Below are 267,258 nucleotides of genomic sequence, written 5' to 3'. Positions count from 1 at the left end.
TCAGGCACAGCTGGATCCAGGGCTCTGGTGATGTCCCTAGGACTCGGCTTCTCTCCATCTTCTGGCTCTGCTTTCCACTGTGAGAGTCCACTCTCAGGCTCCATTAACTGGCCTGTAGGAGCTCCAGGTTGTCCTATGGGGACAAGAGGGCTACAGAATCTCCGACCCATGGTCTGGCACTATTGACGTTTTGGGTGATGATTCTTTGCTAGGAGAGCCCTCCTGTGCTTTGTAGGGTATTTAGCAGCAATCCTGGTCCCCGCCCACTAGATGTCCCTGCCCTCCTCCTTTAAGTTGTGACAACCAGAAATGTCTCTACACATTGCCGAATGTACCCTGGAGAGCAAAACCATCCCCTCCTCCTCTTTCCCCCATTTTGCTGTTCTAGCCTCGCACCCCTCGTCCTCAAACACATCAGGGAATGAGTGAGAGCTTCCTGGTAGTTCCCGCAGAAGTCCTGCAACTCTCTCTGATTGGATCCGCCTCAGGTCACATGCCCATCCCTGAACCAATTGTTGTGGTGGAGGAGGGGCTGCTAGGGTGGATTGGCCAGGCCTGGAGCACAAGTCCCACCTCTAGATCTGGGCTCCAAGCTCCTGATGGAGGTGCGGGGGAGGGACAGCACCAAAGAACAATGGAGGCTTCTGGAGGGGGAATGGAGGCTGGGAGAGAGAGTGGGTTTTACAGCCCACTTCCCCCTCTGGGGCTCAGTCCCCCATTGATCTGTTGTGGGACAACAAGGCAATCTGTAAAGTTCTAGCCTCGGCTGGGTCTTTGAGAGGGGCCAGGGAGATGCGGATGCGAATTTCTCACGGGGCGTATGACTCATTCATAAGGGTTCCTCTGAGACGCCATATGCTCAGTGGTTAGAGGCTTGGGTTTGCACCCCTGTGCCTCCCGGTAGGGACTCTGGTCTGGATCGTCGCTACTCACAGAGTGGTCTGGACCAGCCTAGTTTAGGATCTGGTTAGAAATGGAGACTCGGGGGGACTTTCCTGGAGGTCCAGTGGCTAGGACTTCACCTTGCAATGCAGGGACTGTGGGTTTGATCCCTGGTTGGGGAGCTAAGATTCCCAAATGACTTGCGACCAAAGAACATAAAACAGAAGCAATATTGTAACAAATTCAATAAAGACTTTAAAAACGGTCCATATCAAAAATAATCTTAAAAAAAAAGAAATGCAGACTCAGGACTTCCCTGGTGGTCCAGTTGTTAAGACTCAGCGCTCCCAGTGGGCCCGGGTTCCATCCCTGGTCAGGGAACTAGATCCCACGTGCCGCAACTAAGAGCCCGCATGCCGCAACGAAGATCCCGTATGCTGCAACTAAGACCCGGGGCTGTCAAATATATATATGTGTGTGTATATATAAATATAAAAGAAATGCAGACTCTCCCACCCAGGCCTACTCATTTAGCATTTGCAGTTTTAACAAGATACCCAGGGGATTCTCCTGCACGTTAAAATTTGAGATGACCTGGGCTAGAACAAGTTTCATCTCTTGAACTCAATTTCTTCACCTACCAAATGCAACAGTAACAATCCCATCTATCTCTTAGGATTGTTGTTAGAATCAAGCAACGGTTTGTTCACTTAAAACACTGAGAATCATAAACGTGCAATCAATTGTTTACTCTTCAAGCCTTAGACCTGTAGGCCTCAGCTATCAGAATAGCACAGAATTCTTCCAACTTTTCCATCAAAGAATCCTAGGAGATCAGGGGTTGGCAAATTGTTTCTGTAAAGGACCAGATGATAAATATTTTAGAATTGCGGGCCATACGGTCTCTGTTGCAACTACTCAACCTTGCTGTTACAGTGCAAAAGTAGCCCGATAGGCATAGCTGTTTTCCAATAAAGCTTTATTTACAAAATAGATTTGGTTTGCAGGCTCCGGTTTTCAGTAGATTAATGATGTGGGGTCTAGCGTGTAGCAGTCACCACAAGAGCAAAATGTCTCCGGAGTCTCATTCTTCAACTTGAAAGCTTGATCTGAATTTTGCAGCTTATTTCATAGCACGGCTGGGTTTATTTTAATGTGCATTTTTTTCTTCCCACACAATCTTCATAGGAAATCAGTGCTTTGGAAAGATGCTCTGTGTTTATTCTCTGTCATTACCTGCTCCCCAGCCCATCACCTTGTGAAGCTTTGCAGATAGGTACCCCCCACCTGATGAGAGTGAGCTTCAGAGGACTGAACCCCACGGCCTGCTGGGAATGAAGCTCCCTCTCCTTAGGAATAAAAGGGAGAGGGAGGATTTCCTAACAGGGGTTCAGGTGTGAGGTCAGTAGTAGTAATGATGCCTCCGATCACAAGCCTCTGTTATTTTGTTGGCTCCCAAAGGGAAGGAGGGAGGGATGGAGGGGAGGTGCCCATTTTACAGATGAGAAAACTGAGTCTCTGAGAGGTTAAGTGACTCAGCTGCTGTCATTGCCTATCAGTGGCAGAGTTCAGAGCTCCAGCATAGTGACTGCCTTCCCTTCTGCCCTGCCATAGTTTATGCTATTAATTTGTGTCCAAGATAACGGGGCGTGTGGGAGATTGCCAGGATGGCTCTGATCCTTCACCCCTCCCTGTATCCATGCCTTTTGTTATGTAACTTTGCGGTGGCCTCCTGGGAGGAGGATGAAAGCCCTGTGGAGCTGAGCTGTCCCAGCCGGACCCAGGCTTGACCCCTAGACATATTAGTGATTCCAGCCAAAATCAGCAGGGCCACCTAACTGACCCCAGCTGACCCCAGGCGTGTGAGCAATAAATACTTGTCACTGGATTCCACCGAGCATTTGTGGTTGGTTTTCGCTCAACGTTATTAATTATACTGGAAGTAGCTGATACGGTGGGTAAAAGCCTTTGTGAATGTCTCTGAGCAACAATTCTCCTCTTAGGTTTCTGTCTACGTGGGCTCGTTGCCAGCTTCGCTCAAGCTTGTCAGCACACGTACCGCCTCCACCCTTTCCTGGCAGGGCCACTAGAGGAATCAGTGTGTGTGGGGGGCCTTGAGATTTCGGGATTAATGGCAGAATAACGTGGTTGTTAGTCACACAGGCTCTGGAGTCAGACTGCCTGGGTTTAAGTCCTGGTGCCCCATTACTAGCTGTGCAGTCTTGGGTGAGGATTTCTTTTTGTTTGGTTTGGTGTTTGAACAGAGAATGGTTTATTGCAGGGCCAAGCAAGGAGAATGGGCAGCTCATGCTCAGAAAGCCTGAACTCTCCAAAGGTTTTTGGGAAGAGTTTTTATAGGCAAAATTTGCAGGGAGGGCTCCAAGGTGTGTAACCTTCCTCTGATTGGTTGGTGGTTAGGTGACAGGGTGGTGTTCCAGGAATCTCCATCGTGAGCCTTCTGGCTCTGACCACGTGCTTGGGCTCAGCCTGAAGTTACCGTCCTCCCCCTGGGTGGGGGCCTTAGTTCCTGTAAAAGAACTCAGAGATAGGTATCAAATTGTAATTGGGTGAGTTTTTTTTTTGTTTTTTTTTTTTGTGGTACGTGGGCCTCTCACTGGTGTGGCCTCTCCTGTTGCAGAGCACAGGCTCCGGACGCGCAGGCTCAGCAGCCATGGCTCACGGGCCCAGCCGCTCCGTGGCATGTGGGATCCTCCCAGACGGGGCATGAACCTGTGTCCCTGCATTGGCAGGCGGACTCTCAACCACTGCACCACCAGAGAAACCCCTTGGGTGAGTTTTTAAACCCCTCTGAGTCTCAGGTTCCTCATCTGCAAAGGGGGATGATAATCAGGGTTGCCAGGATTATTAAATGAGATTGAGTATATAAAGCCCTTGGATGGTACCTGGCACACAGATTACCAAGTGCTCAGTACACACTAGCCACGTGCCTGCATTAGACACACAATGGCACTCTAGTGGGTCACTGGCATGAGGGCTCTCATGCCCCCAGGCCAGGGGAACTCCTGCCAAGGCAGAAGGTGGAGGTGGAGGGTCACTGCCTAAGTGCCCACTCTCCCTGGCTCCCAACCACTGGTTTGTGACCTCTTGGACAAAGTCTACAGATCCTTGCTCTCATCCCAGCCAGATCCCAGGGAGTCCTTCCTGACCCTTCCTTTGCCACCCTCTTACACTCCCCACCTAGTACTTTAGATTTTGCTGGAAGTGAGGAGTGATGGTGTATTTATCTCCTATTGCTGCTTTAACAAATTACCACAAATAAGGTGCTGAAAACATAAAAGTGTACGTTTTTACAGCTCTGGAGGTCACAAGTCCACAATCGGTGTCATTGGGCTAAAGCAGGGCTGGTTTCTTCTGGAGACTCTAGGGGAGAATCCCTTCCCTTGCCTTTTCCAGCGTCTAGAGGCTGCCTGCATTCCTTGTCTTGTGGCCCCTCCCTCCATCTACAGAGTCAGCAGCATCACATCTTCAGATCTCCCTCTGACTCTGACCCCCTGCTTCTGTCCTCATATCTCCTTGTGATTAATCCCTCTTAAAAGGACTCTTGTTTCTTTTTATGGCTGAGTAATATTCCATTGTATATATGTGCCACATCTTCTTTATCCATTCATCCGATGATGGACACTTAGGTTGCTTCCATCTCCGGGCTATTGTAAATAGAGCTGCAATGAACATTTTGGTACATGACTCTTTTTGAATTATGGTTTTCTCAGGGTATATGCCCAGTAGTGGGATTGCTGGGTCATGTCGTAGTTCTATTTGTAGTTTTTTAAGGAACCTTCATACTGTTCTCCATAGTGGCTGTACCAATTCACATTCCCACCAGCAGTGCAAGAGTGTTCCCTTTTCTCCACACCCTCTCCAGCATTTATTGTTTCTAGATTTTTTTGATGATGGCCATTCTGACTGGTGTGAGATGATATCTCATTGTAGTTTTGATTTGCATTTCTCTAATGATTAATGATGTTGAGCATTCTTTCATGTGTTTGTTGGCAGTCTGTATATCTTCTTTGGAGAAATGTCTATTTAGGTCTTCTGCCCATTTTTGGATTGGGTTGTTTGTTTTTCTGTTATTGAGCTGCATGAGCTGCTTATAAATTTTTGAGATTAATCCTTTGTCAGTTGCTTCATTTGCAAATATTTTCTCCCATTCTGAGGGTTGTCTTTTGGTCTTGTTTATGGTTTCCTTTGCTGTGCAAAAGCTTTGAAGTTTCATTAGGTCCCATTTGTTTAATTTTGTTTTTATTTCCATTTCTCTAGGAGGTGGGTCAAAAAGGATCTTGCTGTGATTTATGTCATAGAGTGTTCTGCCTATGTTTTCGTCTAAGAGTTTGATAGTTTCTGGCCTTACATTTATGTCTTTAATCCATTTTGAGCTTATTTTTATGTATGGTGTTAGGGAGTGATCTAATTACTCAGCCATAAAAAGAAATGAAATTGAACTATTTGTAATGAGGTGGATAGACCTAGAGTCTGTCATACAGAGTGAAGTAAGTCAGGAAGAGAAAGACAAATATCGTATGCTAACACATATATATGGAATTTAAGGAAAAAAAATGTCATGAAGAACCTAGGGGTAAGACGGGAATAAAGACACAGACCTACTAGAGAATGGACTTGAGGATATGGGGAGGGGTAAGGGTAAGCTGTGACAAAGCGAGAGAGAGGCATGGACATATATACACTACCAAACGTAAGGTAGATAGCTAGTGGGAAGCAGCCACATAGCACAGGGAGATCAGCTCGGTGCTCTGTGACTGCCTGGAGGGGTGGGATAGGGAGGGTGGGAGGGCGGGAGATGCAAGAGGGAAGAGATATGGGAACATATGTATATGTATAACTGATTCACTTTGTTATAAAGCAGAAACCAACACACCACTGTAAAGAAATTATACTCCAATAAAGATGTAAAAAAAAAAAAGGACTCTTGTGATTCCACTGAGCCCGCCTGGATAATCCAGGCTAATCACCCCATCCCAGGGTCCTTCAATTAATCACACCTGCAAAATCCCTTTTGCCACGTAAGGTAATACACTCATATGTTCTGGGATCTATGGCATGGACATTTTTGGAGGGCTAGTATTTTGTCTACCACAGATAGGCATTGACCCTTGTATATAACCGTGGATCTTGTCCCTGAATCTGAGAATTTTACACTCTTGTTGAACAGACAGAGCTGTGGCTTATGTTTTTACCATTTATTAGCTAATAAAAAGTAGCTTTGATAATCCAATCACGTTCCCAAAATTTATATAGATTTGGCACTGGGGGGGGATGCTGCTGTCCAACACTGTACATATACCTCTTAAATAATTACTGAAGTATTACTGAATTACTGAACCTATCTCTCCTTTCCATCTGCAGCTCGATGGTTGGGGCCCCAGTAATTCTGGCCTAGAACATTGCAGCAGCCTCCTAACTGCCTCCCTGCCTCCATTCTTGCCTGCTCCAAATCACCCTCCGTAGAGCTGTCAGATGAATGCTTTAGTGTGTACATCTGACCACAGAGATCACTTCTCTATCTAAAACCACTCTACGGCTCCCTATTGCCCTCGGGATAAAGTCCCAACAACCCTCTACCATGGCTACAAGTCCTTCCAGGAAGGGCCTTTCTCACTCTCTAGCCACATCTCTTGCCCCTCCCTGTTAGGGTGACAGGCCATCCCATTTTGCTTGGGACAGCACTGAAAGTACCACTTCCTAGAAAACTACTCAGTGCCAGGACCACTGGTCACCCAATCCCTGCCCTGTGCCTTATGCTCTAGCAACGCCTTCTGCTTGGAGATTCTTCCAAGCAGTTACCATGACTTTGCTTATGGCCTTCCCTCAGTCAGGAAAGTGACCCCTTATGTTATCCCCCAGGGTATCACTTAGGACTGTGCTGAGCTGCAAGTAGCTGAAAACTGGACTACAGTGGTTAAAACAAATGCAGGTTTATTTAGTTTTTACATAATTAGACATTCAGAGAACGGTTGCTGGCATCAGATCTGCAGCTCAATGATGTCTGAGCTCATGTCTCTGTAATTCTCTTCGCCACAAGAAGGCTGCCTTAGTTCCAGGCATCACATCCATATTCGTATTCATCACAGGGCAGTAGAGCGTGGTGGTCAAGAGCATGAGCTCTGGGGCCAGATTAACAAAGTCTGGATCCCAGCTCCATCACCTCCCAGGGAAATCACCTTGGGAAGTCACTAACCATCTCTAGCCTCAGTTTCCTCATTTGTGAAGTGGGGATGATGTTAATAACCTATGTCTTAGGATTGTTTTGGGGATTAAGTGACGTAATACATGTAAAACCTGTAGAACGGGGCCTGGCACAGAGGAAGTGTTCAGTAAGTGTTAGCTATTACTTTGATATTATAACTGCAAGGGACCTGGGGACAGCAAGAATTTTTTAGCCTCCAGTATAGAGACAACTACAAAAGGAGGAGGCTGGGAACGAAGTTTGGGTCAAGCAACCAGCAGCATCTTCTGTATTTTGGTACCTTCTACTCAAATGTAAAGAATACATTACACTGGGTGTCACCACCTCTAGGAAGCCGTCCTGGACTCTTCCTGCCAACTCTCACTGGTTTAAGTGTCCCTTTGCCATGCTCCTGGACTGTATTCCTACCTTCACACTTACACCAGGGAACTCAGTGATCTGTTTATGAGTCTGTCTCCTGCAGAGCAGGGGTCTTGTCTGGACCATCCCTGGATTCCTATGGCTGAGCTGGTGCTGGGCTCCTTGTAGGCCCCATTGCTGGTTGAGAAAATAAAGTATTTTTTGAGAATGAGCTGGACATCATGGGAGGCCATGGTCCCCATCTCCAGGAACCAAAGTCTGATGGGGAAACTGGACAACTCATGGACCAACCAGAGGCAGCCGTAGTTGATAGCTTTCCTAGGAGGACTTCAGCGGCCGGGTTGGGGGTACCTCCCTCTATAGAGCAGCACATCCCCAGGAGCGCCCTGGACCAGAGACCCTATGGTCAGGGGTCGGGGGTCCCGCTTGGATGTACCTCACTGGACACTGGGTCCCTCTCTTTTCTGGACCCCTTGCCCTCCAGTCGGCCTCAGGACCAGAGGGCCCTGCCCTGAGCCTCTTGCCTGTGCATCACTGGCTGTCTGCTCCTGTGATCTGGCCCAGCTCTTTCCTTTTCTGGGCCTGAGCTTCCCTGCCTGTCTAGTGCAGTACAAGCTTTCCCACCTCGGACCTGCTGTGACTATGTGTGGAAGCCATTGCAGTCTGATCAGGGCCCGGTGGTTCATGGCTTATGAGATGTGCGGGGATGGGGCAGGTGTCCGGTGTGTCCTTAACTCATATTCCCTCAGGCACCAGGTGGCTTCCTGGGGGTGCCCCCTCCACCAGCATCCCCAGCAGCTCCTTCCAAGGCCTAACCAGCCTGGCTGAGGGGGATCTCTCATTGCACCCCTGGTATGGAAACGGGCAGCCCCTAGAGAGCCCGGGAACCCGCAGGGGACGCGCAAATCAAGAACACAGGTCGCTTGAGGGGAAAGGAGGTTTATTGTGGTTGCCGGGATTTGCGGCCTTGGCTCCCAGGGATGAATCACAGCTGTAATTTCTGGAGAAGCAGAGAACAGAGTGAGGGACTCTGGGGGGTGTGAGGCTCTGCCGGGAGGGTAGGAACATGGCCGGCAGCCCCGGGCCTTGACCAGACAGGCTTGCCTCTGCCCGAGGGGTCTGGCCCTCTCGGGCACTTCCGCCCACTGTGCAGGTGAGCTCAGGATATCTCCTGCTCCCGGGGTGGAAGCCCCCAGCCCAGGGTGACTCTCTGTCCCCGCACCCTCAAAATGTAGACGGCCATCCATGCTGCCCCCTCTCCTGTGCTGGGGCCACGCTTCACATTTGGGGGCACTGGTGGGGAGCCTGGGCTTGGGACAGAAGTGTTTGCTGACGGATGAAAGGGTGGGGAAGTGAATGGCCGTTTGCTTCACTGCCCCTGACTCAAGGCTGCATGCAATAGGCGCTCGATCAAAACTTCTTGAAGGAGTGAGTGAGTAAATGGAGTGAGTGAAAGAGTGAGTAGGGGAGTCAGTGAAGGAAGGGCGAGGGAGGGTGAGGGGCGGGTGGAGAGGAGGGGCAGGGGAGGCGCACCCACCTCGTTGATCCAGTTGTTGTAGGCGGACACGCGGGTGAAGACCGTGGGCTTCTTGAGCGTGTTGCAGCTCAGCCCGGAGCCGAAGCTGACAATGCCCCGCACCTCCCAAGAGCCGTTCTTGGCCTGGCAGTTCAGTGGGCCGCCCGAGTCCCCCTGCACCAGACGGGGCGGGTGTCAGAGGGAGGCTCGGGAAGCAGGTGAGGGTCAGGGCGGGGCATATGGGTTGGCCTCTCAGCCTTGGTAGCCCCTGTTTTGGCCTCAGCGTGTCCATAGTGAGGGAGGCAGAGAAAATGTGGTTTGGTGGTAACTTGGCCTTATTCTGGGGGGCCCTGGGGTGTCAGACTAGGTCTTGCTTTGCTGTGTGATCTTGAGATGTTGAGAACCCTCTCTGTGCCTTGGTTTCCCTAGCTGTTCAGGTCACCGTGCCTAAGACTCTGAGCTGCCCAGAGGGATGAGGATGCTGGGAGCCGTGTAGGAGACCCGGGAAAGGGAAGAAAATGGAAGTGGGGAGAGGCTCATGTGTTTGAAAACGGGACAGTCCCTGATTGTCCTAGATGTTTCTTCATTCTGTGTCAGACTCCCTGAGTCTTCTGTCTCCCTGGACCAACGGAGCTGATGGTATGAAGGCACGTGTGCCCGGACTTCACCGAAGTCTCTTCTACCTGCGTTAGACTCACTTAGTCCTCATAACAGCCCTGTGCTTAGTACCGCTCAATTTTATGCATGGGAAAACTGAGGTTCAGATAAATCAAACAGCCTGCCCAAGGTTACACAGCTGTGAAGTAGGGGGGCTGGGACTCGGACTCAGACTCACATTCAACTTTCATGCTCTGGCCACAGTGCTGGTGGGGGAGGGGAAGGGGGACAGTGACAAGTTTCTCCTAAGCCTCTTAGGCCCAGCCGGGGCTCAGTCTCCCCCCAGGGAGAGGGTGTGGCATCTCCCCACTTCTCACTCCTTTGCCCTCCTCACTGCCCCCTTCCATCTGGCCACCTGCAGTAGAGACGTGGGGCAGCGCCTCGACACTTACGTTGCAGGCTGAGATGACGCCATCACCCCCGGCGCAGACCATGGTGTTCTTCACCTTGTTGCCCCACCAGTCTCTCTGGGAGCATGTGGCGTGATCCACCACGGGCTGCAGGCCCTGCTGCAGCTCGTCAGCGATGGGGCCGTTGGCTGGAGAGAGAATGGGTGGTGACCGGGCGGTCAGCCCAGGCCGCCTCAGCCCCAGCCCAGGCCCAGGCCTTCAGGGAACAGAGGGCTGGATGGGGCTGGGACATGACCGGGCGAGTTCTGGATAGACTTTGAGGGACCCACACACAGGCCCTTAATTGAGAGGCGAGACTCTGAGCCAATGGTCCTGAACTGTTTGGGTTAGAGACCCCTCTAAGCGCAGGGAAGGCAGAACCAACCCATAGAAAACCCTTAAGAAATAACCACTGAGTTATCTTTAATTTGGGTTCTGGGGTTTTAATTGCCAATGGTTTCCCTGTAGTTCTCTGCCTTTGGTGTCACACACTGAAAGGTCTTTCTCACCCCCAAACTTTCCAAATTTTAGAGGATCTGCATTTTCATCTAAGTATTCTGTAGTTTCCTTTATTTGCATTTAACCTTTTAATTCAGTTGGAATTTACTTGGGCGTGTGGTATAACAGAAGATCATAAGATCTAATCCCCCACCCCAAAATGGTTAGCTTCATTTATTTAATAGTCACTGACATGGCACTTAGTATGTGCCTAGCCCTGTTCTAAGCCCTTGACAAATTCTAGTCCATTTAATCCTTACAACACCCTTTATATGCACTTGTTAGAGTGTCTGCCACATGGTATATGCTTAATAAATATTAACCATTGTTACAAAATTTAAAAAGATGTGAAGATGTTAAGGCAAAAAGGAAAGTGGTGGGCAAATGTGGGTGGTGTGCTTATCATGGGAGCTGCTTCCTCCAATAAGACACTCGTGTTTGGCCAGGGGCTATACTCACTCCAGAGACGGCCCCAGCCAGTGACGTAGCAGGGGTAGCCCTGAGGCAGCAAGGAACCCTCCTCTGGCAGGCAGGCTACCTGGATGGTGTCACTCAGTTCCACGGGCTCCGCCAGTTTGATAAGGGCAATGTCATTGCTGGAATCCAAAGTGGAGGTGGTGAATGGCAGGAGGGCCTGCTCCCCCAAGCCAATGCTAAGAGGCCCAGGCTGTGAGTTGGGAGTCGGGCCAAGGGTGAGCAGGGGTCCTCCATAAATCTCCTGGACCTCCAGCTTCTTACTGGCAGACAGAGATGCCGGAGGACCAATGATCTGCCTTCTAACCCCATCACCCGCTCCTGTAGGTGTAGCTTCTTCCCCCCTCCCCCACCCCCCCGCGCCACCTTGTGTCTTCACATCATGAAAGGCTTAACAGAGGGGAGACAAGAGCAGAAGCATTCTGAACCACTGCAAGGTTATGTATCAACTGAAATTCAGCTAAGCAAATTGGAAATTATAACGATAAAAACACTTGCGGATGCCATTTTTAATGTTTTCGTGTTGCCAGAATGAAAATGGACAACCCTAGAGAGAGCCTGGTTTGATTTCTAGTTCTGCCATGTACTGGGCTGTGTGACCCGGGACACATTCCTTAACCTCTCTGATCCTCGGTTCCTTGTCTAGGGGCTGTTGTGAGGATTAAATAAGAGATGGCATGTAAGCTGCTCATTAAATGCGAGCATGCAGTAGGCGTCAGTAAAGGTGAGTGCTGGCTCATCCTCTGGCTGAGAGACTTCAGGTAATATACTGTGGGAGCCTCAGGATCCTTATTCACTGTGTACTTTCCAGAGACCCTTGGCCAGTGATGGGTATCGGAGGGGTGTCCATCTCCACTTAGCATTTGGCCGTTTTGCGTAAAGTCGTCATCTGTTGGCTGTTCAGGCTAAGGATGGGGTCCAGGGACAGGCTCAGGCTGCATCTCAGGGACGCCTCCTTCTTCTGAGCTGCTCCCAGGGGGCTGTGAGATGGCCAGCTGGGCACTCACCGAATTAGGAAGGAGTTCCACTTCTCGTGGACAAAGATGGTGTCCACGCCCATGAACACGGAGCCTTCCTCATTCTCCACCTCCAGGTCGTTCTTCCCCAGGGCCACGCGGTAAGTCAGGGTATTGCTGGACAGAGGATGGGGACAAGGTCAGGGTGGCCTCCTGTCCCCACTGGCCGGTGGGGTAGAGGGGGAAGTTGGGTCTTTAGTGACCCAGTTTTGGGGCCATCGTGGGACTTGTTCGGGGGAAGGGAGTGTTCATCCCATTGACCCTTCCCAGGGCACAGGGTAAGGACCCTGGTCTTGGAGTCAAGTCCACTTTGACTGCTAGGTGGGTAGGCTCGGCTTCAGTTCTCTCACCTGTAAGGTGGAGATAATCTTGGAACTCACCTGCCAGGGCTGCTGTGAAGATGAGCTAGTCCACATGCTGCTGGCCTGCATTCTCTCTCCTGCATTCCTCTCTATCCGCCTCTTCCTCTCCTTTCACACAAAATGCCCCTGCCACACCGGCTTCCACTTTATTTCTCAAACCTACCAAGTGGGCTCCCTCCTCTGGGCCTTTGCATTAGCTGTTCCCTCCACATGGAACACCTTACCCCCAGACCAATGACGTCTTCCCTTATTTCCTTCAGGTCTTTGCTCAAACAACTCCTTTCAAGAGAGATCTTCCCCCGGCCACGTCATTTAAAATAGAACTCCTCATACTTTTTATTCTCTTTCTGCTTTATTTTTCTTCATTGCCACTTGCTTTGTTATATATTTACTTGTTGAATGGTCTGTCACTCTGTCTTCCGCTAGAATATAAGCTCCCTGAGAGCACAGACTGTGTCCTCACTGCTGTGTTCCCTGGCGTATAGTAGGCGCACAGTAAATACTTGTGGAATGAGTAAATTAACAACTGAGTTACTGGATGGGAGTAGCTTATTCAGCCCAGTGTCTGGAGTGCGTGCTCAAGAAAAGCGGCGTATCAGGCTTGTGTTCCCGGGCGAGGGTGGGGTGTCTGGGCAGCATCCCGTTCACCTGATGCAGTGGGCAGCTGTGAGGACGTGACTGGGGGTGATCAAGGTGCCACCGCAGGTGTGCCTCCACACGCCATTCTTGAGGTACTGGAGGGAGATCTGGGGGAGGATGGGGAAGGACCACGTGTCAGCCCCCAGGGACCTGCTCCCCACCCCCCCTCCACCTTGCCTTCCCCACCTGCTGCAGCGCGCTTACCTGCCAGGGCCAGCTGTGGGGAACGGCGTTCTCTCCGCCCACCACCCGGGCTGATAGGTTGGGCTGGAAGAAGGGGACCCCGCAGCTGGAGGCTGGGGATACAGGAGAGGAAGAGCACAGGTGAGCCGGGCTGGCATTGCTTTGGGGAAGGGGCAGGTGGAAAGAGCGCACATTTGGGGGCTGGGCAGACATGGGTTTGACTTTTCCTGCATGGCTTTGGGGAAGCCATCGAGTTTGCTGGGCCTCAACTGCCCTTTCTGTGAAACGGGGAGACTAGCGCTAACCTGGTAAGTTCGTCCTGAGAACTAAATTAGATGACGCAGGTAAAGAATTGAGCAAAAGACCTGGTATAGAGTGAATGTCGAATCATTGAAGGAAACCTAAAGTGGCTGGCTTGTGTGTGAGTGCCCAGGTACACCTGTGTCCTTCAACCTTACCCTGCTGTCCCATTTCAGGCCACAGCACAGTGCGGGTGTGCGAGCACTGAATCTACAGAATTCCAGACTGTCATAGCTGGGGAGCTGTGTGGCACAGTCAAGAGCAAGTGCTGTGCAGTGAGGAAGACCCAGACTCAAATTCTGGCTCTACCACTAACCAGCCGTGTGATCTTAGATAGCAAGATATTGAGCATCACTGAGCCTCGGGGTCCTCATCTGTAAAATGGGCATATTAACAGGCCCCGCCTCTCAAGGTTGTTGTAGGATCAAATTGGCTCCTGAACGTCAAGGGCTTAGCACAGCGCTCGACACATAGCAAACATGGGGTACACAGGAACAGCTATTATTATCATCACTGTTGTTATTAGCTGGAGGACTCTTAATCAAGTGCTCTCACTTGCCAGAAGAGCCAGTGAGCTTTAGAGAGGGGAAGCGGCTTGTCCAGGTCCTGCCAAGAGAGAGTGACATTCGAGCCAAGTTCCTGGATTCCCAATCTGGGAGGTCACCAGCATGGCGGGGGAAGCAAAGAATCCCCAAATGAGAGATGCCGATGCTGGGAAAGGTAGGCCCTGATGCCCCCCGGGGGAACCCAGGATGAGGCACCTTCTGCGTCCCTGGTGCTTTCCATACCTCATGGCTCATCCTCACCCTGGCGTATGGAACATGAATCCTATTTTGCAGATATGGAAGCAGAGTCGCCAAGCAGGCAAGTGGCTCATCTGACACACAGCTGGTCAGTAGTAGCTGAACCCACGTGGGACCCCAAAGCTCCTTTCCTGAAGCTCTGGAGAGCAGAGGGTCCCTGACCCCATCCTTGTCCCCGGGAGGCCAGCCCAAGCTCACAGCCCGCTGGCTGCAGCCGGTCCCCAAGCCGCAGCTTACCGTAGGCCAGGAGCACTGTGAAGACGGTGACGCCCAGCATGTCGTGAGTGCTCGGGATCGAGTGGCTGTCGCGGTGACCAGGTCCGCACTTATAGGCAGGAGGAAGGTGGACCCACCTCGTCAAGGCTGAGCCACCCCTTGGGAGGAACCTGTTCTGTCAAGGCCCTTTCCCTGACCTTGGCTGGTTACTGTTTAATTTGCACAGAAGATGGAGCTGGCTTGGAGGCATGAGTTTCCCAAATATCCTGAGACAGAGCACATCTGACGTGTGCAGGTTTTGGGGGCCCTGCCACGCTGCTTGGCCTGACTCATTTTTTTTAGTTGTCACTTATTGTGCCGGGTGCCGTGCCCAATACCTCTTGCAGTCACTTAATTCTCCCAACACCACGCGGTAGACACTCTTGTTCGCTCATTAAACTTCACGAAGCTGAGACTCAGAGGGTCGGGGGCAATCCGGGGTCACACAGCTGGGCAACAACAGACCCAAGATTTGAAGTCAGCGCTTCTAACGTCAGTCTGGGGCCGCAAACTCCTGTGATGCACCGCTTCCTTCTCTGTCTTTATAGCTCTTTCTTTGCTTCCTGTCCTTTTCTTTCTCCCTTATTCAACTAATACTGTCTGGTCTTGGGGTACCCCCTGCTCTCCAGCACCTCCTCCCCAGGCTTTGGATGGAGGCTGAGGCGTGGGCTAAGCTCCTACTTGGAGCCAGCTCAGTTGTCTCCCAGCAAGGTCTTCAGTCTCCCCGTCTCTAAAATGGGCAGGTAGGACCAGATGGACTCTCAGGCTCCTTTCAGTCCTAAAATTCCATGACTTGGATGTCAACGTCGAGTGCAGATCTGGATTTGTGATGTGTGCCCAGAAGTTCCAGCTAGAGCCCCAGCAGTTTGGGCTCAGCCTGGCTCTCGGAGCATCTGGTTTAACCCACTTGTCCTGAGGCCCGACTTCTCCACTTTCTCCTCTTTTGACTCATTCTTGTGCTCCTAGGAAGTTGTTTTCTGAGCTGGGCCCACTGGTCCCATTAGGAATTATTTCCTAATAAAGAAATTCAGAACGCTACACACCCTGCCGGTCATGGTGGTGAGCTGGGGGTAGAGGAGGACTCTTAACTCACACGTTTTTACAGCTTAAATCCTTTTTAAAAACAAGTGTGTGTTACTTTGGTCATATTAAAAATCAATAAAGTTTTGACTGAAAAAGCAACAGCAGAGAGGGAGTGTGAGGGAGTGTGTGTAGGGGTGATGGCCTCAGGCCTCAGAACTGGGGTGTCTGGGGGATCTCAGACTCGCTGCGAGAACATTCTGTTGCCTTCTAGAGGCTGGTCAGTGACTACTGCCCACCACACCTCAGACCCAGAGCTGTTGGTCACCAAACTCTGCAAAGGGTCACCCTGGGCTGGGGACTGACATCGTAAAGAGAGACAGGCTGAGCTAGGGAGGTATTGGGGGTTGCCAGGGTTCTGGGGGCAGGAGACAAGACTCCTGGTTTCTGTCGCAGTCAGTGACTTGCTGGACCCTGCACCTTGGGCAACTTCTGCGGCCTCAGTTTCTCCTGAACAACTTGGGGAAATGGTTAGCTGGGCTTCTGTGGATGGGAGTTTGCTGATTTACACACACAGAGAGACAGCAAGGTCTAGGCGCCCATCTCAGTCACGTGTACAAGCCCACGGATATACAAGCATACAGGGACAGGCAGACAGACAGACAGACACACACACACCAGTGTCATACATAGAAAGCAGTCTGTTATAAACACAGTCACTCTCAGAGCCCCGAGCCACACGTTCAAAATGTACTCTGATATAGAAATAGCCACAAAAGCGCACAGGCACATAGGTAGTAAGGTACCAGATGAAAAGTCATTCCTTTTTTTTCTTTTGGAATGTTCACAGAGAAACTGACCTTTTTGGAGAGGGAGGTTGCTGGCTGCTCTGGAAGGTGCAGACAGCATCGGCTTTAGGGGAACTTCATTGTTTTGAGACGTTTACCAGTTGAGGTCCTTTATGTAAGACAGCATCAGCAATTGTGCTTGGAGAAAACTGAGGTCACCTTAGTCTGTTTCAGATGCTGAAGATGGGATGTTGAGTGCTTTGCCTAGGGCTGGACCATATCCCCAAAGGACGGAACACCTAGAGCCAGTACTTCCTAGCTGTGTGACCTTGCGCTAGTGACTCAACCTCTCTGTGCTTCCACATCCTCATCTATAGAATGGAGATTAAAAGATGGTACCAGCCTCATAGGGTTATTGTGAGGAGTGCCTGGCATCGGGCAAGCACTATATAAATATTGGCTGTTATTATTAATCATCTGGTTCTCATGAGAAAGCTTGAATCTGGACTGTCACTGGGCCCTTTTGCCTTTGTGGGCCCCTTCCTCCACCAAAAAATATTAAGAATTTTATGTTTTATGACTGCGTGGGTATAAAGACTAGTATAATCCAGTTTGGATTCTATTCATTTTTTTCCTGCCAATTTTAAGAGAAACTAAAACATTTCTGTGGGCCTTAAAGTTATTGTGGGCTCCAGGCACTGCGCCCACCGTACTGATGGGCGATTTGGCCCTGGCTGTGGCCCCTCCGCGTGTCAGGTTCTGCACAACTGAATGGCTGAGAGAGACGTTGGGGAATGTTCTTTGGGTCATGATGAGTGCCTGTTCTGGACCCCGGAGATGACTTTAGGGCAGCCAGGGAGAAAACTGTACTGTCACTGGGAGCAACTGGGACAGAGGTGGGAGCTGCCTCTGGGCGTGCGCACGGCTAGTGCCAGCCCCTCCTGACCTGGCCCTGGTGCAGGGAGCCATCGGCCAGAGGACGCCATCACTCCAGGGGCTCCAAATGCCTAAAGTTATGGTGGTGACACTTGGCTGGCTGACCTGATTTTCTGGCCACCAAGATTGAAGAAGTAGCCCCGGGGGGACTTGGGAATAACTGCAGAAGGGCGCCCTGGGGGAGTGGATTGCTGTGATTGGAGGGCAGGGGGCTTGGTGTTGGGTTGACTTAAAGCTGTGACTCTTGCCTGCCCAGACTGTGAGGCACTGACTTACCAGGTACACAGAAGCCCTTCATTCCTTCATTCTTCCCAGACTCGCTGAGCAGCTCCGGTGCGTAGGCGCTGTGCCAGGGCTGGGGCCACAGAGAGGATCAGACCCTGTTCAGCACTGCTGGACCTCCCTGCCTGGCTGGGTGATAAGTGTTCCTTGGAGTGTTCTGGGCCAAGAGCTGGGAGCCCCAAACGAGAAGAGGTTAGTTCTGGGTGGGAGCTTGATAGGGGGCAGGTGGGAAAGGGTGGCTTCTCTGCAGATTCCATGTCCAAAACGAACACGAGGACTTGAGACTGTGACGATGCCAGACACCCCCATCCTTATCCCGCTGAAGCGCGTGTGTTCCAGGGCCTGGAGCAGGGCCTCCCAGGATCTGGGCACTTAATGTCCCCCAGCCATTCAGGGCCAGACTGTGCTGGAAAAATAACCATGGGTGACTTGGCAGAGGCTGGGCTCAGGGGAAGAGAATGCCAGGAGAAGCAATGCCAAGGTTGGGAGTCAAGTGGGGAGGCTGTTGGTGAGAGCCTGAGAAACAGGGCAGGTGCCACTGACCGGGGCCCATAATTTTTAGTTGCCGGGACAGGACTTTCGGGGGGCAAGTGTTACATCTTGGGTGGGACCCACTAAGGAGGCGGGCCTGGGGGCTGGCAGTGTTTCTCCTCGAAGTCAGATGAAAGTACTAGGTGTTGAGAGAGGGTTTGGGGGCTGAGTGAGGGGTTTGGGGTTTGGTGATGGGGACCGGGACTTGGCGGGGAGCTTACTGAGAGCACGGGACCTGGGCAGGGTTTGAGGAGCCGTCTCCCCTTCCCATTCCTGGTCACTGAATCACTCCAGGCCTCCTTATTCCTCCCGTGCCCTCTGCCTGGGCTGGGAGTGGGAGGTCTTGTGCGGGCCGAGGCTGGGGCCCCTCAGCTGGATCTGATGGTGGAGGGCCTGGCGTGGGACCGCTGGCCTGTGTCCCTCACATTCTGAGGGCTGGAGGCCCACATCCACCACCGGGCCGGCTGGGCGGGGGCTCTGGGGCTTGAATTTTAGCCCTTCCCTGTCAGTACCCTCTGTCCCTCAGTTCTGAGACCCTTTTGCTAGCATGTCAGGGGTTCTGATGCTCTGCCCTTGGGAAGGCAATTGAAGGGCGACGCTTAACCCAACATGTGGTGTTAATGATGGTGGCATCTCAGGCCACAGGTGGCATGTGGGAGTGGCCTTTCTCAGGAAATACACTTCAAGGACGCAGCCTTCTCCAAGCAGGGCCTGTGAGGAAGCCAGAGGTGGAGGGCATCCTGGCTGCTGTCATACCACCCATGTCCACCCGGGGGCAGCGATGCCCAGCCTAATCTCAAACTCCTGCACCCCCCAACTCAGGTTGCACTTGACAGACGGGGGACACCCTACCTGGAAACCGAAGGGTTGGGAAGACTTTGAGACCCTCTCATTGAACAGATGGGGTGACTGAGACCCAGCGGGAGCCTGATCTGTCCAAAGCTACACAGGGATCAGGGATCACCTGGCTCTTTGCCTTTCATCCAACCACCCGTCTGTGGGGGAGGCTTGGGGTGCATCTCTGAGTGTGGCAGAGAGTCTTGGGGGGGCTCTAGGGTGCCTCAATCCAGAATCCCCGTGGCCTCGGTGCCACCCCTGGTGCATGTCCTCCTCTGAATGAACTTGCCAGGCAGGGTGGCTGGATGGGTAGGGGCACGAGCTGTGGACCGAGCAGCCTGGAGCTGCCCCGCTTGCCTGTGTGCCTCTGGGAGACTTTCTGAGTCTCTCTGTTCTTATCTGGGAATAACACAGCGCCCCCAGCCCCCTCCTGGGCTGGTTGTGCAGATGAAATGAGTTGTTATATATAAAGAGCTTAGACTAGCCCCTGGTGACAGCAGGTGAGCATCAAACTCAACCTCCCATTAGGAAGAGTCCCTCTTCTCCCTGCTTCTGAAATGACATGGGAGCCATCTGAGCCAGTGCTGCCCCAGCACCCAGGTGACCTCATCCTGTCCGCTCCTTTCCCAGCCCCTCCCCTCTCCCACCCCAACAAGAACCACACACACATAAGAATATAGAATTTTATCTTATTTTAGTTAAAAAAAATAATCGTACCACCGAATGAAGAAGTAGCCTTTTTTTTTTTTTTTTCCTTTTTCTTTTTTGGTGAGAAGGGAAGAGAGAAAAAAAAAAAGCAATACGCCAAAAGAAAAAGACCTTTTTATATTCATCTGTATAAACATATCCGCTAAGGCAAACGCAATCCAGGGCCAAGGCTGCTGCACTGGGGTCAGTACCTCCTAATTCCTGCAGATTCTAAGGCCAAAAAAATAAAACCTCTGCAAGTCCAACTCTGCGAGTCCAACAGGAGTTTTGTGGACTCTTGGGGCATTTTACTAAAATAAAGAGTTACCGAGTTTAAAAAGCAGTGACGCTGTCACAACACACACTGAAAGTTGCATAACTGTGGCCTCGGTGGCCATGCGCTTGTTTGGACTGGAGGACGGGCACAGCTTCACGACACAGCAGTGGACACAGACGCACGTACACACAGACACGCACACACGTGAGCGAGCACATCGGGAGCCGCGTAGGGCCGGGCCGGTGGCACAGGCTTGGCCACGGCCCATCTGGGGATGGGCACGGGGAGGGCTGGGGTCCCCATGCTCCCTCAGGGGGTGGGTGTGACAGGACATGTCCCGTTGCTGGTGACAAGGCGATGAACGTCACTTGGGGAAGGATGGCGTGAAAGAGCCGAGCCAGGCCCCCTGCTCCCCACAACCTGGTCCGTGCAAACCACTTAAAGCACTTCTTGGACGCCTCCTGGAGAATGGAGACGTGCTGGTTTCCTTCCCTATGAAGGGGCCAATCCCTCCTCCCCACCCTCTTCTCTCCAGAGACCCTCAGGCTGTTCAGGGCCAGGGAAAGCGGGGGGCGGGGGGGGTGGAGGGGACCGGGGACTGGTGTTTCTGCCCCCAGAGCCTTCCCTGCCCACAATCCGTGGCATGGCCGGCAGGGTGTGGGCCCTTGAGGTAGATTGGCACAGCTGCCCCCTCACCCTGCCTGGCTGGGCCCCAGAGAGCTGGGGTCTCCTGGCCAGCATGGGGTGCCAGGGGCCTGGGTCCCTTCGCCAAGATAGAAGCCCCCCCTTGATTCCAGCAGAGAGAGGAGGCAGGGCCAGAGGAACAGGTGCTGGTGATGGGGAGCCCGGGTGCCACCAATCAGCTCTATGGGGTCGGCCATGATTCTTGCCACCTGTCGCTCCCCCAGTCAAGGCGGGGGGCGCTCGAGGGCCCCAGAGGCAGTGCAGTCTGTGGGTTAAGGGCAGGTGGTCTCTGCGGGGGTAGAGGAGGAGGTGGAAAGGGAGAGGCACAGGGAGGAGTGTGTGTGCAGGCAGCCCATCGGCAGGGAGCGCCCTAGAGCCAGAAGCAGGAGCGGCTGCAGCAGGCAGTGGGCGGCCAGGTGCAGGACTGGCCAGGGAGGGCTGGGCCAGGCCGGGAGGTGGCTGGTGTCAGGGCCTCAGGGACAGCGGAAGGGAGCGGGGAGGGGCCGGGCCGCTCTGGGAGACCCCTCAGCCGGCTTGTTCACAGACACGTGTAGCTTTTTAGCATGGTCCCCTCAGACAGAGCCGAGGATCAGGCTTGGCCTGCGGTCTGCCGGCCCTCGCCACCCTCGCCCGCGGGACTGGGCGCCGGGGCCGGGGCCAGGCGGTGGGGCGCAGCCTCGCTACTTGAAGGTGGACTGCAGCTCCTTGAAGGCGGCCTTCCGCTGCTTCATCTCCTCCGCCTGCTTCTTCCTCTCCTCCTGCTCTGCCTTGATCTCCTCCTCGAAGCGGCTGGACACGTTCATGGCCTGGACCTGGGGTGGGGTCGGGGGGGAAGTGGCTCAGGGCCGGAGGGGGCTCTCTCCGGGGTCTCTTCTGGTTCCGCTGCCCCCCTGCGCTATGCACACACAGCTCTGCCTCCCACCAGCCTGGCCCTGGGCCAGGCACTTCAGTCACCTCTCTGAGCCTCACTGCTTCCACTTAGAGCCTGGCGCTCAGTAACTCCGACCTCAGGGATACGTTGGGAGGATTGAAAGAGAAAAGACATATTCAGTAGCTGCTGCAGAGCACGGTTCCTGGAAATGCGAGCTCCTGAAGCTGCTATTCTTACCCTGTCCCCTGTCCTGGGAAGCCCAGAGGCACACCTGGTCTCACTGATGAACCCGGAAACATCCCATCAACCCTAGAAGCCCAGAGGGAGGTGGGAGGAGGCCTTCAGAAGGAATGTTCTTAGCTAACATGGGGAGGGGGAGAAGCAAGAACAGGCAGGGGCCCCGGGGCCCGGGGAGGGCAGGATCCAGGAACCATACTTGTCCCCTGCATCTGAGCGTGTGCTGAAAGGGGAGGGTACTGTACACGGCGGTGGCCTCTGGGGCCCATCATACTCCCTCCCGGCTGGGGCTGGTGGGGCTAGTGTCTCCCAGAGGCCCCGGGAGCCAGTGCTGTGTTTCTGGGCCTGCTTCCTGTCTCCTGGGCCCACTCTTTAAGGCCCAGTCCTTTGCGGGTAGTAGCTCCGGGTACAGGGCTGGGGCGGCTCAAAGGGGTCCCTGTCACCTCTTCAAGAGTACACACCCCTCCCTCACCCACCTCTGGGGCAGGGAGAGAAAGAGAAGCTGGAAAGGATCACAGGCTGGACGGGAGAGGACAGAAGCCAGGAGCGCCGTGGGCCCTGACCGACCCAGGAGGGGCGTCAGCTCCCCACCTCCTGTCTGCGGTCTCAGCAGGGACAGGAAGGGGACGTGCTGACCCTTGAGCTAACTCAGGGCCCCGGAGTACCCCGGCCACACCTGTCCTCACGTGGGGGTCAGGGCAACCCCAGCCTGGGTTCCACACCTCCTCCCATATTCCTTACCTTAGCCTCAAAGAAGCTCTTGGCCCCCTTGACGCCCTCGGTGGACACATCGATCTCGGAGAGGCGGGCCAGCACGTGCAGCCCGCTGTCCTCCTGCAGCTCCCCAGCCGCTGCCTTGCGGAAAATCAGGAGGAACTGCAGCAGGGAGAACAGAACACTGATGCTGTCAGGGAGAGAGGGAAAGGGGCCAGAGCCTGCCCACACCCGGGGCCAGCTGCGGGCCTCCCCGGAAAGGAGGTACTCACAGGCCTGGGAGCTGGAGGTCCGGGCTCTCTGTCCTCCATGCTCTGTGCCCTGCACAGGCTGTCGCGTCCCTCCCTCTCTGGGCCTCGGTTTGCCCATCTGTACGATGGGAGGCTGCCTGTCTCCTGCCCCACCCCCCCAGGACTGGGGCTGCTGCAGGCTGCTCTGCCCATGCTCAGCTCCCGTTAAGAGCCTCAACCTACCTCTTACCTTCGTTTCCCCTGTTCCCCAAACCAATCCGCTCTAACTTCCATTTACTGAGTCCTAAAGGTACATGGCTCTGCCCATTTTACAGAGCGAGGAAGGCTCAGGGGCAAGAAAAAACCTGCCCCAATCTCAGCACCAGAAAGCGAGGGAGGAAGGATTTGAACCCAGGTCCGGACTCCAAACCATCATCGTGTGCTGCTCGCACCTTCCTCCCTGGACTTGGCTCCCCCAGGCGCCCCCCTCCCCCTTCTCTCGCCCTGCCTCTTCTGTGCTTCCTGCCAGTTCTCCGAGGCCCAGCCTGAGCCTTGACTCTCCAGAGGCCACCTCTGGCCTTTAACCCTATGCTGGCCGGGGACCAGTGCCCTTGCTCCTCTGGCCTTGAGCCTCTGCTTCCTCCTCCAGCAAACAGGCTCGTTCGTGGCTCCTGTCTCAGAGTGAGGCCTGAGTGAGATTCGGAGTGTGAGGTCACCCAGCTCAGCGCCCGGCTCCTCTCGGACCCGCAGTGCATGTCCCTCCTCCATCTGTCCCCTCTTCTGAAGCACAGCATCCTGTTATTTCACTCTCTGAGCATCTCCCCCTCTACACGCCAGGACCCCCGGAGCACAGGGCCTTTCTCTGTACTGCCACAGCCCACACAGGGTCAGGTATACAGAAGTCACTCCATCAGTGCTCACTGCATGAAGGAACGCATGTACCTCCATCTCACTTAGGCATCTCAGAATCTCCCCAGGTACCTGCTCTAGGATCCGCTGACACCTCACTCAACCGCTCGACAGTGGCTGTTCACGGACAAAGTTGCTCAATGACAAAGAGGGGTTAGTTTCTCCCCACCCCCCGGTGTTGCCCCCCACGGGGAGTGGGGCTCACCTCTCGGAAGCTGAGCTTGCTGTCAAAGTCCTCATCCACCTCCTTGATCATGTTTTTCAGGCCCAGGTGGGTCTGGGGGGCTCCAAGTTTCTCCATCATGAGCTTTAGCTCCATCAGGTCGATGAAGCCATCCCGGCCGGCATCGTACCTGTGAGTGCAAAGAGAGAGGCCTAAGGACATCCTGCCACCTCATACCTGACCAGAGTGGTCATAAGTCAGAGTACAAGGAGCCTGGGGGCTCAAAAGGTGCCTCCCACCAACGCGTCATCTTATCACAGCTGGAGAGGACCTCGGCCCAGGTGGACTCCCGATTCGAGGCCCAGCTACTGCTTGGTTGCCTGACGATGGGGAACTCACCACGTGACCTGGCAGCCTCCTACATGTTGAACCGTGCTAACTTTTGGCCAAATTTACCTGCTACACAAGGCAGCGGAAACCACAGCCCCTCTCTACTGAATGAGATGTGAACAAGCAGGGAGGGAGAATTTACAATACCGTGGGGGTAAGGATTGTGACGGTAGGCCCTGAAGTTAGAACTCACTGAGCATCTCCAGGTACCTCCACAGGCACTCGAGGGACATCTTGGCTCCATCTCTCCCCCTCTCCCTGTTCCCACCCAGGAGGAAGCAGAAGGTACCACATGTCTCAGGGTAGGGCCAGAGGTCACAGGAGGGAGGGGCCACTTCTAGTTTTCTGGAAGGTGGCCTGGGGTGTGTTCTGGGAACAAGTTGTGCAGGGTGCCTGCAGTGAGCAGCAGGGATCCAGCTGGGTGGCTGGAAAGACCTGGAACAGTGATTACATGATGACCGTGCCTCTGCCCTGCACATTTCAGGTCTCTTTTTTTCTACCACCAACAGCCTGGCAGAGAGAGGGACAGGGTGAGTGAGGGGCAGAGTCTAAACGTCTCGCTCGACTGGCTTCCTTGTGGTAAGAGCTTGGGTCAGAGCTGGGCTCCAGGCCCGTCCCCTGGCTGGGGAGGTGCTGCTTGTGCTGGGAGCACACAGCATGGCAGATGTGGGTGCTGCTCCCACCGCCCAGCCAGGCCTCTTATCAGGCGAACCAAGCAACCGCCCTGTCTCCTGGTGGGTTGGGGAGAGTCATCTCAGCGCTGGCCAAATGGGCCTTCTGAGCCTAAAGAAGCTTGTGCAGTCGCCGAGGCCTCAAGATGGCTGGGTGGCAGCGCTGGTGACAGCAATATGACATACAGGGGCTGAGTTCCAGAAACTTCCTGGAGACTTGGAGTTCCTACACAAACACACATCTCATTCCTGTGGCCTCTACAGGGCTTCCCAATTCCCTTCACCCATCTCTAATTACACATAAGCTTCACATGACTATGGACATCTGAGAGCAACCACTTTTTGAAATCTATCTTTGTGCTGGGAAATTTCCATACTTTATTTTACTTAATCTTCATAATAACCTTCTTTTACAATGGAAGCTCAGAGAGGTTAAGTGGCCTGCCCAAGGTCACACAGCAGTGAAGGAAGGGGCTGGGCTTCTACCCCACGTCAGTAGGGCTCATAAACCTGCACATTTGCTGCCGCCCCCCCCCCACTCATGTCCTGGGGTTGCCAGCAGGACGGAGACGTCTGCCTGGAGTGCTGAGCAGAGCATTTGTGCAAGGGGTAAAAATAGTTCACGAGCAAGTGAGTCAGTGGTTGGAAGTGATGCAGCACAGGAAGACAGGTCTCTGGGAACCCTGCAGGGAACACAGGGTCCTGAGGCCTTTTTCCCCACCACGGGGTGAAAGGGTCCGGGGTGAGAGCAGTGGCCACAGCCGAGGCGGAAGCAGATGCGAGAGGATGTGGTGGAGGGTTGTGGGACTCGGGAGGGTCAGGGAGGCCAACGATCTCATGGTCCAGGCTCCACTTAGAGCTGGAGGGGCCCTGTGGGGGACACGGTGGAGCCCCCCCCTTCCATCTTTGGAGCCTGTTTGCCAGTGGTAAGGGGCTGGGTGGCTGCTGCATGAGCCTTAGTGACCGGTACTGGAGCAGCCCTGGAGCGTGGCCAGGTGAGGGAGTCAGTCTTTCCCGGGGCAAGTCACATGGATGCCCCTCAGCGTCCCTGCGGAAGACAAAGCCCCCGCCTCTTTCTGAACTCGGGCTCCAATGATGACATGTCAGGGCTGGAGCAGACTGCTTGGGCTCCAGCAGACTGTGCCATCGAGCCTCCAGCCAAGGCAGAGAACCCCTGGTATGATGGTGACTCTTTCGTAAGGTCACTGCGAGGACTGGGTACGTTCACACGTGACAAGCACTTTGCACAGCGCTGGCTCCAGAAACTGCAGCTACCAGCACTATCACGAGACTTTGTTACTTTTATGAAGCTCCTACTATGTGCCAGGCATTTTTCTCTGGGCTCAGCAATCCTGGGGGGTCTGAGTTATGTCCCCATGTGACTGATTAGGGGACAGGGGCTGGAGAGGTTTGGGCACCGGCCAAGGGTTCAGACGCCCATCCCTGTGATTCCCACACTCTACTCTCTCTACCGCCCCACCTGCCTCTCTTGAGCCTCAGCTTTATTTACTGCTCAAGGGTTACTCCTGCAGCCAGGGGTGGCTCAGTTTCAGAGGAAGTGCAGATAAAGTGTCCAAACTTGGACAGAAACTTGGGCTCTGGATCTCGGTCTCTGGCAGCTCCCAGGCCTCCTGGCTGGGCTGCAGCTCAAACCGCGGCGTGAACCGCTGCCTGTGTCAATCAAACATCAATCAATTACTGGTTCCGGGCTCCTGCCCCCAGGGGGACAATGCAGGGGCTGGCCACACTGGAGGGGGTGGTTCCCACAAGGCCCCCGGGGGAGTGGACATCTACCATGTGCCCTGGGCTGTGACGTGGGTGGGCTCTGGGTCATTGGATCAGCCAGGTTCCTGGGTAAACCCTGGAGGTTTGTGCTCACAGCAGCTCTGCTGAGACTAACCTGAGTCCAAACCCCAGCTCTGCCACCTGCTGGCTAGGTGACTCTGCTCAAGTCACATGACCCTATGAACCATTTACATCATGGAGCTCAGACCCATCCCAGGCTTGCGGCAAGAGTTAATGATGATCCACGTGGATTCTTAGCACAGAGGCTGGCCCACAATAAGTACTCAATCATTACACGCTAACTACAGTACTACTACTACTAAATTATTATTATCGGTAACACCTACCTCTAGGATTTGAGATAAAGGAGATCGTGGGTGTAAAATGCCTAGTACATAGTACGTACTTAAAACCTGCAATTTCTTTAGAATAGTGGCTATTGAGAACTTTTTATGTGCCAGGTACTAGTTAAGTACTTTGCACATATAATATAAAAATGGTGTTGATAGTGAGATTAATAATGGTAAAAAATACAATTTCTCCCTCAGGCACCAGTCCTGATGGTGCATGGTGGGTAGGAAATGCTTGTTGTAGACTGGCCTGGAGGCAGCGGGTGGACACGATGACCCAGAGGTCCCTCCAGCATCTTCTCTGAAGGTCCCACTACTTCCCTCCCCCACCCCCATTAGGCCTGATTCAAGGACCCCGCCACCTGGGGAGGTGAAGAGACAGCAGGACAGAATCTTTTGCTCTCTCGCTGGGCAGAGAGAGAGAGAGAAGCCTCGGTCGGTCCTGGATTACTCTCTTGTTCCTCCTCTGACAGGGAGGGAAGTGACAAAGGGGGAGACTGCCTCTGTGCCACCAGCAGGAGGACCACTGGCAACCCAGGAGAGAATGGTGTTCTAAGATGCTTGGAAACAGGCATCTATCCCTGACTGGGGAGAGCCTCTCTTCCCTCAGCCCCCTCTCTGAGCTGAGGTTGCAGGTAGCTCAGAGGATCCAGGAAAAGAGTCCGTATCCAAGATCCGCCTGGATGCCTGGTCTACCCCCTTCATGTCATGTAGGGAACTTGGGGCCCAGAGTGGGTAGCAAGCAGCCCAGGGTCACACAGCTGGAGAAAAGCAAGATTCCCAAAGTTGTAAGCTTTCCTCCCTGCCTGCCTGCTTTCTTCTTGGGAAGGCGGTCCCATGGAGGGCCCCAGATTCTCAAGCCTGCAGGGCTGGGGGAGACTGGGCTGAGAGGAGAGGCTTGGGCCCTGCCTGGGAGGGCCAGTTCCATCTGGCAGGACTGACAACAAAGCTCCTAGGCTGGGAGCTGAGCACTTTTCTCCAGCACCGGAGGGAGGCGGCTGCACCTGGTGCTGTGCCCACATTCCTAACCACCACCCCTCTGAGCCTCCCCCTGAATAGTTCTTGACGGGGAGGCTCAGCAGCTGCCGCCCCGGATGCTGGTGACGAAATCCCCTCCCATCTGCCCTTGCACGTGGAGCAGCGGCCACCACCCAGGCAGACTTTGCCCCTTTGGGCTGCAGGTCCCATCCGGCTGATGGCTCCTCCTCCCCCCGGTTCTGATAACCCGGAGATACGGGGGTGAGAGCAGTGACCGGCTCCTACAGCGTGCAGGGCTTGCCCTCATTTCATAACAATATTTTCATTAGTGGCTGCTCTTGGCTGGGCACTTACTATGTGCCAGGCACTGTGCCAAGTGTTTTGTATCAGATCCTCACAGGAACTCCATGAAGCAGGCATAAATATCCCCATACTACAGACGAGGAGACTGAGGCTCAGGGAGAAAGTGACTTGGCCAAGACCAGAGCTGACGAGGGCACACCTGGGATCAGAACCCTGACCTGATGAAAAACATGTGCTTTTAACTACTGTGCTGCGTCTTGATGCCTACAGACCCTGCACCAAAGAAACTCAGGCTGGGAAGGATACTGGAGGCCACCTCATTTAGCCATTCATGAGGGTCAGATACACAGTGCAGTTTTCCTGCTTGGCATCTTGAATGCCTCTAAGGACGGGAAGCTCACTGCTTACCTAAAGCAGCACATTCTGGCTCTGGAACTATTAGAAAGTTTCTCCTCACGCACGACCTCCCCACCCACCAGCTGTGCTGTACAGTCTGAGAGCAGAGTGAGGAGTCATCACAGCTGCTGCACAAGGGGAGGGTGGGAACAGTTGCTCTGGGAGCATAGGGGACCCCAATTCTCTCCCTTCTAGTTCCCATCCCAGGCCTTTGCTCATGGCCCCTCTGCCCATGGGGGTCCCAAGGAGGACAGACAGCTGGAGAGAGTGGTGTTTATGGACCACTGAGCCCCCAGGCCCACCTGGCTTTGTTCTCAGCATTCACAGACCTGGTCTTCCTCCATCCTATCTGGGGAGGCCCCAGAGGCTCCTAGGCCTCTACTCTTTGACCTGCAAAATGGGAAGGCAGGTTGCTTGGGGCAGGAAAGTTCTGGACAACAGGGACATTTTGGCCTTGCTAGCTGTTACAGGCAGGTTGGCTTGGCCCGCCTCCCCGTGCAGGTGGACGCCCCCAGGCTCGGTGATGACGGCCGGCAGTGCCCATCCGTTCCTGCACTCTCCCACCCCCAGACTGCCTGACTCATGGGGGGAAAGCCCTCTCACCACTTCCTCCAGTCCTATCTGCGGAGTCTGACACTTGATCTGTTGCCCTGTGTCAGCCAATTAGAGGGTGTGTGAGTGCATATGGGTGAGTGTGTGGCTGGCGGGTGCTCACGCCTCCTCCCCGGCTTTCCGATAAGTCCAAGGATCAAGGCTGATGGCAATTGCTGGGCGCTGTCAGGACTTGGGGGCGTCCTAACCTCAAGTTAGGCTCTCATGCTGAGCCCACCCTGGGAGGGCAGCTCCCTCCACATGTAGTTTCAGCAGTGGGTCTCCCCCCCGGCTCTCCCCTGTGCCGCCTCCTTCCCTGCCTGCACCTAATAATAATAATTATTATAAAAGTGATTGCAAAGAACATTTACTGAATGTCTAATATAACCCAGTGTTTACTATTTAACTTAATCTTTCCTCTTGTTTTCCCCTCACTGCCCAGACTAAGTAACGTGGCAGGGAGACAGCTATGGTGGCCCGGTGCTTCTTAAACCTTAATGCGCACACCCGGTGAGCCTTGTTAAAATGCAGATTCTGGGCTTCCCTGGTGGCGCAGTGGTTGAGAGCCCACCTGCCGATGCAGGGGAAACGGGTTCTTGCCCCGGTCCGGGAAGATCCCACATGCCGCGGAGCGGCTGGGCCCGTGAGCCATGGCCGCTGAGCCTGCGCGTCCGGAGCCTGTGCTCCGCAACGGGAGAGGCCACAACAGTGAGAGGCCCGCGTACCGGGGAGGGGGGGGGGGGGGGAGCAGATTCTGACCCAGTAGGCCTGGGGTGGAGCCTGAGCCTCTGAGCTTTCTAACAAGCTCCCGGCGGACACTGACGCTGCTTTCTTCGGGTCCCATGGGAGCAAGGGACGTGGGAGTCAGAAGGACCCTCATTCAAAACCTCTCCACTCCTCAAGTCATGGAACCCTCTCTGAGACCCGGTCTTCTTATCTGTGAAAGGGGTGATGATCATCTTGCAGGATGCCGAGACAGGATTAAACAAGACGCAAAGTGCCTGCAATGGAGACGCCACAGCGGCCCTCTGTTTGCACACAGCTCAGGCGTCCCTGGGCCCGGCTCCGTCAGGCTGCACCTTTCTGGCCCGGAACCCTCGCTTCTCTAGAGACCTTGAAAAGCAGAAGTCTGCCGGGCAGTCAGAGGGAACTCAGCTGCTGGAGGGTGTGGGGACTGTCCCTGCCGAGGCCACAGGGCGACTCTGCTCCTGGCTGGGCTGGCCCTGCAGAAAGGGCCCCAGGCAGCAGGGCTGGGTCTCCTACAGCCGAAGCCAGGCCCTGAACCCAGAGGCACAGAGGAGAGAAGGCAGGAAGGTGCAAACCAAAAGGGAACCAAAAGTCCCTGGGGGGACGGAAAGGAGAGGTGACTCAGAATCAGAAGGGAAGTAGGAGAGCAGAGGACAGGCCTGAGGCCAGGAAATCCTCCCTCCCCAGGGGTGTGGGGCTTCTCCCCAGCAAGGCAGGCTCCTGGCTGCTACAGGGGGAAGGACCCAACCTCTGAACCCCCAGAGGACTCCCCCCCGTCACCCCCCACCCCCTGCCTAGGCTCTGGGACTCCTCCTTTCCCATAAACGCAGCCCTCACTTGGCCTCGGGAACTCCCAGTAGGCAGACCTGGTTCTAATCCTGGCCCTGCCACTTATTATAACCTTGAGCCTTGCTTTCCTCATCTGGCAAATGGGGATAATGACAGCACCCACCTCCCTGGGCTGGTGTGAGGATGAAGTTCAGTTCCTGAAATAACACACCAGGTTCAACTGGGCCTGGCGGTTCCATTTAACAAGGAGAGGGTGCGGCGGCAGGGGGCTGGCTGTGGAGGGCCGGCAGCACGGCATCCCTCAGGAGAACTTCAGTCCTCGTCATAGAAATAAAGAAATGGAACCTGCCGTTTCCAGCCCGGTGGGCCCATCCTCTCTATCCCCCCAAAGACCCACCCCTCTATGCCACTGCTCTCTGTGAGACTTTAAGTTTCTTGAGGGCAGGAACTCTATTTTTCCCTTAATTCTCTGGACCTTGCACACAGAAACTTAATAAAATATGATCAAAAGAATGGACTTTAAGCTTTTCAAAATCACCGTCTATGTTTTTAATAGCCCACAGACCAGACACAATGGTGGGCTCTTTACAAAGGCTCAGGACTTTTTTTTTTTTTTTTGGCCGCACGGTCAGGCTTGTTGGTTCCCCGACCGGGGATTGAACATGGGCCCTCAGCAGTGAAAGGGCGGTGTCCTAACCACTGGACCTCCAGGGAATTCCCCAGGACTTTTAAAAACTTAATCCTCAGGACTTTACCAGGCAGGTTCTTTAGCCCCAGGGGAAACAGGCTCTGAGAAGCAGAGCACCCCGTCTAGGCGGTGGCAGACGGGCGCTGGAGTCCTAGTTTTGTGTCATCCCAGGGCTGCTGTCTGCGCTGCCCTTTTTTCTGCCACCTGCCTTCCACGTAATTAAGTGATAATGAATTTGGTTTCCCATTTTTGTTATTTATCAAAGCCATATGTAGCCATCAATGAAAGCGTCGGTTCAGCAGGAGGGAAAGAAGGTTCTCATGCTGGGTCCCCATCACTCCTGCCCAAAGCAAGAGGGTTCTTGCCAGTCTGGCAGGCCGGGCAGCTCCATGGGGGGTAAGTGGAGTCAGCCAGTGGCTTCTGTGGAGCAATCTCCGTGCTAGGCACCACCACCGGGGCTGGGGATGGTGGTGACAGGAACTTGGAAAGTACTTATTTTGTGCCAGGCACTTCATAACAACCTTGTGAGGTGGGTTCTATTATTCTCCCTGTTGCAGGGTGAGGAACCGGGGCTCAGAAGGGTTTACGTGCCTTGCCCCAGGGCCCAAGGCTGGGATTCCAACCCAGGGCGGCTGACTCCAAAGGCCCTGACCTTAACCACTGCACCAGACAGCCCTCCAGGAAGGACGGGGGTGGGGGGGCGTGCTGCTGTGAGCTGCAAGAGCCTAGGGCGACACCAGGGAGGCATAGCAGGTGGAGAGGAGGGGAGGGCAAGGTGGGAAGGAGAGAGGGAAGCCCCCCTCTTCTCTGACGCAAGGGGTCATGAGATGAAGTGGCTGGGGACGAGGCTGGGCAGGGCAGGGAACTAGGACATCTTCCTCGGATTCCACGGCAGGTTCAGAATTACATGGCTGCCTTCCTCTCTGGCAGGTCTCGGCTTACACCACCCCGCAGAGCCCCACGCAGGCTGTTGCCAGGCCAGAGGTGGCTGCCCTGAGGCCCTCCGGGTCCACACCACTGCCCCTTGCCTGGAGGGTTCCAGAGCAGCCCTGGATGGATGGGCAGACAGAGGAGGGCAGAGGGTCGGATTAGAGGTGATGGGTGCAGCCTGAGGCTGCAGGAGGGGGAAGGACTGAGAGTCCAGGTGCTTCCAGGTGCCTGGCACCTTGCCAGAGCTCTGTGTGCATCACCTCCCCCCGCCCCACCTCGAGATGCAGGGACCACTTTTCCCATTGTACAGATAAGGATGCTTTGGTTCAGCCACTGAAAACCTCCCCATGGATGTCACTACACCTTCCTGGGCCTCGGTTTCCTCTTCTGTAAAATGGGGGAGAAGCGTTGGTGACAACCCCGGAGGTCTCTCCCAGATGGAAACTACCAGCAGCGTGAGGTCAGCGATGACGGAGAGCCCGTCTATCTTCCCTCTGCCCCCTCTCTTCTCCCTCCATCTCCATCCTTAGGAAGTATTTGCTGATGATCGCTGAATGGATGAACTGGAAGACCCTGGAAGGCAGTTCTGCCATCCGGGAGGGCTCCGGACGACTCAGAAATAAGGAAGTCATTGGTGAATCACCTTTGGGAATCATCAGATACATCAGGCTCCTTTTACAGGTGGGGAGACTGAGGCCCAGAGGGGGCAGGCCGACTAGGTAATTGAGTGGCAGAGCCAGGACAAAGCCCCACTTCCTAGCTCCTGGCCTCCAAGACAAGTCCAGCTCCCAGCTCCCTCTGCCCTCTCCCATCTCCTGCACTCTGCTCTGGGGGATGGCTTCCCAGGGTGGCCAGGCTCCCCTCCCCTCTGCCATGGGAGCTGCAGATCGGGGTGGAAGTGTCCCAGCAGAGCCCTGGCTGTGATCCTTGGGCCCTGCTTGGACCCAGGAGGCTGCAGCACCTCTTGGACAGCAGAAGCAGAACGCGAGTTTTGTCTTCCATGAGAGCCTGTCTGTTGGCTGTTCACAGCCGGGACTCGGCTGGGCTGGGCTCGGCTGGCACAGTGAAGCCTTGTTTCCTTGAATACAAAATCTGCAGCCTTCCATCCACGCCAGGGCCCCCGGCGGGTGGCACTTCCTTCCCTAGAATCTCCCTGACCCCTTCCTGCCCCCCTCACCCCTGCCAATACCTCATCAGGCAGTAGTGGTGCCAAGAGGGGGCTTCCAGGGGTTCAGCTCCCCTCAATTTTCAACAAAGTTACCCCTCGTCAAACTAACAGCCAAACAGCCTCTGTAAAAAGTGAGCTCGCTCTGCAAATGCAGCTCCACGACCATTCCCCTAGTCACGCGCCCCTTCCAACCAAGCTGCAGTCTCCCAGGTCCCTGCTCATACAGCGTGTCTGGGTGCTCCAAACAGCTCCTTCTTGTTTTTGGCGGGCGTAGAGGGGGTGAAGCCTAAGAGAAGGACTCTGGTGGTGGGTCCACGTGGGAGAAAATCAGCCATGCACACGGAAGCGGGTGTTGGCGGGGTGTGTTTCCCCGCGTGGAGGCAGACGTCTGTGACGGGAAACCCAGGAGGGAAGAACATGGGTTTTGGAGTCACAGACCTGGGTTTAGATTATGACTCCATCATTTTTTGAGCTGTGTATTCTTGGCAAGTTACCAAACTGCTCTGTGCCCAGACTGTCCAACTGCGCCATGGTGGTGACGACAGTTCTATGTCATGGGGCTGCTGGGAGGAACGGAGACGCTCCTTAGTCCTGCGGCACGTGGCCGCATTTGAATAACCTCCCTCGTACTTCCCTGGGGTGGGGGGCGGGGGTGGTGGTGGCGGCGGGCAGCGGGCGGGGTGGGGGGGGTGGGGGGCGGGGGTGGTGGTGGCGGCGGGCAGCTGAGGTGGGGCGCGAGGGGCCGGGGCAGAGTCTATAAGGAAGTTCTGACTGCCTTCTATTGAGGCGGCGATCCTGGAACTCCTGCTCTCCTGATAGGGCCAGTCTTTTATCAGGAAGAAACTTGAGAAGAACTCCCAGACAAGACCCTGGAGCCAAAGAAGCAGGCTCCTCAAGGCCCAGGGGTCTCCATGCAGAGGTCTGGAGTGGGGTTAAGGACTCAGTTCCACCCCAGGCTGACCCTCGGAAAAACATGGGGCTCCCAGCCATCCAGGTCTGAGAACCAAAAACCTCTTCTGCATTGGGGCCAAATGCAAAAGCAGGGCCACAGCAAGCAGTGAGGAGTGGGAAAGAGTCTTTCTCAAGCTGTGGGGTTGCAAAACCCTCCCCCCGCCGCCCCGGGCTTCCTGCTTGCGGTCCGAGCACACTGCCCCAGCCAAGGTGGGGTCAGCGCCCCTTCCTCTCGACCTTGGGCTGCCAGACCTCCTGACTCCCTCACCTGAGACTTGGCCTCAGGACAGTTCTACCTTTTGGATCCACTTCCAGATCTACTCCAGATCACACCCCTGGGCTGTTTTCCCCTCCAGCGGCCAGGGGCAGGGGGGATGGGCAACAGGAGGTGGGCAGGGAAGAATACCAAAGGGAGGGGGGCTGAGTACCTTCACCCCCACCCCAGGCCCCCCTCACTGCTCGGGGTGGGCAGCGTGGCTGACCATCTCAATCCCAACTGGGTGAACGCAGTGATGGACCAGAAGGGGACCTGGAAGCCTTTCTCTCTAGTCATTTCACAGAGATTTAAAGTTTTTTTTGTTGGGGGAGGGGGAAGCCCAGAGGCCTGGAAGGACCTGTCCAACCTGCTGAGGGCATGGGGTATGGAATTTAAGGATGGAGTAAAGGTAGAGGTGAGAGCTACCAGCCAAGTCAGATAGCTTCGTGTGGGGTGTCAGGGACCCTGTGTGGGGAGGGAAGGGGGCACGCGGTGGAGGAAGGGAGGCAAGGAGAGATGGGGCCTTTCTGACAGAAAACAGGGGGCAGTGACTGCAAAGCTGCTGGGTGTACCGGGGTGACGAGGGCAAGAGGAGGGAGGGATGGTCTGCGGAGGGAGGCGGGGACTCGGCCCTGCAGGGACGTGGCTGCGGCTGTGTGTGTGTGTGTGTGTGTGTGTACATACCTGCCAAGTCGGGGGCAGGGAGGAAGGGGTCCCTCCCTGGGGAGATCACCTGAGGGTCAAGGGCTGGGGTCCTGGCTAACGGAGTGGATGAGGGCAGAGGTGGGAGGGGCCGAAGGGTCTTTGACACAGTTTGCTGGCAGATGCTGAATAAGTGGAGGGGAGGCGGGGGAGGGGTCTCGGCCCAGAACCCACGTTGAGAGGGATCTGAGATAAGCAGAGTAAATGAAAGGACCCCAGTAAAAGGAATGGTCACCTTTGTTGAGGCGCTGGAGGGTGGGGTGTGTGTTTTAGACCCGCGTTTGGTGTGTGGGGGGGCGGTTGGGAATTCAAGTAGCTGAGGAGGGGGAAAGGGGGCCACGGGGTCCTCAATCTCGGTGTGCGCGCGTGTGGAGAAGCATCACTAACAAGGCCAGAGAACCGGACCCTCCAGACCCCTGTGCTTATCTAGAAGGAGCCGCGGGGTCCCCCACTCCGCGTGCGCGCGTGCAGTGTATCGGGGGCAGCGTCACGGTGAGGAGAGGTCGCGTGCCAGGGGCCGCGGGTCCCCAGACCCATATGCGTGGTAGGGAGGAGGTCCCGAAGCCTCGTGATTATCTGGAAGGGGCCAGGGGTCCCCGCCCCTGGTGTGTCAGGGATCGGGGAGCCCGGCTGGCCGCATGGGTCCCGGGACGGCGCGGGGTCCAGGGTTCGGGGGCTCGGGAGCCGAGGCCGGCTCTCGGGGTGGGTGGGGAACCGTGTCGAGCGGGCACTCACTGCTTGAACATCTTCTCCATGTCCTTGATCTGCTTCCTGGAGAACTCCTTGAACTCGGTGTAGGGGTTGAAGATGCGGCGGCTGGGCGACTGGGGCTCGCCGATGCCCTGGTTGAGGTCGGCGCGCCGCAGCAGCTTGGCGCTCAGCTCTTCGTCCGCGCTGCCCAGCGCCTCGGCCGTCTCGTCGGGTGCCCCCGCCGCCGCCGCCGCCCCGTTCAGCCCGGGCTGCTCCGGGGCCTCGACGCCGCCCTCGTCCTCCATCTGCAGCCGCCGGCTCAGCTTGCTGGCCAGCTCGTCCGTGGCCATGGTGGCCCGCGCGGCGCTCGCCCCCGGACCCTGCTAGTCGCGCGCCCGCGCCGCCTCTGGCCGCGCTCTTCCTCTTCCTGACACTCCCCAGCGCCAGGCACCGCCCCCGAAGGTGGGACTTACGCCCCTCGCTGGGCCCGCCCGCTCCCGCCCCGGCTCCCGGCCTTGCGCAGCCCGCCCCGCGCGGGCTCGGGCTCCGGCTTGAGCTCCGCGTCTAGAGTGTACCGGGGGCGCCGGGCCCGCCACCATCCTCCCCCGTAAGGTTGGGGGGCCCCCGTAGAACCCATCCCCCCTCTCCTCCTCACTGTGCCGGCTGAACGGGAGAGGTCGGGCTGGGGGCCGGGGACCGAGGCGGGAAGGACGAGGGGGTCCTTCCCACCAGTTTGGGTGTGGGTCTGGGGCGCAGGGGGGCGCCGCCCCCAACCCCTTCTCTGGAATCCCCACGCCGTGGAGTCGTAATCCCATGGCGGTGTGACACCCTGTCGGTTGCCATGGAGACGACTCAATGTTACACACTGTCGCTTTCGATGAGGGTTTCGATGAGGGTTGCAGAGGTAATGAAGAAGGTGTACCCGGTGAGCAGGAACCCCCGTTTAGACGTAACCGCAGGTGGAGCTGCTGCATCTTTTGGAAAGAGATGGATCAGCAGCTGCGAGGGATATGGCTCTGGGCCTCAGCCCTGAGAGGTCCTCGGAGATAGCGGGAGAGCGAGAGGGAGAAGAGCCTTGCCCTCTCCCTGTGGGCCAGCACATCACATGAATGACTTGGCAGAATAGCTGCTGGGCCACGCGGTCCTCTGAGACTTAATTTTAGGGGAACTGACAGGGAGATCTTGATATTGCCATTTCAGTGGGGACCCCAGAGAAGAGATGTCCTCTACAAAGGCTCAAGGGCTGGGATGTCAGGAAGGGACCAGAGAGAATTTCTCTCTGTGGTCTGGTCTGTCACCTTAAAACTGCAAAGCTGTGGACCTCCAGCAGCGAAACCACTGCGGGGGAGGAGTGGGGCTGGTTAATAATTCAGGTTCCCAGGCTCCAATCCAGACCGACAAAACTGATCTCTGGAATGGGGCCCAGAAATCTGCATCCAGGGGAGTTTGAGAATCACTACTGTGCTTTGTGCTTATTCTCTAAAACAGGGGTCCCCAACCCCCGGGGATCTAATGCTTGATGATCTGAGGTGGAGCTGACGTAATAACGATAGAAATAAAGTGTACGATAAATGGAATGTGCTTGAATCATCCCGAAACCTTCCCCCCCACCCCGCCCCCCTCCTTGGAAAAATTGTCTTCCGTGAAAACGGACCCTGGTGCCAAAAAGGTTGGGGACCGCTGCTCTAGAATGTTAGGGTGATGCTCAAGACCCCTTTGCAGAAGCAGCTCCTACCCATCAATGTGCAGAGAAGAGATGGGCTTAGGGCTTAAAAAACCAGTGATCTGGAGGCAGAGAGCCCTTGAGAATGTAAAACCAGCAAGCTGTTACAGACTGATTTGCACAGAACAAACCCTCAACTGATATTTTTTGATTTTCCACGGTTTAAGAATATTGCTGAATTAATTTAAAAGGCATTTTAAAAATAATAAAATTGAGAAAGAAAACCTTCAGGGTTCAAGAAAATATGAAATTTACATTAACTTATTTTTGAGATTGTTTCTGAATCCAATAAAGATGTTCAGCTTAAATGACACGATTTTATTTTTTTAAAGCTTGGAATTAGGTTTCTGTTGGTCTTGGGCAACTTGGTACAGCTACTTGTAAAAGGTAAGTTTCTATATCTTCCATATGTGTCCTTCAAGGACCCAACAGAAGCAACATAGTTGTTTTTTTATTGAATGCAAAAGACTAGGGACAGGGTATAGATCAAAATTTTAAAAATTATGCCTGCAAATGCTTGGGTTTGCAAATTCTGAGCTTTCTTTTTAAAGCAGCTAATTACTTAAAAAAATCTGATGAACCGCAACTCGCCCCAACCTATGGTTTATAGCAGGTCTGCATGAAATAGGGCTACCTTTTTTTTTTTCTTTTGGAAACGCCGTGAGGCATGCAGGATCTTAGTTCCTCCACCGGGGATTGAACCCGTGCCCCCTGCAGTGGAAGCACGGATCCCTAACACTGGACTGCCAGGGAATTCCCAGGGCTACCTTCATTATGAAATGTTTTGCATCTGGGAGCAAACTTTTTGACAGTGAAGAGATTAGGTGAGGGTTTGCCTTCTTGAAAAACAATTTACATGTATGTGAAAAACCTGGGGTTTTGGTTTGAATTAATCACACAGGCTGTATGTATTAAATGCTCTGGTTAATTACCCATTTGGCTCATGTGGACACAGCCCTCTGGAGGGAGGGCAGGCTCCGTGATGCACAGTTGGGGGAATTCCAGTTCATTACCTACTGCATCTTGTAAAAGGGGAGCAGAACGTCCAGACCTTGCTGCTGTTATGTTGAGGCCTAGCTCAGGAAATGCTGCCAGATGGATGAGCCCTTTTAACACCTCTTGGGCTGATTTTCTCACAGGTGCTCAGGGGTTGCGAGGTCTGAGACTCTGTGACCATAGAGTGGGAGCTCACGCTGCCCAGAGCTCTGCCTCATTTCAGAGGCCTTGTTGATCCGCTCCAAAGACAGAGATGCGTGCTAGGGGCTGCATTTTATTTGAACTCTTTCCTTCTAAGGTCATTGGACTTCAGGAAAAGCACTTATTCAGAAACCAGAGAAGTATTGGGGGAAGAACAGGCTGGGATAACTGACTATCCCTGATTTGCTGGTGAAACTTCCGGGAACCATCAGTTGCCTGTTCATCAGGGGAAATCACTTCTGAGTGACCCTGAGCGCTGTGTCCCAAGCATGGATTTAGGCAGAAAGAAACGATCTGGACTGGTTATGCATTACGGCATTTGGTCATGCGGAAAGAATGATCTTCAGGAAAAATCACACACTTGGCAAAGGATTTTTACAGAGGCAGGGGTGAGAGAGGGCCAATTCTGACGATACTCCAGCGACAAGGGAGCTAGGCAGACTTAGTCACCATTGACATATTTCTTTGCTTCCTCCCACATCTACTTGTGTAACTGTCTTTTGAGGAGGGGTAAGGTAATATTAAGAAAAACAACAGCACTTTGAAAAAGAGGGGGAGACACAGGAAGGGTTGGGAAGAGCTCTTGGGTGATGGGGGCAGATGGAGAGAACTCTGAGGGGCATTCCAGAGCCGGACGGAACTGGGTGGTCCCTCCAGCTTGAGATGCTGGGAAAACAAGAAGGGATTAGGGAGGCCAGCAGAGATAAAGTCAGCTCATAAACTACATCATTCACTTGGCACTTTATAAATACCAATTTACTAATTAATCATCACAAACCCTCTGTGTTCACCAGCAAACCTGTGATGGATAGAGAAAGGTGCACAGAGGTCAAAGTTCAGGGACAACCCAGATACTCATTTGGAGCAATTGGAGGAGTGAGAGCAGGGAATGGGGTCACAGCCTGGTTGATCTCAGAGGCTTTCTCACCTCCTGCAAAGTCTGGAAGCTGTGCATAGGGGATCGGCGTGGGGCGCTGTGTCAGGCAGGCACTCATGGGACTGCTGAGCAGGGCAGGCGCAGAAGGGCACGATGGGGCCAAGACCTGCAGGTGGTTGCCGGTCATTAGAAGCCAACCTATCTTTCTAGTGAGCTCTCTTTTGGGGGTTATCTTGGATGCGTTGAATCTGCTTGAAAACCAAAATTGTCTTTCAAATTATTTGCATATGCCTGGCTGGACAGGCTGGAGGAAAAAAATCTGAGCGTGATTTCTGCTTCTGTTAAACCCCAGGTGGTTCTGTGTCCAACGTTAACAACTGATCGGCCGGAGTCTTAGCCCTGTTTTAAACTCTCAAAGACTGTGTGTGTGTGTGTGTGTGTGTGTGTGTGTGTGTGTGTGTGTGTATACCATGTGGCTTAAAACTCAGCAATGTTGCACCTGCAGTGCCCTCCTGGACCCTTTCCAAAGCTGGCAATAATATGGGCAGCTGATTTCGATTTTTATACTCTTCTGTGAAAGCAGTGTGCGTCTACGTCCAGGCAATCAAGACCTATTTATTAAGTGTGTTTGGCACCAGGCTCTGGTCCTGGAATTCTTCTGGTCGTGGGCAAGAGTGGGGGTGGGGGCGGGGAGGGCAGGACTAGCCAGTTTGAAGAGTGAGATCTGTTGGACCCCGCGCTGGGGGACTGACAGAGGCCACGACTGTTCCAGCTAAGCCCGCCTCTGGCAGGGACTCAGCGCTTATTACAACCCACAATGAAGCTGTTAATAAAATACCTGACACCTCCTACCTCACCCCAGCCCAGCACAACTTCCTGGGGGAAGGGACCTGTCTGGCTGGCTCAGCTTTGTCTCCTCAGTGCCCTGCATGGAGCCTGGCCCAAGGTCCTTGTTGGAGAAATCGAGGTTGACTAGATGCATGATGGCCTGCTCTGCCTGAGGGCTCAGGATGGACTGCGTGTTTTCTCAGTGTCCCCTCCAGAGCATCTGGTGGCCCGATTTCAGGTCTCAAGGTCACTGCCAAGAAAGAGAAGCTGCTAAAGTGACACCTCTGTGCACCCACATGACTCAACACAAAAGTTAACAGGATCTCTTGAACAACAAGCCTCTCAAGTGTCTGTCCCCTGCTCCTCTGAGGACAGCGTCAGCCGCATCAGATAGGGATTGGGGCCGGGTGACCTGCTGGTCCTTGGGTATCGATGTGGCCCAGAGGTCATTTAGAGCTCTCTGCTCAGCAGACAGGGTGGAAGGAATAAAAGGAAGTTACGGGTAAACACTGCTTGTGGCCGCTGCAGGGGCACATGAAGATTTGGGAAACTGAAAGGAAGGTTGTAAAATTAACACAAGGCGGAGACAGGCAAAGTCGGTTGAAAGAGAGAACATGGTGCCTAGGCTGGGAACACCTGAACTTACGTAGTAACTAAAGAAAGCAGGGGACTCTAAGAAGGGCTAGTAAACCAGGATGCCAAGAGGAAGGGGTGTGTCGTGAAGTCTTGGTTCTTTCAGGCTTGGTCCAGCGGAAGGCAGGTGTCCAGACTCACCAGCAAAGTTTCCTGTTGTCCAGATGCAACACTGTGATGGTGAAAGGCAGTGTGGTGTCATGCTTAGGAGTTGGGTTTGAAAATCCCTTTGGGGTGACCTTGGGCAGCCTGTTTCACCTTTCGAGAGGCCTTTTGAATGGCTCTCTCCTCCTGGAGTACTTGAGAGGATTAAATGAGAAAATTTATGTAAAGTGTTTCGTTTAGCGTGTGGCACATGGCACGTAGTAAACGCTCACAATGCTCTCAGTGATGGAGATGATGACCAGCTGGCTTCCCGGTAGTCATGCGGCAGACAGTAGCCATGCAGATATTAACAGTCTAGTCTGGGTGAGCGTTTAACACGGGTTGGCGTATCTGGCCCTCTGCCTATCTTTACAAATAAAGTTTTATTGGGACACAGCCAAGCTCATTTGTTTAGGCATAATGCTGCAATGGCAGAGTTGAGTAATGATGACAGTGACCCCATGGTTCACAAAGGGAAGTGGCCCTTTATAGACAATGTTTGCTGACCTGATCCTCATCAACCAGTAGATAACAAGCTGGTTCCTGGACTTCACCGAGGAAAACGATGTATTGGAGCAGCTGAGTACGAAGTCTGGGCTCTGATGCTTCTGTTCTCAGGCAAGTAACTTACTTCTCATCATTTTCACACGTGAAACTGGAGTGATACAGACAGTGAGGACTGAGAGGGATAACGTCTGGACCGTGCTTAGTGCAGGGTCTGATGGCTGGCAAGGATGCTATAAAAAGTGGGCTATTATTAGCTATTAAACTTCAACTGTTGAAAGGCACAAAGAAACTCCCAGAAGAGGGTCACTGCTGCATGCAGCTTTCTCTAGAGTAGGCCCAGTAGTAATCTCATAGAAAGCCAAAAGAGGATGGGAATGTCACAGGTGAGCTCTCCCAGGCAACGCACCCGCTAAATTAACTATTCCAACTCCTTTGCAGGAGGGCAGCAGATTAGACAGTGAAAAGAAAGGGGAGCAAAGGTTAAGGCCCCAAGGTCTAGCACAGTATCATTAATACCTGGCGCATAGTAGGCACCTGGTGTTTGTTGGAATGAATGAAGGCTGGTTGTTTAACCATAAAAGAGGTTTCTCAGTCAAAGGGCACCTCTAATCTGTGACGATAAGACCACGTCGAGCCAGAGGTAAGATTTCTGCCTCCGATATCTTAGGGTCTTAGGAATGAAAGCAATATGATGAGAGGAAACTCAAAACAAGGAGCCTGCTAATGTTTCCCACTGCAGGACGGAGGCATTGCAATGGATTCCTGGGGAACAGATGGACAAAGAAAAATGTTTAAAAACAAAAGCAGGCACATAAGATCATGAATGGGCCCAGAATAACTCGGGACACGGAGCAGACGGATGCAAGCAGCGCATCTTGATGGAAATGAGGCCAAGCTGATGAGCCGAAAGAGTTTACCCTCACCTGGCTCCCTAACTCCTGCTTTAGGAAACTCAGTACGAAAAAGAGGAGCACGTGGGCTTCCCTGGTGGCGCAGTGGTTGAGAGTCCGCCTGCCGATGCAGGGGACACAGGTTCGAGCCCTGGTCCAGGAAGATCCCACATGCCGCGGAGCAACTAAGCCCGTGAGCCATGGCCGCTGAGCCTGCGTTCTAGAGCCGGTGAGCCACAACTACTGAGCCCGTGTGCCACAACTACTGAAGCCTCCATGCCTAGAGCCCATGCTCCACAACAAGAGAAGCCCGTGCACCGCAACAAAGAGTAGCCCCCGCTTTGCCACAACTAGAGCAAGCCCGGGCGCAGCAACGAAGCCAAAAATAAATAAATAAATTTATGAAAAACAAAAAGAGGAGCACGTTAACATTAGCAGGTTTTGGGCTTCCTCTCATCGTTAGTGTATTGCTTTCATTCCTAAGGACCTAAAAAATTGGAAACCACTCCACTTACCAGGAACACACTTTGGAACGCGGATCCGGGGGAAGCTGTTTTTTTCCGCAGACACTTTCATGACTCCGGTTTCCACAACAGCAGGCACTGATGGCTCTGCCAAGTTGCTGGAGAAGGGCACCTTATCTGCAAAGTCACGAATCCAAATGGGCCCCCATTGGCAAGGGTGGAAGGAAGTTGTTTGGCTTAGCTTCTTGGGGGATCAGAAGATTGGGAGTTCTGGTGGGGGGACTGCAGGTACCTTGCTGTCCCTTGGCACAACATCAGGGGAAAGAAAGGTTGCTGGTAGCTTCTCAGAGCTACCAGCTGGGGCTGTGCAGAGCATCTTTTTTTTTTTTTTTTTTTTTTTTTTCGGTACGCGGGCCTCTCACTGTTGTGGCCTCATCCGTTGCAGAGACGCACAGGCTCAGCGGCCATGGCTCACAGGCCCAGCCGCTCCGCGGCATGTGGGATCTTCCTGGACCGGGGCACAAACCCGTGTCCCCTGCATCGGCAGGCGGACTCTCAACCACTGCGCCACCAGGGAAGCCCAGAGCATCTTAGTAAATGCCATTTTGGTTGCAAATAACAGAAACTCAAACCGGCTGAAGCAAAAAGGGGACATCTATGGGGAAGAAAAGACGGCTCCTGCCTGTCCAGACTCCTCAGCTTTGCTTGCCCTTTGATGCTCTAACCTTCCTCATTTCCTTTCAGTAAACTCTTTTTCTGTTTAAGTTAGCCACAGGAGATTTCTTTTGTTTGCAACCAGAGAATCTTGAGTGATACAAAAAGTCCTAGTGGAACCCAAGGGCAGGCCTTGGAATGGGCCTTTCCAAGGAGAGAAACCAGGAAGCAGAAAGTCATCAGGAATCAGGGCAACTTTCTGCATCAGTTGGAATGCCTTCAGCTTTAAACAACAGAAACCTGCATGTGGGTAGATTGTAAAAATTTGGAGCCCCTCCCAAATGAACTCTAGCCATGTGGCTTGCTTTGTCTGATGAGATGTTGGCAAACACAAGGCAGGTGGAGACTTGAAAATTGTGCTTTGGGGCTTGCTCTCTCCTGTTGCTCTTGGAAACCTGTACCCACCACACGTGGCCTGGCCTGGCCTGCTGGGTGATGAGGGACCACACCAGGCAGAATCAGACGTCCCAGCTGAGGCCTTTCTAGACCAGGGTTTCTCTTTCTCGGTACTATTGACATTTTGGATCAAATAAGTCTTGGTTGTGGGGAGCTGTTCCGTGCACTGTAGGATGTTTAGCAGCATCCCTGGCCTCTTACCCCTAGGTGATAGTATCACCCCCATCCCGGTTTAACAACCAAAGTGTGTCCAGACATTGCCAAAGGCCCCCTGGGTGGCAAAATCGCCCCCAGTTGAGAACCACTGCCCTAACCCAGCCAATGACCAGGCAGGCATGTACACGAAGCCACCCTGAACTAGCCCCAGCCAAACCAACCGGACCAGTACAAGTGGCCAGCTTGACGCATGGAATCATGAGAAATAAGAGTTGCCATTTTAAGTCACTAAGTTTTGTGTGGTTTGCTCCACAGCACAGACAGGTACATCTGACTACAGTGGGTTAAACTGATAGGGACTTATTTATTTATACAACAGGATGGACAGAGGTGGGCAGTTCAGGTACAGCACAGAGCACAGTGGTGCCACTAGGCTCCCACCCAGACTTTTCATGTCTTTCTACTCCATTGTCCTTTGAGGTGGGCTTTGGTCTCTTGCTTGTTACCTGGTGATCCCCAACACGGCTGCTCTAGCTCCAAGTCTGAGCTCCAGGAGAGAAAAAGGAGACAAGGCAAAGGGACAAAGAGTAAAACTTTCTCCTAGCAAAGCCTTGCCTTTAATTCCAGAAGGGAATTCCTGCCCAGGGCCTTCACCTGCATGTCATTGGCCAGAACTGAACAACACAGCCAGGTCTAGCTGCAAGGGAGGCTGGGAAATGAGGGCATTTAGCGTGCTGCTTATACAGTAGAGGGAGGCAATGACTAAGGGGCTTGTAGTGTCTGCTGCACTGTCTCTCTGGGGGTCGTCTTGGTTTCTTCTTCTTCTTCTTTTTTTTTTTTTTCTTGCCACGCTGTGTGGCTTATGGGATCCTAGTTCCCTGACCAGGGATTGAGTCCGGGCTCTTGGCAGTGAAAGCGCAGAGTGGACCGCCAGGGAATTCCCTGCGTCTTGGTTTCTTGTCTCTACTTGTTGCTTATCTATCCTGGCCACCTCTTTCTAAGACTGCCTTTGTTTCTCCAAACACAGTGGGAGAAATGGCCACCCCAGCTGGGAACTGCATCAAGACCTTCAGCTCCAGACCATTAATGACCCTGTGTGGTAACTCCGTGTCCCACTTCCAAATATCAAGGGCACAGGTGCTGATTGGCCCAGCTTGGGTTAGAAGAGAAACCTGATTGGTCTGGCTTGGGTAGACTATCTACTGATCAGCCAATCAGGTGTGGCCAAGAGAGCAGCAGTAGGTGGGGTAAACCTGGTTGGGGAATGTGCGTTCTTAGAGAAAGGGGTGTGTGGCTGAGGAGACACCTAAAGAACCATCTAGTTCAAGGAGTGAAGAAAGGAAATTGCCGTTGTGGGTTGCAATGTTGATATGATACAAATTAACACGTCCTCTGAAAGACCTCGAATACAGTGGAGTCATATAGGCACTACATTTAACTTACGCAAATTCAAATATTTGTATTCAACCAGAGTATTTTTTCCCCCACACAATTTGGCTTCCAAACGTGAGCCAGCTGCCTAACTACTGCCTGACCAAGTGATCTTTCCTGGTGCTGGCTGTTTGGGATCTGGGGATATGGTACAGTATAAGTAATATGTTCTTTATGGAAAACTGCCGGGATTTTCAAGATTATTTTTAAGGTCAGGTGATGCTCACCCTTCTCACTGTGTAAGAAGTACCTTTAGTGGAAGATCATGCAAATAATTTTTCCCATTTCCTTCGAGTTTTAATCAGTATAAAGAATGCATTTGGTTTTAAAATATCAAAATATTTTTATTGTGGCTTTTTTTTTTTTTTTTTTTTTTTTGCGGGCCTCTCACTGTTGTGGCCTCTCCCGTTGCGGAGCACAGGCTCCGGACGCGCAGGCTCAGCGGCCATGGCTCACGGGCCCAGCCGCTCCGCGGCATGTGGGATCTTCCCGGACCGGGGCACGAACCCGCGTCCCCTGCATCGGCAGGCAGATTCCCAACCACTGCGCCACCAGGGAATCCCTATTGTGGCTTTTTAAAAATAAAAAATAAATGATATTCATGACTTCTGGCTCTTCCTCCTGTTTTGTTTGGTGGCCTTTGGCCATACAAGAAAGGCAGGGAGAGAACAGATGGCTGGAGAGAAGGCAAAAATGAGGGTCTCTTCGAACACCATGGGAAAGGGGTGTGTCCACCTGGGCAGTGTGTGCTCTTTGATGACTGGGTACTTGGTCTGTCCTGATGGCCTGGGACTTGACCTACTGGGCTGTCTTGGTGCGGCAGAATGGGCAACGTGAGATGGAGTTAGAAACCTGGGCTCCAGACCCAATTCTCGAATTTACTAGCTGTGTGACTTTAGATGGGCCATTTAACCTCTCTGGGCCTCAGCTTCCTCATTTGTAAAATGGGGAACATATGCTATTTACCTCCCAGGGCTTGGGAGAGGATTAGATGAGAAGTGTTTTGAAAACCGCAGAGCGCCATATAAACATGACTCAGTGTTATGGAAGCGATAAAACAGGTTGGTGTTCAGATTTATTATAATAAATTCAGATATAAATGCACTATACCATGGCCCCAACAGCCCTGAGGTTACCATTCTGTCCTGTGGCCTCAGTACACGCCCTGGGTTTTCTCAACTGCGGGTTTCTCGGAGCTCCTTGGAGGTGTGACATTTGGGTTTGTCACTGCCCAAACACATAATTGTATCTACCGGGCCTAGGAGTCTGAATCTCAAACTTATTCTTCATACGCCTGAGTATGTTTACATTCATAATATCTGTGAAAAGAACCCCTCTCCTCACACACTCCAAAATACAGTATTGTGCAAAATACCAGTCTAGGAAGCAACACACTAGGGTAGCAACCTTTAAAGTCCTAAAAAAGCATCTTAGTAGTTTGACGCAGAAGAGTTACACTGACTCACGGAGGATCACGCGAGGCCCAGCGGGACGGCGTTTCTAGTTCCTTCCACCAGGTTTAGAAAACAGAAGGCTCTGGCTGGATTTGCTGGACGCTTCTCTCTTCAGCATCTCCCGTTCTTGGTCCATCTTTGGGGTGTCTTTTCTGGCTCCAACCTTCAACAAGCAAGAGCAACAAATGCCCAGACTCTATAATTGTAGGGAGATCCCCAAATATTTCTCAAATGGCATTTTTTTTAACTCAAAACAAAACCTTTCTTGTAAAAAATATTTATATACACACATAGACGTGAGCAAAACGAAGGTAAAATGATCCACCATTATCACACTACCCACAGGGAACCTTATTCACATTTTGGTGTACACTCTTCCAGATACACAGATAACATTTTCTTCTTACATTTGCATCTTTTTTCGAACCAGGAGTTTCTGATTATAGGCACATTCATTGGGATGGACTTTCGCTCGAAAAGCTGTTACTGAACGGAATGCCTTATGTCTCTGATGTCTTAGGAGGGGAAAATGCAGGATACTCTAGGGGGTCGTCTAACCCTTTTCTGAGCACTACTCCTGGCTCAAGGCAGCCATGTGTGTGACTCTGTCCCTGGTCATAGCTGATTGGGCACTTGGCACGGGCTGGGCTTTTAAAATGGTCACTCCCAGGATTTGGGGCTATGGGCTCTAAGATGCTACTTGCTCCCTGGGCTGGTCCTTTGAACTGGGGGACCGTGAGGTCATTCCTTCCTGTCACATGACTGGAGAGAGCAGAGATCGGGGAGCCATGCAGAGACACAGAGAGGAGATATGGCCTGTGTGTGTGCGTGCACATGCTTGTGTGTGTGTAAAAGAGATGATGCCTGAGATCTGATGGCTTACCAGTTCTATTTCGAGGCCAGGCTCTCTTTCAGCTCTCAGTTTTTATGAGGCATTCATCCCTATATCCTTAAAAAAGCCCCCTCCCTCTTTTTTTCTTTTTTGCGGTACGCGGGCCTCTCACTGTTGCAGCCTCTCCCGTTGCAGAGCACAGGCTCTAGACGCGCAGGCTCAGCGGCCATGGCTCACGGGCCCAGCTGCTCTGCGTCATGTGGGATCTTCCCGGACCGGGGCACGAACCCGTGTCTGCTGCATCGGCAGGCGGACTCTCAAGCACTGCACCACCAGGGAAACCCCGCCTCCCTCTTTCTGAATAGGTTTCTATTAATTGCAACCCAAGAATCTCACTCACACAGTTCTGTATGTACTATAGATGCCACTGTACCTTGCAAGTTTCTTCCCAGCAGGTTTCACACTGCCTTCCTGCAAGCTTTTGACTACAACACATGCCCCTGGGGGAAGAGGGCTGGTGGGTAGTCAGCTGGTTTCAGCTGGTTTCAGTCAGGTGGTTTCAGCTCTGCCACTGACTGCGTGACCCTTGGTTTCCTCATCTGTCAAATAGGGACCAGAATGTCCTGTCTTCCTCAGGGGTTGAGAGGAGGTTCTGGGTGGATTTCAATGGAAGGGGCTGTTAGGACCATCTCTGTAGCTCTTTTCTCTTTAAGACAGGTTTAAAAATCATCTCCTGTGCCAGACCTGTGCCAGTGGCTGACTTGAATGTGTTGTGAGACTGCATTCAAAATCAGTTCAAGGAAGAAAAAAATCATTTCAGGGTAAGAAAGACTAACATCTCTACACTAGCCCACAAAGTAAATCTTGGCAGGAATGCCCAGATAAAAGGAAAACAGACAGGAAATGTAGAAAACCTTTCGCCTCTAAACCACTTTTCCTTTGTATCCGTTTTTATTTGATTTTCAATAAAATTGCTGGCTCTGGGTGTTTCCCAGATGCCAGTGCTCTGACCCGGTGTGGGGCTGGCTGTCGGAGTTGGAGTCTGGGTGTTTGTTTAAAAATAAAGATTCCTTGGTCCCAGGGTCCCCCGAGCCCCAGGTCTGCCACGAGCTTGGGGTGGGAAGCACCACAGAGCAAGCTTTGGTCCCCTTTTTTGAGTGGGGGGACGGGGGCAGCAGAAGGCAGACGGGATGGCTGAACTGGGAAAAGGAAGAGATGGAGAATGGGAAACGTGAAAATGCAAGTGTGGGCCCGAGGGTTGGGGGAACCTGGCAAGGTCCGTCTTGAACCAGTGACCACAGGCAGCGACATGCGTTCAGCCTGAGTGTTTGGAAACACATGCCCCGTCCTTAGAAGGACAAGGCAGGGGTAGAAGCCCCTCATTTAAAGAACAACATCTAGATTGGAAATTTGGAAATTAACTGGAAATTAACTCAGGGCATACTGGAGTGGCTGCTTTGGGCATCTGCAAGCATCGGTTCTAGAAAGATCCCAGTTCATTCCCACACCACCTCAGGTCTTGGTTTTAAACATCCCCCTTTCAGGGAGGCCTCTCTTGGCCCTTGACCTGGGAGTGTGGGGGAGGGAGGTCCCTGTGAAATACGTTCCTGAGCTCAGTGCACTGGCCTTTGTCCTCAAAAAGCAGTTATTTAATCATTATATTCATTTATTTATCCCAGAATAAAACCCAGAAAGACAAGGAGTTTTGTGTGTTTCTTCATTGATCTAACCCAGTGTTTCCCACCCTTTTTTTCAGTATCGTTCTTCCCCTAAGGAGCCTTCTTAGGCATTCTTTCCTAATTGCTCTCACGTCCATAAAATTTGAATGTTACAGAGAGCGCTGTGCATACGTCTGCGCTTTATACATTAAAAAAGTAGAGTTTTGGCCTCGCAGGGGCGATACGGCTCCCACTGAGAAGGGGATTGAACCTTAACACCTGGACAGTACCCGCCATATATCGTAGGCTCTCAACAAATGGATGTTGAATGAATGAGGGCTGGAATCATATCGTCTTGTTTATTCTTCTATCCCCAGTTTCTACCACGATATGTGGCCTAGACTAGGTATTCAATAAGTATTTGTCAACTAGAAGATTTCCCCCTTTAACATATGACTGACGAACAATTATAGAAGACTGTTAGCTGCAATGGGAAAAAAATATAAAATCGATGAATGGCATTTGGTGGACAGAAAACAAAAAACCAGAGGGTCTTAAAAAGGTAGGAGGTGTTAGTTCTGAAGCTTGTTAGAGATGGAGACTCTCTTACGAGTGGGCGAGACGGAGCAGATTTTACACGTCCCATCCTTTTCAAGGTGGGCCTGGTGACTCCATCCCCCGAAGGACTCCAGGCCCACTCTTGAGGAAGGAGTCGCCCAAGTTACACTTGGCAAGGAACCTGGAGGAAACCTTTCTGTACGGAGGAGATCCTAGACGCCAAACTTCTAAGCTCAGGCTGGAGGGCAGGGAGAATGGGAAGCTGGCTCTTTGCTCTTAGCCGAAGCACCACGTGCCCCGCTTCTGTTAAAGCCAGAGGCAGCGTGAAGTTCCAGGGGGTCTCGCATCTCAGAGAAGCACAATATTCCCACAGCATCCGGGACCCATCCCAATACCTCCTCTGCCGTTTTATATCCCCAGGTGGTCCTCAGACAAAACCTAGATGTAGGGTAGTTTCTGCCTCCTCCCAGCTCAGTCGTATATGTGAATGAATAAGGAACAAACTTCCAGTCATTTCCACTTTGCAGGGTGGCAGACGTCTCAGATCAAGTGGGGCCCCCAGGATGCTCTCCGTCCTCTTAACATGCTGCTCTGGGTAGTAACCAGCTTCCGGTCTTAGCACAAGGATGCCGGTTGAGAAGCTTCTATTTTCCAAATATATCCCTCACCTAGAATATCTTCGTTTCTTCCCATGATAACGTGGTTGCCTCAGCATGACTGTGGCCTTTTAACAAACTTGAATGTCTCCTCTCTCATATTCAACCAAAATGTGTTTGGCTTTCAAGCTTCCTGAGAGCTCGGCTCTACTGTCTGCAAAGTGGGAACGTGGATTGGCTTAATTCCAGTTCCAGGGCTGATTTGTCAATGGCAATGTTTCAACATGTTCAAGATTTCATAGTCTTAATTCTCAACTTTTAAGAGAATTCTAGAGGATGCTTCCTTGAAATTTAAGAGAAATGCCACTGGAAATGTATCAGGTTTATTACCTGGAGCTTTATAACCTAAAGGAGGAAAAGCTAGCACTCACCTGGGTGTCAGATCTGCACTAATCCCCAGCTCTCCTAAAGTCTCTGAGCCTCAGACATCTCATCTGTAAACTGGGTATAATAACAACACCCACCCCATAGGGTTGTTGTGAAGCTTAAATGAGATACTGCACGTCGAGTGTTTGGCTCTGTGCCTGGCACATGCCGAATGCCCAATACCTAATAGATGTGGGATAACTGTCAACTGGGCTTCCTGCTGACGTTCTATGGCTTTCTCTCTTCTCTCTTCTGGCTCACCTGGAAATGTGAGTTCTGCATCTTTTGAGTTCTTCACCATCTCTACAAACATTCGTCTCTTTAACACAGAAAGAATATCGACAAAATTTAGCTTATGCTCTTCTTTGCCTTTTGCATCAGAGAAAAATGGAATTTTCTCAACTTTCAGATGCTACCCATTTGGATGGAATGTTGAGCCTTCCTAGGTGAGGAGGTGAGGATGGAGGTCTGCAGAAGGGGGTGTGGCTTTGGGGCAATGCTACACTGTCCTGCTGAACCTTTTAGGGAATCTCTGTTCCAGATTGCAGCAGAGAAGGAGGTGGTCAACCAAGAAGGCTATGAAGGATACTGTATTCTTCTTGGAGGACAGATCTGCTTTAGCTGGAAGCAGAGCCTCCTAGATCAGTGGAAGAGGCTGTAGATGTCCAGTGGCTTTCCACCCAGTGGAAATGTTGAAAGCCCCAATGGCTAACCTCCCTGGCGGGGACTACAGGGGCCTGTTGGGAAGCCAGCATCACTGAAAATCTGGAGCTTGCCACTCCCCTGGGGTTTGATTACTGCTGCTGACCCTGACCTGCTCAAGGCCCTGCACCTCAGGGGCAGCTCATCAGAGAAAGAGCATCCCCTAGGCACTGGAGACACAAAAGTGAGAGGGAACTGGGGTCTCCCTTGCAGACTGACACTCCGCAGGCAAATGTGCAGTGGTGTCAGGAAGGAGACTTTCTCCGAGAGCCCTGAGCATCCACCGGGGTCGCCAACCTGACTCCTACAGGGGCCAGGAAAGTAAAAGAAGTGGGTGAAGTGAGCTGGGGTGGCGGTGGACAGCAGCAAACACACGAGCCCAGTGCCTTTCTAAGGGGCCTGGAAGATGGAGGCTTGTGATGGTGGCTTGTGGGTCTGTGGGCCTAGGGTCGCCAGATCTTCCGAGTTTCCCAGGGAAGCTGGAAATCCAGAGTATTCCAGGAAACTGCCCTATTTTGAAACGTAACAACAAAAAAAAAAATCCCATGAGCCAAATGGAATAGATCTGTGGGCTGCCATCTTGCGACATCTGCTTCAGAACCTCCCTGCTTGGTGTCTAGTTGGTGCTCAGTACATGTTGGAGGGGTTGCCAGATAAAATACAGGACGCCCAGTTAAATCTGAATTTCAGAATGAAGCCAACAAATTTGTTGGTGTGAATATGCCCCGTGTAATATTTAGGACATTTATACTGAATAGCTTTTGCTGTTTATCTGAAATTAAAGTTTAACTGGGCATCGTGTTTTTTGTTTGTTTTCCCCTAAATCTGGCAACCCTACTGGGTAGTCACAAAACTCATGGAGGAAATAAGGCTGTCTTTTGGGACAGGGCATAGGTGCTTACAAGACTCTTCCATTCTCCCAGAAGGATGCTAACTCTACCCTCAGAGGACTGTCCGTGAAGGCTGATGGACCTGTATTGAACTGACAGTTGCCATCCAGGCATTTTCCGTGGAGAAGGCCTCGAGCCTGCAGCCACTCAGTATTTATCACAAACTCAGTTGACACAGTCACTATCCAAGTTCCCAGATATTATAAAGCAGGGGTTAGTTTTAAACCAACAGCCTTCTTCTCTCCCACCTCATCCTGCCGCCCCCACCCCCCCCGCTTTTTTTTTGCAGAACCGTTTATCCAAGCAAAATCCCATGAGGAACTTGGGGTATAAGATAATGGAGAGCTTCTCTGGTGGGAGAAAGGTGTGTGTGCTTTGAGAGTCACACCCTTCCATGGCACCCAAAGGCGCCAGGGAACCCCAGTTTGAACATTGCTGCAAAACTCCTTCCTGGATTAAGTTCAATCAGTGGGCAGCTGGGCACTGAAGGGCAGAGCCTGGCCCCTGTGCACCTGCTTTTCCTGAACTTTATTGAACTCATTGGGATGTGACGACATCAGTCTGTCTCAAGAGCTGTGCACAGATGTGGCCCAGCCAACACCGCGTTGCCGTTCTCAGGGGTGCTGTCCGTTACATCACACAATGTCCTCTCTGGGGGAAAATCCAGCATTGTCTTTGTTCTGTGAACACTTCTGAGCAACACATCCCTCATATCTCACGGACGCTGTGAACACTGGACCACACTGGGTTTTCCATTTTCCATGGGCTGCCAGAAAGCCCACCATCAAATGGGCCTCCCCTTTGGCAGGTGAAGGGATCGTTAACATAGGCACTTTCATCCTTATTTCTGGCTCCATTCTGTACCACTTTCCCCCCTTCTTTCACCCACATACTTCCTTCTTAGGGCAGGGGTTCCTGGGATTCCCCTTCTCCTTTTCTGATGATTTTGTCTCTATGTCCCCAAATCATTTAGCACCTCGGATGGTGGCACTGCCCTTCTGCCTTCTCTCACCTCCAGATACTGGGTCCCTTAGGTCGTTTGTTCAGGAGAAGGGACGGGGCAGGGGCTGGGGTGGGGGAGGGGAGGGCACTGGAGGTGTGTGGATGTTTCTTGGGCAGCCCACGCTGGCATGTACACTCCATAAGCTCTTACCCTTTGAAAGTAAGGTACCTACTTTGTGCCTGGCTGCCAGATCACAAAACCTCTCCACACCTGCCTCTCTTTCTCTTTGAAGGAACAGTTGCAAGGTGCTCATTCTTTGGCATTTCTCTGTACGAGATCCTCTAAACGTTCCCGAGTGAAAATATCAGGTGAGCACAACAGTGTTTAACGCATCCCCACCTGTTCCATTCGGGGACACACCTCTGAGGTTTCTAGGAGACGCTGGGATTCACTGCGATTGGTGGGCAGAAGAAGGGGGTGGGTGAGGGTCTTTTTCTTTAGCCTTCTTCTATCCGTATGCTGCATAGGCCTGGCCACATGGTTCTACTTTATCATTGCGGGCGGAAGAGCACCACCCAAAGCCCCTCCCATCCCACGCTCCTCCTACACGACATCTACCAATTGTGGGGCTTCCCTGGTGGCGCACGCGGTGGTTGAGAGTCCGCCTGCCAATGCAGGGCACGTGGGTTCGTGCCCCGGTCCGGGAAGATCCCACATGCCGCGGAGTGGCTGGGCCCGTGAGCCATGGCCACTGAGCCTGCGCGTCCAGAGCCTGTGCTCCGCAACAGGAGAGGCCACAACAGTGAGAGGCCCGTGTAACGCAAAAAACAAACAAAAAAACCACAAGTGGCACGGAGGAAGCCAGAATCTTGAGAATACCTGGGCCCAAGGAAATCTTGGAAGATAGTGAGTTAAATAGAATAGTGAGGATAATGACGATGGTAGGAGAGCATGTATGCTTTGTGGTCCTATGTGCTAAGGGTTTTGTATACAAGCTCCCATTGAATGGAAGGCTACGAGTTAGGCGCCATTTTTATTCTCATCTTAAAGAAGAGGGATCTGAGCTAATTAAGCAGAGGGAAGGTTAGGGGGTTTTCCTGGCTGAGACCACAAGGCAAAGCGGTGGTCACGCCCCCTAGTCAGGACTTGATTGGCTGGAGATTTGATTGGCAGGAGAGCTGAGCGGCTTCTCCTGCCGGAAGCAGCCGGTGCCCTTCAGCCTTTCTTACGCTTCAAGCCCAAAGAAAGGGCTTGCGTGCTTCTCAAGTGGCAACTTCTGTGCATTTAAAAATTTCCTATTGAAAATTCCAGCCTTAGCCCATTCACAAAAGGTATCTGGGTCCTTTCTTGGCCGTGGCCCTAGTCCTATTCACCAAAGAGAAGAGCGTGTCCCATAAGAGCTGCCGGCTTTGGGAGGACCGGGGAAGGCGTCAGCTGGCAGGAAGCTCCCTGAAAGAAATAGAGGAATCCCCATCCATCCATGAGCTGCCTATTCTTCCCCCTTAGAAACCGGGCTTGCCATGTGCCAGGCGCTGCAGGCATTTTGCCATTTAACCCTCCCGCTGCCCCACGGAGTAGGCCACTTGTTAACAGTTTTGGTTGCTTTTGTTGAGGAACCTGCGATACAGAGGTCAAGCCACTTACTCAGGGTCATTCGGGGCAGCAGTGGGGCTTGACCTCTATTTGCTTGACTCCCAAATGCGGCCTCTGAACTCAGAGACACTGCCGGCTTCTCGAGTGATGTAGATTAGAGTGAGCACGGCCTGGGCCACGGTTCCCGTCCCTCTGCCACTTGGACAGAGCCACAGACCCAGTTCTCTGTGAATGCCCAGCATTTTCTACCAAGTCTCATTTTCACAGCCAAAGGTATTAGTGTGGAAATACGACTTTTGATTCTTGAAAGTTCTGCTTGGTGAAGGGATGGTCAAACATTAAAACTACAAACTACATTTTTTTTGGGGGGGCAATTCTGAAGCTTAAGATGTGTAATTTCATCTCAGTGCTTCAACCCTGCCACCTCTATGAACGGGTGAAGAGTTTCAAAGTTTTATACAGGAGACTACAAAAACTAAGGCTCCTTGTGAAAATACTAAGTGTAAAACTTAGAAAAGAGGAATTCTATTTTCTGTTAACAGAAAACAACGAAGATATACTCCCTGGAAGGAACTGATGCCAAGACAGATGTATACAAGTGCCCTTTAGAATCCAGCAAAACTTTAAAATTTATTATTGTTTTCTTCCTGACAAACAGGGATTTCTGACCACATATTAATAACAAGCCTGAAATGCACACCTGAGTCCTGGAGTGAAAACCCCAGGAGCAACGGTGAGAGGTATACAAGGGGGCCACCCTGGTAAGGGAGACCCAGAAGGAAGGGGTGTGGAAAAGGGAACATGGGCTGGGGAGGGCAGCAGGTGGGGAGGGAATCCTGTTTCTGCCGCTTAGTAGCCAGGGAACGGTACCCTCTGTCAACTCAGCTTTCCCCTCTCTCTAAGGGGCCGACACTTGCCAGCATCCCTTGCGGGTTGATGGGAGAGGTGAAGTGCGGTGTGGAGCAGGTGCCTGCCCCTTGGTAAGTGCTCAGTACACGATACCATGGGCGATGCCACGATCCTGGCTGTAGTTCATATACATCTTTCCCCCAACTGTGAATTCCACGAATTTGAAAGCTACTAGCTGTAGCTCTTCTGGGGACCCTGACACAGGTTCAACTTGGCCATTTCAGACCCTTCTCGACTGAAGGATGTCTAGCGCCAAACAGGCTGGCACGTCCCTTGCATTGTGTTATGAATGAGGCAGCCCATGAATAATGCATGTGAAGCCTGATTATGTAAATCCTCAGGTTTTCAGTACATGACAATGGCTTTTTTTGGGCCCTTTGCTGTCCCATTCTGTGGTCTGGTGTCTCTGCTTTGGGGCCTAGCCTGCCAAGCCCTGGGGGTGGGGGTGGGGCACTTCGGGGAGGGGTGAGCTCTCCAGAGGGCACATCAAAGGGAAAGTCACAGCTCTGCCACTGGCCCAGCTCTCCCTGGCATTGCTTGGTGTGAAAGGAAACTGCCTCTGCCTGAGGCAGCCCCATGACACACGCAGACTAAGGCCTGTGATGTTTAATTCAGAGCAGTGAGTACTGGAAACACTGCACCCAGGCTCCCTCAGAGCAGGACAGCCACTTTTCATTTCTGGGGCTATAAGCCAGAGAGCCTGCTGTCTGGAAACCTACTGCCTGGAAAGTTTGCAGGATGGAGGGCAGGCTTCTGCAAGGAGCTATCTGACCATCACCTCCTGGTTGAGGAGAAGGGCGCCCTTCTGTGACCTTGGCCTCCTTAGAGCTCATGCAGGCAACACACACACACGTGCAAACACACAGCACATACTCACATGTACACACATACACGCAAGCATGCGTGTACAGATAACACAGCCCCAAGTCAGAAGGACTTGGGTACCATTCTGGGTACTCAGAATAGCAAACCAAAATCTTTATTCTCAGAGAGCTTATTCATCGGCATATCCCCAGCACCTGGCAGAACAATGAAAGTAAGAATAGCCGCCTTTAAAAAAATTCGGGACGTTCACTAAACTTATTGTGGTAATCATTTCATGAGGTAGGTGAGTCGAGTCATTACGCTGTACACCCTTAAGCTCAATACACTGCTGTATGTCGATTATGCCTCAGTAAAACTGGTAGAAAAAGTAGTTATCTGAATAGAAAGAACAAGATAAGATACACGAATTATCAAAAGTTAAAAAAAATACAGACGAGCTAGACTGTGAGTCTCAGAAAGCACTGTTCACAGCAGCCAGGACATGGAAGCAGCCCAAATGTCGTCGATGGAGGAGTGGATAAAGAAGGTGTGGTACATATATACAATGGAATACTACTCAGCCATCAAAAAGAATGAAGTAATGCCATTTGCAGCAACATGGATGGACCTAGAGATTGTCATACTATGTGAAGTAAGTCAGACAAAGACGCATATCATATGATATTACTTATATGTGGAATCTAAAAAAAAAATGATACAAATGTGCTTATTTACAAAACAGAAACAGACTCACAGACTTTGAAAACAAACTTTTGGTTACCAAAGTGGAAATGTGGTGGGGAGGGATAAATTAGGAGTTTGGGATTAACATATACACACTACTATATATAAAATATATAATCAACAAGGACCTACTGTATAGCACAGGGAACTCTACTCAATATTCTGTAATAACTTATATGGGAAAAGAATCTGAAAAAGAATAGATATATGTATATGTATAACTGAATCACTTTTCTGTACACCTGAAACTACCACAACACTGTAAGTCAACTATACTCCAATATAAAATAAAAATTAAATTAAAAACAAGTTTAAAAAAATAGAGACAAGCTAGACTAGGAGTCTCAGAGAGGTTAAGCTAACACATATATATGGAATCTAAAAAAAAAAAAAGGTTCTGATGAACCTAGGGGAAGGCCAGGAATAAAGACACAGATGTAGAGAATGGACTTGAGGACACAGGGAGGGGGAAGGGTAAGCTGGGACGAAGTAAGAGAGTGGCATGGACATATATACACTACCAAATGTAAAACAGATAGCTAGTGGGAAGCAGCCGCATAGCACAGGGAGATCAGCTCGGTGCTTTGCGACCACCTAGAGGGGTGGGATGAGGAGGGTGGGAGGGAGACACAAGAGGGAGGGGATATGGGGATATATGTATGCATATAGCTGATTCACTTTGTTATACAGCAGAAACTAACACAACACTGTAAAGCAATTATACTCCAATAAAGATGTTAAAAAATAAAAAAAGAAAGAAGAATGCCTGAAGTCACACAGTAAATGGTAGAACGAGTCTAAACGTAGGTCTGCCTAATGCTAAAGCTATTCTGACACCTTCCTTTGCGTCGGCGAATGCATTCTGTGCTACCTGGATCCCCCTAGGACCTCAGGTGGCTGCTTCTAAAGGGAGCTGAGGGGCAGCCTCAGAGGCTCTGCTCCGAGCGGGGACCTCTCACCTCCTGCCGCCTGATCGCCCTGTGGACCCTCTTCTCCTGGTGCAGCCGCTGTTCCACGCGCTCCAGGGCCTCCTTCAGCAGCGCCTTTTCTTCGGCCTCTCTGTAGATGTCGTCTTCCAGCTTGGCCACCTGTGACTGGTACATCTGAACCGACACTTTGCTCTGCCTGGGCACACAGGAGAGACAAAGTCTCTTTTCCCCTCATCTTTCTCAACTGACCACCAATGCTCCCAACCTGGGGGATTCTCAGAACACTTCTACATATGCCTAACTTAGCGGTTTCATTACAAGTGGGGGAGAAGGATGAAGATTTGGGGAATAGAGGGCAGAATAAATAGCCCATTGGCTGTGGAAGTGTAGCATGAAGGTGGCGAAGGTTATGCTACCAGCCCCTCCCAATTTCCCAGAGAGGGTGGGAGAGCTGATACCACTGAAAATATGATGGAATTATGAAAAGCACACACATGGTGAAACATCAGACACATTCATAAAAGGTGCACCTTATTCCTTAAGACAGAGTAGGGTACTTTAACTGCTGCTTTCTCGCCCAGAGACTTGGGTCCATCAGGCCCTGAGTCACCATCCCGCCTCCCCCCTCCACACCCAGGCCTCTGCCCTCTTGTCCTGGTCCCTATGGGTCTGCAGCTGCCCCGAGGTTTAGCCTGGAGAATGGAGGCCTGGGCCTTTTGCCGGGGGCACGGGCCGTACCTGAGCTGTTCAATGTCTTTCTCGTATCGCCTCAAAAGCTCTTCTTTTCTCTCCAGCTGGTTCTTGAGTAGGGTGATCTTATCAAACACCAGGTCGAGGTCTCTTTGTCGAAGCTGGTTGACCTTCTCCCTCTCTTTTGGGGAGAGGTGTTTCATGGACACGTGACCTGACATATCTTTGATATTCATCAGACTCCCGAGGGTTTTGCTCATATCCATGTACTACGAGAAAGCGTTTCGCAGGTAAGAGGCCTGGCCCAAGACCGCTGGTGGCCACTTTGAGGAGGCAAACGTCTAATTCTGTTTCATTCATTTTCTGCAATTGCAGAGAAGAAACACATGCTTTGCAAATGAGTGCATTTGGGGCTTTTAGTACGACTTTCATTTTCGCCGCATCCATTTACACCATGCCTTTTTGAGAATTGGGGGGCGGGCGGGAGGGGGAATGACAACAGACATAAACATTCACTCTTACTACCCAGTCTTCCAAGGAATTTGGCTGTGCAATTTCCAGCCCATGCTGGGATAGTAGATGGGTCTCGTGGAGCTACTGTAACAAATAAATATGTATGTGGGGTTGATGTTTAAACCATTTGCAGGGCACGCAGGTTTGGACAGGAGGGGACTGATGCTGGGTGTACCTACCAGCTTTTCACTAAGATCTAAAGCCTCAGCCACATCCGTTTTCCCTAACTTCTCAGTGGCCATGATGGACCCTGGGCTGGAAAGGCCATTTTGAGGCTGAAATAAAAAGAAAGAAAAAAAACTCTCTTGGCATTCCATTATGATTTTCTACATCCAGAAGAATAACCCAAAGAATAATGGAAGAACTGGAAAGTTACCAAAGAATAATTCGAGAGGGTTGATTTATTTTTTAACATCTTTATTGGAGTATAACTGCTTTACAATGGTGTGTTAGTTTCTGCTGTATCACGAAGTGAATCAGCTATACATATACATATGTTCCCATATCCCCTGCCTCTCGCGTCTCCCTCCCACCCTCCCTATCCCACCCCTCTAGGTAGACACACAGCACCGGGCTGCTCTCCCTGCGCGATGCAGCTGCTTCCCACTAGCTATCCATTTTACCTTTGGTAGCGTGTGTGTGTATATATGTCCATGCCAAGAGAGTTGGTTTTAAATCCAGTCTGACTCTGTGAACTGCTTTCTTTATGACTGTGTTCCTACCCCTTCAGAGCACGACTGCCTTTGAAATGATGCATCGCTTGTGCCATTCTTTGGCCACTGCCTCGTCTGTCTTCCCTTTAGGCCAGTGGTTCTCAACCAGGGGTGACTCTGTCCACCCTACCCCCTCCAGGACATTTATCAATGCCTGGACACATTTGTGGTTGTCATAATTGCTGCTGGCGTCTAGTGGGTAGAGGACAAGGATGCTGCTAAACACCCCACGATACATAGGGCAGTCTCCCAAACAAACAGTTACCTGGCTCAAAAAATCAGTACCGCCGATGTGGAGAAGACAAGCTCCAGAGAATTGGGGACCGTGTTGCCTTTGCTCACTATCCCCCTCCTTGCGCCCAGCATGGCACTTGGCACCGAGTGGTGCATAGTGGGCATGTTTGTTGAATGAACGAATGAAGGTTAAGTAGAAAATAGCCTCCCTCCTTTTTATTAAAGGAATCTCATTTCTATGCAGCGGAAACCATACCCTCACAAAATTTGGCCAAACCTTCTCCTAGCTCTGGAACCTGGTGGGTGGGCGTCACTTCAGACCCTTTCCAGAGCCAATGCAGATAGTATTTGCAGCTGCATCTCCCTAAGACCCCAACCAGCCAGCTGGCTGCTGGAAGCCCAACTGACTGCATGGAAAGGCCACCAGACTGAACCGGGGGCCTGATCTGAACGACTACAAACAACCATAATAAGCCTCCTTAAAAAATAAATTGGCTTTTAATGCTTGCCATGAGCATCTCTTAGCCCTAGCATGTGTTGGCACTACCCTGAAAACCTCTGAGATTAAAAAAAAAAAACTACAAAAATAAAAAGGCCCCCAAAGTGACTGTGATAGATAAGAGTGGACATATTTGTCTATGTATCTGTGGAGATGAGAATAAAAGAGGGCATCTGAAGATGACAATAAACCGGGCAGATCTGCTGCAAAAAGAACCTGAGATGCTGCTCAGTGGCTTCAGCTACCCTCAGCTGCATCCTCTGTACCTCTCCAGATTCCCCCTCTTTTCCTGAGGGGAGGGTCACTAAGGAAGAGCCTGGGCTACAGGATCCAATCACACAGTCCCCACCCGGTCTCTGCAGGCTAGCAGACAGACCACCAGGGACACACCCATGGCTTCTTCAATCATTATTCTGTGACCTTGGGTGAGGTACCTGACCTCCTGAAGCCTTAATTTTTCTTATCTGTTAAATGGGGACGATAATAGTAACTATGACACAAGGCTGCTACCATGGCTAAGTGAGATGAGGCATGTAGCCGGCTGAGCTCCACGCCTGGCACACAGTAAGCAGTTAACAGATGTCAGCTATTCTTCCTCCTGCTCTTTCGTTTAATTACTGCCAACCTTGGAGGCTTGAGAGTTGGGAGGTTTCCTGCTCTGTGGTGTCGGTGGTGGGATGAGGGCTTGTTGCCGAGGAGAAGGTAAATCTTGGAAGCAGCAGCATCAGGATGTGAGATCCAGCTGAGCTCCCCACCTGGAGATGGTCCCTCTACTCCCAACCTCAGAGAAGGAAGGTTCAAGTTTATCAGGAAAACCAACAAGTTTCTGAAGACTCACATCTCTAGACGTGTGAGCAAATGTCTAGAAAAACGGTAGGAGAAAATGCTGGTACAGATAGGATGGCTTTATTATTTTTTCCAAAAGCTGGTTTAGACCAGCTGCCGCAGCAAGCCACACCCAGCAGGTCCTGTGATTAATGCTGACCTGAGCTGTCCATTGTCATGTGTCAATCAAACACGCGATCGAGCATCCATTTAGGATACAGGGCACCTCCAACCTAACAATCAAATGACTTCTGAAAATCCTGGCAAATACAAACTATGCTCCCTAAGAAAGGAAGCTTTTCTTGGATAATACTGTTTAATAATAATAGCTATCATCTATTAAAGTGCTCGCTATGGGCTAGGCACTGGGACAAGCACTTTACATAATTATCTCCCGTAATTTTTCCATCATCATTTTACAGCCGGGAAATGAAGTCCCAGAAAGGTTAGGAGCCTGCCCAAGGTCACAGAGCTTGCAGAGCTGGGATTAGGACACAGATCTCTGATTCTAGAACTTGTGTCTTCTTAATCATCATGGCTCCCTTCTGCTGCCCTTTATGCGTTCATGTTTTTCCGTTTATAGCAAAAAGCAAATATTAGGCAAGCTCGGGACATAATGTTGTACATTAGCTTGTTGAATATTGTCTGCAGAATATAACATGTGATGTGAAAAGGAGGGCCCAGAGGTTGACCTGGCCAACATCAGTGCAATGCTACGTCACGCTGTACATGATGGGAAGCCGCCTTTCTATTCAAACATTGGACCGCTGGTACGGCCAGGCACCGACCAGTCCATACAGGTGCTAGCCCATCAGGGAGGACCTGGCCTCGAACCAATGATGTATCCAGTGGTGCCAGGGCACACGGCTAGTGTCTGTCCTCATGCCCACCCTCTCCACGTGTCAGTCAGTGCAGAGACAAATTTTCTTTGGTTACCGCTCGGATCTCTACTCTTGAAAAAGTTGGCAAGTCAGGTTTTACATCCCATATTTTCTGAACATTTTTTTCCATCCCGAGGGTCTTTACGTCTAGAAATGATCCATCCATGTGGTCTTTATGATCTATAAAGGAAATAATTTACACTCAAAAGAAAGGCTCAGGAAGAAGTTACTGCATGTAAAAATCACAGCTGCTATTTACTGGACACTTACCACAGGCCAGTACTAATTACCTCACCATCCTCCCTTGGCAGGTGAGGAATCAAGGCCCAGAGAGGTGAAATGACTTGTCCAAGGCCACACAGCTAATATGAGTGCGCAGCCTCACAGGGCTGAGGCACTGAGGGTGAACCTTCGGCCACAGGTATGAGGATGGACTTGAACCCAGGATTCTGTGTCCTAGCCCAGTGCTCTACCCAGCAGCAAGCTTGGTTTCTTGAAAGCCCTATTCCCTCTACACAGGGTATTTATCCTGGGAAGTTCCCCAAGGTTGGTCCTTGCACAGCATCAGTCTATGAAAAAGTTTCCACTGGGCCACAGTGAAATCAGAAAAAGAAGGACAAGGTTGTGAGTTTTTCATGAAATCCTGTTTATTTAATATCAAGGCCTGCTCTTGACTCTGAGATCATGTCTGCCCAATTTTTTTTTTCCTGCCCATCTTTTTTTTTTTTTTTATAACTATGTCCTTTTAGTTATGAAATGATGGGGATAGAAGATGGTGGTCCTGGCAAACTGGTCAGTCCCCAAAGTGAACCCTCAAGTCTGGGGCCCACGGCTCTCAGCACAGAGCGGGTGACTAGGAAGGAGGAAACTTACTTGACGAGCTGGCCTTCTCAAGTTCTTTAATTCGCGCACGAAGCTCGGATAAGGCCTTTTTCTGACGCTGAATGACTTCCTCATGTCGGGACCCTTTGCACTTGGCCCCTAGATCACCGAAGGACTGCTCCTGTGGCCAGAATGGTGAGGACAGCAGCTTTATCAGGGATCAGAATCTCCCTCTCTTGTATTTGAAGAAACATGAACAAATCATGGATTAGCAGAAACCCCGTCACCTACTTAGTACCTTGGAAAATATCATTAAGGGGCTTCAGCAAAGAAGGAATTTAAAAATTTCGTTTCAAATACAAAGTCACATCTAGGAAGATTTCCAACTTTCCTACCTACTTAGCATCACTATAAATAAGAGATCCCCTCTATGTTCCATCCCCATGTTTTATTTCTCTTTTTCTTCTAATATTCTTCTAAGCTTGGGTTTCCACTTGTTGTCATTCTGGTCTCATCTCTGAATAATCACATCAAATTCGTTCCTGGAGGGGCATTTTTTATTTTTGCCTGCACCGTGCGGCATGCGGGATCTTAGTTCCCTGACCGGAGATCGAAACCGCGCCCCCTGCAGCGGAAGCGCAGAGTCTTAACCACTGGACTGCCAGGGAAGTCCCTGGAGGGGCATTTTTTAGGTAAGAACATGTGATATTTTCTTCTTAGCTGGTAATAAGGATGGTGGTTTAATATCTGCTCGAGGGAATTTGATGGGCGGACTCCTGGCTGGTCTGCAGAAAGGAAAACACTCCTCTGAGACTCCTGGACTCTCTGGAACAGTGTGGTTCAACAGAACTTTCTGCAACAATGGAAGTATTCTCTATCTGCACCCTCCAATATGGTAGTCACTAGCCATGTCGCTAGAGTTGGGTTTACAAAGGGCACAGACAAGGAAAGGTCTTCCTCATCTCTTAAGGGTCATGTACATATTCTCCCCTTTGAGAACAGGAAGAATGCGGGTTTCTTCCTCCAGAAAAATTCACGTACAAAAATTTGCAGACAACTTCTGGAGCTTCAGGGACCCCCTGAAGCCCTGTCGTAGACTCCAAATTAAACAACACTTCCCTAGGGTAAGTGATTCATTCATCCACTCATTCATTCATACCACAAAGGTTTATTGAGCAGGTCTATGTGCCATGCCTTGTGCTAGGCTCTGGGAACTTAGCAGCGACTAAAACTGGCAAAATCCCTGTTATCATAGATTCTGCATCCTAGTGTGAGCAGACAGACAATACATAAGATAATCATGGAAAATAGATGGTGGACAGTGATAGATATTAAAGAAAGAAACTGGAAATGGGATGGGGTGTTGGGGAATGGTCTTCAGATGTAAGTACTGTGGCTAGGGAAGGTCCCAGTCAAAATGGCGAGAAAGGGAAGAAACTGACAACTTGTTTATCACAATCTTATGACAATTTTGGTTCAGAGAGACAGGGCTCACCAGATACTGTGTAGGCACTAGGGAGAGATCGGGGAACCAGGCAGAAAGCTCTGCTGCTGGGGGCTCATTGCTATGGGGCAGACACACCAAACAAGTAGAAAGACATGTTCAAATTCCAGAAAGTGATAAATGCTACCAGGAAAACAAAGCAGAGAAGAGGGAAAGGGACATTTATTTGCTCTTCCTTCCTTGATTCATCAAATGCTTATTGAAGGCCCATGTGACATGTGCCAGGCCCCATGCTGGCCACGATGGGCACAAGGCTCATGGCCTCACTCGGGGAGCCCAGCAGGGCCGTCTGAGGTCCTCCTGGGGCCACACTTCTCACCCCACATCCCCACCACTCACTCCTTCATTTCATTCAGGCTCTGCTCCTGGTCTCCTCCTGGGAGGCCCCCTCCCACACGCTACTCTACCCCGAATCCTGCTGTATCTTTCCTCGGAGCGTTCACTCCCGCTGGACATTTTGTTCGACGTTGACTTGTTTATTGCCTGTGTCTCTCCTTTTCCAGAATGTGGGCTCTGTGAGAGCACAGTTTGTCTCCGTTGTAGACTGTGCTATTCCCAGGGCCCAGCCTTATTCCCCGGGCATAGCAGGGGCTCAAGAAATACGGAGCCGGAAGGGGTCTGCCCCAGTGTTCCTGCTGGGACCAGGGCTCAGTCCCTGAGAGAAGGGGGCACTCTACCCCCGGCTGCACTTAGTAGGACCTCGATGGAGCCCGACTCTGGCTACAGCCAGCTTACTTCCCAGGCTCTTTCTACACTGGCCTCCCTCTCTTTGAGGGTGTATGTTTGCCTTGGGAGTAAACACCAGGAATGTGTGTGTGTGTGTGTGTGTGTGTGAGCACATGCTGGAGGCTGGAGAGGAGGAGGTGGGCAGGGGTGACCGGCCTTGGGGGTGGGGCAGCCGCAGTAGCCAGGCTTGGTGACAGCCCTTCCTCTGCCTGCAGAGCTCGCCTGAGCCCGATGTGACCCTTACTCATGGCTCTTCTGGGAATTTGTTTATTTAGGGAAGATGGAGATTCTTTCTCATACAATGCTTAAGCCCTCTGACCCACTCTGGTTTAGAAAGCAGGAAGTAGCCTGAGTGTGGAAAGCCGTTCTGAGAAAGAAAAAATCCTTTTTACTTTTATCTTGCAGCCTCCCTCCCCCATCTTCCTCAACTAACCCCTCCTCGTCACAGAAACTAAAAATCACAGGCCTCTGGTCAACAGTCCTTTCCAGCAAACACGTGCAGAGTCGCAGGGGGTCTGGTGTGAGCAGGGACCCTGAGCATCCTCCCCTGAGCGCAGCACAGGGCCTGGCATACAGCAGGTGCTCAATAGTTGTTGAACGTGTGAATGAATATGCGCCGGGTCCTGCACGAAGAGCTTGGATTCCGACAGGAGTGAGACCTGCTTCCGGCCCCGTGGAGCTCACAGCTGCGGAACTCGCTGCAGCCCCATCGCCAGGTGGCCCTAGTAACGAGGAGACACCTCTGCTAAAGTTCTCTGGATGGTGATTGTTGCCAGGGCCGGAGGGCTGAGCCCTTTCCTTCACGCTGCGGGCGGCCCTGGCTCACTGCTCTTTGGCAGGGGAAAGGCATCTTTGTGAAGGCAGGAAGGCAAGCTGACACATTTGGCCCTGTCTCCAAGTGAAAGTCCAAAGCCCATTACTGAAACGCTCTGCTCTCTAGTTTCACAAAGCAAAGGAGATCCTTGGACTCCAGGAAACCTGGGGCCTCGAGGAAGTGCCATACCCATAGTCAGCCGCCCACGTACAATGGGGAGCATCACAGCCCCTGCCACGGGGACAGATGTGAGCGCCACCATTGAGGACTGCGTGGTGAAGGCTGTTCTCGCTCTAAGACATGATCCCTGTGTGCTGCGCCGCTGGGACTTCCAGGCATGCAAAGGCCTCTGGGCAGAGGTTGCCAAGAGTCAGCCATGGAGTGTAAGTGGCATGGCTCTTTGGGAAGGCAGTTTGGCCATACCAAGCACAGTTCAGGCTGTCCTCTGGACATCTCGGAATCACATCTAGGAATTTGTTCTACATACTTACAAGGATATTAACTATAGCAACGTGTGGAAGTAGAAACAAATGTCCATCAATACAGGACTGGCTGGATAAAAGGGACATGATGGAATTCATTGCTGCCATTTAAAAGAATGAGGTAGATCTTTACATGCTTACTTGACAATATGCCCATTAAATAGTCTTATGTGAGAAAAAAATAGTTGCAGAATATACGTGGCTTGATACCATGTTTTGAAAAATACCCTATTAAATAAATATATGTATATGTAAGTTTGCACGTGTTTGTGTGTATAAATTCATTTCTCAACAACCCCATGGGGGGGTGGTGACTGGTATTACTCCCACTTCCCAGATGAGGGAATTGGTACTCAGGTGCATCCTTGAGGTCACACGGTTTCTGAGTGGAGGAGTCAAGACTGGAATCGAATCCAAGCCTGACCTTCAACCACTGCACAGTCCTGACTGTACAAGCACGTGGTGGTCTCTGTGAGGAAAAGGTCTGATGGCACACGTCCACATAAGCAAGTAATATTTTTGGAACTTAAAATGAAGATGTTTACAAAAGCAAAGAAAGGGGCTTCCCTGGTGGCTCAGTGGTTAAGAATCCGCCTGCCAATGCAGGGGACACGGGTTTGATCCCTGGTCCGAGAAGATCCCACATGCCGTGGAGCAACTAAGCCCGTGCGCCACAGCTACTGGACCTGCAGTCTAGAGCCTGCGAGCCACAGCTACTGAGCCTGCGTGCCACAACTACTGAAACCCGTGCGCCTAGAGCCCGTGCTCCGCGACAAGAGAAGCTACAGCAATGAGAAGCCTGTGCACCACAACGAAGAGTAGCCCCCATTCGCCGCAACTAGAGAAAGCCCGCGTGCAGCAGCGAAGACCCAACACAGCCACACACACACACACACACACACACACACACACACACAATAATAATAATAAAAGTTCTCCTAGATCCCAAAGTGCCCTCCTTCCCACGTATATTCCTCCTGAAACATATTTCTGCCTCAGGGCCTTTGTAGTGGCAATTACCCTGCCTGGACCGCCCTTCCCCAGCTGTGCCTTCTCTTTCAAACTCGAACCTTACATCACCCTGTTAAAAAAAAAAGCAAAAAAAAAAAAAAAGCACAAAGAAAGCCACTGCTGGGCTCTTTCTTAGCTTGTCTTTCTAGCTGCCCAGGGACAGGGCAGGCACTCACTTCCTGGCTGCTCAAGAAAATATCGGTGTGGATTGGTTCTATCTGCACCGAGATGTCACACATCTGGGTTGTGTTCCTGGGCTTCTGTTCCTTCTCCTTGTGCAGCTGGAGTCTGTGTTTCTCTTGGGAGGCCCTAGGGCAGAGAAGATGAGACACTGGGCAGCAGAGTCGTTGGCAGCATGAATTCCGGGAACCGTGAATTATCTTTGTACCCACGAACAGAATTGGAAAAGGGACTCCCATTCTTACAGGGAACCAAAATCTTTGAGCCTTCAAGTCTACTGCCCAAAGATTTCTAGGGAAATGAGCTTCGGGGGACTTAAGGCTATAGTGACCAGACAGGCAGGCCCCTACCCATCCTTGCTTCCTGCATTGGGTCTGTGGGACACCTGCTGTGACATTCATGGGGGGTATTCACTGTGTGTCTGCTGTTTCTAACACTTATTATTTGTCAACCCTTCTGTTTCTCATAGAAGTCCCATGAGGTGGGGACTCTGCTTGCCCCGTTTTACAGACAAGGAGAGAGACATATAGCAATTTGCCTGTGGTCGTGGAGCTTGTAGGTGAAGGCGCCTGGCCTCGAATCCATGTAGCCTGGGTCTGGAGCCTATTCTTTTAACCACTATGTGAATCTGCCTTGGCCATGAACCACGGAGCACATGAAGCTACAGAGTATACATGAGATATCAATTCTACGCAAACTTCCTTGGGAAAAACATTAATCTTATGTCAAAATATGGATACACTATAGATGGAAATGCAAACTCACATGTATTTTTGAGACGAATCCGTGGGACAACAACAATATATTTAGTTTAAGCTGACCTCTGACACCTACAGTCTATACCTTTGTACAGTCAATATTTACTACGTTCCTTTATATGCCAGGCACCGTGTGAATGCTGGGGAGTCAATAGAGTCTACACAGGGGTTCTCATGGGGAAGGCAGACAATCAGCAGGTGGGAGCAGCCTGGCTGTGTGAGAAGGGTTCGCTCAAGTGGCACGAAGGAGCTGATGGACCCCAGGCAGAGCAGGAGCCCTTGGCTATGTTTCGTGACGGCGAATGATGGAGGGCTTCCTGGAGGAAGTGGCATTTAAGCTGAGATTCATCTGGAATATTGGGCAGGAATGTCTAGATGCACAGAACTGAGCAAAGCTTTGTTTTAAATGATGAGGTTGTAAAGCAATGAAATGTACGTCATTCATTCATCTACTCATTCATTCAACTCTTCAACCAGCGTTGACTGAGCACTGCCCCCCCCTCGCCCCCTGCTCTGCCTCTCTGTGCCAGGCTCCCTGGGCACTTGGGTGTGCCTGGGCTCCGCACACCCGCCGTGCAGACCTTCCTACCCACCTGAGTGCCCGCTTGAGGGCCTCTAGCTCCTTGTCCTTCTTCTCCAGCAGGCTGCTCATCTGTGCCATCTTTTCCTTGAGCACACTCAGCTCACTGCTTTGTTGCTGGACCAGCGCCACATTCCGCTCCAGCTCCATCTTCTGCCTCTCGTTAAGCTCCCCTGGGAGTGATGTGGAAGCTGGTTAGGGGGTCTCCCGCCCCAGGTCTCTGCGAGCACCACAGCAGCTCTGCCAGGCCTCTAAGAGCCATGAGGCGGTCCACCCTCCAGGGATGTTCTGGGGGCTTCAGTAACGGCCAGGAGGTCTGCGTGCGTCTTCCCCCCCAAAACAGCAAAACGGCATTACCTTTCAGTGAGTGCTGGCGCCATGAGGCAGCCCGCGAGGCGCCTGCCCGGCCCCAGCTGTCAGGACCTGTGAGCCTGTGGCATATTCTAGGGCACCTTCGGCTGCCTGCTCTGCATGTTTCCTACGGCGTTCTGAGGCCTCTGGAGACTGCTCATGAGCCTGCCAGAGGCAATAGCCTCCAACCACGGACCGGTGGAGACAGGCTGGGGTACGCAGCCCAGCTCCCTCCCCCCCCCAGGTGGCACCCCTGCGACCACACTGCAGTAGTAACCTCGGTCCCCCACTGTGCCCACTGACCGGCCAGCACAGCCGTTATCTGCTTTCTTCCCCCTCCTGTCTTACTTCACTTCCACTGCTGTCTTCCCTGGGATCATCTCTCAAATAAACCACCTGCAGTGGAATTCTGGTCTTGGGGGTCTTCTTGTGGGAAAATCCAAAGTAAGACACCTACACTGGGATTTCCCTGGCGGTCCAGCCGTTAAGACTCTGCGCTTCCAGCGCAGAGGGCGAGGGTCTGATCCCTGGTCGGGGAACTAACATCCCACATGTCGCAGGGCCAGAAAAAAGACACCAACACTGCCTTGAGTCTTCAAAGCAACGCTACAAGGCAGTTCCTAGTAACACCCTCATGTCACAGGTGCAGAAACTGAGGTTCACAGAGGTCAGGGGACTTGCCTAAAGTCGCTCAACTGAGAAACAGCAGATCCAGAACCGGGTCCAGCGCCTACCCATTCTAGAACTGGACACTGTAGCCTCTCTCCCACGTGTTCTCATAACTTGGTATGGAAAAATCACTCTTTGAGAAATCCTGCCATAAAAGCCTTGGGGGCATCAGCTGGTCCAGACACAGGAGCAAACACCACTGAAGGTCTGGGGTGCACGGATTTGAGATGGGGACGAGAGGAGTGCTCCTCACCCTCCCTCCACCTCCCCAAACCTAGCTACACCCCCCGACTCCTGCCCTTTGGCTGGATGGAAGCTAGGGATGGGAAAAGAAGACAGCTCTAAGAAGCAAAAAGAAGAGAGGCAAAAATAAAAGTCTGGGGAGAAGAAGGGTCAAGTAGGAATATTCAGTCAGACTTGTGTCCGTCCAGAAGAGAGCAGACCTCGCAGCTATTTCGCCCCTAGTCTAGTGGTCTCTGACGTCCAAATCAACCCCGGGAGGCAGACGTGCTGCAGGTGTTTTTGCATCAGAAGAAGGAGAGGCCCGGGAGACACCTTCCTTGAGTTCCCTAAGCTGTTGGGTGCTAGGACTTGTGCCGGCTGGCCTGCCCAGGGGCGCCCACGGTTGACCCCCAAGCCTTTGCCCCCAGAGACAAATCCTCTGTGGTCATCAGAAATTGTCTCCGAAAAAGAAAGTTGCCTTTCCACACAGAGGTCCAGAGCCATCTGAGAATGTTCCCTGTAGCCCCATGTCAAAAGGAATCAGTTCAATACCCAGGATACAGCTCTTGCTGACCCTGAGCTAAAAGTACTGTGACGGCCCAGGAAGTCAGGTTGAGTGGGAGTTTGAATGCCCAGCTTTCCAACCCTTCAGACACGTTTCTTTCCTGTCTTGAAGTGGGTCAGGAAATCAAGGGACATGGGCAACTGTACACACCTCTCAAATCTGACATTCGGCTATGGGCTTCAGTGAGGTTCTTCCTTAACCTCATGATCTCCTGCTGAGACAGGATTTCCTTCTGAGCAGTCAATAAGTCCTCTCTGAAATTCACAGAAACAGACCAAGTCAGTTTAACTCAATCTCCCTGGTGTCTTGAGTGCCTGGAAGGGGCCAAGTACAAAGGCAAAGTGATCCCCAATCAATGATGGTCCATGGGATGCCTGTCCCAGCAAGGGTGATAAGCACACTCTTTAGAAATTCTCAAAACAAAAATCCATTTTGATCCACCTGCATTACAAAGAAATACGTGGAGACAGAACAAAGGATCCCGGCCGGGTTCGCCCTGAGGTTGAGATACAACTAGCGTGAAGCTGAAACTATCTTGCCGCTCAAGCGTCTGTCAGCGTGAACCAATGCTCTTGTGGGCTTTTGATCTTTGGTGCAAAGAGGAAGGAAGACTATTTTTTTGTGGGTTCAGGGATTCTTTGAGGACGAGGAAGAGGAGAGAGAAGAGGACGGTATGGCTCCCGTTCTCTCACCAGCTTCTTTTAATTCCTGATGGAGAGACGTGGTGCCACGTGAGTGAGTGGTGCTCATGGGACCCTTTGCAGAAGTGTGGGCCCTGGGGCCCAGAAAATCAAGGGGGACACAGGGAGGGTGGGATGAGGGCAGCTCTTTGGCCCCATGCCCCAGAGGGCAGGACGTCTTTGGCACCATGACGATCAGGGTGGCTGACAGGGAAGCAGTGTTCCGTGGGAAGGGGCCCAGCGTGACAGCGGGAGAGGTGCCTTGGGGGGGGTTATGAGCAAGGGTGAGACACCCCAGCCCTGAGAGACGCGTGCTGTGTGTGCGTGTCTGTCTATCTGTCTCTCTCTCTACTCCTTGGCTGTAACTCTTCCAACTTGAGGATGAAACTCTGCCTCGAGGGTGTCCACAGCTAAGGAAGTGGACCAGAGAAGAGGGACGTGTTGCTGATCCTTCTCCAGGTCGTGGCTACTGCTGTCTTTAGAGAGAGCTCTGTCTACCAGGAGGAGTCAGTTAGGAACTTTTCGGAACATGGAGGCTGAGTATCTGAGTATCTTTGCCCTCTTGAGGTAAAACCCCTGTGACATTAGACTTTGGTAACTGGTATGTGGTGCAGGGCTCAGGCTGGTGGCTTGTCTTTTTTGAGAAACTTTCTGAATCCTTCCTCTGCATCACATTCCTGCCTACTGTTTGTACGCTGCTTGTCAGTGGCTTTCAGGATCTTTCCCATTCATGGATTTTGTTTCTCTGGAAACTGTCAGCTCTTTGTGGCTCCAGGTATGGACTTTTGGGTTGGGAGGGAGCTTCAAGGTCGTTTAGTCCAACCTCTTAACTTTTAACCATCTGCAGGACCCACTCAACCAAGTGGTGTTTGAAACCCGCTTATAATACCCAGGAATGCACTTGCCTCGAGCCGGTACTTGGAAAAAGTAGCCAATCATAGTATTAGCTGGCATTCATGTACCTCATCTCACCAGCAGGGAAGCTGAGGCACAGGAGGTCACGTGACCTGCCCGGGGCCACACACCTGGAGAGTGTTGAGTTGGAATTTGAACATGATCGAGAAACTACAGGGATCAAAAAACTCAAATGGCAGCAAGAATAGCCCGGACTCAACTCCTTTTTGCAGACTGACAACGTGGCCAGAAGCAGGGGTCCGGTCGGGTACTCACATCAGGTGTTCACACACTGCGTCTTTGGCGGAGCTCTCCACCGGAGGTGCTGCCACAGTGTCTTGCTGTGTTTCCCCCTCCTGGGCTGAATCAGAGGGACAGGCCAGCGTCACCACAGTCCTTACACAGCGGATGTCTTCCTTCCCCTTTGCTTATCAACACACCTATGGCTTTCTCAACTTACAAAGCTTCCCTATGCCCCCAGCCCTCTCCACCTAATGGGAACCAACGTGTGTTCTGTGTCACAGGCTGCCGCCTCCCGCCGCACCACGTATGAGCTCGTGAAATCTTCCCAGCTACTCTCTAAGGCAGGGATCACTGACTCCATTGACAGACGAGGAGATGGGCGCAGGAGGGGCGGAGCCTTAACTCCTGGGTCGCACCTCCTGCCCTATTTCCTGCTCTCCGCCCCGACAAGAGTCTCGTCCTGTCCTCACCTCCCACTTACTCCTCAGCCCACGCCTTCCAGTTTCCGCCCTCACCCTCAGTTCACCCACTCATTTATTCGTTCGACAGATGCTTAGGGAGCATCTGCTTGATGGCAGGCATGGATCTAAGAGTGGGGTGACAAAGATGTAGTCGCTCTCGGGTCCCAGCTGAAACATCCTCCCTCCGACCTGGACTTGGGCTGGGAGACTGAGTCCTGCCCCGTGCCCGTGCCGTGGTGCCCTGTCCATCCTGGGTCCCCTGTCAGGGCAGTGATTTGGCTAGCTGCCTGGCCTGTCCATTGCTGAACCCCCCAGTGCCTAGAATGAGCTTGGGACATAATAGATGATCAGTTATGCATGTTGAGTGAATGAATCCATGAGGTGAGCCCTGACAGCTTGTCAAGTGGCTTAGACTAGGACCACGGTTCTCAACCAGTGGGGAGTTTACCCTGAAGGGGACGTTTGGCCACGTCTGGAGACATTTTTGGTTGTCGCACTGGGGTGGGGGTGGGGGCTACTGGCATCCGGTGGGCAGAGGCCGGGGAGGCTGCTCAACACCCTAAGTGCACAGGACGGCCCCCAACCAAGAGTCCTCCAGCCCAAATGACAATACTAGTGCCGAGGATGAGAAACCCTGGCCCGAGGCCTCTACTTCCAGAACTCTTTTCCAAGAGCTCACTGTCTTTAGTTTTACGCATCACCTTGGTCATTCAGGGTGAATAAGTGCTCACAACTCTTGAGTTCTTTCTTCAGCCTCTTTTTTTTTTTTAAAGGGATAAACCCCAGCTGGTTATAAAGTTGCAAATTGCTGATGGCAGAGAGATGCCTTTGAAAGGCCCCTGCACGGGATGTTTCCACATGGAAAAGATGATTCCCGTTGTGCTGCTCTGACACCCCTAACAGCCCCGGCAGCCTGTGCCCCTCGCTGGCTGACCGGCTCGGCACAAAGGCTGTCCCTGCTCATTGCTGTTACTTCTGTTGAACCTGGGCCTTGAGGGCGCCTAACCTTGCTGTGTAACAAGAAGAAAAGGCCTCCAGACAATAGAGGAGCTTTTAAATGAGGCGCAGACTTTTCTTCTGCATCAGCCTAGGGGGACCCACAGGGTCATCAGAACCTGCCCTGAACACTAAGATTTCCTCGGCGTCTCTCTGGACCAACCTGGGTCATTGTCCTTCAACGTTGCAATCTCTCCTATTTTTTTACGGTGTTCGGTCTCTTTCTGGAGTCTTTCTTCAAGACTCACAATCGTCTGGGTGTGCTGTTTGATTTGGTCCTTGTATTCCATGATCTGTTTTTCAAATCCGTGCTTCTGAGATTCCTGTTCTTCTTGGAGGGCCCTTACTGTGAGCTGTTGCAGCTGCATCCGCTCCTCCATCATGATCTGGGAAAACAGACGTGGTTAACATGATCTTGGGAGCTGGATAAGAGGACGATAACAGCAATAACAACATGGGCCCCCTGCACCCACCAGCACCAAGCTCCGCCCTGCCCCAGGACCTTTGCATGTGCTGTTCCCTCTGCACGGTACAATCTTCCCCCAGCTCCTCACATGGCTGACGCCTCATGTGACAGGCCTCAGCTCCAATGTCACCTCCTCAGAGAGGCCCTCCCTGACTGCCTATCTGAAGGAGACATGACCCTGTTTTATTTCCCCTGAGGCACTTATCACCATCTGAATGATCTCATGTCTTTATTTCTTGCTCCCACTGGAATGTAAGCGCCATGAGAGCAGAAACTTACCCTTTCTTATTTACCAATATGCCCACAGCATCAGTGTCTAGATCCCTGCCACAGCATCTAGACCCAGATGCTCAGTAAGTGTGGGTTGAATTAATGAGTGAACAATTTTATAAGAGAAAAGTGAATGAATTTTAGTTCTTAAAAACAAAAATGGGGCTTCCCCGGTGGCACAGTGGTTGAGAGTCCGCCTGCCGATGCAGGGGACACGGGTTCGTGCCCCGGTCTAGGAAGATCCCACATACCATGGAGCGGCTGGGCCCGTGAGCCATGGCCGCTGAGCCTGTGCGTCCGGAGCCTGTGCTCCGCAACGGGAGAGGCCACAACAGCGAGAGACCTGCGTACACGCAAAAACAAACAAAAAAACCCAAAAATGATCAGTGGTCCCCTGATGGTGAGTCAGAACTTTTCCCTTGACCGCCCCCCACCTTCCTCCCCTCTCGGGATGACATCATTCTCCTGCTACCTGGATGACGTCATCCTCTTCCTCCTGATTCCCTTAACACGTTGAGCCTCTGATCTTCTCCAGATGCGTAAATTCTCTGCCTGAGACGCTCACACGTGCCTGCTCTCTCAACAATCACTCCCCCAAGGCTGTCTTCCAAATTTTGTTCCCATGTCTTGCTTCTTGCCCCAAATTTATTTTTTTGCCCTGCCAAAAGTTTGGGCAACTTTTGAACTTGGTACCCCACCCTCGTCTCAGTCTGAATTCTTCACCTTCTCCAGAAGACAGCCCCTCTCCCACAAGAGACCCCCCCCCCAACACACACACAAACCCCAACCCCCATCTTCCCCGCATCTCCACTGTGTGCCATCAGCTCGCCCGGTGCCCTGGCTCCAAGCTCGCCCGCCTCCTTTGGTTCCTCCCTCTTCTCAGTGCTCCTGTCCTGTCAATCAGTTGTCGAGTCTTGCCATTTTTCTGCTCACTCTCTCCAGAGCGACTCCTTCCTTCCCCTGCTCTGCTGCCCCGAGTGTCCAGGTCCTATGACTCAGGACTACAGCAACAACGTGCCACACCCTGAGCCGGTGTCTCCAAGTCCAGTCCCACTCAGGTTCACTCTGTGCACTTCTGCCAGGTCAATCCTCATCAACTCCTTGTCCACAGACCTGTCTGTTCAACGTATGAAGGACAGGTGGGTGCAATACTGAGCCCTGATGGTGGAGGGCCTTGAAGGCTGAGATGAAATTGGAAAACATTATCTTAACGTCTGAGGAATAGTCACTGATCCCTAAATTCTGGGGCTGCTCAGTGCTTCTGCCTGATCCTGTGAAGACCCTGAATTACAACATCTTAGAAGACCCTGGACAGAGGGTGTCATCATAGCTTCTGTTTACTTTTTATACTAAACTAATGCTTCTCAGCAGAGGGTGATTTTACCCTGCCAGAGACATTTGGCAAAGTTGGAAGACATTTTTGGTCATCACAACTGGGGGAAGGGTGCCACTGGCATCTCGTGGGTACAGACCAGGGATGCTGCTACACATCCTGTAATGCACAGGACATGAGAAAGAGTTACCCCACCCAGAACATCAACAGTGTAGAGGCTGAGAACCCCTGGTCTAAACCACGCATCCTCATGGCATCGTGATCTCGCACTGAAGGGAAAATTCTCCCATCCCCAGAAGGCACTGACTTACCATTTTCGTCTTAGCAGTTTCCAGTTCAGCTAATGTTTCACTTAATTTCGTGGTGAGGCTCTCTGCTTTTAGACTTTCAGCCGTCTTTGTTTTCTGAGTCTTTTCTACCATGGCCAATGCATCATTTAATTTATCATTTAAAATGTCTTCTTTTTGCATTTTTAAATCTATTTCCTAGACAAACAGCAAACATCAAATTAACAGAAATTCAGGTATAAATATCTACCATAGCCTCTCCCTCCCCTGTTTTCAGAGAGGAGGTGACCTCTGTTCTGGTATTGTTCTGTTGATCCTTTTAAAGTCCAAAGTCCATGTTTTCTCTGGAAGGTTCCAATGATTACAGAACTCTTTTTTTATATGCAGCTGAGATCTGTCTACTTGAGATTTCTGGTCTCTGAGCTCAGTTCTGTCACCTGGAGCTCATCGAACAAGTTTTATTTCTCTTTTATGAGACAGCCCTTTAAATATTTGAGGAGGGCTGTCACGTCTCTCCCTAAATCTATTTTCCAGGATAAATGTGCCAAGTTCCTTCACCCCTTCGTCACAGGACCTGCCTCCAGGACACTCCTCCATCTTCCTCTGTGGCTTCGGCCCTGGGGTGACCTCCCCTCGTCCCGTGGGGCCCCGGCAAGATTGGACTCTGGTCGCCATGTCCTCAACACCTTCTCCCTCCTCCCGGGACCCATTCTTCCGATCTTTGTCGAAATTCTACTCTCCTCCTTGGGTCCATTCTCCAACACTGTGGAATGTGGGCTTCGTGACAGGCGCCGTGCTGGGGCTGGACGCACTTTATTTATTTATTTGACTTCATTCTTTAGAGCAGTTTTAGGTTCACAGTAAAACTGAGCAGAAAGTACAGAGTTTCCATGAACTCCTGCCCCCATCACATGCACAGACTCCCCCACTGTCAACATCCCCATCAGACTGGTACATTTCTTACACTGATGAACCTGCCTCCACACATCATTATCACCCAAAGTCCATAGTTTACGTTAGGGTTCACTCTTGGTATTGCACATTCTGTGGGTTTGGACAAATGTACAGTGACATGTGTCTACCATTATAGTATCACACAGAATAGTTTTACTGCCCTGAAAACCCTACGTATTCCGTCTGTTCACCACCACTCCCCTAACCAATCCTTGATCTTTTTTTTCTTTTTTTAATCCCTGATCTTTTAACTGTCGCCATAGTTTTGCCTTTTCCAGAACGTCATATAGTCGGAATCATACTGCATGTAGCCTTTTCATGAACATTATTTAATCCAAAACAACCCCCCCAGGGGACTTCTCTGGCGGTCTGGTGGTTAAGACTCCATGCTTCCACTGCAAGGAGCATGGGTTTGATCCCTGGTTGGGGAACTAAGATCCCGCGTGCTGTGCGGCGCAGCCAAATAAAGAAAAAGAAAAAAGAAAGAAAAAGAAGAAGAAGAAAAAAATAACCCCCCAGTGATTCTATGTATGGTAATATTTGGGAACCTTTCTTTGAAGAAAACGATCTAAGATCGATGTGAATAGACTTGAATATCTGTTTAGTCCCATCTGGTCTATTTATTTATGTATTTGGCCGCATCGGATCCTTGTTGCGGCATGCGGGATCTTTCGTTGCAGTGAGAGGGCTCTTCGCGACGGCGTGTGAGCTCCTCTCTAGTTGTGGCGCGTGCAGGCCTAGTTGCCCTGCGGCATGTGGGATCTTAGTTCCCCGACCAGGGATCGAACCCGCGTTCCCTGCATTGGAAGGCAGATTCTTAACCATTGGACCACCGTGGAAGTCCCAGCCCCATCTGGTCTTGAAAATCCTTTGAAATTGTATTTACCTGTATTTAAATTTAACCCACTATTGTCAGGTTGTGTGTTTATCACGTGCCTTGACTTTTGAGATACAGGCTTGCATGTGTTTGTGTGTGTGTGTGTGTGTGTATGTGTGTCTTGTACTGTTGGGACCCAGGAGGGCTGAATCAGTCCTCCAGCTTGGAGGTGCCTAAGACAGGGCCCTGTGCAACAACTTCTGCTTCTCCTGCATCTCCTACTCTCAGTAATAATCGTAAACGTGGTTTGATTATGAAGGTGATGATAGCGATGATGACAGATTCTGGTGGAGAAATAGCACCAAGGCGATCAGACATTCAGGCATCTATATCCTGCCGCCCCCTCTGTGACCCCGAGCAGCTGAGCCTACACCAAGGTCAAGGATAGGGAGAGGAGGGGTGATGATGAGAAGTCCTAGAGTCAGGTAGTCCTGGGTTCAGGTTCTGCCCCTCCACTTCCTGGCTGTGAGATGATAATAACAACAGTAATAAAGCATGCAGCATTCACTGAGTGCCGGGTGCGTGTCTCTGTGTATGTCAGCAGTTAAGCCTCACAACTCCGTGAGGTTGATCTATCGGATCATCTGTATTTCATAAGTGGGGAAACCAAGGCACAGAGGTGGCAACTCCTGCCTAGTGTCCCACAGCCAGGGGGTGGCAGAGGTAGGATTTGAACCCAGACCGCCTGCCCCCAGAGCCTGGGGCTCAGCCATGCTGGCTCCTCCATGCCTTTTCCTCTTTGAGACTCATACCTCCTTCTGCTTGGTTATGCGGTTCTCCAGATCTTGTACCTTTTTCTTTTCCTTCTCTATGGCCTCCTTCGCTTTGTGTTTCTCGTAGGCGATGCTGCTCTCTGAAATCTGGAAGTCAACAACAAGCGGTTTGAGGGTGTGTGCACGAGAAAGGAAGGGAAGTGACAACGGCAAGGGGAAGCCAGGATTAGTAATCGTTGACACCAGTGAGTCAGGGTTTGGGAGTGAGAGCTCAAGGGACTGGATGCTCGCTGGAGAGAGAGGTGAGAAGGGTGGCGTGCCCAGCACGGTGAGAACCCGCAAGTCACGTCTTGGTTAGTTGTGTCATTAAAAGAGGGAGTTATTCGTCTTTCAGGATTTCTGGGCTGGTGTTCAGGAAGTGACAGGCTGGTGAGTGTTCAGGTCAAGGCACTGGGCGCTGAGCCACGAACTAAACCACTAAACGGACAGGTGACGGCACCAGTGTGGTCCCTTGTTGGCAAGTACCTGGCTTCTTGGGAGGTGGGGCAGGAGAGGCAAAGGACAGGGGTGGGGGGCGGGAGGGGGTGGGGGGATACACCTCCTGTGCCAGCAGGCCTGACGCCTGTGGCTTCAAAGGACACTGGCGGTCTCTCTCCAGCCTACAAAGGCTTGGGTCCAGAAATTGAAGCCCAGGACAGTTTGGGACTGAGCACATATACCCCACAGATATGGTGATGGAGAGGGGATTGGAGCCCAGCCTCAACTACACAAGCCCCAGGAGGGAAACAGCCAGAGTAGGGTCGAGAAACTCTGTTTGCAGTTGTTGAAACTCTTGTAGTTATGCCTCCTGTACAAATATGAGAGTTCGCAAGAATAACATTTTAATGAAATAAGTAATTTATATATGCATAAACAAAAGACTGGAAAGCTATGTACCAAAATATAAATAATGGCTATTTGGGGTGAATTGAGATTCTGGTAATTTATATTTTCTTCTTTTCACTGGTCTGTATCTTCTAAATTTTCTTTAGTGAACATACATTATTGGGTAAAAAGAAAATCTACTGGCATTGTTGTACTTTGGGGGTGGGTGGCCCTGGAGAAAAGAGGATCTTCCCGACAGCCTTGCTGTTCTAGCATTACGTCCTGGGCCTCCATCCCCCCCGCCCTGCTCTGCACACGGGCCTCCCCGCCCCACCTGGGCTCTGACTCTCCTCCCTGCATGGGCCTGGCATTTTCCCACTGCCAAGTCTGCCTAAGACTGTCCAGACCCCACCCTGCGAGTCTGTGTCCTGCCTGACGTAAGAGGCCACATGCCGCACGGGAGGGCACCCTCCCTTCTCTTATCCTGCGCCGCTCGGCAAATTACAAAGGAAAATGATGATGATGATACTGCCCACGCTCTAAATTCTGCAACATGAGCGCCTGCACTGTTCACTGAACGCGAGCCCCCAGGTGGCGTCTGCCCCGCATTTTGCAGGTGAGGACACAGAGGCTGTGAGTGAGGCAGTGAGAGGGTGAGTAATGCATCAAGGTCACACCATCAGGAAGTGGTGGTGCCAGTTCAGATGCCAGTGCCCTGCCCTAGCCACCCTGCCACCTGGCTTCTGGACCTGGCCTGAGCTGTCCTCCTGACTCCAGCCCCACCCTACCTGGAGGCAGGAGACATGCTTGTGTATTCAAACGTAGACTGGCACAGAGCCTGCCACCCTGCTCAGCAGCAGCCCACACTCTAAAGCCCCACCCCTGGCCCATCTGTATAAGGGCTGATGTGGGGGCAGCTGTGACCACAGTTTGGGTTCTACCCCTTAACAAGGCTCGCTCTGTGTTGGAGCTCCCTCGCCCTGTGTGGACTCTGACCTCACTTCCCTGCAGGGGCTGGCACAGCCTCACTCCCAAGGTCTTTGCTTGCCTGTCCAGCCCCCATATCCGGCCATGCACTCCATCCTCCCCACCCAACCGGGACTCTGACCTCACCTGCGGAGGTGGTCACAATGCATGCACGGACTCCTCGAAACAAACCTCTGTCACTGCACCCGCATTAGAAATGGGGGCACAGAGAGGGCAAGGGGCTTGCCCAGAGTCACACAGCATGTTGGGGCAGAGCTGGAATTGGGACCAGAATCGACACTTTTAGCCCACCCAGCTCTGCTGCCATGCCTCGCTTCGCCTACCCGGTGTCTCCCTCTGGCTTTCTTCCTCTGACCCATTTGGCTTCCGTCTTGTTCCAGCTTGATTTCATTCTTCCCGTCCTGCCCCTGTCCCTCTGGCAAACTCCAGTCCCTCTCCTTTGCACTTGGGACCCCTGACCTAGTGGCATTCTCTTCCCGCAGATGTTCCCGTGGTGTTCCCTCTGCCCTCCAGTTCTTACGCAAGGTCACCTCCATGGAGACACCCTCCCCGCTGACGGGCCACTCTCTAACCCACCCTGGTTTTGTCTACCCCACAGCCTGTGGCTCTGGAGTCACCTGTGTTTGTTTACATGGTTGTCTGTCCTCCGCCCTAGAGTGGGGGGCATGACTGTGGTCCGTCTAGTGCTCTGCAGTATCCCTGACACCCAATAAGGTCCGGCACGTGGTAGGTACTCAGTAAATATTTGCAGATGGATGAATAAAACTGAATTAAACAATTCATTGAGTCACCAGCTTTGTTTCTGGAAGTTCCACGAGAGCCAGCACATGTCTGTGTGTGCCCCCTCTGTCCCTACAGTCCGGCTCCTGGAGATGCCATCACAGGTCACTGAGGGCACGGCCACCTGGCCCCCTGGCTCCGAGAGCCCTTCTTTGACTTTCAGGGCATGACTCGGGCGTTCATCCCTCCTCTAAGCCTTGGGGCCTGCCTTTCATGGCGGCTCCGGCTGGTAAGCCCAGTCCCCAGGCTGGTGGCAGTGGATGTCACTGGCTCGGCCTGGGCCTGGCACTTGGACACCCCTTCCCCCTCCCACATCACCCTGTCCTTGAGGGTGTACTTCTCATCTCTTCCAGAAGGCACTGACCCCTGGTGCTTATTTGATGTGACCACCGTGTGAGCTGGTTGTGTACCGTCTACTCCATCTTACTCTGCAATGTTTGTGTCTCTATCTGTCCATCGGCCCAGGGAGGGTCTACTTTGGAGTCTATGAAACTAGGAGGCTGGCGCCAAGAGGGTGTTTTCCTACTGTGCCCACGCTGGGTGCATCATAAATACCTTTCGACGACAAGGAGGATGCTGGCTGAGGGACTGACCCAGATGCCAACCCAGCGGGTCTCCCCTGGAGTGCAACTCCCTTCCCTAGGTAGTTGGCCAGCAGTGCTTTTGAAGACGGCCCTCTGTGCGCGAGTGCAGTTCTAAGTACTTAATATACACTAACTCATTTAATCCCGCGAGGCAGGGACTGTATCCCTCCCCATGTTACAGATGAGGTAACTGACGCACAGGAGGTTAAGTGATCTGCCCTAGGGTCACACAGCTGGTGAGTCCTGTGTTGTGATATCGGCCACTCTGAACGGAGGCACCGCTCCCCACCTGCCCGCTTTACCACCTGCTCTACATCAGGGCACCGAGACACAGCCTCACATCTGGTTCTGGAGCTCCTTCCAAAGGGCTTTTGGCTGCCACCGCCCAACTTCTCTCTCTCTGCTCTTCAGACCTCCTTCTGCTGGGTTAAGTGGTTCTCTAGATCTCGCACTTTTCTCTTTTCTGTCTCTAAGGCTTCCTTTGCTCTGCTTTTCTCATGGGCAATGCTGCTCTCCAAAATCTGAAAATCAATGACCAGTCCTTTTGGTTGCCTGCACATTTAGGGGGAAAATTGCTAATAACGATGATACTAATTATAATGACAGTAGCTCAAACGTTGAGGGTTGGTCTTCCGTGCCAGGGCCCAAGGCCAGCGCTTCTCACTCACGTCACTCTCACGGCAACCTCATCAGAGAAGTTAGCGTCACCATTTAACAGATGAGGAAACTAAGGAACGGAAAGTTGGTGAGGGTGCGGGGACCATGAAGTTTGTTAGTGGTGAGGCCAGGATTGAACCCCTCACGTTGCCTGTGGGTGGAGGCCCTGGCAGGGAGCAAGCCAGCAGAGGCGACCAAGCCTGTCTTATTTCAGAGTCTGAGCTCTTATCATTGTGCCAGGCAGCCTCTGTGATAAGAAGAAGAAAAATCTCATTAATAATGGAATTTCCCATTGTTGAAGTAAATCTCTGAAAGACAATCAGGTCTCTAGAGGAGGGCAGTGTATTGAATTAATGAGCTACACATAACAATCTCTAGGAGGGACGGGGCAAAGCTCACAAGGGAAGCTCTGAGAGGATGCGAGGGCTGTGATTGGTATTTAGTGCCCGCAGTCAGGGAATTTCACCTAGGAAGCAGCTTGCCGATAAGCCGTCCAGTTAAATGGTTTATGCAAATTGCAGAAGGCTAGAAGTTGCCGGTAAGGCCCCTGTTTCTAGTCACTGCAAGAAAGGGCACCTCAGATTCATCATCATTATGTTAAAAAAAAACCCAAAAAACAAAAAGAAAGGGCACCTCAACTCTCAAAAGGGTTGTGTTTTAAACACCAGCTTGGCAGAGGTCTGGAATTTGGAACACGGTTTCCATTATAGCTGGTGGTTAGGGTCTGAGATTAGTCTGCAAAAATATCTAATCCATAATATGGAGGAAATACTACACATTTTAATATATTTTGCAGTGAAAAGCAGTTTAAAAAACGCCAACACTCATCTGTTCCAATACCAGCCCCCAACGAAGCAGAAGTGCAGTAACATCGCGGGAGACTGGCGTCTCCCATGAGACGTGAGGGAGCCGAACGTCTGAGGAGGGTTCCGGGTTAAGGCATTTTCCTGCCCCACTGCGCCTGATCTCACGTCTACACGCGGGACTTTGCTCTTGGCAGCTCCTCTGCAGCCGAGACGGGCGCTACGCACTACAGGGAAGCCTGTCCTCGTGCGACTCACGCCCAGGTCCCGTCCCCCCGGGGCCACTTTGCTCCCACGCTCCTGGGCAGGTCATGGGAATTAATCTTTAACGTTACCTCCAAACCCGCATTATGACCTAGTGATTCTGTCGTCCTTAAAGATGCATCTGACAGTGTGGAGGAAGGTCTAATAGAAAGAAAAATCAAAGGACTCTTTGAGGTTGATCTAAGTCTGTGTCTGGGATTTTAATCTCAGGTTCCCCTGACAAGAAGCCATGGAGAGGTCCTGCCGGGAGAAGTGGGCTGACGCTGTCCTAGGCCTGGGTGACCCGGCCACAGCTCCTCCCTGCCATGGGGCTGTCCACCACCAGGCTTTCCTTAAATCTCCCTCCTGAAGTGCCCCGTGACCTCGAGATCTCTAAAATCAACGGGCTTCTCCATCTTTGTGCTGATGACCTCTCAGTGGCATTTGGCCGCCGGGAACCCTTGTGACACCCTCCTCCTCCTTGCCACCCCTGGAGAAATAACTCAGGACCAGGTACTGACACTGTTTACACAGGCCTGCAGAGCACAGCTGCGCCGGAGACCTGAGTGAGACCCAACACATAAACACTTTCCCTCTCTGGATCGGATCAAATGGCATGGGCTCTGCCCACCAGGCTCATTATTTCTCCCTCACTGGTGGGTGGGCCAGGGTTTCCCTCTGAGGAGTAGGGATGCAGTAGGGGATTGGTAGGAGGCAAGTACCTAAACAGAAGTGGAAGTACAGTGATTGAGAGTATTAATAGCTACCATTCTTTGAGAGATGATTCTGGGTCAAACACTTTAGTGTACATTATCTCCAATCTTCACAGCCATCCTTTAAAGAAGGTAGGTATTGAGCCAGTAAGTAGCCCAGCCAGGCTGCAAAGCCTGCACTCCTCACTCCTCTGCGCTGCCCCAGGACCGAAGCGCTAATGAAAACATTTTGTAAAAAAGACTCAGGGATCTGAGGGTGACCGCGAGGTAAGTACGAGTGAACACTGTAATAGGGCTTTTGCAAAAGCCATTTTGGACATATCAATAGAAGTACAACATCTTCAACGAGGGAGAGAAGAGTCCTGCTCTAGGCCACTAAATGTTGGAGAACTGTGTCCAGTTTTGCCTACAAAAACTTTAGGAAGAAAACAGATGATGGGTTGCAAACTCAGATGCCTACAGGGGCTCGACAGTTACCCAAAGTGAAGTGGGTTGTGTGTGATGCAATAGGGAATGGCGAGGACTGTGGCAAACTTCTGCTACTTGGTTCCACTCCAGCCCGTTTTTGCCAAGTGGAAAGGAGGGCCAGATTTCTGAACTTTTCAAGAGAGGGTGGAAATCTGGATTTTTCAGTATAGTTTATGAATTCAAGAAAAAACACTCTAGGACCAAACGTAACATGTCTGCAGGCCCTTTTCAGCCAGTGAGCTGCCCATCTGTGGCTTCTGGAGCACAGAGCAGCTCAGAGGAGCGGAACAAGGCCATGCTCCAGGACTGTGAATGGCATTTGGGTCTGGAGAGGAGCGGGTGCCTCTATTTTCAAGCATCTATAAAAGGTTATTCTGTGGAAGAGAAAGTATTCAATAGACAGGTCTTGCAGGAGCCCGGGGTGGGGGGGCGGGTGGAGGATTGAAACCCTTCTGGGAGAAAGTCTGAGTCAATTCAACCTAAAGGAAGAATGTTCTGCCTGCCCAAGGCATCAATGCTGGGATGGACTGCCCCGGGCTGCAGAAAATTCCTTGGTGGTGGAGCTGAAGGCTGGATGATTTTAGGATGTTGTTGGAGGATACACGCAGCCCTGAAGTCCCACGATTCTGTAATTCCTCCAGTTTTGGGATCTGGGATACAATCTCTGCGCAGAAAATGCTCATGTCACCAATCCCAACTTGTCCCCTATCTAAGGCTGTATTTTACGCTGTTTGCAATTTTTCCAACTAACTGTGGGTTAGGGTTCTCTCCTAGAGTCCCCCTTGCTTCTTCTCAGACTAGCTGAGCCCTCCCAAGGACAAATCACTCTAGGAAACTCCGCCACGCGCTTCTCCCCATCATCTGTGGTTCTGAACTTCTTCCATTTGGCCCTCAAGCCGGATTTGGGCTGGAGCCAACTATCTCCCCGAGCTGCGTACCTCCTTCTGGCGGGTTAAGCGATTCTCCAGCTCTTGGACTTTGCTCTGTTCTTCTTCTAATGCTTCCTTTGCTCTGCTTTTCTCCTGAGAAATGGTTTCCTCCAAAGCCTGAAAGTCATGATTGTTGTTTAATAGACATGGTTACCATAGTAGGGATCTGGACTCTGTGCCAGGCACTGCACGGATTCACTCTTTCACTTTTCACAACAAGAAAACTCTTTCACTTCTCACTGCCACAGAAAACCGTGGGCAGTATACTTAGGGGCTAAGAGTACGGGGTCTGGAGTCGGCAGGTCCAAATTAGAGCCTCCGGTTGATCCTTCCTAGATGTATAGTCTTGGGCAAGTGAGAAGCTTTAGAAGCCTCAGTTTCCCTGTCTGTACAGTGGGGACAGTAATGGGTTGATGTGAGGAGCAGATGAGATGATGAACATGAAATACTTGTCACATGATAACTATTCACTAGTAAAGATTAATCATTTCTTCTGTCATTTCAACTTTGCAAAGGAGGAAACAGGCTTAGACAGATTAAGGAATCTGTTCAGTTTACTAGTAAATCACGTCATCAGGAGTTTGAACCCTGGTCCCTTTGACCCTAGAGACAGGAGTTGGCGAGCTATGGCATCTGGGCCAAATCTGGCCCGCTGCCTGCTTCTTTGTAAATAAAGTTTTATTGGCAACCCTCCATGCTCATCGTGGGTTGCCTACAACTGCCTCTGCACTGCAACAACAGAGCTGAGAATTCACGACAGAGACCATACGACCCGCAAAACTGAAAATAGATACTATCTGGCTCTTCGTGGAAAAAGTTTGCTGCTCCCTGATTTAAACCATTAGTGTGTGCACAAATCAGAGGACTGCTGATCATAATAAAAAAAGAATGTTAGCTCCATAAGGGAACCTAGAATTTCTTACCCTTGAAACAGAGTCCTCAGACAAGTTAGGACTCGTGAGGAGTTTAATTAATGAATTCGGACAAGCATATTTTTAGAAATATGGGGATGATGGTGTCATGTGGTATGAGGGAGGTTCACTTAAAATCGGGGCACCTGGCACTGGAGTCTGGAACAGTACTTTCCGATGAGTCCCTGGGGTCGAGCTGATCAATGTGCGTGTCTGGGGAAGGATGACCCTCGACGGGACGACAGTGGACATGAGCAGTGGCGCTCTGTCTCGGTGGGTCCCTGGCGTTGCGTCGCCCTCTGCATGGGCTGGTGTGCGCGCTGAGCTTTGTTGTGATTAAAGGGGGGTCAATGTCAGCCCTTGAAACCCTGTATCTGTTGGAATCGATGTTACAAATGGGCGTCTGGGAGGCCCAGGCCGGTGCCCAGGGTGATGTTGAACATGCTGGGGCTGCAATACTGCACATCCACAGTGGGAATAAGTCAAACCAAAGTTAAAACTAAAATAAGACATTTGGCGAGGGAGAAGTTAATCAGAGAGGAGGGAGGAAACAGGTGGAGAGCCTGGTGGAGATTTTGAAGATTTCTAGGTTCTTTCTGGTTTTATTTCCCTCTCTGTGGAATGGCACTGGCTTCTTCTATGTCTAATTGTCCTTCTGGAGGGAGCTGCCTTGATTTAAGGCTGTTGTGAATGGTACCTTTATGTGGCTCACAGGTGATTTTGGTCAGGTGGTTCTTCCTTTTTAATCTTTTATTTCACAAAAGGCAGAAAGGCAGAGAAAGAGGCAAACAGGAGAAGAAGTAGCGGGGCGTGAACTAGAGGATGAAAGGGAGCAGGCAGAGGTCTTTGCCTCTTGGAGGGGTCTGGAGAGTGAGGGTGTGTGACAGAAGGACGGTCCAAGCAGGAAGTCACCAAGCTTCTCCCGGTGAAGGCGGAGGAAACGGCAGGTCCAGTCCTTCTCAGGGGAAGAAAGGAGGTGCTGGGGGGGAGTTGGGGTCCAGCGGATCTGGTGCTGCTGTCTTGAGGGGGGTGGAGGAGGGGCAGCACGCTGTGGCCCTCCACCGTGGCTGCACATTGGAACCACCAGGGAGAGCTTACCAATCCCAGTGCCTGAGCCACACCCTCACCCCAGTTAGGTCAGAACCTGGGGGTGGGGTGGGGGGAGGGGTACAAGGCATTAGTATTTTTTAATCTCTTAGGTGACAAAAGTGCAGCCAAAGTCATGAGCCACTGATCTAGGATGATGGCGACCGAGGTAGTTAAATTCATGGTGGGTCCCTGAATATCAGAAAGGGCCAACTCAGGGACAAGGATGAGAAGCAGCCCATTACGTTCAGTCTCCTGGCTTTCTCCTGAGATTCTGATTCAGTGGGTCTGGGGTGGGGCCCAAGAAGCTGTATTTTTCACCAGCGTCCAGGTGGTTCTTATCGGCCAACTTGGGGAAAACCTTCTTCTAAGACTTTGTGGCTGAAAATGTAGTCTGCAGAGCTGTGCCATCAGTACCAGCTGGGAGCTGGTCAGAAATGCAGAATCCCAGGCTCCCCCCGCCCCCAAGACCTGCTGGATCAGAAGCTGCATTTTAACAGCATCCCCGCGTGATCCGTGGACACCTCTGAGTTGAGTTGAGAGGCGCTGCTGTAAAGTACCCTCTAATCGGCTGGTTTCTGGAAAAGTAAGTAGCAGTTTTGGCCATGTGTTTCTTTTCTTTTCTTTTTTTTTTTTTTTTGCGGTACGCGGGCCTCTCATTGCCGTGGCCTCTCCCGTTGCGGAGCACAGGCTCCGGACGCGCAGGCTCAGCGGCCGTGGCTCACGGGCCCAGCCGCTCCGCGGCTTGTGGGATCTTCCCGGACCGGGGCACGAACCCGTGTCCCCTGCATGGGCAGGCGGACTCTCAACCGCTGCGCCACCAGGGAAGCCCCATGTGTTTCCCCTGATATGCATGAAGAGAAAGCAGAAGACTGAAATACTATTGGTTGGTCTTGCACACACTTAGACACAAACCGGGACCTGCAGTAACGACTGGGATTTGTATCAATAAAATCAGCTGCAGTATATAAACAAAGTACCATTTCTAGACATTTCAATAACCTTGCCTCTTCAAGTTGATCTCCGAGTTTTAGGACTCAAGCTTCATGTTAATTCCTCCTACATCATTCACGCTCTTTAATTAATTTAGTTCCCAACAAGGAGTTGCTGAGATTCCTCCATCTAAGTACACGCCCTCTGTTTCTCATAGGAAAGCCCATTTCATCAGTTTCCAGTAGTAAAGAGAAGGACGGGGGCCACCTTACCGATTTCTCTTCCGTTAGCCGCTTGATTCTGGCTTTCAGCTTCTCCTCTTGCTGTAGCCTTTCCTCGGTCAGCTTCTCCTTCTCTGCCAGATGCTGCCGTAACTTTTCTTGCAGCAAATACTGCTGAGTTTCCTGAGAACTTTTGATCTTGATCTGAAATGAGGTGAAGGGAAATGCAGCTGATGGGGGACAGGACTAACGCAGGAGTCATTTCCACTACCTTTGGGGGCGAGACAAAGGTTCACGAAACTTTCTTCAAAACACAGAAAAATGATGCTTAGCTTAGTAACTAATAGGGAAGTAGTAGAGCATCGTGGTAAAGAGCTCAGACTCTAGATCTAGATAGAATCTCAGCTCTAGTTCTTTCTAGACACTTCTTTGTATAGAGAACGAGGTTAATACTAGTATCTGCCTCTTAGAGTTGTAAGAATGAGATAATGATGGAAAGCTTTTAGCACAGTGTTTGGCACATAGTAGGTGCTCAGTAAGTGGTAGTTAGACTTATTTGTTATTATTTGCTGAGTGTAAGAGAAAAAGCAGTGAACTAGGGCCAGAAAGCCTGAGCTTTTGTCTTGATTCTTCCACCAACTATCTGTGTGACGTTGAAACAGTCACCTAGCCTCTGAATGCCATTGTCCATCTCTGTAAAATAAGGAGAATGGACTAGATCAGGGGGTGGCAAACTACTGTCAGAAGGCCAAATATGGACCACTGCCCATTTTTATAAATCAAATTTTATTGGAGCAGAGCATGCCCGTCACACCCGTTCATTTACTTCTGTCTATGGCTGCCTTTGCTCTACAACAGCTGGTCAGATAAGTGTGGCAGAGGCTGTATGTCCTGCAAAGCCTAAAATATTTACCATCTGGCCCTTTACAGAAGTTTGCTGACCCCTGGACCAGATGGCCTTTGGGGCTGATCGTAATGGTGGTCCCAATATTTCACCCTTCCTCTATTCATATCTTTGGCTCTGTAACTTGCAGTGCCCCCCCATATCCCGCCCCCTGACACTGAACTCAGTCATGTGACTTGCTCTGGCCAATGGGATGTTGGCAGACATAACACAAGCAGAGGATTGAAAAGCATTCCATGATTGGGCCTGCTTTCGCTTCCCAATGTCTGCTTCCTCTGCTAGCACCATGAGAACGTGCCCAGGCCAGCCTGCTGGAGGATCAGAGACACGTGGAACACGTGGAACAGAGCACAGCTGCTCCAGCTGAGGCCAGCCTATATCGACCAAGGTCCAGCCAACACTCAGACACGTGAGCAAGCCCATCTAAGACCAGCGGACCCACCTAGCGGCTGCCCCCAGATGTGTGATCAGTAGACAATAACTGTGGAACACTGCTAAAAGTGTTATGGTTGTTTATTATACAGTATTAATACGGCAATAGCTAGCGGGGAGATACAATCCCGAAGGATAATTTTGCCTCTAAAATGTCGACATCATGTAACTTCTGGTAATTCTGCTGCCTATACTGTGGCTAGCTGTACTTCTTCCACTGCATTTAATAAACAATTGTAAAGATCTGATGGCATTTACATGTTTCTGGTTTTTGACAGAGGAAAACAAGCCTCCTTGCCCTCCTAGGAGATCTCAGCCACCCTGTCTGAAGCATTTCGTGTGCAAATGGAGGTATCATTTCACCTTTTGGAGGATGTGTGCTGACTACCTAACAGAGGAGAAACAGAGTTAAAATGCTCAGGGCTAGGTAAATTCTAAGAAGGAGCTGAAATGAACTTTTGAAGTTCAAAGATTACCTGAAGTTCCTGGGTCCAGCTTGTAATCTTTTGATAATGTTCCAGAAGGTATTTCAGATACAAAGGCAATCCTTAAAGAGAGAAGCAAGAAGGTAAGTATCAATTCAGTTCACTCCCTTTGCTTTCTGAATAATGTCTTCACAGAGCTTGCCGACAGGTGGGTGAGGGCAACGCTGCCCTCCCATCAAGGAAACGTGAGTTGCCATCCACCCTGTGTTTTGTTTTTTTGTTTCTTGCGGTACGCGGGCCTCTCACTGTTGTGGCCTCTCCCGTTGCGGAGCACAGGCTCCGGACGCGCAGGCTCAGCGGCCATGGCTCACGGGCCCAGCCGCTCCGCGGCTTGTGGGATCTTCCCGGACCGGGGCACGAACCTGTGTCCCCTGCATCGGCAGGCGGACTCTCAACCACTGCGCCACCAGGGAAGCCCCACCTTATGTTTTTTAAATTGTTGATCGGCTTCGGTTGGGCTCAAGTCCAAGTTTCTTTTTGTGGGCGGACAATAAAAACCATCTGCAGAGCTCCTATCGACTAAGTGTCTACCGTGTGCAGCGCTGTGAGCTGAGCAGGGGATGATATGAAGCCATTCAGCGTGAGAGACAAGGTCTACGTGCCTGGGAGGAAGCAGGCAGGGACTCCAGGTGGCGTGGAAATGATGGCTGAAGGAGTGGAGAAGTGTGAGGGTCCCAGAGGAGGCGCCATCATTCACCTGGAGTGATCACTGCTTGGCCGAGGACCCACTGGGCGTGGGCATTGGTGGGTATGCAGAGTTGGAGGGGATGGCGTTTCAGAATGGAAGATGTGGTTGGGTGAATGATGCCTCCCCCCCCAAAGATGTCTGGGTCCTAATCCTTAGAGCCTATGAACATTACCTAACAGGGCAGAAGGACCTTTGCAGATGTGGTGAAGTTAAGGATCTTGAGATGGGGGCGCTTATCCTGGATCAGCTGGGTGGACCCGATATAGTCTCATGGGTTCTTACAAGAAGCAGACACAGGGAGTCTGACTGCAGACAGACAGAGCCGGTGATGTGACAGAAGCAGAGAGCTGAAGACGCTCCTCTGCCATGAGCCAAGGAAAGCGGGGAAGTTTTACTTCCTCGCCTTTTCCGGTCTAGAGACTGGAAAAGGTGAGGAAACGGATTCTTTCCTAGAGCCTCCAGAAGGAACCAGCCCCTTGCCTTTACCTTAGCGAAACTGATTTTGGACCTTTGGCCTCCAGAACTGTAAAAGAATAAATATGAGTTGTGTTAAGCCCCTAAGTTTGTGGTAATTTGTTAGAACAGCCATAGGAAACTAATACGGGGGAGTGAAGGCAGGAGGCAGGGTGAGAGGTGGGGAAATGCAGTGCATGTTCTGGAAGAGGGTGGAGCTTAACTGGGGTAGAGCAGATGATGGGGGAGGGGAGGAGTAGAGGGCAGAGCTGGGATGGAAAGCTGAGTTCAATTTGTGGCCAGCCTAGAGCAGTAGCCTAAAGAGTATAAACTTGATTTAAACATCACTGAAATGTCATGAGTGTGACCTGTGTGCCCGGCCCTCTGCCAAGCCATCAGCGCATCACCCCGCTGTATTGTCCCGCCATCGCCTCCTTTTACACATGAGGCAGTCGGGCTCTGAGACATGTGGCTGCTGGACGCCACACAGCTGGCAAATGGCTGAGCCAGGGCTTGGGCTCACAGTGGTGTGACTCCAGGGTCTGAGTCACTGCTATTTCAGCTTCTGATGGAGCAGTGAGTTGGCTTAATGAAGGGTGTTTTGTTATTTTTTCAGAAAAATAACCGGGATGTAATAGAGACGAAGGAGCCAGCAGCATTTCTTAACTGCAGCATTCTCGACGTGTTGGGCTGGACAGTCCTCGTTGTGGGACCCGTCCTGGGCACTGTAGGACGTTTTAGCAGCATCCCTGGCCTCCGCCTACTGGCTGCCAGGAGCATCACCCACCCAAGCTGTAATTATCAAAGATGTGAGAGAGTTTCAAGAAAGCAAACCGAGAGGGCTGGGTAGGTCAGAGAGAACACGGCGGGGGAGTAAGGTGGGGCTTCGGTGCAGGGGGGCCACGTCAGTTGCCAAAGAGGCAAAGTAGGAAGTTGGTGGTGAGCACACAGGGTGTAACGCACTTCAAGGTCTTAATGGACAGGAGTACGAGCAGTAGAAAAGGAGCTGAAGAAGCAGTGGTCCCAGTGAAGATGCACCAGCTTGAAGCGCTTGTTTGATGATAAAGGAGAAAGATGGAGTGAGAGGCTGTATACGCTGAAGAAGGAGGTCATGATTCAGGAGCTTGTGCACAAGGTGGTCTGGGAGGGAGAGAGAAGGGGAGACTCAGCGAGGGAAGAGCTGCATTTGGAAAGAGAACGTAGTGAGGGAAGATAGAGGGAAAGGAGAAAAGATGGGTGCGGAGAGAGACAGGAGGGGAGCTGAACAGGCTCGTGCCTGGGCCCCTGACCTCTGACAATGCCACTTGCTGAGAATTTCCAGCTTGGAAGAGTGAGAAGAATAATATTATAATAATAGCGATTCAGTATTAACCACTTGCTGTGTGTCAGGCACCATGCCAGGAGTTTAACACGTGATATTTTCTGATCATTACAAACAGCCCAGCAAGGCAATGTGTTTGCATTTATAGGTGAGACACAGACACTCAGCAAGGTTAAGCTATGGAGCTGGTAAGCAGTAGGATCAGAATTCAGACCTAGGTCTGTCATTCTCTTTTCAGAGAGACTAGAGGCTGGAGAGTGGAGGGCTGGGCTGGCCGATGTGAAGGGTGCGTGAGGAGAGGGGCACTCGGAGGACCCCGAGATGGCAGAGATGGGTGATGCTGACTTGGGCTGTTGGAAAGAGGGATTTTCTTCTTTGGGAGAAGAAGCAATTCTTGATTATAGTTCTGGTTACAAAAGTTACACATGCCTGTTACACAAATCCAAACAGGGCAGAAACCCATAAAGTGGAAAGTGTCCCCCCACTGTATCCTCAGTGGCCGGCACACAGTAGGCCTGCAATAAATAGTTGTTGAATGACTGAGTGAAAGTCAAGGCTCACGCAGTCTCATCATGCTGGGATAATACTCTCAACACTTATATGTCTTTTCCTCTAGATTTCTCCTGTGGTCAGATATTGGCATTTGAAAAAAAAAAAAGGAGGGGGGAGAACACTGTGCATATTGTATTACAACTTGCTTTTCTTTTTTTTTCACATAAAAATACTGCATATCTTGGATATCTGAGAAAGAGCGATTTTCTATGTATGCAGGGAAGCCTTTTATTTGCAACAAAGTCTTGCAGAAATAGGCACAGTCAACTGAGCTTGCAAAGAAAAATGTAAAAAGTCCTTTCTTTCCCTTATCAAAAGAAGCTGAGAAACCAGGCAGGAGGAGAGGGGAGCTAACTTTTAAGGTCCTCCTTAGTTGTTTCCTGTCTTCCAGTGGGACCACACAGTAATCCTTCAGCAATCAGATTTTTTTTTTTTTGGTCACAACTTTTTTATTTTTTAATTGAGATATAGTCAATGTACAGTATTGTATGTTTCAGGTGTACAACATAGTGATTCACAATTTTTAAAGGTTATATTCCATTTATAGTTATTATAAAATATTGGCTATATTCCCTGTGCTATAAAATATATCGTTGTAGCTTATTTATTTTATACATAGTAATTTGTGCCTCTTTTTTAAAATTGGAGTATAGTTGCTTTACGATGTTGTGTTAGTTTCTACTGTACAGCAAAATGAATCAGCTATATGTATTCATATATCCCCTCTTTTTTGAATTTCCTTCCCATTCAGGTCACAAAAATTTGGAACGCTTCATGAATTTCCGTGTCATCGTTGCACAGGGGCCATGCTAATCTTCTCTGTATGGTTCCAATTTTAGTGTATGTGCTGCTGAAGTGAGCACAGTAGTTTGCTCCTCTTATTTCCCTACCTCTAACTTGTCCCTCCCCCTTTCCCGCTCCCCACTGGTAACCACTAGTTTGTTCTCTATATCTGTGAGTCTATTTCGTTTTTGTTATATTCACTAGTTTTAGTTTTTAGATTCCACATAAAAGTGATATCATACAGTATTTGTCTTTCTCTGTCTGACTTATTTCACTAAGCGTAATACCCTCCAAATCCATCCATGTTGCTGAAAATTTCATTCTTTTTTATGGCTGAGTAGTATTCCACTGCATAGAGATATACATAGATATATCTGTATCACATCTATCTTTTTGGGGGGGCCACGCCATGCAGCTTGTGGGGTCTTAGTTCCCCAACCAGGGACTGAACCTGGGCCATAGCAGTGAAAGCATCGACTCCTATCCACTGGACCACCAGGGAATTCCCCACTGCATCTTCTTTATCCACTCATCTGTTGATGGGCACTTAGGTTGCTTTCATATCTTGGCTATCATAAATAATGCTGCTATGAACATTGGGGTGCATGTATCTTTTTGAATTAGTGTTTTTCATTTTGGGGGAATAAATACCCAGGAGTGGAATTGCTGGATCATATGGTAGTTCTACTTTTAGTGTTTTGAGAAACCTTCAAACTGTTTTCCATAGTGGCCACACCAATTTACATTCCCACCAACAGTGCACAAGGGTTCCCTTCTCTCCATATCGTCGCCAACACTTGTTATTTGTGTTCTTTTTGGTGACGGCCATTCTGACAGGTGTTAGGTGATATCTTAACCAATCAGATCTTTAGTAGTGACCCCAATCTCCTGGGCTACTCATGACATGATCCAACAATACTTACTCAACCTGGATTTCCCTGAAGGATTTATTCCAGGATTTTACAGACCTAGCTCATTACGTGCGTTTTATCCCTTAGGACAATATTTTAAAAGGCAGGTAGTATGGTGGTTCAGAGCAGGGGCTTTGAGGTCAGAGGGACCTGGATGGAGTCCCAGCTTTACCACTCGGCAGCTAGGAAATGCAGCCCGTTGTCAAGAGCCTAGGAAGAAGGCCTGGGAAGAGAACTGAGTGCTCACAGCTAAGAAAATCTGACTTGCTGTCAAAGAGAGATACGGCAGGGGTCACAGGTAAAGGCACCTCGGCGTGAGCAAATCAAGCTGCCCTGCCTGTGCGCATATCCATCTGCCTGCCATCCACGTTTAGTTCACATTAAGTCAACAAGTATTCAAGGCTGATGCTCATGGCAGCTACCGTTTACTAAGGCTTACGTGTGACCCCCTGATTTGGGTACCACATCGTTTAATCCTCACAACTACCTGGTGAGATCTTAACCCCATTTTACAACCGAGTAAACAGAGGCACACAGAAGTCGACGCTTGCTCACACAATGAGTAAGCGCACACTTGAGAGTCCAACCTTAGCAGCCGGTCTCCAAAGCCTGAGCTCAGAATTATTCGCTATAATGCAAATGGGGCTTTGCTGGGGCAAGGCCCGCCGCGTGCATCAGACGCCCTTCACTCCAGGGAGTGAAACTCTCAGGTTTGTCTCTGTTCAAGTTAATGACAGAACCTGTCCTCTAGGAATTGGGCATGTACCTGGTACCCCTCTGGATCTTCGGAGGGCATGTGGGGTCACAGAAAAAACACGAGTGCTAGGATCACAACGACCTCAGTTTGAGTCCTGACCCTACCATGTACCAGCTGTGTGACTTTGAGCACGTTTCTTAATGTTATGGATACTCAGTTTCCTTACTTGCAAAATAAAGACAATAGTACCTGGCTCTGGTTGTTGGAAGATGAAAGTACACGGTACATGTAAAACAACTAGCACGGTGACAAGTGCCCAGGAGGAGTTAAACAAACCATGGTTCCTACCCTCCTCTTAGGAACTGTGAACACAGAAGGCTCTTAGCACTGTTTGTGTATGGTGATGAGTGACCGGGGATCCCCTGCTGGCCTCAGTAATGGGAAGTACCTTGAATCACTGATCATGGTGGACTAACACATAAAAAGGTTTTGAGCCAGTTTCTTCATTTCTAAAATGAGGATACTGTTACCTGCCTTATAGAGCTGTTGTGATGATGAACCGAGGTTATGTATGGAAAATACTTAGAACATTGTCTAGAATATAAGTGCTCAATAATGAATGATGGCCACCGTTGTCACCATCACCATCTAATCATTATTCTCACCACCATGACCATCGCCATCCTCATTCCTCATCACCTTAATTACCCTCGCCATCCTCACCATCATCCTCGCCACCACCATCCTTGTGTAGATGCCTCTAGGAACTAGGTACAGCAGTACCTAATACAGAGAATATAGGGGATACTCTAGCCCATCCCATTCTTTTAGTCTTTTGGGGCTTTGCCATAATATTGCTAGCTCTGGAAGATAAAATGCCTTTTACCACCAACTTCCTCTCCTAATGAATGAATAAAGAATGGGCCGTCCTCACTAACTTCTCTAGTGCCCTCTATCCTTCCTCTTGACTTCTTAGAACCAAGTAGTTGTAATCACAGAACACAGTCCGTGTTTCCCCAACAGGTGCTCTGTAGAACATTTTCCAGGAGTTGTTAGCTGGGGGTAAGGGCAGCAAGAAAGGAGAAATGTATTTTGGGAACATCGCATTCTTTATCCCCTCCTTGTGGATCCATAGTGCGTATCAGTGCAGGAGGGATTCTGCAGAGACCTGTTTTTGTGTGTGTGTGTGTGGTACGCGGGCCTCTCACTGTTGTGGCCTCTCCCGTTGTGGAGCACAGGCTCCGGACGCGCAGGCTCAGCGACCATAGCTCACGGGCGCAGCCGCTCGGCGGCATGTGGGATCTTCCCAGACCAGGGCACGAACCCGTGTCTCCTGCATCGGCAGGCAGACTCTCAACCACTGCGCCACCAGGGAAGCCCCTGATGGCTTAATTTTGCAACCCATGTTTCTTTATGGTAACGTATGACTAGATTTAGAGACAGAGGCTTCAGTGACTCCTGAAGTCTGGGGAGGGGACAGTGCACACATTGCTTGGCCCCGCTATTACTAGGATAGAGATCATGGTCTTTCCTTGTTTTAGTTCTGATTTTGAAGAACAGCTAGAACTGTGTTTCATGCACACTCAGACTCTGCCATGATTACAACAACAGTAATACTGGGGTTGGGGAGGGGCTGGGTTGCTGGGAGAAATCCAGCCCCCCTCTTCTCTATGCTATCTGTGAGGGGCAGGCACTTACAGAAATGTTAATCTTGATTTTGCCTTTCTTTTTAAAGACGTTTAAAAGAAATTCACACCACCTTCTGGATTACTTTAGAGATATCCTGGCTGGGGTTGTTTAATCACCTGAGTTGAAAACCACTCCCTCTATTCATTATTGTAAGAATGTCAAATTTGTACAGCCCCTCTGGAGAGCGATCTGGCAAGAAGGATCAACAATGAATGTTGGAGTTTCCCAGGTGTGGCCCTGGGCTCTCCCTTCTCATTCAATACTTTCTTCCTAGTGATACCATTCACACGTATGGCTTTAATCATCCTCCATCCATCCGCCCGTCCATCCATCCCATCTGACTCAGCACCCGCTATGTGGCACATGTTCTTCTGGGTTCCGGGGCCACATCACTGATATGGTTGGATATCCAGGGTGACAGCTGCGTCCTTGGTACCTCACCTTGGATGTCTACAGGCACCTCACACTCATCTTCCCCCTCAAACCTGGTCCTCCTGCGGCATTCCTTACTCTGGGTTTTAGTGAAGGAACCGCATCTGTACTTTTAACACAAGCCAGAAACCTGGAGATCTGTAGCCCCCTTTCTCTCCATCACTTCCCTTCTAGTCACATCTAACTCCATCACTGAGGCCTGTTGATTCATCTCTTAAATGCCCCTGGAATCTTCTCTCTTGCTCCATCCCCTCCATTGCCACAGTGAGGGCCACCATCGTGTCTTGTGACAGCCTCCTAACTGCTCTCCCGGGGTTCTGTGCTGGCCACCTTCCTGTACATTTTCCACTCGTGGCCAAGATGACTGTCTCCAAATGCAAGCCTGTTCCACCAGTTCCTTACTTAAAACCTTTCATGGGCTTCTCTCTGCTCTCAGATTAAAGCAGAGCTTCTTCCCAGGGCTCTGCAAGCCCCCGGCCCCACCATGAGAATGCCCTCCCCTCCCCTCTTTGGCAAATAACTCCTATGCATCCTGCAGGTGCCCTGCCGTCCCTGACCAGGTCAGAGCCCTACACTTCTCCTTCAAAACAACTGTCACGATTAAAGTTTTACATGTGAGTGATTTTTCACTTAATGCCCCACCCTATTCCTCCCTGAGACCGTAAGATCTACAAGCACAGGGATAGTGCCTGTTAGCTCCCCAATATTTTATTATGAAAGATTTCAAATGTACAGCGAAGAGGAAGGAATTTTACAGCCAACATCCATATACCCCATGACCTGGATTCTACCTGTTTCTGACCCCATTATATCTCCATCCTGCACTGTGCCTGGTATCTAGGAGGCCTGCGATAAATCTTTGTTGAATGAAAGTGGTTCATATCCTTCCACATCCAGGATGATAAAGATAAGATGAACAGGTATGCGTGAATAATATTTATGTCAGCCTCATCTTTAAGCGTGAAAAACTGGAAACAACTTAAATGCCCATGATAGAGGACTGGCTAAATAAATTATGGTACATCCTACAGAATGGGATTCCTTGCCATCAGTGACAGCGATGATGTAGATCTGTGTGTATTGACATGGAAGGGTGTTCCTGATGTACTGGTAGGAACGAAACTAAAGGAAATTGGGTATAATGTGACATTATTCTTTTGTAAAGTTAAAAAATCAATACATGTATATAGGTAGTGCCTATTTTATGCCAGGTACTATTCTAAGTGATTTACATGTATCAATGCATTTTAACCCTCACAACAATCCTAAGGGCTGAGTAATCCCGATTATCCCCATTTTACAGGTAAAGAAACAGGCAAAGAGAGGGGAAGTAACTTGCTTAGAATCACACAGCTCTTTCCATGGGAAAACGCCTTGGAAGTTACACACAAAATATGATAGTAGTGACAATGCCAAACGCTAACGTGGATGTGAAGCAACAGGAACTCTCATTCATTGTTGGTGGGAACGCAAAACAGCCACTTTGGAAAAGAGTTTTGTGGTTTTCTTAAAAACTAAACGTACTCTAGGGACTTCCCTGGTGGCGTAGTGGTTAAGAATCCGCCTGCTAATGCAAGGGACGCAGGTTCAAGCCCTGGTCTGGGAAGTTCCCACATGCCGCGAAGCAAATAAGCCCGCGCGCCACAACTACTGAGCCTGTGCTCTAGAGCCCGCGAGCCACAACTACTGAGCCCATGTGCTACAACTCCTGAAGCCTGTGCACCTAGAGCCCATGCAACGCAACAAGAGAAGCCACTGCAACGAGAAGCCTGTGCACCGCAAGGAAGAGTAGCACCTGCTCACGGCAACTAGAGAAAGCCCGCGCGCAGCAATGAAGACCCAACACAGCCAAAACTAAATCAAATTAATGAATTAAAAAAAAAAACCTAAATGTACTCTAACCACACGATTCAGCAATCGCACCCTTGGTATTTACTCAAAGGAATTGAAAACATGTCCACACAAAACCCTGCACGTGGACGTTTAAGGCAGCTTTATTCGTAACTGCCAAAACTTGGAAGCCACCAGGATGTCCTTCAGTGGGTGAATGGATAATGGACTATTATTTGGCACTTAAAAAAAAGAAAAAAAAAAGAGCTATCAAGCCATGAAAAGACTTGGAGGAAACAAAAATGCATATTACTAAATAAAAGAAACTAATCTGAAAAGTTGTATGATTCCAGCTACGTGATATCCTGGAAAAGGCAAAAACTATGGTGACGGTAAAAAGATCTGTGGTTGCCAGGGGCTGGGGGGGCGCGGGGAGGGAGCACAGAGGATTCTCAGGGCAGTGAAACTATTCTATTTTTTTTGGATAAGTTTCTTTTATTTGGAATAAAAATGTCCAGTTTTGAAAAGAAAAGTTTTCCAAAAAACATAAGTCCTCAAACCACAAGTTTCCCCATGATGAGGTGGATTCCTGAACACTGCAGAGGGATTACTGGAGATGCTGATTGCTTAAGACATTAATAGGAAGGCACTGAGGAACAGCAGGGCCAGGCTTCAGTCAGACAGACGTGCGCTGCCGTGGAGGAATTGCATAGGCTGGCTTTGAAGTTGGCTTCTCCTTTGCTTCTTTTTATTTTGTTAAACTTGTAGCTTTACTTTCCTCAATTTCTAGAATATCAGTTTCTAGATATTCTGGTTTATGGGTTATCATCATTTTGGTTTATTCCCATGTCCCTGATCTGTAACTTCACCCACCCCACTTCCCCTCTGTGGACTCCACGGTGGCTTTTAATGAATTCTCTGTACTTTCTGTTACTATGTAGTTATAGAGTGACCTGAGAAGTGAAACTCATAAATCGAGTTGACCTAATACCAGGGCTCTGTGCACAGAATCCACCAATCTGCTCAGAGATGGTCTGATCTGAACCACATCCCCCACTGTGCTCCCTGGCTTCTGCTCATGGCAGTAGATTTGGGGTCCAGGGCACCTTCAGAACTGGACCACCTTCCCGGTGGAGCATTGTGATTTACAAGGCCTCTGGGTCCTCTCTGGGGTTGGCCTCATTATTGGTGGACCTGCTGGTTTCAGGACTTAATGAAGCTCAGGTTGTTGATGTCTCATCGCAGAAAGAATTCAGTGAGAGCCAAAGTGATAGGTAAGAAGTGGATTTATTTAGAGAGAAACACACTCCACAGACAGAGCGTGGGCCATCTCAGAAGGCGAGAAAGGCCAGGGCAGTGAAACGATTCTGTATGACATTATAATGGTGGATGCATGTCATCACACATTTGTCCAAGCCCAAACCCATAGGATGAACAACACCAAGAGTGAACCCTACACAGCATTGTAAATCGACTACACTCCAATAAAATTAAAATTAAAAGAAAACAGTGAACCTGACGTAAACCATGGACTTTGGGTGATCATGAAGGGTCATCAGTTCTAACAACTGTACCTCGCTGGTGCTGATGTTGATAATGGGGGAGGCTGTGTATGAGTGGGGACAGGGGGTACCTGGGAAATCTCTGTATCATCCTCTCAATGTTGCCACGAACATAAAACCGCTCTAAAGAAGTCTCTACTATATGTATGTATATATATGGTTACTTCTGAGAGAGAAGATTTAGCATAATTTCGATTTTTCCTTTTGCCTCTGTTGCGTCTCATTTTTCTCCAGTAATCACGTCTCACTTGTGTACTTTTTCCCAGGAACACTGCTTCTCAAGTGGTGAAGCAAAGTGAAGTCTGGAGAAGGGAACACTTGGCCACATACCTAAGAAGCCTCCCTCAACAGATGTCCCATCGTGATCAGATTCAGCGCAATATTTCAGTCATGCAACTATGTGAGAAAAGAGTTGCAATCACCTTTGTCGGAGCTGGAGAACTGGATCCCCAGCTCGTGGAGGAGATGCTCCGTTTCCTCCAGCCAGGACAGTGACAGGCGCAAGATGTCCAGCGCCACCTTCTGGAGCCCTGAGACAGGTGGGCTCACCTGCAGGCGCTGCAGGAGGTCGACCTCCTTCTTCAGGTCATTGCTACAGCAAGACATTTTCATGCACGCCTGGAAAGAGATGAGGTCGTGAGGAGCCCGGGCACCCTCGCCAGAAATAGCACCTGACGGCTGTGACCCGCGAAGAGCAGTGTTCCTGACGTGCCCGTGAAGCAGGCAGCGCCAGATGTTGGCCGCCCTGGGACGGCCCAGGTCTACTTGCGTCTTTTGGGGGGCGGAAGGAAGGAGGCAGCTTTTATTTCATGTGCACTCTAATTTGGACTCTGGATGGTCAAAGAGACCCTTTGTTTAGGTATAGGCGATTCCAAAGCCAAATGGCCAAGGACGATTTGGCTGAAACGAGAACCAAATCTGGCTACAGAATTCCTGCTGAGATCAACACACAAGCTGGTCATAAAGTGCGGTTTCCTGATTTGAAAGAGTGCTGACAAGCCAACATTTGCACAGACTCCCCAAATAGTAGCTGCGTATTTCCAGAGAAAGCAGAAGCAGCCGCCTGATGTGATAAGCTGGATCCCTGCGCGGGGGCCACGGAGTGGGGGCTCTGCCAGACCCTCTGGTCCCATCTCCTCCAAAGTCAAAGGCAACAAGGCTAAGAGCAGCCTTCCGCTGCCCGGACAGAAAAGAAGAATGCAAATAAAGAGCAGAATGTTCCTTTGGTTTCTCTGGAAATAACACGGGGCTGTTTTTTCCTCGGGGTCTGGGGCCTCCCAAAGGCAATACTTGGAGTGTGTCGGGCAGCTTCTCCTTGGCCATGCCAAGTTCACCTGGGAGGCATTTCTGGAGGTCCTTTGCTTTCTGATCCCAAACAGATTTCTCCAACAAGAGAAAAGGTGGACTAAAAGCAGAGCTGGACAATTTCCTGAACAAGGAGCACAAAAATGAGACACAGGGGACATCTGAGAAATGGAGAAGGGGGCACCTGGCAACTGTCTAAGGATGTCTTCAGCTTCACGATGTTCTCTGTCATTTCCTCCTGTTCGCAGCTGCTGAGCTGGGTCTCCTTCTGCAGGGTCCGCTTTTTCTGCCGAAAGTTGATATTGTCCTCTGTGACCCTGGTGATCTTCTCTATTAACTGGTGAGAAAAAGAAAAAAAAAAAGGATTTAAAATGCAGGGTGGGGCTTCCCTGGTGGCGCAGTGGTTGGGAGTCCGCCTGCCGATGCAGGGGACGCGGGTTTGCGCCCCGGTCCGGGAAGATCCCACATGCCGCGGAGCGCCTGGGCCCGTGAGCCATGGCCGCTGAGCCTGCGCGTCCGGAGTCTGTGCTCCGCAACAAGAGAGGCCGCGATAGTGAGAGGCCTGCACACCGCGATGAAGAGTGGCCCCTGATCGCCGCAGCTGGAGAGAGCCCTCGCACAGAAATGAAGACCCAACACAGCCATAAATAAATAAATTAATTAATTAAAATGCAGGGTGGCTCTGGGGGAAGAGGACCTGGAGGGCTTCAGCTTAAACTCAGAGGAGGGAGGTCCTGGCATGTTTTGGCGATGGCTCTGGAGGGTGGATGTCGGCTCTGTCACCAGGGCATGTTTCCCAGGATCAGAGGTGGTTTTTAAGAGCCAAAGGCCTGTCATGTGGCCACGAGTGTGTTTTAGATTCTTCTGCATTCTGGGAGTGACTCATCACGCTGAGCCTGATGCTGTGGGCCCCTACAAAGGATGTTCTCCAAGAGAAGCTCGTGGTGTGATCTTTTGACCCGCGCGCTGACACCCAGGGCTGGAGAGGATAAACGGAAGAATAATAAGGGAATCGCTACAGCCAGAGGCCCATCCTCACTGCCATATGCCTCTTCAGAAGGAACGAGCGAGCGAGGACGCACCGTCCATGCTGAGGCCGCCCCTTTCCTCGCGGGACTAACAGAGGTTAACCGTGCAGGTCTGGAGACCAGACACGGTCCTGGGTGGTTTAATTTGATTTTCACAGAAACACTGCAAGGGAGTTTAACTGGCTTTTACTTTAAAAGCCAGGAAGTCCCAGAAAATCATAACAAATCTTTATGGTGTGGCAACAGTGTGAAAAATATGTACCACCAACAAAAAACAGAAACATATGCTCCCAGTGTCTGGAGTCCCGGGTCCCTGAAGGAGAAAGCGGGGAAGAGAGACGAACCTGCTCATCGGAGACGGGTCTGTCCTGGAACGGTTTCACGCGTCCATAGGTGGCCTTGATGACCTGACTTCTGAAAAGCTCCAGCTGCAGCACAAAGAAAGGGAAGGGGATGAGGTGAGCGGTGCAGCTGCAGCCACAAGGGTGGGGGAGGCGCCTCCGTCGCTGGGTCTGGGAGAAATTGGTGAGAAGGCTCTGCACACCTTTAGTGGTCATTATGGGTAACTAACACCTTCACCTCTCACCGGAAGGGGCAGTGCCCACACAAGAGAGGGGGACAGCAGGCTCTAATGACTTTTCAGGTGTGCCCGCCTAACCTAGCCGACGCACATGGTCAGCACACACACGTCTCGGGCTCTCGGAAGATTATCCAGTGGGAAGTCCAGGGCCAGGAGCGCTCTTCCGTGATTGCTACGTTGGCAGCAGGCTGTGAGATAAATATTGAGGCTGTCAGCCCGAGTAACTCGTGTAATCAGCAAGGGCGCCTGGGGAGAGAAGGAGGTGCTGCCTGCTGCCGTTTTGTGCCTTAGACCTTGTGTCCTGAAGACGACGTCTCCTGTATTCCTCTCCAGGTCCCCGGAGCCTGGTGCAGTGCTTGGCACACAGCGGGCACTCAATACATGTTCATCGAATGCTTATAACAGAAACGTCTGTCAGGTCAGATATTCAAAGTCCTCTACTTCAGTTCAGCCGGTTTTTAATGAGTGCCTCCCTGGTGCTGGTGTCTTCGTATTACGGATGATGAAACAACGCAGTTAAATTAAATCAGGGCTTCGAGAATGACGAGTTCAAGATGCCCCAGGCTCATGAGACCTGAACAGCAAAGAAGCCCAAGTTTCTCTGGAAATTTACCAACACGATGGCCCTTGGCCTGGGTTTTTGGCTCACTGGCAAAATGTGGTCATGAAAGGCTCTATAACAGAGCCCTGAAGGACCATAAGGGCCACTGAGTCAATGAGAACGTCCACAGGTCCCAAGACACAGGAGTCTGCTGCACACCAGGGAGCTCTGGGAAGCCAAGCAAAGGAATTGTGACTCTCCTAAGGACACCTCTGCAGTCATCCTGCCGGAAGCCAGATGGGTTATTGGAGGGACTCTGTGTCGTCTGCTGGTTTCATGGCCAAGGGAGGGTCCTAGCTCGCCCAAGGAAGAGGTTATGTAGAGAGGGCCCTGTGGACGATGGCCCGCATTACCACCAGAGGTGCCCTATGGGACTGCTTGGCGGGGGGGTGGGGGTAGGGAGGGACAGGTCCTGCTGGACGATGGGCTGAGTCCTGTGGTCACTGGCCTGGGGAAGGGCAGGACCTCAGGCCGGGAGCGGGCTGTGGAGACAAGGGGGTGAAGCAGGAAAGCCCAGGCAGCGCAGAGAAGCCTCGTTCGTCCTTTCTCTCTCGCGTCTAGACTTGGAGGAATCTCAGTGTCTCTGAGGGTCTTCCTGGATGACCCCTGGTCAGAGCCATGACCAGGCCCTCGGCAAGTGGCGCAGATCATGCCCTCAAAGCAGGTGTGCGCCGTGGGTGCAGAGTGCCAGCAAGGTGAGGGGTAGCCCAGGTGCATAGAGGGAAGCCCAGACTGGCGGGCTCTCTGCCTTGCTGAGGGATCGGCACCCTGAAGGAGAAAGGACACCGGGGGTGATGGTGTGGAGATTGGTTGACGAGGCTTTAAAACCTGCCTGAGGGTCAGCATCATCATTTAACTTGTGGGTGCCTCTGAAGTTCAGCGCGTGGGAAAAATTCTGGTCACACTGATGGTTCAGACTTGGATGCTACCAAACGGAAGGGCTTTGGGAGCTGGGCTGGGTGGGATGGAGGGCTCCTTTAAGGATTGTGGTTCCTAACCCTTTCTGGTGGTTTACAGATCCTTCTGAGAATCCAGTGAGTGACGAGGTGGACTCACTCTCCCAGAAAAAGAAAAGCACAAACACATACACGCAAAACGTTCTTGGTCCCCCTGGAGCCGTGGCTGCCAGGAGAGGATGCCTTGTGGAGGAGTCCAAGATGGGCTGCCCTCGGTGGGCCGTGTTCTGGAGGGCCAGTGCCCCATCTTGGGTTCTCGTTTGCTCTCCCTTAGCCTCTGGTGAAGGCTCGTTTACATGTTCTGGCCCTCATGTCTGTGCCACGTGTAAGAGGAAGGGCCACTGGGCCATCTTGGGTCAGAGCCCATCTCCCCACCCTGCCCATCTCCATCTGGCATAAGCCGTGGTATTCTGGGTTTTAATTTATTAAGAAAAGTGGCAGGACTTCCCTGGCGCTCCAGTAGTTAGGACTCCGTGCTTCCACTGCAGGGGGCACGGGTTCCATCCCTGGTCAGGGAACCTAAATCCTGCAAGTCACGCAGTTTGGCTAAACGAAACAAAACAAAACAAACAAACAAACAAAAAGAAATGTGGCATTTCCCTGGGGACACTGACTGTAGCATCTGTTTGGGGGCCCAGAGGAAGAAAGATCGCTGTAAACGTCAGGACAAAAAATTGTGAAGGAGAAAGTGCTAGAAACACCACTGGGCTCAAGAGCTCAAACCCTTCTCAAGAGGGAAGCACACAGCTGGTTCACGGGGGCGGGCCTTGAGCTGGGACCGGCTGCTTGCTCAGGGTCCCAGGCAACAGCAGACACTGGAGTGGGCAGCTTCCCAGAAGGAAAAGCCTCTTTAGTGACGTCCACTGGGGACGCGGAAACCGCACAAAGCCCTGCCCCTGAGATAAGCGGGTGAACTGAACCAGGCCGTCTTCCTCCTCTCTCATCCCTGCCGGCCGCTTGGGTGCGGGATTCCGTGGAGAGCACGGGCCCGTGAAGCGGCTCTGCAGCGCGCCTACCTGACCTACTGCCCTTTCCAAATTGGCTTTAATGAGGTTTTCTCTGGTCCCCATTTCTTGCAGCTGAAGCAATTTCCTTCTGGAATCCTCCTGAAGCTTCTCTTCAACCTGAAAGGATGATGAAAGCGTGGGCTTTGCTGCTAATGTGACCATCATGCCCTCTGGGGAAACTCTTCTGGGGGCGCTAATGGTGGTGGGGGAGCCCCTGAGGGGTGGGGACAGCTGCAGCACAGTGGCAGGGGTCACAGGCACGCACGGGGTGGAGGCAAACTCACAGGGAGTCGCTCCCTACGGGAAAGGGTCGAGCCCTGCACCCTGGGCTCAGCTATGTTCTACCGCGGACTCCGATCCCAGCTCGGTCCCTAACAAGCCGCACGACCCTGGGAAAGTCATTTCACTGCTCCGTGACTCCGTGTCCCCATCTGTCAAACGGGGATGATGATACCAGTACCACCGCACAGTTATTGCGGGGGTTCAGTGTTTGGAATAGTGCTTAAGGGCTCCGTGAGTGTGTTAAGTACAGTTGTAACCTATGAAAGGTGGACGGGAATGTCCGCCGAACAGTCTCGTTCTAATAGCTCGTGATGGGTACTTGGAAATGTTATTACTGGGTTTATCATCATGACTATTTGTCGTTACCACTTTGAGCACCCTCACTGGTGGAAACCTCTCTGCAGGCTTGCTAAAGCAATGTCTGTTAAGAATTGCAGCCTGCAAAGGAAGGCGTTTAAAAGTGGAGAAGCTGGCCTACTTTTCCCCCCTCGCCTGGGTAACAGTCAACGCGCGATAAGCTTGGGAATGCTCCACGCTACCCTTCGCTGGCCAGTGTAGGCCTCGCAGCTGCTCAATTCTTGGACGCACCTGCTGAGCCCTGGGCTCTGGCACTAACAGGAAATGAGGCAAACTCTCGTAAATAAATGGAAAGATTCTGTGCTGAAACCACTTCACAGGCTGTTTACTAGGGATCTGAAGAGGGGGATCACAGGGACGTAGTAAAAGGCCCAGAAAAGCCTTAAGAGCTTTCTTCTGAGTAGTGTGGTACAGTGGAAGAGTCTACCCAGCTCCGTTACCTTGGAAAAGTCACCTAACCTCTCTGGGCCTTAGTTTTCTCCCAGGTCTAAACATGCTCTGACTTCTAGTTCAGCAGCCTTTTTCATATGCTGCAAAAGCCAAGTCCAACCTTGGACTCTGCCCTTATCTGTGTTCTCCATGAACGGCCCCCATTCCCATCCCCAAGCCTCAGAGTCACCTTCAGCGGCCGCCCTGCTCCCTCTCTCACACTCGGTGGTCTCACGCCTGTCCTCCAATCCCTCTCACATGCAAGCTGGCCCGTGACAACTGGCCTCCTTGCCTCTAGTTCAGTTTCTTCCAGTGCAATCTTAACGGTACTGTGAGAGTTACCCAGCTGTAAGGCAGCTCTGTCCAACAGAACTTTCTGCAACGATACAGGTACTCTGAGCGAGGCTGTGCTGTCTAATACGGCAGCCACCAGCCACACCTGCGTATCGAGCACTCGAAACGTGGCTGGTGTGACGGAGGAGCTGAATTTAAAATTTTATTTAATTTTGATTACTTTCAGTGTAAACGGTAACATGTGGCTGTTTGCTACGCCAGGGTAACTGAAGTCCGACGAACCCGGAGTCAGACAAAACCGACTGTGCAGCTGGGCTACTTCCTGTACTAGTAACTAGTAGCCTTGACTTCCTCATCTGTAAAATGGGGAGGATGATTTCTAGGTCACAGCGCTGCTGTGAAGATGAAGAGATGAAATGTTCGGGGTACTGCCTAGTACATGAGAAATTGTAACTACCATTTTCACCCTTATTACTGTCCACGAATGTCACTGCATCAGTCCCTTGTTCAGAAGCCTTAGTAGCTCCCCACTGCCCATGGGGTACAGAGCCCAAGCACCTGAACGAAGGCAAAACACCAAGCCAGGGATTCAAGAAGCCCCTACGAACTCTGAACGAGGTAAACAAAAATGAATCCACACCTAGATAAACCATAAAAAAACTGCTGGAAATGAAGGGGAAAGACAATCTTAAAAGCAACCGGAGAAAAAGACGGATTATGCAAAGGTACAACAGTTAGGCTTACAGATGACTTCTAAATAGAAGTAACAGGAGCCACGAGACAATAGTGACATATCTAATGCTATCTCGAATGTGCTGAAAGGAAAGAATTGCCATCGTAGAATTCAATACGCAGTCAAATGTGTTTTAAGAATGAAGGTTAAATATACATCTCCAGACAGACACACAGGCACATCTGAGAATTTATCATCAGCAGGGGCCACAGTGAGGGAAAACACTAAAGGGTATTCTTCAGACACAAGAAAAATGAACCCAGGTGGATGATCAGAGAGGCAGAAAAGACAAGCAACAGTAAGGGTAATGTGTGGATATGATACTGACTATAGAAAAACACTAATGTCTTTTGGGGTTTTAACTATCAAGAGGGGTTTAGAAAATGACAGCAATGGCTTATAAACCTGGAGGAGGTAAGTGAAGTTAAGGTGTTTGAAACTCATTGCACTGTCGAGGGGAAGGGCGTAATTATCGACCACTGTTGCCTCTTGGTAAGTTAAGAATGAGTATTGTAGTCTCTAGGATGACTACTAAGAGAATAGTAGAAGAGTGAAAAACTTAATTAATGTGTGATTTTGGTGAGTCAAGGATGAATGCTATTGTCTTACTATTACTAAAAGAATAGTAAAAAGAGTGAAATATTTCCAAGCTAATAGAGGGGGAAAGTGGAATGAGAGAAAACCATCCACTCAGAAGGAGGCAAGAAAGGAGAGAAAAGGGAATATAGCACAGATGGTACAACTGGTACTGAGCATTAAGGTCGATTTAAACCCCAGCACATGAGTAATTACATAATATAAATGGACTAAAAGTCAAAGATTGTCAAACTGGATTTTGTAAAAACGATATGCTATCTGGAAGGCATATGTCTAAAACTTAAGACAAAAATTGACAGAGAAAGTATGAAAAAGATATGCCATGAAAACTCTAACCAACAGAAAGCCAGTAATGAAGCTAAATGACAAAGAAGACATTAAGGGAGAAACACTACTAGAGATGAAAAGGGACATTTCACGCTGATCAAAAGTTTCGTTCTACAGGAAGTATTAGGATTCTAAGTTTATATGCACCTAGTAACACAGCCTCAAAATATATAAAGCAAAAATCGTTAATATTAAAAGAAGAAACACACAAATTACAAACATGTTGAGATTTTTAAAAATATTCTCAGTGACTGATGGAACAAAAAGACAAAAAAAATCAATATGAGAATTTAAAGTTGGAACAACATCATTGGCAAACCTGATTGAATGGATCAATTCTTTCTTAGATAATTTCACAATTAAGATTTGAAGGCAGTCTAGGGTAGTGGTTACACACAGGGGCTTTGGAGTCAGGCAGACCTGGATTCAAGTTCTGCCACAACTACTTTATGCAAGTGAACTTGGTTAACTTCCTTCACCTCCGTGAGCCTCAGTTTTCCCGACTGTAAAGTGGGGTTAACACCAGTATAGACCGCATGGGGTCATTGTGAGGATTAACAGAGATGATGCAGGTGGAGTGCTTGCCCCAGAGTGGTTGCCAGGCCGACCTGTCCCCGCCATACCTTGCTCTTTTCCCGTAGCGTCTTAGAGATCAAGCTCTGCTCGGTACTGCTCCTTTTCAGCTCCTCCCTGAGCGTCTTCATTTCTTTCTCCATGTCATGGATTTGCTGAAAAGAGTTCCAACAACAGGGAAGTCAACTTCATCACTCATTTCATCCGGTTCATTAAGGCAGAAACCTAGTCTGGGATTCGCTTAATTCCTTCCCTTGGGGGCCAATTCTACATCTTTAAGGCAAAGTAGACTTTCTTTCAACGGATGAAATGAAAGTGCTGGGTGAGGGAAATTTTGAGTTTCTTTTGAAGATCAGCATGGATCCTGGATTAAACAGTACAAGATACCTATCCACTCATTAGAATCTCTTTCCTTGGGGTATATTTTTGAGTTCAATCTAAATAAGGGCTGTTTGGAAGACACAATGGGCACAGTTTGGAAGAAAAGAACAATGAAATTTTTCTTTCTTCTCATTTGAGGCAGAGAGGTGTGTTCTTGACATAGAGAAGAGCACATGTCTCCTGCCCCCGTCCCAGGCACCGTCCTTCCCAACGGATGGAAAACGTATGCCTGGTGATGTGCACGAGGGTTCGGCTGGTACAGGGGGTGAACATTTACATTTAGTGGTCATCTTTTCATTGTATGAATTTTTATGTTCACCTTCCATACAAGGCCAGTGATACATTTGCTTTTTATTTTGTTTTTATGAATTGGTGTAAAATTGAATGTATTTAAGTAAAAATACGTAAAGAAGAGTTGTGTTTATAACAGTGCTCAGGGCTGTGATGAAACTTGTGACAGTGGATCATGAAAGTCTGGGCATCACAAGTCCAGGGGTAGGGGCCACGGTGAATTTCCTTCAGCATGTGGTGACCACCTTCTTCCCTTTACCCAGGGCAAAACCTGATGAGGGGCCTTGAGCCGACTGCCCAGAAAATCTGGGGACAGTATGTCTTCCATGGTCTTTTCACCCATCTCTTTGAGGCTAGCAAATCAAAGAATTATGAGACTACATTAACAGACAAACACCCGGAAAGCCCCAGAGCTTGTGCTAGCTAATGGGCCACGGAACCCCTCCAAAACCCTGAAGGTCCCAATCTAGGCTTTCAGTGGACACCTAGGGGTGAGGAGGTTCAACGCACGGTTTTGCAGAGTTTTAACTCTTTCTCCTGGGCTTCCCAGTGCTCATTCTGGGCATCTTCCTTCTGTAACTCTTCTTTCAGCACTGAGCACTGTGGAGAAAAAGGACAAGGCCACGGGGGCTTGGCTGGGGGTCCCAAGTCCCTGTGTTCACACCCAGGAGTGTTTCCTGCTGTATAACCCAATCACACCTCTGAATTCTGAGAGGCGAGACCATTTGTGTGATGGGAGCATGGGATCCTGCAGTCGTTTCCAGTTCACCCCTCTCATGAGTTCTGAGAAATAGAGCGTCTAAATTCCTCTTCAAAAACCAGCAAACTTCACCGCAGGGGAAATGCAGCATTGTAGAGTCTGGGTACTTAGGGTGCAGGAATTGGGATGTTTTCACTCTGTGACCGGTGAGGGTGGAGGGGGCGGAACCAGTGAACTCGGGTCCATCTTAGGGCTTTTGTGCAGGTTGCATCTCAAAGACACAACTGCCCCGACTAGTGTGGAGGGGTAAACGGAGCTGTCTTTCCCGAGGGCGGCTCGGCAACAGGCATTAAGGGCATAAGGATGGATGTGCCTTCTTTTGACCCAGCAATTCCCACTTTAGGAATGTACCTTAAGGACAATGGCTGGAGAAATAAGTAAATCTGTAGTTTCAAGGATGCTCTTCACAGAATTGTCAGTAACAGTGGAAGAAAAAAAAAAAAAGAGGAAACAACCCAAGTGTTGTTTATAACAGCAGACCACTTTATAACACTGGGTACATCCAGGAGAAAGTATGTAGCTTTTAAGACCAATGATAAGAGCGTTGATTTATTAGCACGGGAAAATAGTAAGTATTTAAAAATTTTAAAAATGTGCATTGTATAAATTCACTATAAAATGATTGATCAATTTCTAGGCAATATATAGAAACAAGACTGGAAGAACACACATGAAAATATTAACACTGATTTCTCAAGGTAGCATTTCCTCTCCTCTCTTTTTATTTTTTCTTTTCAATGTTATCTACTTATTTTTCTAAAATTAACACACATGATGTACGTCATTAAAAAAAAGTCATCTCAAATGTTCACGAGAGCAGTACCCTTGGTGGTGACGAGCCCTTGTGCTATTGGCCAGCACAGGCTAGAGGAGAAGGGACCTCATTCCAAGGTCGATGAGGAAGGGGAAATGGGGACATAAATCAGCCAAATGCACTTCAGGAGGTAGAAGAGCCAAGCAGGTGCTGTCTTCGCGTATTCCTTCTACTTAGCACCAGCTCTGCATCCCCTTCCCGTCCCCAACACACACACACACACACCACATAAAACAGCTATAGCACATGTGTGGGAAGACACTCTGCTTGGGAGAAACGAATGCAGAGGGCTTGGCCAGGCAGCTGACCCGGGGCAGAGGCAGGTGAGCACAACTAAAACCAGCCTCCCACTTCTCAGAAAACGATTTTGTCATCCCCATTTCACAGATGGGGAAATGGAGGCCAAATAAGTTACAATCAAAGAAAGCTCTGGGATTGGACCCTGGTCTGTCTGATCCCAAAGCTCATGCAGTGCTTTTCACCAGCTCCAAACTGGGTGTGGTACTACGTACCAGGTATTACTTATTGTGCCTTTTCCTTGGAACCTCAAGATCTGTTCTCACCCCACCCCCATGCAGACCTAGCTATCGGGTAGCCGCTGGGAATCTCTGAGTTGCCACCTGAGATGAAAGCTTTGAGGTTTTACCTTGACTCACAGAAACAGACACATACAAATACTGAGAAATCTTATCCTATAGAGCCAGGATTCTGAAGTTAGCATTGAAGGCAAGATTTGCAAATAGTCAAAGTTACATGTAAAAAGCTCTTTGCTTGCCTACCACGTTCATTTTCCATAGAGAAATTCTACACAGTAAAGTCTAAGGAAGAAATGAGAGTCTGCGTGTTTGCACCTGGATCTTCAAACCTTCTGCTTTGAAGGCAATTATGAGAACCAGTGGTGCTGGGACCATGATGCAGCCGTGTGGTCATCCTTGCTCACAGAGAGATCATATTCTGTTTAATATTAAACTTTGCAATGGCAGTATATGCTAATAGGTGTGTTTGTTGCTGGGAGTAAACAAACTAATTTATAATAGGGGTTAGAAAATGTTTGCTGGATTTGAATATATATCATGCTTATTCTGAGCCACATACACGCTGTACTTTGAAAAGCTGCAGAGAAGTTGACCACCTGCCCAGCAGCTACCCTCCCTGCGCCCCTGGACTGGCCTCATCTCACCACCGTGTATCATGTGACTCCCCTGTGTCTGCTTTTCGCAGCTACAAGTTGCTGATGACCCGACACTCACTTTGGAGCTGAGGGCTTGGAGCTGGTGATCCTTTTCTTTGTTCTCACTCTTTAGTTGATTCACCTCCTGTTTTAGTTGTTGAACTTGATCATCCTTTACTAACACATCTCTTTGCAAAGATGACACCATCTCTGTAAAAAAACCAAACCAAACCAAACCAAAAAACTCATGGAGGTCAAAGAGGCAGGAAGGATTATGGGCAACACCATGGCTGTCAGCCGACGTTCGGATAAGACCTTCCAAGCCCGGGCCACCACCGGTGCCCGCCTAGAACTGGGGAGGCTTTTTCCAAGGGTCCCAGAGCAGGAATGGGAATGAGAGCAAAGTCCACGGAACATGGTTTGAGGCTTCACTGAGAATGAGGGGCAGTCAGCACCAGCGAGAGGAGAAGCCTTTGGGGGCCCCTTGTGGGCACAGGCCAGGCGAAGCTAGGAGGAGAGGCCCACACCATGGGCCTGGGGAACAAAGGCGCAGCACAGGGAAGGTCCAGGAATTCTTCTCCAGAGGCCAGGAGACGGGCTTGTAGCAGAGGGCACTGCTGGACACTGTTGATGGGCTGGTTGGTTGGACCCCTCTCTACCACTTATTAGCTTGGTGGTCTTGGACAAGCTCTTTCACCTCCCACTGTCTGTCCCGCACAGAGTTATTGTAAGGGTCAAATGAGACGGTATGTCCCAAGCACACAAAGTGGCTAAATTATGTTTGTTACATGGCGCCTATTATGTTTCTCGGCAGCCGGCTTCCAAAATGGCCCCAATGGTCCCTGCCGCCTAGGATTCATGCCCTGTGTAGCCCCTCCCACCCTGAATAGGGCTGACATGGGTAACCAATATGATACTGTGGAAATGACGGAACGTTTCCTCCCAGGCTGGGTCATAAAAGACACTGTGGCCTCCTCTTTGCTCTCTCTTGAATCACTCACTCTGGGGGAAGCCAACTGCCGTGTTGTGAGGACACTCAAGCAGCCCTAGAGAGAAGCATGTGTGCTGAGGGACTAAGGCCTCCAGCCAAAAGCCACATGAGCAGCCATTCTGAAGGGGGATCCTCCGGCTCCCCCCGAGGCTTTAGATGACATGACTGATGCCCCAGCCGACATCTTGACTGCAACTCATGAGAACTCAAAGTCACCCCCCCATCAAATTCCTGAACTACAGAAACTGGGTGAGATAGTAAATATTGGTTGGGGTTTTATCCATTACATTTTGGGGTAGCTTGTTATGCAGCAATAGATAACTACTCCATTACTGTAGTATCTTTTTTTAAACATCTTTATTGGAGTATAACTGCTTTACAAGGGTGTGTTAGTTTCTGCTTTATAACAAAGTGAATCAGTTATGCATATACATATGTCCCCATATCTCTTCCCTCTTGCACTGCAGTATCATTTTGAATAAAAGTGGGAAGAAGGGTGCATAAATGCAGTGGTATTGGGTTATCTCATACGGTTCTTTTCTTGGAAGAACATTAGGCCCAGTTTCATTGGTAGGTGTCAATCAAGAATGTATATGAAATAAAGAACAAAATGCTCCAGAATTTCATTTTAAAAGTGAGCTTTGCCTCCAGGACATGGTTAAGTTACTTGGAAATCCCTCTGGGGCTTGCCACACTTTGAGTGGGTCCAGCTCATCTCAAGCGTTATCCCAAGCCGGGTCTGTCCCGACTCCCTGATTGGAGAAAGTGGGATCTGAGACAGGCTTGATGCTTGGATGAGGTTTGACTGGCCGCCATACGGGAGGAGGGTGAGGACCAGCGAGTTCATCCTTAACATTCCTGGGGCCCAGAACAGCACCTAGCCTGGGGGAGGTTCTCAGAAAATATCTGAGGACATCTCAAGTTAGGGCGGAGCGCAAGCAGAGACCTGGGGGCAGCAGGGGGTGGGGGGTGATTAAGTTGCAGAGTGAGGCAGAAGAAAAGCGCAGATCATAGAGGTGGTGATTCACATGCCACTCAGTGCTGTGCCTGGCTTTTACAGCTGTGGGTATGTTTCCTGCCACGCGCTGGCTGCTTTAAGAGTGATGTGCCCCTCCGAGGCTCACTGCCTCCTCCCTGTTACCTGCTTCTCTCCCTCCCCTCGTATGTGAGTGGTCCCATCCTCACCAGGTCTCTAGACATGTCAGTTTCTGCTTAAAAAACTCCACTGGATTCCCAACACCCTTAGAATAAAAACCCAGACCCCCCGACCCTGCCCAGCCCCACAATCCCTTGTGCACTCCATGCAGCCTCACTTGCCCTTGGTTTGTCCTTGCCCACCTGAAACAGGTCCGCTCTAAAAGAAGGGCGTAGCCGTTGAGGATACAACATAAACTGGTTAGAATCAGCTAGGTCCAAGGGGGCGTAAGATTCGACTTCCAGTGGAACTTGAGCCTCATTACAGGCTCATTGTAATACATTAGTGAAATGACACACCCACCAGCACCAGGACAGTTCCGAGGCTGACCATAAAGGTTGAAAAGTGGGTGGTGGGGCTTCCCTGGTGGCGCAGTGGTTGAGAGTCCGCCTGCAGATGCAGGGGACACGGGTTCGTGACCCGGTCCTGGAAGATCCCACATGCCGTGGAGCAGCTGGGCCTGTGAGCCATGGCCTCTGAGCCTGCGTGTCTGGAGCCTGTGCTCCGCAATGGGACAGGCCACAAAAAAAAAAAAAAAAAAAAAGTGGGCGGTGGCCCAATTCCTGGAAATCCCCGCCCCTTCCCCAAAATATTAGAGTTCTCATAATCCTCCCACTCATTAGCCTATGAAATTACCCAGCCCATAAAAACTAACCGCCCCATATTTGGGGGCCTCTAGCCTTCTGAGATGGCCCACGCTCTGTCTGTGGAAAATAAACCCACTTCTTACTTTGTCTCTCACTGAATTCTTTCTGCGATGAGACATAAAGAACCTGAGCTTTATTAAGTCCCGAGATCAGATGTGAGATCTCGATTAAAAGATAGTGGGTTCTGACTGGGTTCGAGTCCCAGCCCATGGGTTCAAGCCCCACCTGAGTTCCATGGTTGCACACCCACTAAGCTGTTCTCCCTTGGCCTCCCTCCTTGAAGCACTGGCCACCACGACACACAGTTTATTTTCTCCACAGCACCACTGCTCTCTGAAGTGGGCTTGTTTATTCATCCATTTACTTTTATTGTCTGTCACCCCCTCCCAAGTCTGTGAGTACCGGAATCTGACTGTCTTGCTTGGCTCTCCCTCCCCAGAGCCTGGAACGGGGCCTGACACCTAGTAGGTGCTCAATAAACATGTTGAAGGAATCCAGGGAATCGAAGCTCAGCCACAGCTGTGTGTTGGCTGCCCCTCTCCCCACCCAAGCCCTTTATCAGGGAACCACCTCTGATAAAATTAGAAAATGTTTTCACTTGGGCCCAAATGCACTCGGCTGAAATGGCTGAGACAAAGGGTGCCTTAAAAGAGTGACCCCATTTTGTCCACGCTCTATTTGGCACTCAGGCTGGTTTGTGGAACCACCCAAGCCACAAGGCGAACTGTGTTCTCCCTGGTGGGGCCAGTGTTCAGGAGACCTTGTAGCCAAGAGATAACATTCTCTCAAATATTTATCAGGCCCTGCCCTCGGAACTGGGTGGCAAGAAACCTCCACTGGGGGAGAACTCTGAGGCACCGACACGGGTGATCCCTGAGGCTGCACCCAGGTCACGGGCACAGGTGTGGTGGTTGACTGGTGATGTCTCCAGGGGGAGGGCAGAAGCCCTGGGGCCCGAAGGCAGAAGGGCCTCACCTGATGTGATGGCGGCTTCCCTCCTTAAGTTCTCGGCCTCGTTCTTCAGGGATGTGATTTCTAAGTTTCTCTCAGACAGGGTCTGGCACAGCACCTGGCTGTAGCCTTGCTGTAGGGCACTGATCTGTGGAAGGAGGCAACACACGGTCAGAGGGGGCCAGCCAGGCCTGCAGGACATGCCGGTACTTCTCCAACGTTGGGCAAAGAGTCGGGTTGATCTTGGGTCGGGGTGTTGGGGAAACCAAGTTTTTCAGTTGTAACTAGTGGAAGGGGCGGGAGGGGGCCTGTTCCTTCAGTGACCACCATGTCATAGGTCATCGAGACGCGAAACTTATCTCCATGGCCACCCGGGGGCTCAGGTACCGCTGTCTTCCTATGACCTGTGGATTGTCAGCCGTAAATAGACCAGCTGTTGGTTCCGGATCATCCAGCACTGACGGGATGCACAGCAAAGTTCAAGAGGCGGGAGCAGGTTATAAAATGAACTCCCTCTAATGACAATAGTGGATAGTTTATACCTCACAGGACGCTCCAGAGTTTACAAAGCCCATTCACACATGCCACACTGATACTCCTCACAGCGTTGCTGAAGGCTGATGGTCCCATTAATGTTCCCATTTCGCAAGGGAGCAGGTTCAGACTCAGAGAGGCGAGGTCCCTTGCTCGGGATCCCGCAGCTGGTCAGAGGGGGAGTGTGATTCAAACCCAGTCTTTAGTTGCCTGGTTCCTCCTTCCCAGGTGGCTCTAGGAATGCGCATGAGAAGTCGGAGGCTGTAAAGCGTGGCATGGACTCGGGGGCCGGACTCAAGTCCTGTCTCTGCCACTTACGGGCTTTGTGAACACAAGGAGGACACCATATTCTGTTTCCTTTCTTTCAGTCTGTACGTGGGGTGATGGTAGTCCCAACCTGATAGGATTGTTAGAAGTCTTTTAATAAGTTAGCATGTGTACAAGTGCTCAGATCACGCCTGGCACACGGTACAGGGGGATGAGCTGGGACGGTCCTCTCCTCTGACTACCCACGGGGTGCTTTAGCTTCTGCTTCCCTCGTCTGGCTCTGGGGAAGGTGGTTGGTAATCTTTATGTGTGCATTTGTAAGCCTTGCCAGGCTCACTTAAACACCAGTGTGGTTGTTATTAAGAGGAAATACAGAAATCGTGGGTGGGAGGACCACAGGCCGGCTCTAAGGCTGCTGTGAGCACCCTCTAAGTCCATGGCTCAGAGCCCCCTCGAGGGCGGGCCCCCCTCCAGGGGTCTAGGTCTACACGCGGGACGCGGACGGCTCTCCATCAAAGGCAACGTTGGTAAGAGCCCGAAAGTAGCTGCCAGGCCTCGGCCTCCTCATAGCAGGTACCTGAGAGGCCAGGAAAGAGAGCTGGGCCCGGAACCCCCTCCCTCTCGACCTGATGCGGCCAGAGTGTTTGTTCTGAGTGGCCAGGCCTTTCCCACCTCAGGGTGCACTGTGGGCCTTTGCCCTGTGATTTTTCAGGTGTCAGCCCTCAGTACTCCCACAGGGACACGTTTATTGGCGTGTAAATGCCACGTAATCTGTAGACGGGACAAGAGCTAGCTTGTTTTGATATCAAAATGGAAGTGACAAGGAGAAGGGTGCAATTTCTTTTCTTTTTTTAAAAATAAATTTATTTATTTTATTTATTTATTTTTGGCTGCGTTGGGTCTTTGTTGCGGTGCACAGGCTTCTCACTGCAGTGCCTTCTCTTGTTGCAGAGCATGGGCTCTAGGAGCATGGGCTTCAGTAGTTGTGGCACGAGGGCTCAGTATTTGTGGCGCATGGGCTTAGTTGCTCCGCGGCATGTGGGATCTTCCTGGACCAGGGCTCGAGCCCATGTCCCCTGCACTGGCAGGCGGATTCCTAACCACTGCGCCACCAGGGAAGTCCTGGGTGCAATTTCTTTGTTCTCCTAAGGTAAGTTTGCCAGATTTAGGGGAGGAAAAAAGGATGTTCACTTAAAATAGGATTTCAGATAATGAATAATATTTTAGTGCAAGTGTGTCCCATGCAATATTTGGGACACACACTAAAACGAAATTCTAAAATTCAAATTTAACTGGGTGCCCTTACTTTATCTGGCAACCTCACCCTAAGAGAGTTCCTAAACTTCAGTCATTCATATACCGCTTTCACTATTTTTCCCATGTCTCTTGGCTAGCCCCACTATAATTTCTTAGCATTTTTCGTAGAAGCAGCTCCCTTTTTAAACTTAAAAACTTGCATTAAATTAAAAATAACTGTTATAAGAGTAAATAGAGACTCAGTATCTTAAATAAAAATAATCCCTCCAAAAGAAGAAATACAGGAATTTCCCTGTTTACCGTCAGACCAGGTTGCGGGCATCACATTAAAAAAAAAAAAAAAGGCTGAGGGGAGGGGGTGGGCATGCCCAGGTAATGGGGTTTGGGCGTGGTGACATGGCCACCAGATGGCGCTCACAGCCTTTAGTCTTGGTTTGTGTCCTTGGAAATCTTGTCATTATTACTCTGGTAGAATTAACAGAAGCGTCAAGGTCTCACAAGTTTTCTGACTCATTTCATGAACCATCATGGTTCAGAGTCTATGACACTTGGGGCAGTTACACTTCTTTTTCCCTGGGGCACCTGAGACATTATTGGGGGGGTCTATGCTAGAAGCCGCGGGGACACAGGCCACTCCGCCCCCCACTCTCCCCAAGGCTATATTTTTGCATGTTTGTGCTTTGGAAACTTTGAGTAAAAAAGTTCTTTCACATCTTACTTTTCTCTGTTGGGGGGAAAAATACAACTTTTCCAAAAAAGGTCCTGGGAACACTGAAAGTGTTTGTAAGCTCTTCTCAGCGTAATGCTTTTATTTACATGATACCAGAGATAGAACACACAGAGACAAACTTCCAGAAGGGAAAACATACGTCCCCCTCTAAGACTCCAGTGCTTTTGACAGACTTAAAATATTTCAATCTAAGCGTCAGAGTTTTAGGATTTCGGATTGCTGGAAAACTCCAAAGAGTCTTCAAACCTCTTTGATACTTTTACTACCAAAATAAATATCCATATCGTTTGTCATTGGCATAAGTTCCGAGATGTTTAATGTCTGTTAAGCTGTGTAATAAAATGGGCACTGAATCATAAGAAAGTTAATAGTGCTAGGAGGAGTGATTCTTTCAAGATAATAATTTGGCTTCCAATTAGCACAGGCATATAAGAGCACATGGAGGTAAGAATTTTCTAGTGATATTGTAGCGGATCGAAGATCTTTGAGAGCAAATCATTACGCACACACCTTCGGGGACCGAGGAAAACACATAAAGTGATCAGAACGATAAATCAACCTGCCATGTGGCTTACACTTCTGGTGGAATGCTCTGCAGGTAGTAGAATAGTTAAGAAACTAAAATGTCAGTGGATGAAACTCGATTTGAGTGCAAACCAGGGGAGCCTCTGGTTCATAAGTGCCTTGTTATAAAATATTCTCCTTCAGTGACAAGCGAAGCTCCAGTGGTGGGGGAGGCAACAGCATGATACAGCAGTGTAATTATTTCTAGATAATTTCTTTGTAAAGAAACATTTTTCCCCCCAGACACCGGCAGCCACTTTAAACAATACTCACATTGTGACTTGCTGATATTCACAGATATGTGAGAATTATATAATATTACATGTCAAATATATTTCAGTTATTAAAAAAAAAAGGTATGTGGGGAATTCCCTGGCGGTCCAGTGGTCAGGACTCCGTGCTTCCACTGCTGGAGGCCTGGGTTTGATCCCTGGTCGGGGAACTAAGATCCTGAAAGCCGTGTGGTACGGCCAAAAAAAAAAACAAAGGTATGTGGGAATAATTCAGCCTCCTCCGTGTACCTGAAAAAGGCATGTCATTTTCTCAGGAAAGCTCTGAAATGGGAGAATAACTGAAGGGAATATTTCAGCAAAATTGGGCTCAGTTCAAGAAAAAGATGCTCATTAATATGTCAGCTACATGTCAAGGTAGCTGTTTGCACTAATAATTCCTATAGGACCTGTTACTTTCATTGTTTTTTCAAAACCAGGTTCGAAGGAGAGTCATCAGTTCGTTTAAATATTAGAGCATGTATTTGTTTACTTGTTTATTCTGTCTCCCTCACTAGAGCATAACAGGGGGAAGGCTCATGTCTGTCTTGTTCTCTGCTGAATTCTTAGAGCCTGGAAGAGGGCATGGCACGGGATAGGCCCCCCCAAATATTTATTTGAATGAATGGACGGATGGATGGATGGATGAATAAGGAACAAACAAACAGACACGGTCCTAACAGAGTTCTAGAAGATTACTGGGCCCAACCTTTGCCTTCATGGAACTTACAGTTTCCTGCTAGAATCTCCTAGGTTCACCATACACAATCTGTGTCCTTTCTAGAGCATCATTTCTAGGACTGAGACTGTGTACCTAGAATCGGTTACAGAAGGGAAAGACAGTAAACAGAGAACAAGAGAACCAAGGCCTCCAAGCACTGACTATGGTTTTTTTTTTTTCTCTCTCTTTTAAAAAAATGTTTGTTTATTTGTTTATTTTTTTCTTATTAGTCACCCATTTTATACACATCAGTGTATACATGTAAATCCCAATCTCCCAGTTCATCACACCACCATTCCCCACCCCCTGCCGCTTTCCCCCCTTGGTGTCCATACGTTTGTTCTCTACATCTGTGTCTCAATTTCTGCTCTGCAAACTGGTTCATCTTTACCATTTTTCTAGGTTCCACGTATATGCGTTAATATACGATATTTGTTCTTCTCTTTCTGACTTACTTCACTCTATATGACAGTCTCTAGATGCATCCATGTCTCTACAAATGACCCAATTTTGTTCCTTTTTATGGCTGAGTAATATTCCATTGTATATATATGTGCCATATCTTCTTTATCCATTCGGCTGTCGATGGGCATTTAGGTTGCTTCCATGTCCTGGCTATTGTAAATCGTGCTGCAATGAACATTGGGGTGCATGCGGTTTTTGAATTATGTTTTTCTCAGGGTACATGCCCAGTAGTGGGATTGCTGGATCATATGGTAATTCTCTTTTTAGTTTTTTAAGGAACCTCCATACTGTTCTCCATAGTGGCTGTATCAATTCACATCCCCACCAACAGTGCAAGAGGGTTCCCTTTTCTCCACACCCTCTCCAGCATTTATTGTTTGTAGATTTTCTGACGATGCCCGTTCTAACTGGTGTGAGGTGGAACCTCATTGTAGTTTTGATTTGCATTTCTCTAATAATTAATGATGTTGAGCAGCTTTTCATGTGTCTCTTGGCCATCGGTATGTCTTCTTTGGAGAAATGTCTATTTAGGTCTTCTGCCCATTTTTGGATTGGGTTGTTTGTTTTTTTAATGTTGAGCAGCATGAGCTGTTTATATATTTTGGAAATTAATCCTTTGTCAGTTGCTTCCTTTGCAAATATTTTCTCCCATTCTGAGGGTTGTCTTTTTGTCTTGTTTATGGTTTCCTTTGCTGCGCAAAAGCTTTGAAGTTTCATTAGGTCCCATTTGTTTATTTTTGTATTTATTTCCATTACTCTAGGAGGTGGATCAAAAAATATCTTGCTGTGATTTATGTCAAAGACTGTTCTTCCTATGTTTTCCTCTAAGAGTTTTATAGTGCCTGGTCTTACCTTTAGGTCTCTAATCCATTTTGAGTTTACTTTTGTGTATGGTGTTAGGGAGTGTTCTAATTTCATTCTTTACATGTAGCTGTCCAGTTTTCCCAGCACCACTTATTGAAGAGACTGTCTTTTCTCCAATGTATATCCTTGCCTCCTTTGTCATAGATTAGTTGACCATAGATTCGTGGGTTTATCTCTGGGCTTTCTATCCTGTTCCATTGATCTGTATTTCTGTTTTTGTGTCAGTACCATATTGTCTTGATTACTGTGGCTTTGTAGTATAGGTTGAAGTCAGGGAGTCTGATTCCTCCAGCTCCGTTTTTTTTCCCTCAAGACTGCTTTGGCTATTCGGGGTCTTTTGTGTCTCCACACAAATTTTAAGATTTTTTTGTTCTAGTTCTGTAAAAAATGCCATTGGTAATTTGATAGGGATTGCATTGAATCTGTAGATTGCTTTGGGTAGCATAGTCATTTTCACAATATTGATTCTTCCAATCCAAGAACGTGGTATAGCTCTCCATCTGTTGGTATCATCTTTAATTTCTTTCATCAGTGTCTTACAGTTTTCTGCATACAGGTCTTTTGTCTCCCTAGGTAGATTTATTCCTAGGTATTTAATTTTTTTGTTGCAATGGTAAATGGGAGTGTTTCTTTAATTTCTCTTTCAGATTTTTCATCATTAGTGTATAGGAATGCAAGAGATTTCTGTGCATTAATTTTGTATCCTGCAACTTTACCAAGTTCATTGATTAGCTCTAGTAGTTTTCTGGTGGCATCTTTAGGATTCTCTATGTATAGTATCATGTCATCTGCAAACAGTGACAGTTTTACTTCTTCTTTTTCAATTTGTATTCCTTTTATTGCTTTTTCTTCTCTGATTGCCGTGGCTAGGACTTCCAAAACTATGTTGAATAATAGTGGCGAGAGTGGGCAACCTTGTCTTGTTCCTGGTCTTAGAGGAAATGCTTTCAGTTTTTCACCATTGAGAATGATGTTTGCTGTGGGTTTGTCATATATGGCCTTTATTATGTTGAAGTAGGTTCCCTCTATGCCCACTTTCTGGAGAGTTTTTGTCATAAATCGGTGTTGAATTTTGTCAAAAGCTTTTTCTGCATCCATTGAGATGATCATATTGTTTTTCTTTTTCAATTTGTTAATATGGTGTATCACATTGATTGATTTGCATATATTGAAGAATCTTTGCATCTCTGGGATAAATCCCACTTGATCATGGTGTATGATCCTTTTAATGTGTTGTTGGATTCTGTTTGCTAGTATTTTTGCATCTATATTCATCAGTGATATTGGTCTTTAATTTTCTTTTTTTGTAGTATCTTTGTCTGGTTTTGGTATCAGGGTGATGGTGGCCTCAGAGAATGAGTTTGGGAGTGTTCCTTCCTCTGCAATTTTTTGGAAGAGTTTGAGAAGGATGGGTGTTAGTTAGCTCATCTCTAAATGTTTGATAGAATTCACCTGTGAAGCCTTCTGGTCCTGGACTTTTGTTTGTTGGAAGATTTAAAATCACAGTTTCAATTTCATTACTTGTGATTGGTCTGTTCATATTTTCTATTTCTTCCTGGTTCAGTCTTGAAAGGTTATAACTTTCTAAGAATTTGTCCATTTCTTCCAGGTTGTCCATTTTATTGGCATAGAGTTGCTTGTAGCAGTCTCTTAGGATGTTTTGTATTTCTGCGGTGTCTGTTGTAACTTCTCCTTTTTCATTTCTAATTTTATTGACTTGAGTCCTCTCCCTCTTTTTCTTGATGAGTCTGGCTAATGGTTTATCAATTTTGTTTAACTTCTCAAAGAACCAGCTTTTAGTTTTATTGATCTTTGTTATTGTTTTCTTTGTTTCTATTTCATTTCTTTCTGCTCTGATCTTTAGGATTTCTTTCCTTCCGCTAACTTTGGGGTTTGTTTGTTCTCTTTCTCTAGTTCCTTTAGGTGTAACGTTAGATTATTTATTTGAGATTTTTCTTGTTTCTTGAGGTAGGCTTGTATAGCTATAAACTTCCCTCTTAGAACTGCTTTTGCTGCATCCCATAGGTTTTGGATCATCGTGTTTTCATTGTCATTTGTCTCTAGGTATTTTTTGATTTCCTATTTGATTTCTTCAGTGATCTCTTGGTTATTTAGTAACATACTATTTAGCCTCCTTGTGTTTGTGTTTTTTATGGTTTTTTCCGTGTAATTCATTTCTAATCTCATAGTGTTGTGGTCAAAAAAGATGCTTGATATGACTTCAATTTTCTTAAGTTTACTGAGGCTTGATTTGTGACCCAAGATGTGATCTATCCTGGAGAATGTTCCGTGCGCACTTGAGAAGAAAGTGTAATCTGCTGTTTTTGGATGGAATGTCCTATAAATATCAATTAAATCTATCTGGTCTATTGTGTCATTTAAAGCTTGTGTTTCCTTATTAATTTTCTGTTTGGTTGATCTGTCCATTGGTGTAAGTGAGGTGTTAAAGACCCCCACTATGATTGTGTTACTGTCAATTTCCTCTTTTAGAGCTGTTAGCAGTTGCCTTATGTATTGAGGTGCTCCTATGTTGGGTGCATATATACTTATAATTGTTATATCTTCTTCTTGGATTGATCCCTTGATCATTACGTAGTGTCCTTCCTTGTCTCTTGCAACATTCTTTATTTTAAAGTCTATTTTATCTGATATGAGTATTGCTATTCCAGCTTTCCTTTGATTTCCATTTGCATGGAATAGCTTTTTCCATCCCCTCACTTTCAGTCTGAATGTGTCCCTAGGTCTGAAGTGGGTCTCCTGTAGACAGCATATATATGGGTCTTGTTTTTGTATCCATTCAGTGAGCCTGTGTCTTTTGGTTGGAGCATTTAATCCATTCACGTTTAAGGTAATTATCGATATGTATGTTCCTATTACCATTTTCTTAATTGTTTTGGGTTTGTTTTTGTAGGTCCTTTTCTTCTCTTGTGTTTCCCACTTAGAGAAGTTCCTTTAGCATTTGTTGTAGAGCTGGTTCGGTGGTGCTGAATTCTCTTAGCTTTTGCTTGTCTGTAAAGCTTTTGATTTCTCCACCGAATCTTGAATGAAATCCTTGCGGGGTAGAGTAATCTGGTTGTAGGTTCTTCCCTTTCATCACTTTAAGTATATCATGTCACTTCCTTCTGGCTTGTAGAGTTTCTGCTGAGAAATCAGCTGTTAACCTTATGGGAGTTCCCTTGTATGTTATTTGTCATTTTTCCCTTGCTGCTTTCAATAATTTTTCTTTGTCTTTAATTTTTGCCAATTTGATTACTATGTGTCTTGGTGTGTTTCTCCTTGGGTTTCTCCTGTATGGGACTCTCTGTGCTTCCTGGACTTGGGTGGCTATTTCCTTTCCGATGTTAGGGAAGTTTTTGACTATAATCTCTTCAAATATCTTCTCGGGTCCTTTCTCTCTCTCTTCTCCTTCTGGGACCCCTATAATGTGAACGTTGTTGCGTTTAATGTTGTCCCAGAGGTCTCTTAGGCTGTCTTCATTTCTTTTCATTCTTTTTTCTTTATTCTGTTCCGCAGCAGTGAATTCCACCATTCTGTCTTCCAGGTCACTTATCCATTCTTTTGCCTCAGTTATTCTATTGATTCCTTCTAGTGTATTTTTCATTTCAGTTATTGTATTTTTCATCTCTGTTTGTTTGTTCTTTAATTCTTCTAGATCTTTGTTAAACATTTCTTGCATCTTCTCAATCTTTGCCTCCATTCTTTTTCCGAGGTCCTGGATCATCTTCACTATCATTATTCTGAATTCTTCTTCTGGAAGGTTGCCTATCTCCACTTCATTTAGTTGTTTTTCTGGGGTTTTATCTTATTCCTTCATCTGGTACATAGTCCTCTGCCTTTTCATTTTGTGTATCTGTGAATGTGGTTTTTGTTCCACAGGCTGCAGGATTGTAGTTCTTCTTGCTTCTGCTGTCTGCCCTCTGTTGGATGAGGCTATCTAAGAGGCTTGTGCAAGCTTCCTGATGGGAGGGACTGGTGGTGGGTAGAGCTGACTGTTTCTTTGGTCGGCAGAGCTCAGTAAAACTTTAATCTGCTTGTCTGCTGATGGGTGGGTCTGGGTTCCCTCCCTGTTGGTTGTTTGGCCTGAGGCAACCCAACACTGGAGCATACCTGGGCTCTTTGGTGGGGCTAATGGTGGACTCTGGGAGGGCTGATGCCAAGGAGCACTTTCCAGAACTTCTGCTGTCAGTGTCCTTGTCCCTTGGTGAGCCACAGCTGCCCCCTGCCTCTGCAGGAGATCCTCCAACACTAGCAGGTAGGTCTGGTTCAGTCTCCTGTGGGGTCACTGCTCCTTCCCCTGGGTCCCGATGCGCACACTACTCTGTGTGTGCCCTCCAAGAGTGGAGTCGCTGTTTCCCCCAGTCCTGCCGAAGTCCTGCAATCAAATCCCGCTAGCCTTCAAAGTCTGATTCTCTAAGAATTCCTACTCCCATTGCCAGACCCCCAGGTTGGGAAGCCTGACGTGGGGCACAGAACCTTCACTCCAGTGGGTGGACTTCTGTGGTGTAAGCGTTCTCCAGTTTGTGAGTCACCCACTCAGCAGTTACGGGACTTGATTTTATTGTGATCGCGCCCCTCCTACCGTCTCATTGCAGCCTCTCCTTTGTCTTTGGGTGTAGGGTATCTTTTTTGGTGAGTTCCAGTGTCTTCCTGTCGATGATTGTTCAGCAGTTAGTTGTGATTCTGGTGTTCTCGAAAGAGGGAGTGAGCGCACATCCTCCTACTCTGCCATCTTGAACCAAATCTGACTACGGTTTTAAGCAGAATTATGCACTGAGGCCAAAATTCATCAATGACCAATTGCTTTTTTATTAACTTTGTAGAGATATAATTTATGTACAAGATCAATGGCCAATTTTAAAGTAGTTGTTTAAAACTTAAAAAAATTTTTTTTTTTTGGATTTAATTTCAGGAGAAAGGAAGTTGACTGGTAAATCCAGACATTCTGGGTGGAGAATTTTTGGTGAAATTCCCTGTAAATGAACCAGCAGCTGCCTTCAGGGTTTGATAAAGGCCTCAGTGTTTGGAACACTGTGGGGTTCCTTCTCCCCATCTCCAGCTTTTTCTGGCTGGGTCTGGGTGGGTGTGAGAAGAGATCACTGAAGTGACAGGAGCTGGGTGGAAATGCAAAGTGGGTGTGAAAGCATGAGGTGTACAAGATGGCAGAGCTGAACTGAAATCACATCACTGCCTCTCACTTGCTGTGCAAGCTGTAATGAGCTCCTGGGCATCTCTGAGCCTGCCTCAGTCTCCTCATCTGTAGAATGGCATGTGTCAGAAGACTGAGGTTTAAATAGCTAATGCGGGGACTTCCCTCATGGTGCAGTGGTTAAGAATCCGCCTGCCAATGCAGGGGACACGGGTTCGAGCCCTGGTCCAGGAAGATCCCTCATGCCATGGAGCAACTAAGCCTGTAGGCCACAACTACTGAGCCTGCACTCTAGAGCCTGCGAGCCACAACTACTGAAGCCCTCATGCTGCAACTACTGAAGCCCGCGCGTCTAGAGCCCATGCTCTGCAGCAAGAGAAGCCACTGCAATGAGAAGCCCACGCACCGCAGCAAAGAGTAGCCCCTGCTCACTGAAATTAGAGAAAGCCCGCGCAGCGACGAAGACCCAATGCAGCCATAAATAAATAAGCTAATACACCAAAAGTGCCTGCACCAGGGCCTGAACACGGTAGGCACTTAATCAAATCTAATATTGTTCTTACAAGGCTAGAAACCTGCCAACCCTCCACTCCCTGGATCTGCACTCTTCTCCACCATGCTATGCTCACTGCCCATTTCTAACTACCCGGGTGGCTCCGCCCAGGCTCTCCCTGAGAGCTGTCACCCTGTGTTGTGACCCCAAGGCCCTGACCCACTTGTCTCTGAGCCCTACCTGGTCTTTCAAGCTCTGGATCTCTCTCTGTTGGGCATCGTCCTCTTCATGCGGAACCTGAAACTTGGGCGGGATCACCCTCTCCTTCTGCCTGGAGGCGGCTGTTTCCAACAGCTTCTGGCTCAGGTTGGCCACTTCGTTGTGCAGGCTTGCTATCACGGTGTCTTTGTATTTGGATTCAAGTTCAAAATCCGAGAGACGGCTGACTTCTTTTCCCAGCAGCAGAATTATTTCATCCTGGGTGGAGGCCAGATGGGAAATTTACTAGGTGTGGGTCTGGGTGTAAGGCTGAGCCCATTTAAAGAAATACAGGAAAAATATGGTATCATTCTTTGGGAAGGTGAGGGCAGGCAGGGAGGGAAAAAGCAGACTTTCAAGGCTATCTCTGTCGCTTGGAAAATCTCATAGAGACAAGAATTTGGTTAAAATGATGTACTTGTATACAGACTCCTGTAATGGATGTCTATACCTCACAGGTACAGAAACTTTCCTTTCCCCGAGAATTATACTTTCATACTAAGAACAACCATCCCACTTGGGAACTTTTGTTGCTAGAAAGTTTACTTATAATATTTTCATTTGTAATATTCAGCCTAGCACACTGGGGACCTAGGAAAGGTAATCAGGAAAACAACATTCTGTTTGACCACATTCTGCCTATAACGAGGGTTATTTTTTTTAACTTAAAACATTCTGAAATATTTGTTTTCCCTTTCCTCTCTTCTAGTACTTCCTGCCTCTTTTGGCTATTCATGTATGAATTTTTTCCAGGTAACTGAATCTGGAAAGTAAATGAGACAGGAATGGTGATCTCTTTGCGTGGGCTCATGTAAACTTTCGGCTGGAAAAACAAAATTGCTGCTAGACTTTACCCACAGGTATAATTAACCCTGCCCTCCGTCTCTCCAGTGAAAAAGCTCTGCAGCCAAAGAATTTGTTAGGTTTTCCAAAAAAGGAAAAAAAAAATCCCCCAAACTTCTCACCAGAAGTTATCAATAAAATGTCAGAAAAACTGAAGAAGAAGAAGAAAAGTGCCCCAGAGGCCTTTTCCAAAGCAGCCACAGGAGGAGGTAAACGGGCAATTTCTAGGCCAGCTCATTCCCAGGGGAGCCGTCCAGTCAGCCTCACGACCTGCTAGCTCCGTGACCTGGGGAAGGACAGGGTCTCGCTCATGAGAAAGCCTGTCTGACATTGCCAGCTGCTGCCAGGGGCCTTCCTTTGGGCCCTTGTGAACGCTGGTGGCCAAACTTCAAGAGAGAGCGTCAGACACGTTCCCTACGCCTGGGCAGTTTCCCCCGCTTCACCCTGTTATGATCAGCCAGGTGCTTCATTTTTCATGCAACAAACATTCATCGGGCAGCAGCTAAGTGCCAGGCCCCGTGCCAGTGCTGGAATATAAGAAGTTTGCAGAGGGCAGCGGACAGCCGTGGGTTCTGCTTTCCTGGTGAGGGTCCCCTTGCCCTTCTTGGAGGGAGCGTTCCTCCTTCCATGTGGTCTGGGTAGGACTGTCAGTCACGTGCCCTGCTCCTTCCTGTCCCACCTCCCCGTGTGCCTGTGGCCCAAGCTGGTCAATCAGAGATTTCACACATCGATTACAGAGGGAGAGGGTCTTGCCTTCTTTTGGATCACAACCTTTAAATATGTAGGCTTGTTTGCCGGGGTTTGTCTTTTCTAACACACAAAGCCAGCCTTATGTAGAAAGCCAGACTCTGAGGGAAACAGAGGGGAGAGATGGGTAGTGGGGAGGTGTTCGGATGACATCATTCAAGCTCCTGGATCTAGCCATACCTAAAGCTAGCGGCCCTTTAAATTTTCCAATAAAATGAGCTAATAAATGCTCCCCCTCAAGCTAATTTGTTTATTGTCACTTGAAGGAGTCCTGGCAAGTCAGGGTATAAATGGCTTATAAATAGAAAAAATTATTTCTATTATAAATAGAAAAAATTATAAATGGCTTATAAAAATTTTCTATAAATAGAAAAATTTATAGTGGTTGCACTATATTTCCAAGTTAAAATTGAGGTAGGTCGAAAAGTGGCTACAAATACTTTGCAGCTTTGCCACCCAGTCTATTTCCCCACCCTCTAGTCTGGGCTGGCCCTGTGACTTACTTTAACCAACGGAATGGAGTGGAAGTGATGCTGTATGATCTCCACGCAAGTTCTTACAGGCTGTGCAGCTTCTGCTCTGGCCCCCTGGGAACCCTGAGCCCACCGTGCTGTGATGAAAAACCACATGCAGAAAGGGGCCCACCAGTCCAGGCATCCTGGCTGAGGCCCCAGATGTGGGAAGGAGGCCAATGGAGACCACCAGCCTGGCCAAGCCAGCGGCTGACTGAGCCTGCACGAGTGAGGCCAGGGGACGCGAGCAAAGGAACCTGCCAGGTCAACCCATAGATTCTGGGGAATAATGAATTGCTGTTTTAAGCCACTAAGTTTTGGGGTGGCTTGTTACACAGCGATAAATACAGAATCTGAGCGTGGCTTCTCGCCTTTCTGCAACATTTTTCAGAGTCTGGTCCCAGGATGCCCGAGTTGGAACCCCCTGCCTCCTGAAGTTTTGGATTTCCGTGTCTGACAAGAACCCCAGGTAGGTCTGCTCCTCACAAACTCCGAGAATTGCTGTGGGAGCAGGCCCTGGCCCTTAAGGAAAGCAAGATATTATAGACTGCTTCTTTTAGAGTAACTTTCAGGTCGTGTCTAAGCGGGGAGAAATTGACCTGGGCCCTTCCCAGGATGGCTTGAATCCATCTGTTCTGCTCGCATCCCTGCTTTAAACCTCTCTGGTTCTTTAACGAGTCTCTCTGCCCAGGCCTCCCTGACTTCAGTGCTCACTTGCTCCTGCTAGGAACGTGTTTTTGCATCACTGTTCCATCACTCAAGGTTGACCAAGTGATTACTGTGTGGGAGTTAGAAGTACCCTCTGAGAAGTTAACCAGACTTGGTTTGAATCCTAACACTGCTCCTTGCACTGGGCAACCTTGAACACATTACTTAACCTCTCTGAGCTTCAGTTTCTTCATCTGCAAAGTGAGGGTGATAAAATCTATATTGAAGTTGGTGAAGATTAACGAGCTAATAAATGTCAAGTGCACAGGACATGGCCGAGCACACAGTAGGTGCTCAGTACCTTGTAGTTGTAGATGTTATCTGGGATAAAATGAGCAATGGCCAAACCTGGCTGAATGTCTTGGGAGGAAGAGGTGGTTTCTTGGAAGTAGGAAAAAGAGTCAGTCCTTGAGACACAGTGAACAAGAGGCAGTGGCAATCTCTCCATGGTCCCTCTTGCTGCTGTAGCTCTGTCCTTCCCCAAGACCCCTCACCTTATCGTGCTGGGCCAGGTCCTGGTCCACAAAAATTTCTCTGGAGAACCCTGCCCCAGGAATTTCCTCGGCCACTGATCGTTCCGACAGTTCCACGGCGTTGGTCCACACTAACACACAAGGTCGAAAGAGAATGCAGAGGAGACTGTGAGTTTCCCCAAAGTCTTAAAGAATATTTTCAGATTAACCTTCACATTCATGAGACTTATGCAATGAAAGCATTACAGGAGTACTGGAAAGGGTAAGAGCTGCCTCATTTCTCTTCCCCAGCGTTAACTGCACAGATGCACTGTGTTGTGTCTCTTTCCAGACTTTTTTCTATGCCGCATAAGAGCTGATGACCTTAGGCAAGTCATTTACTCTCTCTAAGCCTTAGTTTCCACATATATAATTTAGGACCACTGATAGTCTCTGCTATAAAGGGCTATCTGGAGATTAAATAGAATAATGATATAGAGCAGGGGTTGGCACACTATGGCTCTGTGGCCAAATCTGGCCTTCTGCCTAGTTTTGTAAATAAAGTTTTATTGCAACACAGCCACAGTGATTCATTTACATATTATTTATGGCTGCTTCCCAGCTACAAAGGCAGAGCTGAGTAGTTGCAGCAGAGACCATGTGACTCACAAACCCTAAAGTATTTACTACCTGGCTCCTTACAGGAAAAGTTTGCTGACCCCTCATGTAGAGCATTTAGCACTAAACGTTAGCTATATTTTTTTTATTGCAGTCATATCTTTTCAAAAAACAATAATGGATTTACATGACAGAGATTCTTCTCCAGCTTACTTTTCAGCTAACAATATCAAAAACATCTTCCCATGTCAGTATTTGTAGCTGTACCGGGTTCTTTTCGATGGTAGCATTGTGGTCCACTGTACAAGCGTGCCAAACGTATTTAACTAGGATCCACTTGATAGACATTTAAGCTTTCCTAATTTTTCTCTTATTAACCCCAATGTTACAAGGGCTGTTTATATGACTTTCGGGGAGTATGGCATTATGTTTGGGGGCCCCACTCTGTATCACATCAGACATCTCGCAATTCACTCACATCAACACTGAATACATTTTTTTTTTTATTGGTGTAGAAACTTTTGTAAAGATTTCTATAATTCTACTTGTGAGATCACTTGGGCCCAGGCGGCGTATTTTAAATGTCCAAGTGACTATGGTTTCTGGACAGTCACTTCTTGTGAAGTGAGAAACTGAAGAAATTGTTTTCAAAGGTGATGAAACTTTAATGAGTATTAACATTAATGATGAATGAAGCACGCACCGTCATGTTTGTGGACATTCATTCAATCATTTATTCATTTTGCTTCTGCATTTTTTATTTATGCATTTTAGAGTCAAAGATTCCTGCCCCCCAGCCAGGTCTCAAACCTGTTTTTGGACCCCAGAACCTCTAGTGGACATAGCTGATGGCCTGTGGTGCCCGGAGAACGCACAGCCTTGCGTGTTGAAGGAGCAGCCCTGGCCACAGTGTTTCCTGGGGCGCGAGGAACAGAAGGGCCTGGAACTTCAGCAGCTGCCCATTTTCTCTCCTTCTACCTCCCCAACTAGGTCCATGATTAGAAAACTTTTATTTGAAGCTCACTGCCCCCATCTGACCCTCTTGGGTCCTGAGCAGCTAAGTCCTAACTGACTACAGCAGCAGTGCCTGATGCGAGCTACTGAATGCAATTTTCAATTTTCTAGTAGTCGCGTTAAAAAGGTAAAAAGAAGAGATGAATTTTTTAACGATAAATTTTATTTAACCCAATACATGAAAAAAAATATCATTTCAACACGTAATCGACAAAAAATAAGCAGAAAATTTTATATTCTTTTTCTTCGAGGTATGAAGCCTTTGAAATCTGGAGTTTATTTTACACTGATGGCACATCTCAATTTGGAAACTGAATTTTCAGGAGGAAGACTTGATCTGTTTTCAGATTCCACAAAAACTTAGAGTCGAAAAAGTCGATTCGCCAACTCGACATGTTCCAGACAGACTTCGACCCTTTCAATAACTGGATCACATATCAGTTTTTAAATTTAAATGAATTAAAATTAAACGTTTGGTTCCTCAGTCGCACGGGCCACAATTTCAGATGCTCAGCAGCCACTGGGGCTGGTGCTGCCGTAGCAGAAAGCACAGAACCAGAACATTTTCCCCTTCTTCCTGACCTAACAAACACCTCCTTTCCTGCCAACATCTATAACTGGGCTAGGAAAAAAAAGGAATAGAGAAAAGAGATTTTTAAAAAATCGTCTTCTGGTGCAGGCTTGACTATATCATGCAGCCTAATTCTGCGGGGGTCCCTGTGGCGCATCGAGGATTGTCACAGGCCTGTGGCTTAGTTTCTAAACATTCAGCATAGTCTGTTTGATGCTACGTGTGTGCCGGCCATTTAATTTTCAGGCTGGGGCAGTCAGTTGCCAGAATCTGTGGTTCCCAGGTCTGGTGTGGCCGGGCAGTATTACATCAGACAGGCTACCGTCCAGAGGCAGCTGTGACCCCTAGAGTCTTCCTGGTTAGCAAACTGAAGGCCAGAAATGGGTTCTTATTGGTAAAAGGGTGGCCTCTTAGCTGGTATACTGAATGCTAGAAATCGGCTCCCACTGGAGGAAGGTACTGCCTGCCTGGCCTGTGTCCCCAGGGAGGGCCCCGGGGTCTGACCCTAACTGCGCCCCTGTCCAGTCTCAGTTTAGAGCTCTGGCGTCTGATGCCATCTCTAGGGGTGACCCCGGCTGCCTCTGCGACCCTGTCGTGGCTGTCTCGAGGGGACCCTTCCCTGCAAGATGATGGCCGGAGGGGGGACTTCATCAAACCTACAGAACAGCCTGATCGATGGGGTCCCTTTACTGGGGATGGTGTGTCTACTCAAAGTCTTTGTGGGGCTAGAATTTGCTCTGAGACTCGCTTTCCTTACACCCAGGTAGGGAGGTGCTGGAGCAGTTACCTCTCACCCACCCCAAACTTCTTTACCGGCTACTGTTATTTATGAAAAAGAACCTAAGGGCCATGTATGACCAAACCGGCTTAACTCCAGCTTCTGGATCCTTCAGAGGTCCCAGCGGGGAGAAGCCCCAGGGAGGGTCGGGAGGGCTGGGGCGGTGGGACGGCGGATACGGGGACACAGGCAGTTTAAGAATTTTTGGGCGTGAGCTGTTGGCCAAACGGCAGGGGAGTTACTTTAATATTTTAACAACCCCCAGCTGTCCTGGTGCTCTCCAATAATCACCAGTCTGCAGCAAGGGCAGTATGTGTGCACCTTAACTGTGTCTTTAAGACATTGTAAGTTGTAAATAAAAGTTAAATAACAATCGTGGTTAGGTAATAATTTTTAAATTTTAATATTTACTGAATGTTCGCTATGCACCAGGCGCTGTGCTCAGCACTTACAGGCAGGATACGATTTTGTCTTCATAACAACCCAGTGAGATAGGCATTATTATTCCCATCTCCATTTTATATGTGAGAGATATGAGGCACAGAGATGTCAAGTCACCTGCTCAAGGACACACAGCTGGTAAGTGGTAGAGTCGAGGGATGAACGTAAGTTTGTTGGATTCAGAGCCTATGCTTTTAACCACTATGCAGTAAATGTATTGAAGTGGGAAGATGTTTATGATATATTATTGAATTTTAAAAATCAGGTAGGGAATTCCTTGGCAGTGCAGTGGTTAGGATTCTGTACTTCCACTGCAGGGGGCACAGGTTCCATCCCTGGCTGGGGAACAAAGATCCCGCAAGCTGAGCAGCACGGCCAAAAAAAAAAAGGAGGTTACCTATGTTAGGTTCATATGATCCCATTATTGGGAAAATGTATGAATCAAGATGCTATTTTAATAAGTCACTCCACATATTTTCTTTTCTCAGTAATTCTTCCCCACCTCCCATGAGCTCTGGCCGTTAAGATTTGGCCTTGGAGCTGATGGTTTATTGCCTTGTGGAAAAGGAAGGATGAGTATTAACTAGAACAGGGTGATTTTGCCCCCAGGCAAAATGACGTTTTGATTTTTGGCAATGTCTGGAGACATTTTTGAGTACCACAGTTAGTGGGTGGTGGTGGTGGTGGTGTTGCTACTGGTATCTCTAGCGGGTAGGAGTCAGGGATGCTGCTAAACATTCTATAGTGAACAGGACAGATCCCATAACAAGGAGTTATCCGGCCCCACATGTCACTGTGCCAAGATTGAGAAACCCTGACCTGACCTGCAATAAATAAGTCCTTGGCTTTGGGTTTTCAAATAGAATTTTTCAAGTCTAAAGCAAGATGACAGTCTAACAGTAAATCAATTTAATTTGAAGAGCCCAGCTTTGCTAAGAGAGGAAAGAGCTTTCTCAGAACCCTTAAAAATAAGTTTTTTCTGTCAAGAGACAGCATGGAGGACTGGAGCACAGAGTTTTCTCTAAAGCGTGGAGTAGAGAGGCCCAGACAGGAAGGAACTCCCCATCACAAGGGAAGATGAAAGTCCTTTTCTGCGGATGGGGAGAGAGTCAGGGGAACGAGGGCAAACGTTTGGAAACATGAGACCTGGCTGAGAGGTTGAGGAGATAGAGCCCAGGTAGATGTGAGGGACTCTAAGCCATACGACTCATCCTTCATTTCTCCAGGGGGAATGCAAGTCCTTTAGAGAGGCCCCAAGTTCAACATGGCACTGGAGAAACTGGTGATTACAGTGGAAAAATTTAAATGGCGGAGTGAAAAACAGAAAAGAAAAGAAACAGCCCATGTGCCATGTGTCCAAAGGATGCATTAAAAAAAAAAAAAAACAACCCTGTATATATGTTCATAAAACAGAACATGATCCATACAATAAAACGAATGAATCTCAGAAATACTATGCTGAGTGAGAAAAGCCTTCCACAAAGGAACATGTACTACTTGGTTTTGTGTACTTGAGATTCTAGAACAGGAATATCTAATCCATGGCGGGAAAAGAATTCAGAAGAGTGGTTGCCTCTGGGGCCTGGGGCTGGGAACTGACTGGGGAGGGACATGAGGGAACTTTCTGGGGTGATATATCTTGATAGGAATTCGGCTTACATAGGTGTACACGACCGTAAAAACTCAGTAAGCACACTCAAGATCTATACCTTTCATGGTGTGGTAGCCAGTCTCCAAGATGGCCCCACTGATTCTTGTCTCCTTGTATTCAGACCCTTGCATCATCCTCTCCAATACTGGATGGACTTTATATTAGTTAGCTTGGGCTGCCATAACAGAACACCACAGGAGGTCTTAACAAAAGAAATTCATTTTCTCACAGTTCTGGAGGCTAGAAGTCCAAGATCAAGGTGTGGGCAGGGTTAGGCCTCTCTCCTTGGCTTGCAGACGGCCGCCTTCCTGCTGTGTCCTCACATGGCCTTTTCTCTGTGCATGTGCATCCCTGGCGTCTCTCTCTCTCTTCTTACAAGGACACCAGCCCTTGGATTAGGGCCCACCCGATCATCTCATTTTAACTTACTCATCTATTTAAATACGCTATCTCCAAATATAGTCACATTCTGCGATATTGGGATCGAGGCCTCAGCATATGAATTTTGGGGGAATGCAATTCAGTCCATAACAAAGCTTATCTATGTAACCAAGGATATTGCAGAAATGACAGAGTTTGATTCCTGAGGTTAGATCATAAAAGACATTGCAGCTTCTGCCTCACTCTCTAGGACCGCTTGTCTGGAGGAGCCGGCAGCCATGTCATTGAGGATACTCAAGCAACTTATGGAGAGGTCCACTTAGTGAAGAACTGAGGCCTCTTACCAAAAGCCATGTGAGTGAACCATCCTAGAGATGGGTCCTCCAGCCCCAGACAAGCCTCCAGATGACCACAGCCCCAGCCAACACCATTGCTGCAACCTCATGAAAAATCCTGAGCAAGAATCACCCAGCTAAGCCATTCCCAAATTCCTGACTCAGAGAAACTATGAGATAATATATGTTTACTGTTGTTTTAGGCCATTACATCCTGCAGTAATTTGTTAAGCAGCAATAAGTAGCAAATACAGGTTTTGGCACAAGGAGTGATGCAAAATTTAACAAAAACCCTAAAATGTGGAGTGGTTTGGGATGGAACAGTGGGCAGAAGCTGGAGGACTCTTGCCAAGAGTCTTTGAGAAAGCCTGAATAGTCTTAGTAGAAGCCCGATGGCCTTTGAGGAGGCAGTGAGGGAAGGTTTCCAGGAAAGTGAGGGAAATGTTACTGGGGTTAAGGGATCCTTGTTAGGTGGTGGCAGAAGGTTTCATAACACGTCGCCTGTGGTCATGAGGAAGGTAGAAAATGTTCGTGATGAGGCTGAGTGGTGAAGCTAAAGAGAGTCCTAGACAGAGTCTTGGAAGGTGCTGCCTGGTTACTTCCTGCTACTTATAGTGAAATGTGAGGGGGACAGACAGCTAAAGGAAGGGCTGTTAAACCAGGGCAGTGCTCTGGGCTTGAAAATTCCCTGCCTCTCCAGGTGGCAAATGAAATGCAAGAAACAGGTTCTGGGCAAAGATCAAATCAAGGGCGCTCTCAAGAAAACACAGTCTAGAGAAGAAGCTGAGGGTGTGGTTGTAAAATCCTTTGTTGTAAAATCTATCTGTAAGAATACAGATCCAGGGCAGTGTCCAAGAGAACCCTTCGGTCAAAGAACTGGGCTTCTAAGAAGCTTCTGTCCTTTGTCAGTCTTTGCAGAAGCCCATGGTGGAAGGGCTTGTGTCAAAAAAATCTGTGGGCGTGGGTTTTGCCTAGTAGGATGAACCCCAATAAGACGCACTGCCAACTCAGACTGACAGAGACCCACAAAAGTAAAAGAAGCGTCTGGACCTCCAAGCTTCTACAGGCAGGAAGCAGGCTATAAAATTATGCAGCCACATACATGTGATACCTTTCATAGGAAAGGTAGGACGACTCAGAAGGTGGAACTCAGGAACCAGGGGGCAGAGCCAAGAGCCTTGGAAAGTCATTTCTGGGCAAGAGTTGGACTGAAGCCCAATCAAGGAACTGCCAATATTTTCCCAGCTGGATTTCAGAACTGCTTTGGGCCAGTGACTCCTGTGTGTTTCCTGTTTTTCTTCTTTTGGAACAAGAGGAGTGTATGTAGCAGTTATGCTATGTCTGTCCCACCAATATGTGCCGGGTGTGTGAGGGACAGACACTTGGTTCATCGGTCTTCAGATTTCTGGAAGTAGGACTCGAGGAGCTGAACTTAAGGAACTACACCCTTGAGCCCCATTGATTTAGGTGAGATTCTGGAATTTGAGCTGATGCTGTTAATGGGGTGAGATTCTGGGGGGCCTCGGGAGAGAGGAGGAGGAGTGTGAATCATTGAGGACCCGAGGGCAGGCTGTGGTAGCCAGCCTCCAAGGTGACTGCCGATAACCCCCGCCTCCTGGTCTTCAGGCCCGTGTGTAGTCTTCTGCCACACGGGAGGGTGACGCCCTGCGTAACCAGCAGGACATTGCAGCAATGACAGGGCATGACTCCTGAGGCTTAGTCACGAGAGATGCTGCAATTTCCATCTTGCTCTCCAGGATCACTTGCTCAGGAGGACCCGCGGCTGTGTCATGAGAACACTCCAGCCACTTTCTGGGGAGGCCCATGTGGTGAGGAACTGGGGCCTCCTGCTGACAGCTATGAGAGCACGCTGTCTTGGAACTGGATCCTCGGCCTAGGTCAAGCCTTCAGATGACTGCAGCCTTACGAGGGACCCTGAGCCACAGCCGTCCAGCTAAGCTGCTCCCAAGTTCCTGACCCACAGAAACTGTACAGATGATAACACATGTTTGATTTTTGCTTTAGGCTGCTAAGTTTGGGGAGAATTCATTATGCAATCATGATAACTAATACACATTGTGTGTTAATTTTACATGAAGGAGACAAAAAATGTTGAATTCTAGTTAATGGTATATGTGCTAAAACATCTAGGGGGAGGACTACAGATGTGTGCTATTTATTTTGAAATGCATCAAAAAATAAGATGGATTAATGCAGGACAAGAAGGATGGGTAGACAGAAATGTAATAAAGAGTATAGCAAAGTGTTAGCGGTAGAATTAGGAGGAGAGCTGTTCTCTGTAAAATTCTTTTTGCTTTGCTGTATGTTTGAAAGTTTTCACGTTAAAATGCTGGGGGGAAATGGCTGAGTAATTTCTTAACTGGGTGGTAGGTACATGAGCGTTCCTTAGGTGATGATGATGATGTAAACTGCAGAGATACCTTTCATTTGCTCCTTAGTCTGTATATTTCAGAATAATAATTTTTTTTTTTTTTTTTTTTGCGGTACGCGGGCCTCTCACTGTTGTGGCCTCTCCCGTTGCGGAGCACAGGCTCCGGACGTGCAGGCTCAGCGGCCATGGCTCACGGGCCCAGCCGCTCCGCGGCATGTGGGATCTTCCCGGACCGGGGCACGAACCCGTGTCCCCTGCATCGGCAGGTGGACTCTCAACCACTGCGCCACCAGGGAAGCCCAGAATAATAACTATTATTTGAATGGCTGACGGAGGTGACTAGGTGAGTGGTCCTGAGTGAGACCAGGGAAGGGTGTGGAGGCATCGAGAGACCTGGGGACTCAGAGGGGTCTGGTGCTGGGACGCAGAAAACAGAGAATGGGACCTTCACACCAGTGGCCACAGAAGAAACCTGGGAATCATGCCAGGGACTAAGTCCACCCAGCTACTCCGCCAGTAAGGCTGGCAAGGCCAAGAGGATGGTGACAGACGGGAATTCTCCTCCCCAAATGCCATGCGGCCTTCTGGTGGGGAGGGGGGGCGAAGGAAACCCTGATGGCTGTGTGTCCCCAAAGTGACCAGGCTGTGAGTGACAGTCACTGAGATAACCAGCCTTAAATTTGACTGAAAAGTGTTAGATTAGATTAGATTGAATATATCACCTCCGGAGAAGTAATTTTCTCCATAAGCCTCAGTCTCCTCTAACCTGTAAAATGGTAATAAAATATTTAAAAACCTCCTAAGGCAAGAGGGATTTCAGTTACCAATATGTCTGTACATCTGAGTCGAAGTATATAAATTTAGATTCTGACACACATTCATACATATTCATATATACGTACACACACACACACACACACACACACACTCACCACAGAGGTACTGACGTGTGCAGATGGGCAGAGCACAGTCTTGGAGGAGTTTGTGCCAAAAAGTCAACAGGGAGAACTATGGTGATAAGCGTGACAGCTTATCTTTTACTGTTTTCTAACTTTCTGCTTACCCCAATTTTTTCACAATTGATTATGTTCTACTTCAGAATCAGAGAACAAAAGCCAGAGAAAGACAAATATCATATGATCTCACTTATATGTGGAATCTAAAAAAAGGTACAGATGAACTTATCTACGAAACAGAGACAGAGTTACAGATGTAGAAAATAAACTTATGGTTACCGGGAATAAGAGGGGGGAGGGATAAATTGGAAGAGAGGGATTGACATACACAATACTATATATAAAATAGATAACTAAGAAGGACCTACTGGATAGTACAGGGAACTCTCCTCAATACTCTGTAGTGGCCTATATGGGAAAAGAATCTAAAAAGGAGTGGATACATGTATATGTTTAACAGATTCAGTTTGCTGCATACCTGAAACTAACACAACACTGTAAATCAACTGTACCTCAATAAAAATTTTTTTTTTAAAAAAGGGGGAAAGCAGAAACTGAGACCCATCCTCCTAGCCAAAAGCCCATCCCCTAAGCCGCCATGGAAGCACCCATGAGTACCTTGCTTGATGATGGGAACCCTGTGGGCGGCTCTGTCCACCACGAAGGAGAACATCTTCCCGCTGGCACTCACGGGCCGCTTGTGGGAGGCAGGTGGGACCATGGGGGGCCCGGGGAATCCCGGGGACCAGCTCCTCTGCACTGGCGCTGGCCAGATGCCCGGGTGGAAGGGGGTCTGTGGTGGTGAGGGTGACTGGTTCGGTTGCTGGGTGGCCGGAGGTGGCTGTGGCCTTGGCCAAGGTGCTGGGCCCCTCACGCATGGGAAGGAGACCTGCAGGGGCAGACAAGAGGGTCAGGGGAGGTTACGAGCAGCTGAGGTGGTCTTCACCCTTCTGTCCCGGCGACATAATTGCTGCCCTAGATTTCAGCGTATAAGTCACTTCTCCCAGGAAGCCCTCCCAGACTCTCCCCAAATTTGGGATGGTGGTCCCCACCATGGGTCACCTTGCACACTATTGCACCACCATTTATTGGGTGCAGGCTTCGTGCCAGGCACCCAGTCAAACGGTTCGCATGCATTACCTCATTTAATACCCCTGATGCTCTGTGATGAGCCCGAGGCTGAGCAAGACCTAGTGACTTTCCCAGGATCACAGATGGTAGTGAGCGTCTGAGCTGGTGGAACGCCACCTCCGAGCTCGAGGGTGAGAGCTTTTTGTCTACCTTGCTCAGCACTGTGTCCTCAGCTCCTAGAATAAACCCTCGGCACATACAGAGTAGGTCCTTAAACACTGGTTGAAAGAATGAATGAGCTCTCCAGGACACACACATCCACACTGTCTCTCTGGCACTCCCATTCCGTCTGTTCCCCAAAGCCGAGAGCTCTGGGGTGGCCGGCACCCCAACTGGCTCGCACCCCAACTGGCTCATTAACCTGTGATCCTCAACAACTGCCACATCTGATTCTTGGCAGACGCTCCATAAATATCTATCGAGGGAACCTTTTTTCATCTGACCCAGCGGAAGATGTCTGTAGCTACTTTCAACAGAGAGCACATCAAAATCCATCTAAACCGGGAGAAGCAAGTGCTGAGAGGTGCTGACACCTGGCTTTGTCTTGGTTAATGCTGTTGTGGCCGGCCCACCCCGAGCCTAGTGGTTAAACCGTGACATCATGAATGCTACCATTTATTGTAATTACTCACCGATTTCTCACAATAGCCCTGCCGGGGAGGAGCTCTCCTTATTCCTAGCTTACAAATGAGGCATGGAGAGGTTAAGGAATTCACCAAGCTCAGGTGGTGGTGGAGAGGGTGGTGGGACTGGGGTTCTGGAAAGCTCTTTCCCTCTCTGTCTCTCTCTCCCTCCTCTGCCCCCCCCTCCCGCCCCCAGTCCCTTGGCAGAAAAAAACACACTTTTCAAGTAAGAAGCTAAGTTCAAAGGTTTGCTGCCTGTGGCGGGTCACGTTTCGCTTTCTTCAGACCGGAGACACATAATGAGAAACAGGACAGAATGCTTCCGAAATAGGAGCGCTGGCAGACAGAACTTCCTATAGCTCCAGCTGGATTGTATTCAAGAGGAAGGTTCTCCACTCACTCAGGTTCCCAAACCAGTCTTTTAGCTACAGTCTTTCCCAGCCAAGTCAAGAATCCGGTGAATTCCCCTGAAGACTTTTTTGGAGTCAGGGAGAATACTGTTCAGGAAAATCAAACTCCAATTGCCTGATGACACCTGGCCCAGCATTTATGATGACACTGGCCCCGTTGAAACCTGTTTCAGGAACGGACTTGGCAGTGTTCCAGAACTTTGTTACCTTATGTGAAGATTCGAATTTCTCTCCAGTGTGGGCACCTCGGTCTCCACCTAAGCTTTCTTCCTTTCTCTCCTTTCAGAAGCTGAGGTGTCCTGCTCCTGCCTTGCACTAACTTCTCCATCCATCCTATCCCTTCCCGTCCTCTCCTCTGGGGCTGTCTTGCCTCAATCATTTCTATAACCTTTCCTCATCTATTTAATAAAGATTTATCGAATGAAAGGGCTGAAGGTGGGAAGGGGGAAATTTAAATATGTTTTACCCCCGCCTGCTAGAAAACAAATCTAGGGACCACGGGTAGTGTGGAGGAATTCCTTTTTTTTTTTTTTTTTTTGCGGTACGCGGGCCTCTCACTGTCGTGGCCTCTCCCGTTGCGGAGCACAGGCTCCGGATGAGCAGGCTCAGCGGCCATGGCTCACGGGCCCAGCCGCTCCGCGGCATGTGGGATCCTCCCGGATCGGGGCACGAACCCGTGTCTCCTGCATCGGCAGGCGGACTCTCAACCGCTGTGCCACCAGGGAAGCCCGAGGAAATCCCTTTTGTGCTGGGATGCTGAGGTAGATGTGCCTCACTGCCCACTAACTGCCAGGGTGCTAAAGGGAGTGGTCATATCTCACGCCTCAAGTGGTTCACTGCTGTAGTGGACAGGCTACAACCCACCCGGCTCTTCTGGAAATTCCAGGAATCTCTCTCCCAATCTGTCAGCCCATTGCTGTGGGTGGGGCTAAGCAATCAGCCAATCACACTCCCTGGCCATACTGATTGGTTCAGTGGTGGGGCAAGTGATCCAATCAGAGTCAAGGAGACGCAAGAAGACTTGGCTGGACACCAGGATCTGGAGTGACCTGGCGGGACTTCAGAATGCAGCCAGCATGAGGGAGTGGAGCCCAGACATGGAGAGAGAGAAGCTGTTTATTTATTTTTCAAATTGTGGTAAATAACCTGCAACATAAAATTTATCATCTTAGCCATTTTAAAGTATATAGTTCGGTGGTGTTAAGTATATTCACATTACTGTGAGATGGATCTCCAGAACTTTTTCGTCTTGCAAAACGTAAACTCTATCACCATTAGACAACAACTCCCCATTCCCTCTGCTACCCAGCCCGTGGTGACCAACATTGTCTCTATGAATTTGACTACTCTAAGTACCAAGTACCTCAGATAAGTGAAATCACATGGTACTTGTCTTTTTGTGACTGGTGTAGTCCACTTAGCATAATGTCCTCAAGGTTCATCCGTGTTGTAACATGTCAGAATTTCCTTCATTTTTAAGGGTAAATAATATTCCATCATACAGTTTAGAGTGTATTTTGTTTATCCATTAAGCGTCATGGGCACTTGGGTGGTTTCTACCTCTTGGCTATTGTAACTATGCTGCTGTGAACATGGTGGGGAAGATAAGGAAGCTGGTTTTGAGCCCTGGCTGGGGTGCTACCCTGAAGTGCTCTATCCCTGAGGCCGGCTAGAGCTGGTTTCTGTCGCTTGCAGCACACAGAGCCTGAACGATAGGGCCCCTAGGGGGAAGGAGCGAAAGATGTGTAAATGCAGCAGAGACTCCAAGCTCTTCGGGTTTAAAAATTAAAAAATAAAGTTTGGGTTTTTCTTTTTCTCTGAAGCGTGTTGGTTGAGGGTAGCTTTAGCTGGACGGTTAAAGTTGGTTTTCTCTAGTTTGCCGGCTTGCTCTATCACAGGGAAGGTCAAGGTTTTCTCAGAAATTGCTGCTGGTAACTACAACGAAACAGGCAGGGAGAAAAGCAAACATAAGAAAAAGACTCACATCAAAAGCCAGCTCTGGGGTGTACAGGAAGCATGGGGTCAAGGTCAGTTATCAACAAGTCTGTTTTTATTATTTATTTATTTTAGATTTAATTTTATTTATTTTTGGCTGTGTTGGGTTTTTGTTGCTACGTGCAGGCTTTCTTTAGTTGCGGCGAGCCGGGGCTACTCTTTGTTGTGGTGCACGGGCTTCTCCTTGCGGTGGCTTCTCTTGTTTCGGAGTGTGGGCTCTAGGCGCATGGGCTGCAGTAGCTGGGGCACGCGGGCTCAGTAGTTGTGGCTCGTGGGCTCTAGAGCGCAGGCTCAGTAGTTGTGGCACACGGGCCTAGTTGCTCCGCAACATGTGGGATCTTCCTGGACCAGGGCTCGAACCTGTGTCCCCTGCTTTGGCAGGTGGATTCTTATCCACTGTGTCACCGGGAAAGTCCCCAAGTCTGTTTTTAGAAACTTTAATTTAAAAATACATGCTAATGCCTTTTCTCTTTCTTTGTGTCTGTTCTCTGACCGTATGGTATGTTGCCATGGTTGGGTTCTTTGTTTTGTTTTTGAGGTAGCATATGTTATACTCCTGACTTCTTTTCCACACTACCTTTAAAATAGCAGGTTGTCAACCACCTGGATTAACCATGACCACATCCACGGCTGAATTTATATTAGCTTTAATAAACACGGGTCAGTGATTTACTCAAGAAATCACTATCCATTTTTTTTTCATATTAGCTACTTGTTCTTTGTGTTATTTCTCCAACGTCTGCTCCTAACCCTGTAAAGAGTGTAGGTTGAATGGGAGACCCTAAAAAAAATTCAAGGTAGTTTGCACATTGAGTGCCTACAGTACACATGAATTCTGCCAGGAAGCCCTGGAGCCTGCAGAGAAGGTGGAAACTTAGACCTTGCCCTTGGAGAGCTTGTTATCTGCTCTGCCATTTGTAAGTAATTGTGGACAATACAACGGCTATGAGCCACTGTGTAGAGAAGCCACAGATGTGCCACAGACTCTGCTGGGCACTTAAGGCATGTGGTCTCATCTGATCTCCAGAATAATCTTGGAGGAGGCATTTTACCCCTCATTGTGTGGATTAAGAAACTGAAGCTCAGAGAGGTTAAATGACTTGCCCAAGGTCTCACAGCCAGGAAGCGGTGACACTATTTGACTCTAATACCTGTGCTCTTAGGACTTCTAGGTTACTCGAAGTCATGATTTATTACCTGCTTTCCATACTCACCAACAGATCTTAGATGGTTGGTTAGTGAATGATAGGATACTTTCCAAGTTAAAAAAAGGAAATGAGCATTAGATGGTGTGAAAAACCACAAGACATCGCATGGGCTACTTAGAAACGGGATTTTCTAGGAACACTGACAACTGTCTTATGGAAGTGTTATTCATCTGGTACATGCCATGCCCTGGAAGCAGCTCAGAGGACCCCAGCCTCCATCCGGGAAGACCTGTGGTATGTTCACTGCTGTACCAGGGGAGTGCTGGGGCCAGCTGGTACCCGCCCAGAGAACCGATTGTTAAATGACCAGGAATTTTGCCAACTGGTTGATAAACACAGCCATTAATAAGAATTAACTTACATAAATTTACAATTAAATTATATCAGAAACAAAGGTGATGCAAACTTAACTCACCCCTTCCTAATTATTTTACTCTATTTTATTATTACGTATGCTCTTGAGGTTATTTTGCTCTACTATATGTGTCTGTTGGAAATGCTACATAGTGATGTGTTACCACACCTCTCTTTCCATCTCTGTATTCAGGGATGTGTCATTGGGAGCTTGAAATTGACCGTGGAGGGCGTATTACACCATAGAAATCAGGAAACGTTATAAATCAGGGCTTGATTTTTAAAAACTTTTACAAATAGGTTTAATAATGGTGGTTCATGTAGAGCTTGATTTTTTTTTTGTTTGTTTGTTTTGTTGATTGCCTAGACTTAAGACGGTAATGGAGAAAATGTTAACAATGCAGATTATACAAAAAAGCATGTTGTGTCTTAGCCATTATGTTATGAATAGAACAAAAAATCAGGGAAACGTTCTTCCAGTATTTGAAAATTATTTTCTGATGCAGCAAAAAAGTCACTCATGTCACTGATGAACGTGTGATGTTCTTCTAATGTCTTTGTCTTTCTTTTTTCACTTGTATTATTCATAAATCCAAAATATCCCAAAATATCCACCAGAGCTCAGGTCGGGAGCTCTCTCATTCGTCAACTGCAATGAGAAATTGGCTGTGGATACAAGAGTTCAGCTAAAGTCAATGAAAGCATTCCGTGAGACTCAGCTGGCTATATAGAATTTACAAGAAAGAGTACTGTATTTCTTGTTATGTGGAAAGACTGTGCTACACATTCTTTGTATCAGTAAACCTTACGCTATGCATGCATGTGCTTTACTCTTTCCAGAGAGCTGTGCGGCGAGCCGCTTCTGACCAGCAGAATGACGAATCACCACACGCTAGATTCTTCTCGCATCACACTTTATTGGAGTACAGCTTGGTTTCGGGCGGATGGAAGGAAGACCCCGTACACTCGAGCCTGTCTGCTTATATAAGGGCTTAAGGACTCGTGTAAGTCCCTGATTCGTCCGTATGGTTATCGCATTTCGCAAGCCGGACTTTGGATAGGCCACTGCTTCAAAACCTGATTAGCATATTAGGTGCATACGCCCTAGCGGCATACTTAGTGCATGCGTAATGGCTATCCGGCCGCGCCCTACAGAGCTGGTCATTAAATACTTACCAGCCAATCACTGGCTGTACTGGCACCCAGCAGAGTGCCTGCTACTCATGGTAGGTGTTCGTTGACTGAGCTGAACAGTTGGCAAACAGAGTGTAAATAAAAAGGACTTTGATTCTGGGGCTGGGATGGGGAAAATACATGCTAAGCCAGGCGCATCTTGTAACAGCAGAGAGTAAGGAAGTGCCCCAAACGAAAAGGTGGGGAGATGCTCAAGGACACAGCAACCAACCTGAAAGAGCTCCCAGTGGCCAAGGCTGGAAGAATTTGAGCGATGAAATAGTTAATGAGTATTGGATTATAACTCAAAGTGTAAAATAAGTATACACGAGTCCATACTGACATAGATCCATTAGTGAGTAAATACATAAAGGAGGGAGAAGAGACCGTCTTCTTTACAGAAGAATTTAACATACAGAGATGTGGAGGTCTGGAAGGGCCTGGGGGGTAGGGGTGATGGTGCCAAGCAGGCACACTGACCACAGCACGGAGGAGCCATGGACCTGGAAAGACAGAATGGAGACTATAAGACGTGGCCAGTAGATCTCAGAAGCCAGGAGAGGGGGCTACTTGGTGCCAGGACAAATGGCCTTTATCTCAACAGCTCCCGGGGTGTCACCGTAACTCAGAGAGGGGTAATAATTCTAAGTCCCCAAGAAAAGGGTACATTATGTACGGGGTTTCAGTGTGAGAAATCAGGATTATACATATAGAACACAGAACCACCAAGTTATACGTTATTTTTAGGTTTTGGAACTTAAAAGAATTAAGTCCCTTTGAGCTGTTCAGAAAAGTCATTTGTTTGGGTTTTTCCCAGCCCCCATTTTCTTGTAAATCTTCAATCTTACGGTTTTTCCTTTCCTTTTAAGTTCTAATCAGCTTCCTGGTCAGTCCATAAAATGGGAAATAGAATCTAATGAGAAAACAGCCGGATTTTTGCAAATAGCTTTTGCTACCCCTGGACTTGGCCCTACTTCAATTCCGTCTTGCCAGGTTGAGAGACGGAATGAATGAATGAATGAATGATCATCAGCTAAGTGAAGAGAAGGAGCACTGTGGCTCTGGTTTGGTAACAAAGGGTGTGGTCTGCCAGAGGAAGCAGGAAGCGGCCCGGTTCCTGGCCGGGTCTGGGTTCTGTCTCAGCAGAATGCTAAGGGTTCAGCCCGCGCTCCCATCTCCACCTCCCCTGATGTCATCTGCATCGTCTGTAGACACCTGGTGGCAACGCAGTCTCAGGGGTCCTTTTGTGTGAGTTTTTGCGGCAGATGCCAAGCCTGAGGCTGTCTGCTGCCCCGTGCCCTCCACTTCACTGGTCTCGGGAAATCGCCTTTGATATAAAACACCCAGCCCCAGGATTTCTCATCACATCAGTAGGTCTCCACGGGACCTGTAGGAGCACAGGGTAGAGGAAATCCTACAAGGTCAGGTAGGAGATGACAGAGCTTGACCAGAAAGAGGTTTTGTTGTGAAGGGCACCATGGTCGCTGGTCATTCACTCAGTTGCCGGCTTCTCAACCCCGGGTACAGTAAAGCCACATCTTCCTCAAGAACGGGCCCTATTCAGAGGTCCCAGGAACGTGGAAACGCCACCCTTCTTGGGGATGAACAACTAAGGCCCCAACTCTGAGCTTCTCATCACACCTGTTCACCAGAGGAGAGAAATGAGCAACTCTGCTTCCTTGGAGACTGGCCTGGGACTTTTCCAATGGAAAAGTGGATTATTCGTCATTTTCCTCCCCCCAGAACCCTAGCGGCAAATCCCGTTAGGAAGGTTCCACTTAGGCAATAGGAATGCTTCCTAATGTCATGGACATCTTCTTTGTTTTTGCCTACCCCGCATCCATTTTTTCCATCTTCTGGACGGGCACCTTAATTTTTTGCGGGGAAGACACCCTTTCCCTGACAATCCCGAGTCCATATAACTCTGACCCTTCCACTCCAGGGGTGAGCCCATAACCCAGGCCTGGCCAATCAGAGCACATTCCTTGCCCCTGGCCTCAGTGATTGGTTCAGGGGAAGCCCCATGATCCAAGCCACTGCTACTCTGTAGGGTGCTGGGGCTGCTGGGGGCCACTTTCCTACAGGTGAGGCAAGAGTCTGACTGAGACTGTGAGGCTAACAGGGAAGAAAGAGTCAGATTCCTGACCATGATTTGGGCGCCTGGATCCAGCTGGGCCTAAGCTGCAGCGTTTGGCCTTTTCAGTTACATGAGCATTTTTTTTTTTTTTTTTGCCTAGGCTAGTTTTAGTTGGTTTTCTGACACTTGCAAACAGTAACATTTCCTGGACAGTATGCTTATGGAGACTTTAGCGTAAGCATCACTATGTACTCGGAATGAAAGTTGTTTTAAAGGTAATGACATGCTCAGATAAAACCCACCAGACTGTAATCACGCACCAAATTTACCTTTAAACGTATAAAAGTAAAGCAGCGTCTCCACAGAAGAATGATTTAAGACCAAGGAACCGATCATAAGACAAGTAGTAAAACGCTGCTTAGAGAGACTTTGACAGACAAATAGTTCTCTAGCTACAGCAGGCTTCAGGCTACAAACCCCAAATTTCTGCTTCAAAAGTGACCCAGGGAAGACATTCCATAGTTTTATTTATTTAGTTTTTTGGCCTCGCCGTGCACTTGTGGGATCTTAGTTACCTGACCAGGAATTGAACCCTCAGCAGGCCCTCAGCAGTGAGAGCGCTGAGTCCTAACCACTGGACCACCAGGGAATTCCCAACATTCCACAGTTTTAAAAGAAAACTTTCCAGTTGAAGAAACAGGTAACATTTATAACATGCATCTGTTGTATATATAATATGTTACTGTCTAGTATATTTATCAGATATATGTCAATGTAATTGTATTATTACTATATAAGCAAATGCATATATATGTGTACGTATATATAGAACCACATATTTCCAGCTCTTTTTTAAAGACGTGTTGAAAAGACTGTTCAAAATTTATTTTTCCAGCTTGTCTGTTTTTTCTTATTCCTCAGTAAACTTAAGCTATTAACCAGCACATTTCCCGGCACACAGTAAGGCTCAATCTTAGTGAGTTCTTTCTCCCCAGCTCCCCCCTCTATTTTCAGTTCTTCTTTCAGAAACCAAGTAAAATGAAAGAGGCAGCACAGCATAGTGTTACAAGCAGAGGCTGGTAAATGTTTTCTGTAGAGCCAGACAGTAAATATTTCCAGCCCTGCGTGCCATATGATCTGCCCAGCTAACTCTGCCGTTGTAGCAGACAACATAGGCAATACTGAAATGAATGGGATGGCTGTGTTCCCGTGAAACTTTACAAAAACAGGCGATGGCCTGCATTTGGCCCTGGGCCATAGTTTGCCAACCTCTGGTTAAGAACTTGGGATTTGGCATTACACAGAATCTGGTCCAGCTCCCTGCTCTGCTCTTCCTCTGTGACCCTGATGAGTGTGTTATTTTTGTGCCTTGTCTGTAAAAAATAGGGATAATAACAGCCATTTCTTAGTCTGTGAGAAGTGGGTGAGATAGTGCACATGAAATGCTTGGAACACTTCCTGGTCCGTAATAAATGAGCATAAAACATTAGCCATCAGGTATTATCATCATCATCAAAAAAGAAGAAGAAAGGGGGCAACTGAATTTGTCCAGGAACGGCAGCAATATCCCTGGTAAAAAGTTAGTGGATGGCCTTCCCTCGTGGCGCAGTGGTTAAGAATCCACCTGCCAATGCAGGGAACAGAGATTCGAGCCCTGGTCCAGGAAGATCCCACATGCCGCGGAGCAACGAAGCCCATGGGCCACAACTACTGAGCCTGTGCTCTAGAGCCCGTGAGCCACAACTACTGAGCCCGTGTGCCACAACAACTGAAGCCCACGTGCCTAGAGCCCGTGCTCCGCCACAAGAGAAGCCACCGCAATGAGAACCCCACGCACTGCAACGAAGAGTAGCCCCCGCTCGCCGCAACTAGAGAAAGCCCGCGTGCATCAGCGAAGACCCAACGCAGCCAAAAATGAATAAATAAAATAAATAAAATAAAGAAAAAAAAGTTAGTGGAGCCAGGGACTTCCCTGGCCGTCCAGTGGTTAAGACTCCACGCTTCCAATGCAGGGGGTGCAGGTTTGATCCCCGGTTGAGGAACTAAGATCCTGCGTTGGTGCAGCTGAAAAAAAAGTTAGTGGAGCCAACCAAACAAGCAAGGAAGCCAGATAACTGAAAATGCATTTTCTTCTATTATCAGTGGCTTTCGTTTTTACCCACATAATGAATCATCCCCTGTCAGCGTGTGAAATTGCAGGTTGGACTGGGAATTGCAAGACCTTCCTTAACCGCTGGGCAGTGAAGGACCTGCCTGGGCTCTCACGGCCCCACGATGCTTCGTGCTATTAGGAAAAGCCTCCAAGGGACTCAGGAGAGCTGGCTTTTAATCCTGGCTCTGGATCTATATGACTGATGCCTAACCTTGGGGAAGTCGCTGAAACTTTCTGAGCCTCAGTTTATGCCATGATAGGGGTGGTCCCAGGGACCTCTATAAAAAAAACTGAAGGGGGAAAGGGGACCTGGGATTAATGAGTAGCTCCTTGGCAGAAATTGGAAATTGAAGCTCAGAAAGGTAAAGTCAGTTGCAGCTGGCATTTCAACTTGGGTCCATCAAACTCCAAAGCCCTTGCTTTCTCGATTGTGTTCTGCAGAGCTTCCCCATTAAAGCAGCAAGGAATATTGGCCGACAGAGGGCGCTCTTCTCTCAAGACAGGACGTCATGACATTGCAGGGACAGAAGACAGTATCCAGGATCATGGGGGCTGCTGCCAAGGAGCTGTCAACCCCCTCATGGAGCAACTCGGCACGTCATTTGTGGCGCCTGGCTTCCTTTTTTATTCTGGCCACTTCCCTCAGTTTTGCCGTATTTCAGAACAGAGAAAGACATGATTTATACATATGGGTGACGTGGGTTTCCTTACTCAGCTGCCTTGTAAGAATGGCGCCACTGTGACTTGCACAGCTTGTTTCTACACCTCCTTTTCCAGAGCTCAGAAAGCACGAATAAAGGCAACAACAAACAAAACCCACAATACGGCAGGCACACCTGACCGTATGACTTCAATTTCCCACACCTGGTGCCAAGACTCTATGGTATTAATCAACGGCTGCTTCAGGGCATCGCAAACGGCCCTGCGGGTTATGTCCTGCACAGCTTCAGTGGGCGCCATCCACATGGACCACGTTGTGAATGGTGACCCTGGAGTTGTGCAATATGGCAGCCCTAGCTAATACTTTGATGAGAGAGCTATGATTTACAAAGTATGGTCCTGGGCACATCCTGGCTGCCAGTGTACTTTGTCAAACAAGAGTTTTTCTTTATATTTTTCCATCTTGTATGTTGTTCTATGGGTAATTTATCTGCAAATGTATTTATGTGCTAGTGGGGGCAGGTATGGGGAGGTTCCCCTGTCCAGAAGGACACGTACAAAGGAGGCATCCCGGCTGCTCCATGCTGGTCTGCTTGACTCTAAAGCTGAGGGTTATCATGTGCTTATTAGGTGCCAGACGCTGAACTCAGCAATTTACGTACTTTGCCCACTGAATAGCACGGTCGCTCAAGGTGGTAGGAAATATTGTCACAGGAGTGGGGACCGAGGCTCTGAGAGGCAGATGATTTGTGCACGTCCAGTATAAAAGCCAGTACAAGAGCAGGGCTGGGACGGCGCTGGAGTCAGCCTGACCTCAGGGCACGTGCTCTAACCACTGTGACACCTGCGAACACATCTGGATTCCTAACCGCCCCGCACCTCACCCCCCTCCCCCAATAAAACGCTGTCACACCCTCCTCTATTGGTTATGGTCACCACAAAACCTGAAATAAGTGCTTTCATTTGCGAACTCTTTGTCGGTTAAGTTCTCATCATACTTAACCTGTATGAGAGCAGGGCAGTCCTCCGTGGAAACTCCACCCAAGGAGGAAACACAGCGCCCTCACCAGGGACCCCAAAATCAATTGGAAACAAGAACATGCCGGAAGCAAGACGGCCACGAATTTCTTAGAAAAATTGGGCTTCAAAATATTTGATGAGAGATGCTCTTCAATACCTCTCCCTTTTTCCCCTCTTTCTTTCTCTTCTTTTTTTTTCCGTACGCGGGCCTCTCACTGTTGCGGCATCTCCCGTTGCGGAGCACAGGCTCCGGACGCGCAGGCTCAGTGGCCATGGCTCACGGGCCCAGCCGCTCCGCGGCACCAACCCATGTCCCCTGCATTGGGAGGCGGACTCTCGACCACTGCGCCACCAGGGAGGCCCTCTTTCTCTTCTTTTAAACAGCCAGCAGGTTGGGGTCATCAGGAAGAGGAATTTGTAGGAACGTGTCAGTCAGTCCACAGGCCGCCCTCACGCGGGCCCTGCAAAGGGCCCCTCCATGAATAAGAGCGTCACGGATGGAAGCTTCTCAAGCTGGGGACGCCCCGGCAGAGGGCACTTTTGAGAAGGTGGGGTTGGGGAGAGTCCTGCCAAGTGCCCTGGGCACAGGCCAGGGCAACACTTGTGCGGCTGCCTGCAGTCACCCGAGGAATGAAGCAACGTGCAAGTGCGTGTATTGAATAAGAATTGAAAAAATCCGTGTATATTCGAGTGACCGTGAGAGCATGCTTTCCTCTGTGTGAAAACCAGTCAAGGCTACTGCTCCAGCTAGCATCAGGCTAAATGGTTTTCTCCCCTCCTTTTTCCGCAAGTGGGGATAGTGTTTAATTTGCATTGACTAGCTGTGTGGCCCTGGGGAAATTACTTAACCTCTCTGAGTTTCAGATTCCTTGTCTGTAAAATGGGGATCACGGGAGAACCCATCTCATGGGTTGCTGTGAGCGTGAAATAAGGGAAAGCAGGTGAGTCGCTTAGCTGTTCACGTCAGTGATTCCTCCTGCCGCTCTTACAAAGCATCTTCTTCCGTCTTATCTACTCAAGGTTAGAGGTCGTCAGCACTGTTTCCCACAATTATATAAGAAGCACCTTGTCAACTAAAGTCCCCATTCCATATCTGTACACCCATGTTCATGACAAACTTACTCAAAATGGCCAAAAGGTGGAAGCAACCCAAGTGGCCATGGATGGATGAACAGATAAACAAAGTGGATGGATGAACAGATAAACAGATACACAAAATCCATACAATGAAATATTATTCAGCTGGAATGAACCATGAGGACATCATACTAAGTGACATAAGATCCCATTTATATGAGGCACCTAGAATAGTCAAATTCACAGACACAGAAAGCACGGTGGGAGGGGAGGAAGGAAGCAGGGGGGTTTATCTGATGGGCATAGAGTTTCAGTTTGGGAAGATGAACAAAGTTCTGGAGATGGATGGGGGTGACGGCTGCATGACAGCGTGAATAGATTCAATGCCACTGTGAACTGTACCCTTGAACGTGGTTAAGATGGTAAATTTTATGTGTATTTTACCACAATTGTGAAAATTAAAAGTTAAAAACAAACCCCCAAGTGAAGTACCTCCAAGATTTCTCCGAGGTCTGGGGTGATAGAAATGGATGAAAATGTTCTGAAAGCAGGTTGTGGTGATGGCTGCACAGCTCCGTAAATGTATTAAGATTGACTGAATTGGACACTTAAAATGGGTGAAGTTTCTGTAAACTGTGCTTCAGTGAAGCTGTTAAGAGCAAGCAAGCAAACTACACGTGCTGTGATCGGAGGAGACTTTGGAGGATGAAGGAGCTGTTCACTGTCTTGATTGTGGCTACGGTTTCCCAGGTGTACACATATGTCAAAGCCCATCCACTTACGGACTTGGAACCTGTGCCGTTTATTGCATGTCAACTGTATCTCAATAAAGCTGTGTTTTCAAAGGGCAGAACAGTATTCCATATATAAACGAACTCCTTATAATTTATTAACAATGCCCCCTTTTGATGGAAATTTAGGTTTCAAATGTTATGCCCCTATAAATAATATTTCAATAAATATCTTTGTAGGAAAAAAAAAAGAAAAAAATGCAGATGTTGTTTGCTGCTCCCCCTCTTCTTCCCCCCACGGGCAAAGCCACAAAGTCAGAACTTCCCAGGGAGGGGGCCTGGGAACCTGTAGTTTTCCTGAACGCTCCTGAAAAATTCTTGTAATCAGGCATGTTGGGGCACATTGAATCAAACTTTGCGAACTTGGATTTTCAGGCTTGGGAGTTTGAAATCCCCTTTTCTCTGATCCCTAAAAAATTCTGTAAGTGTTCCATACAAATGATTCTAAATTTGGGTTTCCCTACTATTGGGAATCAGAATCATCAGGGAGCTTGTGAGAATGCATATTCCCAGGCCCCTCTCCCAGGGAGGATGTGTATGGTTGCCAGATTTCGCATAAATAAATAAGTGAATAAATAAATAGATAATAAACTATAGGGTGTCAGTTAAATCTGAATTTCAGATAAACACCAAATAATTTTTTTAGCATAAGTGGTTCCTTGCAATATTTGGGCCACACCGGTACATAAAAATTATTTGTTGCTATCTGAAATTCAGATTTAACTGGGTGTCCTGTATTTCATCTGGGAATCCTTAAGTATGAGTCCTCAGGCCTGGGGTGAAGCCCAGACCTGCACTGTTGGCCTGCTCCCCACGTGGTTCTGATGAGGGGGATCCTTAGAACCCATGTTGAGAGTCCCTGATCATGTCAACACCTGCGGGGTCAGGAGCCCCTCCTCAGGGAGGCCAGTGGACCCCAGTGCATCCCACGAGTGAGCACACTTTAATGTTGGTCCAAGGAGGAAAATGGGTCTGAGCAGCCGCAGGAGAAAACTGCCCCAGATTTTCAAAGCCAAACATGGTGGATGTGGCGTCACGGACCCTGTGGCCTGAGGGATGCTGCTGGTCTTCTCTGAGTGAGTATTTAGGGCTGCCTAGGGGACCCACACCCCAGGATTCTGTCTAGATTCTCTAAACTTTATTTATTTATACCCAGCCTCGTCCCAGAAAGGATTTTAAGCCTCGGAGGTCTCAGTCCATGCAGCGTTCTTGGGCTGGCGAGTGAGGTTAACACACCGTCTCTCTGGGACACACATGGCAGGTATTAATTGCGTGCTTACCACGAATGGGCATTATTCTGGGAGTTTTACAATGATAACCATCTCATTTAGCCCTCGAGATAAGCCTGCAAGGTCATTGCTGTCGTTGGCCCCATTTTGTAGATGAGGAAACCGAGGTTCCGAGGGGTCCAATGGCTTGTGCAAGAGCACACCGAGTAGGCCAGTGGCAGAGCTGGGGTTCTGACCCAGGACTGTGTTGCTAACCAGCCCCCATCCTTCCTCCCTACTGAACCAGACACTTCTTGTGACTGAGCTTTGCTGGGCGAGTTTTGGGTTACGTTCCGCTTAACCTGGGGCCATACTTTAGGTCCTGATCCCGGGAACATTTCTGATCCGATGTGATAACAGCTGTCAGGCCTCAAGCGTCTACTCCCGCCAGCGACTTTGACTTTTTACACATAGATACTCTCTCAACGCCCTGCACCGCTGAGAAGACCCAGACCCAGGCATGCAGAGAACCCTGGCCGAGGCCGCAAAGCTAGGAAGTTGCAGAGCACTGATCTGCCTAAAAAGGAAGCATCCATCTCTGCATCTTCAAAAGCACACACCTGCTTTCCACCTCCCCTCGCCAAGCTTCACTTTTCAGGAAAATGCTCTCGCTCCGGGCTGGTCGCTAGGCAACTCTTGCATGTAATTCCACGAAATGCCCAGAAGAGGGCGTGAGGACTCGCTCTCCCCCGGCACCCACGCGATGGGTCTGAACTTCGCGGAATCGCGAACGCAGAACGACGCGCTCCAGACGAACTCCACCCGTGGCCGTATCTGAGCCCTAGGCTGCACGGAAGGTGACACAACACGGCGCCTCTGCACCCCACCCCCTCCCCGCAGGGGCCTGGACTCACCGAGGCTGGGTTTTCGATGACCAGTTCATAGGTCAGCCCTCCGGACCCAAACCTCAGGATGTCTCCGGGTAAGAGCTTCACAGCCACGTTCTGAATGTGGCACTCGTTGACGAATGTGCCGTTGCGGGAATTGAAGTCCTGGAGAACAAAGCTGCTCTCGGCCTCATTATATTCAATGAGCGCGTGATGGTTGTCGATGTCTGTAGACTGAAATGGAGAAGGGGGACAGTCAGAGCCAGGAAAACAGGAATAACAAGGGGGGCCCTAACGTTTACTAGTGCCACTGACACTGGGTGCCCCAATGTGCTAACCACTTCATCTGGCTGGATGGTCACTGCAATCCTCATTTTAAGAGGAGGATGCTGAGGGTCAGAGAGGTTAAGTGACTTGCCTAAGGCCACACAGCTAGTGAGTGGAGGGTCACCAGACCCTGACAGCAGACCCAGAATAGATGCCCAGTTTTTGGGTAGGGAGTCAGGCAACACAGAGGTAAGAGGGAACTCGGGGGGAATTGGCCACTTTATAGTTCTCTGATCCCATGCAAGTATCCTTTTGGTTGTCCTGAATGGCAAGACAGCAGAAATGGCCCAACACAAACCAGAAAGGTCAGCTGGCAAGTGACAACTGTCCATTTATTGCAAGTGTTAAAGTTAAGGGGAGGTTTTGTAATAACTGTTGTTTTCATTTGTTTGTTCTATTCATTTTTAAAATAACATTTTTTTGGTAATAATGCAGAAAATGAGAACTAGAGAAAAACACAAAGAAGACATTAAAATCACTTAGCCTCCCGTCCCCCAGAGGCAGGCACTGTGAACACGATGGTTCACATCCTTCCAGTCTTTTTTCTATGCTTACAATCTTTTTAAAAAGTTTAAACACAATTGAGCTCACACCACAAAACATAGTTTTATAACTACCTTTTAAAAGCCTTGGTGTACAATGAAGGTTTTTCCCATGTGATTAATTATTACTGTTGCTTCTTAAAAGCTTATCAGAATTTATCTAACCAAAGATGATCTATTTTTCAATAGGGGCCCTGGTGTGGCCACATTTCCCCCAAAAGAGAGAGACCCCAGACAGTGAATTGTCAGTGGGGTCAGAAACCTCCTGTGTAACCACTTTAATAAGAAGAATGCACAAAACTCGGCACCAAGGAGGAAATATCACATTCCCCCTGGCCCCGGCGCCCTGTACTATGGGCTGCAGGGCACGTGTGAAGTCTTCTGTCTTCTCAGGACACTGCCTATGAGCCATCCACTCCAGCCTGAGACTTTGCAATTATTTTCTAAGTTACTCTTCTCAGAGTGCCTCATCCAGCTTTCATAGAGAGTACTTGGACTTAGAAATCTATACTAACGTCCCACAATATAATTATAACCAATAGCTTATATTATATGAATAGATAATAATATAACCGCATATATTAGTAGAATATATTAATTACACATTATGTGCAATTACACAAATGCCAGGAAATTTGCTAAGTGCTTACTGCATTATCCCATTTCATCTTCACAATAATTCAAAGGGATACTTCCTCATTTAAAAAAAAATTAAATTTTTTATTGAAGTATAGTTGATTTACAATGTTGTGTTAGTTTCAGGTGTATAGCAAAGTGATTCAGTTATACATATATATAATACCTATTCTTTTTCAGATTCTTTTCCATTACAGGTTACTACAAGATATTGAATATAGTTCCCTGTGCTGTACAGTAGGTCCGATAGTTACTCATTTTTTAGATGAGGAAACTGAGGCATAGAATGATTAAGTGTGCCCACAGTCAGCCAGTTTGACTCGCTTGGCTTGTTCCCAGGTTTGCCTGATTCAAATGACTGTGCCTTTACCCACTTTGCAAATTCCTACCAAACACGTTGGCACTTAAAATACTGAAACACAAGAAGAAAGCAGGAGTAGCTATATTAATTTCAGGCAGAGCCAACTTCAGAGGAAGGAAAGTTATCAGGGATAAAGAGAGGCGATACATAGTGATAAAGGGGTAGATTCTCCAAGCAGACATAACAATCCTTCATTGTATGTGCCCAACAATAGAGCATCAAAGTATGGGAGGCAAAAACTGAAAGAACTGCAAGGAGAAGCAGATGAATCCATCATGGTAGCTGGAGACCTCAACAGCCCTCTGTCAGTAATGGACAGATCCACCAGGCAGAAAATTAGTAAGAATGAAGTTGAACTGAATAGCACTGTCGTCATCTGGATCTAACTGGCAACCACGCAACTTCATCCCACAACAACACACATCCTTCTCAGGCTCACATGGAACACTCACTAAGCAGACCACGTTCCAGGCCACGAAATATCCCTCAACAAATTTAAAAGAATAGAAATTATGCAAAGTATGTTTTCAGACCACAACGGAATGAGGCTAGAAACCAATACCAGAAAGACAGCTAGAAAATCCCCAAATATTTGGAGATTAAACAACACACTTCTAAATAACAGATGGGTCAAGGAGGACGTCTCATGGGAAATAAAAATTTATCTTGAGCTAAATGAAAATGAAAATACAACCTGTGAAAATTTGCAAGATGCAGTGAAACCAGTGCTTGGAGGGAAATTTATGGCATCGAAGGCACACATTTGAAAAGAAGATCTAAGCTTCCACCTTATGAAACTAGAGAAAGAGGAGCAATCTAAGCCTACCACAGCAGAATAAAAGAAGCAATGAATGAAATAAAAAGCAGAAAAACAACAGAGAAAATCAGCAAAATAAAGAGCTTTTTTTTTTTTTTGTAAAGATCAATAAAATTGACAAACCTCTAGCAGGATAACCAAGAAAAAAAGAGAGAAGATACAAATTACTAAAATCAGAAATGAAAGCGATGGCATCACTACTGATCTCATGGACACTGAAGGGATAACAAAGGAATATTATGAATAATTCTATGCCCACAGATTTTATAACTTAATGAAGTGGACCATTTCCTTGAAAGACACAATCTACCGAAACTCACACAAGGAGAAATAAATACTCTGAATAGACTCATATCTAGTAAAGAATTTGAATCAATAATGAATAACCTTCCAAAGTGGAAAGCACCGGGCCTGGATGGGTTCACTGGTAAATTCTATCAAACATTAAGGAAAGAATGATACCAGTTCTCTATAATCTCTTCCAGAAAATAGAAGAAGAGAGAACACTTCCCAGCTCATTCCGTGAGGCCAAACTTATTCTAATAGCAAAACCAGATAAAGATATTACAAAACAGGAAAATTGCAGGGCAATACCTCTCATGAACATAGATGCAAAATCCTCAACAAAATATTAGCAAATGGAATCCAGTAATGTATAAAAAGAGTTATACACCACAGTCAAGTGGGATTTATTCTAGGTATGCAAGGCTGGTTCAACATTTAGAAATCAATTAATGTAATCCATCACATCAACAGCGTAGAGAAGAGAAATTGCAGTATCATATCAGTAGATGCAAAAAGAGCATTTGACAGAATTAAACACCCATCCATGATAAACTAACAAACCACCAAACCACCACAACAACTCTTGGCAAATTAGGGATGGAGGGGAACTTCCTCAACCTGATAAATACATCTATAAAAACCCTAAAGCTAACATCATATTTAATGGTGAGAAACTAGAGCTAGAAACTTTCCAATTAAGATCAGGAATAAGGCGAAGATGTCCCCTTTCACCACTCATTTTCAACATTGTACTGTATGTTCTAGCTAATGCAACAAGGCAAGAAAAGAGAATAAAAGATATATAGATTGGGAAGGAAAAAAAAAATCTTCTTTGGTGAGGTGTCTGTTCAGATCTTTTGCCCATTTTGCAGATGGCATGATTGTCTATGCAGAAAATCCCAAAGGACTGACAAAAAGCCCTCCTGGAACTAATGAGCAATTATAGCCAGGTTGCAGGATACATAATCAATATACAAAAGTCAATTGCTTTCCTTTATACCGACAATGAACAAGCGGAATTTGAAATTAAAAACACAACACCATTTACATTAGCACCAAAAAAAAAAAAAAAAAAAGTACTTAGGAATAAATCTTACAAAATACTTAGCTATATGAAGAGGTATATGAAGAAAACTACAAAATGTTGATGAAAGAAATCAAAGTAGTCTAAATAAATGAAGAGGTATTTCATGTTTATTTGAAGTTCCTTAATGATATATGATGTTTAACATCTTTTCATATGCTTATTTGACATCTGTAGATCTTCTCTGGTGAGGTGTCTGTTCAGCTCTTTTGCCCATTTTTAAGTTGGGTTGTTTGGTTTCTTATTGTTGACTTTTAAGACTCATTTACTTTGTTTATTTATTTATTTTATTGAAGTGTAGTTGATTTACAATGTTGTGTTAATTTCTGCTGTACAGCAAAGTGATTCAGTTATACATATATATACATTCTTTTTAAAATATCCTTTTCCATTATGGTTTATCATAGGATACTGAATATAGTTCCCTGTGCTATACAGTAGGACCTTGTTGTTTATCCATCCTATATGTAACAGCTTACATCTGCTGACCTCAACCTCCCACTCCATCTCTCCCCCAACCCCCTGCCCCTTGGCAACCACAGTCTGTTCTCTATATCCATGAAGACTCATTTATTTTAGATACATGCTTACAGCATCTTTATTCATAATTGCCAAAAACTGGAAGCAACCAAGATGTGCTTTAAAAGGTAAATGGATAAACAAATTGTGGTATATCCATACAATGAAATATTAGTGATAAAAATAAATGAGTTATCAAATAACAAAAAGACATGGAGGAATCTTAAATGCATATTGCTTAGTGAAAGAACCTAGTCTGAAAAGGTTACATACTGTATGATTCCAACTGTATGAAATTCTGGAAAAAGTAAAACTATAAGGAGAGTAAAAGATCTGTGTTTGCCAGGGGCACAGGGGCTCTGGGGCTCAAGATGAAGAGGAGGGGCACAGGGGATTTTAGGGCAGTGAAAATATTTTTTATGATACTGTAATGATGGATACTTGTCACTATACGTTTGTCAAAACGAAAGAACGTACAACGCAAAGAGTGAACCCTAATGTAAACTATGGACTTAGTTAATAATAGCATATCAATATTGTTTCATCAGCTGTAACAAATGTACCGCACTAATGCATGACGTTAATAATAGGGGAAACGGTGTGTATTGGAGGCGTGGATATATGGGAACTCTCTGTATTCTCTGCTCAACTTCCTGTAAACCTAAAACTGTTCAAAAAAATAAAGTATTAAAAAAATTAAAACACATTAGTTCTTTGGAAAATGTCACCCACATCATCTTCATCACCATTCCCATTGATCTTTGTGTCCTTTGAACCTTTGATAACCCATAAATGAGAGGAATTCTGTGTGTTACATTTTGTTTTTCTCTTCCCAGGCTTCACTACTTTCAGTTCCTCAAAAACTGTCAAGCCATTATTAAGAAATCAAAGCAAGCAGGAAGTTTTAAATGACTCCACAAAATTGGGTGCGCCTCTACCACGTGTTAGGCCAGGAGACAGCTTCCTAGTTCTGCCCTATAACATCACTCGCTCCCTTTACCTGGAAAATTGCTAAATGCTACTACGGGGCAGATGCCCTGCTGCTAATACAGACTGACTGTATAAGCTCCATCCTACTGAGCTGTCCAACTATGAGATGAACTGTTATTTATTTATTATTATTATCCTTATCATCATCTAACATATTTTGAGGGCTTCCTGTGAACTGGGCCCTGCTGAAGCATTTTGTGTGCATTTTTTTCATGTAATCTGCATGATAGCCCTAAACAGGGGTTCTATTATTATCTCCATCTTAGAGATGAAGAAGCTGAGACTCAAAAGGTGAAGTGAGAGGACAGCATTACCTTGATACCAGACCCAGACAAAGACACTACAAGAAAACTACAGACCAATATCACTTATGAACACTGAGACCACAATCCTCAACAAAATATGAGGAAACTGAATCCAACAGCACATTAAAAGGATCATACACTATGACCAAGTGGGATTTATTCTCGGAACGCAGACTTGATGTTTCAACATATGAAAATCAATCCATGTAATAATACATCACATTAACAGAAAGAAGGGAAAAAATGATCATCTCAATTGATGTACAAAAAGCATTTGACAAAATGCAACACTCTTTCATGATAAAAGCACTCAACAAACAGGGAATAGAAGGAAATTACCTCAACATAATAATGGTCAAATATGAAAAAGCCCACAGGTAGCATCATACTCAAAGGTGAAAGACTGATAGCTTTTCCTCTAAGATCAAGAATAAGATAAGGATACTTGCTTTTGCCACTTCTATTCAACAAAGTATTGGAAGTCCTAGCCAGAGCAATTAGGCAAGAAAAAGAAATAAAGGCATCCAAATTGGAAAGGAAGAAGTAAAATTATCTCTGTTCACAGACAACATGATCTTACATGTACAAAATCCTAAAGAGTCCATGAAAAACCACAACTCTCTTAGAACTAATAAACAAAATTCAGTAGCAAAATCGTAGGAGAGAAAATCAACACACAAATATCAGTTGTGTTTCTATATGCTCACAATGAACAATCTGGAAAGGAAGTTAAGAAAATAATTTCATTTCCAATAGCATCAAAAAGAATAACATATTTTAGGATAAATTTAACCAAGGTGGTAAAAGATGTGTACACTGAAAACTACAAAGTGCTGCTGAAAGAAATTAAAGACACAAATAAATGGAAAGACACCCTGTATTCACGGGTTGGAAGACTTAATATTGTTAAGATGTCATTACTACGCAGCAGGATCTACAGAGTCAATGTAATCCCTATCAAAATCCCAATAGCAGTTTTTGCAGAAATAGAAAAATCCATCCTAAAATTCATATGGAATCTCAGTGGAGCCCAAATAGCCAAAATAATCTTGAAAAAGAAAAGCAAAGCTGGAGGTCTCACACTTCCTGGTTTCAAAACTTACTGCATACAAAGCTACAGTAATCAAAACAGTGTGATACTGACATTAAGGTCAGGCACATAGACCAATAGAAGAGAATAGAGAGCACAGAAATAAAACTTTGCATATATGGTCAAATGATTTTGGACAAGGGTGCCAAGATTATTCAATGGGGAAAGAACAGTATTTTCAACAAATGATGCTGGGAAAGACTGCAAAAGAATTAAGTTGAACTCTTACCTTACACCATATACAAAAATTAACTCAAAGTGGATCAAAGACTTAAACGTAGTCTAAAACTATAAAACTTTTAGAGGAAAACACAGGAGGAAACCTTTATGACATTGGATTTGGCAATGCTTTTTTGGATATGATACCAAAAGCATAGGCAGCAAAAGCAAAAATAGATAAATTCAACTATATCAAAATTTAAAACTTCTGTGAATCAAAGGACACAATAAACAGGGTGAAAGGCCATCTAGAGAATGGGAGAAAATAGTTGCAAATCACAAATCTGAAAAAGGGTTAATACGAAGAATATATAGAGAACTATAACTCAACAACAACAACAAAAACCCCCCCAAATAACCTGATCAAATATGGGCAAAGAACTGGAATAGACATTTCTCCAGAGAAGATATACAAATGTCCAACAAGCATATAAAAAATGCTCATTACTAGTCATTAGGGAAATGCAAATCAAAACCACAGTGAGATACCACCTCATACCCATTAGGATGGCTACTATCAAAAACAAACAAACAGGGCTTCCCTGGTGGCGCAGTGGTTGAGAGTCCGCCTGCCGATGCAGGGGACGCGGGTTCATGCCCCGGTTCGGGAGGATCCCGCGTGCCGCGGAGCGTCTGGGCCCGTGAGCCATGGCCGCTGGGCCTGCGCATCTGGAGCCTGTGCTCTGCAGTGGGAGGGGCCGCAGCGGTGAGAGGCCCGCGTACGGCAAAAAAAAAAAAAAAAAAAGAAAAACCAAACACACAGCAACAGAAAATAACAAGTGTTGGCAAGGATGTAGAGTAGGGGAACACTTATGCACTGCTGAGAATGTAAACCGGTGCAGCTGATATGAAAAACTGTATAGCGGCTTCTCAAAAAATTTAGAATAAAATTATCATATGATCCAGCAAGTCCACACCCGGGTATATACCCCAAAGAATTGAAAGCAGGAACTTAAAGAGATATTTGTACACTCATGTTTATAGTAGCATTATTCACAATTGCCAAAAGGTGGAAGCCACCCAAGTGCCCACTGACTGACGACTGGATAAGCAAAATGCGGTCCATCCATACAGTGGAATATTATTCAGTGTAGGAGGAAGGAAATTCTGACACATACTACAACACGGATGAACCGTGAGGACGTTATGTGAAATAAGTGTCACAAAAAGGCAAATTTTGTATGCTTCCACTTGTGTGAGGTACATAGCGTAGTCAAGCTCACAGAAACAAAATAGAATGGGAGCTGCCAGGGGCTGGGGAAGGGGGAAACGGGGAGTTGTTGTTTAATGGGTACAGTTTCAGTTTTGCAAGATGAAAAATTCTGAGACTGGTTACACAACAATGTGAATCACTTACAACCACTGATCTGTACACTTAAAAGTGGTTAAGACGGTAAAATGTAAATGTATTTTACCACGATTTAAAAAGTGGCTAAGATGGTGACTCACTCAACGTCAAGATGCTGGCACAGGGTGATGTCAGGGTTTGAACCCAAGTCTAATTCCAAAACCTGCACCTTTGATTTGTACCCTGCGATTTTCAGAGTGGAGAGTGATTTAATAATGAGAGAGGAGACAGGCAGGACCTAATATAGAAAGCAAGTGCATTTTTTAAAGGCTCCTGCATTTTAAATATCTTTAAAAAGTATATAGTGAGTCCATAAAATATTGAGACGTTTAAACATCTATTAACAATGACCATTCTGCTCTGATGACTCCTGCGCTTTGAGGAAGCCTCCCCAGGAAGCTTAGTTATGACGTTGCCCTGAGGTTCGCTGACGCTGTCGCTGAGGTTCGACGTGTACCTGGAACCGTCCTTTGGAGCTAGGTTTCAACCCTGCATCACCTGGAACTGGGAAGCCCCATCTCAGACCATAACCTCCCGATCCCGGCCTTCCTTATCCTCTCTCTTGTCCTCTCCTTGAGTCACATAGCCTTTGCTCCCCTTCCCCTCCCTGTGGGTAATGCCCTACACTCACCCAGCCTGGGCCCTGCTCAAGCCCACCAGCTCCTTCAAGTCCATCCCGGCCCCCAAACCCTCCTGCCACCCTCACACTCCTGTCCTGAGGCTGGCCCAGTGCCCTTTGGGCACCCCAGCCAGCAAGTCCCTGCTCTTAGGCTTTTCATTCTACTTTGACAACAGCCTCCTAGGTCTTCACCTCCTGCACCTGCCGGCATCCTCCATCTGCTTCTCCTGATCCTCCTCCATCCCTTTCCACGGCGCCTTCTGCCCAGCAGGCCCACCTGTGCAGCTACATCATGGGCTGATGGGCTCCTTGCCTCTGGTTTCTGGTTGGGTTTGGCCAATGGGGGGTTAGAGGTCAGAGGAGGGAGGAGAGAGGTTGGGGTACTTACTCCCCTGGCTTCCTTTCTGTGGGGCCACACAGCTTCCATCAGAGGACTCTACCCAGCCCTTGGGGTCTCCGGGTGCCAGGAAATGCCCCTGCCCCTCAACCCTCAGCTCTGGGGGTGGGAACAGTCCTCACTCACACTAGCTCTGGGCCCTGCACTAACCTTTGTGGTTTCTCTGAGCCCTGCCCCCTCCCTGTGGAGGCCCTTCATGAAACTCCCGTCCATCACTCCACACCCCTGTGAATGTACCTTCAGCCCCCCGCCAGGACCTGGACTTCCCAGGCATGGAGAAGCTCTCAGATGGGACCTTCAAGGCTTCTCTTAGCTGCCAAGGGCCTCCGGGTGGTCCTGCCTTCACCCCACCCTGGTCTGGTCCCTCTCCTCAACCATCTCTGCTTTAGCATCCTCATCTTGACAGTGTAACTTCCATCTAACCTGTGAACGTGCTTACCATCCCCTCGGCCTAGAAACGCCTCCCCTTCCCCCTTCCTGTCCTTTATTGTCAAATGGCTTCAAGAGCGTTCCTTTCCCGCTGGGTCCTCAACCCACTGCCATTGCCCTCGGGGGCCTCCTCGGGCTCTCGGCCTCCCTGTGACATGTGACACAGTTGTCAGAGAGAGGCACGTGGCCTGATGGTTCAGGGCTTGGGGAAGCAGGACAATGTGGTGGTTATTAGACTGGGCTCGAGTCCAGCTCTCCTACTTCCTAGCAGGGTGACCTTGGGCAAGTGATACCTCAGTTTCCTCATCTGTAAGGTAACAAAAGGACAGTCTTATAAGTTACTGGTGACGTATAAATGATACATACAAAAGCCCTTAGGAGAGAACATATGGCAAATGTGAAATGTTCTCTATTAAGAGCAAGAGGATGGGCTCTGGAGTTAGAAAGCCTTGAGTTCAAGTCCCACCTCTGCTACCTTCCAGCTGTGCAGCCTGGGGCATGGTTCTTTGCTTCTCTTCAGTTGCTCCCTGAGCAGCAAAAATGAGTTTGATAAGCTGGGCTTCGTAGGATTGACAAAAGGTACTGCTTGGTGAAATGTTCAAAGGAGTGGGATAACATTTTTTTTTTTTTTTTTTTGCGGTACGTGGGACTCTCACTGTCGTGGCCTCTCCCGTTGCGGAGCACAGGCTCCGGACGTGCAGGCTCAGCGGCCATGGCTCACGGGCGCAGCTGCTCCGCGGCATGTGGGATCTTCCCGGACCCGGGGCACAAACCCGTGTCCCCTACATTGGCAGGCGGACTCTCAACCACTGCGCCACCAGGGAAGCCCAAGGGATAACATTTTTGAAATTAACTCGTGTGTGTGCGTGTGCGTGTGTGTGTGTGTGTGTTATCTATTTCTTTTAACCTTTTGGTTCTTGGTTATCCCATCCCCCAGCCCCATCCCCCCACTGCCTCAGGAAAGGGATGTAGTGCAGAAATAGTAAAAAAAATGGGGTTTTCAAAAGAATAAGGAAATGAGGAAATGGCCAGGCGCTGGTGAGACGACGAGTCTGGGAGTGGAAGGAAAGAAGAAGCTTCTCTGCTTCCCTGTCAGCTGGATCCTTCCTCCCCGGTCTCCCCGGGAGAGCCCTGTGGACCGGCAAGGCCTCAGGAGAGGCTGGTCCTGAAATCAGACTGCCCGAGCGTGGTTCGCAGTGCCCCAGCCTCCCTCTGTGACCTCAGGCAGGATACTCAGCCTATCTGTGCCTCAACGCCCTCATCTGTAAAGTGGGGCAAACAACACTAACCTCCTAAGGATGAAATGAGTTAGTACACTCGAAAGTGCCAAGAACAGTACCTGGCACAAAGCAAGCTGTCTCTGTTATTAATACCCTCAGCCTGGCAACAGCTCTCTGGCTCCCTCACCTCTCTGACTGCTTCCAGGTCTCCACGTCGGGCTGCTCTCCCCTCAGATGTCCATTTCCTCCTCACTCTGTCCATGGGCTGGGGCCACTGTACCACCCCCTCGATTCGCAGATGTGTATTCCCAACCCCTGGTTCATCTCCAGGCCCCAAACTGCCTGGCTGCTTCCTGGATGTTGAGGTGCTCGTCAACCAATCCTGCTTCTTCCCCTCTTGGTAATGGTGTTATCACCTTCCAGCTCATCCAGCCATCTTTCTCCATGGCCTGTGGCATTGATCCTACTGATTCCTCCAGAAGGCTCTCAGACCAGTCCCAAAGCAACGGTCCAGTCAGGTGGTAGTATTAATGTGGTGGGCAGAATGGTCTCCCAAAGATGCCCATGCCCTGATCCCCAGAACCTGGGAATATGCTCCATTATGTGGCAAAAGGGACTGTGCAGATATCAAGGTTACTAATCAGTGCTCTTAAAAGAGCACTGGGGACTTCCCTGGTGGCGCAGTGGTTAAGAATCCACCTGCCAGTGCAGAGGACACAGGTTCGAGCCCTGGTCCGGGAAGATCCCACATGCCACGGAGCAACGAAGCCTGTGTGCCACAACTACCGAGCCTGCGCTCCAGAGCCCACAAGCCACAACTACTGAGCCCACGTGCCACAGCTACTGAGTCTGCACGCCTAGAGCCCGTGCTCCGCAACAAGAGAAGCCACTGCAATGAGAAGCCCGTGCACCGCAACAAAGAGTAGCCCCCGCTCGCCGCAACTAGAGAAAGCCTGTGCTCAGCAACGAAGACCAAACACAGCCAAAAAAAAAAAAAAAAAAAATTAAAAAAAAGAGGGAGACTATCCTGGGTTATCCAGGTGGGACTAATCTAATCCCACCAGTCCTTATAAGCAGAGAACTTACTCTGGCTGGATTGGAGAGATGAGTGGTGGTTCTTGCTGGGCCCCCACTTAACAGCCCCAATGCTCCTCTTCCTGGGAAAGCACTAGGTCAACGTTTCCTCTTTACCCAAATCCCCCACTAGATGGCGCCACCTCAGCCTGTTGCATGAATGAGGATCACGAGAACATTCATCTCACATTTCACTGACAGCCCCCATTCTGGATTCCACAGGGTGGAATTTCCCTAGCTTAGTCAATTATCTTGTTATCGCAGTTAACTGAGAATTTCCAATTTAGATATTAGATGTTCCCAAAGCTAAATTTACACTCAAAAAGTGAAGCTTCTTTTTTTAGAAGCTTGAGTCAGCTCAGTCTGAAACTCAGCCCCACCTCCCCCGACTAGCTGTGTGATTTGGGCCAGTTCCTTAACCTTTCTGAGTCCCATTTCCATGTCATCAAATGAGGATAATAATGATAATAGTAGTTCTCACCTGCACAGGATTTGTTCTGAGGATATAATTCGATAAATATATATACAGAACATACATAGATGATGTATAAAGCCATGTGAGATACAGTAAGTAGTCCATAAATGTATGCTGTAGCTGTTTGTATTACGTATGCTATTCAAAAGATTATTATCTTTCTTTCATCTCACAGCCATCAGAATGGCTACTATAAAAAAAAACGGGAAATAACAAGTGTTGGTGAGGACGCAGGGAAAGTGGAACCCTTGTGCACTGTTGTGAGAATGTAAATTGGTGCAGCCACTATGGAAAACAGCATGGCGGTTCCTCAAACAATTAAAAATAAAATTATCATATGATCCAGCAAGTCTAATTTGGGGTACATATCCCAAAGAACTGAAAGCAGGGGCTTGAAGAGATATTTATACACCCACGTTCATAGCATTGTTTGCAACAGCCAAAAGGTGGAAACAACCCAAGTGTCCATCGGTAGATGAGTGAATAAACAAAATGTGGTGAATCCACACAATGGAATATTATTCAGCCTTAAAAAAGGAAGGGTATTTGGACACATGCCACAGCATGGATGAACCTTAAGGACGTTATACTCAGTGAAAGAAGCCAGTCACGAAAAGACAAATACTGTTATGATTCTACTTCTGTGAGATACCCAGAGTAGTCAAGGTCATAGAGACAGAAAGCAGAATGGTGGTTGCCGGGGGCTGGGATGGGGGGGCACGGGGAGTTGTTTCATGGGTGCAGTTTCAGTTCTGCAAGATTCAAAGAGTTCTGGAGACGGGTGGGGGTGACGGCTGCACGACACTGTGAACAGATTTAACGCCACTGAACTGCACACTTAATAAAAGTGGTTAAGATGGTAGCTTCTATGTTATGCATGTCTTACCACAATAAAAAAAATGAGAAAAATGAGATCATGATCTAGCCCTTTCCTCTGAACTTTTTCCTCTTGGAAGCCCTCCATCTGCCGGTGAGAAACTAGGTCCATCAGTTGCTGCGGTGGGAACTGACCAATGAAATCGGCCGCCAGTTCCCAAACAGGGGACAAAACATTCCCTGAGGACCGGCGAGACCAAACAGGTGAACCCCCAGAGCGAGGAGCACTTGGGGAGAAGCCAGGGGTGAGGTGGGGGTGAGGGGGCGGACGGGAGCACGACCCAGGCGGGAGGACAAGTGGGATGCAGATGGGGAGCCAGCAAGTGCACCCTCCCAGGCCTGTTCCATTCCGTGGATTTCCCCACAGAGAGTCCACCTGTCACCTTATGTCTCAAGATGTAGGTGTTCGCTTAGAATAAGAGAAATGTGAATTAAAATGACACAGGTACCCTACTTCACCCCGTAGATCAGTGCAGATCCAATGGGTGGTCAGCACCCTAGGCTGGGGAGGGAGTGGGACATGGGCGTCCACTGCTGGCAGGACACCACATCCGGAAACCTCTGGTGGGCAATGTGGCCATGCCCATCAGAGTTACAGCTGTATGCGTCCTTTGACAGAGCAGACATACCTGGACGTCCGTGAAATGATGCAAGTAATAGGACAATCCCAGCAGCCTTGTTTAATAATAATAAACAAGATTATGATGTAGGCTCTGGTTCTTTTCTGAGAGGCAGCCCAGAACTGGCAGGGGCCAGGAAAAGGGACGAGAGTCATCTGGCTGGATGGTATCTGGTGTGTGTGTGTGAGATTCAGTCTGGTTCACGACCCTCAGATCCCACGCGAGAAGGGCTGACCCAGGCTGGAGAGATGGCTCCACCCATGAGAAAGGAGCCGGCTGGCAGGACACTGACCACCGAGGGTGGAGGTGCGGACACCAGCATTTCATCCCCCCGTCATGTCTGTTCTTTCTTTTTCTCCTCCATCTCCACCCTCCCAGCTGCAGCCCTGTGCTGACTTGGGCTGTCCTAGAGCTCAGTCTTCTAGGGATCCTGGAACCTCCCCAGGGTGGGACTGGGGGAGTCCCTGGGGAGGGGGTAGGGTCAGTCAGCCCTTCATTGTTTAACCTTCGCTTCTCTTTTCCTCAAAACAAGGTTTACTGAAATAATACACACACACACACACACACACACAAGCAGGAGCTCTGCTGATCAAGAAGGGAGAGGGAGGGAACACTGATGGTGGGGTTCTCAAAGTGTGGTCCTGGAACCAACTCCAGGGGACTCCATTCCCCCCACCTGAACCTGGGGAGCATATAAATGTGAAGATTCCTGGGCCTTACCCCGAACCCACTGGGTCAGAATGTCTAGGAGTTCATGTTTAACAACCACTCTTAAACATATGGAAAATCCAACAACCACTGGCTTGGTGTCTCTTCATTCTGGAAGAATTGAGCCCCTTTCTCAGCAGAGTTTAAATAACAGCCATATCCAACTCTAAAAATTACAGTTTACAAGGCACATCAAATCATATAAATTACAACTCGCAAGGTTTAGCTGTGAAATGGGCAAGGCTGAGGCTTTTGAGCCGTGTAAGATGGGAGAGGGGAGATTGTGAAGAGCTCCTGATGGCTCGTCCGCACACAGCAGCCGGGATGTTCACCGGCAGGTCTCCCCCTTGTTTACCATCCTTCAAGCCTTCTTCCCATTGCTTTTCAGATAAAGATCAAAACCCTTATGGTGACATGAAGGAGGCCTACTTGTCACTTAGCCCTCCTCTTTCCCACTCTGACTCTGGACGCCCTGGTTTTCTCTCAGTCTCTTGGGCTCACAATACGCTCTTCCACCCCAGGGCCTTTGCACATGCCATTCCCTTCTCCTTTTGTCTAGTTAAGTCCTCCTTGTCTTCCATATTCCTTTCCTTTACAGCCCCAATGTTGGAATGGAATTAGTCACACCTTTGTGGGATCATTTGACTTATTTCTCTCTTTCCTGGCAGCTTCCTGATTGCAGGGACCATGTCCAGTTCTGCCATCGCTGTACCCCTAGACTTGGCTTGGTGCTGAGGCTCTGGGTAAATACTGTGCAAATAATGAGTGATAACAACAGTTATCACTGTTGACTATAAACAGTTCTCACTAGCCTGGCTATAAACAGGCTTCCTATTGCCTTTAGGGAACCAAACTCCTTACAGGATATAGAAAAAAAGTCTGGACGGTAAAACCCTGCAACTATCAATATTGATTTTTCCCTGAGCCAAATGATTACAAGTGACTTTTATTTTCTTCCTTATATTTTCCTTTCTCCCAATTTTTAAAAACAAGAAGCATGTAACTACCTTCCATTATCGGAAAGAGTAAATGATGTTGAAATACTACGATACCAATAGTCAAAACAACATGTCAGCCTTGCTGATGAGAAGAAATCTTTAGAAGCATGACTGCCTGTTCTTTAGGATTGATCCAGGCAAATAAAACAAACAATCTTTTTTATTTGCTAGATGTAACCTCTGGGTAATTGCAAGGATGACTTTTTATTAATATAAATCCCTGAATTTTATTTAGTGGAATGACCTCTACTGGCCTCAATAACATAAACTATAAATTGACTACTGAATTATTCCTCGGGATGGCTCATAGCTGATCAGGGGTGATTCTTCTGATCAGAAAGGCCCAATGAAGTCAGCAGAAGGGCAACTTTTACCTTGTTTTATAAAACTGGAAAATGTTGACATGTCTGTAGGTTTCAATTCTTCAAAATTCTTCAGAATGGACCCACGTCCCCACACCCCTCTTCGGAGCAAATCTCCTCTCCCATTTAAGCTTTGGGAAGATGATTTGTCTAAGAGAAGACAGAAGCGCCCATCAAAAGTCTATCCCCAAAACGCTTGGCAATTCATGTATCAGCTGTCCTCCAGGGAGCGCAAATGAGCTCGTGCTTCTGGAAATGCAACTGATTCCTTCATAAATCAATGTGACTGTAGCTGGCAGCAGTGATGTATTTCTTTTCTTTTCTTTTCTTTTCTTTTTTTTTGCGGTACGCGGGCCTCTCACTGCTGTGGCCTCTCCCGTTGCGGAGCACAGGCTCCGGACGCGCAGGCTCAGCGGCCATGGCTCACGGGCCCAGCCGCTCTGCGGCATGTGGGATCTTCCTGGACCGGGGCACGAACCCGTGTCCCCTGCATCGGCAGGCGGACTCTCAACCACTGCGCCACCAGGGAAGCCCAGTGACGTATTTCTTAAGCTAAGTCCGAGGAGCAGTAAGCAGTCAATTATTTTTATACAATGAATGCAACTCAATTTCTGTCTAGTTAATAACTGTCCTCATTGGTTCCCTTTTCCAAATGGCTTATTAATGTCAGTGGATCCTCATCTCAACCCTGTGCACCTCTGAGGATTCTTCTCAGTCTCTGTTTTATGAGACCATAATAATGATCATTGTGTCATTTACTGAGCACCACATGCCAGGCTCTTTATGTGCATTTCTCACTTAATCCTCAGAATAATCCTGTGAGGTAAGGGGTTTACAGACAGGGAAAAGGAGCTCAGAGTGATTAAGTAATTTGGCTGAAGTCACTCAGCCACAAAGGAGCCTAACGAGATTCAAGCCCAGGTCTGTCTATCTCCAAAGCCTGTGCTTTTAAAAATTACTACAGTTTTCTAATATCATAGTCAGGTTCAAAACAGAGATCTCTGTCTCTACTTTAGCCAGACAGGAAATAAAACTACCCCAAATCTATGCCTTGTTAGGATAAAGTGCTTCTTCTTCTTCTTTTTCCTCCCACTTTGCACACTGCACAGATTTTCTGTGTCCTTGAAGGGAGACCGTATCATGGAGGAGAATCTCACGAGGAGGTTCATGGAGTTATCTTTAAATCTGTTGAGTTTACAATAAACATTCTCAGAAAACGAGGAATAAGGGGGGAAGTTTCGCACTTTGTAAGAACATGTATAAAAACCCTACAGCTAACCTCGTACTTAACGGTGAAGGACTGACTGCTTTCCCCTAAGGTCAGGAACAAGCGAATATAAGGATTTATACACGGCTCTTGTTCAGCAGAGTCCTGAAGTCTTAACCAGGGAAATAAAGCAAGGAAAAGAAGATTAAAGGCATTCACATCTCCTTTTCTGAAAGGAGAAATAAAATTGTTCTTATCTGCAGATGACATGATTGTTTATGTATAAAATCCCAAGAAATCTACAAAAGCCCTTATATAAGAAAGTGCAGTTAAGGTTGCAAGATACCAAGAAGCATACAAAAATCAACTGTTTTTCTATGTACTGTCAAGGAACATGTGGACACCAAAATTAAAAATATAATACTATTTACAATCACTCAAAAAAAAAAGAGAGAAATACTTAAGTGTAAATCTAACAAAACATGTACAGGACTTGTATGCTGAAAACTACAAAACACTCACGAGAGACACTGAATAAATGGAGAAATATACCATGTTCATGAATTGGAAGACAATGTATATCAATTATTCTCACATTGATATATAGGATTAAACACAATTCGAATCAAAATTACAGCATGATATTTTGTATATACAGACAGGCTTACGCTAAAATGGAAAGGCAAAGGAACTAGAATAGGTTAAAAAAATTTTTTTAAAGAAAAGTGGGAGGACTCACTCTACCTGATTTAAGACTTATATAGCGACAGTAATCAAGGCTGTGTCATAATGGTAGAGGGACTGACACATAGATCCATGAAGCATAATAGGGAACTATGAAATAGGCCCCATAGAAAGTATGGTCAGATTATTTTTTTTTTTTTTTTTTTTTTTTTCTCGGTACGCGGGCCTCTCACTGCTGTGGCCTCTCCCGTTGCGGAGCACAGGCTCCGGACGCACAGGCTCAGCAGCCATGGGTCACGGGCCCAGCCGCTCCGCGGCATGTGGGATCTTCCCGGACCGGGGCACGAACCCATGTCCCCTGCATCGGCAGGCGGACTCCCAACCACTGCGCCACCAGAGAAGCCCGGTCAGATTATTTTTGACAAACCTGCAAAAGCAATTCAATGGAGAAAGGATAGTCTTTTCAACAAATGGTTCTGGAATAACTAAATGTCCACATGCAATAAAAATGAACTTTGACCTAAATCTCACATCATAAACAACAGTGAACCCAAAATGGTTCATAGATTTAAACATAAAACTTGGGCTTCCCTGGTGGCGCAGTGGTTGGGGGTCTCCCTGCAGATGTGGGGGACGTGGGTTCGTGCCCCGGTCTGGGAAGATCCCACATGCCGCGGAGCGGCTGGGCCCGTGAACCATGGCCGCTGAGCCTGCGCGTCCGGAGCCTGTGCTCTGCGGCGGAAGAGGCCACAGCAGTGAGAGGCCCGCGTACCGCAAAAAAAATAAAAATAAAAAAAAAAAACATAAAACTATAAAATATTTAGAAGAAAACATAAGAGAAAATCCTCAGGGTCAGGGACCTGGTGGCATGTTCTAAGACATGACACTAAAAGCATGATCTATAAAAGAAAAAAATAACTACCTGGACTTCATCAAAAGTTAAAACTTTTGCTCTGTGAAATATTCTGCTAAGAGAATGAAAAGATAAGCTATGGATGGGAGAAAATATTTGCAAAACATCTATCTGACAAGGGACTCACATCTAAAATACATAAAGAATTCTCAAAACTCAATGGTAAAAAACCAAACAATTCGATTAGAAATGCTTACAAGACATGAAGAGATATTTCACCGAAGAGGATATGCAGACGGCAAATACGTACATGAAAAGACATTTAACATCACTATCGATTTGGGAAATGCAAGTTAAGACTATGATGAGATACCACTACACACTTACTAAAACAGCTAAAATGAGAAACAGTGTTTATGCTAATTGCTGGTGAGGATGTGTCTCATCCATTGCTGGTGGAAATGAAAAATGGTACAGCCACGCTGGATAAGCCTGGCAGTTTCTTTACAAACCGAATATATATTAACGTATGTGTTAATCCATGCAACCATACTCCTGAGCATTTATCGCAGAGAAATAAAAACTTATGTTCACACAAAAACCTGTACACGAATGTTTATAGTAGATTTGTTTGTAATAGCCCCAAATGGAATCAAAATGTCCTTCAAAAAGTTAATGGTTAAATATAGGTGATACGTCCATACTGTGGACTATTACTCAGCAATGAAAGAACAAGCTAATAACCTAAATGGATGTCAAGGGCATTACACTGAGTAAAAAAAAAAAACAATCAATCGCAAAGGTCATACATAAATGATGAAAATTATAGAGACGGAGAACAGATTAGTGGTTTTCGGGGCGTGGGGACGATGGTGGGAGGAGGAATTGTGACTATAAAAGGAGTATCACAAGGGACATCCCTGATGATGGAATATTTCTATATTTTGATGGCCACACACAAATCCACACGTGGTAAAATGGCACAGAACTCCACACATGCTTCGTGCCATTCTCTCTACGATTTGTGCATCTATAATTATTTCAAAATAAAGTTTTAAAAAATCTGTCGAGTGAAGTCTGGGAGAGGTCTGCCTTTCACAGTCGTAAAGGGATTCCGTTACATTTCTCTTTCCGCTTCAATATTTTAATCCCTTTCAAAATTTTTAAAGGCTCAAAGCCACTGTTTTTATAATTTCTTACTTACAATTTCTTCTAACTTCCTTGGCTGTCAATGAGCTGGGACTGTGGACCAAGCCACAGCTAATTCAGAGAATGAAATGAAATGAGAGAGTGCTGAGGCCATGCCCGGGGCTTACCCTGATTTACTACTTGGAGGTGTGGGGGCGGGGGAGGGCTCTGAGGGGCCCACGGTCTCCAGAAGCTCTGGAAAGGGCAAGAGGCCATTGCTCAAGCTGGGCACTTCAGGTGGCCGTGGCTGCCAGACGCGGAGCAGGTGTAGGTCAAGCATCAGCTCTACGCCCGCCTTCCAAACCGCACCATCAGGGTGGGACGCTGCAGACACAGTCAGCAAAGGAGAGGGCCCATCGCACGTTGCTCATTCGCACCACATGTGCCAGGGAGACCCAGCACATGCGGGGATTAGTTATTGGTGGCACACCGAGGAAGGCTGGGACTGTTAGCCAGAGGCTGTGCTTTAGAAGAGATTGGAGTCCACAGAACAGTAAGGACTTTTGGTGGCGTGAGGGGCAGGGAGGGTCGGGGACTGGGTAGGAAGAGGTCTTACCTCTAAAACAAGGTCTGAATCTTCATGCCTTCCAATCGTAGTGCTTTTATTCAGGACAAAAAAGCCTTCTGCGCTCTTTAGATAGGCTCTCATGCTCTCTGCTTCCCCTATAAAAGGTTTACAGAAAACAATTCTGTTAGAAAAATACAGTCCTCTAATTATTCAATATCATATTTAGAATGAATGGAACACACCATAATGTCCACAGGAGAAGTCAGCAGAGGTAGGAGTGGATAGCTGGATTTAACAATGATCACGATTACAATTCTGCACATTTTTAAGACTGTCTTTTTAACAATGATATCCGGCATAGATGAGCTTGGTTCTGATCACAAGAGGACGTCCTTTATGTAACTCAGAGCACAAACAAGCAGCAGCAAAAAAAAAAAAAAAACCAAACAAATCTGAATTCCACTGATAACCGCTCTCCACCTCCCATTAAGCTTAGTTTGGGGTTAGTTATCTGACAGAATCAAGGGCTCAGTGTTACTACCCCACCACTTACTAGCTCTGTGACTCTGGGTGAGTTACTTATTCTCTCTCTATGCCTCTGTTCCCTCATCTGTAAAATGGGGCTAATAATACTCTGTATCCCAAAGAGTTTTGTCAGAATTAAATGTGAAGCATCTCGAATGGTGATTGCTACACTAAACACCCATTTGTCCTACTGTGATTATGACTGTTATTAATCTTGGGCTTCTGAACTTTGACTCAAGGAACCCCAACTTCTACAGAGCTTCCTAAAGTGTGGAAGAGCCAGTCATCAAGGAAATGGGCATTAGAAGATACTTTCTTTTTAAGTCACAGCATTCCTTCATATATTTAGGTTGAAAGAAAAAAGATTTCCAAAGACAAAATATCAAGATTATAGCTTGGCTGTACGGTCAAGACTGTGTACGTATCTTTTCCTGGCATTTTATTATGAAAATGTCAAACACACAGAAAAGTTGAAAGAAGTGGATGGTGAACTTCTATATAACCAACACCCAGATTCTACAATCGACATTTTGCTATATTTGCTTTATCACATATCTACCCATCTATACATTTTATATTTTAATGCATTTCAAAGTAAATCCTATACATGTTTTTAAATTTTATTTATTTATTTATTTATTTTTGGCTGTGTTGGGTCTTCGTTTCTGTGCGAGGGCTTTCTCTAGTTGCGGCAAGCGGGGGCCACTCTTCATCGCGGTGCGCAGGCCTCTCACTATCGCAGCCTCTCTTGTTGCGGAGCACAGGCTCCAGACGCGCAGGCTCAGTAGTTGTGGCTCACGGGCCTAGCTGCTCCGCAGCATGTGGGATCTTCCCAGACCAGGGCTCGAACCCGTGTCCCCTGCATTGGCAGGCAGATTCTCAACCACTGTGCCACCAGGGAAGCCCTATACATGTTTTTTAAAACATAAACATTTCAGTGACTTCAGTAGGTTCCAAGATGTTGATGATAATTCACATGATATTTGAATTCTGATCCATCTCAATGCCATGTCAAAGAAAGTCTCTTTTTTTTTTTTTGGCTGTGTTGGGTCTTCATTGCTGCATGTGGGCTTTCTCTAGTTGCGGCGAGCAGAGGCTACTCTTCCTCACAGTGCGCAGGCTTCTCATTGAGGTGGTTTCTCCTGTCGCGGAGCATGGGCTCTAGGTGTGCAGGCTTCAGTAGTTGCAGCACGTGGGCTCAGTAGTTGTGGCACGCGGGCCCTAGGGTGCATGGGCTTCAGTAGTTGTGGCTCACGGGCCCAGCCGCACCGAGGCATGTGGGATCTTCCCAGACCAGGGCTCGAACCCCTGTCCCCTGCATTGGCAGGAGGATTCTTAACCACTGAGCCACCAGGGAAGTCCCCAAGTCTCTTTTCAACTGAAAGATCACTGAAGTGTGAAGTTGTTAAGACTGTGGATAAAAACAAAAATCATCTAGGTGTGACCGTGGAGGGTCTCCGGTCTGGCTCTGCTTTCCATCAACATTTCCATCATCATTTCATCACTGAATCCCTACTAAGTGCCAGGCACAGGGCTATCCTTTTACATACATGGCCTCTTTTCATCCTCAGAACAACCCTGCGAGGTAGGTGTCAGTATTGTCCCGCTTTACAAATGAGGAAACTGAGACTCAGAGAAGTTAAGGTCACACAATAGTAAGTGTGTGACAGCTCTGGGCCTTTGCATGTAACCAGTGTACAAACCTCCATTGTTGCTGGTGGGGCAGAGTAGGGGTGGGGGAATTGCACTGTCTGCTGACACTTGGGACATGTAATAAAAGAAAGTCCTTGAAACCAGCATTCATCCTCTGAAAGGAAGATGAGACCCTACCTGAGGGTAAGAGAAATAAAAACAAGCAGGATAGTTTATATTTGTAAACTTTGAGGCCTGTGGATGTCCCACAAATATTGATGCTTTCGGGCTTCCCTGGTGGCGCAGTGGTTGAGAGTCCGCCTGCCGATGCAGGAGACACGGGTTCGTGCCCCGGTCCGGGAAGATCCCACATGCTGTGGAGTGGCTGGGCCCGTGAGCCATGGCCGCTGAGCCTGTTTATCTGGAGCCTGTGCTCCACAACGGGAGAGGCCACAACAGTGAGAGGCCTGCGTACAGCAAAAAAAAAAAAAAATATATATATATATATGCTTTCATATAATGAGAAATAAATTTTATTAAGTTCGCTGTCATGTATATAGGGGAAAAGACATTTCCTCTTCCCAAAGAACCATGCCCTGTTGCCCTCAGTTATTAATTTTCAATTGCAGAGAACCATGTTATCAAGCAACACATTCAAGTCGAATTAATCTAAAATGTAAACTTTCAAGAAAAGTCTCTTCTGCAGGAAAACCACAGGAAATGCCACTAATCTAAAACTTAAACTTGGATCATGCGCATATTTGTGTTTTAGCTCTCACCCCAGACGTCCCCAAGGCTGGGGTCTTCTCTCTGCTCAGACGTCCCCCCTTGGGGCAACCATCTGACCACTCTGGCTAAAGCCACCCTCAGTCATGTTATTCCCCTGCTGGTTTTCCCCTGCTGTGTTTCCTTCCTTGTACTTATCATTCTCTGACATGTTCTGTTCCTTTATTTAGTTATGCTTGCTGTTTCTCTTTCACTAAGATATATGTTCCTGGAAAACCAGAACTGTGTTCATTTTGTTAAGAAGCGATTCTTCGTGGGTATTTTGTGTTTGTACCCATCTTCAGAGCAAAGGCATTGAAAGATTTTGTCCTGCACTAACTTTCCGAGGAGGCTTGTATGGCAAACAGCCTGGGAGGATATAGGTAATGTTTATAATAAAGATAACGGCTCCTTCTGGGGCAAAAGTTGGGCAGGTTTGCTAGCAGCCCCTTTCAAAGATTGCAGTTTCCTAAGTTTGGAGTTCCTTACCTGGCACACAGACCCACTGTGGGCACAGCATCCACACTGGCTGTTTGCACCACCCCGAGGGACTTTCCGGGCAACAGGAACCAATGTGCATATGCAGCTCTGGCTGCCTGTTATGTCGGCTGTGCTGTGAGTAATAAAGTTCTTTGCTTCTGGCCCAGGAGTCTCTTGTCTTCTGCCAGTAACTATAAGCTGGGCAGGCTAACTTACTAACTTTCAAACAGGGTAAAACGTCAGACCCTTTGCAGTTCCTGCCAGTTCTGTGCATTACCCCTTCTCCAGGGTAGGGGGCGGTGGGGGGGCAGCACCTGACACATAGTAGGTGCTTGGTAAACCCTAGCTGAGTGAATGAAAATACAAACGACACCTCAAAGCAAGTCAGTACAGCCAGCTGGCTAGGAAGCTTTGATAGTAACTACCTTTCATTTTTCCTGTCAGTATCTATCTTAGATGACTCCTTGGAAAACCTAAATTCTATCTCTTTAGCTTTTGGATTGGACAATATTTCTCCACATTAATTTTGCCCTGTGCATCACTTCCTTGCCTGAAAACACTGTAAAAGTAATTTGAATGTGTTTAGCTCTGTGAATTCGTTCTTACCCAGTGCCATGGAGCACCAGCCACAGTAAAGAGCAAGAGCTTCAATCATCTGCATCCCCCCTGACCACTTTGGATGGCTCAGACTTGGGATATAGGAGCGAACTTTCTTTTGAGGTTTACAGTGGCCTCAAAGTTCCTTAAAGAAGGAGAGTTCAGGTAAGGGGCGGTGTGTGTGTGTGTGTGTGTGTCTCTGACCATTGGGTGGGTGTTGTCCATAAATCAGGGGAAACAGGGGTTCCTCTCTTAATCCCAGCTATACCCACAGGACATCCAAGAGCTGGTGCCCAGGAGACGCCTAAAGCTCCCGTGCCGGCTACCTTGGGGGGCGAGGTAGGGGCTGCACTTAGGAAGGAACGGTTGGTGTTGGGGCACCTTCTCTGGGGGTGCTCCTGGCGACCCAAGCCTGGATCAGAGAGTTCGGACTCGGGTGGGGCCGGGTCCCCTGCCTACCGCAACGCCCTTGACCTCGCAGGGCTGGACTCCTCCGGCCCAGGTTTCCGCCCGCCGCCTCCTCGCGCGCCGCTCTCACCTGGCCAGAGGAAGAAGCCCACGCCTCGTCCTCCGCCGAGAGCCCTGACCGCTCGGGAGGCGCCGGGCCCGCTCTGGGCGAAGCCGCCCGGCCGCACTCCCGCGGAGTCTCCAGCCTGCGGCCCACAGCCCGCGCACCCGCCCGGCCTGTGTACGCGCGTCGCCACGGCAACGCCACCCAGCCGGCCGTGCTGGTGAGGGGCGTGGCGTGCGCGGCGCCAGAGGGCGAGGGGCGGTGCGCTGGGAGCACCCGGCCAATTACAGCCCGCTGCAGCGCTGCGAGCCCTCCCCGACCTGCCGCGTAGAGGTCCCCAGCCCCGTTTCAAGGATGGGGAAACAGGCTCAGTGTTCACAGAAGTAGCCCAAAGTTTTACAGCGTGGGAGGGTAATGGAGCTGAACCACGAGAAGCTTGGAGGTTAGTATCCCCGTCCCACCCGAATCTCTAGTTCTCTCTGTTGTGGAGGAGAAAATAGAGTAAGCTAGGGGGACCATGACTTCTGGTGGTGGGGGTGGAGATGGGAGATGGGTGGGGTGGAGTGAACAATTTTGAAAGAATGAAAGATTCTTCCACGTGCTAGGGAAAGGGTATTTACAAGCCCACAACCTTACTGTTCCTGTCCTTCCCTGTCAAAACTCACGTTTATTCATTCATGTGTTCTTTACTTCAACAAACATCACCTGAGTCCCTACAAGTGTCAGACGGTGGCCCCAGTGTTGACCTGGATCAGATCCTTAAGAAGCCCCCCCGCACCCCCCATGGGCACGGGACTGGGGGGAAGGAGCGTGTGGAAAAGACATGCAAATCCCAACTATCTCCCCTCACCCCATGTCACCTTTTTCAGATCAACCCCTTTGGTCTGGGAGCAGAACAGCCCTGCTGACTACCTACAGAATGCCTCATTTCCCTGGCAGGAAATGACTGACAAGGTGCCCCAAGACAAACTCAAAATATTCATCTAAGAAAGATGAAAGATGGCAGACTCCACTCTAGTCAATTAGAAGAAGATATAAGAGAGGAAAATCATGGAAATCGATATGGGATGGAATATATGGTAAAGATGCTCCCACATGCCTAGAAGCTCTTAGAAATGCACATTCCCTGGCACAGACCTCAGAGATTCTGATTAAGCAGCTCTGGAGCATGGTCCAGGAATGAATTTGTTGCATTCTTGCAAATTCCTTGTTAAAAGCTTGGCAAAACCTCAGGATTTATTCAACCCTGCAGTTGAATCGCAGAGCCCTCCCAGAACTTGTCCCTGGAAATCTCTTCCAGGCCCTCAGTCTGCCTGGAAGGTTCTGCCTGGGTTAGTTTCCTTCGACCAGAAAGACCCTAGGAAAGTATGAGGAGTGACCACAGAGGCTGGGGCCCTGAGTGGTAACTTCAGGTGAACAGAGAGGGTCAGGCTCACCTCTCCAGGCACATTTCTGCCTCAGGGCCTTTGCAGTTACTGTTTTTTCTCCCTACCAGGGACTTCCCCCAGGGATCTCCTCCAGCTCCTTTAGATTTTTACTCAAATATCACCCTATTTAAAATGGTCTTGGAATTCCCTGGCGGTCCAGTGGTTAGGACTCGGTGCCTTCACTGCCCGGTTCGATCCCTGGTCCATCCTGCAAGCCCCATGACGCCACCAAAAAAACCAAAAAATCCCCCAAAAACATGAATAACAAAACAAAATAAACACCTCACTCTATTGCTCTTCCCTTCATCTTACCACTCCTCTAACGTGCTATTTATTTAGTTTCCTTATCTTATTTGTTGTCAGTCTCCCCACTCCCAACACCCCCCTGCCCTCCAACTTAAGCTCCATGAGGGAAGGGATTTCTTTTTCTCTTTTGTTCACTACTGTATCACCAGTACCTAGAACAGTGCCTGAATGAATGAATGAGTGAATGAACAGGGGCAGCCCTTGCCACCCGCCCACAGCCTTGCCTCTCCTACCTCTTGAGCTGCTGAGCTGAACTGTCCTTACCCCAGGACCTAGGCTTCTGTAGCCATGGCCCTCCCCAGCCCCACCCCCATCTCCATGCTTGTCTTCAGTGTCATCAACATGAGCACAGAACACAACCCTGCTCACTGCCAGCCAGACCCTACGGAGCCCATCCAGGCCAGCCTGGAGCCGGAGCAGCCCATGGCCCCCTGATAGGCTTGGGAGAGCATATTTGCCATTAGTCCACCTCTCAATGATGAAATACTAAACGGAGAACAAAGCTGACATTCAGACTCCCTGGAGCAGAAATTGCCAACTCTTGATTGTATCCTGCCGCTCCCCACAGGATGCCACAGTCATCTCAGAGGGTGTGTGAAAGTCTTAAAACCCAGTTCCATGTCATCCACTTAAATTTCAAAAACAAAATAAAATACCCCAATAACTCATGGCTTTATAACAGCATGTCCTGGGCTGAGTGAGAGTTGTACTTTGCAACGATGGGGTGTTAAAAATACTGCACCTGGGGAATTCCCTGGCAGTCCACTGGTTAGGACTTGGTGCTTTCACTGCCGTGGCCCGGGTTCAATCCCTGGTGGGGGAATTAAGATCCCGCAAGCCACACGGCATGGCCAAAAAAAAAAAAAAAAAAGAGGTTTCTAGATTATATGGGCTCCTTGGTGATGCCTGTAATCAATCAATCTTATTGAGCTCTGGGTGGCTACCAAGGCTGTACTGTATCTCCATCAGCATCAGAATGCTGGTGTCTGAAAAGGCCTGGGTTCAGGTCCCAGCTTTGTCATTCCCAGCTGTCCTCATAATACTGGAGCGAGTGATGTTAACTCTGGGCTTTCCACCTGCAGGACACTGTCTCAGTCCTTCCTGTGGATCATCTCATTTAATCCTCACCATAACCTGGGGCAGTAGGTGTGTGTGAAACACCTGGAACAGTGAGCTCAGCAGAGAAGCACTCAAAAATGTCGTGATGGGTATTATTTCTATCAAATCACTCCCACTTGAACAGGAAAATAAGGATCAAGAGACATGGAGGTATGTGCCCAAGGTGGCACAGCCAGAAAAAGATTTGAATCTAGATGACTGTGATGGGAAGGTATTTTCCCCTGGGATTACAGGTGACAGGTGTCACAGCCACGAGACACCCATGCTCACCACCTGCTTTCCCTCAGCCCTGAACAATCTGGGCTTCCGGCTGTTCTGAAGTTTCGGCAGTGCCTGCAACAAGAGGGGAAGGGGGCTGAGGCCAGGAGGGGGTAGCTGGGGCTTGCCACGGACCTCTCCTGCCACCCACTAGGCTTCTTTCCTGCAGGACCTCTGCCCCATAAAATCTCATTCGGTCGCATACCTTCCCTGGGCTGTCCTTGACTGGGAGAGCCCATCCACTGTGCCCCCTCCCCAGACCTGCTTGTTGTCTCCTGCATTCCAACAAGAAATGAATGCTGGCCTCTGGCCCAGAAGAGGTAGGGAGCTTGCCGAGCCTTTAAGGGGTAAGAGAGAGCCAGGGAAAGAGCTGGAACAGGAGAAAGGGAGAGTAAAAGAGAGAGAGAGTGCTCGAAGAGCAGGAAGTAGCTAAGCTGTTGAGTAGGGTGAAAGATGGGAGAGCAAAGGGCCACTAGAGGCTCCACAGTCCATTAATAACCTGACCCTATGGGCTAAGGAAATGAGGGTTTTTATACACACACACACATACACACACACACACACACACGTTCACAAAAATAAATTCAAACCACAAAATAACAGCTGGTAACTGAGGCCTTCTGCAGCTCTGCTCACCCACTTCCCCTGTCAGAAAATGAGAAGACACTCAGGTTTTTTCTCAGATAGAGACAAGGCTGGTTGGGACATTCATCTCTTGCAAATCAAAGCTTTGCCAGGGGGATTCCCTGGTGGTGCAGTGGTTGACAATCTGCCTGCCAATGCAGGGGACGAAGGTTCGAGCCCTGGTCTGGGAGGATCCCACATGCCACGGAGCAACTGGGCCCGTGAGCCATGGCCGCTGAGCCTGTGCGTCTGGAGCCTGTGCGTCTGGAGCCTGTGCTCCGCAACGGGTGAGGCCGTGATAGTGAGAGGCCCGCGCACCGCGATGAAGAGTGGCCCCCGCTTGCCACAACTGGAGAGAGCCCTTGCACAGAAACGAAGACCCAACACAGCCAAAAATAAATTAATTAATTAATAAAAAAAAATTAAAACAAAAAGCCACTCTCTCTAAAAAAAAAAAAAAAAAAAGAAAAAAAGAAAAAAAGCTTTGCCAGGGAGGCCAGTCTGTATGTTCTGTTTGAAAACTGCAGATGAAGGGTGCTGATCCCACCTCTGATGGGCCTGGTTTTGTTTGTTTGTTTTATTCTGTCTGTACCTTATTTCTCTCACCTGTAAAATGGAGGTAATAACGGCATTGACTGTAAAGATCAAATGGGTTAATATGTGTGAAGTACTAAACTGTTCCCGATACCACAGACTCCTTCTGTGAATGTCCGCATTGCTGTCTGTTTGTTTGTTCTTGTTGTTTTCTTGATGATGTGGGAGGACAGCATCATCTCAACCCGATCACAAACATCCTGGGGAGAACTTTGATTTACGTCGTCTCAGTCCCAACCCAGAGCAAACTTGACCTCTGAACACTCGCCTATCATCTTGCTTGTTGCCCAGGGACCTTTCTGGGTGTGGGTGTCAGAGGCAGGCTGAGCTCCTCCCCCGATCACTGCTAGAGGGGTTCTGAGAATCCATCTGGTCTCTGTGGGGTGGCACCTGCAGGACAACTCTGTAAATTCGACTCCCAGGCATCCAGGCAAGTCAACCTCCACTACTTTTTTTTTTTGAGATTAACAATGAACCATTATGATTGAGGTTAACCAAACTAGCTAATATTTATTGAGGCTTGATAGGTACCAGCCGCTATGCCATGCACTGTTTTATTTAATTCTTAGCCCAACCCATTTTACAGAAGCGGGCTCAGAAAAGTCAAGTAACTTGCCCAGTTACAAATCTTGTAAGTGATAGGTCCAAGATTCGAACCCTAGCCGTTTGACTCCAGCATACTGTCTTTTTTGTAAACTTTTGTCTTCAAAACATCATATACATCTCGAAAAGAGCTCAAATGATAAGTGTACTCTTGAAGGATTTTCACAAAGTGTGTGCACCTACCCTAACCAGAACCCAGATCAAGAAGCAGAACATCACCACCCGCCCCCGCCCCTCCGAGAAGTCTCCCTGTGCTCCCTTCTGGTTACCCCCTCCCGCTTGTCTGACTTCCAATCATAGATTAGTTCTGCTTGCTTTTGAACGTCATGTAAATGGAACCTTACAGATTCCATCTGCTGCCTGGTTTCTTTCACTCAACTATGTGAGATGCGACCACGTGGCCTGGTGTAGCTGTGGTTCATTCATTCTCACTGCTGCATTGCATTACACTCTGTTATCTACTCCTGCAGAACAAATTATGGCGAACTTAACGGCTCCAAAAAACACACACTTATGTCACAGTTTCTGTGGGTCAGGAATCCAGGCACTGCTTAGCTGGGTTCTCTGCTCAGGGTCTCTCCCAGGCTGCAATCAGGGAGGTGGCCAGGGCTGGGGTCTCATCTGAGGCTCAGCTGGGGAAGGATCCACTTTCCAGTTCGTGTGGTGGTTGGCAGGATACAGTTCCCTGCGGGTTGTTAGTTAGTCGGAGGGCCTCACTTCCTTGCTGGCTGTTAGCCAGAGATCCTGCACTGTTTCTTGCCATGTGGGCCTCTCCATAAGGTGGCTTGCTTCATCGAAGCCAGTGAGAGTCCATAGAGAGAGTCTCCAGGCAAGATGGAAGTTACAATCTTCTGTAACATAATCACAGAAATGACATCCCCATCACCTTTGCAGCATCTACTGATTAGAAATAAGGTATAGTCCTGCCCACTCTCAAGGGGAGGGGACACAGAGGTGTGAACACCAGGGATAACTGGGGGCTATTGTGTATACCTTTTGGTATGCACATGTGCACATATCTCTTGGGTATATATCTAGTAGTAGAATTTCTGGGTCACACATACGTCCGGCTTTACGAGATTCTGCCAAACATTTTTCCCAAGTGCAGGTACCCTCTACACTCCCTCAGCAGGCTATGAGCTTCCCAGTTAGAGCACATGCTTTAAATACACTCCTCCCCTCTCTCCTTACAGAAGGGGTGTTTGAGCTGGGGCTCTTTGGGACGACAGGTCCTAATTCTGGCCCCATGTCAGAATCACTGAATTCCTGGGCCGCTTCGCCAGACATTCTGATTGCTTGAGGGCTCAGGTACAAACTGGAAGGTCCACTCCACGAGGCGAGGATCCCTGTATCCTTGGTGCCCGGAGCAGTACCTGGCAGGTAGCTGGCACTCAATAAATGTTTTTTTGATTAAGGGAATGAGTTTAGGAACTATTGTTCAGGAGTTGGGCCCCAGGGCGGGTATAAGCTGCTTAAATGGGAAGGAAACTTTGTTGTGTCTGAGGCTGTGTGCATTTTTCTGGGAAGAGGGCCCAGAGCCTCAACCAGATATGTCCCCAACAAAGGTTCAGGGCCGCTGTGATTGGATACTGTTCGGCTTCGGTATGTTATCACATGAAGAAAGAATTGGTCCCGGGGTAGGAGGCATGGGAACTGTGGACAAGGTCCCATGGTCCTTAGAAGTAAACAGCGAGACAGTGCTTGCCTGGGGTGGCTCATAAACTGACACCTTGCTTGTTTTGACCTTTGACCCATGGTAGCTCTTTTGGTACGTCTAGCAAATGGCCTCCTGGGACCCTCCCTGTGTCTGTCTGTTGAACAGGAAATTCCAGAAGGCCTCGGTGCCCTGAGTTTCCATCAGTGGCAAGTCAACATGAGCCCTAGCTTTTGAAAAAAACCCTTTCAATCAATAGAAAGCCTTCCAGTTTATCTGGTTTGAGGTGACCTCATCCTTCGTCACCTTCTCTCTCGTTTTCTGGAGGTTTCTCAGCGTCTTGCTGCTGTCTGCATTCTTTTCTCATGTGAACAGTGCACCTATTTTGGGCATTTTGTCATTGTTGTTTTGGGTCGTTCCCGTCACACATTTTTTATATTCCTTTCCAGTCAGATCAACCTCATGCCTCTCTAGACATTTCTTCTCAGGTTTCCTCTGAATCATTTCGTTTGGTCTAAATATGTCCAGTTTTTCCTCCTGCCTCACTGCACTCCACATAGACCCTCTCTTTTCCCCGCAACAACTGTTCTTTTCTTTCTAATCCCTTACTCACATCCTCATCTTTCACCATGTTTTCTGACTTCTCCTAAGAACTGTTTGTTTTTTGAAACTTAAGCCTCAAATATCATCCCTTCCAATCTGGGTCTGAATTTGGATCGCGGTCAAGAAGCAGGGGAGACAGGAATGTTGCTGGGTAATTAGGATCCTCAGCAGAAGGGCTGAGTGTTCATCGGGGGGTCAGAGGGGCCTGGGAATGGAGGGAGACGTATCTTCTTCTGCCTGGGGTAGGGCTTAGGGTGGGGTTGTCAGGAAAGGTGCTAAGAGAAAAGGAACCATTTGACTTGAGTCTTGAAGGATGGGTAGGATTTCAGGAGGTAGAGCAGGGAGAGAAGAGCATGGTACAAGGAAGGAGCAGTGGGAACGGAGGCTAGAAGATGAGTAATAAGAGAAGTTAGGTACAGTAGTACAGAAGGAGAGGGGTGGCCAGGTGCTGAGATTGCAAACTGAAGGTCCGTGGTCAGCCCTCAGATATGTTTGTCTGGTTTTCCCAGTGTGTTAACAGACTGTTAATTAGTTGCTGAAGGGATAGGCCTCTTTCTGTGGAGTGACAAAGAAACCTATTCAAATTGTCTTCAGCATGAATGCAAATTCACTGGTTACCAAAAATGAAAAGTCCAGAGGGAACCTCTGGGTTCAGGCTCAGATGATTTCATGAGGCCTTGGCCTCTCTCCAGCTCTCAGGGATTCTTTTAACCATGTGGATCCAACCTTAGACAGAATCTCGGTATAATGGTCACTAAAAGGCTGCCAAAGCTCCAGCCCTTATATCTTCTCAGCTTTGAATTCCATAGGGAAGGATAAGAGTCTTTTTCCTAAACTTCCCCCAATGGCCTCACTGCTTCTCATTTTCTCTGGGTGGGTCACAGGCCCATTCCTGAGCCAATTATTGTGGCCCAGGAGACTGCTCTGCTGTGATTGGCTGAGCTTGAGTCACATGCCCATCTCTGCAGCCAGAGGTGGAAGCAATACCGTCTCTGAGAAACTGGACTGAGACTAGGGGAAAGGTGTTGTCCCCAAAGGGGAATCGTAACACCATAGTATTTTAGAAGAGAGGTGAATTGTTATTAGGTGACAAAAACCAGATGTCAACCACAGTAGCCGACATGTACAGATCATTAACATCTGGATTTATGCCTTTGTTTTTGGGAAAATGGGAATATCTGGCAATACCTGGACTCTCTTCTTGTATATAGATCAACAATCTGCTGGGGCTGAGAGAGGCTCCCTCTTTAGATACAGCCTATGTCCTGCCTGCCCAATGCACTGCTCACATTTCCTCTCTGGCTCCTGGAAGCACTTGAATTTTTATTGCCAGCATAATTTGATTCTGTAAATAAATCTGGTTTTCCCATCAGAATGGAAGAGCCAAAAGTACAGGGGTCAAATAGCTCTCCTGTGCTCCCACAAACTCCTGAGGACAAATGCCTGGCTTTTTTTTTTTTTTTTTGTGGTACGCAGGCCTCTCACTGTTGTGGCCTCTCCCGCTGCGGAGCACAGGCTCCGGACGCGCAGGCTCAGCGGCCATGGCTCACGGGCCCAGCCGCTCCGCGGCATGTGGGATCTTCCCGGACCGGGGCACGAACCCGTGTCCCCTGCATCGGCAGGCGGACTCTCAACCACTGTGCCACCAGGGAAGCCCGTCTGGCCATTTTTGATAGTCTCATTCCTTGATCATTTAAAAAACCTTCTTTAAAAAAAAATATTGAATACATAGTGATTTTAGAATCTGTTATCTGATAATTCCAACATCTGAAGTCTTTGGGTGGGAGTGGCGGCGGGGGGGCGTGTCTCAATGTCTTGTTTGTTGTTTCTGCTTACTCTGGCTCATACTGACTTATTGCTTGGATGTTTAGTAATTTGACTGTGATCTCATTTTGATTGAACTTAATCTGTGGGAATCCTGAGGGGTCTGATTCCTGGCTGCTTTTCTCTCGGAAGTCTTTTTTGTTTGTTTCAGCTGGATGCCGGGGATGCTAATAACCTCTGAACACTGACATTTATTTCCTCAGCTTGGAGTTTTCTCACTGAATACATGGAGTTTATAAACCTGAGCCCTAGACCCACGTGTTTACAAACCTTCAGGGTGGTCATCATCATCATTATTGTGGCCATTATTAGTTTTCCCCTCCAGAGCCACATTGAAAACTATAGGTTTTCATAGGCTCCCCTTTCTGAAAGTCCAGAAAAAAAATTTTTTAAGCCCGCCTCTTGCCAGGGTGTAGAGCATCTTTGAGGGTGCCAGCTTAATACAGGCATCTTAGACTCGGTTAGCTCACTTTGCAAAGGCCCAGGGCTTAATCTCCCATTTCCGTTTCCTGCACTTATTAAACGTAAATGGCTTCCTCATTTGCTTACGCTTTGGTTGTAGCTCACTCTGTTTGTGTTGTGTGTCTGTGTGTTCCTTTGAGATTGCCTACATAAAAAATTTTTTTTATTATGGGATTTTGGAAACACACACAAAACTAGAGAAGAGTGCAATTAACTCCATGTATTCATCCAGCTTCAACATTTTCCCAATGTTCTCTCATTCTTTTTTCTTCCTTTTTGAGTTTTTTTCTAGGTTAATTTAGAGCAAGTTGTGTCATTTCACCCATAAAGACATCCTAACTGAAAGGACTTCTTTTTCTTTACTTTATCCCCGCCCTGACATTATCACAGCTAAAAATACTTATAATCATTCCTGAGTATCATCTAATATTCAGTCCGTGCTCACATTTCCTTGATTCTCTCAGAGATATCTTTTTTACTGTTGGTTTGTTAGAATCAGGATCCAGACAAGGTCCACACATTACATTTGGTTGTTATGTCTCTGAAATGTCTTTAATTCTGTAACAGCAACTCCCCACCCCTGACCTTTTATATCCCCCAGCCACTGATTTGTTGGAGAAACTGGGTCTTTTGTCCTGTAGAACATTCACATCCTGGATTTGGCTGATCACTTCTTCTTGGTTTCAGTTAACTTGTTCCTCTTTTCCCCATGTTTCCTGTAAACTAATAGATCTAGAGGTCTGAGGAGATCAAAGTCTTTTTGTTGTCCAGACGCCTTCATAGGCAGTGCTGTGTGAGCCGTCCTGCATCGCACAGTGAGCACATAATGTCTGTTCATCCTGTTTTTAACGATATTGAGATTGAACAGTAGGTCGAGTGCTAACAGACTGAGCCATCCATTACAAAGTCCCCAACAGCTTTTTTTCCCCCAATAATTAACATTTTTAATTTTTAATTATGGTAAAATATACATAACATTTACCATCTTAACCATTTAAAAATATACAGTTCACTAATGTTAAGGATATTCACATTGTTGTTTAAACAGCCTCCAAAAGCTTTTCATCATGTAAAACCGAAACTCTGTACCCCTTAAACAACTACTCTCCATTTTCCCCTTACCCCAGCCCCTGGCAACCACCCATCTATTTTCTACTTCTACGAATCTGGCTACGCTAGGGACCTCATATAAGTGCAATCATACAGTATTTGTTTTTTTTTGTGACCGGCTTATTTCACTGAACATAATATCCTCAAGGTTCATCCATGTTGTAGCATGTGTCAGAATTTCCTTCCTTTTTAAGGCTGAATAATATTTCATTGTGTGTATATACCTTGTTTTATCCATTCATTTGTAAGTGGGCACTTGAGCGTATCCATCAACTTTTTGCCTAATAGTTTTAGCATCCTTTGAGGATCATTCCCTGGATCCATATTTCTTGTGGGGTCACAGAGTTGTGATTTTTTTCTGATTGTTATTCCTTTGGTAATTATTAGCTAGAATCCTTCATCAACCATTTTTGTTTATCAGGTTCAGGAAAGGCAGAATAAAAGATTGGTTCTTTCCTTCTATGTGTCAGTATTCAAAGAAGCAACTGCCAAAGTGACCAGTGAGTTTTAAAAAATATCATTAGTGGGCTTCCCTGGTGGCGCAGTGGTTGAGAGTCCGCCTGCCGATGCAGGGGACGCGGGTTCGTGCCCCGGTCCGGGAAGATCCCACATGCCGCGGAGCGGCTGGGCCCGTGAGCCATGGCCGCTGAGCCTGCGCGTCCGGAGCCTGTGCTCCGCAGCGGGAGAGGCCACAACAGTGAGAGGCCCGCGTACCGCAAAAAAAAAAAAAAAAAAAAAAAAAAAAAAATCATTAGGAGTCTTTGATTTAAACAGTGTAGATGTGTTTTAATCCACTGAACTCATTATTTGGTTTGAGGCCCATACTATGCCACCTCAGGGGTTCATGCAGGTTGGCTCCTGTGTTTTTGTTTTTCCAGGTGGAAACTATGCAGTATTTAATTGTAACCACCTATGTTTGTATTGCATTGGTGTGGTCTTTAGACAAACAACTCTGCCTCTCAGTTTTCCTTCTCTGTACAAGGAAGTTGGACAAAATGAGCTCTAGCACCATTCCTATTCAAAACTCTCCCTTCTGTAGCATTTTCATTACATATAACATTATAGTTTAGTCATTTGATTCTTCCAGTCCTGTGACTGAATGCAGTTACCAACATCTTCCTTTTACAAACATGAAAATTGCCACCCAGCTGATACTGTTTATTTCTACTTTTCCATACTGCATTTTCCCCCAGTAGACTTAAAGCTGTAGCTCTCAGTTAGGAATATTTTGCCTCCCAGGGGACTTTTGACAATGTCTAGAGACATTTTTGATTGTCACACCTGGGAGGAGCTACTGGTATCCAGTAGGTAGAGGCCAGGGATGCTGCTAAACATCCTACAGTGCACAGGACGGCTCCCCCCTCACATAAGTGCTCTCCGGCACCAAATGTCATTAGTGCCAAAGCTGAGAAACCCTGACTTGAAGAAGTCCATAGAGATAAAATCAATTCCTCTTACTTATATGTTTCAGTGAAAGGAAGTACATATAAAAATGTACACATCTGAGAATTCAGCTATACATGAAGCAGGACAATGAGATGGTCTGGGTTTTTTTTGTTTTTAAAAAAAAATTTTTTTTAACATCTTTATTGGGGTATAATTGCTTTACAATGGTGTGTTAGTTTCTGCTTTATAACAAAGTGAATCAGCTATACATATACATATGTTCCCATATGTCTTCCCTCTTGCGTCTCCCTCCTTCCCACCCTCCCTATCCCACCCCTCCAGGCTGTCACAAAGCACCGAGCCAATATCCCTGTGCCATGTGGCTGCTTCCCACTAGCTATCTACCTTACGTTTGTTAGTGTGTATATGTCCATGACTCTCTCTCGCCCTGTCACAGCTCACCCTTCCCCCTCCCCATATCCTCAAGTCCATTCTCCAGTAGGTCTGCGTCTTTATTCCTGTCTTACCCCTAGGTTCTTCATGACATTTATTTTTTCTTAAATTCCATATATATGTGTTAGCATACGGTATTTGTCTTTTTCTTTCTGACTTACTTCACTCTGTATGACAGACTCTAGGTCTATCCACCTCATTACAAATAGCTCAATTTCGTTTCTTTTTATGGCTGAGTAATATTCCATTGTATGTATGTGCCACATCTTCTTTATCCATTCATCCGATGATGGGCACTTAGGTTGTTTCCATCTCCGGGCTATTGTAAATAGAGCTGCAATGAACATTTTGGTACATGACTCTTTTTGAATTTTGCTTTTCTCAGGGTATATGCCCAGTAGTGGGATTGCTGGGTCATATGGTAGTTCTATTTGTAGTTTTTTAAGGAACCTCCATACAGTTCTCCATAGTGGCTGAACCAATTCACATTCCCACCAGCAGTGCAAGAGTGTTCCCTTTTCTCCACACCCTCTCCAGCATTTATTGTTTCTAGATTTTTTGATGATGGCCATTCTGACTGGTGTGAGATGATACCTCATTGTAGTTTTGATTTGCATTTCTCTAATGATTAATGATGTTGAGCATTCTTTCATGTGTTTGTTGGCAATCTGTATATCTTCTTTGGAGAAATGTCTATTTAGGTCTTCTGCCCATTTTTGGATTGGCTTGTTTGTTTTTTTGTTATTGAGCTGCATGAGCTGCTTGTAAATTTTGGAGATTAATCCTTTGTCAGTTGCTTCATTTGCCAATATTTTCTCCCATTCTGAGGGTTGTCTTTTGGTCTTGTTTATGGTTTCCTTTGCTGTGCAAAAGCTTTGAAGTTTCATTAGGTCCCATTTGTTTATTTTTGTTTTTATTTCCATTACTCTAGGAGGTGGGTCAGAAAGGATCTTGCTGTGATTTATGTCATAGAGTGTTCTGCCTATGTTTTCCTCTAAGAGTTTGATAGTTTCTGGCCTTACATTTAGGTCTTTAATCCATTTTGAGCTTATTTTTGTGTATGGTGTTAGGAAGTGATCTAATCTCATACTTTTACATGTACCGGTCCAGTTTTCCTAGCACCACTTATTGAAGAGGCTGTCCTTTCTCCACTGTACATTCCTGCCACCTTTATCAAAGATAAGGTGTCCATATGTGCGTGGGTTTATCTCTGGGCTTTCTATCCTGTTCCATTGATCTTCCTGTTTTTGTGCCAGTACCATACTGTCTTGATTACTGTAGCTTTGTAGTATAGTTGGAAGTCAGGGAGCCTGATTCCTCCAGCTCCATTTTTCGTTCTCAAGATTGCTTTGGCTATTCGGGGTCTTTTGTGTTTCCATACAAATTGCGAAATTTTTTGTTCTACTTCTGTGAAAAATGCCAGTGGTAGTTTGATAGGGATTGCATTGAATCTGTAGATTGCTTTGGGTAGTAGAGTCATTTTCACAATGTTGATTCTTCCAATCCAAGAACATGGTATATCTCTCCATCTATTTGTATCATCTTTAATTTCTTTCATCAGTGTCTTATAATTTTCTGCATACAGGTCTTTCGTCTCCTTAGGTAGGTTTATTCCTAGATATTTTATTCTTTTTGTTGCAATGGTAAATGGGAGTGTTTTCTTGATTTCACTTTCAGATTTTTCATCATTAGTATATAGGAATGCCAGAGATTTCTGTGTATTAATTTTGTATCCTGCTACTTTACCAAATTCATTGATTAGCTCTAGTAGTTTTCTGGTAGCATCTTTAGGATTCTCTATTTATAGTATCATGTCATCTGCAAACAGTGACAGCTTTACTTCTTCTTTTCCGATTTGGATTCCTTTTATTTCCTTTTCTTCTCTGATTGCTGTGGCTAAAACTTCCAAAACTATGTTGAATAAGAGTGGTGAGAGTGGGCAGCCTTGTCTTGTTCCTGATCTTAGTGGAAATGCTTTCAGTTTTTCACCATTGAGGATGATGTTTGCTGTGGGCTTGTCATATATGGCCTGTATTATGTTGAGGAAAGTTCCCTCTATGCCTACTTTCTGCAGGGTTTTTATTATAAATGGGTGTTGAATTTTTTCAAAAGCTTTCTCTGCATCTATTGAGATGATCATATGGTTTTTCTCTTTCAATTTGTTAATACAGTTTATCACATTGATAGATTTGCATATATTGAAGAATCCTTGCATTCCTGGAATAAACCCCACTTGATCATGGTGTATGATCCTTTTAATGTGCTGTTGGATTCTGTTTGCTAGTATTTTGTTGAGGATTTTTGCATCTATGTTCATCATTGATATTGGCCTGTAGTTTTCTTTCTTTGTGACTTCCTTGTCTGGTTTTGGTATCAAGGTGATGGTGGCCTCGTAGAAGGAATTTGGGAGTGTTCCTCCCTCTGCTATATTTTGGAAGAGTTTGAGAAGGATAGGTGTTAGCTCTTCTCTAAATGTTTGATAGAATTCACCTGTGAAGCCATCTGGTCCTGGGCTTCTGTTTGTTGGGAGATTTTTAATCACAGTTTCGATTTCAGTGCTTGTGATTGGTCTGTTCATATTTTCTATTTCTTCCTGATTCAGTCTTGGCAGGTTGTGCATTTCTAAGAATTTGTCCATTTTATTGGCATAGAGTTGCTTGTAGTAATCTCTCATGATGAGATGGTCTGTTTTTAACCTGCATAGAATTTAGTCATTTGATGTGCATCTCCTTACTGTTTCCCCTTCAATCTCATTTCTGGCTCCTATTCTGCCCCTTGAGACCTTTCTATTATTGGCCTGAGGGAAGATGAATGGACAATTTTTACTGCTTTCAGGTCAATGGAAAACTCTTAGGTCTTAAATTTATTTTTTTTTAAACTCGGGAAATAAACATCAAAATCAACTCTTATTGTAAATAGCAGTTAGATTTTTTTGGTCCCAATTCCTCCTTGCCATTTTAATTGGTTGAGTGGATATTTTCAATAAACTTAGCATTACCTTTCAAATTATTGCTCTCTTCTGCTCACAGCATCTCCTGTGAGATGTGTATTCCTGAATCTTTCTCTCTGATGCTTTTGTGCTGATTTAAAAGAACCCATTTGGTGCTAAAATGAATTTATCATTGGCAACTGCTAGAATGGTGTGTCCTTTCCTAATCAAACAGTCAATTTGTGGGCTCATACTTTGAATCTGATTTTTAAAACAGACAACTAATTTGTCAGAAACAAAAAAAAATGCAGCTTTTATCTTTTTTGTGGTTGTTGTTCAGCTTTGAAAGAGGCAGCATTTAGATAAGGCAGGTACATTTATTTTTATTTTTGGCTGCGTTGGGTCTTTTTTGCTGTGCACTGGCTTTCTCTAGTTGCAGCGAGCGGGGGCTACTCTTCGTTGCGGTGTGCAGGCTTCTCATTGCGGTGGCTTCTCTTGTTGCGAAGCACGGGCTCTAGGCACATGGGCTTCAGTAGTTGTGGCACGCGGGCTCAGTAGTTGTGGCTCACGGGCTCTAGAGCACAGGCTCTGTAGTTGTGGCGCATGGGCTTAGTTGCTCAGCGGCACGTGAGATCTTCCCAGACCAGGGCTCGAACCCATGTCCCCTGCATTGGCAGGCGGCTTCTTAAGCACTGCGCCACATGGGAAGCCCAGGCAGGTACATTTATTCACTTGTTTATATCAAGTATTCACACAATTTCTCTTACCAACACATATATTCACAGCTTGTCAAGTTTTACCCAAAAAGTGAAGGAAAAAGCTTGCTCTTACATTATTATATGATTTTTCTCTTTTGTGTTTTGTTAAAGTAGATGCTGATGATTTTCCTTGACTGGACATAATCATCAAGGATGCATTCTGAAATAAGTCATCTTGAGGATAAACACTAAGGACATTTTCTTGCGTTTAAAGTTCCCACGCACCTCCCAAATTTTATACAGTATTGAGCCTAGGTTATCTCTGAGATGCATGCTGTATTGTTTGACATTGGTTCTTTTTTCTGATAAGGAAGACCTATAGCCCAGAAGGGTTTTTGCCATAACTTTTGCTCCCAAATTGTATTCTAGTTGGTTTTGTTGTTGTTATTCACTCTCCATTAGTTCCAAGGATGCTTTTAAATAATCTAAAACTTCTCAAATTCAATTTGAGTTTGTAACTACTACTGACTCTTTTCTTTCCCACATTTTTTATACTACAATTAAATTCCAGGTTTTAATGCACAGAGTTGGGACTGGAGATAGAGAAAAGGAGAAAGGGAAGAGAAGTCTGTTTATATCATGCCATGGAGAATTTGATATTATAGTTCTATATTGGGGACGGATAGGAAAACAGTCTAGATGCCAGCAGCAGCTCCCCCTCCAGCCACTGCCAAATGTCCCCTGGGGGGGCAAAACCAATCCTGGTTGAGAACCACTGATCTGAGGTGAGAACATTCAGTTCTGGCGTTGCCTTGAATCCTTAACAGTGTCCCTGCAAGTTGAGAACGTTTTGTCACATGTTGCATCTGGGAGCTGGTAGGCTTGTATCAGCATGTCATCCACCTAACTGCCTTCCTGGAAAGTGCAGAGTTCCAGGGGTCTGATGACACACATGGCAGTCAGGCGGGTTGGCCCCGAGGAAACTCCTGTTGCCAGGGCTACGTTTTAAAGGTGTCTGGTGCACGTGTATACGTGTTCTCTCTAGTGGCTTTTCTGGAGAAATTTGCATCTATGTATTGTGCGCTCGTATTTCCCTATCTTTCCCTCCCTCTCTGGGTCAGCTTGCTTCGCAATGTCCAAGGAGAGCAGGTTTCCTGACCACTACTCTCCTTCAGTTATTGGAGGATCTGAGCCTGATGTGCTGTGGCTCGCTGTCACGTACCATCCCATCTTCAGGCACTCTCGGACATCGCTTCCTAGGCCAGCTGCATTGCTACAAAGAAACCGGGGAATGGCTTTCTCCTGTCGGCTCAGCGTGAAAGGTGCTTCTGAATGGTCTGATGGTGCCTTGCAAACCACCACCCACACAGGTGGCAAGAACTTTGGAAAGCATCCACTCCTCTGCCATGAGGCTGTCACGAGGGGGTGCAGGCTTCCCATTAGAGGCACACGCTTCCCTGTCGGGGAGTGGACACAGGGAGGTCTGAGCTGGAGGTTCCAGGCACCTGCACCTGGCTCATCCTGGACCCATGAACTTGGTTCTACCCCGCTGCCCACCACCACCGCTGTCAGGAGCTGGGCCATCTTAGTGGCTTGCCCTTACTGGTGATCTGTGATCTGAATGCCACACAGTGAGAAAGCTAATGGATAACTTCATCAATGAGCTGTAGGACTTTGGACAACCCTTGTCTGCTCTGGGCCCGTTTCTCCCCCTGCAGAATATCAGATTTGGATCCATCACCATTCCCTGCAGGGTGTTCTGTGAAAGCTGACCCTGGAAGATGCTCTGTGGGGAAAAAGAGTTTCTGTGGCCAAATGGGTTTGGGAAATGCGACGTCATACAGCATCTGTTTGGAGATTCATAATGCGCACAGACATTTGAGAGATTTTCTGGAATTCTCTGCACCCAGATATCCATGTGGCTCACTCGTCACTTTTCTGCAATGTTATTTCCCTCGGAGACTTTTCCTGATCGCCCAGATCTGTGATCCCTTCTCATCTATCCTTTACCCTGCCTCATTTTTCTTCACAGCACTTCTCATTTTCTGACATTGCATGATATTTTTATTTATCGGTTTATTTTATGTCCCCCCTCCACCCAAGATGCGCCCTCTGTGTCAGCAGGGACTTGATCCATTTGTTTGCAGATTATCCCTAGCATGTGGCACATAGTAGGTGCTCAATAAAAATGTGTTGAATGAATAGACTTTGTTCAACTTGGAGATTCCCAAACGTAGCTAATCAGGGACATTTTCCCATTAAAATCCCGGCAAATGTGCTTGGGGACTCACCAGGAAGACGGTGGCTAGAATCCTGATGGCCGTGGCTCCTAGTACCAGCCACTTAGCTCTGAATACACAGACAGCTCGGCGTTAGACTGAAAACAAACAAAACGGATGCCATGAGAGTTGCCATCACGTACCTTGAGGAACCAAGCCTTGTGCAAGGCTGACCCCAGGGCTGCCTCAACTGGTCTTACCTACGTAGCCCTGTTGCCGTTTTCCTGGAGATGGCTTTATGTGAAGATTCCTTGCAAACTATTGGTGGCGCCTGGTGAATTTCCCCAAAACACGTTTTCAGAAATGAGTGTGAGGCTCACACTTGGAGAAGTGCTTGAATCTTCAAGTTCTACATCAGGAGACTGTGGTCTAGTCACAGCCACCACGTGGCAACTCCCCCCCCACCACCACTCTGTGTCAGGTGTAGCTTTGGCACTTTGTCTGTGGTTTCCTCAGGTGCTCTAAATTAGGAAACTCCATTTTGCTGGTGTAGAGAGGAAGGCTCCGAGGGATCAGATTATTAGCCCACGATCATCCTTCTGGGAAGCAGCAGTGCTTGGATTAAAACAAAGTCCTCCCCAATAGAAAGCCCATCTCTCGCCCTCTGCGCTTGCATACAGAACAGGGGCTGTCCTTTTGTACCTCCACACTTAAATACTCAGCACAATTTGTCCTAGGAGCTAAATGGGCCTGGCCAGGGCCCTTAAGGCAACAAATGAGACCATTAATCCTCAGAAGGGCTCTTCATGTACTGCCCTTTATGGCCTGTGGTTTAGATTGATCCATCCATTTCCAGGGATAAAGCTGTGTCCCATTTTCAGTTTTGCCCCACAGTTGCGGGTTTATTTTAGCTTTCCCATCTCACACGTGTTCATCCAACCAAGGCGTCTCAGGACATTTGGCATCAAGCAACAGAAACCCACTGCAATTCGTTTAAGCCTAAGATAGGACTTTATTGAAAGTAGCCTGGGGCATCCTATAGGACAGTGAGTGAGGCCAGGCTAAGGAGAACCCAGATCTCTTTCTATGAAGGACTGTTTTCTCCGTGAACCTCTGCTTCATGAGTCTCCTCTTGCAGACCAGCTTTCTCTGTGCACGTGGCTCCCTGGTGGCTTTCAAGTTTATTATATCCAGCGCAAGTAGCCAGTCCAAAATGACCATGGTCATTGTCACCCAAGGCCATTGGACCCACTTTGGGAAACACTGTCCAAGCAAGGACCCTTCCCATGGAGAGCAGGGCTTCATGCTTTATCCCCAGAACCCAGAACAGTACCCTGGCGCATATCTGTGGAGCTCAGTACTTATCTGTGGGTGGACGCAGCTGACTTAGCTGCACAAACACCCGGCCGCGCTCTGCACTGCAGTCGCAGTTGTGCTCCAGCACGATCTTTTACCTCAATCATCTGCTTGTGGCTCCCCTTTTCAGAACTGTAACTGGTCTGAGAAAAGTGAAAATCAAAATTGAGACCAGGTGGAGTATCCACTGTGGGCCCAGCGCTGCCTGATATGATGCAAAGGCAGGGCCCACCTTCAAGGACATGGGCTAAATTTAGGATCCGAGCTTAAAAGGGGAATTTATTGGGAGGACACAGCATTTCTTGTGGAACCCAGGGGCAGAAGTACACCTGGGCTTTCCAAGGGATCAGGACCGAAGACCAGAAAGTCATCAGGAGACAGCTGTGTCTGAGGTCTCATCTTCATGTCTGCCTCTTTCAGCAGTCAGCTTCTCTCTGTGCTGAAGTACGTCCCCTGCTTCACTCACCTGTGGCCGCCTAATCCCTGATACCACATTGCCCAACCCAGGACCTGGGAGAGATGAGCCTAGCCCAGCCCAGCTTCTGATTGGTTCTCCTGGGTCAGGTGAACACATACCTATCAGCTGTGACTTGAGAGGGCGGAGGTCACATGGCACCAACATGGCTGCTGAGATTCCTCCTTTTGGGTGGGGTGGGAGTGCTAGGAGGGAATTCTCTTCGCTCTTCCATAGCCCTGGGGCCAGTTAGGGCCCGTGAACAGGTGGGTGGCTTTTGATTTTCCTCCCCTGTCTCTGCCTTTCTTATATTTACCCTAAGAACAAAAACACGGTGGAGAGGAAAGGAAGGGCCAGGGTCTTTCTTCTGGTTTTTACCTTTTTAGCTTTTTTTGTAGTCAAAAGATAGAGAGCTCTGGTAAGTCTGAACCAGTGAGCAAGCAGGACGAGTGTGCCTTCGGGAATTTTGAGGTGAAAGTGACCTCCTGCTTTGGTTTTAATTTACTCTTGCAGATAACCTCCTTGTCTTCCTAGGCACCACTCAGGGCTCCAGCCTATTGTTACCATTCCCGGCTAACATTCTCCCTGCCTTCCTTTTAGACGGAAGTGCATCCATGCTCCATATTTTACGTACTAAACATCCATGAGCTATTCTCTGAACAACGTGAATAATTTTCTACTTGATTGTTTCCACACGTACGAAACAACTAAGGTCCTTCGTGCAATTTCCACAGCACTCCTGCCTTACAGGAAGAGTCCAGAAGTGTTCAGATCAAAGCGGGGGCTGGTCTCTAATGAGTTGAAGATTGAGCCCCGTGTTGGTTTGCTAAACATAGTAATGAATTCCCACAAGCTTAGTGGCCTAAAACAACAAACGTATTCTCTCATGGGTCTGGGGGCCGGGAGCCCCAAATCAGCATCAGCTAGGCTGTAATCAAGGTTTTTCAGAAGGACCAAACTCCCTTGGATGCTCTAGGGAGGAATCCATCCCTTGCCTCTTCCAGCTCTGGTGGCTGCTGGCATCCCCCCCACCCTTTTTTTTTTCCTCGCTATGTGGGATTCCCATGTAAGGAAATACAATAATTTATATGTGCATTTTCCTGTTGATGGACATTTAAATTGTTTCCGATTTTCAATATGATTTCTTTTTAAAACAATTTTTATATACTTTTTAAAGGTTACTTTACATTTACAGTTATTACAAAATATTGGCTATATTCCCTGTGTTGTACAATACATCCTCGAGCCTATCGTACACCCAGTAGTTCACATCCCTCACTTCCCCACCCCTGTACTGCCCCCTCCTACCCCTCTGCACTGGCAACCATTAGTTTGTTCTCTGTATCTGTGACTCTCCTTCTTTTTTGTTATATTCGGTTGTTTGTTGTATTTTTTAGATTCCATATATAGGTGATATCCTACAGTATTTATTTTTGTTTGACTTATTTCACTTACCACAATGCCCTCCAAGTCCATCCATGTTGCTGCAAATGGCAAAATTTCGTTTTTTTTTTAAGGCTGAGTAATATGCCATTGGTTATATGTACCACATCTTCTTTATCCATTCATCTCTTTTTTTTTTTTTTTTTTTTTGGCGGTACACGGGCCTCTCACCGTTGTGGCCTCTCCCGTTGCGGAGCACAGGCTCCGGACGCGCAGGCTCAGCGGCCATGGCTCACGGGCACAGCCGCTCCGCGGCATGTGGGATCTTCCCGGACGGGGGCACGAACCCGTGTCCCCTGCATCGGCAGGCGGACTCTCAACCACTGCGCCACCAGGGAAGCCCTATCCATTCATCTCTTGATGACACTTAGGTTGCTTCCATATCTTGGTAATTGTAAATAATGATGCTCCGAACATTGGGGTGTATGTATCTTTTCAAATACATGTTTTTGAAAACACATGTTTTTGTTTTTTTCGGATTTATACACAGGAGTGGAGTTGCGAGGTCATGTGGTAGTTCTATTTTTAGTTTTTTGAGAACCCTCCATACTGTTTTCCACAGTGGCTGCGCCAGTCTACATTCCTACCAACAGTGTACCAGGGTTCCCTTTTCTCTAAAAATTGTAAATTTTCTTCCTGGGGTAATTGAGATGATAGTTCAATAATAACATAAGATCAGGTGAAGTCTAAAGAAATTTTAGAAAACCTGGATAAGTAAGAAAACATCTGTTCGCTGGCATCTGAATGTTAGAGAGACACCAAGACATGTGGGCCAAGTTCTGGAGAGAAGGGAAACACAGACACAAGCTTGACAGTTGGTGCAGCTTTTCTCCTTGGGGCATTTGCTGATTCAAGTCTTACAGCCTAGGAGCTGAAAAGCCAAGGAGTTCAAAAGACTCTAACCACAGAAGCTGCTGGCATCCCTTGACTTGTAGGTGCGTCACTCTAGTCCTGCCTCTGCGGTCACTGCCTCCGCCTCTTCTTTGTGTATAATCTCCTACTGTCTCTCACTTAAAAGTACACTTACAGATGGCATTTAGGGCGAGGATAGTCTCAACTCAAAATCCTTCTATCCGCAAAACTTTACCTTGTAAGGTAACATTCTCAGGTCCCAGGGATTAGAGCCTGAGATCTTTGGGGCCACCAGTCAGCCCACTGCAAGCCCTAAACTTCTTTCTCTCCTGAGGAAGGTCTAGGCTGGGCAGACACCCCGACAGACATCTACCAGAGGCCAGATCGAGAGCCCTTTTAGAAGGTCATTTCTCAGCTCATTTGGAATCTTGCTATTGCCCTTTCTTTCTTCCTCCTGTTTGTCCTCATCAGGGGGAAGCATTAAGAGTAAATGAGGGGCTTCCCTGGTGGCGCGGTGGTTAAGAATCCACCTGCCAATGCAGGGGACACGGGTTCAAGCCCTGGTCCGGGAAGATCTCACATGCTGTGGAGCAACTAAGCCCGTGCGCCACAACTACTGAGCCTGTGCACCACAGCTACTGAAGCCTGCGTGCATAGAGCCCGAGCTCCCCAGCAAGAGAAGCCACTGCAACGAGAAGCCTGTGCACTGCAACGAAGAGTAGCCACCGCTCGCCGCAGCTAGAGAAAGTCTGCGTGCAGCAACAAAGACCCAACGCAGTCAAAAATAAATAAGTAAATAAAATAAATTTTAAAAGATTTATTTAAAAAAAAGGAGTAAATGAATAGCAAGTCCAGCCCAGAGATACATGGAGAGGCACAGGCTGGCTCAGGGGTGGGCTGGGACCAGACCAGGCCTCCGGGTATCCCAGGCCACCGAGCGGTTACCCGGCGCTCCGGTACTGCAGCTCCCTTTTTATAGATGGATTTACATACGGCAATGAAAGGTTGGAGTTTAGGCACGGTTGCCAATTCTGATATAAGAAGGTGCTTGACTTCCTAATTGCCGCTCCTTTTCTCCCACAGGAGCTTTTAGGAAACATCAGGGCCTGAGAATGTGCTCTTCTAACCACCCTCCTAGCTACACAGACCCCCAGCAGGCCGCTCCACGCTTGCCAGGACCAGGAAGGGAACTTTATTTTTCTTTTCTGGGCCGCGCCGCATGGCATGTGGAACTTCCCCGACCAGGGACTGAACCCGAGCCCCCCGGCATTGGAAGCGCAGGGTCTTAACCACTGGGCCACCAGGGAAGTCCCAGGAAGGGAACTTTGGACTCAGATTTGTCTTCCCAGACTCCCACTCCACAGTCAAGACCCTGACCCCCGACGTCCCTGGTCCTCTCATTCGGCCCAGCCTCAGCAGTCTGCCAACCGCTGCATGTTCTCGTTTGTTGACTTTCTCTCCTGGGCTCCACAGGTAGGCACCCTGCCCTCTCCACGAGGACACGCTCACTCTGCGTGATCATACAGCCCATCTGGGCCAGTTCTCAGAAGAGCTGTCATAGGATGTTTAGACAGTAGAGAGCTGCCGTCTAAATACCCAGAACTTTCCGTTGGGCATGTGGGTTGATGGGGACAGTCTCAGCTCTTGGGAAGCACAGGTCCTCATTCAAAGTCTGAAAAAGCCCTTTCCACCGAGTGGTACACTAGAGTGTTGAAGAACTCAGGCCCTGGAGGCCTAGGTTCAAATCCCAGCTCTGTCATTTCCTAGCGGTGTGACATGGGGCCCTTTAATTAACCTGATTCTTCGTGAACTAACCCACAGGAAGTAACACCTGGCTTGGGTACGGCTGAAAATAGGATAAATATGTGAGATGCTTAGCACAGCGCCTGGCATGGACTAAGTGTTCGGGATGTATTAGCTAGTATTATTCTCATCAGTGAGATTTCTCCCTAAGCGAGTCAGTATTGCAAGAACTGCTAAAGTAATTCAGCACCAAATGTGTGACATATAAAATATTTTATTACAAAAAGCTCAGTTGCAAGGCATTTTAGAAGGAACGGAGCATCCCAGACGGCTTTCCTTTTTCTGCCATTACACAGGAGAGACTAGGAAAGTCTACCAATTCAAACTAGGATCTTATGCATCCCAGGCTTTGGGCCCTCAAAAGAACTGACGGCATCAGGGGCTCGGAGAACCCCACCTGGGTCTCACCCCAGGGTAATCATCCAGCCTCTCATTCGGCTTAATTCACAAAACGGGCCCATGTCCTTTCTATAAAGCGGGTCATCTTTCCTACCCACAGTTCAGGATACCAGGGAAAAAGCGAAGGCATAACGTGTCTTCTTTTGGAAACAAAACAGTCCTAGTGGAAGCAAAACAGAACCACAATCTAAACCAGTTGCTAGGTATCCTTTCCTAATTGGAATGAGGAGTGTCATCACTGGCGATTCAGAGTCGCGGAAGGACAAGGGGGGAAGATGCCGGTGCCATCCCTTGATGGGGTCACAGCATCACGAGATCCGAAGCAGCAGCTCTTTCCGATGCACCTACTGTGTGAGGTCCTGGGGGGCTGCAGAGTCGCTCTTGAATCCCAGAACCCCTCACCCCCCGGCCCCGTCCAAATTGCTAAGTACACACCGGGCCCCTCCGCTTCTCAACAGTGGCTGAGTGGCTTCATTCGGGATCTGTTGGCGTGGAGGTTGAGTGACAGGAGGGAACACGCCCGGGAGGGGTCGTCAGTCCGGGGGCCGGGAGTTGGGGGCCTTCTCTTGGACCTCATCGTACTGTGGTGGGGGAGTCAGAGGCTCGATGGACGGAGGAGGCACGTTTTTGTCTGGCAGGTTGATCCTAAAGTCTTTGAGGTGAAGCTTTTCGGATTTTATCCTTCGAACTTTCAGCGGCTTCAGGCGTTTGGCCAACTTGGAGTTCTGCCTGTCGGGGGGGTTCCCCGGGCTGGTCTCCACGTCAGCCCTGGTTGTGGTGGGGCTTGTCTCATCCAGCCCCGTCAAGGACTCGTAGGAGGGGAGAGAGATGCTCATCCTGGGGTTCTGGTCCGGTTCCCTTGCTTCCGGGTAGTTTGTGCTCATCACTTCCTCATAGCTGGGGACGTAGTACCTTGAGGAGGCCTCCTCCTCCTCCTCTTGGCTGCAACACACCAAGCACAGACACGGGAGTGTTAGCCTGCGCTCAAGTCATTTAAAATCACAAATAGATGGACTCCAAATCCCATGTTGCCACTGGGACCACGTATGCCAGCCTTGTAAACAACAAATGTGTCCAAGAAGTAATAAGAGCTAACACTTCAACGGTTGGCTATGAGCCAGGCACTGTCCCAAGTACATATGAACCAATGTCATCTTCCTAATGACACTATGGGTTAGGTTCTGTTAGTATACCCACTTTACGGATGGGGAAATGGATACATTGAGGTTAAGTGACTTGGTCATACCTTTAAGAAGCGGCAGGGCAGGAGATGAATGCCACATTCCCAACTGCTACACCATATCATCTGGGAGTTAACCTCCCTTGCCTTTTAGCCTCACACTTAATAGCATGCTGGTGGGCTATTCCGATGCCCAGCTGGGCATCCTTTGACCAAAGACAACATAAACATGCATGAAACAGCTGCATATTTGAAGCAAAATGGTTGTCCCTGGGTAGGGAAGGAATATCTGGAATGTAAAATTTACATGTATCTCGAATTATTCTGTAATTTTGTCTTCCACGTTCACCATTAGACTCAAAGGATAGGTCAGGTCCTCAGCCTTAGTCTCATTTGACTGTTGAAAGGGAAAACCAGAAGGTCAGGGCAGTTTTTACATGTTTATAGGGAGTAATGCCAATAGCCATTTTCCAGCACCCTACACTTGAACCTATATAGGGGATAATGGCCAACACCAGAAACCTCACTGTTTGCCTGGGCTTTCCTCTCATCTCCTTGAGGAATGAACTTGTGAGCTCACAGCCAGGGTGGGTAATGATGGGGGACTGATTTCCTTCTTTGTTCTTTTCTCTATTTCCCAAGTTTTCTAGAATATGCCTGATTATCTTTTACTCTCAGAAAATCGGTTTAATTTTTCCAAAAGAAAAACCACCCCTGTCCCACTACAGAGATAAGACATTCTTACTGAAAATTCAAACAACACAGAAAAATCTAGTGAAGAAGATAAAAACATCCGAAATTATTCCACCCAGAGACAATCACTGTTAACATTCTGTTGTATACCTTTCCAGATCTTTCTCTAATTCCATAGCCGCAACACTTGATGTGATGAAAACCTTTCCTAACATGCTGTGTTATATACAACCTCCTTTTCTCCATGTGGTGGATACGGACCCACATTAGCAAATATAGATCAGTGATGGCTGTGTAGAACTCCACTGAATGGGCATGTCATACTTCAGCCCGACTGATGGATATTAGGTTGTCACCTGTCTTTGCTGTTCTCAGCAATGCTCTGATAAACATATGAGCACAAAACCCTTTGCACTTGTGTGATTGTCTCCCAAAGATAAGCTCTTAGGAAGAGAACTGATAGGTGCACACATCTTTAATATGGCCTCTTACTGTGAACGCCCCTTCAGTAAGGTTATGTCAATCAACACTCCGGTCAGCAACCTACTTCCCTACAAACCTCCAAACCCGGGGGCAGTCCGTCTGGGCCAATATGAAAGCCAAGGAATTACGATGCCTTTTGTTGGTTGTCTGCATTTCCTGACTAATGAGGTTGAACATCTACAGTGTGAATATCTATGAAATGCTTGTTTGTGTCCTTTGTCCATTTTCCTACTGATGTGTTCCTCTTTCATATTCATTTGTAAGGGCTCTTTTTATACTAGGGATATCAACCTTTAGCATATGTTCCCCAATTTACCACTTATCTTTTAAATCTGTTCGTGGCATTTTGGGTCAAAGAGAACACTACTTCCCAACCTGTTCAACTTGAAGCATAAACACACAGGACATTGGGGTAAATGGACAAGCTTCCAGTGTGCAGGCTCTGGCCACCCCGGGAGCCATGCAGAACCCCTGGAGGTGTCAAAATCTTGACACACCTGTAATGCATTCAAGCCACATTATTTGGGAAACTTTGGGACCGAAGGACAAAGGTATCGGTAAAATGATAAACTGTTTTACGGGAGGAAGCCTCCTCGACTAAAACGTTCTCGTCATTGTTGAGCCCTGCACGTGTGGGTGTGCATGTCCATCTCCCGTCCGGGGCGGGTGGCCAGCCTCACCTGTCTTCCTCGCGGGCGTGAGGCTCGACCCCGGGGTGCTGGATGTGCGCCAGCTCCTCAGCGCGCCGCTGCTTCCTCTTGTCACGGATACTCAGGCAGAAGGACAGGAGCAGCAGCATTACCCCGGCCCCGACCAGCACGTAGGCTACGGAGAAGGTCTTGCTCTTGAGAATGCCGCTCCCTATCTCCGTCTTGTTCCCCTGAGCGGTTGGCTTTTCGGTAGCGCTGAACCCGGGGACGAGGTTCCACATGGCCATGATGACCCCGAGGACCAGCATCCCCAGGCCAATGGCAGTCAGCGCGTAGTGCGAGCCGTTGGCCTTGGACTGGGCCATCATGCCAGCGGGAGCGGGGCAGGGCCCGGGTTCAAAGGAAGAAAATAAATAAATAAAAAACGGCAGCAGCAGCAACAAAAACCCCGTAAACGCCTTGCGCTAAATCCCTAGCGCCACCCTGAAAAAACAGCAACCAGACTCTCAAGGGATGGTTTCAAGCAAACGTGAGGCATCCCGTGTGGACAGCTGCGGCCGGGAGGTCTGGAAGGAAAGCAGAGAGAGGAGAGGGGAAAATCAGTGCTGGTCCCAAGTGCTCTGGTGGACACAGCGGCTGTGCTCCTGGAGGTGGGGAGAAGCGGGACTGAGTCACAGGCTCTCGCTGGGCTCGCCTCTGATGCATTCCAGAGGTCTTACGTGCTCCTATTCCTTCTGTGGTCCGCCTACCCCCAACCCGAAAAGGAAAAGCGCGACCTTTCCCTGCAAGAGGCCGGAAAGGTCAGAGCTGCAGGTGGTTCAAACATTTTGTGGGATTTAATGAAGTGCAATAAAATCTCACCTCTTACCGGGTATGGCGAGGAGAGCGAATGACGGCATGCCTGAGCCATGATCAACGGTTGCGGCAGAATCGCCTGGCTGACCGGCATCGGTCAGTGATACGACCCGGTCCAACAGCCGACTGCGGACCCTCACCACCCTCAATGGCTCCCTACTTCCCGCGGCACAAAATCCAGGCTCCTTGGAATCATGCTCATGGCGGCTCAACCTGGCCCTGCCTCTCCCACTCACGCCCTTCCTCCCTCTCCTTCGCAAACCCCCTCCGGCATTTCTGCCCTTCTCTGATCTCCGGGGCTCAGCCGCCCTTCTGTGTGTCCCGCAAGCCACCAGCAACTACCGTGGCAAGTCTCTCTCCTTCCGTGACCACGTTTTTCACCCTGCTCCTGGGACGTAACAGGGCCCCCCCCCCCCCAAAATGTCTGCTGAATCAAACGAATGAAATGAACAGAGGCCGGATGAAGCTGTCCCGCAAGACACGCTTCTTTTCAGCCACACGGAGTTTTGCTTTTCTTAAAGGGGCAGAAGCCTGCACATCCTTCATCTTAGCTGCTGTGCCCAGCTGGATGAGAAACCCTCTCCCGTGAAGCAGCTCAGAGACCTTGTGCTAAAGGCAGCGGTCAGCCATCCTGGGAGTCCGTAACCATTTGCTGGCTGGGAGAGGGAGCCAGATCAGCCAGTGACTTGAAGAGTTGAGGGTAGAACAAGACTTTCAGGGGGCGGGGGAACCAGCGAGCAAGGCTCCTGGCCAATCACTCCTCAATTACGTTATTCCTGCCTAAGCAACTTTTGCAGAACAGTAAAACTTTACAGCTGTTTCGACGGGCAAGGTCCTGTTTGCCGTTCTGCATTCTTTCCGCTCCTTGCGAAAGGACGGCTAACCAGGCCACGTGAAAGCCGATGCTGCCGAGATATTTTCTCATCAAGCACTGGGCTCCATCTGAAACTGGCCACTTTGTTCAAAAATACTCTAAAAATAATTGGGATAACATCCTCTATCGGCTTGAAGTCAGTTCCTTCTCTCTTTTTTTTTTTTTCCACTCAACAAATATTTCTTGTGCGTCTGCTAAGCAGTGTTAGGTGCTGGAGAAATACTGGTGAGCAAGTTAAGAATTAGGGGGGCTTCCAGGTCAGCAGGAAAACAGTCTACTGGGAATAAGAAAGTGGGAAGAAAGGAACTGTGGCACTAGGTAGCTGGGTGTCTTAAGTCAGGCTGGAGGGCATATGGAAAGTCTCTGTGAGAGAAGCCCCACTTCACATAATAGGATCTGCATCTGCCCCTGAATGCACTGGGCACGTGTGTGTACATACATGCACACCCATGCATGCGTGCTGGTATATGACCAGGCACATGTATGCATACAGAGCACTGAACAGGGAGCCCTGACTCCATCCTTATTGATTTTCCGCCAGGGCTGGTTGGGGCCGCGGGTGGTGAGAGGGGCAGCTCTGGCCTTTGTAGGCGCCTCTGCCCTTCATCCTGGGATTTCCTTGCCCAGATTTTGTTAAGCAACCGTCCGTTCCTGCTGGAGACATTTGCAGCGAGACCAGCCGGGAACAGTCTACGGTATACACAAGGCTGTGTGTTTCTCACATCACTCACGGCCGGCGAAGGGAAGGAGGGGTTTGGCAGCCCTAGGAATGCATAGGTCCTGCCAAATGGATTGGAGACAAGGCCAGACTTGGAGGGCTCCGTGGTGGAGAAGTGCAGCCCGAGCCTCGTGCTGGAAGCAGGAGAGATGAAGAAACCATTTACTGAGCACCTGCTCAGGGCCAGACAGGCAGGCTTCGTTCCCAGGAGGCTGACAGCCTGTTTACTAAACCAGCGATGGGGCCATGTTATCTCCCCCTGCTTCCTCTCCTCATTAATTCTCAATTCAAGCTTTGCCTTATGCTGTCACGTGAGTAAAACACGTCCCCGATGAGAGACACGGGCAGAGATGAACATGTCAGAATTAACACATTTTCGGCCTGTTAAATTGTCAATGACTGAAAACAGGCACTAATACTCAGTGTGGGTGAGGGTGTCGGGATGGGCAATTTCATACAATGTTGCTGGATGGCAAGTTTTGGCATTCGTGGATCAAAAGTTTCAAAAATGTTTATACCCTTAGGCTCCATTTAATTCCCACTTCTAAGAATTATGCACAGGGCAAGGATATTCATCATAGCTTTACAGTAGCGAGAAACTAGAAACTACTTAAACAGCCAATAATCTGGATTTGGTTAAATAAAATATGGTACATGCACTTATTCAATTATGGTCTCAAAGCAGCTAATGATACATTTTAAAGTCAAACAAGAGTATGTTCACTGTGATTCTAATTTTAATAAAACTCCATACATGGGTCTGTATATATGAATATACAGGGGAATGGGCCGAATGATCCTACTTATGTTAAAATAAATGAGACAATATACTTTCCTGTACGCAAACATGTATGTAAAATCCCAGAAAAGGGGCACATTCCAAACTTGTGCCAAAGATTGCTTCTGGGGATGGAGGGGGCTTGGGAAGTGTAACTTTTAGTCTATTTCTGTATTTTGAATTTTCTACAATCAGAATGTGTTGTCACAAGGCAACAGAGCTTGGTAGTTAAGTGTGAGCTTTGGAACGAGGCTGCCTGGACTCTGATCCTCACTCTGTACCTTCCCAGATGAGTGACCTTGGACAAGTTACTTAACCTCTCTGTGCCTCAGTTTCCACAACTGTAAGATGGAGATAAAAGCTCTCTAGGACGCACCTCATAGGGGAGTTATGATACATAAAAAAGTAAATAGACCTAAAGTACCTAGAATAGTATGTGACCAGCACATGGTAAATTCTTACAGAAAGGTTTGTTACTTAATATTATTTAAAGCCTGCATTCTCAATGGGGTGAGATCACCCACAAGGGGGAAACAACTGGCTCTTGGGGATGGTACAAAATAATCTTACCTGTTACAATAGTCAGTGGTCCCCCAGATCCCCAGCATGTCGGGCATGACAATTTCATGGGGCGGGGGTTGGGAGAGCATTACAAAAAGAAGGTCTAAAAAGACTCCTCCGGGAAGGAACGATAGTCGGGGAAGAAAAGGTTGAGAGACACCAATGAATGTATTATATTAAATTTCAAAACACTCAAATTATACAAACCATGATGTTTATAGTTATTTTCTCTGTGTGCTGGGATTAGAATGATTTTTCTTTTCTTTTTCTTTCTGGGAGGATAAGAATTGGAAAACACAGAAATGTGTTGCTTTTCAAATAAGAAAATGAAATAAAGGTGTTTTTTGGGGGGGTTCATGGCAGGGTTATGTGTCCAATGGTAGCTCAAAACCGTTCGTCGTTTCCACCCTCCCTCTGGAGACCAGATCTCCACGGTTCACTGGGGGTGTGGAGACCCAGTTCCCTGAGGTGCAGCTGGAAGCTATTTATCTTGTTTCTGGCTTGTTGACCCACATTATATTTAGCATGGTGTTCTTTCCCTTCCAAAAATAATGGAAAGAAGCTAATTTTGTGCTTAGAGGATTTGGACCACATAGTTTCCAAGATGTCCCTAAAACAGAGGAGCCTTGGTGAACAGCCTGGGGTCCCAGCTCAGCCGGACTCACCTCTGGACCCAGGAGTTGGATCCATCATGGCTCAGGTTCAAGGCAGCCCTAAGGGATAAGTGAGTGATCCTGTATCTGGGTTTTCAAGAAAACGGTGAACCAGTTAAGAGAGGCACCTACCTGTTGTTACCTAGGGAGCCTCCAGGCAGGCCTGACAACAACTCTTCATGCTAAAATCTTGAGTTAAGGATCCACCTGTAAAAAATCAGAAATGCAGCTTTCTAAGTAGGCTGTGAGCATGTCAATTTGAGGTACTCCTGGGGGAGGCACGTGTTTGCTTTTTGGAGGGAAGGTATATGCAAAAAAAATTCAAGATTCTGTACCAAGAGTGGGGCTGCAGAAGGATGATGATATGGTGGCTACACTAATAAAATCTTTCCATGGTTTTCTCCATCTTACACAAGTGCTCCTGAGAGTAAAAGGAGGAGAAACACTCCCCAGGTCACGTTATGAGGAATCTGTAATCTTGACCCCCAAAGCGACAAGGCAGGAGAGGAAAATGACAGGTCAATTTGATCTGCTAGCACAGAAACAAAAATCCTAAACACAATATCACCTAACGGAATCCAACATTTTTAAAAAAGGTTTACCCCAAGAATGTAGAGTTGATTCAACATTAGAAAATCGAATAATGTCATGTCCCAGGAGAAAGGATAAACCACGACAGCAGCTGCCTATGCAGTTATAGTCCAGTGGAGTACTACACGGCAGAGAAAATGAATAAACTGCAGCCACATGCACCAGCGTGGCCCATTCTGACACATGTGAGGTTGAGCAGGAAAGCAAATAGCAGAAGAACACACACAGCATGATTCTATAATAGTTAGATGAAGTTCAAAACCAGGCAATGTATTGCTTTATCTTTGTAATTATTAGGAAGAAAAGCAAAATTATAAACTAAAATTTAGGATAACAGTTATCTCCCTGGAGGAGTGAGAAATGGGGCTGGGGAGGAAGAGTGAAGGGTACAAGGATGTGTATCAAATTATTTCCTAAACGTCACATATATCTTATATATACTCTTCTGACTGGCTGGAATATTTTGCAATAGGAGATTCTGAAAGTCCGTCAATGTCTTTCCGTAACTCTTAGCATAAAATCTGAACTCCTCTGCTGTGGCCTTCAAATCCCACCAGACTAGACTGGGCTCCTGCCTCTCTCATATCTTATCTCTTGGCTCACCAACCCTCTGTGGCTTCCTGTCTGTTTCTAGTCACACCAAGCATACCCTGCCCCAGGGCCTTTGCACTTACTTTTCCTGATACCCGAAACCTTTCCACCTGTCTCTTTTGTTTGTCCACTTCTTTACTACTTCTGCCTCTCAGTTCAGATGCCACGTCCTCAGTGAGGATTTCCTTGACCACACTACAAGTAATGTCCCCTCTCTCACCCAGCTACTCTCAAGCCCCATGCTTCGGTCCCTATGACATTCCGTCTCCTGGATGGATGACATTAACTCAGTCTATGATCGTCTCGTTTTGCTTTCCTGTTGCTTCCTTGTCTCCCCCACTGGAGCGTAAACTCCCTGAAAGTAAGTTCTCGTCTGCCTTGTTCACCTCTGTATGCCCAGCACCCAGCACAGTGTGCCAAGACCATACCAGCTGCTTAATAACTATTTGTAGAAAGAATGAATGACTATCTAGCAAGTTGAAAAGTTTAACTGATGTCCCATATCAATTAGGGGAAATGCCTAGTCCAAGGCTGGCACCGAGGAGGAGAGGATTAGATAGAGCTAATTTTCAGGATACCCACATCTTGTGTCTGTATGCAAATGATTTGCCAGCAACATGGGAAAGGCACCCAGGTTAAATGGGACTTCCATTCTGACCCGAGATGGTGACTCTATCAATATTCCCTGGTGGGTTTTGAGGTTTCAGCTGGTCCCTGGTCTTCCCAGCACGTAGGTAAGCACCCAGAGCTTTGTTCCTCCAACCTGGGCAGCTGCTGTCTTTCTTCCCGTACATCTTTGACCAAGTAGAGCCAGAGCCAGGGACTTCCCTGGGGACAGGGGAGGGGCCGTGCCCTGGGGAGAGTAGTCACAGCTCTGACATCTGAGCGCTCACCAGGCTGAGCTGGGGGTGGGGCGTTGGGGGTGGTCATTATCACCAGTCCACACTTGGATTAGAGTCTCTCTATATAGACATAGAGACAATATGAAGACAATGATTTAAAGAAAATCAAACGATAGAAAACAGCAGTGCTCTGGCTGAAACAGCACAGGCTTCCAAGTGTTGATGGGCAAGCCTTCCCTTGCCCCGCGTCTCGCCGAATCCCAGCAATTCTCTGGAACACAGTTTAGAAACCTGGGCTCTGATCTAGACCCTCACGTGGCCTTTGAGCTCTGCCCTGTGGCCCCGGAAGGCACAGTTCCAGAAGCGTCCAGCCTGGCCAGCTTTAGGGGGAGGAGATTCTCGGCAGTCGGAGGTGTCTGGCAGCACAACCGGCCCCCGTGACAAAGAGGCTCCTTGACCATTCTCCCCGAGCCCCAAACTCTTCCTGCCAAGCTGCATAATTGGGAAAGGGATCCCCAGCTCCATTCGCAGGAACCAGGCTGTGCTACATTCCCATCACAAAGGAAGAATTCAGTGGGGCCCTTTGGCCGAGTTTCAGCTCACAATCACTTTTGTCACCAAGTTCCAGTCCCATGCCACAGGGAAGGGGTGGGGGCCGGACGAAAGGCTCTGAGCCACCGCTGCCGCTGCCCCTGTCCCACCGGGGAGTTTCAGGCTACCTCCCCAAGAGCCAAGGTCAAGGGGTGTCGGGTTCCTATTCTTTTAGAACAGGTTCTTGTAGACTGTGCACTCAGGAAAAACCGAAAAGCACTGTGCAAATGAGTCCTAAAGGTAGAGGAGAGAGGAGGGCTGCCTGAGCCAGAGAGCGCTGATGGGAAAAAGAAAAAGAAAGCATATTGAGTAAACTGCGAGGCAGAGTAATGATAATAATAGGAACAGTTCAAGAAGGAATCAGGCACCCTTTCTAAAGGCATCCAATCCTCACAGATGCCCTTCAAAGATGATTAGCCCCACTATATCTGAGTCTCCGAGAGGTTAAGTAATTTGCCCTGGGACACACAGCTGTAAGCTGCAGATTCAAATTTCACAATCAAATCTAGCTGACTTGGAAGCCCACCTCCTTTCCCTTGCACCACACCAGCCCCCCGTGGGCCACTCCCTGGGTGGGGCACGCAGGCCAGAAATGGGCAACACACAGTTCACCCCTGGAGATACTTCATCACCAGAGCATGAGGGGTAACATATGTGCATTTCTTTTAAAATGACTTTTTAAAGAATTTGTTTCCAACCAATTCCTGGGTCCCTACCGTGTGCCAGGGGCTTTGGGGGATACACAGATGTGTGAGACTACCTTTACAGTCCAGCAGGAAGACAGGTGATTCTTTCTTATAGAAAGGAAGTGAACATCAGGTAAGAGGGAACGTGCGTTGGATGCCGACTCAGTGCCAGGCCCTCTGTTGAGCTCTTTCCATGCATAATCATTTAACAGTTATTAGTTCTACCTAGGACACTGAGGTTCAGAGAGGCAAAGTGACTGGTCCAAGGTCACACAGCTAGGCAGGGGTAAGGTATGACTGATTTTAAAGCCCATGCTTTGCACCACTAAGCACTAAGACGGGGTACGTAAAATGAGCCTACAGAGAGAGCGACCAATTCACTTTGAAGGGGGCAGGAAGGAGGAGGCTAAAGCAGCAGCTGTGTAGGACCTGGAGGCATCTGTAACCTTTCCTTGGGCGGAGTTTGGGGGCAGGAGGAGATAAGGTGTCCCATGGGAAGGGTTCAGCCTGGGAAAGTGCACAGAGATGGGAGAGCAGACACCTCCCAGGATGCACCACTTCTTGCAGAGAAGAGAGGCAGCTTCCCCTCCTCAGTATAAGACATCAGTGAATTTTATAAGACCTGACGTCTCCAGTCTCCTTGCTAATCCATGAAGTGTTGGTGAAATTAAGGAAGGCAAATTCAAGTCTGAAGACTCCAGGAGCCATAAACAGAAGGAGCAAGTTAACAAACCAGGTATCTTTTCTTCGGGAGCTTGACACGGTATCTTTCTCTAAGCAAGTGGCTGGCGTGTGACCCTACTTACAGGGCTGGCGCTGGGCACCCAGTCTCGAGGGCTCCAGCCACACTCAATATTTCTCGGGAAATGTGACATCTCTATGTGTTCCCTGCCAGGATGGAGTCTGAGAGCTCCTGTCACCATCAAAGCGAGTCTGACACCCTGATCCTTCTCCAGGCTCTAGGGATGAGCCACCAGTGGCCTCCCGCTCTGGTAAGCAGGGCCGAGTACAGGCTCTGACCACGCAACCCGGCCGCCCCGACCCCAGCCCCAGCCCCCCGTCAGCGACTGTGAAATATCTGCTCCTGCTTCCTGGACACTGCCTGTGTGCCGGGCTCACGCTAAGCGCTCTGCACGGGTCAGCACCTTTTTTCTGCCCAACAACCATATGAGGAGGTCCCCAACTTTGTCCATGTTATCACTTAATACACTGAGGCACAGAGAGGTTGAGAAACTTGCCCAGGTCTCACAGCTTAGAGGTGGTGGCCCCGAGCACAGTCTCCCCGTTCAGAACTTCCTCATCCTCGGAACAACAAAAAACCAGCCTTTCAGCCAAGCTTGATTAACTCAGATCAAGGCAGGACAGCATCCCTGTTACTAAGGGCTGGCTCCACGGTCCCGCCACTGAGGCGACCCTCTGGGCACGCGGATGAAGTTAAGCGAGATGTCACGGCCGACCTGTGACCAGGAGCACAGACGCCTGAGGCTGAGCTCCGAGCCTGGGGAGGCAGGAGGACCCGGGACCTGGTGGGGAGAGACTGGAGTGCGGAGCACATCTCACCTCGCTGTCCCCGGTCAGGGTACTGGCTGCCGGCCAGGCTCGTGTGAACCTGGGCACCGCCTGGACACACCATTTGTCCTTGTGCAGTGGGCCGTTTTGGACACCAACTTGATTCATTTGGTTTATCCTTCTCAAGAGGCATTCTGAAGCACAAAGTACAGGAGGGCAGAGGGGAGAACTTCTAAAATCGGGGACTACGGAGGTTGACTGCAAAGGTCAACTCCACTCACCACGTGGTGGGCTCCGGACCAGAGGCTGCGTCCGTATCTCAGCTCTGCTACTTAATTGTTACCTAGAAGGGTGAATTCTTACCTCTCTCAGCCTGTCACCTCATCTGTAAGAGGGGAATGATACTGGGATCTACCTCACCGGGCTGTTACGCGTTAGGAGCTCCAAGTTTTGAGTTACAGGTACTTATTCATGCACTCAACAAACTAGTCACTGAGCACCCACCACGTGCCAGGGCCCGCTCAAGTGCTGGGGACAAAGGAATGAATAAAAACAGACAGAAGCTTTGTCTCGCAGAGCCCACAGACCACCAGCCTAACAGAGAAAAGGCTATAGGATGTTGGCTGGTGATCCAAGCTAGAGGAAAGCTGTGATGCTGGGCTGGGCAGGAGGGAGAGCTGGCGGTGCCAATTTAAAATCTGGCGGGCAGGGGGACTTCGCTGGCCGTCCAGTGGTTAGGACTCTGAACTTCCACAGCAGGGGGCATGGGTTCGATCCCTGGTTGGGGAACGAAGATCCCTCACGCTGCATGGGTGGCCAAAAAATAAAATCTGCTGGTCAGGGAACACAGTCACTGGGTAAGGGATATCTGAGCAAAGACTGGAAGGAGGTGAGGGCTCCAAGGAAGCACGTGGGAGATCTGGGAGAAGGGCACTTCCTACAGAGGGACCCACAGAACGAAGGCCCTGAGCCGGGAGCCTGCCTGACAGTTTCCAGGGACAGTAAAGATGATGTATTAATGAGTGAAGGCATTAAGGGCCTTCTCCCAGCGCCTGGCAGAGAACGACTGCTCTAATGACACGTCAGCTGTCATTTACACACCTGTGGAGGCAGGTGAGAGGCCATCCACATTTAAAGAGGCCCAGAACGCGTGGGTCGCTAATTCAAGGCCATTTAAGTTGGGGACGGAGAAGAATCCGGGGTCCACTTCAGGGCTATTTGTGACTCACCACCCTGTGCTTCTCAGAATTTGGGAAAAGGCATGTGGGAGGCTGAATTATAGCCCCCAAAGATATGCAGATCTTAATGCCCAGAATTTGTGACTGTTACTTTATATGGCAAAAGGGACTTTCCAGATGTGATCACCTCAAGGGTCTTGAGGAGATTAGCTGGATTATCCAGGTGGATCCAATTTAATTACAAGTGTCCTTATAAGGGGGAGGCAAAAAGTCAAAGGAGGAAGTAGGAAATGTGATGACGGTAGGAAGAGGCTGGCACGATGAGGGGAGAGGTCCCGAGCCAAGGAAAGCAGGCGGCCTCGAGAGCTGGGAGAGGCAAGCACTCGGATTCTCCCCTAGAGGCTCCAGAAGGAGCCAGCCCCTCCGACACTGTGACTTTAGCCCACAAAACTGACTGCAAGAGAATAAATCTGTGTTGTTTTCAGACCCCAAGTTCGGGGTAGTTCCTTATAGCAGCCACAGGAAATGAATACTGGCAGCATTCGTGTTTATACCTTTCTATGGGCACCTGCCAACACTTGGACTGTTTGGTTACCCAATAGTTGGTTTAATCAGGCACAGTTCCTTAGTCTTGATAAAACCAATCTCTTGGTGAATTTTGCACCCATTCCTTGTGGGACCAGGCTGAAGGCAAGCTGGGCAACCCAGCGTCCCTTGACCTGGTGTACAGGTTAATCCGAGATTCCACTATCGAGCCAAGTCTGCACCTGTTCTAACTGCTGGGATAGCAACTGTGATAAAGGCTAGCACTCTCAGCCTTGTATCAGCAGGCTCTTCTAGTGGCTCAAAGCTACAGTTCCTAAACCCTGGGGACAAAACAAGGCGGATATCTATTTTATGTGGTCTTTATAGGAGGGGCTTTAAACCAAAACCAGAGGTGTGTAGAGGAGAGACAGACTTTGCAGAACCAAAGCCCTCCCCGTGCCCAGGCCTTTATCAGACTGGCCCTGATTCTGGAGACTAGGACACAGGCTGAGAAAGTTTATCCTGCCCATATCTGGACATTTTCTGTTTTAGCTACAGCAAACGCTGCCTCCATAGAAGTGGTTCCCAAACCTTCTGCCAAGAGCCCTTTGGGAACACAGCTGAGCTGTCCAACACTCTCTCCACCCCCTCTTCTCCACTTTCCACCTGCAATTCCTACTTGAAGCATTTTAGCCAGAGCTGCTTTCTCCAGCCCCCTGGCCTCCGCCTGCTTCTGATTTTTAGGAAGTCACTTGTCACACTCAATTCTTTTTCCAACGGTTACATTTTGGAATTGTAGCAACACCCATGAACATTTCCTAAGCACTCACCAACTGCCAGGCACTGTGCTGGGTGCTTTCCATGCATTTTTTATTATTATTAATAATTCTGTTTATTATTGATAAAATTTAGTATATTTCACATATATTCATTAATTAGCTATTATTACTATTTATTTAATATAATTATATTTTGATTTACTCTTTACTATCCTGTTTAAATTTCCCTAAAACCCTAATGAGGAAGTTTCTATAATGATCCCTGTCCTGTTTCGCAGATGAGGAAACTGAAGTTCAGAGAAGTTAAGGTACCTACTCAAAGTCACACAGCGAATGGTACAGCAAAGGTTCAAACTGGATATGTCTGATTCCAGAGCTAGCATGCCCCACCACCCACTGCCTCCCGTCCCAGTCCCCACACTGCGATGGAGAGTCCCCTCTCCACGCCCTGGCTGCTGGAAGCCCTCCCTAGGCTGACCTCAGCCTCTGTGGTCCGAAGGTAGAATTCCTTGTTTTCCTTCCCCTCATTTCCCCTCCATAAGAACCAGCTTCCCCCGTGTGAGTTACTCAGTCCCCTGTAACCCTGATACTCATCTGGACAGACCTGTAAATAATTGACACTGATGTTTAATCATAAAACCAGAATCGAGGTTAAAATGGGGCAGCCTGCAGGAGAGGAGGAGAAAAACAGCTGAGGGAGGGGAGCTTGCTTTAGGGGGCTTGGGACCTCTTTCACATTGGGAGATAAAACAGGAACTACCCCTGGCCGAGAGCTTACTACCCCCATGGCATAGCCCATGCTTTCCAACATCTTCTCCCTTGTTGCTTCCAGCAGCCTGTGAGGGAAGTGCTGCTGTAACCCTCACTTTACAGAGAGGTCAAGGCACAGTCAATGCAAGGGTTGGAGTTAAATCCCTCTCTGTCCAGAGGTGATTAGAACAGGCAGAATCGACCTCAGAGGGCTGAGGAGTGAATGTTTTATCCACATTAAGTGTGCAGTGCTGGGTATACAGGAAGCGCCAAGACATGGTACAGCAAGGGAAGGAGGATTCCCCCGGCCCACACTCACCACCACCCACTCACTCCCCCAGGTTTTAAAGTCTCCTAGGAACTGAAAGAGACTCATTCTGCTTTCTTTGCAACCAACAGGTGATACCGCAGTGGCCTCTTCATCTACAGATGAGCCCCGACGGAACTGCTGTGGCACAAAACGATTTCTCAGGGGCCTCAGAGCGCACAGCTCGGCTGCCTCTCCTCTCTGCCATCCGATCTGTAAGTGCCAACCAGGACCCAGCTAAGTGCTGGGAAAGGGGTGACCTTTTCAGGGATGTGCCAGACACAGTTGGCTAAGGTGAGATGTCACCTGTAGGGCACAGCTCATCTCCAAGCATAGGGCACCTCCTGAGAGGAGATAACAACTCACTAGCCTGACACTCAGTAGGATGGTTTTGTTTTGCCTGCGTGTGGTTCCCAATATCCACTCTTCCCTTCCTCCATTGTTAAGAAAACTTCTGATGCTCAGTTTCCCGTGGCTTATCCAGCTTCTCGGGCAGCATTATCCAGCTTCTCGGGCAGCTGGCCGTGCCATATGACTAAATTCTGGCCGACAGGATATAAACAGAAGTGAGTGTCAGGGGAGAGGGTTCAGGAAGGGTTCTTAAATGGAAGGGACATGTCTCCCCCCCACCCTTTCCTACTGGCTGTAATGCAGATATGATGGCTGGATCTCAGCAGCTATGCTGGAACATGAGGTAGACGATGGCAAAGCAACAAGACAGAAGGGGTATGGGTTCTTGGTAATCACGGAGCTAGCCTCCCAGCCCTGGACTGCTGACCTCTGGACTCTGTTTACTTGGGAGAAAAACAGAGATTTATTTTATTGAATTTACAGTCACTTAGGGCTTTTTACCACCTGAACCAGCCCAGACCTGGTGAATAGTAACAGTGAATTTATTTGTAAGACTCAGTATGGTCTTTCCGAGACAGCCAGAGCCAGAGGTGGGGAAAGAGGGGAGCCTGGGCAAAGAAGCCAAGAAGGGCTCCCCAGGCAGAGGAAAAGGTCCCCAGAAGGTACAGGGTCCAGAAGTTCCAGGAGGAGGTGTCGAACAAGGAGGCGCAGCAGTTAGTCTCAAGCACCCTAGACGAGTTCAGAGGATGCTGTTGTTCCTGCCCAGTGACCACTCCTAATCCTGGTGCAACAGCACTCTAGTTTTCCTTGGCCAGGGCCTCTCCACTCTCAGCCCAGGTGTCCGACCCAAACTCTGGCTCCACGGGCGGGCATATGCCCCAGGTCTGGCCAATCAGGGCATTGTATGCCCCTGGGATGGTTGCCCTGGGGAAGAAAGATAAAATGGAATAGGGGAGGGGAGAAAAAAAGAAAACGAAATAATAACAACAATAATAAAACAAGAGAGTGGCCCAGCAAGGGCCACAGATGATGATGTGGCACAAAGTAAGGGCTGGATTAACCCAACCTTCTGAGCTGAGGCCCAGCACCTCTGCCTACCACCCCACAAAGAAATGCTGGTTCCCCAGTTCCACAACAACCCAGCCGAGAGAAGCCACAGAGCTGAATGTGGCCAGCGTAATCCCAAGCTGATTGCGGTAGGAATGGACCGATGGCTGCTCAGCTCCACTGGGCGGTGCGAGTGACACCAATCACACCCAGGTGGCTGTTGGGATGGCCAGTGGGAATTCGCTGTATGCAAGGGCTGCACTGTCCAGTACAATGGCCACTAGCCACGGGTGGCAAAGGAGCTCCTCAAGTGTGGCTGGTCTGCAGTGAGATGTGCTGTAGAAGTGTAAGATACACACCAGATTTCAAAGACTTAGAAAGAATAAGAATATCTCATTAACATTTTAAATTAATTCCATGCTGAAATGATCTATTTCAGATATACTGAGTTAAATAAAATATATTATTAAAATTAACTTAGCCTGTTTCTTTGTACCTTTTAAAAACATATGGTTCCCATTTAAAAGTTAAATTTAAAATTACATATGGGGCTCACATTCTATTTCTATTGGGCAGGGCTGTTCTGAAATGTTAGCTCTCGAGGGTGGGAATTTCTGTCTGCTTTGTTTGCTGCTTTCTCTCAGTCCTGGAACGGGCCTGGTCCATGCAGGAGGAGCTGAATAAATGTTCACTGAGTGAATGCAAAGCATGACGGGGAATTCCCTGGGGATCCAGTGGCTAGAACTCGGCACTTTCCCTGCCGTGGGCCTGGATTCGATCCCTGGTCGAAGAACTAAGATCCTGCAAGCCACGTGGTGAGGCCAAGAAGAAAAAAAAAAACTTAAAAAAAAAAGCATGACATAGTGGTATCAGGAAATTTAATAAAAGAAAGAGTAGGAGACTTCCCTGGTGGTCCAGTGGTAAAGAATCCGCTTTCCAGTCCAGGGGACGCAGGTTCGATCCCTGGTCGGGAACTAAGATCCCACATGCCGCAGGGCAACGAAGCCCACGCGCCACAACTAGAGAGCCCGCATGCTGCAAACTATAGAGCCCACGTGCTCTGGAGCTCGCACACCACAACTACAGAGCCCACACACCCTGGAGCCCTTGCACCACAACTTAGGGAGAAGCCCGCATGCCACAATGAAGGTCCTGCGTGCCAACACAAAGACCCGATGCAGCCAAAAAATTTTTTAAATAAATAAAAATTAAAAAAAATTAAATAAAAGAATGAGTAGCTGACCTAGTGGTGTCATGAAAAATATAGAGTCCGTTGGACCTTTGTTCAATTTGGTACACCCATCCCCGGCAATGCACTTCACCTCTGCAAGCCTCAGTTTCCACATTCGTAAAAGGGAGATGCTGCTTCTGAGGATCCAGTGATGTAACCAAGGCCAGGTCTGGCCCAGAATCGGAGACTGCTCGCTGCCCCCGCCATGTGTGTGGGAAACCCGGGAAAGTGAGAGGCTGGAGGGCTCTGCCGAGGAGCTGTTGCTATTTTGGGTGAGTGAACGATAAACCCAAGTGACGTGCCAGGTTGTGGCCTCCGGCAGCTGCTAAGAGGTGCCTCTACTGCTCCCGCTGCTGGAACCGCAGCCCGTTTCCCTGTCCAGACGGGCAGCAGCAGCTTGGAGATAGGCCCAGAGCTGGTGTCAGCAGTGACTGAGGACCGGGGGAGGCACCCTCCGTGGGCACGTGTCATGGCCCTGATTGACGAATCCCCAGCGTGACAGGACAGCTGTTTTCAGAGGCCTTCCCAGAGAAGAAATTAGTGGTGAAACATGCACCTGCATTTCAGATGGGCTCTGTGAGAACATGGAGGCTGGACAAGGTGGGGAAAGTGGCTGCAGCGACACCCAGCAGGGGCTCCCAGGGCCAGGTGAGATGCTGGGGACCAGCGACTGCTCATCATCTGACCGTCAACACAGACGAAAATCTGATAAAACACCCATGGACACCCCCCGCCCCCGCCAAGAGGGGCGGTTAGTTTCCCGTTGCTGCTGTAATTCTGAAAGAAGTTACCGTAAATTTAGGGGCTTAAAGCAACACAAATTCATTCTCTTACGGTTCTGGAGGTCGGAGGTCTAAAATCAAGGTATGAGCAGGGCTGCATTGCTTCTGGAGGGTTTAGGAGAGAATCCGTTTCCTCACCTGCTTCAGCTTCTAGAGGCCGCCTGCAATCCTCGGCCCCTCCTCTCCATCTCCCCACCTCCGCTTCTGTCGTCACATTTCCTTCTCTGACTCTGACCCTCCTGCCTCCCACTTACAAGCATTCTTGTGACTACATCATGCCCATCTGGATAATATGAATCTGCAGAGGCCCTTTAACCATATAAAGTAACATATTCACAGGTTCTGGGATTAGGATGCGAACATCTTTTGGGAGGGGAGGGTCATTATTCATTCCCAATTTCATTATTCAGCATACCCTAAGGGCCCCCAGGCACACCCCTGCACATCAGGGGTTCACTGGCGTGCCACTGACTGTCTGCCAGGAAAAGCATCCCCACTCAGGTATCAGGAGCACCTGGATATAGACTAGGTGTGTCATTACAAATGGGGGCGAGGATCACATATTTTACAAGAGGGCCTTTTGTTTTCAGAAACCTGCATCTTTCAGTCATGATAAGAACAGCTAACATGCATTGAATGCTTACTCTGAGCCTGGATTATCTCATTTAATCTTTACAAACACGCTGCCACCATCCCCGTGTTACAGATGCCCAGAGAGGTCACGTGACTTGCCCAAAGCCTCACGTTAATAAGTAGCAGAATGAGGCCGTGAACCAGATCGTCTGAGTCCAGAGTCCCCCTAAAATTCTGCCTCTCACCTGCCCCCAAGCCATGCTTTAAAGAACGAGTTTTTAAACATCTACACGCTGCTTCCATGAACACGGCAATCCTTTGTCTAATATCAGAATCAGAGATTTGCTGATGACAGAGGTGGAACGGATGTGTCCAGGACCACTCAGTGACAAAGATGCAAGTCAGTGTCTTAAGTAACCTGCTTAGAGCTAAGGGTCCAGGCTGAGTACCGACCCTGCACCTCTCCTGGCCTCGCTCAGCCCCTGGGACTGGGGGCTCATGGGGCTGCCTGAAGCCCCATCTCATGTGCAAGGACTCTGCCCCTCTCTGAGCTGCCACAGCACAGTGTTAGGGGTTGTGACCCAACACCCACACTCAGAGCCCTTCCTGGGCCCGAGCACCGAGCTGGACGCTCTCACACATCATCTTTGTAGCCCGAATCATCAAAGCTCTCTCTGGCTGCTGCCTCATCCCCACCGTAAGATGAGGGAAGGGGGTCGAGGATGCAGAACAGTCAGAGACGACAGCCTCTGTCCAGATTCGAACCTGGATCATCTACCCGGAAGCCCCACAGTGGGTGTCACGGTCTCCAGTGCATCTGTGGGTGTTCCGGTCATGTCCCTTGTCCCCCTCAGGCCAGGAGCTACGCCTCATCATCTCTGCCCCACAAGGGGCCTGGACAGCACAGGAGTTTATTAAATATATGCAAGGTCTGGCCCTTAATCTACCTTGCAGGGTGTTTAGATCTGAAGATCAGCTGAGGAATCATAACTCCATGCGTCTTGGCACAGAACGTTATCACCGAAGCAAAGGTAGCCAGAGCAGGTGAGGGTGATCAAGGGTTGCCTCTAGGTGGTTAGCAGGAAATAGAGGGCGGGAGAACCAGGCCTGTCCTTGAAAACGTTATCGCCAAGGTTATAATGTACATCTAGCAAACGGATACACACAGAGCAAGAAAGGAAGCAGGAAGGGAATGCACTGGAAGGGCATGCGGTGTCAGGGGACAGGCAGACATGCCCGAGGGGACTGCCGTCTGTGTCCTGTGGGCCAGGCACTGTGGCAGGCACCGAGATAGCCAGCAGCAGCAAAACGTCCTCAGCCTTGTACACCCAAGAGGGGCAAAAGAGAAGAAAAACTAGGAGACCTGACAGATTGGGGAGGGGGACAGGAAGGAAAAAAGAGGCACAAACAACCCAAAGAAGGAGAGAAAAGTGAACAAAAATGGAATGGACACCATGAAAGCATGGCAGGAGGAAGAAAGGAGAGGAGAGGCAGGAGTAATGAAGGTCTAGTCCCTGATGAGGCAGGGGAGTTGCCAGGACACTGCTCGAGGCTGTGTGGTGGCAGGGACGGTGGGGGGGGGGGAGGGGAGGGGAGGGGAGAGGGGAGGGGAGGCGGGAGGGGGGAGGGGAGGGGGGAGGGGAGGGGAGGGGAGGGGAGGGGAGGGGAGGGGAGGGGAGGGGGAGGGGAGGGGGAGGGGGAGGGGGGAGGGGGAGGGGGAGGGGAGGGGGAGGGGGAGGGGGGAGGGGGAGGGGGAGGGGAGGGGGAGGGGGAGGGGGAGGGGAGGGGGAGGGGAGGAGAGGGGAGGGGAGGGGAGGAGAGGGGAGGGGAGGGGAGGGGGAGGGGAGGGGGAGGGGAGGGGAGGGGAGGGGGAGGGGGAGGGGGGAGGGGAGGGGAGGGGGAGGGGTGGGGGAGGGGAGGGGGGAGGGGAGGGGAGGGGGGAGGGGAGGGGAGGGGGGAGGGGAGGGGAGGGGGGAGGGGAGGGGAGGGGGAGGGGGGAGGGGAGGGGAGGGGGAGGGGGAGGGGGGAGGGGAGGGGAGGGGGAGGGGAGGGGAGGGGGAGGGGAGGGGAGGGGAGGGGGAGGGGGAGGGGGGAGGGGAGGGGAGGGGAGGGGGAGGGGTGGGGGAGGGGAGGGGGGAGGGGAGGGGAGGGGGGAGGGGAGGGGAGGGGGGAGGGGAGGGGAGGGGGGAGGGGAGGGGAGGGGAGGGGAGGGGAGGGGGAGGGGAGGGGGGAGGGGGAGGGGAGGGGGGAGGGGTGGGGGAGGGGGGAGGGGAGGGGAGGGGAGGGGGGAGGGGAGGGGAGGGGGGAGGGGAGGGGAGGGGGAGGGGAGGAGGAGGGGGGAGGGGAGGGGGAGGGGAGGGGACGGGAGGGGACGGGAGGGGAGGGGGTTGGGGGGATTCTTTGAAAGGAAAGGTGGATCTGGTGCTGGGCCTCACGCTCTCACCCTGTGGCGGTTGCCTCTCTGGTCAAACAGCCGGGCCTCTGCCATGCTGGCTGCTGTCGCAGGGACCTGCCCAGCGCACGGTTTGTGTGTACGGACACAGTCACGGAGAGCCCTAGAGCGGGGTCGCTGGGACCCACACTGGCCACCCTGCGTTCATCGCGGCGGTTGCCCGAGCACAAAGGTGACAAGCGAGCTGCGCCCTGGGGAGCGGCCATGCTCCAGGAGGGCCACCTCCTGCTTGGCCCAGGCTGACCTCACACCTCACCTGCATACTGGCCACAGAGGCTTCCTCCACGGCCTCCCTGCCTCCCGGCCTCCCGTCTCTCCACTGCTTTCAGGGGGCTCTTTCCCAAAGGCAACTGTGATCACACCACCGGCGTCAAGACCCCTCCATGGCTCCCCAGGGCCCTCAGGATAAAGCCCTGCTCACAGGCCCCTGGCACCTGCCTGCTGCCCCCCTGGAGCCTGCCGATTTCCATGCAGTTCCCACGCACACTCTCATGGCATCCTCCCCACGACCCAATGTCCGCAGATAACGTAACTGAGGCTGGGAGAAGGCTCCGTGACCTCTGCAGTCTCCCACTGGCGGAGTCGCCGTCCTCCTCACCAGGGCTGGAAACCCTGCTCGTCCGTGACTCCTGGCTCTCCCTCATCCAGGCCCGAGGCCCACCCACACGTCCTGCTCTTCCTCCTTTTCTGTTTCCACTGCTGCAGCTGCGGGGTGAGCCCTCCCACCTCCCTGTGCCCACCTGGCTTCCTGCCCCAGCCTCGCCTTCCTGTCCAATTCCCCCAGCATGCTCTTGCCGTTCTGAGCTCCAGGAAATAGCCTTTTTCATTCTGTCTCTCGCCTGCTCAGAAGCTTCCAGGGGCGCCCCAGTGCCAAAGAGTCTAAGGCCGAACCCCTTAGCTCGGTGTTCAGGCTCTGCTCCAGCTGGGGGATCTGGGAAAACAGGTACAGAGGAGTCCCGGGGAGCCTTCCTAATGCACCCCTCCTCGCTAAGGTTCCCACCCCTCTCACTGGCCAGGCAGGAGGCCAAGTCCCTCGGGGGGCTGGGGAGAGGGCTGGCCCATGGAGACCACAGCTGGATTCCAGCTGTGCGCGCCCTCAGTGCTGCCAGAACTGATCTCCCAGACCTGCCGCTCCTCCCTTGGGGTCCTACAGAGGCGGGGCCTCATTCTTTCCACTTGGGGGGCTCCTTGAGGCCTCGTAAAGGACAGAAGCATGGTGACAGAAGGAGGGCCCCCGCATGGCAGCACTGCAAACCTGCATTGAAGGTTTGAAACCGGACCTCCCCAAAGCTGTGAAAATGATGCCAAATCCTGCCCTCGGTTCGGCCCGTGAAAACACATGAAACCAGTACTTCTCACACCTCGGAGTTCAGAGACCAGTAATAATCCCTCCTGCTGTTTTGAGAAGACTGCCATTGGGTTGCTACCTTTCTCTTCCACTTAGTAAGGGCATCAAAGCCAAACACACCCTGAACCGAAAGCATCCTGCCTTCTGCTACTGCCATCCTTCCAGAGCAGGAAGACCAACGTAACAGTAAAGATAGGAAGAGAGAACCTTGGAGTATAGGACACACTCTCAAAACGAAATCAATTCTGATTTCAGGGAAATTTAATACATTGTCTTTCGCCTTCTAATTTTGTTAAACTACGTCCCCTTTGTCCGCCACTGTAACCAGCCTCACATACGGACGCGTCCAAGAGAAAAAAAAAATCAGGAACATAAGCTGTCACTGTGCGTTACATTGGAGATCTGAAATTAAAATCCCAGTAATTTAAGAAGAGACTATTATAAAAGGATTTTTTCCATTTACAAAAAGCCTTGGGCCTCAGTTTTCCCAACCGTGAAATAAGAGGTTGGGTGGAACTAGGTTATCCCAATGTGTCCTCTGGCACTGAAATCCTGGATTCCTTGAGTTAGTCCCAGTTAGAGCGGCTGCCTGCCTCACAATGTGTGGTTTTGGAGAAAAGAAAGACTATCACACTTTATAGAGGAATAAGGTTTAAGGCCACTTGCCCACCCCCCCTCCCCTCCCCCTTCCTCCCTCCCGCTGGGTGTGACCTCCAGTGAGTGGGAACAGATGTGGCAAAACAATCAGATGCCCTCCTCCGTGTGCAGCTCAGCGCTCCCAGGTCCTGAGCATTTCCCTAGCACCCCTTCTGCGGTGAGACGGGATACAGGAAATCTGCGTACTGTATATGCACAGTGTACGGCCTGGACAGTTGGGCAGCAAATTGGTAACACTGGTTCTCTTTGGGTTGTAGGGCTGGGGTGAGAGGAGGGGGGTCTGCATGTCTGACTTTCTATGCCTCTACACCAGGGTTTCCCCACCTCGGCACCATCGACATGTTGGGCCCAATAATTCTTTGCTGGGGGGCTGTCCCGCACATCATAGGCTACTTAGCAGCATCTCTGGTCTCCACCCACTAGATGCCAATAGCATCTTGATCCCAGCTGGGATCTTGCCAAATGTCCCTTGGAGTGGGGATGGGGTGGCAGAACACCCTGGGCTGAGAACCACTGCTCTAGACTATTGGTTTAAAATATTTAAAAATGAAGCACATACAAGAATATTTATCAAGATTAGTACGGAAAAAAAGGATTATTAAGGATATCTATATACAACACCTCAGCAAGTGTTGTCAGTCTACCTGCCCACGGTTCTCCAACCTACCTCCTGCCTCTTCCATTGCTGCCACTGTCACCTGTGCGATTGCATCGCCTCCTACCTGGCCTCCCTGCTGCCACCCTGGCCCCAGCAAGTCTTCTCCACACAGCAGCCAAAATGAGCTTCTGGAAGCATCCTTTAGTCATGTCACTCTCCTGCCTGCCTTCCTACTGCCTTTGAGAATAAAATCCAAACTCCCCACCTGCCTTCCAGGCCCTCTGCCACCTGGACCCTGGCTCCCTCTGTCTTCCGGTACTGGCCACTCAGTGTGGTCCATGGACCAGCAGCCTCGGTGGCCCAGGAGCTAGTTAGAAAAGCAGAACCTCAGATCCACCTGGACCTGCTGGTGCAGCACCTGCGTTTCCACAGGTGAGGCACATCTCAAGTCTCTGAAGAGCTGCTCCAGTCTGCCCCTCCCTCCCACCCCATGCTCCAACCACTCTGCCCCTCATCACTGGCTCCCTCTCATCTGTCACTTAAATGTCACTATCACAGTTCCAAGCCAGCCGTTTGCAAGCATTTCCCCACGTAATCCTACATCTTAGCTCCCTGTTGCTTTGGGACACAGCTATGACGGCAACCTGAATTCACCTTGTTTGTTTATGTTATGTTTTGTCTGCCTCCATCCCTCCTCCCACATCCCACACCCCAGAGTGAGCTCCACGAGGGCAGGTACAGGGCAGACAGCACCAGGCACATAGAAGATGCTCTGCGAATATTTTTGGAATTAATAACAGCCACAAGTATTGTGCCCTTACTATGTGGCATTAACTTTTCTTTACATGGGTTATCTTGTTTATTTTTCATGAAACCTATGAGGTAAGATAGGTACTATTTATGATAATCCCCATTTTGCAGATGAGGAAATAGAGGCACATTCTACACACGGTCTCATAGATGGTAACAGGCAGAGCAGGGGTTCCACCTGGAGTGGAGTGGGGAGCGATCTAGCCCCTGTAACTACACCTGCTACCACTGCACAATCCCGCCCTCTTATTCATAAATCAAACAGCACTCTACATGTACGAGGGGTGCTTGACATTGAGAAGAATTTCCTAGTGAATACTTCTATAAAATAAAGAATTCTGCTGTTGGGGAATCATAATCCCTTCATGTGCTTTTTGGGTAAGTTGCATCTTTGTATTCGGAATCTGTGTAAGCAAGGTCTGTCTATCCATATGTTCCCAACGACTGTTGCTATGAAACATTTTACTTCCAGACATGAGTCCAGAAACAAGCCCAACACGGAAGACCCAGGGGCCACTCAAGCTAGGAACAGTTGTTATTTCTGTGCCCTCTGTCGGCTGGCACACCTTCACCCCTCACCACCACCTGGTAAGTAACCGGTGTTTGGCCTCTCCCTCACTCCAAGAAGCATCAACCTCATTCCCTGGCACTAGGGGCTGTACCAGGTACCCCCAGCACCGCAGCCCCGGGACGCTTTGGGGGAGGCTTATGACCTTGTTCAACCTCCCTGAGAGTCAAGGCCATGTGGCCCCAGCATCACGTTGTCAGCACAATCACTTGAATATCCTAAGGACGGTGCCAGGCTGCCTTTAGGAGTTATCTTCCTTAATTTAATCCTCGGGACAAGCCTTTACATAGGGAACACAGGGTCTCAATTTTGCAAATGAAGAACCTGAAGCTCAGAGAGGTGCACTAATTAGCCCAAGGTCACACAGCCAGTCAGTGAGAGACCCAGAGCTTGAACAGTTCAACTCAGAGAGGGGCTGGCAAACCGATAATCCCGTTAGTTCTTGCTTGTTGAATCTGTACTGTGTACCAGGCACTGGACTAAGACCTTTACTGCCTCATCTCACAACAGCCTCATGAGGTGGGTGCCACAACTGTGCCCATTTCATAGACGAGGAAACCGAGGCTCAGAGAGGCAGACTGGCACCTCCTCAGGCCAAGAAGAGCACAGGGGTTGGACTCCAGAAGAGACACGCTGTGCTGTCTGGCCCCTCTGCTTTCAGCCTAGTGTGGTCACACATTTTTCATTTATAAACCAAACTTCACAGAGTCTCATGCAGGCAGCTGGATGTCATGGTTTGATGGCCTGCCTTTTATTTTTGTTTTCAACCCAAACGAAACAGAGCAGCTTGAGAAACCCACACTGTGGTTCCCAAGATGCAGGCAAAAAAACAAAAAACAACAACAAAAAAAACCACCAACAAAAACATAAATCCAAAAAATCAACAAACAAAAGGGTTGTCTGTCCACCTTGAGCTCAGTCTTGTCTAGCACCTGCTGCCACCCCCCACCCCCCGCCCCACCGCAACCTGAGAGCCAGCGGCAAGAAGCCTGCCATCCATTTAGACGTGACAGGGACTGTCAGCCCCGAATCGCTTCCAACAGAGTAAACATGATGGTTAGGAAACACGGGACAAGGCGGGGAACAAGGCTTTGAGTTTTTAAAATGAGAGAATCCACCAGAGGGTTTAATCACAGAACTTCAGGTTCCCTGCACATGGTTCAAAAGGCTCTTTTCTCTGCCTGTTGCCCCAGGCCGCCCTGCAGACTGTCCTATCACTTCCTCGAAGGCATGAAGGACAACCTCCCATCCTCTCTAACCCACCCGGCTCAGTCACGAACCGAGATGTGTGCAACCTTGCAGTGATGGTAAATAAAGCTGACCAGGCTTATGGGCTTACTGTGTGCTGGATGCCATTCTGTGTGCCACATACATACCGACTCATTTCATCCTCACAACAGCCTTTTAAGGTCGGGATTAGCACCCCCATTTTACAGATGAGGAAACCGAGGTGGTTAAGCAGCTTGCCCAGGGTTCCACAGTTGGCAGAGCCAGGATGCGAACCCACTTTCAGAACCAGTACACACAGCCTTCCTGAAGAAGGGCACATCTCTTGTTCAACTAGTGATGGATTCTCATTCCAGTGCGTGGGGGTCTTCTGTAATGATCCCCATCCCACAGAGCTGACGGCAGTGTGGTGCAGTGAAAAGCCTCAGGAGTTAGGCAGACCCCAGTTTTGATTCCAGCTCCACACAGTCCTGGCTGTGTGACTTTGGACCAGGGACTTGATCTCTCTGAGCCTCAGTTTTTGCTCTGTAAAATGAGGATAAGAATAGCACCTATGCCCATAGAGTTATTATAAGCATTAAATTAGGTAATAGTAATTGTAACAGCCAACATTTGCTAAATGCTTCCCTTGCTCAAGGCACTGCGAAGAAGTATTATCATCTTCTTCGTTTCACAGATAAGGAGCACAGAGAGGTTAAGTCACTTGCACAAAGACACACAGCTAATTGTGGAGATGTGGGGCTTGAGCCTAGGCTGACTCTGAGCTGAGGTGCCTAAGAACATCCTCTTATAAAATTCAACGTATACACAAAACGGTATAACACAACAGCTCCTCAACACACAGCCAAAGTCATGATTTGCTGGAGGGCAGGGAGACAGAACCCAGAGAGGGCCTGTCTAGCTCTGCCTGATGCCCAGCGCCTGGCAGGCGTCCGCAGCCCTGTGCAGGAGTCCTGCCCTCTGTCCCCAGTACAGCAGACCCTGTGATGCCCGGCACATGGCCAGGATCAGCCCGGTAACTGAGGGTGCTTTGTGCATGGCTTAGAGCCGCTCTTGCCGGTTATCAGGAGTCAGTCCCGGGACCAGACTTTGACCCCAGTTAGGTTTATGCTTAAAAACAGACTAACAGCAAATGCTCAACATCTTCAAAGACTCAACTGTCCTGGCCAGAAGAGGCTTTAGCGATTAGAGTCTGGGGTGCCCACCCCAGGCTGAAGGTCGATGCTGTCTGTGGTACTTGCTGAAAATGCAGATGTCCCTGGGCCCCACCCAAGACTGCTGACTCTGAGTTGCCAGGGCTGGGGTAGAGGCATCTGGTCATTTACTTGTTTACTTAAAGTATAATTTATATCTAGTAGATTGCATAGATCTTCGTGTACAGTTTGATAAGTTTTAACAACATATATCCATGTAACCACTGCTGAGATCAAGATACGAGCCCCTCCCAGGAAGTTCCCTGTGTGCGCCTTCCTCCAATCATCCCCCACCCCAGGCAATCACAGATCTGCTTTTTGTCACTATAGGTTAGTTTTGCCTGTACTAGGAATTTATATAAATGGACCAATACAGCGTGTGTTCTGTCCGCCTTCTTTTGTTCATCCACGGTGTTGCCTGTGCCTGTAGTTCGTTTGCTGCCTTTCTCTTGCTCAGAAGTCCATCGTGTGGCTACACCACAGTTTGTTTATCCGGTCACCTTCTGGTGGACACCTGGGCTGCTTTCTCGTTTGGGCTGCTGGGTATAAGCTGCTATGAATATACGTGTGAGAGTTTTGGTGGGTCGCTGTTGGCCTTTCTCTCCATAAATACCCAGCAGTGGAATTGCTGGGGCACAGGGAGAAGCATTTACTTTCACCCTCTCTCTGGGTGCTGCAGCCCAGTTGGGGTGGGATTCCCTAGTCTATCTAGGGGAGAAGCCCCCAGAGGTTACTGGACCTGCTCTGGGCCACAGAGGAATCCGTCCTCCTATCCAATGATCTTTGAGTCATTCCACATTTTGATTCACACGGAGCTTTGAAAGCTGAACCTGTGGAGTTCTGACTAATGACGTCAGCTGTTCACACCAGGCTGAAAAGCCGGTGGAGATAACACAAGGAGTATCCTGGCTGCCGAAGCTTTGACTAAGGTTCATGCCTCCTTCCCCAGCGTCTACAGATTGCATGTGATGAAAATGCATCATTCACAGCCCTTCCTCTAAACCCCACCGGGGACCCGCAGGGAGCCCCAATGCCAAGTTAGCAGAGGCAGTAAAGCAACGCGGGTAGAGTCAGTGGTGATTAAAATCCAGGTCTGCCTGGGTGGCCTTAGGCAAACCGCTTCCCCTTTCTGAGCCTTGCTCTCCTCATCTGTAAAATGGGGGCACCCGCAGTGCTAATCGTGGCACCGGAGTAAGGACTAAGCAACCGGAGGTGTATACAAGGAGGTGGCCATGGCTGCCTGAGGAGCAGGTGGGGGGTCAGGGAGCGGAACTCGGGCCCCGCTATTACCTGAGAACCCCTGCATCCCCTACCTGACAGAGGTGGGGAGGGGGGCTTGCTAAATATGCAGATTGGAGGGCCCCCTTGTGGACTTACAGAAGCAGAGTCTGGGGTGGGGCCCGGGACCTGCTGCTGGCAAAGCTCCCTGAGTGATTCCGATGCTTACGGAAGCCTTAGAACCCTCATCCTGAGTGTGGACCAAGGCGGAGCCTGGGAAGTCAGCTGGGCATGAGGATGCAGAGATAGGCAGGGTGGAAGGACCCAGTGCGGGAGCTGAGGCTTGCAAGAGCTACAGCTAAGAGCTGGGCCAGGGAGGACCAGGGACTGATGTATTCCTCCACCAAGATGGCCTCTCAGCTCTGCCCCAGGGATTCTAGCCACACATGCCTCACGTGGCCTGTGGGTCAACCCAGAAGAGTCCTACCACCTTCGCAAGGGTTAAAAGTTCTGGCTCTGGAGCTAAGAGGTTCTAGGTTCGACTCCCAGCTTCACAGCTTCCTGGTTATGAACTTGAGCAAGTTACTTCAGCTGAGCTGTAAAAGGGGCATAATATAAAGTGTGTCTCTCTAATGGAGCTGCCAGAGGAAGCCATGAGCTCGAGCGGGTAGGGCACGTACCACCACGCCAGGCAGCCTTCAGCCGGTTGGTACTGATGCTGCACTAGGAGCTTATTTCGCTTCCACTTTAGGTTTGGAGGATGCAGCTGGTGACTGTGGACAACTGAGAAATACTCCCGGACGCACGGGGCCTGGGCACAGAGGACATGGCCCTCTCGTGCGCACGGCTGCTCCTTCCAGCTGCGTTCTCCCTCCTTTCGGTCTCGCTTGAATCCACCTTGTCCGTGATGCTCCTAATACACCCGTTTGCTTGGCTATCTACAGCTAAATGGTGGGGTCTCCTGAGAGCCAGGGAGGCCCAGCTCTGCCACCTAGGGAGGGAGGGGAGCAAGCGACTTCGCTGAGTCTCAGTTTCCTCATCTGTAAAGTGGGCGTCACAATAGAACGACCCTTAGTGCAATGCTGTGGGACTTAAGTAAAACAACCCAGAGAAGCCAGGTAACCCAGTGCCTGGCCCATGGTAAGTGCTCAATAAATGTTACCACAGACGCTGTGGTCTGGTGTTGAGTAGCCTGTGTCACCCTCCCTCCTGCCAGAGACTAGAAGCTCCATGAGGACAGGGCCCACGTCACACAAAACTACCCCTGAACCGGCGTCCAGGGCCGCAGGATGTTCTCCAGCTGCCCTGACCAGGGAGGCGGCCACTCGCTGTCCTTCAGGATCCCTCCCCGGGAGGCGGAGAGTCCCCCGCAGTGAAGGGAGGCTCTTCTGGAGGTTGAGGGTGTGCAGTGGCTCTAGGTGGCCGATGGGAGCAGCCATGCTGGGGGAGGTAGGATTCACGACGCCCAGGTGGGTTGAGGGGAACCAGGAAGGACCCCGTGTGCATCCCATCCGAGGCCCTGGACCCAGGAGAGGAGGCCGGGGTCGTGCGGGGTGAGGGTTACTGTAAGACAAGTATTTTAGCGCCCGGTGTGGGGCACGGGGACCTGGGGAGGGGCTGGGGACACCTCCTCCCAACCCGTCAAGGCCAACATTCTCATCCACGCGGGACAGAGACCCAGGAAAGGGGGGCCCCAGAGAGACTTGGCCCAAGGTCCCTGACAGCAAGGGGCCGACCCAGGATTCAAACCCGTGTCTCTAAGGCTCTAACACCGCGTTCTTACGTTTGCCTCCTAGCAGGGTGCAAATCTTAAACGAACCCTCTGCCAAATCCAAAACGAATGAACCCCTTACAGAAGGTCCCAGGGAGACCACTTCCAGCCCCATCACCAAAGAACCACACTCACAGGCCCTCCCTCCAGTCTCTGACCAACGGCCTTTGCAATCCAGCTGTTTCCACAGAAAAGCTGCTTTTGCTGGTCCGTGTCCTTTGTCATACGTCACAGACATCCTCCTTTGTCCACATCATTCCAACATCATCCTTCCCCGCCCCCGCTCCTCCAGACTTCCTAATTACAGTGTGAGAGGCCACCATTCTCCCGGTGACCTGGGATTGAAATCTCAGTGTGCTTGAGCATTCCTTCTCCTCCCTACTCCATCCCCAACCCAGACACACACCCAGGTCTTAAACTGGCAGCCTAAGGGCTGTATCTGGCCCACGGACACGACTTATTTAGTCCATGAAGTGTTATTTATTTTATATGCTATAGAGTAGCTGCCAACACTGAGAACATGGTGATCTCATACACAAACTTGAAAACCTGGTAGCCCTGGCCCCAGTTCTCACAGGTACCAGGAAGCCGGTGCTGTGTCACAGCTGTCTCCTACAGAAGGGGCCTGCCTTCCACTCTGCCACAGTCCCCACCACTCCCTGCTGCCTCATGTCTGGCCAGACTCTCTCCTTAACACCCGCTGCCGCATCCTTTTAGACATGCGCATTTGCAGCCCCTGCTCACTTCCACATTCCCTTGGTCCCCAAACTTGTTTCTTCTTCCTTCTCAAAGTCTTTCTTTGCAGTGATTCTTCCCGCCCTAACCATCTCCCTCCTATTCCTCAGGCCTGGTTGATCGCGAGAATTACTAAAACCTGCTTCTCTAAGGCTTTCTCAGCCTGTAAGTGCAGCCACGCCAACCCTCCAGCCACTGTGTCTGTCAGAAAGTCAAAGGAGTCCCTCAGAGCCTACAGGACAAAGTCCCATTTCCTGGGAGGTGTGGTCTCCCCCCTCCACCCCGCTCAACCTTACTTCCCATGTTCCTTGAGTGACCACTGTGTGCAGGGCCCTGTACCAGGCACCAACGATTCCAGCATGGATAAAAACGTGCTCTCTCCCAGGAGGAAGATGGGTGCAACATCAGGGACACGTCCAAGGGAGGGAAATGGTCCTGAGGTCACGTAGGTCTGCCTCCCCGTCTCCGCACACTGTGAGTCTCTCTGCCTCGGCCTTCTCCCCTCCCCCAGCTAACCAGGAAGGCTGCGCATCCTGGTTGGTTCCACATCCAACTGATTCCCCTTCCCCCACAGCCAGCAGGAAGCAGCTCTCCTTTGAGCTGTCAATGCAGGTCCTCTGTCTTAGCCAACTGCCACCAGCAGCTCTCGGATGTCTTGAGGGACTCTTTTTCCTTCCCACTTTCTCTCTTTAACTGAATTTAAAGTTAAGCAGGCAGGGGACTGCCCTCGTGGTCCAGTGGTAAAGAATCCGCCTTACAATGCAGGGGATGCAGGTTCGATCCCGGAATATTCCTCAGCCACATCAGTTTAGATGAACACTGATGATGTGCAGAATTGTTCATTATGTATCAAAAATTTCAAAGGTCACAAAAGCATACTGCAGTAAGATCTCATTTTTGTAAAAAATAAAAAAGAGAGGCTGCATGTCGCGAACTACAGAGCCCACACGCCACAACTACAGAAGAGAAACCCGGCATGCTACAACTAGAGAGAAGCCCACACACGGCAACGAAAGGTCCCACGTGCCGCAACTAAGACCTGACGCAGCCAAATAATAAATAAATCTTAAAAAACAAAAAAAGGAGTTAAGCAGGCAGGACTTAATACCTGTGTCCTTCTGATCGCCACCTCGGGGCATTTTTACATTTCTCTGGGACTCCTCAAACCCTGAGCACGGAACTATGCCCGTCATAAAGTCTCAACAAATCTCTGCTGACGTCATTCATTCATTCACTCAACAAACGCTCACTGACCAACTACTGGGGGTCCGGCATGATGAACACAGGCATGAAAAGACAAAGCCTGTTCTCATGAAGCTTCTCTTCTACTGAAAGAGACAAACACATGGAGGGATGGATTAACAAGAGATGTTCCGAAAAGGAAACAGAATAGGAAAGAGTAAAGGGGGAAGATGGTCTTTTGGACAAGGTGATCAAGGAAGGTCTCTCAGAGACAGGGACGTTTCAGCTGAGACCCACAAGGCGGCAGCATGGCGGGATGAGGAGGTAGGGGGAGTCGCCAGCAGCCCTGAATGGCGGTGGGAAAAGGCAAAATATTACTCAAGGAGATATGACAAATGGTTTCTACTGGGTGTTCAACACAGGTCATTAACGTTCCACATTGGAGAGGAGGGTGTTGTTAATATTTTATTAGGTCCCTATACAGCTGTGGTCCTGGAAGTAGGAGCTGGGAAAAACCTTACGGAAGTCCAGGAGTGCACACTCAATAAGTGGACTCTGAGCTGGGCTAGGTGTGATAAAGATGTATAAATGCTAGAACAATGCGGGGGTGGGCAGAAGTAAAGGACATACCATGGAGGCTAGACCGTCTCCTACCATGGCCCCCACCTTTGGCTGCCCCCAGAGTCAAAGAGAATAGTTCTGCATTTATTAGGTCAGATTATGTGGAACTGTCTTTTCTGTGGGTCACCTGTAAAGCGGGGGCCAGAGCTCATTACTTCCTAGGCTGTGCTGAGGATTGCCTGAGGCTATGTGTGTAAAACTCCTGGCTCCGTGCAGGGCACACAGTAGGTGCTCAATAAGAGTCCATTCTCTTTCCCACTCCCTGCCTTGGATCATCAGCATGAAACTTTCTAAGTTTGGCTCCTTCATATAAAGATAAATATACACTCACCATACATACCCAGCCATCCCACTCCTAGGTATTTGCCCAAGAAAAATGAAAAACTCACGTTCATCCTGAAATCCGCATGCGAAATGTCTACAGCAGCTTTAGTCATAATCACCCCAAACCAGAAACAACCTAAATAACCTTCAACAGCTGAAGGAATAAATAAATTGTGGTACATCCACACAACGGAACAGATGCAACATGGAGGAGTCTCGTGTGCGTTACGCTGAGTAAAAGAAGCCAGACTCAAAAGGCTTCATACTGTACGATTCCATTTCCATGACGTCCTGGAAAAAAGGCAAAGCTACAAGGACAGCAAACACGATTGGTTGCTAAGGGCCAGGGGTGGCAGAGGGGTTGACTACAAAGGGTCAGCATGAGGGAATGTGGGGGGGTGGTTAATGAAATTTTTCTACATCTTCCTCATGGTGGAGGTTACGCAATTGTTTTGTGTTTGCCAAAACTCACAGAACTGTACATGAAAAAGGGTACATTTTACTGTTTGTAAAGCACACACACGCTTCAAGTTTTATATATACACACATATATATATGTGGGCATCATAACACTGGGAGGTCGTATCTTAGCTCAGGTGCTACAACAAGATGCTGTAGACTGGGGAGGGGGGTGCTTAAACAACAGACATTTATTTCCTATAGTTATGGAGGCGGGAAGTCCAAGAACAAGGTGTCGGCAGATTTGGTGTCCGGTGAGGCCTCACTTCCTGGCTTGTAGATGACAGCCTTCATGTTGCCTTCTTATGGCCTTTCCTTGGTGATCTCTCTCTCTCTTCCTCTTCATGTAAGGGCACTAGTCCCATGAGGATAGTCTCACTCTCATGACCTAACCACCTCCCAAAGACTCTGCTTCCTATTACCGTCACGTCGGGGGTTAGGGCTTCAACATATGAATTTGGGGGGGACACAAACATTCAGCCTATCACAGACAGATCAGTGAGCTGCTGTGGCTCCCGCGTTGCTCCTATCTCAGCTTCCTAGGGGTAGGAACGGAGACCCACATGCTCAAAGTTAAAAATGAGAAAAGATTCACCTGGAATAGAGGCTAATAATTGCAAAGCCCTCTACAGCTCACAAAGCACCTTACCTAGTAGTAACCCTAAGGGGATCCACAAAAACCCTTTGAGATTTTTAACAGTGAAACATTTTCTCTTGTTATAAAAATACTGCCTGTTTATTAAACAAAAATTAATAAATCTAGATTAGCAGAAAGAAAATTAAAATCATCCATGACCCCACCGTCCATAACTACTGATAATATCTATGATGGTGTTCAGACTTTGAGTGTTTTGTACACAAACACACTTTTTTATTTTTTACAAAAATGAGATCTTACTGCAGTATGCTTTTGTGACCTTTGAAATTTTTGATACATAATGAACAATTCTGCACATCAACAGTGTTCATCTAAACTGATGTGGCTGAGGAATATTCCGGTACATGGAGGACCCATCATTTATACAACCAATCCTCTACTGCCAGACACACAGTTGGTTTCTCACTTTATTGCTATTATAAAAAAAAAACAACTGTTGAAACTAACTCCTTATACAATCATGTTTCCTCTGCATAAATTCCTAGTATTGAAACTGCTACCTTTCTTAAAGCTTTGACATGCATTTTCAGAATGTCCTCCAATTTACAATCCCTCCCTGAGCTTGTGAAATCACCATCTCCCCATGTCAGCATTCCTTTTTTCAAAAAATAAATTTATTTATTTTTGGCTGCGTTGGGTCTTTGTTGCTGCACAGGGGCTTTCTCTAGCTGTGACGAGCAGGGGCTACCCTTCATTACGGTGTGCAGACTTCTCATTCCCTTGTTGCGGAGCACAGGCTCTGGGCATGCGGGCTGCAGTAGCTGTGGCTCGCAGGCTCTAGAGCACAGGCTCAGTAGTCGTGGCACACAGGCTTAGTTGCTCTGCGGCATGTGGGATCTTCCTGGACCAGGGCTCGAACCCGTGTCCCCAGCATTGGCAGGTGAATTCTTAACCACTGCACCACCAGGAAAGCCCAACATTCCTTTTTTTTTTTTTTTTTTTCAGTACGCGGGCCTCTCACTGTTGTGGCCTCTCCCATTGCAGAGCACAGGCTCCGGACGCGCAGGCTCAGCGGCCATGGCTCACGGGCCCAGCCGCTCCGCGGCATGTGGGATCTTCCCGGACCGGGGCACGAACCCGTGTCCCCTGCATCGGCAGGCGGACTCTCAACCACTGTGCCACCAGGGAAGCCCCAGCATTCCCTTTTTCAGCTTAAAGTTTTTTAACTTTTCAAAACATTTAAAATTTTATATGTGAAAGATGGCATTGTTTTAATTAGCAGTTTCTTTAATATGATGAGGTTGAATGTTGTTGGGTTTTTTTCCTATATGCTTATGGGTCAATGCCATTTGTTCTCTTTTATTCTTTACAATATTGTGTTAGCTTATACTGTACAGCAAAGTGAATCAGCTACACGTATACATATATCTCCTCTTTTTTGGATTCCCTTCTCATTTAGGTCACCACAGAGCACTGAGTAGAGTTCCCTGTGCTATACAGTAGGTTCTCATTAGTTATCTATTTTATATATAGTATCAATAGTGTATATATGTCAATCCCAATCTCCCAATTCATCCCACCTTCCCCCTTCCCCCTTGGTATAGATACATTTGTTCTCTACGTCTGTGTCTCTATTTCTGCTTTGTAAATAAGATCGCCTATACCAATTTTTTCAGACTCCACATATATGTGTTAATATACGATATTTGTTCTTCTCTTTCTGACTTCCTTCACTCTGTATGACAGTCTCTAAGTCCATCCATGTCTCTACAAATGACCCAATTTTGTTCCTTTTTATGGCTGAGTAATAGTCCGTTGTATATATGTACCACATCTTCTTTATCTGTTCCTTCATCCCAGTTCTTAACTAGGGCATTTAGCCTTTCCTCACTGACTAGAAGAGATCCTGTATGTGTCCAGAAAACAGCCCCTTGTCTGGATGTGTTGCAAATATTGCTCCAGTTTAATATTTACTCTATGAAAATTTTTTTAACTTTAGAAGCCCAATCTGTCAGTCACTTTCAAGAATTTATTTTATAATTTGACCTTTTACTACCATGCTTTAAAAGCCTCTTACAAAAAGGGGCTTGAGTAACTTTATAGTGGAGAACTCTTGCAGACATGACTTTGACCAAAGGATCAAGGTTAACACCCCCAATAAGTCATGCTGATGTCGTGGAAATCTTGACATAACGTTACGAGAACACTTCACCTCTGCAGTATTCTTTCCCCAAACCTCAAACCTCAGTCTAATCATGAGAAGACACCAGACAAACCCAAAGTGGGGGACATCCTACAAAACACTGACCAGTACTCGTCAAAGCTCTCGAGGTCACGGAATTCAAGGAAAGACTGAGAAACGGTCACAGATCAGTAGAGATGAGGGGATGGAGAACTAAACGCAAGGTGGTGTCTTGGACCAGATCCTGGAACAGAAACATGACAGTGGGAACGCTGGTGAGATCCCAGTAAAGTCTGTCGTTTAGCCAGCAGCAATGTGAATTTCTTAGTTTTGATACGTACACTAGGGTCACGCACAATGCCCTTCACCTCTCCAAGTTTTGCTTTTGGTTTTGGTTTTCTAGACAGAAAAGTCATCAAAGTTTGTGGCTATGGGTGGGGAAGGAAAGTGAGGTGGGAAGCGGTTCCTGGTTCCTTCTGACCAAAGCACCGGGGTGCGGAGAGGGATCGGGGCAGCCGGAATGGGTCTGGAAAGGTAAACTGAGTCTAAACTCTAAAGAGTCCAGTCTTCAGAGCTTTGAAAGCGAAGGGGCTTAGCCCAGACTTGACCCTGCAGGCAGTGGGGAAGCGGCAAAGATTTCAGTTCAGTGCCTGATATGGTTATTGGTTTAGTTCCCTTGTTTGTTTCCTAATGTACGGACCCCTCCCCCAACCCAGTACGGTGTAAGCTCCAGGAAAGCAGGGACTGAGTCTCCCTTATGGAACATTTCCCCCCAAAACCCTGGACACCTGGCCTGTAGAGTGAACTCAGCGAATACTGGTTGAATGAAAGAAATCAAGTAAATGGTTTTTCCCACCCCTGCCCTTCACATCTAGTATCAGCCCGTGTGAATTAAGCTCTCTTATGCTGCTGGGCCTTTGCACAGGCTGTACCTCTGCCAGGCACAGCTGCTGACCTTCTGCTCCCCCTTCGGATTTCAGCTGAGACTCTGCCCTTTCTGAAAATCCTTCCTTCACTCTCCAAGTCTGGGTTAAACCAACTCCTCCAAGCTCCTGGGTTTCCTTGCCACTGGTCAGCTGTATTGTAGCGGTGGCTCCCGGGACCACTGGCCCATCTAGGGGGCGCAGCTGGCCTCTCAGGTCCCCACCAGCTCGTGACCAGCACACAATGCTAGCAGCACATTCGTTTAAAATGGCAGCTCTTGGCAGCCAAAGACAACTTCCTCCCCACTCCCCATGGTCTAATTTGCATCTGTCAGTGTTTGAAAACAATTACCCAAAGGCAACTCCAATATATAATCCCTACCCACCACACTGCAGCTAATGAAGCTGTAATATATGGAGTCTGAAAGTGTGAGTGTTTTGTTTTTTATCATATTCCCCCCATGCCCAAGTTTCAGGAAACCATGTCCACATCCTAACCAACACAAGCCCGGCCAGTCGGGGTGGGGAAAATGTGGAACAAGGGTAACGAAATTCTGTCTCTCCTTTTCTCTCCCAGACCAGCTGTGAAGAGGAACAACTGGCAAAGACAAAAAATTCACCAAGCATTAGAGCCACGTGGTTCTACATCTTGAATAGAAAAAATAGCAGAACCTCCTGGAGGCATCCAGAATTATACATCATATGAGACCACGATCTTAAAAAAGGACCTCTCTCACTGGTGAATTCTCATCCTGGCTCTGCCAAGATTTGCTGGGTGACCTTGGGCCCATCGCCTGTAGGATGTTTCCATTAGGGAAGCTCTGGGGACATTAAACAGGCTTAACCAACCCTGTGATGTGTTTTAAATGCTGGCATTGAACAAATGACTGTTTTGTGCATCGTGCAGTTTAAGCTGGACCACTGGCACAACAGTTACAGTCATGACGATAAACATGAATTCCTAGCGCACATACCAGTGTGGCCCAGAGGAGTAGGCTGCAGGGCCGACGTGTGTCTCCAGCCAGGAGCTCTGTCTGATACTGACGTTAGTGCCTCATCTGAAGACCCTCATCAGTGTGAGGCCTGAGAGCCCTCACCTGCCCCGCACAGGCCTCAGACTCTTTTCTGGCCTCAGTTTCTCCTAAGAATCGAGGTGGCTAGACCAGCAGCTGTTTCGTTTTCTTTTTAAAGTCGCAGAATCTCTTTAAAGGGATCCTTCGCACCATGACATCTTTAATATTTGTAAGCAGAGTTTCTGCCCAGCTGGCCCTGGTTCCCACCACTCAGCCCTGTCCCCACAAACCCCTGAGTTGCTTCTGGGACCCGTCCAAGGAATCCCAAGTTTCCCAGGATCACCATAGAAAAACCAGTGAGGGACTTCCCTGGCGGTCCAGTGGTTAAGACTTCGCCTTCCAATGCAGGGGGTGCAGGTTTGATCCCTGGTCAGGGAGCTAAGATCCCACATGCCTTGCAGCCAAAAAACCAAAACATAAAACAAAAGCAATATTGTAACAAATTCAGTAAAGACTGTAAAAATGGTCCACATCAAAAAAGAGAAAAATCTTAAAAAAAAAACAAACAAGAAAAAAACCCCAGTGAACCGGAGCCGGGTCTTTAGTTGTGACACTCGGGATCGTTGCTGCAGCATGTGGGATCTAGTTCCCTGACCAGGGATCGAACCTGGGCCCCCTGCATTGGGAATGTGGAGACTTAACCACTGGAGCACCAGGGAAGTCCCCAAGATCACGTCTAGTATTGACAATTTACATGGCATTAGCAAGGCTTCAATCCTGTTAGAGGATGAGAGACACCAGGAAATCCTGTCCCCAGGGTGGGGTGACCGACCTTATCACCCGAGTCGGTAACAAATTCTCTGCACGTCTTTGCCATCTTTGCCTCTCCAAGAGGTAGGGCTTGGAGACAAGCAACCCAAATTCTGATTTTTCGAGGGACCTGCACTTGCCACCCCAGTGCCTAGTCCTGGGGAGATTTGGGGAAAGGGGTGATAAAAACAGGGTGGAAGCACCTGGCTAGGTTAAAACCAACACAGCAAAAGATCAGAAGAAACGAAGCTCTCTCCCTCCCTCCTAGAATCTTGGGATCACACCCACTCCACCCCTGATGGCTGATGTCCTCCATTTCTAAGAAGCCCACTGAGAATCAATGTTTGCATTAGATTTGGTAAACACAGCCCTTTCCCCAACAGCCATGGTGACGGTGACCCGAGAAGTGGCCCCCTGAAGTCCCACAGTGGTAATCTGCATAGCGTTACAGAATTTGGGCTACTGGAGCGTTCTGATTTTGGCCACAAAATTCTGGCCTCCTAAGTACCTTCCAGCCATCACATGGTAGAAGCACGTGAGACTGGCAGGTTAGAACCGGTGTGAAAAAACCGTCACGTGGGGAAAGTACACGTCATGATGATGAACTGGAAGACCAGGATATGAAATAGCAGAGCAGGCAAGCCAGCAAACAAAAAATGTCTGAATAAGACACCACCGTGGTGACAGTGTTTGTCAGCATATCGTGAAGTTTTCCTTCTGAGTTTTCTACAATCAGCATGTACTTCCTTTGTAACCTGGGGGAGGAAATAACTTCAAAAGCCTGTCTATCCAGGGGTACATGATAAAGTAGGGTTCAGGGAACAGCAAGTAAGTTAAATCACTAGTTTAGTCCCTGGTGTGAAAGTCAGTTTGAAGAGATAGGTCCTGAAAATGTCAAGATACATATACTCCTTGCCTTCCGGGGGCCCCAGCGTTTACTCCTACTGGACGTGTGACTGTGGGTACCCCCCAAATTCCTGGCAGTGTGGAGTATAGGGAGAAAGGGGCCCTTGCAGGAGGAGTGTGCTCTGTTTTGTTTTTTCTTCAAGAACCATCCTCAAAATCATTCAAGACAGAATCCGGAATCTTGGGTTCTAGCCCTGGCTCTGATCTCAGGCCCGTCCTCTCCCTTCCCCCTTCCCTAGGCCTCAATCTCCCAATTTGTAAAACAAATGGAGTGGCCTTTCAGATGGCTAAGGTCCCTTCTGGCTCCAATATTCTAAGAGCTAAAGGAACCAGCAGCACTCAGGTTGAAGGGCTGCTATGTCTGAGACATCTAGGGCAAGAGAGAATAAGGAGACTTTCAGCGGCCCAGCCCGAGTGAGCGACACAGACTGGAAGGCGGGGGCCAGCCCGGCGTCTTGACACGGGGCTTGGGGCAGAGGCGGGGGCCAGCCCAGCGTCTTGACACGGGGCTTGGGGCAGAGGCGAGGGCCAGCCCAGCATCTTGACACAGGGCTTGGGGCAGGGGCTTGGGGCAGAGGCGAGGGCCAGTCCAGCATCTTGACACAGGGCTTGGGGCAGAGGCGGGGGAGGAGCAATGATGAGCCTGAGGCACTTGGCAGAGATCCCCAGAGCACGACCTCAGGCCAGCGACTCGTCTCGGGGCTGTCCAGGAAGGGTAGGGCAGTGTGGCCTGGAGCAGGCAAAGCCAAACAAGTGACCTGTTTCTCCACGGAGCTAGAGCTCCCAGCACGGTGGCTGGTGCACCAAAGGCTCAATCCAGAAGGAAGGAGGAAAAAAAACATCACCAGGCTAAACGGGGCCACCTGTCCAAACTGGGGAGGAGCAAGACAGATGTTGAGAAAACCTCCCACCCTGGACTAACCTGGGGCCCTTAACAAGTCTCTGACTTGAACGTGGCCAGTCTCCTGGGATAATGCAGAGGAACCTAGATCCAGTTCTGCTGCTGACTTGCTGTGGGCCTTTGGGTGAGTTCCTTCCCCTCTCTGAGTTTTGTTTGTCAAATGAGAGGACATTCTAGCGTCCTCCCGTGGCAGGTGAAAGGCCGTGCATGGTCCACCTCCAAGTAAAGGAGACTTATAACCAGGAGAAGGATGCTCTTACGGCTGTCAATTGCAAAAAACAAAACAAAACAAACAAACAAATAAAAAACTCCTCTAAACTTCAGAGCAGACACAACAAAAGGGAAAGCAAAAGCCAGCAGCCAGAAGCAGACCCTTCACCACGTCCCCAGTCAGAAGGCATCTGAGATTAGGGAACTTTCCTGGCCCTTAGGGAGAAAACTCTCCTCAGTCCCTCGAATGAGAAGCCCAGAGCCAAAGGTCCTGGAGCTCTGGTCTCCTCCAGCCCAAGAGCTCTGAGGGCTTTACTGCCAGCCCTGCAGAGGGAGGAAAGAACGTGTACCAGAACCGTGACCCAGGAAAACAGGAGCCCTCCCAAAGGGACAGGCTGCCCACTGCAAATGCCAACAGGAGATGGGCTGCTGACTCTGTCTCCAGCATTGCCACTCCTCGCATAGACGCAGACGCTCCTGGGGCTCGGGACTTCTCAAACCAGAGAGCTGGAAAGCCTCAGCTGGAGGGGCTTGGGCCCTGCTCTGGTAGAGGACAGGCTGGCAGTCTGAGCCTCACACTGAATCCACAGATCTCCTCCTTGACCGGTGGTCACATGCTAAGACCACCTCTGCCTCCTGTGCGGGGCAACAAGCCAGCTTCTTCATTCCTGATGCCTCCACCAGCCTGCGGGCCAGCCTCCTCTCCCCTAGCAACCTTCTCCAAACTTCCATGCAGCCAGATTTATCTTCCTAGCACAGCAACAGGATCAAATAACTCTCCTGCTTAAAGAGCCTGAACGGAATTTGTGTCTTTCTTGTCCAGCGATGTATACTGAACACCTAGAACAGTGCCTGGCCCATAGAAGGCACACAGTCAACATCTGTGGATCGGTTCTAAGACGTCCACTGAATAAAGTCCCACCTGTGATGACCTCGCCCTACCTCTCCAGTCCAGTTCACTCCAGACCCTCCAATCCCTTTACTTCCCTGCATCCTCCCACAAACCCACCTGCCACTACCTGAGCGCCTCCCTCGGTCCAGCACACCTCGTGCACCTTCATACCTCCATGCCTTTGCCTGTGCTGTTCCATCTGCCCAGACATCCTTCCTACCCTGTCCCCTTGAGAGACTCCACTTCACTGTTTAATTTACTAACGTTCTTTTCTTAGCAGGACCTGCTGGTACGCCTCACCCTGAGTTACTTTCTTTCTTCTGTTATTCCCTAAACCTGTACCATAGTTTCCTACAGAGTACTTGCTGTGTGCGAGGCATAAATGTCCCCCCTCACCCTAGGTTATCATTCCCACTGTACAGATGAAGAAACTGAGGCTCAGATAGGCAAAGTGACACTGTGGGTCACACAGCCAGGGAATGGTGGGGTCTGACTATATTGCCACCTCTTTACGACACTTGCCATTTACTACTCACTAGGCTGGGAACTCTCTGAGGTCCCTTGGCCCTGTATCCCCAGGGGGCCGGCCTGGGCCTCTGTGATACTCAAGAGGCCCTAATCATTGAACCACTGGCAGCTCAGGACATTGTGAGGAACAGATGCTCAGCCAGTCTCCTCCCCTTTCTCCCTCTTCTGCCTTTTCTCCCAATCTGGGAGATAGCTCTGGCAAGCTGGGGAGGGACACATTTGGAGGGAAAGGGGCCCCCTCCCAATTCCATTTGGCCCTATCAACTTAGATCAAGATCCCTGTGTGACGTCTCCAAAGTGTAAAAGCCAGTCACAGGTCCCAGAGCCGACCCTTCACTAGGAAGGCCATCCTCGAAGTGACCCCCCTCAAAACGAAAGTCAGCCTTAGAGGGCAATCCCTCTCCTGCCTCCCGCCAGGCTGGTTCCAGCCCCACCCACCCCGCTCCAGCTACACCTGGGTTCCCAGCTCCTGGACCACCGGCAGAGTTAGCAAGGACCCGTCGCAGCTTCTCGGGAAACCGTAGGGACTTCCAGGTTTCCTGCACCCTCGTCCTTTGGCTAGGAAAGACTTCGTTCTGAAAGTGCCCATCCCTCTTAATCAGACTTGGCATTCCGGGCCACAGGGCTCCCTTCAGGGCGCAGACTAGATATTTGATTTGGACCTGAGTAGTATTGATACTTGCTCTGCGGCAGGCACTAATGCCCCACCTCGCCCTGGGAGGTTATCACTCCCATTCTACTAGGTGAAGAAACCTGAGTTACACCCCATTGCTCACACTCATTTCTCACCCTTTGCCTCTAGTACCTAACACACACACGCACGCGCGCGCGCGCACACACACACACACACACACACGAATCTATATCCCTTAAAAGTCTCCCTTTCCAAAAAGGAGTAAGGGATGGGGGAAAGGGCTCTTTCGGGCAGCGCCGGGTGGTTTCCTGGGACCTACTGAGAAGTTCTGCTCTAAGCACCGAGGGAAGGTGCCTCTTTGGCCAAGGATTCGAAATCCGCCAGGCGGATGGCACCTGTCCCCGCCAACAGGGGGCCCGGAGGCCGGCTGCCTTCCCCCAGGCGAAGCCAGCTGTCCTCAGCGCAGTGCCCGGGAGCCGGGTGGTCCCTCACTGGCCCGGCGCGGCTCCAGAGGATGCGAGTACACAGTCCTCCCGCCGAAGACCCCGGGCAGGAAGCTCTCAGACGAACGGACAGACAGACCCAGACAGCCGTCGACTCCCTCCGGGGCCCTGTGGGGAACAATCCCTCCGCGGGGCGCGGCGGGGCGGAAGGCGCAGACTCACCGGGGCGGCGGCGGGTCCAGCTCGGTCTCGGTCGGGCGGCCGGGGGCTGGGGGCCACACGACCCCGGCCCCCACAGGCTGCCTCCTTCGGGTGTCGCGATCCCGGGGCTGGGGGCTCCAGGGAATCTCGGTCGAGGGAGCGCGGGGGCGGTGAGCGCGCAGCCCGCTCTCGGACCGGGATGGGGACGCAGGAAGCGCGGCCGCTGGGCGCCGGCGTGCCGGAGGGAGGGACCGCGAGAGACGGAGGGCGGTGCCGGCCCAGAGCGGCCTCCGGCCCCGAGAGGCACCGCCCACCAGTCGACCCTCTACGCCAAGCCCGGCCGTCCGCTCCACCCACAGGCCCGGGGCGCCGAGCCCCAGCTGCAGAGGGCGGACACTCACTCCGTCCGGTCGGCTGGGGGAGGAGTGCGGGCCGGGAGCGCTGGGCCGCATGAAGTTGGCTAAACCGGGGTGGGGGGCAGGGGGGGGGAGGGGACAGGGCCCTGACTCCTTCCATCCCCGCGCGGGACCGAGAATTGGATGTATGCGGGTAGGGTGGGGAGAGGCGTCTCGGCCCGGAGTCCGGGTTTTAAGGGTTAAGTAAGAGCAGAGATTCCCCACCAGGCCCGGTGGGTCAGCTCACCGGGCCCGCCTGCCGCGCCTTTACCTGGTGAGACGCTCACCTGGCCAGCCGGTGCACCGGCCTCCCCACTCCCCCGCCTCTTCCTGGGGAGGCTGCCGCCTCCCTCTTCACCCTCCAGCAGGTTCAGGGTGCTGAGCCCCGCCTGCACCGCCCAGGGCTGGGGCCCTGCGAGGTAACTGATGGGCGGAGGTAAGAAAGGAGGAAGCGAGTTTTTGAAAAGCGAGTCTGTTCAGGCCCTCGACTCGGCTCCCCACCCGCTCCCGGGTTCCCTGGGCGCCCTCCGGGTCTCACACCTGGGCCTTGGTCGGGGTGGAGCCCATTCCAGGTGCCTGCGTCCGCGCCCGGGATGGGGCCGCCCCGGCTCGTGTGCCTCCCCAGCTGGAGGCCCGTTCCCAGCTTTGCGGAGGACTTGCCCAAGGAAGCACCGGTTGGTGTCCTGCCGACCAGGTGGCAGGGAGGCGGTCCGCCTCTGCTTAGAGCCCCAGAGCTGCTGCCCAAGGCCAGGCTCTGGGGAGGGTGAACCACAGCTTGGGAGGGCGCCTCTAACCTGCGACCCTGCGTGGGGCCGCTGCCTGGAGGTTTGCTCTGGAACTGCGCTGCTGGGACCCAGCCCGATTCTAAACACAGAGGGAGAAGGTTGCCCCTCTCCTCTCTCAACCTTACATTGTTCTGAATTCCAAGACCGGTCAGGCCAGGGTCCCTTTCTCCAGTGTGTGTCCAGCCCTTTGAAGTTCAAGTCCTGAGAAAAGCTGATAGGCAGCTGGCCGGGTGTCAGAGAATCTAGCTGAGGACAGAAGGCGCCTCCTACGGGGAATCTGCCCTGTCCAGGGTGGAAAATAGACACCCTGCTGGTAATTGCAATCAAACTCACTTACAAACTGCTGACTTCACGGGTACACGTGGTCCCCGTGTGTGTATACCTACAGAGTGGTCACACCTGGGTATTTTTTCCCGTTGTTGCTTCTTAATGGCAACAGTTCAGCAGGACCCTCGTGTCTATAAAGAAGCCAATTTGGGGCTGTCCTGTGATTTGGGGGTGGGAAAGGCATTTAGAGAAACAGAGTAATGAGTCTCCGTAAGTATATCAATAACTGGTATTCCTCACATCCTTACTGTGGATCAAGCACCAGGTTACCACCTGCTTCCCTTGCACCATCTCATTTAATCCTCATAACAACCCTGGAGATGGTTATCAGTTATGCCCACTTTATAGAACAGAAAGCTGAAGCTTAAAGGGTTGAGGTCATTTGCCCAAAGTCATACAGCTGAGAAGTGTCAGGAGCTTGACCCAAGTTGGTCCCCTCCAGAGCCTGTGCTCTCCCTGCTATAGAAAAATCACTTGTCATGCTCTGGGCTCTGAGACAAGCTTCCCCTGCTTCTGTCTGTCACTCAGGGAGAAGACACCAGTGTCGCACTCTGCATAGTGATGTAATTTTTTACAAGTCTGCCTCCTGCTCTCCTGAGGATTGGGACCCCTGCGCCCCCATACTGGCCCCCTGTAGGTGCTTAATAAATATTTGCTGGATGAATGAAAGCCCCAAATAATAACATTATCTTAGCAAATGGGGAGAACCTTTGTGTAGAAGGGACCTGTGATAACAGGCTCCCATTTGAGAGCTGTGTGTACCACTGCAAAGTTTAGACAATGAATTTGGGAACCTTCCAGGCTCTGAAGGAGTGATGGGAAACAGTCACATAGGTCTCAGATAAGACCAGGAATCTGGTTTTCATTTCACTCTGCGAGACCAACTTTGGAGAGGCCTGGACTGCGGGTGATCATTTCAGACAGCTGTTCCAGCTCCTACCCAGAGGCAAAGGGCCTCAGTACTTTTCCATGCCAGGGTCCAACTCCAGAGCCGCCCTGCTCTGTTGCACACCCAACTGGGCAGGTCTCGTCTATCTGAGAAAATCATCTTCAGAGTGTTCCTTTTAGGCAGGCTGACCCTGGCTAATCTGGGGAGAGGCTGGAGAAATTCTCAAAGCTGAGCCACAGGCAAAACCCAGAAGCTGGCAAAGGAACCATATTTCTCTTTGTCGTCCTCCCCTTCAAGCCTTCTCCCTCTATGTGGTTAGTTTCTCTGAATCTTCCCAGGTTCTCTATGTCCCATTGAGGAGCCTGACTTAATTTAACTGCCACCTTATCCCACTGTCAGCTGACAAGGGCCTGAGACATGCCCTTGGGGAAAGAGCCAAAGAAATAAATCTGGAATGTTACCGGTTACCATCATAGGCAATGGGGAAGATGACAGTTACCATTTACCGAGCCCTATGTTTCAAGTGCTCCGCAAACATTGTGTTATTCAATCCTCACAACAGACTTAAAAGGAAAATTCTATTATTCCTGTTTTTCAGGTGAGGCTAAGACTCAGAAGAGTTACGTACCTGGATCCATTAGCAGGTGGTAGAGCCAAGAATTGAACCAAGATATATACTTGCTCTTAACAGCTATGCTAGGAACCCCGTGTGGTAGGCAGAATGATGACCACCCAAAGATATTCACATCCTGATCTCCAGAACTTGTGAATATGTTAACTTACATGGCAAAAGAGACCTTGCAGATGTGATTGAGTTAAGGATCTTGAGATGGGGAGATTATCCTGAATTATCCTGGTGGACCTGATGTGATCACAAGGGTTCTCATAAGGGAGGCAAGAGGGTGAGAGTCAGAGATGCAACACTGAAAGCAGAGGTCAGAGTAATGCAGTTGCTGGAGGGGGCCATGAACCAAGGAATGTGGGCAGCTTCTAGAAGCTGGAAAAGGTCAGGAATGGATTCTCCCCTAGACCCTCCAGCAGGAGCACAGCTCTGCTGACACCTAAATTTTAGCCTAGCGAGACCGATTTTGGACTTCTGACCTCCAGAACTGTCAGATAATAAATTTGTGTTGCTCATAGCCATAGAGTTTGTGGTAATTTGTTACAGTAGCAGTAGGAAACCAATACATCCTGTAAACTCAGCCACGTGGGCTGATGTTTATTTCACCCACCTTTTCAGCTAACTATTCACTGTAAAGCTCTTCTCATGTGAGGCACCATGATATAACCTGTATCATAGATTTAGAAAGAAGGCAGGATTTCATCAGACCTCTCTTTGGTTTCTGAATCCTCTGCCACTTATGAGCTGTGTGGCCTTGTCTCATCCTCTCTGAGCCTCAGTTTCTTCATCTGTAAAAAGAGTGATGCCAATAATACCTATTTTTCAGGACCAATATGAGGATTAGGTGAACCAGAATGTGAAAAAGTGCCTTATAAATGGTCCAGTGACATCTGAACATGAGTCGTTTGGGGCATTAACTTGTCCAGCTCTGAAAGTCTGGATTTGAGGAGGACTGGATGCTGTTCCGAGCATTTCCTGGCATACATTTTGACCTGCTCTGCCTGAGTGAGCAAGTAACTAATTTAAAATATTCCACTGTCTCTGGTCAGTGACTAGACCACAATCTGTTATAAAGTAAGGCTGAAACATTCACTTAGAGGAAGAGATCATCTTGCAGAAAAACTCACATGTGTGCTCAAGAAGATGTGTTCAAGGATTTCCATTGCTGATTATTTATAATGGTGAAAAACCATTATCAAGCTAAATGCCACCAAAAAGAGATATGCTAAATTAATTATGGTGCAGGCTCATACTGGAATACTATGCAGTCATGAAGAGAGAAGGAGCTATCTCACAGGGATGAATATCCAAGATGGATCATTAACTGAGAAAAGCAAGAGACCAAGCATTTTGATGCCACACAAATGGATTTTGTTTTTTTGTGTTTTTTTTTTTGCGGTACGAGGGCCTCTCACTGCTGTGGGCTCTCCCGTTGCGGAGCACAGGCTCCGGACGCGCAGGCCCAGCGGCCGTGGCTCACGGGCCAAGCCACTCCGCGGCGTGTGGGACCTTCCCGGACCGGGGCACGAACCCGTGTCCCCTGCATCGGCAGGCGGACTCTCAACCACTGCGCCACCAGGGAAGCCTACAAATGGTTTTTAAAACAGATGGAGACACATGTATTTGACTATGCGTAGAAAGTGTTCAGGAGGGACCAGACCAAACCAAACCATAGTTACCTTTAGAAATTGAGAAGAGGTCTGTGTGTGTGTGTGTGTGAGAGAGAGAGGGAGAGAGGGGGAGGGAGGGAGGGAGAGATGGAGGAGGTAATTATTATTTTTTTCAAAAAGAATGTATTAAATTTATAATAAAACTTAGAAAAAATAAGGGGGCCAGGAACCACCTGTATGGCCCACCAAGAGCACACCCTCCTTTGCCTGCCCCTGTGTCTTCCCTTTCGTGCTGTGATCTTCCCCCATCTGCCACTCTTCCTTTGCTCAGTTCTGAGCAGATGACCCCCTCTTCCCACCTTTACTCATTTCTAAACTCTGAGGATCTGAATGATGTCTCTACCTTGTGACTCTTGCCAAAGTCAGCAGTGAAACACGTACCATACTTGTAACCTGGCTTCACCTGGAGCGGTTCACGTTAGTCACCTACCCGGAAAGGATGTGTCTTGCTTGCAGGCATTACCCATGACATACTGGCCCAACCTCTCTGAAGGTTTAATCAGGTCCGCATGGTGAGAAATTGTGCTCATATAGTGCAAAGTGAAATTGGATAATTGGACCATTTGTTTAAATAAAACAACTTCATCCCATTTCCTGAAATTTTTTTGTGCAAGAAATACATCTCTTCCTGAGTTACCAGCTTAATGGGGCCTGTGTAGACGGATCAGATGGCCCAGAATGGAGCTGGTGAGGACATCATGGCTTTGGGGTACAGGTTCTTGGGACACCTGAGCACAGAGAACCAGCAGTCCTTCCTCCTTATCACCCCATATTCCTCTGTGCCCCACCCTGTAGAACCTTCCTCTAGATCTCATAATCATCAGTCAGTTCATCCAGCTACTTCCTAACTGGGGTCCTGCGCCCAAGCTCTCGCCCTTGAATCCATTCTCCCTGTTGAATGGTCAGCGGTGTGAAACACAGATCTGAGCAACGGTTCCCCACTGCCCTCGGGATCCAGTCCAGACTCCTTGACAAGGACACACGGGGACTTCATAATCAGGTGGCCCTTCTGATGTGCTCAGCCTCCTTACTCATTCTCCCTCAGGCTCCCTCCTCTGTCGCTCTCTCTTCCTGTGGGGCCCTTTTCCATCAATGATGAAACCTTTCCCAGAAGCTCCTAGGAAACTTCCTTGATCGCTCCCTTGCCGGAGCTGGCTCACATGACTACTCCTAACCCCATCGCAGCGAGGACCCTCCAGACTGGGGTAGACTCTTGGGATTCACCTGGAGTCACTTGGGGTTGGTGCAGACACCTGAGACAAATGGAGGATTTGCCAACAGAATGAAGAAGCCAATGACTGTTGGTAGCCCCCGGCAGACACCTATAGCAGGCACCATCAGTATGGGAGGGCCTCCATGTTGGGCTGGCACACGCCAAAGCAGCAAAGCCCTCTGCAGAGAGAGTGGGAGAGAGATGCTTCCGGGATTCCTGCCGGCCTCCCAGTTCTTCAGGCTGAGCAGTATTCCTGTTCTGCCGAGTTTCCTTTTTGCTTAAACTAGTCTGATGAGTTTCCATTGCTTGCAACAAAAGGACCTTAAGAGAATCCCTTGGAAGCTTTTGCAAGCAGCCTGGAAGCAGAGCCAGAGACCAAGCACAGGTGCCCTGATCCTCTCCCAGTTAACTAACTGCATTGAAGCCACCAGCAGCAAACACAAGGGCCCTGTGGGACTTGGATTTCAAGGAAAGACATCCACCTCTAGGATAAGTAAATAGCAGTAGCAGCCACCATTCACACAGCGCCAGGCAGTATTCTACCCACCTTACAATTCCTGTCTCATTTAATCATCCTCATAACCGCATGAGTGTCCCCATTTTACAGATGAGGAAACTGAGACACAGAGAGGTTAAGTGACCTAATCAAGGTCACTCAGCTGGTAAGTGGTGGTGGGGGGGGTCTGCCTATGACCCTAATGTGTCTGGAGCCTGTGCTCCCACCTACTTTTCTACCCTGGTTCTCATGTAAGTGGTGTTTATGATACCCTGAGGGACTCCTTGATCCAGGTTCAGAAGATGGAAGATGAACAGGGGGACAGAGATTCAGCTCCCCTGGCTGAGAGGGGCCAACAGGAGGAGCACGGCCGTGTCTTCCACACCAGCTAGGGTCCTGGTGGCCCATTCCTTCCACCCAGGCTGCCACAGTGGGCTAATATTTGGTGATGTTGATGAAAGCTGTTTTTCTCCCTTTTGCTTTTTTCCAGACCTTGGCGCTTCTTGCTTTGGAGGAAGACTCGATTCATCAGGAAAGCAGAGATAACCCTTTTGAATTTCAAGAACAAGGACTTTGAGTTGCAAGAACGTGGCCTTTGAGTTTCAAAAGAGGAAGGCCTGGAGGCCTCTGGGCATAACGTTTATGTCATTAACAAAATGTTTGGAGACTGAGACCCAAGAGCCATTTCCCTCAAGCCAGTTAAGGTCAAAGTTCCTTGGGCTGGGGGGCCAGGTAGAGGGCAGAGTTATGATGATGTGGGTCTCCAGAGAGATGAGGCGTGACCAAAGCAGCGGCCCTGTGCTGTCTGGGGGAGGGAGTGTGGATTGGGGACAAGCCTCGGAGAATGTCTCCCCTTACCCAGCGTGGCACGGGAGGGGAAGGGATGGGATGGTCACATAGAGTGATTGGCAGAGGGGCTGAGACGGCCTTGCAAGACTTTGCCAGGCCCTGCCAACGTCTCCTGTGTGCCCAAGAGGGCAGAAGGAGCTGAGAGAAGAAAGAGAGAGAAGTTGGGCCTGGAGATGGATTCCAGGAAGCCTGGGAGGGCACATCTGCCTCCTGGAAGACAGAAACGAGGCCACCACAGCAGGTGCCAGAAAAGACCGGATCGCCCCTGCCCCCTGCCCAGGTCTGGCCCTCTGGGAGCACCTCCTCTCCCCATATAAGAAACATAGACAGGGCTTCCCTGGTGGCGCAGTGGTTGAGAGTCCGCCTGCCGATGCAGGGGACACAGGTTCGTGCCCCGGTCCGGGAAGATCCCACATGCTGTGGAGCGGCTGGGCCCGTGAGCCATGGCTGCTGAGCCTGCGCGTCCGGAGCCTGTGCTCCGCAACAGGAGAGGCCACAACAGTGAGAGGCCCAAGTACCGCAAAAAAAAAAAAAAAAAAAGAAAAGAAACATAGACACAATCCAGAATAGGAAGTAGGGAGACTCTGATTAACTATCATTTCTTCCACCCAGAAATTAAGTCTTGTTTTGAAAACTGAAGTTATGTTTCTTGTGCGTTTTATGGCGTGGATTGAATGTCCCTTCGTTTCCCTGCTGCTCCTCAAAGGGCTGTGCATATTCAGCCCCGCCCTCTTGTACATTTCTACCTGAAGGCGGGGATTAACAAGGTTCTTCAGGAGAAGCAGAGGAGGCAGAGCACAGAATGGAGGAATAGGACTCCCACCCCTTCTGCATCACCAGTCTGTCTTCGACCATTTCTGCTGTCCCTGCACCCTCGTCTCCTGCAGAAAATCCTCCCAGCACTGATATAGTGGAGGTGATGGTTCTTTGTACTTATTTCATAAGGACCCTCCATCAGCCCCCAACCAACAATGTACCTGCTCTAACCATACCTGTCAAGTACATGATTGTGTCTGCTTGGGTGGAAGTTCAACATGACACTATGTTGTCTGGGTAGCTGCTGTCTTTGTCTGTGACTCCTATGGCTACTTTTTTAAAAAAAATAGATATATTTATTTTATTTTATTTATTTTTGGCTGTGTTTGGTCTTTGTTGCTGCGCACGGGCTTTCTCTAGTTGCGGCGAGCGGGGACTCCTCGTCGTTGCGGTGCGTGGGCTTCTCATTGCGGTGGCTTCTCTTGTTGCAGAGCAGGGGCTCTACATGCACGGGCTTCAGTAGTTGCAGCACGGTGGCTCAGTAATTGTGGCTCGCAGGCTCTAGAGCGCAGGCTCAGTAGCTGTGGCGCACGGGCTTAGTTGCTCCGTGGCACGTGGGATCTTCCCGGACCAGGGCTCGAACCTGTGTCCCCTGCATTGTCAGGCGGATTCCCTGCGCCACCAGGGAAGCCCCCATCGCTCTTTAGACCAGAGTTTTGCAACTTTAGCACTGTTGACATTTGGGTCGGATCGTTCGTTGCTGTGGGGGTTATCCTGGGCCTTGTAGGATGTTTAGCTGCTTCCCTGAGACTCTATCTACTAGATGCTAGTAGCAACCCCCTCTCAAGTTGTGACAACCAAAACTGACTCCAGACATGGTCAAACATCCTTGGGAGTAGATCACCCCCAGTTAAGAACCTCTGTTTACAGCATCACACACAGGATCCCCAGCATGTGCTTTGTGCTCTGATATTGCTGTCATTGAGGGTAGACAGAGAAATATAATCAGAAAAGTACTGGCCTGGAAATCAGAAGACCTGGGTTCAAGTCCCAGTTCTGTCACTTCTTACCTGTGTGACCATGAGCAAATCACAGTTTTCCCACATGTGTAGTGGGGATAATAAACGAGGAGAGGGGTTTTAACTGGTTTCATTCACTACTGTAACTCCAGTATCTAGTGCATGGCACATAGTAAGTGCTCAAGAAAATCGTGTTGACTGAATCTCTGCCCTGTCTCCCTCCCAGGGCTTCTGCAGGGTTCCAATGAAAAAGTCTGTGCAAAATTCCATGACTGAGGGGCCACAGAAAATATTGTACCCCGTCCAAACTCAGAACACAGCTGCCCCTGGCTGACATTTTCTAACTAATTTTAAATACATAAGAATCGATAATAACCCCAAACTGGAAACAACCTGAGTGTCCTTCAATAGGGGAATGGTTAAATTCTGGCACATACATACCATGGAATACCATGTAGCAATCAAAAGGAACAAATTATCGATATATGCAGTAATTTACGCTGAGCTGAGGGAATCATGCTTTGTAGAAAAAGCCAATCTTAGAAGGTTACATACTCTATGATTTCATTGATTTAATATTCTTGAAATAACCAAGTTACAGAGCTGAAGATCATTGGCAGGGGATGGGGGTAGGGATGAGGGGATGGGGATTAGGGAATCGTGGCTACACTGGAGTAGCGTGAAGGAGCTTACGGTGATGAAAACAGTTCTGGATCTTGATTGATCACATGTGATCATACTGATTTACACGAGTGATAAAACTGCAGAGAACTACACACACACACACACACACACAAATACATGTCAAACATGACATCTGAATAAGCTCTGTGAATTGTACCATTGCCAGTTTCCTGACTGTGCTGTTGTACCACAGTTACTCAAGAAGTTACCATTGGGGAAGGCTGGGTGAAGGACACACAAGGTTTTCCTGTACATTCAAAATTTCCTGTGAATCTAATTATTTCAAAATAAAGATTTTAACTCAAATAATAGATAAATAAAATAAATGAATACATAGGGACATAAGGAAGAAAAGAATTCTCAAAAATCACATGCAGTATAGAAATAGTTGAATTTCCCAGATCACCAGAGGAGGTGAGACTCAGACCACAAACACAAGCTGGCAGGAAAGGTAACTATTTTTCCATGACTCAGCCTAATTTGTCTCACAAGTCCCTCTTCTGCCAGGTGGCAGAAATGTTCCCTTCCCCCTTTTGCTGGGGTTGCATCTAATTTCTCAGGGCCTTCTGTAGTGCCATCCCCCTCCCCCAACCTTAGGAGCACATCTGGAGCCAATGCCATCCACCCAGACTGGCTGCTGGCTGTGGACCCTGCAAGTCCACACTGAGCCACCCCTCACCCCAACTCCCACACCATGCTGGGCCCAGGGGAAACCTGGCAGGATGACGAGCCCCTACCTGGCATCCTCTGATTCGTGTGTAGTCCACAGGTAGGTTTGATTTGGCCCATATAGTATTTTTGAAAATTAGTTGCCTTGTATCTATATGAGATGATGGATGCTTTCTAAACTTTTTGTTTTCATCATTTCAAGATGTATGTAAGCCAAATCATTATGCTGTACACCTTAAACTTATACAGTGCTGTATCTCAATTGTATCTCAAGAAAACTGAAAGGAAAAATAAATAGCATTTATTTTTCAAAATTTTCAAAATTTTATTACAAAAACAATTAGCTACCAATATTTGAAATGGGAATTTTCACATAAGGCTCTAGTTGTCTGGAGCAGAGGGCTCTGGGCACACATTCCAGTGGAGCAGTGATCTGCTGGACCTGTGTAGTGGCTGCCACTTCAGACCAGGCATGCCCTCTTGTGATTCACCACCGTCCCCAACACTCCCTGTTATGCACCCAGCCTGGATTCACTCATTTATAAAACCTGTCTGGCCTGTGTACACACTTGAGTTGGCAGCCCTCACTCTTCCCTGCCTCTGCCACTTTCGGGTCCCCCGGGACGATTTTTCTCCTGCCCCTTGCTGGTGCAGAGAAACATCATGGCGCTGTCTCAGATCCACCAGCCCAGATATACCATTCCATCTAGGGTCCTGCTGCCCTCCCAGGCTCCACACGGAAAGGGACACAATGGGACACAGCCCAGGGGCCCATTCTCGGTTTCCCTTGCTTCCTTTCAGACTTGCCCTCCTCCTTCCGATGTGGGAAGCTTTATTTTGTCTTAAGAGGCAGGAAGTCTTGCTAGTCCAGCATCTGGGTTGTCCCCCGCCCCCCATCTGTTCTGTTGTCCGTTCACATCAGTCCTTTCTGTTTCCCTGACTTCCTAGGCTTTCAAAATTCAAAAGTCCGGACTGTTTGGCTCTCTGTTTTTCGCTGTGTCATGCCTTCCAGCAGACATATGATAACAGCTGCCTGAATTTTAGGGGCGGAGAGGATCTTAAAACAAGAAGAAAAACTGGGACTGAAGAACACCATCCGTTAAAATGTCACCCTTCATCATCTTTGTACATGCCAGGTGCTGTGCTAAACGCTTTACATGCAGCGTCTCATTTAGGCCTTAAATTGGAAACGGAGTGTTTGTCCCAAATCAACAGCTAGTTGGGGGCAGACCTGGCTCTTGTACCTAGAGCCTATCCTCTTACCCACTCGGTTCCCACAAAGGTATGGTTTTATTTCACCGCCGCCTTCCCTGCTTCCTGCACCCCCAAGTCCCTGCCCGTCTGCTCAGGGCCGGGGCCAGTCACAAGCGTCACCTGGGCGAAAGTGAAAAGCCATTGGTCGAACTTTTCCTAAGGCCCGCCTATATCCTAGACGATTGGCAGAATGGCTGTGACTGACAGGAGGTCGTTATTGACACAGCGTAATATATTGATTCTCTTCACTCCACTTAAACCTCAGAAAGAGAGTCCAGACAGCTGGGGCGGGTCGACTCCCTGGAGAAGAGCAGGGATAAAAATGGAAGGATGAAACAAGAGGCCGAGTCTGAGAGTTGGCAAATCCAGTTACAGGGAAGA

General features: G+C 49.0%; 4 protein-coding genes and 1 non-coding gene across 10 annotated transcripts; all 5 read right to left on the bottom strand.

Annotated features, from left to right (window-relative positions):
- Positions 1 to 8,388: 8,388 nt before the first annotated feature.
- On the bottom strand, positions 8,389 to 14,596 carry LOC116758491 (chymotrypsin-C). The gene is made up of 8 exons (XM_032641352.1): positions 14,540 to 14,596; positions 13,221 to 13,312; positions 13,026 to 13,123; positions 12,007 to 12,132; positions 10,985 to 11,121; positions 10,031 to 10,176; positions 9,003 to 9,155; positions 8,389 to 8,465 (listed from the first exon to the last, which is right to left on the bottom strand). Exons 1-8 carry the CDS (start codon positions 14,577 to 14,579, stop codon positions 8,451 to 8,453), a joined length of 807 nt encoding a protein of 268 aa, XP_032497243.1. The 5' UTR covers positions 14,580 to 14,596; the 3' UTR covers positions 8,389 to 8,450.
- A 5,092-nt stretch (positions 14,597 to 19,688) lies between these two features.
- Positions 19,689 to 36,529, bottom strand: EFHD2 (EF-hand domain family member D2). The gene is made up of 4 exons (XM_032633083.1): positions 36,154 to 36,529; positions 23,766 to 23,913; positions 22,449 to 22,583; positions 19,689 to 21,411 (listed from the first exon to the last, which is right to left on the bottom strand). Exons 1-4 carry the CDS (start codon positions 36,456 to 36,458, stop codon positions 21,280 to 21,282), a joined length of 720 nt encoding a protein of 239 aa, XP_032488974.1. The 5' UTR covers positions 36,459 to 36,529; the 3' UTR covers positions 19,689 to 21,279.
- Positions 36,530 to 47,535: 11,006 nt separating this feature from the next.
- Positions 47,536 to 185,643, bottom strand: FHAD1 (forkhead associated phosphopeptide binding domain 1). Of its 3 annotated transcripts, none has more exons than XM_032653758.1 (30): positions 185,519 to 185,643; positions 181,030 to 181,136; positions 160,268 to 160,474; positions 144,093 to 144,363; positions 134,380 to 134,489; positions 131,058 to 131,294; positions 119,532 to 119,655; positions 115,803 to 115,933; positions 113,489 to 113,578; positions 112,357 to 112,461; positions 108,724 to 108,831; positions 105,915 to 105,998; positions 104,727 to 104,879; positions 103,660 to 103,855; positions 92,311 to 92,381; positions 90,550 to 90,702; positions 87,357 to 87,464; positions 80,359 to 80,466; positions 77,800 to 77,973; positions 75,583 to 75,805; positions 73,996 to 74,080; positions 72,296 to 72,399; positions 70,352 to 70,511; positions 68,997 to 69,129; positions 64,335 to 64,464; positions 63,517 to 63,641; positions 60,489 to 60,584; positions 59,845 to 60,065; positions 59,137 to 59,302; positions 47,536 to 47,685 (listed from the first exon to the last, which is right to left on the bottom strand). In XM_032653758.1, the coding sequence occupies exons 2-30, from the start codon at positions 181,120 to 181,122 to the stop codon at positions 47,569 to 47,571; spliced, it is 4,083 nt and encodes a 1,360-aa protein (XP_032509649.1). In that variant the 5' UTR covers positions 181,123 to 181,136; positions 185,519 to 185,643; the 3' UTR covers positions 47,536 to 47,568. The 3 variants fall into 3 exon arrangements, with proteins under 3 accessions (XP_032509649.1, XP_032509660.1, XP_032509664.1); XM_032653769.1 differs by having other exon boundaries at positions 185,440 to 185,632; XM_032653773.1 differs by lacking the exon at positions 108,724 to 108,831.
- On the bottom strand, positions 96,090 to 96,196 carry LOC116745126. Its single transcript, XR_004347279.1, has one exon. It is a non-coding gene; the product is annotated as a U6 spliceosomal RNA (small nuclear RNA).
- A 24,221-nt stretch (positions 185,644 to 209,864) lies between the features above and the next one.
- On the bottom strand, positions 209,865 to 255,510 carry TMEM51 (transmembrane protein 51). Of its 4 annotated transcripts, none has more exons than XM_032604601.1 (4): positions 255,271 to 255,510; positions 217,645 to 217,719; positions 213,104 to 213,639; positions 209,865 to 211,009 (listed from the first exon to the last, which is right to left on the bottom strand). In XM_032604601.1, the coding sequence occupies exons 3-4, from the start codon at positions 213,439 to 213,441 to the stop codon at positions 210,601 to 210,603; spliced, it is 747 nt and encodes a 248-aa protein (XP_032460492.1). In that variant the 5' UTR covers positions 213,442 to 213,639; positions 217,645 to 217,719; positions 255,271 to 255,510; the 3' UTR covers positions 209,865 to 210,600. The 4 variants fall into 4 exon arrangements, with proteins under 4 accessions (XP_032460492.1, XP_032460510.1, XP_032460500.1 ...); XM_032604619.1 differs by lacking the exon at positions 255,271 to 255,510 and adding an exon at positions 229,411 to 229,493 and having other exon boundaries at positions 209,867 to 211,009; XM_032604609.1 differs by lacking the exon at positions 255,271 to 255,510 and adding an exon at positions 229,325 to 229,423 and having other exon boundaries at positions 209,867 to 211,009.
- Positions 255,511 to 267,258: the final 11,748 nt, after the last annotated feature.

The sequence above is a fragment of the Phocoena sinus genome, chromosome 1 (genome assembly GCF_008692025.1).
Source record: "Phocoena sinus isolate mPhoSin1 chromosome 1, mPhoSin1.pri, whole genome shotgun sequence".
NCBI lineage: Eukaryota > Metazoa > Chordata > Mammalia > Artiodactyla > Phocoenidae > Phocoena > Phocoena sinus.
Note: the sequence above shows the minus strand (reverse complement) of the source record. Positions and strands in the feature narration are given on the sequence as shown.

Excerpts from the sequence above, each read along its gene's own strand:
- LOC116758491 (XM_032641352.1), bottom strand. The coding sequence starts at position 14,579 with ATGCTGGGCGTCACCGTCTTCACAGTGCTCCTGGCCTACG. Across the intron at positions 10,177-10,984 it reads TGGCTGGGGCCGTCTCTGGA|CCAACGGCCCCATCGCTGAC; the intron begins GTGAGTATAGCC and ends TTCTCTCTCCAG. Across the intron at positions 9,156-10,030 it reads GCGTCATCTCAGCCTGCAAC|GGGGACTCGGGCGGCCCACT; the intron begins GTAAGTGTCGAG and ends CGTCTGGTGCAG.
- EFHD2 (XM_032633083.1), bottom strand. The coding sequence starts at position 36,458 with ATGGCCACGGACGAGCTGGCCAGCAAGCTGAGCCGGCGGCTGCAGATG. Across the intron at positions 22,584-23,765 it reads GCAAGCTCAGCTTCCGAGAG|TTCCTCCTGATTTTCCGCAA; the intron begins GTGAGCCCCACT and ends TCCCTGCTGCAG. Across the intron at positions 21,412-22,448 it reads AGAGCTTCTTTGAGGCTAAG|GTCCAGGCCATGAACGTGTC; the intron begins GTAAGGAATATG and ends ACCCCACCCCAG.
- FHAD1 (XM_032653758.1), bottom strand. The coding sequence starts at position 181,122 with ATGAGAGCCTATCTAAAGAGCGCAGAAGGCTTTTTTGTCCTGAATAAA. Across the intron at positions 104,880-105,914 it reads GACCCGTCTCCGATGAGCAG|TTAATAGAGAAGATCACCAG; the intron begins GTTCGTCTCTCT and ends TTTTCTCACCAG. Across the intron at positions 75,806-77,799 it reads AAACTGCTAAGACGAAAATG|ATCATGATGGAGGAGCGGAT; the intron begins GTAAGTCAGTGC and ends CTGTTTTCCCAG.
- TMEM51 (XM_032604601.1), bottom strand. The coding sequence starts at position 213,441 with ATGATGGCCCAGTCCAAGGCCAACGGCTCGCACTACGCGCTGACTGCC. Across the intron at positions 211,010-213,103 it reads CACGCCCGCGAGGAAGACAG|CCAAGAGGAGGAGGAGGAGG; the intron begins GTGAGGCTGGCC and ends GGTGTGTTGCAG.